Source organism: Cajanus cajan, chromosome 2 (genome assembly GCF_000230855.2).
Source record: "Cajanus cajan strain Asha chromosome 2, NIPB_CcT2T_4, whole genome shotgun sequence".
Taxonomy (NCBI): domain Eukaryota; kingdom Viridiplantae; phylum Streptophyta; class Magnoliopsida; order Fabales; family Fabaceae; genus Cajanus; species Cajanus cajan.
The window spans coordinates 56,952,761-57,203,399 of NC_138518.1; the positions used below are offsets into that span (position 1 = coordinate 56,952,761).

Here is a 250,639-nt window from a genome sequence, read left to right on the forward strand (position 1 = left end):
CACAAATATTTTTATATTGATTTGTTTTCACTTCTAACCATGTCCAATTCTTTATCAACGGATTAAGTTCCACTATAATTGGTTTACTTATAAACAAGTATTCTTTCAAAAAGTCATTTAATTATTGCAATCAACTAGTATTTTTTAGTAATTATTATTCAATTCCACTTCATATATTCTTTTACACAGTTTCTCCGAACTTTAAACACCCTAGTATTCTTTAGCAACAAAGCTTATTTAGGCTTCCCAAAAGAATAAGATAAAATGTTTAAAAGATATTGTCTTCTTCAAAGACTAATATTACAAAGTATTGTGCAAATATAGAGAGTTTATAAATATATAAAAAATATATTGTCTTCTTCAAAGACTAAACCATGTCCAATTCTTTATCAACGGATTAAGTTCCACTATAATTGGTTTACTTATAAACAAGTATTCTTTCAAAAAGTCATGCAATCAACTAAGTATTTTTTAGTAATAATTATTCAATTCCACTTCATATATTCTTTTACACAGTTTCTCTGAACTTTAAACATCCTAATATTCTTTAGCAACAAAGCTTATTTAGGCTTCCCAAAAGAATAAGATAAAATGTTTACAAGATATTGTCTTCTTCAAAGACTAATATTACAAAGTATTGTGCAAATATAGAGAGTTTATAAATATATAAAAAAGATATTGTCTTCTTCAAAGACTAAACCATGTCCAATTCTTTATCAACAGATTAAGTTCCACTATAATTGGTTTACTTATAAACAAGTATTCTTTCAAAAAGTCATTTAATTATTGCAATCAACTAAGTATTTTTTAGTAATAATTATTCAATTTCACTTCATATATTCTTTTACACAGTTTCTCTGAACTTTAAACATCCTAATATTCTTTAGCAACAAAGCTTATTTAGGCTTTCCAAAAGTATAAGATAAAATGTTTACAAGATATTGTTTTCTTCAAAGACTAATATTACAAAGTATTGTGCAAATATAGAGAGTTTATAAATATATAAAAATATTGAGTTATTATTTAGTTATTCAATGACATCTTCACTTTAGGATGTTCTCTGATATATATCACCCTTTGGGATAGATGACTGTTGGAACTTAACGTCTTTAAACTTCACCTACTATTTCTTTTACATTAGCTCTTCGTCTAAAGGAGTGTGTTTTAAGTGTATATGCTTGAGCACCCAATAGTTGCATTAAATGCTCCTCCTTACTAGGTCTCGTCCTATACGATTGCAAAAAGTCTTAATAGCTTTTGTCTTTAGTTGAAAGAATTTTTTCCAAATTCAGTGGGCACAACACAATAGCAGAGGAGCAGGCTTTGTAGAGTAAGGTGGACAAATTTTACCCTTATGGTAAGTAAAGCCTCCAAACAATGAGAAGATCAAATATTCACTCACTTTATCAATCCCAAGGATATTCCTCATTGTTACTACAAAAAACATTCAGACGATAACAATGTTACTATGTTAGTTCACTTAAAATAGAATATATATATACAATTTGATGAGTTTTATCCAATCAGAAGATACCTTCAGATGGTATTTTGCACATATGATATATTAATAAACTGTCAAATGATTCAAGAATATTTGTTATGGTATAATCAAAACATTAATAATTTTGAGGGATATCAATTCATCCTTTGAACTAACATTGTTGCACAACCATTACATGACCTTCAATATCAATGTTTTCACTTTTAATCATTCTCTCATTTTAGAGTTGTGGTTGCATCATCCAACTTCAACAATGTCCTCTTGGCAAGCAACGTCTAAACTAAATATTTATAAAATCTTGGTAGTGAAGCTAAAAACAACATTGTTTACTCGTCATTGGATATGTTTTTCATTTGCATTTAATAATTAACATATTGACTTCTTGAAATTATTAATGTGATCATGAATATTTTCTCACATCTCCATTTTGAGTTGATACTACTCCACCTTTAAATATAGACGATTAGTGAGTAACTTATATGCATAAGGTTTTTAATGTTGTTTCCTTGAACACATTTCAGTTGATCATGGGAGTAAGAACTAATTTGAATTGTGCTTGCAACATTCTATTAGATTTTAATGCATTCTCTTTCATTGATAGTAATTGACTTTCCATCTTTCAAAACCTGATTAAGACCTTGTTCCACTAAATAATCTTGAATGATGCACTGTCAAATCATAAAGTTTTTTCTACCATATCAATTAACACGATCTCAAACTTTTGTGTGTTTTCTACAATAACTATGATGTCATTGTTGGAAAAACTCTTCTTTATGCAATAAAATTACCCACATGTCCATGATTTCAAATGAGACACATAATAGAATTTTTATTTCTTAGTTCTGTATATAGAGCTAAAATGTAATACAAAATTCAAATATATCATCCATTAATTTTAAAGGAAATAAATTAATTAAAAAATTGGTAAAATTTATAAATTTAAATAACATTCTAAATATTACGGATTCCTAAAATAACACCTATTGATTTTTTATTTGTTTCATTTATTTTTGAAATTTGAATTACTCTCCCAACAATTTTTACTAATCATATCAATTCAATTAAGATTATTTCTTGTAAAAATATAAGTGATTTCATAAAAAAAAAAAATAAGTTAGAACTATTTTATTTAAATATGTTATTAGTTTTTATGATTACAAAATATTTATTTTGTAAAATATCTATTTATAGTTTTCCATTCATGAAAATGTCAAATGTATTAAATTCAATCTCTTTAATAACATTTAATTAAGTTGAACTTCTGATTTAAGTTGCTTTAAGCTAGTTGCCTAAAGTAAACTCGAATCACTCCAAAATATAGGGAAAGGGATTATAGAGAATGACTATTGACTTGTAACCATTAGAAGCCCGTTAAATAGGGAGGAAAACAGTGTAACTTGGGTCATCGACTAAAATCTATACATCATTTATCTTCTTTGTCCAAATTTATAGTTTTATTTTATTCTCAAGCATTTTTCATTAGCTGATTACAACTTTTTCTATGTCGCAATTTTTATAATAAGTAGCTTAATATAGAAACATAAGTATACAACTTTTGGAGAGCTTAATTAGAGTAAACAAGGACCTAATCAAAGAACAAGATTCCTTCCTTTAAACAATCACATAATGTGATAATCGATCGGTGTTAATTAGCCGATATCACGGCTAATTGTATTTCATACCAACAACTTGCATTTAAGACATGTACACATTCATTAATAAAATAACTTTGACTCTTTGCATGATTGCTATGTTGATCAACCCCATTTACAAACTCAGATTTAAGATAATCTCTACTAGAATAAAATTTATCTCACACAGATGCGCACACAAAATGCCTCGTGATACTTAAAGAAAATGATCGATTAAATGAAAAGTAAATATATTTAATATTTTAAAAATATAACCATTTTTAATACTTTCTTCATCATCTAATGAGTAAGAAGATAGTGTAGGATGATTCAAAATTATTAAAAAAGGATATATAACAACTCATTATACATGAATACAATAATTAATAAGTTTTCTTTGAAACTAATTACATGGGTAGTGGGCACACGTTAATTGGAGCAAATTTTAAACTAATAATAACTATAAGTAACAATTGCATGCATAAAGAACGTGAGCAAAACATACATGGTCAAGCATATTGCATATTTTTATTTTTATTTTTTATTTCATGGATGAAGGGTATCTTTTAAAACATTAATGTCTTCGAGAAGTATATTATAGTATCTAGTATAGTGCTCCAGGTTTAATTATCATCTGTGTTAAAATAATATTTAGACAATGAAAGTCACGTCTAACAAATATAAATTAGTTTTTAATTATTAATTTTGAAACATTGCGTGAATTATGTTTATAAATAAAAAAATACTAATATGGAGTTTATTTTGATAAAAGTTAGAATTGTTTTTGCAAATTTCTTTACTGAAAATAAAAGGAATCTTTCACTAGAAAAGTTTTTAAACAAATTTATAATGTGATTTGATAGATAAATATGTTTATTAATTAGTAAAAAAAAATAGTTTTAGAGAATTTAATATTATAAATGAATTTTCATACTTTGAGGATTAGCTGATAACTTTCTGTTTTATGATAAACAAATAAAAATTATCAAAATAATTTTTTCTTTATTAAACAAAGATGTTTTACATTCCTTCCATTTAGTCCAAAGTCAAATCTTATCATTATGTATAAGGACTTAATTATCTATCATGTCAAGTTATGTTGATATCATATATAAAACGACTAGGGGTTGTACATATGATAAAACAAAAGTATAAATTAAGTTAATTTTGCATCATACCAATTTATATTTAGTTTTTAAATATAATTTGATTTATATTTAGGTTTAATTTGATTTAATTACTTTATGTATAAGCCCAACATATCATTAACTATGTAATAATAATTTGTATAAACTCATACCAAATACATCCCAAGTTATATATATTGACAAAATTAATGACCACTCTACTTTTTCAAACAACAATAGATATAATTTGCATCAAACACGAAACTTCATTAACATTATAAATTGCTTCCAAAATTATCTTGGTATACACAACTTTCAAGCCATTTCAATCTGGATCAACCTTAGCAGAGACCAGGTAAATTGTCCCAAGAGTAGCATCCTTGGTTTTCATTATGGTTTGTGGTGTTGGTGAGAGGAAACAACGAAGCTATGGGTTTGATATCAAGTCCAAAGTTGTCATCTGTCATGCCACTACCAGAGGAATGAACGTTGGACCCTTCTGGGGCACTATTATTATTGTGCCACTCATGACCCTGCATATTGGAAGATGGAATTACTGTAAGCAATGATGACAAGTCCTCATTCGTGAATTTGCTAAGGTCTGGTGCTTCGTCCTTTAGTTTTGGTACTGCATCATGTAATCAATGATAAAATTATCAAAATTTGTAGTGTAGTTCAAGTCTGTTTAAATACAAGATTAGAAATGTTTTTTTAAATTTTTTTCACACAAAAATACTCTTTATTTTTAATAATTTTTTTTTAAAAACACTTCTAATTTGTATCTAAACAGACAGTTAATAAAATATATTCTACCCTATGAATGATCATGATGAACACAACGTGCACTCGAAATGAAATAGCATACAAATTGTTATTCTTGTTTTAACGAAAATATTAAGAAAAGTCATATGAGAAATTAATAATCATTATGCAAAAAGAAATTACCTGTTGTTACAACTAGCAAAGACTCGAGGTATATTCCTTGATTAACAAGATCCAACAAAATTGGCTGAAAACCGAGTTTTTTTTAAGCATACTAACTAATAAAGAATAGAGAAGTACAACCAACTTCATTCTAATTTTAGGATATACTTCGACTCGCACTACAAAAAATATTTCATATAGTGATATACAAAAAGTGTTACTATAAGTATAATATATGTAAATATATACTTATTTAACATATAGCTACATTCAATTTTAATGTTGATTTTGAATAAGATTTAACAATATATTTTGTGTGTCACTATAGTCTATACCTACACTTTTTAACAATATACCAATATATATTATATTTATAGTGTGGGTAAAAGTAATTTTTAATGATACGTATTGTATCACTATAGGGCGTGTGTCATTATATGACAATTTTTTTTATAATGTCAGGTTCTAAAATTAAACTTAGCAGGTCAAATTAAAGTCAATTTATGACATCACACAACACATAAAAGGTAGAAAAGCATTGTTGAGACCGAAAGAAAACGAAAAGCCAAAATCAATGCAAACATATTCGATATTTGTTAATTGATATCATAACCAAATTTAGAAATGACTTGTCATGGACATGAGATGATTCATTCCCACACGCACACAAAAAACAAGTAGAACAAAACTTGGATATAATTTCTTAGATGCTCAATCTAGCACTCTTTTCTAATCAGCATTGAAATTCTATGCATCTGGATATCTTATTTTAACCTTTAATTCACATCGTTATTAAAGGGAGTAAACCAAATAAAATTTCATATCTGATGAAGAATAATACTAAAATTACTTAATTAAGAGCCAATATCTAAATTTTGTCAATTTGTGTGAATCATGTAAACAAGCTTGAGTAAATCAAATAACAACAATTAAACAAAATGAAGTGATGATACACAAAGTAATTGAGAGTATGTTTAGATACAAATAAGAACTTTTAAGAGCTTTTCTGGTAAAAAAGTCTCAAAGATCTTTTAAATTTGCATTCAAACATAATATAATTAATTAACTATTTGTCAAGAAACCAACCTGAATTCGAAGTAGAGGTGGAAGACCAGAAAAGAGAGTCGGGTGGAAAGTCCTCAAAGCTTTGGCATGCATCAAACACATCATTTCCCTCATTCAAACTCAAGTAACCTCGTTTCTTCGAGTTATGGCCTGAAGCTAGTGATTGAGCCTCCAAGAGAAGATCCCCCAACAAGCCACTACTGCTCTGAAAGGAAGGATCATTGAAATCAAGGTCAAGCTTAAGCTCTTGCTCTTGGGGTGGTTTATAGAACTGGTTTGAAGGGAGCTCCAACTTGGGTTGGAAAACTGAGGAGGAAGAAGAAACCCCTTGATCGGTGTCAAACAAAGAGGGTTGAAAAAATTGAGAAAAGCCTTGAACTGTAGGAAACTTGAATCCATCAAGGTGGGGGAATTGGGTGGCCACATGAGAGTCATCAGGGAGTGAAGAAGAAGAAGGGTTGATGAAGTTGTAGCTATTTGGAGAGGCTCGATAGCGCTTGAAGCGAAGAGGGGTGCATAACATTGGTGCTGGTCTTTGGAAGGTGAAGGAAGAGAGTGGAAGAGGTGAACGGTCTAAGAATGTGTGAGGGGAAGAAGAGTTGAAGGGTCTGTGTTGGAGGGGTGATGTTAGAGGGGAATGGTGGTGTGTAGTTGGAGATAAAGGGTGTTGTTGGTGTTGGTATTGGTGGTGTTGGTTGAAAAACTCATAGTTTGTGCTAGTGTTGTTAGGGTTTAAGTCTGTTGGGGTGAGCATTGGGGTAGTGGTTGGTGTTGTGGAACGATGGTGATCATGGTCATCTGAATAGAGAGGGAGACCTTGCCTTTGGCGTCGCTTGATTCTTGTGTTCCAATAGTTCTTGATTTCATTGTCGGTTCTCCCAGGCAACTAGGTCATAAAACAACATCAAAAGAAACCAGGGTTCAAAATCTGAACACAAATGAGTTCTCATGTTAATTTGTAACATGCATGATGTAATTATGTTTTGTGTGTATCTTTTGTCAACATATGTTATGAAAGAGATAGCCACAAAATTTGAGCATGCATCATATTATATGACATGATATGCCATGAAAAAAAAAAAAAAAGAGTAAGTGCATTCACATTTCAAGTCATTGTAAAGGAAAAAAAAATGCAATTAAGAAAAAGGAAAAAGATGGTTGAACACCCAACGTGTATCTACATCTTGAAGAAGATAGGAAGAGATGAGACATAAATGATTAATAACATGTGCGATAGAAAGACAAAGATAGATACAAATTAAGAATATCAACGAAGTGTTACATTATTTGGGTGTTCAAAAAACATCATCCTAAAAAATATAATCTCTATAATCAAGTAATGAGGTGATATATATTTGAATATGTTACACCAGCAACCACTCTAACATACATGTCACATTATTAGTAAAGTCATATAATTCATTTTCAAAAACTTGTAAATTTTACAAGAATCAAAATTAGCAATTTTTTTTTCTTTTCGAAAGAGTAAAAATAAAATTGGCCATATTTGCAAGCGATTAAAAAAAACGTCTTAGACCTTTAAGATAATTTATCTTGAGTTTTTGATTAATTAGTTACATTTATAGAAACAAAAATGTGGTTGGTTGTGTGGGAAATGCATACCAAAGCAGCCATTCGAGCCCATTTGTTGCCAAATTGTGAATGAAGTTCAACAATGAGTTTCTCTTCCTCAGGGGAGAAGGCACCCTTCTTCAAATTGGGCCTCAAATGATTGGCCCACCTGAGCCTACAACTCTTCCCACATCTATTCAACCCTGTGTTCCTTTGCAATGCATTCCAATTCCCTTCACCATGCTTTGTCACATAATCTATGAGAATAGCATCCTCAGCGGTTGTCCAAGGACCCTTCTTCAGAGTCATCTCCTCAGCATTGCCACCACCCTCACCGCCGCCACCGTTGTCACTGCCACCGCCACCATTGCCACCAAACATTGTTAGCAACCCACTTTCACCATTGGTTGCATGATCATTTGCGCTTGACATACCCTCCATCAAGCTCCAAATTCCTTCCTAAAGTAGCAAGCTAAACAAATTTGTTCAACTTCTCCCTCTTGATATGTGCTTCCTTCAATTTTCTCTCCATAGGCCAAACTTACGTCCACGAGGTAGATATCAATCTATGCATGCATGCATGTATCTTATTACGAGAAAAAAAAAAGAGTATATATAATGAAATGGGGTGTGTTTATATATATGATACAGCTCCTAAGTTCGAAATAAACTATACAATAAAAAAAAATGTTACTATGTATTAAAGGGAAATTGTTATGTTTAGGGTTTGAGGTTGAGAAGATAGAAGAGAGAAAGAAAAGAGAGTAATAATTAAGTAGGAAGTATTTATGGTGGTGGTGGTGGCGGCGGCTGGCGGTGGGAAATCGGAAACTATACGGTGAAGGGTGGTGGAGGTTGGTTTGGAAGGTGGTAACAGAATCTAGATGCAGAAACTAAATGAGAGGGTGCTTTGTTTTCACAGTGACTTTTGAAGGGACTAAAATTTAGGAGTGCTAATTTTGCGGTTCCGAGTAACTCTCATAGCCAATGGTTTCTCTTAGTCCTAACTGTTATGTAAAGTCGTAACAACTCAGTTTTTTTCTGCTACAAAAGGACAGTGCGGAAATATTGAACAGAATTTTGGGCAACACATTCGTTCTCAAAATAGCAAATCCATCACACTACACTTGGGCAATGTCCATGTGAATCATGTGGCATGCGTTGTGACTTATGAGTCTACTCACAACACAGTTCAATGTGATCCATTTAAGGTGTGGCATGAAATTGAGTTGGAAAGTTAATTATAGATACACTTTTTACACACGTCATGCAAGTAAATTACTTATAATATATCAAGTAATATTCAATACGTATAATATTTGTTTTTTTTTCTTCTTCGTATACAAATGTTGCACATAAGTTACAATTTATCACCTCGGATGTACTATTCCAATTTAGCATTAAGTCGACTATATAGTTGTTTATAATATCTATGTGATACATGAATTTATGACAAACATAATTTAAATATATTAACAACTAATGTAGTTTATTATAAATGATTTGCTATAATTATTGATCTTAGTTTTTAAAGGAGTGATCATTGTTATTTCTTTGTGATATTTTCATTTTACACCTTTAAAATTTTGAATATGTACTTTGGACTAGTTTTAAATAAATATTATTTTATTATTTTTCCAAGTGTTAAAATATTTTCTCCATAATTTTCTATCACCAATCTGTAAAAATTATATGTTATATTCATGTATAAAAAAACTCTTACAATACTGTCAATAGCTTCCAATATGTTAATACATTTTACCATTTTATCTAGATTCCTATTTTATCTTCAATCTCGATTAATTGAGCACATTTTGATTTGTATATTTCAAATTAATTTTTGAAAAATACTTATTTTAATTTTACAAAAACTCCTTCTGAAAAGCTAGTAAAAATGATTATTTTTTGAGAGTAAACTAAAGAGGTATTTAGTTCACAGAATTTGTTTTTCGAGAATTTGGGAATAGTTTCATATGTTTGGTTTATTATTTAAAATAACATTTCTAGTATACATAATTTTCTAGAATTGATTTTTATACAACTTTTGCACAAAATTATTCCCTAAAAAGGAAAAAAAAATCTAACACTCTTGAATTAAAAGAAAAGTTTTATATAAAAATATCATGCTCTTGATCAACTAAACAAAATTTAATTATTTTCAAGAATCATGATTCTTAAGTTTTCTTTTGCTAAATACCTCCTAAAATTTAATGCATACATGTTTTTGTTTAAGCACACATTTTCTCATAGTTAACAAAAACAAAACCAGCCTATTTGAGTAATAACATCATGAAACCTATTTATAATAAAAAGGAAAAAACTAAAAAGGGTCCAAGGAAAAAACCATTCATTTATATGCATGATAACAACTCTTTAATTTGTTACTTACACAATCAATGTGAGACATGATTTATCAAAGTTAATTACAGCACAAGTTCATCTGCTTTATAAAAAGATAAGTGCTTTAAATTTTGGGAACACAACCAATGTGGGACTAAAGGTTAGACATCAATATCTCTTGTGCTTTCAATGTGAAAACTCTACGACACACTACCCTTAACACAATAAAATTCATTGAAAACTAAAATTTTAGGTTTTTAATAAACTTCAACCAATAAAAAAGAATATGTAAAAAAAAGGGTTGCAACAAAGTCTTAAAGTATCCACGCTTGGGATATTGCATTGATGATATCTAAACACATTAAAATCATGAGACAAAAGTTTTGTGAAAGAGTTTTCTCTTTAAAACTATGTTTTGGACAAAGCATCCAAAACTTTTATATCTTTGTTTTCTTGAAGTGTCTAATAAACTATAAGAAGAAAAAGAGATTTTCAAGTTAGTCTAATAACAAATGTGGGACTTAAGGTTCATTGTAATAAACATCTAAAAAATTCAATTGTTTTATAAAAATAATAAAAAAATTAAAAAAAGGAAGAGCTCTTCAATTTAGAATGCAACCAATTGATGTGAGACTAAAGGGTCAGGTAAAAAAAAAACTTTCATATTTGTACAAGATAACAACTCCTTAATTTTTTTTTACACAATCTATGTGGGACATGGTTTATTAAATTCAATTACAACACAAATTTGTTTGTTTTAGCAAGAATTTGCAATTTGGGAACATAATCAATGTAGGACTAAAGGTTAGTGCACATCAAAACCTTTAGTGCTTTGAACATGGGAAGACAACCTTTAGTGGATGTATTAAAATACTTAAAATCATCTTAAGAAGAAAAATTGGAGCGTTACCAACACAATCTATGAAACGCTCCTCCTAACACACTAAATATCATTGAGAACTAAAAATTCAAGAAAAAGGGTCATAAAACAAGGTGTAAGATCCATCAATTTTCATGATTTTCAATAAATTTTAACCAATTAGAGAGAATGTGCTCAAAAACGTGTTAGAATCAAAATCTTAAAGTATTTTGATGATAACTAAACATATTAAGATTACGAGACAAAAGCTTTGTAAAAAAATTTTCTATTTGAAACTACATGTTCTTTGGACAAACAAGCATCCAAAACCTTTTTAACTTTGTGTTGTTGAAGTATCCAATAAACTATGTTTCTCTACAAGTGTCCAACGAATTTTTAAGATAAAATTGTCTATAACTTTTTTTACAAAATAATTGGGATAAGAAGTTGTATCTATGCAATAAGTGTAACTTCTTATCTATTAACATACTTTCATTTGAAAAGAATGCAACTACATAGTATCAAACATGAAAGATTTGAAATATATCCTATTTTGCATAACATATCATTGGAATATCTATTCCTTTCTTGATAAAAATGGGTCTTGCCAACCACAAAGCACTTTGATCAAATACATCCTATGGATTGAGGAAAGTAAGCTAAAAATTAAGCAACACATAAACATATTTCTATTGAGTCAAAAATAAAATACCTTTTAGGTACAAAATTATCACTTTTGACTATTGTGTCAATTTCTCTTTCCTTGTTGTAATCTGAAGATATCCATGCATTTAATGCATTTCAAAATGGGAAGAAAACTCGCTCTTTTAACAGATCTCTCACCATCATTTATATAAAGTTTTGAAGAAGTAATGCTAAAAAAATCTTTAACGCTCTATATACATTTTCTTTGTAAAAAAGCTTTTTGTTGGATGATCAAAAACACATTTTTAATATTTGTTTATCCTCAAGTGTTGTATTGCTTCAAACTATAAGTTCACTCTTGTGAGTATTTTTTTGCACTTTGTGTAAGTAAGTTTTCTTGGATTAAGTAGCCTTTGGGACAAAGCTACATTTTTGTAGTTTAGAGAGACAATAAACACTTGTATGTAGCGAGGATTGTAATAAAACCTTTTCAATAATAACATGGGAACATGTTTTCATTTTATTATTTTTAAATAAAACAATAAAAACATGTTTCCATCTAATTGACTAAAAGAAAAAAAAATGAAAGAATAAAGAACATGGTGTGTGCAAAGTGAGTTGAAGCAACGTTAAGTTTGACAAACACAAATACAAGAAATGAAGGCCCATGTCAGAAAATGAAGAGAAAATAATGAAAGGATATGGTGTGGGAGAAGGTAATAAAGAGAAGAAAATTAATGGAAGAATCATTGAAAGAAGGGAGAAAAATAAACGAGCAAGAGGATATGAGAGGGAAAGAGTAGGAGTGAGAGGAACATGGTTTATTAGGAATTTAATTAAAATAAAAAACAAAATTAGGTGTGAGGTGAGAATAACAGACTCTAAGTTTGAATCTTGATTAGTGTATATGGAGAAAACCTTGTTAGAAGGCGAAAAATCACCTTGTGAGGGTTAATAGATCTCTTAGAGGAGATTAAAATTCTCAATAATTGGTTGAGATATTCTTTTATTACACACGCACACACATGCACGCACACACACATAGCAAAGAAATATTATTAAAAATATTTAAGTAAAAAACCTTGTTCCTCTTCCCTAATCTCACTACACAACAATAATCGCATTCCATATGAAATCATTTGGCTTCAATCTTTCCAACTTCATCTTCTCAAACAACATTAGTGCATGCACAATTTCCCCCACATTACAAAATCCACATTCCAACAATTATACACAAGAATTGACATTATCCTCACAAGGCCTTTGCTTTATTACAAAAAAGAAAAAAAAACATTATCACGCCTACACTTTTGAAAACATAGGGAGAACTACAGTCGTAAAGCATGAAATTGTTAAATGCATAAAGCAAAAAATACCAATTTTAATAGGAAAAAAATAATAAAAAAAGTTATCGGCTATTTAGAGAGCAGGGGAAACTATGAGAGAGAAACAAGATTTTTATAATATATTGTAAAAAATAAAATGCAAACTACAATAGTACCCCCTAAATGATTTTAATAGAATGAAAAGTGTAGATGGATTTTGTCTTAAAAATTTTTTAGTAGGTTACTAACATACTCCAATTAAAACAATAGTGAGTTTGGTACCCAAGATTGGTTTATGACTATTGTTTATGTTAGTCTACATCCCTAGTTAAAAGTGGGGTTATGGATGGACCTTAAGAGGATCTCGAGACATATCACCTACTTCTTGGAGCCTCCTAAAAGGTTTTAATGCGATCCTTAAGGACCATGAGCGTCCAGATGGCTTAGGTAGCTTGTCCAAAAAAGGAGACTTGGCATTAAGAGAGTTCGTCATCAAGTGTAGCTAATAGATATCGGGTTCCAAGGCTCTCCCTTCACATGGCAACTTGTTTGAATGCCTTTACCGCACACTAGCTTCCCTTAATTGGAGAATTGAATTTCTTAAAGTTAATGTCTTGCATTTTAATTCTTTAAAGTCTAATCATTATCCACTACTCTTGAAATTGTCATCAGAATGTATTTGGAAAAGTCTTTGTTGTTTATTCCATTTTGAAGTAGCATAGTTGGCCCGTGAGTACTTCCTAAAGCTAATCAGGATCATTGGGTCATAGCTCATGATTGGAATGTGAAGGCTATGCATGTTTAAGGTGGCTTTAAGGACTGGAATAAAATCACATTCAGTAATATGTTCTTTACCAAACAATAACTACTTTAGAGATTGCATGGGATTGCACAAAAACTCTATCAAGGTCCTAACTTATTAGTGGAAAACCTCCAAAAAGAACACTAGTCTGAGTTGGAGCAAGTTCTTATTAGGAACATTAATTCTTAAGGCTATTAGACATATAAGGGTTTAAGGCCCTTAGAAATGGGTTACAAGCCATATTTTATCAATCACAATAGGATGTTATAGGTCCGACCTTGTATAATCTAATCCATGCTATAGAGGTAGCTCCAAAACATATTGAGAGTATTAATGACACTTTGATTACTTTCATCCCCAAAGTAGACAATGTCACTCACCTTAAACACATGAGGCCTATTAGCCTTTGCAACATCTCTTATAAGGTGATCACTAAGGTTTTGCCACATAGACTTTGCTTACTTATTAAGGATCACATTTGTCTAAACTAATGTAGCTTCGTTCCCCACTAGCACAATAGAGACAATATTGTCATCACACAAGAGGTGATCCATTCTATATGCACCAAGATAGGAAATAAAGGATGGATGGCCATAAATATTGACTTGGAGAAGTCTTATAACCGAGTCAACTAGCATTTCATCCAAGATACACTCCAAGATATTGGGCTACCTTTATCCTTTGTAGACTTGATTTGGGCTTGTATCACCACTTTGAAGATGAGGATGATATGGAATGAAGGGTGTTGGATGGTTCTACTCCTTCTCATGGAATTCGTCAAGGTGATCCTATATCCCCATATCTATTTGTCTTATATGTATGAAATTCTTGTTCCATCTCATTGATGTGGTAGTATCATCAATCTGTTTGAGTAGAGGAGGTCCTTTGTTAAGCCATATTTCTTTTGCTAATGACCTCATTCTCTTCATAGCAGATTCAATGGACCAAGTACAGGTCATTCAGTCTTGCTTGAACTTGTTCTACCAAAGCTCAAGTTAGAAGATGAGCCAAGAAAAAATTAGGGTCTTCTTCTCAAGGATATGTTGACAAAGTTTGTACTGGCATCACAACCCGCATATGTGATGTAAATAGTGCACTTACCTCACTAACAATGTAAAAATATTGATAAGAAATCTAGAAACTTCCTTTGGGAAGAAAGTGATGGCCAAAGAAGAACCCATGTTATTGTGTGGTCAATGGTGTTTAAACCAAAATTTAAAGAAGGTCTCGAACTTAGAAGTGAAAGGCATATTAATTCCATATTTATGATGAAAAATTATGAAACTTAGTTAATGAGTGTAGAAAACTTTGGGTGCAGGTTATTAAAGCAAAATACAATTATAGTGATAATATTATCCCTTGTGTTAAGAAGAGAGCAATGCTTCTAACTTCTAGAGAGGGCTAGTTGATGCTTGGAAGTTCACCACAACGAATCTTGTTTGGAGAATTAGGAATGAAGTTGCTACTAGTTTTTGGTTTGATCGCTTGATAGAAAATGTTAGGTCCATTATTCATGGATCAAGGGTTCTATTCATATTAGCAAGTTGGGTAAATCAGTGGAAGACTATGTAGACCAACATGATAAATGGGATATTGATCACCTATTAGATATAATTCCTCAACATATTTGGCAGATTATCTAGAGTTAGGTTACACTGACTATGATTGTTGATGCAAATTAGATTGAATGGAATAAGTCAATTCATGGTTGCTTTTAAATCTACATATGATTACTTGTGTGGCCGTTCTTTGTCCTTTTCTACTATTCTCTTTAATGCCATTTGGAGATGCCATAGGCTTGAGAGAATTTGGACATTCCTATGGAGGGTTATGCACAATAGTCTTATGATCGATGATTGTAGAGTAAGGCATAGTGTAGCTTCTAAAGGTGTATACACTATTTGTCACCTTGCATATGAACACGTTTTGCATGCATTACATGACTTTGTAAGGGCCAAAGACGTCTAGTACATAATCACAAGGGGGGTCACTTCCATGAGAATATCTTTGTTAACTTAGTGGATACTCAATAACCTTCAACACGGGACAAGGTTCTTGAACAATTGGAGTATTTATTTTGCAACTACACTTGATTCCATTTAGCACATGAGCAATAGGTTAGTTTTCAATGACATATAAAATAATCCTAACCATCTAGTAAAGGAAATAAAGGCATGTGCAATTGAGATTTCTAATTCTAGTTTTGGTACAGGATCTATCATTCGCCCTACTTCATATGGTCAAGGTAGAACTTTCTTTAGATGGTTTATACCTCCTATGAGTCACTATAAATTGAATACAGTTGAGTAGTGGTTGGGACTAGTGCCACTTGTAGAAAAGTTATCAGGAATAACTTTGGTGCATTTTTTATTGTGGTTTCTTGCACAAACTTGGTTCGTGTTTGGTGGTATAAACAAAATAATGGGTATCTACCACGAGCTTAAGCTCTTTAGTAACAAGAGTATTCAAGGAAATATTCTGGTAGAATCTAACTCTATGTTCAGTTTCCTCAATGAAAGATATCACAAAGGTCATCCTCTTTATGGACTTATCAGTATGATTAAAAGGATGGTGGATTAGCTACTAGGGATATCATGCTCCCATATTTTTTGGGAGGCAAATTAGCAGGTTGCAGATGGTTTTGCTAAGCATGATCTAACTTTGATAAAGAACTCATAAATCTTTCTCAGTTTGGTCTCAAATAGATATCGCTTTTGGCTAATATTTCAACGGTTTCTTTTTTTCGTGGTTTTTAGTTTGGGCGTTTAGCTCCCCCATTGTACCAATATATAAATGAGAAGATATTTACTTACTTTAAGAGTAAGTCTTAATAAACATACTTCAATAACAATTCATGTTTTACATCAAATTTTAATGATTCAACTGTTGAATTAAAAGTTTTTAACATTTATGATTATTCATCAATTTGATTTAATTAAATAAAGTATTAAATAATTTTTAAATTTTTTAACAATTTATAAACTTGATCTATGTAAAAAAAATTTAATTTAACAATTGAATAATTAAAATTTGATGTATAATATGAGTTATTAAGTAAAGTTAGTCTACCAATGACTTACTTTCAAAATACGTGTATCCTCTCTCTCTACCTCTCTCTCTATATATAATATTAATGAATAGGATTGTGTGTGTAAAGAGTTTTGTTTCGATGTATATCATTTAAATTTCAAAAATAGTTCATACTACACTTAAAATATTTAACTATATTAAAAAATTGTATTATTTTACAAATGAATACATTTAAAAAATATATATATTATTTACCATATATACTTATAATTATTGCTATTACTAAATGTAATTTTTAAATTAAAATTATTTAACTCTTATTTGATATTAATTATGTTAAAAATAAATAGGATGAATTTGTATTATATATATATATATATATATATATATATATATTATTTTAAAAGTGCAAGTCATGAAAATTTAAATGCGAACTTCGTAACACCACAAGTTTTTTCTAAAGATAATAAGATCTTATTGTAATTAATTAAACATGTTTTATAAAATTAAGAAGGGGGTTTTGTGAAAATATATTAATTATATCATATAAGAGTTATTTTGTGAGTTACATTGTGTCTTAAGTGATTCTTACAATACTTGATGCGAAGTCTAAGTTGAAGGCTTAGCTATGTTGAAAGTTTGGACATGCAAGTCTAATTATGATGAAATCATAAATAGATATTGTGAATATGTGATGAGTATGTGAATTTGAGTCTCCATTGAGTCTTGTGTGCAACATGCATTATGCATAAAGTGTTTTTTTAATAAGGTATTGGTATAGAATACAATGTCAGGGAAGATCCCTCTTGTGATCTTGAAAATTCATGATCTCGAAGACATGTAGGGTTGGAAGTCCTAATTTTGCTCGTTGTGTATATGAGGTATATCTTATGTAACATCGTTATCGCTCTAACGATCTAATGATTAGGACCCTTCCAGAAGCCTTTTATCAATAACATCATCTTTCTTTGATATCTTCCTTCTAGTTGAGAGTGTTTGAGTGTTTGTCATCGACATATCCTCCTAAACTACTTATAAGTCTTTAAAAGACTCATAATCTTTTGAATAACACCATTTGCATTTAGAATTATTCGAGTTAACACATTTGTTGTATGATAATTATATGTGTCTACATTTTTCATACTATAATTGTGTGTTTGACTTATTTTCTTATTTTTCTCTTTTTTTTTTAGGATTTATTGTTAGCTTTATTTTATAATTTGTATGGCCTTTTGGAGAGCTGAGTCTTTCTTTTATTGTAGACTTATGTTTCTTCTTTTAGCTTAGCTAAGACATCTTAGTGGCTAGTTTGTAATGAATTTTTCGAATGTGAATCCTCAACATCAAGGGGTTTCTATATAACTGTTTTCTCTTTGTTTATAATTGACGTACTTTTATTATAAAATAAAAAAAAATAGTATTATTATCATTGGTGAATATTAGTTAGAGGGGTATAGAGAGGGTCACATACTATATATACTATAGTTTATAATTATATAGTTGCTAAAACATAAAATGAGATTTGTAAATTAAATTAAATTTTGAATATAAATCTGCTTAAGGTTTCAGAATTTTTTGTCACGATTCTGCACTGAAGTAAAGTAGGTATATAGGGGCTAGTGGATAAAGAAACGAAGATTAAAGTTAGTATCCATACAAACATGAGATTGAATATGAATGTTTTTTAAATATAAATATAGTAATAAATAATACCTTACTTATACCATAATATTCTCATTCTTATTCACAAAGGTATAATTCTCCGTATGATTAGTTGAGGAGCAGTATCGGCCAAACATTCTTTAGTTGCCTTTTATAACATATTCTCTGCAACGAAAAAGTCTCATATATAATTTATTAATTTAATAATAAAATTCACCAGATAAAACTCAGGTGTGCACATTTAATAAGATTCAGTGAAATTTCATTTAATAATAAGACAAGAAAAAATTTAAATGTAATTTTTAATATTATTTTCATTAAAATTAAAATTTTATTTCAATAATTTGTTTTTATAAAATTTATATTGAATGTTAATATAAAATATGTACAAAAATAAAATTTTAATCATGATAAAATAAAACAAAAATATCAACACATCAAAATACTCCAAATCTATCAATGAATCGTTAATTTAAATAATACAAAACTTAATTATTTTAATTAAGATTTCAAGTTTGAATCTCTAAGATATTAGAAAGAAAAATCTCACTATACTCAGTTAAAAAAATTATTATTATTATTATTAAAGATGATGGTTCATAACATTATATAGATATATAAAATAAAAATAAAATCAAGTAAGAACTTCATCTTAAAAATTGAGTTGCAAACATTTCTATACCACTCCAACGTGTTTCGTGGCAACTACTCTTGTCCTTGACAAGTTGTCAACAAATCAAGACGTGTTTTAATTTGATTGCTGAAACTGACAGATTGTGCAATCTTTGACCATTATTTTAATGCTTTCCATATGCTACTTGTCCTCCACTACATGATAAAAATGTACGTGTGTTCATATCATGTATCATATATCATATATTATATATATAGCATAAGAATTGCAAATAAGCAAGCCACTTTGTTAATTTTCTTTCTTGTGGCTTCAAGCTTTGACCAATCCATGGCTTTGTCTTTCTTTAGCTGTTGCTGTGTCTCTGAGTCCAAAGAGTTTATATGCCATGGTGATGTTTGTATGCTAAGAGATAGGAAGAAGTACCAAGCCAAAAAATCCAAGAGCAAGCAATAGCAAAAGATGATGCTATGAGAGTTAGAACCATGTCCCATGTATGTTTGATTTTGTGCAAGTTGCTATTGGTATTGTGGTGATGTCTTTAAGAGATTGGAGAAAGAACTTTTTTATTCCACTTGTCTCCATGGGCACTTAGAATTCTCATGTTTGTGTAGGGCACAAATGAGAAAGGTTGTGGGTGGATATTTGATGCTGGCCAAATGTTTCTTGCAAAATAAAATTTTGTTTTGGGTATAGTGTGCCTACTACTTTCTTTCTTCCTTTGATGACTTTTATCCATAAAATAATTCTTTAGTCAGATTGATCCCCTAGGAATATGAAAACATATATTTAGAATATATAAATGATATGGTGAGAGAATCGCCATGGATACTTTAAACCTTCAACCACATTATCTTTCATGAATTTTTATATGACATATAATTAAATTTTATTAATTTTTTAAATTGAAAAGGTTAAATATACTTTTTTTAAATTGAAAAGGTCAAATACATATTATGTAGAGATTGATTGAAATCATAAATTCTTAACCGCGCTTAACTATCTAATAAAATTAGAAAAATAGTGATAAAAAAGTTACTAAAGAACTCTTTTGTTATCTCAATTTATTTAGTTTGACTTCTTATTTATTAAAAAGTTCAGTTTTATCTCTTAATTTTTTAAACTAGTATGATGTAGTTTTTTCTATTCAATTGAGAATAATGATGTTACTTTTTATTCACGTAATAATCCATGTCATTTTTTTAATATCACATAAAAAAAGTTAACGTTGTTAGTTTTAATTAGAGAGAGAGAGAAATTACTTAAAAAAATTTAGAATAGAAGAATCAAATTAAATTAAATAAAATGAAAATTCGAAAAAGTAATATAATCAGTAATAAGGTTGCACCAAAAGTGTAGCATACATATTGACAATTGTAGGGTTATTTATATGAGTTAATCATCCCTACACTACTTGTGTAAAAAATTTTATACTGACAATCAATCATATCTTTTAAAGTTATTTATTTTATTATTATTTCATTAAATAAGCAATTGATATGTTACTATTAAAAAATATGATTGGTTGCCAGTATAAAAAAAACTTTACACTGACAGTGTATAGATGATTAACTCTATTTATATATCAAAATCTTGATAACCAATTAAATAAAGGGAAACAGAATGGAAGAGGAGAAATAAAAATATTTGATGGATACGTAACTTAATAGAAAGAGATAGGGAGGAGGAAAAAACAAAAGGTAATAAAGAAAATGTGTGGTCAAAAATTGTTTAAAAAGTTATTGCTTAAATAACATTATTCTATTAAGAATACGAAATTGGAATAATAAATTTTGAAACTTAAATGAATTTTAATAGTTGATAAATTATAGTTATAATATATACTTATGGAATCTATTTTACAATTTTTTTTATAACCATTTAAGACCTCTCTCTCTTTGGAAAACTAATAAGGATTTCCAATACTTTCATGAAATACCACTTCGTCTTATACATAGATCCTTTTAACTAATATATAAAAATTATGAAATTTAGTTGAGTTAGTTGGTTACACTTAATTTATTAACAAACTGTATAATTCTAACAATATTATTTCAAAGGATCAAATTAAAACTCAAAAAATAAGATGAAAAAACTTTTTGCCTAATTTTGTTCACGTAGCATTGATTCCACTGGTTGGAGACAATGTGCATATATGCTATAGGAGCATCCGATAATTTCAAGATCTCGTGGTCCTCACCCTGGCAAAGTGTCAATTTGGCTCAGCAAGTTTCGAAAGAGTTGCCTCAATACTAGGCTTCATGCAACTATGCCAGTCTCACATGTTTTGTCGGCAACTAAAATTGTGCCTTACAAGTTCAATTTCTCCCTTTTTTACCATTAATTGGCATATGCTATTTGCCACCATCCAACCCCCATGACCACAAAAAATAAAAATAAAAAAACTATATTACAAATGTCTTAAATGTGGCTTAAACTTTTTTACCATTAACCAGAAGGCATGCAATAAATAGTCACTAAGCATATTCCTCATCTTGGTATAAACTTTCATGTTTTGTCATTACTGAGATGGTGATAGCTTGTTCTCTGACGGATCGGAACTCGGAAGAAACACAAAGGAATGGGATCTAAATCCAACAGAAAGCTGCAAAGCTGAAGTAATTTTGCATGTCCAAAGAGTGTCCAAATTTGTAGTTGATAGCTGCCATCAAGTGCCTTGAAGCCTTTTAAATTTATAGTTGCTTCAGCCTATCTGGAAAGGGGAGATGAGAAAGGAACAGTTTTCTCTTTCCATTACTGCATCCTCATGTTTGTGTACAGGTGATTAAGACTGGGGGAAAAGAATACTTTATGGGTGCCATATGGAAAATTTATATGGCTCAATAATACATTTTGCTAAACTTCAAAAAAAAAAACACCTTATCAGATTACCTTATCGAGGACAAGAAGTCTCTGCTTTATAGGAATGCAGGGTCAACAAAGTAAACCAACTTTTATCTGCCCTTTAACCTATAGAAAATCATAATCATGCCATCCTCATATCATGTCAAGGTTGTCTCTGTAAGTTTTTAAAAAACAGAAGTAACACTGAATAAATGCTGGCATGGCTTCAAGTCAGAATTGGAACGGTAGAGCGGCATCCAACTAGAATTTGCTTAATGGAGCAACCCAATATTATTTAAGAAAAAGAAGCAAGCAATGGTTTTCCATTAGTAACACGTAAATCTCATGTACAAAATAATTGCATAATTAAGAAGTAATACCCTACCACCAATTCGATACATAAGTAGTCATCAAAGGACCGAAATATCTAGCCAACCACATTTAATCAATTTGTAAACAATATACATACAAGGCATCAGCAAAATATTTTGCCTGCTACCGATAAAATCAATCAACATGCAGACTTTTTCTACAGCTTCAACCCTAAGTTAATAGAGACATGGTCCATGGATTCAGTAATCCTCATCAGGAAATGATGGTAAGTCGTCACGTTATTTCTGTTTAATCCACCAAATTCTCCTGCACTATCAAACTCATTTTGACTCGGGACTACCTTGTGCTAAATTCCAATATTTAGCATTTTCACATTTATTATGCAAGCCTTCAAGGATCAAAATTCAACATCCAACAACAGGAACTGCACATTCCATGACCAGTCCAATTCATGTGGAAACATCCATCAAAGACAACAATACCTCATCATAGTTGCAAAGCTAGGTCTGGTTGCTGTGAGTCAACAAGGACACCAGAAGATTGTTTTGCAGGTGACCCTGGAGATTGAAAACCAATATTCAAGTCAGGTGGAAGGGTTTCCTGTTTCTGCCTTGACTGGCTACGAGGACTAAAACCTCGCCATGGGGACTGCATTTGAAATCTAGACTGGTCAGAAGATGTGAATTGAGGGAACACCATAGGCCGGTTGGAAAACTCTGAAACAGCGCCTGTGTGAATAGGTTGAGAAGCAAGTGCTTGAAATGGTTGCAAAGGCATTCCACCCGAGGGAAACTCTCCCCGAATTCTTGAAATATGTTGATGGAACTCTCTTGTTGAGTTATATAAAGAATCTACAGATATCTGATTTTGGGGAGAACTAGAATTGTCAGGTCCTTGTTTAAACCCTCCTGCCCCAACAGACATCCATGCACGGGCAGCTGCAGCTGCAGCATTGCCCGAGTCATCTTTCTGTCCAGATGGACCTGATAGTGTCACTGGCGGAGTATCAACAAGGGAATGATTGGAAGAAGTTTGTTGCTTTTGAGCCCTTTCAGCAAACATTCTCATCAACTGAACTGGGTCACTAAGACTCTGCTCCTGCCCATGGACAACAACAGGTGCTGCTCTGTTTGATTGGTTTGATGTACTTTCAGGTGATGGACCAGTCACCTGTCTCTTCAAACTTGCATTCGTGACTTTTCCATTATTAGGAAACTCTCCACTAACAACTCCATTAGCATCTGGCTGCTTGAAAGCATTCATGCTCCTTGGCATCACGTCTCTGAGCTTAGATTCTGCTACAGGAGCATTACTTGTAAACTTCGCAACCAGACCATTGTTATTCTGATTACTGGAGGGTAAAGAATTCAACTCCACTTGTTTCAAACCCTTATTCTCAGACTTGCCCAATTTCCTGGATTGGACGTTCTGCTCCTGATTTAGGATGTTGACCGGTTCACTGAGCCTTACTCCAGCAGAACCAAAGAAGGGTTTTCCTTGGGAATCAGGCACCGAAGGATGTGTTACCTCAAGCACCTGTCTGTTAACAGGATGTTCAATGCTGGGTTCCACATTCTTACAATTTTTGTCACCCTTTGGTAATTCAGTAGTGGATTGCAACTTCATAACCAAACTAGTTTCTTTTTGGACCCGATCATTAACCATTAATATTGGGGTTGGGAGCGGTTCATACTCTCCAACCCAACCACGACCAAATTTACAGCCAGCTGGCAGTGCCTGCTGAATCCTGTGGGAAGCAATTTTCCAAGCAATAGGTCCTAGAGAAGCACTAAAACGAGCCAAACTCCTAGCATAGGAATATTCTGCATGGATTCCAACCTGCACCCGAAAATTACAAGTTGTGATGTTTTTAACAATGAGTAAAAGGAAGCCAGCTATTCAAGAAAAAGTATTCATTCCTTTAGATACATACAGCAACCAGCTGCTTCATTTCACTATCAAAGGTCATAAATATTGAATCTGATCTAGCAAATGGTTGATTGGATATATTATAAGATGCTCGACGACTTTCATCAAGCCCAAAGGACTTCCTTCCCCACTTAGAGACAAGACCTTTCCCTGAAACAATAAAGTAACACAATGGAATACCTAGATTTTGACACAAGTAACCTCCTTTAAAAGTATGCATAGAAGTGAATAATGAGTGCAAATTTTACAGGGAAGAAAGATTATAGCACGATCTCATTACTGAGATACCTGACAAAACATCTTCAGATTTCTCTTGATTTGCATCAATCCAGAAAGCATTTGCCTCCAAAATACCTCCAATATTGCCAGGCCTCTCACATCTACCAACTTGCATTGGATAGGAAGTTGGCTGTAAGTCTGCAACAGTAGCAAGAGTTGCCCCTGAGGAGAAATCAGAGCCAACAGGCTCCTGTGAGGCACGTGCCAGTGGCTTCTTTGGTTGCTTCTTAACCAAGTAACTAGATCCTGCTTTCGGTTCTGATTTCAGCTCCATCTGAGAGCGTTCAAAGCCAAGCCTTAACTTCTCAAACTTCTTCCTTCCAAGTTCTTGTATTGATCGTGCCTGTGACAAATATAGGGGTCACACAATGAGCACAATAAAACAATTATTGATGTCACATTCGATGGGAGGGGAACTCAGGAAAGCATTGAACTTTATACCTGTTTGTGGTATATTGTCTCTGGTGCATTGTATTGCATTGCATTTGAACAAATCAAAAATACATCACTCTGCATTCAACAATTCCAATCACAATTCCGTGTAATAAAATTATAGTAAAATCTTGTCTTCCAATTTTTACCCAATTAGGAAGACATGATTAATGCACAGTTAAAACGATAGATAGAATACAATATTCTGGAATTTAATGTAATAGAGGAATCTATCAGTAGAGAAGCATGTTCATTCTCACATATCTTCAATATCATTCATCATAATTGCAATTGTTTAAAAAGCTTCTACGTATTATCAGTACAAAGGAAACCCACACTAGTCAGAGAGAAACAAATTATAAAAAAAATTCCACCTTTCTGAATATAAATTATAGAACTTCATGAAGCAAGAATTGCTTTTTCTCGGGGAAATCTTCAACTACATTTTTTAGTAAATCTAGATACTGCCCCTGTTTTCCTAGAAAATCAAGATTTCCTACGGATCTAGTCTATCATATCCTTCCATTAGCACCTGCCCATGAAGAACGGAGAGCCAGAAACAGAAACTATATGCAAAACAGCAGTTGCGTTTTTAGACTTGTGACAATTGATATCTGAATGGGAGGCAATAGACAGAGAAATCAATAATTTAGACAAAAATAGTGTCATTCACAATATTAAACATTTTTTTTTTTTGCAAGAAAAGGTCTAGGGAACTCATGCTCATAAGATAGCTTAAAAGTCCAACATGAAGTGTTTTGTATCAATCAACGAGGATAAAATGTTTAAAAGTTTCACATTCCTAAGTGCTAAACTGTAATATTAACACCGAGTTAGAATGTTAGACGCTTGGACTATCAAAATTCAATGCCAATCAAGCAGGTAACAATCAAACACAATGAAAATATTTTCTTCCACCTTCTAGGTTAATGTAGATCCTTTATAGTTACTTACACATCCTATAGCCTGAATCCAATTACTCAGCATATTGACAGACATGTATCTTATGAAAAAAAAAAAAACATAATCATATAAACACTAAATATCTTATACTCTTATAAATATTACCCATGAAAACACCTCGAAAGCACACAAACAACTACTGTGTAGCATGTCATTTTCAACATGTATTAGCAAAATCCTGACAGACTTCACATTTAATATGCTGAATAAATCAAGAAATTAGCCATTCCAAATGTTTTCTTTACATGCTAAGTACTAAATACATGTGGTTGACTCTTGTTAACCCACACATTTCGCTGATAGTCTATACAACATTGACAACAGTCATCCTTGCAGAATCGATTAAAGAAAATGAAACAAGTTATGTTATGCCTAAATTTGAGACAAAAAATCTCAAACAAAAAATAGAACTCCTCCAATCATAACCAGCTGAGACAAGTTTGCACACCTCAAATTGTTCTAAGGTAGTATAAGATCCATTTGCCAACTTCTTCCTCACGGTGGAAAAGTCCATGGGATGATCGATAACATCGTGATAATCAGGAAGCTGCATGTCAAAACAGAATTTGAGCTTCCAACTCAGGGGTGTCTCCCAAAAGCAAGATTACCAACTCACAGGAAGAAAATTTGACACACCTCTTCAGGATCAACAGGCTCTGCAAACACACCATAAGTGTCCTTCCTGCCATCATCCAGACCCACAATTGTCCCAGGTCAGAAAACATATAGTACCCAAAACATGCACCCCATGCAATCATTCATCACCATAAACAGTTAACCACCAAACCCCCAAAAACACTGAAAATTGGGAAACGATAACACATACTTCTGAAGCTTGTCCAGTATCAATTCCAGAGTCCTCTTATCAGGCAACGGAATCCCAGATTGAAGAATCACCGGAGTTCCTAACAGAGTAACAGTAAAAAAAAACCAAACACATAAAAAAGCAGATTGATAAAAACACACAAAGGACGACGCAGAAACAAAACCATTAGTACCCTTTCAGCAGTCATCACCTTTTTCTTTTCAAAATATCCATATATAAAAAAACTAAACTTTACACCCACAACCACAACAAGTACCCCAATTAAAATCAAACGAACCTGAAACAGAAACAGAGTGGAGCCCTTTCGATTCCACTTTTCTGCCCTTTGCCTGTCATCATTAGAAACAAACACGCATACACAATTAATAGCGTCCAAAGGCCAAATACTTCACTCATCACTTATCACTTATATATATAATAGAGAGTGCGATAGAGACACAATCAATACAGACAGAGACAGCTATATAGAGAGAGGAGGAGAGAGATCAGATTCTGTGTGTGGTAGTTTATGACAGTTGACTTGTTAGTTAGTTAATCTCTCTCTAGATCCCGACGTAGATAAATCTAGAGAGAGAAAATAGAGAGAGAATGTTTATGGACCAATCGATTATTACACCAACGAAGAATCTCGTTGACACTAACACACAGGGTTTTAAAAAACGGTCCTCAACCACGATTTCAGGGTGTGGTCAAAGATTTTGAAGTCACCACAACCCTAACTCGGTAGCATCGCCCAAATTTCTCCGCAATTTCTCACAATATTAAAGATCGCTACGAAATCGCAATTGCAATTTCAAACCTCACACACACACACTGTGCTTTTGCGGAATGCATTACCACGTCCTCTTCGTCTTCTCCGTGCACTTCTTCGGCGTCTTCGTTCTCTTCCTCTTGTTCGTTTTCGTCGTCGTCTTCTTCCTGCGGTGCGTGCTTCTCACGCGACTCGGCGCGAGTGCGGTTCCGCGCCGCCTCGTTATCTTCTTCTCGCTCTTCCTCTTCTTCTTCTTCGCCCTGGTTCAGCTTCGCCATGAGCTTGAGCTTCTTCTTCTCGCGCCTCCTCTCGTCCTCCTCGTCGTCGATGTAATCGTCGTCGTAATCGATTATGTTGTACCTCACGTTCCGGCGCCGGATGCTTCGCCGGAGATCGGGCGTCGATGAGGCGGCGGCGGAGGCGTCTGCCGGAGACTCGCCGGAGCGGCGCGCCAGATCGGCCTTCGACGGCCGCCCCTTCTTCCTCCTGGCGATCTGAACCATCGCGCGACCTCGCTTTCTCTCTCTAGAAATCCACCTCGGTTTCTCTCTCTAGAATCGGTTCTGTTATTTTTTATTTTTTACTTGTTATTTGGGCCTGGTGTTTCTCTCTCTAGAAGTGCGCTCTGTTTTTCTCTCTCTCACGCCTTTGTTTCGCTCTCTTTGGTTGGGTTTTCGAGGACTCTTTCCGGAGGCTCGGGTCCGAGGCTGGGCGCCGAACTTCCGAAGCTGAGGCTCGGGTGGTTGGGGTTGTACCTAATAATTAATGATGATGGCTCTTTCTTTCGTTTTAAGGGTCTGAACTCTGAAAACGGCGCCTAGTGCTGCTGCCCGCTGCCCGGACGGTCCTGCGTGTCGCTTTACCTGCTGCCCGGATGTTACGTCATTTTCCTTCTTTTTTATCTTTCTACTTTTCACCTGAACTTCGTCTCTCTTATGTCGCGTGAACCCCACGCGCCTTTTTTTTTATTTTTATTTTTTCATTTTTATTTTGACTGATTATATTTTTTTATATTTTTTAAAAATATATTTAACAATAGTATCATAATATTTAACTATTGTTTGGTTTGAATTGAAAGATGAAGAAAAGGATGGGAGAAGAAGGAAAACACGGTTATTGAAAGTTTTTGCCTTGTTGGGTATAAAAGAAAGCTAGAGAGGAAAGAAAAATTGAATATGGAGTCCACAATAAAATATAAAAATAAAAAAAAATTCCTTTCATTTTGAAAAGAAAATAAACATAAAAAGATGAATGTGATAAAATTATAAACTTACCTTCCTAAAGTTGGATGTTTCCAATAGATATGCTTTTCTTTCTTTTGGTTTGTTATTTTTCATTACTAAAAAAAATTACAATTTTATCTAATAAAAAAATTTATTATTTTATAAAGGTTATTATTTTATTTTAAGGAATGAAATACAGAATTTTAAAATTTTAAAATTGATGTTAAAATTTATTTTAAATTTTATTGATTTTATTTATTAATACTTATCTTAATCTTTTGTTTTATATATTTTTTACTTAAAGATATTTGTGTCCTTTTTATATATATTTCTTTTTTTCTCTCACTTTTTTTCCTTTTTTTTACCAAATCAAACAACTAAATAATTGTCTCCTTTTCTATTTAATAAAAAATTTGAAAACTCTTCTAAATTTATATTCAAACATATTTTACTTATAATTTTAAAACATAACCAATTAAAAATATTTGTAAAAGAAATATTTTTAGAAAGTATATTATTAATATTTTTCTTTTTATATAAAGTAAGTTTGTCAAAATATCTAAAAAAAACTTATAAGTATTTTAATTATTTTATAAATTAATTTGATCAACATAAACTTATATAAAATAAGAGATTATTTTATGAATATAAAATTTATTTTAATAAATTAATTGAAGTAGTTTATAATTTATAACCTTTTAACATTTTTTTTTCCTTTTCATTTTCATAGTGTAAAAGTAGTATTGATGTTTAAATATAGGATTTTATTCAAATTATTTAAAATTTTAAAAACATGTTAACAAGTATATTATTATTTTAATATCAGAAAGTGTATAATATCATTATATTAATCCTTCAAATTAAAAAAAAATTAAATAAGTCTCTTAAAGTATTATATTAGTTCAAAATTATATATATATATATATATATATATATATATATGTGGAATGCTAATGTACTCCCATCTATTTTTTAGTGGGAATATGTTAGCAACCTACACCAATTTTTTAGGACAAAAAAATCACTCATTTATTTTGATTTGGTTAATTCGTACAAAGGATATTATAGTAATTTAATTTAATTTTAAATGAAATGATTTGGAGAATGAAATTAATAAGAGAGAAAAAATATTTTTATTTTTATTTAAAATTAAATTAAATTATTATAATATCTTTTGTACGAATTAACCAAATCAAAATAAATGATTGATTTTTTTGTCCTAAAAAATTGGTGTAGGTTACTAACATACTCCTACTAAAAAATAGGTGGGAGTACATTAGCATTCCCCTATATATATATATATATATATATATATATATATATATATATGCGCGTGTGTTAGAATAATGATAAATAGTTAAATTCAAAAATACAAATAAAATAATTGAAAATTTTAAAATTTATTTGAAATTTTTTAATTTTAAAGACTAACTTGATATATTTTCATAATCTAAATTTAACTTGATATATATATATACAAAAATAAATTTCTCTTTTAATTAATTTTTTATCAATATCCTTTATTTCACATTATTATGTATATTTTGGATAGCCAAACGATTTAAATTTTATTAGAGAAATATATCTTCGTATTATAATTTGCATTATCTTAATTTTGACTAGTTTCTTATAGAAATTTTTATTGTTATGTGTTGTATGATTTTTATTTTAAACTATTATAATTTTATATCTTTTCGAAGTATTGTTTCTTGTTGGTTAACTTGTTAATGAGCCATAAATCTCATATGTGGTGAGGAGCTAAGCTCTAATGTTGGTCAATCGGTACAATGGTCCTGGTAGTAAGTCTCATAGGTGAGGCAATAAAATCGTTGGTCAACCTAGATGGTTCCGATAGAAATTAGAACTAAGCCACAATAATGTCTAGGTTAATTAAGATGTTATTCAATAATAAAAAAATGGAACCTTTAAAAAAATTAAAATTAGAACAAGTAGATTAATTGTGTGATACTCTTACTATCCCAACACATACATCGTAATAATGTAATGAAATTAAGAAAAATAAACTTTCAAAGTTGGTAAAAGGATTTACATAAAATTTCATAATTGTTCTTTTTTCAATATCCAAAATAACTGGAAATAAAACTTGGAAGGTAAAATTTAAGAGTTTATAAATTATTTTCAAAAGACAAGGTTCAACTCTATATACAAATACAATTCATGTCCTAGAAATCCTCTGTCTCGATATCACAATATCAGAGCATACCCATAATTCAACTGTTGGCATTCTAGATGCCACTCATAGCCAGATCTTTCTCACCTAAAACATCCACAAATTATACGGTGAGAAAAGAAAACATCTATATGTAAAGCACATAAAAACACACCACAACATAATCTCTTCATAACTCATTACATAATGAAATATTTACAAGCATCTATATATATATATATATATATATATATATATATATATCATAATTTATCAATCATTCATCATCTTCACATCTCAATTCACAATTATATCAATCTATCACAATTCACACAAATCTTACAATTAACACTATGTCAAGGCCACGCCACATCTGACACAAGTGATACGGGTTAATTACCTCACTCATCCCACACTATGCCAGGGGCACGCTCGTCCTTGTAGCATCACTTACCCAAGGTTCGTCTCATCCATGGTCATTAGTGTGAGGAACCACAATCACATTACAATCCACACAAGTCTTGCAATTAACCTTATGTCAGGGCTGCCATATTTGACATAAGTGATGCGTGTTAATTGTTTCACTCATCCCACACCATGTCAGGGGCACGCTCGTCCTTGTAACATCACTTACCCAAGGTTCGTCTCATCTTTGGTCATATGTGTGAGGAACCACAATCACAATCATAATCACATCCATACAACATCTCATCTCATAGCTCAATTCCATATCACATACACAATTCCATATACACAACAGATAAGTCTAACAAAATAAGGGTTTACACACCCCTCAAGTAATTCACATCTAGATCATCAATTCTTATCAAGTACTATAAGAATAACATTCATAAATTAATATAATAATCAATGGAATTACCAATTTAATATAATCTTAACATAAATGATAAAACCCCCAATTATTCCAAAACCTAACTCATAGACACTTTTTTACAATTTCGTTCTCTCTCCCAGATCATCATTCTTACAAATTAAATATATATTTCTAATCCTCAACACATACAGAATCTAATGGGATCAACAATTCCTCAAACAGAAATAATTATAAAATTACTCATAATCTTAAGGGACTCTTCCTCTACCCAATTCCCTCATGTAACTTTACATACAAATAATTCCTTTTTCCCCCGTACCTTGATATGTAGAATCTGAACCTACACAAGATCTGGTTAGTCTCCCTCGTTGGGTTCCCCTCGGTCTGAAGTAGAAAGTAGAGGGAAAGAAGAGAGAGCATAAGAAAAAGAAATCAGAAAATGAGAGGTGTGCTTTTTGGGAGTGGCAGAGAGCTCAATTTATAGGCATCAAGCTTCGCCGGAACGGCCCGTTCCAAATCTGGAACGACCCATTCTGGACCCTTAAATCATGGGTAAAAATCACATCTAGAATGGCCCATTCTCAAACCAGAACGACCCGTTCTAGGGTGCATTTAATACTTACAACGGTCATATATTGGAACGGTCCGTTCTCAACTCTAGAACGGCCAATTCTTAACTAAGAATCATAGGCAGGCCGTTCCTGGCTACCAAAAGTAGGTATATTTAGTAATTTGGAACGGCCCGTTCCGAGCTTCTAAACCACTTTAATTGGGCTCTTGGCCCAGTGAAAATTAGGCTGTTACAGATTGAACAAATGAAAATTACCTAAGTTAAAAATTTCTAATTTGCATTCCATGAATTTAAAATATTTGTTGAAAGGTGAGTATGTCATTAAAATTGTTGAAAGAGAAATAAACATCTCATCTCACCATGAAACAATTCCTTTAATTCCCAACAATTGATAGCATAACACATTAAGAAATGTAAGTATACCCACATAAGATCAATCCAAGTGGCTATAAAACCCATTTTTAGGTTAGGAATTTACTCTTTAGTCATCTCACTACGAGATAATAGGCCTAAGAATTTACAAGATCAATACTAACCATATTCAAAAACAACCTTCACGAAGGCCCCATCTATATCAACAATTACCTTAACTACTCGATAACTTTATCCAGCTTCCACAATACCAATTACAATATTCTTTTAGACGTTAAGATGATAGATGAAGATTAGAATCCTAGAGGTATTCCAACTCCACAATTTATCAACTTTACTATTTTTTGATTTTGCACTAGTGTCCTAAAGTTTTGTCTTAGACTAATCTAACTCGATTAGGAGGTAAGTAAAGTTTGGCCAAGGATTGTTTATTGACTTTACTATTAAGTCATGAAAACCAATTTGTCTCCTAAAGCATTGGTTATGTTTCCAAGAGATAAAACCACCTTGTTACTCTATAAACTTGAACAAATTAATGATTTAGTCCTTGTGACATTAAAGCATGAGGGAATCACCAATGGACTTAAATGGAGATAAAAAGACATTTTATCTCCAAAAGTACCTCAAAACCCCTTATTAAAAAATATTACTATTGGAGAAAAAGATACACACTAAAAGAGGGGTTGAATGGTGTATATTAAAAACTCGCACTTTTGTAGTGAATTAGTAAAGTTGTGATAGATGAAGTATTGGAAATCAATAGACGAAGTGGCATAAGTGTTTTATACTGGTTCATCTCAAACATAGAGACTATGTTCAGTTATCAATCTAACCAGATTGAGTTCCACTATCTTGTACAAAATACAAGTATTTTTTTACAAGTCACTTCTGGCTCAATACTAAGTATTCTTTCGAGAAGCCTCTCCAAGCTCAAACCCAAGTATTTTTTCAATAAGTCTCTTCAAACTCAAACCCAAATATTCTTTCAACAAGCCTCTCTAGGTTCAAACCTTAGTATTCTTTCAACAAGTCTCTCTAGACTCGAACCCAAGTATTTTTTGAGTAAGTCTCATCAACCTCAAACCTTAGTATTCTTTCAACAAGTCTCTCCAGACTCGAACCCAAGTATTTTTTCAATAAGTCTCATCAACCTCAAACCTTAGTATTCTTTCAACAAGCCTTTTCAGACTCAACACTAAGTATTCTTTTGCACAAGTCTCTCCAAGCTCAACCCTTATAAATAAATTTAACAAGAGTTACAGTGATAGCTTTATCTCTTCTAGACGTGATGCTATTAAGTTTAAGCACAAACAGTCTACAACAAAATATTTATAAGAATTTCAATGAAGACTTCATCTCTCCATGATGATTTTTCTATTTACAACGCTTTTCTCTTTTCTTTGTAATGCCTCTCTCTCTGCACACCTTTTTGATGTTTGAAGGCTTGACCCTTATATAGTAGCTTTTTAGAAGATAACCATTATAACAATGTTGGATTTAAACGTTCAAATTTCTTTACAAGTTGTTTCGTCTGTCTTTCTTGCTGATCCTAGAGATTACCGTTGATGCATTTAATGCGAGCATCAAATGCTTGCTAGTGAAGCGTGTATCTCTTATATGATCTAAACAGCTACTTATCATCATTTCCTTCTATTTTGAGTGTATGCAGTCGGGGTTGGTGCAAAGTAGTCTTTGTCGTGTCTTTTCCATGAAATATGGGATTTTCTCTTTCTTTCATGACATAATGATTTGACATTTCCTTTTGAAAATCTTTTGTTATCTTCAAGGGAGCTTTTTTATTTGATTTGTTAAGGAATAAAGAGTTAATGCTCCTTAAAGATTATTCCATTATTCTAATGAGAAATAAATGTGACATTAATCCAGATGATGCATTTCGTCTGGTACACTTCGTCTTACAGAAGAAATATGACATTTTCTTCGTCTAAGATAATCTCTTGAGAAAATTTGTTTGTTATCATAAAAACTCATAGCTACTCTAAGGATTCAAGATCATCTTTTGATTCTACATACTTCCTTTTCATCTTATAATTGCAAAATATCAATTTGGAGCAGTAAAAGCATCCTTTGCTCTCCTCATAAGAGCTAACTTTATTAGATTTTCTAATTTTAATATTACTATATCATCTTTTGAAAGACCTAAATCTAGTGTTTCAGTAAGTAGAGGATTATCCCTAAAAGGAATTATCTCGGATCCAACAATACCAACCCTTGAATATGAAGTTGAAAATTTTGAATCAATACAAAATCAAATTCTCCAATTTTTTCAAATTTCAGTCAATTGAACATGATTAAAAAATTCAAAATTGGTAAAGATTTCATAAGAAAAGAAATTCTAGATTATAAGAATAAAGAAAAACGTGATTTTTTAAAACTTTTTCACAAGAAGAACTTGTTAATTTAAGAGAATGATATTATGAAAATAAACCTTATTTTGAGTGGTTTTGAACAAAACTACTTGGATAAGTTAAGAATAAATATTTTAAAGCTGAAAAAAATATTTTGGAAAACTTCTAAAGAGGAAGTTATTAGCATAATTCCCTATTTGGAAGAAATAAAATTTCCAAACAATGAAAACAAAGAAGTTATGACTTAACCTTTTAAAATGATTTTTGAAAAACAAGAAGATAAAATACAGTTAAAAAAGACATTCAAAATTTTCATACAGAATTGAATTACACTAATCAATTATTATACCAAATTGCTAATGAAATTGTTAATAATAAAGAAAAGGTTAAGAAAAATTTAACTCATCACAAAAAAATTAGAAAAACCATTAATTGCTCCTTTTAAACTCTCAGAAAAAGAATTAAAATATTTAAAAATTGGAAAATATATTAAATATGCTTTAAAATAAATCAATAAAAAAACTTGATAAGTTGAACATTTCTAAGATTAATTCCATTTAAAATGACTTTTTTGTGAAGAAATAGGGAAATCAACCATAGATCATCTAGAGGAATAGTTTGATGACAAACTTTACAAGATCTAATCCAAATATTCTTTCAATAAGTCTTTTCAGACTCAAACCCAAATATTATTTCAATAAGCCTCTCTAGGTTCAAACCTTAGTATTCTTTCAACAAGCCTCTCCAGACTAAAACCCAAGTATTCTTTCAATAAGTCTCATCAAGCTCAAACCCTAGTATTCTTTTAACAAGCCTTTTCAGACTAAACACTAAGTTGAACATTTCTAAGATTAATACCATTTAAAATGACTTTTGTGAAGAAATAGGGAAATCAACCATAGATCATCTAGAGGAATAGTTTGATGACAAACTTTATAAGATCTACCATGAAAAGTATATTAGGTTTGATGGCATCCTTACTTGCATGAACTTGAGATGATGAGTAAGGAGGAGGACGCCTTCTCCAAGGATCAAGTTCTTCAAAGGTGGACCAAGGTTTTAGGGTGGATGATGATGGAATGGACGAAAATGAAGGTTGGGTAGAAGGTGTTTGAGGAAATGCTTGAGAATGGTACTCTAGGGTTGGCTCACTTCATGATGATGAAGGCCACTTCTAGGGTTGTTTTTCTCAAGGTGGAGATGGTAGGGTTTGGCCGAAAATAGCCAAGGGTGACTAAGGAAAGATATAAAGGCACTAAAGGCTCTCTTTATATTCAATATCCAAAGTATTTACAAGGTGTGGGGTGTTGGGTATTTATAGGAGGGGAGGCATCTAGGGTTGCATTTGGAGTAGGCAAATGCATTCCAAATGAAATGTAAATGAACCCTAGATGCAACTTGGTGGCCAAGGATGGAATCTTTGGGTTTAGATTGGCTATATCTAGGTGCATGATAAGACCATGCAACCTTTGCCCTCCACTTAGGCCTAAGCCTTTCTAACACCAAAAATAGATCCAATGAACACCAAAAAAATGCGTCACCCTTCTAGTTAACACCCTAGCCCAAAATTAAAAACCCTAATCATCTAGAGCACCCCATAATACAAGGGTAAAAAGGGAAATACAAGGGAAAATAAATTCTAAGTCCTAAACACCCCAAAATACAAGGGTAAAATTGGAAATACAAGTAAAATAAATTCTATGATTAAAAAGAACTTAGGATCTAAGGTCCAAAAGTGGCCTCACTAACCCATTCCTCTTGCCTCCTTTAATATATCACCTCTTGGTCTTCTCGGCCTTAGTGTTATTCCATCATCCCCTCCCTCTTGAAAAGGATTTGACCTCAAATCAAGAGGTTCTTCATGGTGGACGTCATGACCAACAAAAACATAAAAGTAAGCATGAGAGGTAATAGTATATGATATAGATGGAAAGTGCATCCTAAGAGGAGTGCCACTAAAAATGCTAAAAAGATTTTCTAAACTAAAAAGACTAGACTCCCTAATGCTAAGGATAGGATCCTCCCCATGATGAAGTCTAGGTGTATAACTAAAACCTAAAAAGTTAAAAAGACTAAAACTATAGCACACTAAAGCACTAGTCCTAAAAACTAAAATATCTTGTTGGAAGTGCCCAATGTAATGACCTAGGTATGTATTGGAAAATAAAGAAAACTTAACTAAAAAATTACCTAAACAACTTTGTATTGCATAATTTGTTAGATACATATGATAAAAAGGTGTTAAGGGGAGTTTAGAAAACTCATATAATCTAAGTTTGTCTTGTAGGGAAGTGTCCAAGTTAAGTTCAAATAAGTTTGAACTTCCCTCAAGATCAAAAATAGAAAATAGGACACCATGAGATGTATCCAACAAATCATACCAATCTAAAGTTGGGTGCTTTATGAAGGGAACTAAAGTAGAAAGAGTCTTAAAGAAAGAAAGCTTATCTTCCTTGGGCACCACCAAGGAAGTAGCACAAGAAGTGGTACTAGGTGAAGTCCACTTCTTCTTCACTAAATCTTGAAGTTGAGATTCTTTTTCTTTAAAAAGGATTTGCTTTTGAATCTCCACTTCATGACTAGTGGCAATGTGAGAGAAAGAATTAAGGTCTTGATGAATAAAGAGAGTTTCTTTTAAATCATTTTCAATGGGAAAGTGACTCTCTTTAAGCATAAGCCCTTTGGAGGAAACAGTATCCTCCTTACTCTTCTCCAAGAATGTTGGTTGTGTCTCATTTTCTAACCACTCTTGAACTTTCTCTATACTTTTCTTTATTTTTTCTTTCCTTTTAAGTTCTTCCTCTCTTTTTGTATTTTCTTCCTCATGCATACTCCTAGGAATTCTAGCTTCTTTCTCCTTTTGAGATCTAGATGGAACAATCCTAGGGTGGGATCCACGAGTTTCTACCAACTTTGCAAGTAAATTTCTTATTTCCTTATTATTCTTTTCAAACTCTTTTTCTTTTCTTCTCAACTCTTCCTCTCTTTTTAAATTTTCCTCTTCTTTTTTTCTTAGGTACTTCTTTAGTTGCCTAAGTTCATCCCTAACACTAGACTTAGAACTACAAGAATTATGACCATGGACACGAGAATGATCACTCATCTTTGATCAAGGAAGAGGTTTTCACAAATGTTTGTTTTCAAAAAGGTTTGAAAAAGGTTTTCACAAAGAGTGAGTGATAAAAGGTTTTCACAAAAAGTTTTCAAAGTGCAAGATAGGTAGGAAAAGGCTTAAGTGTACAAAATGAACTTTCAAAGGGAGGTGGACTACAAAGAATCACTTAATAACCAAGCCTTTTTCAAGTAAAAATCACAAAGCCCTTTCCACTTTTCTTACAAAAACAAGTTGGCACAATCAATAAGGTGAGTGTGTGCACGTTACCCCTAGTAGGCAAAAGCCTTCTAAACGAAATTGGAGCAAAGATAAAAAAACCCTAACAATTATACTACCAAAAACTATAAAGCATGCAAAAGAAAAGCACTTAAAACATACTCTAGTCGAGGTCCTAGGTGAAGGTTTTCAAATCACCTTCAACTACACGAACTAAAACCAAGTTGAAAAGGTTTAAAAATGGCCAATTACAAACCAAAAATGAATGAAACCAAGGCCAAAAACACAAGAGGCCGAAATTTAACAAGAAAGAAATAAATAGAAAAAAAAAAGAAAAAGAAAAAAGGAAGTCTCCAAGTCTTCAATTCTCCACCCCTTCACAATGAACACCCAAGGTTAGCCTTTTAATGGTGTTTGCACTCTTTAATTTGGTGTGATCCTCCAAAGCTCCTTGAACTCAAATCGGACAGCCCCTCCACTCAATCCACCAAGAAAGTGTGTGGTGTATAGAAGCTTTCCTCACCTAGGTCAAGAAGAAACCAAAACCCAAGAGTACAAGAGGCCAAGAAAGAAAAACTAAAAAGGCACAATTAAAAAGGCTAAACTCAAGTGGATTTGTTGAGACAAACTTAAGAGTAGAAAGAAAGACTCAAAAACTAAAATTAAGGCACATGAACAAAAGGCAAGCACACAAAAGAGTAATTCCTAGAATGGCACTAGAATAGAATTTATCAAATAGGCTTAAAAGAAAGTAATGCACTTAATGTGTTTGATTAAATGTCTCATAAAGTCAATAAGCATTGTCCAAAAGTCCAAGAATAACTCCAAGTGCCAAGGTATGAAAATTTGGTCCAAAACTCCACAAGTCTAGCAAAGGTTCCCTTTTTCTTTTGTCTTTGATTCTTTTGATTTTGTTCCTTTTTATACTTGGCTAAGGTGCGGTTTTATTGTCCCAAAAGTCCAGCCACTCTCTTTTTTTTTTCTTTTTTTTTTTGAATGTTTATACCTTTCCTTTGCTTGGGTTTTACACTTGTGTTTGTTGGTTTGGTTAGCAAATATTTGGAGTATCCTTTTTAGTGACTTATGATGGCTTAATGAGACAAGTTTTGAGTGTTTTCTTAAGGTTTAATGTGCAATGTCCAGCAGCAAAAATATGCACATAAAAGTTATTTTCATACTCAAAACATCAAACAAAACATAGGCATATCAAGTGCACCAAGGATTACACAAAGTGGCCGAAAATTTTAAAGCAAGTATGTGCAAAGAAATTAATCACACATGATATTTTAGGAATGTAGAACATGCTAGAACTAATTAGCATGCATGATTGACTCTCTAAAGCACATCAAGGACTCACGGCCATTTCATCAAACAAGTGGCATGCATGTCATTTTTTGTTCATTTCAAAGGCTAAGCATAAAAGAACTTGGAATTTCTTTCAAGGTAGTTCAAAGAGACAAGCTTATGACAAAACCGGATGGATTAAAAAAGTAAAAAACATTAATATAGCATGCAGCCCAAAATTTCCAGTAACTCAAAAATTTAAAGAAAAAGGCAAGAACCTAAATAAGAAAGCCTAAAATGCCAAGATGATTCACAAGGAAGATATGGTATGAATCAACACAAGAAAGGAGATTTATGGATCATCAAAATATGGCAATTATGATGATTCATTTAAGCACACTTAGAAGACATTCAAGGAAGAAATGACATGACCGAAAATATTTAGAGACAAAGAAAGTGTTACCCTTGAAGAACCAAGGCTCTGATACCACTTGATGGCATCCTTACTTGCATGAACTTGAGATGATGAGTAAGGAGGAGGACGCCTTCTCCAAGGATCAAGTTCTTCAAAGGTGGACCAAGGTTTTAGGGTGGATGATGATGGAATGGACGAAAATGAAGGTTGGGTAGAAGGTGTTTGAGGAAATGCTTGAGAATGGTACTCTAGGGTTGGCTCACTTCATGATGATGAAGGCCACTTCTAGGGTTGTTTTTCTCAAGGTGGAGATGGTAGGGTTTGGCCGAAAATAGCCAAGGGTGACTAAGGAAAGATATAAAGGCACTAAAGGCTCTCTTTATATTCAATATCCAAAGTATTTACAAGGTGTGGGGTGTTGGGTATTTATAGGAGGGGAGGCATCTAGGGTTGCATTTGGAGTAGGCAAATGCATTCCAAATGAAATGTAAATGAACCCTAGATGCAACTTGGTGGCCAAGGATGGAATCTTTGGGTTTAGATTGGCTATATCTAGGTGCATGATAAGACCATGCAACCTTTGCCCTCCACTTGGGCCTAAGCCTTTCTAACACCAAAAATAGATCCAATGAACACCAAAAAAATGCGTCACCCTTCTAGTTAACACCCTAGCCCAAAATTAAAAACCCTAATCATCTAGAGCACCCCATAATACAAGGGTAAAAAGGGAAATACAAGGGAAAATAAATTCTAAGTCCTAAACACCCCAAAATACAAGGGTAAAATTGGAAATACAAGTAAATAAATTCTATGATTAAAAAGAACTTAGGATCTAAGGTCCAAAAGTGGCCTCACTAACCCATTCCTCTTGCCTCCTTTAATATATCACCTCTTGGTCTTCTCGGCCTTAGTGTTATTCCATCAAGGTTTACCCCTCAACCTTTTACTAAAAATTACTATAGAAGATCAACCCTACCATATATCCAATTTGAAGAATGAGAATTAGAACATCCTTTTGCCTTTAATGGTATAGGGGTAACTTAATGGAATATTGATGGTTTCACATATCAAAATTATTAGAGAAACTAATGAAATGGCCATGACAATACCAAAAAGCAAACTGACAAGTTTATAGTTTTAGGCTTTACCAGTGTCCGTAAAGGATGGTGGGATCATTATGTAACCCTTAAACAACACTTTTATATCACTACTTATGTGAAAGTAGAAAGAGAAAACCAAATACCCGTAATGATACAAACTCTCATTCTAGCCATTATCCAAATTTTCATTTGAGACACTAGTATATTTAGTATGAAAAAACTTCCATATTATTACATAGCCTAAGATGTCCAACCCTAGGAGATTTTAGATGGTATAGTGATAATTTTATGGCTATGATTCTTACTCGTGAGGACTATAAAGAAACCTTTTGGAAAGAAAGATTTATAGTGAGATTACCTCAAGTCTTTGCATAAAAGATTAGAAAAAAAAAATCCAATAGAAATATCCAAATACACCCCTTTCTGAATTAACCTATGGTAGAATTATTTCCTTAATAAAAACATATAGGAATTTCTATCTGTAATAATATGAAAATTAAACATAGGATGAAGAAGAGTCAAGCTCAAGGAATAAGAGAATTAGAAAACTTTTTTGTCCACTATGGGTATGAAAAGCCTAATCCTTCTTTTATTACTAAAAGAAAAGACCTTGGAAGAATGAACTCTAATTATAAGAAATCCTCAAAATTTTACAAAAAAAATAAGCACTATATAGTGATAATCCAACTCAATTTTATGAAAGAAAAAAAACATTAGAAAAACTTTTTACTGTCAATAATTCGAATTTCAAAGTTCAATATAAACTTTCAAATGCAAGTATTTGTAATAATGAAATTTTTTTAAAAGAAGTTTGTGCAAAAATACCAAATGCTTTATTGAATAGAACCCTCTTACAATTAGTCAATCTTATGAGGAAAGATTCCATGAAATTCAAATTCCTACTAAGACCAGACTTGTACAAATGAATAAAGAAACTCTCAAATATTGTAAAAAGAATAAATTCAAGGATTTTAAATGAACAAATAATTAGACCTAACAAATTTAATTGAAGTTCTACAACTTTTTATGTTTGAAATGCTTCTAAAATAGAACAAGGTGAACCTCGCATGGTTATTAACTACAAGCCATTAAATAATGTTTTAAAATCGATTAGATATCTGCTTTTGAATAAATAATATTTGATTAATCAACTCTATCAAGCAATTATTTTTTTTATAAGTTTGATATAAAGTCATGATATTATCAAATCAAAGTTAAGGAATAAGATATATATAAAACTTTACAATTCCTTTTGGACATGAGTGGAATGTAATCACAATGGGATTGAAAAATGTTTCATCAGTATTTCAAAATATTATGAATTTTTTAAATCCTTAATTAGGATTTTTAATAATTTATCTAGAAGATGTTTTAATCTTTTCAACATCCATTGATAAACACATAAAACACTTAAATAAATTTAAAAATATTATTAAATAAAATGGGATTGACATTTATGCTAAGAAATGAAATTAGTCCAAACAAAAATACGATTTTTGGGACATGAAATATTTCAAGGAAAAATTACGTCAATAAAAAGAAGTACAAAATTTGCTAATAAATTCCCTGATGAAATTAGAGATTAAAATCAATTACAAAGAATTTTAGGAGCTTTGAATTATGTAGCAAATTTCATTCTTAGAATTAGAATTATTTATAAACCCTTGTTCAATAGGCTTAAGCCCTAAACCTTGGACCGCTAAATTATCTAACATAGCCAAAGAGGTTAAACTCTTATTCAAGTCATTACCTCATCTAGGAATAGCCCATCCTGAAGCTTATATGATTGTAGAAACTAATGTTTCAGAATTAGGTTTTGGAGGCATTCTAAAACAAATTAGAAAACTTTTGCTATTGAAAAAGAAATTTTATCTATTGTTTTATGCATTACTAAATTTCAAAATGATTTGATAAATAAAATATTTTTACTTTAAATTGATTGCAAGTTAACAAAATAATTTTAGAAAAAGGATGTTAAAAATATTGTTTCAAAACAAACTTTTGCTAGATGACGAAGTTTATTATCTTTTTTTAAAATTTTTCTTTATTTTGAAATATAATTGATTAAAGGAAAAAATAATTATATTCCAAGTTTTTTAACAAGAGAAATTTTATAGAGAAACAAGATCGTCATCACCTTTATCGTTTAAGGGATTGCCCTTAGATAACTTTATCCCTTCATTCTCCAAAGTTACCACAAAAAATAACACATGAAGTACCTCAAAAGTCACCTTCTCAAATACCAACAAAACTCTCAAATATCTCAAGTTTTTTTGGCTTCACTATAGGATATCCAACACAAAGCTCCAAATGAGTTTCCCATAAAATAATGAGATTTCTCCTCTAAATTGTATATTTTTTTTACACAAAACTTGAATTCAATATCCTATTCATGAAGATCGAGTCTAATATCACTTAGATCAATAATTATTAATTTATTGATACTTTTATTTAAAAACATTAAAATTTAATTTAAAATAAAATTAAAATAATAAATTAAATATTAAGATGTTAAAAATTGTTCCATACATACCGTTACTTAAAAGGAAATCTTAAAATACTCCAATCAAACAATAACCCATAAAATCTCTATTTTAAAATAATTATTTTAAATATAAATTCATGATTTCTTTCAACTTTTTTAAAAAAGTATTTTTTTTAATATAAATACTATTAAAATGCTTTAGGGCTTGCATTTATCGTTTCGAGAAATTATAACATCGAAGAAGAATTAATTTCCTAATTATTTCAAAATCATTCTGAATAAATTCCAAAACAAACTAAAACTAATTACTATACTTCACAACAATTTTTTTATTATTACAACAAATCCCAAAATAACTTTCATTAAAATATGTTGAAAATAGGTAGTTAATTTGGTGATGATGGAAGAGGTTAGGAGAAGTGGTAGGTGTTCTTCTCCTTAGCTCTCCTTATGCACGGATCTTCTTCAAGGAAATGGAAACCAACGAAATGAACACTTGATGGATGAAGGATTCACGGATGAAGATAGGCCTAAGCCTTGGATGGAAGCATCCAAGCTTAAGGAACAATGGAATGCTCACTTCAAAGAGAAGGAAGAAGGTAAGTTCCTAAGATTTGAAGGAGAATTCTCAAGGTGACTTTGATGAAGAAATTCGGCAACTATGGCTCTCAAATTTCATAAATGTCAAAGTGAGTACAATAAGGTGAAGGAGGGAACATATAGCTTCCGAAAATTAGGTGGACACTTGGCGCCACATGAGTGACCTCCATGTTGGCGCCAAGTTTTGAATTCAATTTTGAATTTGAATTCAAAACTTGTCGCACATGTGTATGACCGGTCCCATGGGTGCTTGGTGCATTTGGCTTTGATTTAGTGTGCATTTAGGGTTGAATTTAAGTCACACATGTTCAGCCAAGGTGGCATAATCCATGTGACTCAAAATGCAACTTAAATGCATGCTAAATTAAACCTAATTTTGCCTAATCCTCTTAAACTAATATTCCTCCTTAAATCCTACTCTAATGACCCAAATACAATGGTCCAACAAATACAATGGAAAGGAAAAATTACAAGAATGAAAATGAGCCCAATATTGGGTACCAAAAGCCCAAAGGCCCATGAAGCCCAAAACTAGGCCCAACAAGCCTAAAACCTAAAATGCTACTCTATGTGGTCCAAAATACAAGACCAAAATATATGATACCTATACTAACATGATGTATACAAAACATATGAAATTAGCTATACAAAATATGGCCCATGAAAAGTTCAACTTGGGCCTTCCCAGGCCCATCAGGCCCATTGGGCCCTGACTGGCCCAAACCTTCATGTCTAGCCAACTCCTCTTGGTTCTTTGAGTATGTCACCTCTTGCACTCCAAAGCATGATTCCATCATCCCCTCCCTCTTGAAAAGGATTTGTCCTCAAATCTCGAGGATGAATGGAAGAAGAAAAATTAACACCTACATATAAAACATGCAAGGAATAAGAAGTAATATTGTAAGAGAAAAGATCATGGATCCTAAGAGGAGTCCTAGTATCTAACCTAACAAAGAAAGATAAAATATTAGACTCTCTAGAAATAGGTTCCTCTTCTAAGCATAACCTAGAAGTAAAACCTAAAAATGTAAGAACACTATGACTAAGACAATGAAAAGACTGATTTTTAAACACTACAATATCTTGCCTAAAGTACCCTAAATGGTATCCTAGGCTTTTCCTAAAATATAAAGAAAATACCACTAAAAAACGTCCTAAACAATTTTGGATTTGATTGTTTATTAGATACTCATAGTCATATAATCTATTTTTGTCTTGTAGGGAAGGAAACATATTAAGTTCAAAAAAATAAGAACTTCCCATAAGATCAAACATAGAATATAGATTATTACAAGTTAGATCTACTAAACAATGTAAACCGAAAATTGGGTGCTTTATAAAATCCAAAGAAATACTTCCTTCCTTGTGCACATTCAAAGAAGTAGTATAAGGAGTAACACTAGGAATAGTCCACTCCTTCTTCACTATATCTCTAAGTTGAGAATTCTTGGTTTGAAATTTATTTTGTTTTTCATTCTCACCTCTAAGATAAGTGGTAGCATTAGGACAAGAGTCAAAACTTTTATGAATAAAGAGAGTTCTTTTCAAGTCTTGTTTGGTCATAAAATAACTCTCTTTTGTCACAAATATCTTAGTGGAGTCCCCTTTTTCCGCACTCTGTCCTTCTTTCTTTTCTTTGTTTCTTTTCTTTTTCATTTGCTTTTGATCCTCAAACACTTGGGGTGGTGTTAAAGGATTAAAAACAATTTCCTTATTTTTATGAATGAAGGATATTTTGTTAGTGGGGCCATCATGTATAGTTTGTTTATCAAATTGCCATGGCCTACCAAGCAAAATATGACAAGCTTCCATAGGGATCACATCACATAAAACTTTATCTTTATAATCCCCTATAGAAAACTTGACCTTCACTTGTTAATTCACCTCCAATTCCTCACCTTCATTGAGCCAATGAAGTTTGTAAGGGTGAGGGTGAGGAATGGTGGTAAGGGCTAACTTGTTAATCAACCTTGTACTACAACAATTTGAACATGATCCACTATCAACAATGAGAGAACAAGTTCTTTTGGAAACTAAGCATCTTGTGTGAAAGATGTTCTCTCTTTGTGATAGTGAAGTGGGACAAGGTTGACTTCCAAGAAGCCTTTTGACCATAAGAAGATCACCATCAACATGATATAGCTTTTCAATTTGAGGATCGTCCTTACTAGTCTCACTATCACTTGAAGTGGTAGAACTAGATTCATCAAGGCTACTATAAATGTCTTGTCCTCTCAAAATCATGACCTTTTTAGTTGGACATTGAGAAGCTATATGGCCTCTCCCAAGACATTTAAAGCATTTGATGTCACTAGTTTTACTACTAGAAGTGACAACATTTTTATTTTTATCACTTTCTTTTTCTTTTTCTTGACCCTTACTAGAGTTTGTGGAAGAGTTATCTTGCCCCTCCCTCTTGTAGTCTTTCTTGATATAAGAGTTAGTTTGAGTTTTTCCTTTTCTCAAATTTTGTTGTTCCACCCTTATACAAAGTTGGACCAAATCATCAAGGTCCCTATAAGGGAGTAACTCAACTCTATCTCTTATATCAAAATTTAGACCACTTAAAAACCTAGCAATGGTCAATCTTTCCTCTTCCCTTATGCCAGCCCTCATGAGATACAACTCCATCTTTTGTCTATACTCCTCAACACTCATATTCTTTTGTTGGAGTCTTTGGAGCTTATCCATAAGCTCCCTACTATAATAAGAAGGTATGTGCCTTCTTCTCATAGCACTCCTCAACTGATTCCAATAAGTGATTGGAGGGTCATTGTGAAGTCTTCTCTTTCTCTCTAAGGATGTCCACCAATACATAGCTTGTCCTTGGAAAGCTAAGGTGGCCAAGGGAACTTTTCTTTCTTCACCTACTTGGTGACAAGTGAAGATTTGCTCCACTTTCATTTCCCAATCCAAGTAGGCATCCACATCTTCTTTTCCATGAAAGTAAGGGAGATCAACCCTTGATTCCCTCACTTTGTGTTCTTTAATGACTCTCCTAGGATGAGGTTGGTAGTATGCATCTATGTTCAAACTACCATCATTATCTTGACTTTGAGAATCATTGGAGCTCTTGGTTGAGCTCCTAGAAGAACCTTTTGGACTTTTATTTTTATTTAATCTTTTCAAAAGTTTTTCTTCTCGTTGCTTAATCTTTTGAATCTCTTGTTCTAAAGCCATGATTTGCACTTCCTTTTCAAGTTTTTCTTCTTGTTTTTGAAGTATTTCATCATGCTTCCAAAGTTTTAGTGCCTCAACCTCCTTGACAATTCTTTTAAAACTTTTAGGAGATTCGAAGTCACTACTACTTTGAGAATGTTGACTCATGATTAAGCAATAAGATTTTATATGCTATGCAAAAAGTTATAAAATGTTTTTGGTATTTTCTAGGAATGAAAATAACACTTGGAAGTCTAAGTGTACAAGTTGCACTATCAAGGGAGGTGAGCTACAAAGAGCCACTTAATAACCAAGCCTTTTCAAGTGGAAATCACTAAACTCCTTTGTGGTACTTCCAATTCCCAAAACTTTTCACAAAAATTTTGAATGATTTTTCACAATTTGTTTGTTTTTGAGACTAAACTAAACGTGAGCAAGTAAAACTACACAAGTCTAGTCGTTTCAAGGCAGCAAATAAACCAATTAAAAGACAAAGAACTTAAACGAAGCAAGATAAGTAACTAGTCGAGTTCCCTAAGTGGAAGCTTGAAACATATGAAATTTCCAAGCCACTTCCACTAGCACTACACGTGAGATGCTATCAAGGATGTAGATATACCTGACCAGCTTCTTAATACTCCCTCCAAGCCTTACAAATTGGTTTAAAATACAAGAGATTTTGCAAAAATGTAAACTAGCCTAGAAAGTAAGTAAATGATGGCTTTAGTGACCAATTAGTGACGGATTGATGTTCAAATTTTCCAACACTTAACTAAGTGTTTAATCCACCACTAATCCTTCAATATGTTGCTCCTGGACCTGCAAAAGAAACACAAAAAAGAGGTTAAAGTGGCTGCTTCACAAGGTGAAGAGATTGATCACTCAAGTGAAGGAAATTTAGGAGGATTTTGGTCACTAAATTAGGTCAAATTTGGTGATTATAGTGTCCAAAATTTTTCCTACTCTTTGTTGAGCAATGCTTGATCCTTGAGCAAGGATTTAAGGCCACTTCCAGCATAGGGAAATTATTGAAAGAAAACTAGACAAGCAACAAAGCACAATTTGGAAAGCTTATACCAAAATTAAGAGTAATATGTGTTTATAACAAGACTCAAAGAAGTTCAATAAGTAAAACTGGAAAATAAGACTCCAAAACAAAGCTAGCACTCAGTTAGAATGAAACCTAGATAGGTACTAGAGTAGATGAACAAAACAAAAAAAATTTGAAAGCAATTGGACAAGTATAGAACAAGTTATAGTCAAAACAATAACAAGGAATCAAATAGGTTTTTCAGCTTGTACACCTCTCGGCTTTTTCCTTTTAAATTCTCTTCTCTATATTTTTTTTATTCTTTCTTTTTCCAGTATCAAGTTAAGAGTCCAGAGAGTATATTTGCCTTTTTTTTTCAAATTTTTATATAATTCCAAGCTATATAAAATGAGAAAACAAAACAGCCAAAAATTAGGTCAAATTTCAAGTGAAAATGAGAAACTAGTGCACTAGTTTTAGGTTTTGGTTTGGATTCCTTTTGAACTATTTTTCTTTTCAACTTTTATGTCTTTTAGGCTCTGTTTTAAACTCTGTTTTCCAGCCTCTTAACTCATCATTTTTTTTTAAAATTGAATCCACAAGAAAAGTGCACTAGAAGTAGGATTACACTTGAAATTTTTGAGTCACAAATTTTTTTTAGAAGATTTTCAATGGAAATGTGATTTGAAAACTTAAGACACAATGGAAACCTAACTCTAAAGAAACTTACTAGAACTAATAGCAAGTTATGAACACAATAAGGTAAAAGAAAAAGCACATATAGGAGGCAAGAACAATAAGCAAACCGAGAGCAACAAATTGATGAACAAGACACAAAGAAATTTAGGTCAACATGCTATTCAAGGAATTTTAAGACATATAAAGACTACACAAATACACTAAGACAAAACATGGATTAAAAACCAAAATCTAAATGCAATGCATGCAGTCCAATCACGGACACATATTAGGAATGGAGAGACTCAAAATTAAAATAAAAAACAAGCACAAGCTAATAGGTCCTAAACAAGTTGATTGAGGAAGAAATTCAAGAACAATCAACCAATGGATCTATGGAACAAAATATGATATAAAGCATATAGATCCGAAAAGAAACTCAAACAAGACACTTAGAACACAAAGAACACAAAAACAATCGGACCAAAAACTCAAGAACACTTATCTCCTTGAAGACCTTGCTCTTGATACCAAAAATGATGGAAGAGGTTAGGAGAAGTGGTAGGTGTTCTTCTCCTTAGCTCTCCTTATGCACGGATCTTCTTCAAGGAAATGGAAACCAACGAAATGAACACTTGATGGATGAAGGATTCACGGATGAAGATAGGCCTAAGCCTTGGATGGAAGCATCCAAGCTTAAGGAACAATGGAATGCTCACTTCAAAGAGAAGGAAGAAGGTAAGTTCCTAAGATTTGAAGGAGAATTCTCAAGGTGACTTTGATGAAGAAATTCGGCAACTATGGCTCTCAAATTTCATAAATGTCAAAGTGAGTACAATAAGGTGAAGGAGGGAACATATAGCTTCCGAAAATTAGGTGGACACTTGGCGCCACATGAGTGGCCTCCATGTTGGCGCCAAGTTTTGAATTCAATTTTGAATTTGAATTCAAAACTTGTCACACATGTGTATGACCGATCCCATGGGTGCTTGGTGCATTTGGCTTTGATTTAGTGTGCATTTAGGGTTGAATTTAAGTCACACATGTTCAGCCAAGGTGGCATAATCCATGTGACTCAAAATGCAACTTAAATGCATGCTAAATTAAACCTAATTTTGCCTAATCCTCTTAAACTAATATTCCTCCTTAAATCCTACTCTAATGACCCAAATACAATGGTCCAACAAATACAATGGAAAGGAAAAATTACAAGAATGAAAATGAGCCCAATATTGGGTACCAAAAGCCCAAAGGCCCATGAAGCCCAAAACTAGGCCCAACAAGCCTAAAACCTAAAATGTTACTCTATGTGGTCCAAAATACAAGACCAAAATATATGATACCTATACTAATATGATGTATACAAAACATATGAAATTAGCTATACAAAATATGGCCCATGAAAAGTTCAACTTGGGCCTTCCCAGGCCCATCAGGCTCATTGGGCCCTGACTGACCCAAACCTTCATGTCTAGCCAACTCCTCTTGGTTCTTTGAGTATGTCACCTCTTGCACTCCAAAGCATGATTCCATCAGTTGTGTTAGGTTAAAACTTAAGAAAAAAATCACTAAAATTAAAATCTAGATTCAATCTTATTTTTTTATAAAAAAATTTAAGACTTATTAAGACTTAAGAGGAGGCAAAAGGGTCTCTGAAGGAGAGATTTTGATGGAGAAATTGAGAAGAGTGGTGAATGAGATAGCCTACGCTCACACTCTCTCTAGGCTTTCTCCGCTTCATCGCTCTCTCGTCCCTTTCCTCTCCGTTGCTTCCAAACTGTACCAACTCGCTCTCTCGCTCCGCCACTCACTCTACCAACGCCGTTTCTTTCAAGTCCACCGGTAACTAACTAACTAACTAACCGCCACTTTTCTCTTCCTTTCATTTTGTTGTTGTGACTTTTGTTTGTGTAGTTTGCCAGTTCCTGTGATTAGCGTTGGGAATTTGAGTTGGGGAGGCAATGGGAAGACGCCAATGGTGGAGTTCATCGCCCTATGCTTTTCTCGTTCCGGAATTTCACCCCTCGTTCTCTCTAGGGTATTCTTTTCTTCCCAATGTTGTAGCTGTCACATTTTCATCACGCTTCTATTAGGCTTATGCACCGTTCAAGTTTTTGAAGGTGATGACGCTTTGTTTCTGAAAGCATGATTTTTTTTAGAAGGGGCTAAAAGTGTAAAATGTTAGTCTCTTTGGTCCAAAATTCTAAAATGTATGATTTAAATGGTAATATCAATATTGGAAATTGAAATGAAAGTAAGTTGTTAAGTTTAGAGACTAAAAAAGAAAATTAAAATTTAAAAATTCAAGGATTTATTTAAAATTTCCCTACTTTCGGAGACTATCAAAATTAGGGGCTAGAATGACAATAACTGGTTAAGTTTAGGGACTTAAAAAAGAATTTAAAATTTTGAAGGATTTATTTAGAATTTCCTTACTTTAGTAGGGAGTACCAACGATATACATTCTTCTAGACTTGAATGGTGTTTTACCCGCTTTCAATTTAGAGTAAACCAGCATTTTAGTCATTGGATCAGCTGGCTGGGTTACTGTTTTACTTGGAAAAAACCAACTGGGTCACGTTGGTTCCGTAGCATTTCCGAATTATCACTAGCTTAGAGTCTTAGACCAGTGATGTCAATGGTTCCAGTTGGACCAGTTTGACCAACTGATCCAAGTTGATTTTGTAACTGATTATAAATGCAGAAATGATTAAATTAGTTGATAATTGGTTAATAAGTAAATGTTACAATGGCTGACGTGTGTACTGTTTCATGGTACCTTTTGGAGTTACTTCCATGTTAAAATAATGACACTTGTTTATGACTTATGGCCAGTTTTCTTGATTTTTTATGCTCCTAAGTTGTGAACATATTGTACCCTTCAATCTTCATGTCAAATTCAAACTGAAGCAGTCTATATCTGTTGGTATTTTAGTTTCACCAAGTTGCCTAGCTTGATTATTGTATACTTATATTTCTTCTTCTGACAGGGTTATGGTGGTGGGGATGAAGTTAACATGCTTCGTAGGCATTTACTTGGGACAACAACTAAGTTTGGTGTTGGTGCTAATCGAGCTGCTGTTGCAAGTCATTTTATCCAAAAATATGGCTGCATTGATATTGGTAAGAGTTCATGGCATGACAGACAATACGTTGATTGGAAGGTCCAGGATTCTCTTGACTCAGAAAAAATTGGGGTTGTAGTTCTCGATGATGCAATGCAGGTAATGCAACTCTGCCCCCCCAAACACCTTTTTCTCCTGTTTCTTGATATACTATTTCATGTTTTTCTTCTTAATGATGATCCTGAAAACACCTTGTTCCCCAATTGAGATCCGCTCTGTTAGTTATGTTCATTTTCATTTCATTAGATGCTGTTTGCTGCTAGTGACACAAATGCTTGAAATTAAGATTTATTTATTTTTGGCTTTGACATGGCATTTTCTCTAAACAATATTATTTACATGTAAGGTAGCATTGGAGCTTGTGGCGTGATTTGGATATTGTAATGGTGAATGGATTAACTCTTTGGGGTAACCTTCAACTGCTTCCGCGTGGACCTTTGAGGGAGCCTTTGACTGCACTTAGACGAGCAGATGCAATTGTAATCCATCATGCAGATTTAGTATGTTAAAATGATATGAGTAGTTTGTTTTTCAAGGAAAAAATTGAGTAATTTTTTGGCAAGTTTTTCTTTCATCAGTGTGGGTTTGCTCATTTAGGTGGCATGTAGGTTATATTCGTTTTAAAAACATGGAAAATTACTGAAAATTGTAGTTTGGGTAAACAGGTTTCTGAGCATACACTCAAGGAGATTGAATCAATGGTCCTAGGGATTAAAAAGTCTGTTCCTATTTTCTTAACAAAAATGGATCCGACTTACTTATTTGAGGTAGGAATTATCAATGCCAAAATACCATTGACAGCTCTTCGTGAAGCTACTATATTATGTGTTTCTGCTATTGGTTCTGCAGAGCCTTTTGTGAAGCAGATTCAAAAGGTATTTCTCCTCAGTAATCTTTCATTATCCAAGTGAAATGTATTTTTGATGATAATCATTGGAGATTAATCTAGACACAAACATTAATCGAGTTTTGTTTTAACATGTTCACTTCAGGCTTATCTACCATTTTTTTTAATCTAAAGTCATATTGTGCAATTTCTTAACATTAGAATCTAACATAATTCAAGTATTCAACGGTAGATAATGAAATGCTAAACTAAGTGGGCGAGCTTCTTTCCACAATTGTCTAATATATATTATAGTATTAGTAATATATACTAGAAAAGTAACGTCTATGGAATTGAAAGACAGTAAGGGTTGAGTGGGTGTCCCAGACATGATGTGTTTCACTCACCAACCCCTTTGTTTGCCATGCTATCTAAATATTATGTTGTATAGCTTATAAGTGGATTTTCACTTTTTTTTTTCCTCCTTACTTTTCTGTGTATTTATTATCTGATTTCTAAAGTGCAGATAACATGATGCAGATGGGAGCACTTTATGTTGATCGAATAGATTTCAGTGATCATCACATATTCCATGCCAGGGTACATTTTTCTCTCCTGAATTTTGAAGAAATAATTTGTTGACTGATGACATACTGTGTTATTTCAAATCACCATTTAAACCTGTCATGCGTTCTTTTTGACTGCTGTGCTGTTATACTGGACAATGGTTTGTAAGAAAATTGCATGAGGATCATATTGAATCCTGCGTACTGCTATGTATTTATTTTGAATTTTCTCATGTGGTTTAGTTTTATTTTGACTAAGATGCTATTACCATATTCTTATTTAATCCAGGATATTGAGATGATTAGAGCCAAACTGGGAGAATTAGAGGGGAAGTTTGGTTCCAAACCAATTGTTGTAATAACTGAAAAAGTAGGTGGACCTACTTCTCATATTTGTGTTCTGTTTATGTATTGAGTTACATATATTTGTTGATATCTGGAATCACGGCCCCTTGATTATTTCTTCTTGGCAGGATTATGATAGGGACCCAGAAATTCTTAGGCAATTGTATCCATTTAAAGTTTTTGTTCTCTGTTCTGCATTGAAGGTTCTGCCCTGTAGAGGAAGCACAGAGGACAGCTTTAAGAAATTTCTGAAGGACCAATTGAAATTAGAATTCCCTCCAGCATGTTAGTATTATGATAGTGGTCCTGGTTATTTTTATGTTGTTGATGGTAGTTTTCTCCTAGTTAGATAAGAGGCCTTACAAAGTTGATACATATTGTTTTTGTTTAGACTAATTTATGTACTAAAAATAAAAGGAGAATGACTGAAGGACTAAGGTATCTGAGATATATAATCTTGAGGCAGTATTTAGTTACTTTTTTCTTTAAAGTACCAAATTGAGTACATTGTTTTTATTTTTTATATCCAAAATGGGTGCTTCAAATACATTTTATTTTATAAATACTCTTATATTATAAATGTGAATCCTTATCTTGAATGTCAGTGCTTTACGAAGTTATTCTTCAAGGATAGTAGTATTTGTTAGAGTCTTTCTCAAATAGAAGTGTACGGGTAGGGGCGTTCGGCCACCTCTGGTCGGCCGCCGAATGGCAGTACTTGGTGGCCGAACGGCAATCGGCCACCAGGACCGAACTATCATTATTCATTGCTCTTAACCCATGATTAGGGGTTAATCAGATGATTAAGGTGTATTACCTGATACGGTAAATACGTTGCAAGGCCCATGGGGTCCAGGGCCCATAAATGTCAGTATAAATAGCTCAGGTCAAAAGGTAACGTCACTGTTCATTAATTATCCTAGATATATGTGCTTGTCCTAACTTGAGCGTTGGAGTGCCTTTTGCAGGTACCAACCCCTCTATTCACATCGGATTGGAGCACTCGTTCGGCCTTCAGACTACGAGAAGATCATTGGTGTACCCCCTTTGTAGGTACATTTGGCGCCCACCGTGGGGCCGAACGAAGGCAATTGGAAGTTTAACTAAGTGTAATGGCGATAACTAGGAGAACAAACACTCAGGACCATCAAAATGAGGAACATGTTGAGGTTGTTGATGAAACAGATCTTTCCGAAACAGTTCGATTGTTGAAACAGGAAATGGAGTTGATGAAACAGCAGCGAGAGAGAGATGCAAGAGAGCTTTCGGCCTTAAGAGCCGAAAACGAGGTGTTGAAAAGTCAAGACACTTCCTGGAAACCTACTCATGTCACCAACACACAAACTCAGGGATCGTATCAATCCCATGCAGTCCACACCTCAGCTCCACATGCATCGGCAGTGGCACCTGGAAAACCCCTCTCGGCCTTACCCACCGTCGGCCGTCCTGCAGACTTGACAACTATTGGATCGCACCGACACCCCTTCACTCCTACTATCATGCAACTTCCGTTGATGGATAACTGGAAATCCTTGTCTATTGATAAATATGATGGTACCACTGATCCTGACGAACATCTTGATGTTTTCTTGACACAGGTGACATTGAGCACAACTGACGATGCTGCCTTATGTCGGATTTTTCCCACGTCACTTAAAGGAAGGGCATTGAGTTGGTTTACTCGGCTCCCTCCCAATTCCATCGATTCCTTCAGCACTTTGTCATCTCAGTTCACCATTCAATTCGCAACGAGTCGCCCTCATAGTGTGACGTCCCTATCTCTAGTCGGCCTTCGCCAAGACAAGAAGGAATCTCTTCGGACCTTTATGGATCGGTTCAACAAAGCAACTTTGGAGATTAGAGACCTTAACCCAGCCGTCGCACTGCATCATCTCACAACAGCCTTAAAACCGGGGCCGTTTGTCAATAGTATTTGTAAAAAGCCACCTTCGGACATGAATGATCTAAGAAGACGGGCTGACAAATACATGCAGATGGAAGAGTTGGCAGAGTATCGTAATCAGGCCCGAGCTGAATCGTCGAGCAAGATAGAAAAGCAGGCAGAACAATCATACAGGGGGCGAGGCAAGGAGATATCTCTTCGGGATCGGCCTAATCGGGGTCCGAAGTACACTCAATACACTCCACTCAATACCAGCCGTGCTGCGGTGCTTGAACAAGCTCTAGTTTCAGAAGTGTTGACAATTCCGAAAAGAGCATCCACTCCGCCACGAGCGGATACTAGTAAATCTTGTCGGTATCATCGCAATCGTGGACATTCCACTGACGAATGTGCTGCCCTTAAAGACAAAATAGAAGATTTGATTAAGCAAGGCAAATTGCATAACTGTGTGGATCGGTCAGGGTCGTCTCAAACTCGCTCATATCAACCTAGATATCAGGATCGGCGCAGGCAGGACCGTTCTGATAGAGCCTCACGAGAAAGAAGCAGGTCATGTGAAAGAAGCAGGTCGCGTGAAAGAAAAGATACTTCGGCACCATCGCATAGGAGGGTGATTAATACCATTGCAGGAGGGTTTGCTGGTGGAGGCTCAACTTCTTCGGCTCAAAAGAGGCATCTTAGAGCAATTCGGTCGGTCAACACTGTTCATAGACAGTCTTCTCGGAAGTTACCAGCAATAACCTTCACTGATGCTGATTTCAAAGGCATTGATCCCGAGCAAGACGACCCGATGGTTATTAGTGTGGAAATTCATAATTGCCTTGTCAAGAAAACATTGATCGATCAAGGCAGTTCGACTGATATATTATATTGGAATACATTCAAACAGTTGGGTATTTTTGAAAAGAATTACTCCCTTATGATGATCCATTGGTCGGTTTTGCAGGAGAAAGAGTAAGTACCAGGGGTTATATTAAACTCTTCACGCGCTTTGGTTTTGATGAGCAGGAAAGCAGAGAAATTCAAGTGAAGTATATTGTGGTTGATGCTAGCACTTCGTATAATATCCTCCTCGGCAGGCCATCCTTGAATGCATTAAGGGCTATCGTTTCAACACCACACCTAGCGATGAAGTTTCCATCTGATAAAGGGAAAATCATCACAATTCACGCCGATCAGAAGGCTGCTAGGGAGTGTTACTACGCTAGTTTGCGACTCGCGCCATTGGAAGAAAAAAGGTCGAAGTCAAAAAGGGTTCATGTTGTTAACGCCTCAGCACTAGTGGAGGAGCCGGTTTGGGATCTTGATCCAAGAATGAACAACGAAGAACGGGTAGAACCGGTTGAATTAAAAGTGCAATTTCAGATCGGTGTGCATCCTGTTCAGGTTACATACATCGGCGCCGACATGTCTGAAGAAGATCGTTCTGCCCTGTGCGAGGTTATATTGAAAAATAAAGATCTTTTTGCGTGGACACCTTCTGACATGCCTGGTGTGGACCCTAGGGTTATGTGTCATAAGTTGTCAGTTTGCACTGAAGCAAGAGCAATCGCACAACGTAAAAGAAAAATGGGGACGGAAAGGAAGCTTGCAGTTGAAACGGAGATAGCCAAGTTGCTTGATGCTAGGTTCATTCGGGAGGTTCATTATACCACTTGGTTAGCCAATGTAGTGATGGTGAAAAAACCGAATGGAAAGTGGAGAATGTGTACTGATTATACTAACCTCAATAAAGCATGTCCGAAAGATGCATACCCACTCCCGAACATAGATCGGTTAGTCGATGGTGCCTCCGGCCATGGAATTTTAACTTTTCTTGACGCTTATTCGGGATATAACCAAATCCCCATGCATTCTCGAGATGAGGAGAAAACGGCTTTCATAACTGACTCGGCCAATTATTGTTATCAGGTAATGCCTTTTGGGTTGAAAAATGCGGGGGCAACGTATCAAAGATTGATGAACAAAGTTTTTCAACACCAAATAGGTAGGAATATGGAGGTGTATGTGGATGATATGGTCGTTAAATCCAGAGACCTTGATCGACACATAGTGGACTTATCGGAGGTATTCCAACAGTTGCGCAAGTATGACATGAGGCTTAACCCGGAAAAGTGCGTGTTTGGAGTAGCAGGGGGAAAATTCCTCGGCTTCATGCTGTCGGCGAGGGGCATTGAAGCTAATCCTGATAAGTGCATGGCAATCATCAACATGGTAAGCCCTCAGAGCCTCAAACAAGTTCAGCAGTTGGCAGGTCGACTCACAGCGTTGTCACGATTCCTTCCATGTTTGGCCGAGATAACGAAACCTATTGTGAGATTGCTGAGAAAAACGAAAAAATTTGAATGGTCTATTGAGTGTGAAGAGGCTTTTCGGACTTTAAAGGAGCGTCTCGGCTCACCTCCCATACTCTCCAAACCCGATCATGAGCTACCAATTGTGGTTTACCTATGCATATCAAACGATGCAATCAGTGCCGTTCTAATTCAAGAAAGGGATAGACAACAACCCATCTACTTCATCAGTCGCATATTACAAGAGGCTGAGACAAGATACCAGCTTTTGGAAAAGGTGGCATTGGGACTGATCCACACCGCTCGGCGCCTTAGGTAGTATTTTCAGAGTCATCGTGTCATTGTTCGAACTGATTGCCCGATAGCTAAGGTGTTGCGTAAACCTGAATTAGCCGGAAGGATGATGGCCTGGTCTATTGAGTTATCGGAGTTCGACGTTGCTTTTGAACCACGGGGGCCGATCAAATCCCAGTACTTGGTGGATTTTGTTAATGAGTTGCAGCCAAAGGGTTACTTTGTGAATGATGTGTGGACAATGCATGTGGATGGTTCCTCAAACAACCAGGGTAGTGGAGCTGGTATAATCTTAGAAGGACCATCAGGACTGATTCTTGAGCAATCATTACGGTTCGCGTTCAAAGCTTCAAATAATCAAGCTGAATACGAAGCGTTGTTGGCAGGGTTAAGGCTGGCACAAGAAATCGGGGTTAGCCGAGTGGAGTGCTGGACCGATTCAAAAGTTGTAGCCGAACAAGTGAATGATAATTTCCAAGTAAAAGATGCAAACTTGTTGAAATATTATCATTTGTTTAAGAGAATTCGTGATACATTTGACGAAGTTCAAGTGAAGCATACGCCAAGAGCGCACAATGAAAGGGCGGATCAATTGGCTCGGTTAGCAAGCAGTACCCGAAAACCGGGACAGTTGCGAACCACGCTTCACTTAGACCTTGAAGCTCCAAGTGTGGCAACTGAATGTTTGGCAGTTGAGAAATCCACTCGAACATGGATTACTGATATGGTAGATCATCTTGAACATGGTAAAGTGCCATCTGACCCAGTGGCTGCTAGAAAGCTTCGAAAGCAGGTTACTAGATATACCATGGTTGGAGGAGAGCTATATAGAAGGGGATTCTCGGTCCCCTTGTTGAAATGTGTTGATACAGAGCAGGCTGAATACATTTTGAGAGAAATGCATGAGGGGATATGCGGTTTTCACTCGGGAGGACGAACCCTGGCCACCAAGGTGCTTCGGGCAGGATACTATTGGCCTACTCTCGGGGATGATTGTGCAAAGTTTGTTAAGCATTGCACACCTTGTCAGCGACATGGTAACCTTATTCATGCTTCAGCGGAAGAACTTCATTGTATTAGTTCACCCTAGCCGTTTGCAATGTGGGGTATGGATATTCTTGGACCTTTCCCGATCGCCAAGGGTCAGTGCAAATTTTTGCTAGTTGCTGTAGATTACTTCACAAAATGGGTCGAGGCCGAACCACTTGCCAAGATCACAGCTACTAATGTTCAAAAGTTTTTATGGAAGAACATTGTTACTCGTTTCGGTATTCCATATGCACTCATAACTGATAACGGTTTGCAATTCACTGATCAAAAACTCAATCGGTTTATTCAAGATCTTGGCATAAAACACAGATTTACGTCTGTAGAACATCCGCAATCCAATGGGCAAGCCGAAGCGGCTAACAAGGTGATCCTCACTGAATTAAAAAAGCGACTGGGAGCTGCCAAGGGAGCTTGGGCTGAGGAGTTGTTAGAAGTCCTTTGGGCTTATCGGTGCACGCCTCAGTCCACAACTAAAGAGACACCTTTTCGGCTAACATATGGCACCGACGCCATGATTCCTGTCGAAGTCGGGGAACCATCCTTTCGGCGACAACATTTTGATGAGACTACTAATGATGCATCACTCCGAGCCGAAGTCGATATGAGTGACGAAGTTCGCAACAAGGCCCAGATAATAGTTGAAGCTTGCAAACAGCGAATGATCAGGCGATTCAATTCTAATCTCACTAAGAGAAGCTTCAAGGAAGGAGATTTGGTATGGAGAGTACAAGGAACGGCAAGACGTAATCCACATGAAGGCAAGTTGGCAGCAAATTGGGATGGTCCATTTCGGATCCGACACAGCCTCGACAATGGTGCATATAAACTTGAAGAGCTCTCGGGCAAAGTCATCCCAAGGACTTGGAACGCGTCGCATTTGAAAACATACTATAGTTAGTTTTTGTAATATGATGGCAAACAGTGTAATCACAGAAGTGCACTCTTTTCCTTGATCAGTCTTTTCTCCCCTTATAAAAATGTGAAAAGGGGTTTTGGCTGGCAAGGTTTTTAATGAGGCACATAATCAATGAAGTACAATTCAATTCTTCCCTCTCATAATCAGTCCTACATTCGGAAAATCACGCAAAAAGGCTTCCCTCCCGAGTTGTTCAACTTGGCCAAGGATGTGCCTTCGGAAAATCACGCAAAAAGGCTTCCCTCCCGAGTTGTTCAACTCGGCCAAGGATGTGCCTTCGGAAAATCGCGCAAAAAGGCTTCCCTCCCGAGTTGTTCAACTCGGCCAAGGATGTGCCTTCGGAAAATCGCGCAAAAAGGCTTCCCTCCCGAGTTGTTCAACTCGGCCAAGGATGTGCCTTCGAAAAATCGCGCAAAAAGGCTTCCCTCCCGAGTTGTTCAACTCGGCCAAGGATGTGCCTTCGGAAAATCGCGTAAAAAGGCTTCCCTCCCGAGTTGTTCAACTCGGCCAAGGATGTGCCTTCGGAAAATCGCGCAAAAAGGCTTCCCTCCCGAGTTGTTCAACTCGGCCAAGGATGTGCCTTCGGAAAATCGCGCAGAAAGGCTTCCCTCCCGAGTGGATCAACTCGGCCAAGGATGCACCTTCGGAGTGACTCCACTCGGTCTTGCCAAGAAAACAACGCAATTCCGAGTGACTCCACTCGGTCTTGCCAAGAAAACAACGCAATTCCGAGTGACTCCACTCGGTCTTGCCAAGAAAACAACGCAATTCCGAGTGACTCCACTCGGTCTTGCCAAGAAAACAACGCAATTCCGAGTGACTCCACTCGGTCTTGCCAAGAAAACAATGCAATTTCGAGTAACTTCACTCGGTCTTGCCAAGAAAACAACGCAATTCCGAGTGACTCCACTCGGTCTTGCCAAGAAAACAATACAATTCCGAGTGACTCCACTCGGTCTTGCTAAGAAAACAACGCAATGCCGAGCCATTCCACTCGGTCTTACTCCAAAAGCAACGCAATGCCGAGCCAGTCCACTCGGCCTTGCTCAAAAAGTTACGCAATTCTGAATACCTCCACTCGGTTTTATTTTAGCTTACAAATGGTTTCATTTTTACAAGTAAATGATATTACGTAAGTCTTACATGCAAGTTTGACCAATACTTTGAATGAGGAAATATCATAGATAAGAGGCAATTTCATTTCATTAGCAAAAGGGAAGAGGCTCTATCGGCCTCCGATCTACACTTCAAATAAAAGTAAAATTTATACGAGACCTAGCAAAAACTACGCTACTCTTGGGGTGGATCAGATTGAACGGCAGTTTCGGGATTTCCCTCGGCATCATTCTCGTTCTCGAGATTCTCCTCGTCGAGGGTGTTCTCAGAAGTTTCAACATCATTTTCCGGTTGGGGGGCAGCAGTCGGTTCGGTAGCATCTGGATTGGCTCCCTGAGGCATATCGGCAAAAGACATCAGTGACCCTTGATAAAAATCTTGGGTCATATCAAACTCGAAGCCCTCTTCAAATTGGCCGAAATGCTTAGCCTGCCGAACCGCGTGCTGAAACCCGGCTTCATGTTGAGCAACAATCTTCTCCTTAGCCTGCTCCTTAAGACGGTTATACGCGGCTTGAGCTTCATCCAGTCGGCGATGCTCCTCATTAGCTGCCTTTTGAAGGTCAAGGCGAAGAGTGTCATTGTCTCGTCGAACAGCATCCAACTCGGCTGACAATTCTTGATTTTTGGCCGTTACTCCTTCATTCACTGCAATCGCCTCGGCCGCAGTCTTCTCGGCTTCCTCTAGACTTTGCTTTAAGAGCGTCACCTCGCTGATAGGCTCCATAGCTAGGTGATGAGCTAATGCCAAGGAGCGAGTTTGTACCTCGCAGAAAAGTCTCCATTTGGCCCTCACATCCAAGGTAGCCAAGAACTCCTGCCCGAACGGAGACACCATGTCCGGCCGAATCACTGCCTCGGCCGAAGCGTCATCGCTTAGAAAAGCCCGAGACATTAATTGGGGAGGCACCACAATCACGGTCCGATTAGGCGAAGCTTCGGGAACTGATTTCGCCTTTTTGGCTTGCTCTTGCCTTTCGCCAGAATTCTTTCTTTTTGAACGGCCCCGATCGACATCTTTTCCTTTCTTGGTCTTTTTTTTCTTGCGTTCAGGAGAAGGGGGAGCTCGATCATCATCATTGGGTCGAGGGGTGCGTGCAGCAGCCGACGTGCCTACCCCCCCGGATTGCCGAACTTGCTTCACCCGAGCAGCAAGTAGGTGGCGTATATCCAGCTCATCGGCACCACTAGTAACCATGATTCCTGCAAGAAGGGTTGAGTAAAAATCAATAGGAATTAAGTTTACGAGTGTAGTAGGACAAATAGCATACCTATCAGGTCATTCCACCAACGCGAAGACTCAACCAAGTTAATTAAAGACCTGGTCGGCAAGCGCCGAGGAAGACGAAGTAACAACTTCAAGTCCTCTCGCTCTTCGGTCGTCAGCATTTTCTTCGGCACTATGTCGTACGGCCGAGGGGCTCGAGTCCAGTACAGAGGAAACAAGGGCTTATCGTCCTTGTTAAAGAAAAAGCGTCGTCCATTAGGCCTGATGGTCACTCGAAAAAATCCAGCCTTGAAATTTTTGTACGACGAAGTGAAGCTATCCAACAGTAGTCGATCGCCTATTCGGCTTAAGGAATGCCACTTCGCCAGTATAGAAGGCCGGGACGAGTAGAAATATAGAAAGAGGAGCGGAGAAGGCTTAATGTTGACACACTTACACAAATGTTTGAAACCTTGCAATTGCGCCCAGCTGTTCGGGTGCAATTGGGTAGGGGCAACATTCAACACCCTCAACACCCCCATAGTAAATTCATCAAACGGCAGCTTGACTTTGAGATCCCGAATGAGGCAGTCGTACATATAAAACGATTCCATCTTCGCACCACTTTGATCAAGACAAACCGTATCCGGGTTCGGAAAGGCATTATTCCGGCATGACCGAACCCCAATCGGATAGGGTTCCTCAGCGGCGCCGAAATTCAAGCATTTGGTGTAATCCAACAAGTTGGTAATCATGCCCGTGTCTCGGTAACGCGAGTAATAGGAGGTTACCTCCCCGTTTACCCACTCATAACCCGGCACTTCGGACGGACCGTACCGCTGCCGATTCGATACGCGCTTTGTCTTTTGTTGGACCTCTTCGCTCCCACTAGTAGAAGTTTCTCCTGATGAAGAAGCACTTTCATTCGGCCTTTCAGCATCGGTAGGGGACCGAACCGTGCTAAAACGACTTGAGGTGTTGGACGAAGACCCCTCGGACGCAGACGACCGAGAGCTGCTGACCGAAGAGCTCGATGAAGTATTAGACATGACGATAAAAACTTACCAATTTCTTCTCAAAACCACAAACGTTTTTCGGATCGGCTTCTCAAACCTTCGGCTACCACAATTCGGATGAGAGCAATACGTGCGAATGGCCCTACCACTCAACCTATTTATAAGCTCAAAAAGAGGCGGGAAAATTCAAGATTTAAGAGAAGATGTAACCGTTCGATCTCCGAGATCTAACGGTTACAATTACGCAGCCGTTCACTCTACCCTGGCAACCGTCCTCGTTTTACCCTTGAAGAAAGCCTCACCTTCCTTCAAGGCTGGGGGGCAGTGTATGGGTAGGGGCGTTCGGCCACCTCTGGTCGGCCGCCGAATGGCAGTACTTGGTGGTCGAACGGCAATCGGCCACCAGGACCGAACTATCATTACTCATTGCTCTTAACCCATGATTAGGGGTTAATCAGATGATTAAGGTGTATTACCTGATACGGTAAATACGTTGCAGGGCCCATGGGGTCCAGGGCCCATAAATGTCAGTATAAATAGCTCAGGTCAAAAGGTAACGTCACTGTTCATTAATTATCCTAGATATCTGTGCTTGTCCTAACTTGAGCGTTGGAGTGCCTTTTGCAGGTACCAACCCCTCTATTCACATCGGATTGGAGCACTCGTTCGGCCTTCAGACTACGAGAAGATCATTGGTGTACCCCCTTTGTAGGTACAAGAAGTTTTTAGGAGTTAGTATCATTCTTATTGAGCCATGTGTCTTATCCTAATTTTATATTATATATATATATATATTAAGCATTTAATTTTATTTTTAATTACCCACTTGAATTTTAATTTTTAATTTAATTTGATTTAACAATCAACCTCAAATTTATTTCTCGACAATCTTAAACTATTTCCTTTTTATCTTTATTTGCACTAGTGTGAAAAAACAGGCTAGGCACTCCGTGAAGAGGAGTTTTTTTTTAGTTAAATGACGAGTAGTTTTTTTATTTTTTTATTTTTTGCGTAGTATACATTTATTTTTATGGTAATTAATTAATTAATTAAAGGTAAAATTAGAAATTAATTTTGAACACCAAAAGCTAGTATTTTTGTTATTATTTTTTTTGGTAGAAAGTATTTTTGTTATTATTAGTAGAGCTGATGTACTCTTTGTTTTTATATTTTGAGTTTGAGTTTAAAGTTTGATAATGATAGTTGATTTTTAATATTATTTTTTATTATTTAAAAATTAAAAATAAAATTATTTAAAAAATGTGGAGATAAAAAAACGGTTATAATCATATATCTTCGTTATATATACTAGTTTGCATTATATTAAAAAAAAATTTAAAAATAAAAAATTACTCGTAAAAAAATAGTTATTAAAAAATAAATAAAGAATAAAATGATTCATGAAAATAAAAAATATTTATTGTAAAAATAATTTATTAGTTTCAAATTCTTAAATTTGATTAAAAAATAATGTTTCTAATTTTTTAAAATAAAAAAATATAATGGTCCAAAAAAAGTAGAGACCAAGGTAGTTACTAAAAAGAGTATCTCCTTTATATATTAATATAGATAAATATAAATTAGTGTTTCTTGATTATTTATCTATTTTTGATTTTTTTTTAAATTTAGGTTTAAATAATTTTTTGATTTTTATAATTCATTTAATTTTTCTTTAATTTTTATAGTTTAAAATATCTCTCAGTCTTTATACATACCTTTTATTTTTTCCTTCTAGTCTGCATTTATTTTCTAAATCCAGAGAATAAAATGAGTGATCACTCCGCACATAAGTTATCATTTGATCTTCCAAAATATGAACAATGTTATACAATGCCATTCATACTTTCATCCTTTGTTCTTTCCAACTATCGATGTTCACTATTCACGTGATAAATAATTTGACTAACTTATTTATACATATGATCTGTAGATGCTCAACCCCGATATTCACATCAAATCATAGTTAATGGAATAATATTAAATGCTTTTAAATATGAAAAACATCAAATTAAGTTAAGTATCACATGATGAGTGGATCAAATTAAATATCAACTAAAATCAACAAAATATTAAATGTTCAATAATCACATCAAATTAAATTGAGTATCCCATGCAGCATGGATCAATTCAGGTAAAATATTTCTTGTTTAACTAGTGTGTTTTTATTTATTTAAGTGGGATAGATTTTGATAAAATGATACCTATATATGTTTTCTAAAAACGGAAAATGAATTATAAAAGAAGATTATGCAAATTAAAAAGTATTTTCTGAAAACAAATCATCATGTGCTCAATACAAATAATGTAAAAGCTTAAAAGAAAAAAACAAATTAGAATTAATTTTATACTTAAAATGTTAAATTTGTAGTTGAAATGGCATTAATGATGCCGCGTCGAAATAAACGGTGTAGACTTTCGCGTATCTACCCACTGTCGGCATATTTTTGCTCTATTATCATCCTTTCGTAGTCATACAGTGACCCTTAAAACTTATCCTACTTCATTTTAATACATCACCAATAAAGGCCAGTGATGACACGTTGCTTGAGAAATCAATAACATTAATTGTCAAAAATAAAAGAAATAAAACTTTAATTAGAAAAATGTTTTTTTTACCCTTATGTTCATTATATTCAAAACTTTAACTTCATTTAAAAATTGAGGCAAAAAATAATTTATAAATTTTCTCTTCTCAATTTATTAAAGTATTTTTTTTAAAAATAAAATCGTGAGAGTTTAATAAGTATAAAAGTGGGTAGTTGGAGAAAAAATAAATAAACATTAAAAATAAATACACATTATTTAATAAACATGTATTAATTATCAAGGATAAAAATAGAGAAAAAAAATTAATAAGTCATTAATTTTAGTAAAATAACAATGAAAAAAAATAAAAATTTTTGACAAAATAACTATAGAAAAAAAACGAAAAGAGTATCTTTTAAAAAATAGAATCAGAGACAAAGTAATATATATACCTCCAATTTCAACAAACATATGATGGAAATTAACACCTTGTGCCGGTAGCTAGTGGGTTGGGGTTGGTCTGGTCCCATTGGGGGGTTCTCATTTCTCCCTAGTTTACTTTTGTACCTCATGAATAAGACTATAATCCCCTTAATTTGAAAAGATTATAAAATAAGTTACTTTATTAAAAATATTTATTATATATATTTATTATATATTTTTAATATAAAAAAATATAAGTTTTTTACTTTTGTTGTGAATCTGAACAACAGTCTTTCTCAAAACTAATGCTAATAAAATCCTTAAGATTAAATGATTTGTCATCATATTACTGATTACGGCATAAATATTTTACTTTATACGGAAGGATCGAGATAGTGGTTAAATATTCAACATTCGGAGGATTTAATTAATGAAAAATTCTTTGTTTGACTTCTATAATGTGTAAAATTTGTTTATTAGTAATAATTATAGTATTATGAGCAAGATTAATCTTTAATTTAGTAGATTAAGAATAATTATGACAAAAAAAATGATGTTTTTTTCCTTGCCCGCGAATGGTTTAAAGGTTCGAGTTGTTCCTAAGATAACATATGCCTCCTCAAATTTTATTAAATATTTTGATCATTAAAAAAGTTAATGTTAAATTAAACTATATTTTAATATAATAAATTTTGTATATATCATTTTACTTTTATTTGATTATTTCGAGTATCTTTAGGATACCAGTTAATGCTTTCCTTTTCTATTGGGGCTGGAATTCTAGTGATTCTGACATTGTTGTCCCCAGGTGTTATCAACTCCATTCATTCAATTAAAACCATAAAAATAAAGGGCTCACTTACATGTAGGTTAACTATGGCCAATTTATCTAATGCATTGAGTGCTTTAAATGCTTTATTTATTATGTGCCTAAACGATTACCAACTACAAAAAACCACACAAGTTTAGAACTTACCAAGAAATGTTTAGGATTAACTTAACCAGAACTTGAGAGACTTCAACAACACACAAATTACAAAGGTCCTTTTTCCCCTGTGACAAAGACAATTTATATTTGTGCCCATCACCAATTTATGACTATTTGAAAGAAAAATGGGTTGACATTGAATTTCTAGAAAGTAGTCTCTGCCCACAATCTTTCACTAGTCACTATTCTCACTGGCCTTCAATCAAATTCTTCTTTTCACACCATATTTTACACTTGTCATGTTTTGGGTTTTGCATCTTTAAATGCCTAACCAACCCTTCTCCACTTCCACACACACCACATAGAGGAAAAGGCCAATAGTTCTTATCAGGCACATAAAGAATTGTGATGGGAAATTCCCTTATTCTCTTTATCTCTTTCTTCATCTTCAGCTTAGGACTCTTGGAGGCTCAAAAGGCTCCAGCTGTTTATGTGTTTGGAGACTCACTTGTTGATGTTGGCAACAACAATTACTTGACCCTTTCAATTGAAAAGGCAATTCTTCCTCACTATGGCATTGATTTTCCAACTAAGAAACCAAATGGCAGATTTACCAATGGCAAGAATGCTGCAGATTTAATTGGTAAGTGCTTCAAAATTCAATCTTCAAAACTTTAATACAATAAATTGTTTACCTTATGTTGGCACCTTTAAAGATGATAATCTTGATTCTTGTGAACATTATTGGTTCTATGCTATAGTCTCATCATTACCTTATATGATTCTCTATTTCAATATTAAACTTTGAGAATAACAAACTTCCTTTTTAAAGTGAGATTTTTCATCATTCAAATCTATCTATTCTCCCATGTATTTCTTAGTATTGTAATTAAGTTGTATAGTTTTTGTTTTGCATGTTTAAGTTACAACTAAGTCTTATAATTATAAAGCTTTGATTGCCTAAAATTTTGCTGTGGATTAAATATCTGCCATGGACAAAACTTTTTGAGGAAACACTTTAAGCCATATTCCTTATTTTCTGCAAAGTTTTCTCTTGTAAGAAAGTCACGGTTGATGGGATGCCTCCAAAAGCCATAAAAGGGTCATCAACATGGGAATCAGAAGCACATGTTTGTGGTGTATTGACTTCAGAGATGTATATATAATTTTTTAATATGTATGCTTTTATGTAAATAAGTCAAGTCTAATTAAGTCGTATTAATCTTGACTTGTAATTTTGAGTTGCAAAAAAAATTGATTATTTAAGTTTGGTTCATTTATTTAATTAAATTTAATTCATAAATAGTTCATGAATAATTTGACTCATTTACACTTTTATTATGATAAAGGTAATTGAATTTAACTTGTTAAAAAATAAATTTAATTCATTTAATTCACAGCTAATTCATGAATAATTTGACTCATTTATACTCCTATTATGAATAAAGGTAAAAGGAAAAGTTAAGGAAGTTTGTTTAAACAAATTAAGGTGGGAAAGAATAGATTCACATAAATTATTTTAGTTTTTATTGGGAGAACAGGGCATAGAAAACTTGTGGGGTCAAAAGTTTAAATGTCTTTGACTAATTGTTGTTCTTACTGAGGCAAGGTACTGGTAATAATAGTAATACAAATTGTATTTTGCTAATATTTGCATCAAATGAATGGTTGGTTGGCAGCTGAAAAATTGGGCCTACCCACATCACCACCTTATCTTTCCTTAGTATCTAAGGTCCACAACCACAACAACAAGAAGAATGTATCTTTCTTGGCTGGTGTTAACTTTGCCTCAGGAGGTGCTGGAATATTTAATGGATCAGATGATGGTTTTGTAAGTGCACTTATTTTTCTTAATTCTTTCTTTTTTCTTCTCTAATTTTGTTTTTATTCATTATGTGGGTCTCATTCACAAAAGATTATTGTAAAGTCTACAACCACTATGAGAGTATAAGTTAGGCATGGCAACGGAGCGAGGCGGGGCGGGTTTTACGTTCCCCGCCCCTGCTCTCGCAAATTTAAACCGCTCGTCCCCGCTCTCGATACTTGCTGGGCCTGGAGATAAAATTTGGGTCCTCATCTCCGCTCCCGGGGGTTCGGGTTTCCCTGTCCCGCCCCGCCTCCGCTCCTATTTTTTTTTTCTTTTTTCTTTTAAATAAATATGAACAATTTTAAAAAAAATAAAAAAAGTAAAATAATATAAAGTTTGACATATAAATATTTATAATTTTGATTTATATATATAAATAATTTTTTAATTATATTATTAAGTAGGGCGAGGACAGGGGTAGGTATGGGAGCGGAGGCGGGGTGGGTATTAATATTCCCGCCCCCGATTTTATCAATCGAGAATAACCCGAACCCGATAAACACAAGTTTTCCCATCCAAATCGGGACGAGTTCGGACGAGTACCCACGAGAGCAGGTTAGATTGTCATGCCTAGTATAAGTCCATGGTTTCAGCTAATTTTCATATGATAGATAATCACGATTTTTAATTTTTTGAAAAAAGTTAATAACACCCCACTATATATCACGATAAATTGGACACAATCTGATCATATTATGATTTTTCCCCATTCACTGTTTAGTGATATTTAATTTTATTTTTTAATTTACGAGAAAAATTAATAACATCAATTACATGTAATGCGAAAATTAGTTACAATTATAAACACATCGTGATCTTAAATGATACTTCATCTTGTACTTATTATAGATTCAAATTTTTAATTGATTTAATCCTTTATATAAAATCAAATCTATTATAATTTGAACTTTAAAAGAATATTTTGTTTTTATTTATTATTATGAAGTATTTTTCGTTGAATACAAGTACTAAATATATATATAAACATTCCTTTTTTTTTTTTGAATTTTATACATTTTTAAGTTTGAATTTGATCCATAACTACTTGGTTAAGTGACATGAGTCATTTGTTACTCACCCTAACTCAAGTTGATACAAATATATTTTTATTAAATTTATTTTGTGCTCAATAAATAAATAGAATTCATTTAATGTATATCCTAAAATTATAAATAGTCTCCTATTTTTGTTTTTGAAATACAAAAACTTTAGAAATATATAATATGTGTCTCATTAATTTAGGGATAATTTTGTAAAGAAGTAAAATTTTTATAACTTTTTTTATTATTTAATTTTAGTAAATTAGTTATTTGAATCTTGGATCAGATACGAGGCACTGCAACAATTTTCCCTTGTTTACTGTTTAGTGAGTTCTACATCAAATTCATTCAAATAATAAATAACATATCAAATTACATCAGTAACATTTCTTTCCATCTAAAAAGAAAGCACTTTACCAAGAAAAGGAGAAAATAAATAAAAATAAAATGACCCTAAGTACTACACTACTAGTAGATGTTCCTCTAACTCAGAATTATAAGAAAAAAGACAAAATAAGGAAAAAATTTCCCCAACTGAGCTATCCCCTCTGGATGAACTTTTCTTGTAGAGGCAATCAATACCTTTGACAAAGCAAGTGGACTACTACTCTCAAGTGCATGAACAACTGAAACAACAAATAGGAGCATCTACTCTTGAGAAACATCTCTCAAAGTCCATCTTCATTGTGGTGATTGGTAGCAATGATATTTTTGGTTACTTTGACTCAAAGGATCTTCAAAAGAAAAACACCCCTCAGCAGTATGTGGATTCCATGGCTTCCACATTAAAGGTGCAACTACAGGTAAACACAATAGTTGTGAATAGCATGCAGCTACTTATATTATTACTTCAATTGTCAATCTTAAACTTTAGGGTACGTTAATTTGGATAAATAATTAAGATTAAATTACATTTTTAAGTCCCTATAACTATAACATCTAATTGATAATTTTAGTTCTTCAATTTTTAATTTTGTAATTTCATTTATTCAATTTTTATAAAATTTATAATTTTGATCTTCTCATTAAATGTCTATTCACTAATTATTAAAATTATAGTATTGAACATGATCTACCATTAAATAAATTACATGAAAATTCATATTTAATATATTTAGACTAAATTACGTTTTTAGTTCTCATTTTTATTCTATTTTTATTTTATTTTACCATTTTTGTGATAAAAAAAATAAGAATTAAAAATAAAATTTAGTCTAAATATTTATTATTATTTAATTTACTTAATGTAACATCATGATCAACATTATAATTTTAATTATTATCAATAAAAAAACTAAAATTATAAATTTTATAAAATTGGGTGACTAAAATTATGAAATTAAAAATTAATTGATTAAAATTGTAAAATAGATATTATAAGAGAAAGAAAGTGTATGTAATTTAGCCATATAACTTAATTAAGCATATATTCTATAAAATCTCATTACATTGATGCCTTGAGTGCTTCTGCCATAAATTGGATCTTTAGACTCAATGAAATAAACAACAAAAACCTTACTTTAATAAACTACACCAAGAGTTTTTAAATAGATTTTAAAAAGTTCATGGGAGTTCTTAACTATTTTCACAAGCTCAAATAAAGCTTCCATAACTCTTTCAAACGTGCTTGGAATTAAAAGTTAAAACGCAAAGCTTGTGTTATTTACATATACTTGCATTTTGATTTGGTAACCTTTTGGCAGAGATTATACAACAATGGGGCAAAGAAATTTGAGATTGCTGGTGTTGGTGCAATTGGGTGCTGCCCAGCATACAGGCTCAAGAACAAAACGGAATGCGTTTCAGAAACCAATTACTTGTCTCTTAAATATAATGAAGCTCTTCAATCCATGTTAAAGAAATGGAAATTGGAGAATAAGGACATAAGTTATTCCTATTTTGATACTTATGCTGCTATTCAAGACCTTGTTCACAATCCATCTTCATACGGTACCAACACATTATCCCATATCTCTTTACATTATAATTACCTTAGACATTGGGAATTAAGACACCATTATATAAACAACTTGTTTAACATAATGTGTTTAAAATACTTAATAAAAATTAGGTTTAATATGTTTGTTATCTTTTTAGGTAAATATCAAGAATTTCAGTATTAATTCCTGCAATTTTTAGTTGGTTTTGGTACTTGTAAATTTTTAAAGTTTTGAAAATAGTTTCTAGTTTCTATCATAATCTAATACTTTTTGTTAATGCATTTAACCATGTCATGTTATCTACTTATAAGATAAATACTAATTAATTGGAATTTTAAGTTGGTAGAAAAATAAGGTGATACTCCCCTACAATTCCGATCTAGAGCATTCTAATCCTCTCATTTAATAAATGACTATCAGGAATGAAAAAATCTTTTATTTTTTAAGTATACATATAAATAGCTTTAATGTTTATAGAATATAGAACATTTCTTCAAATATAGTACCTAACTAATATTTATTGATTTTTCAATAGCATTTTGTTTATTATCCTAATTTATATTATTCATTTATTTATTGATAATACAACCATTTAAAAAAAATTACGAAGAACAAAATCGACAAATTTTTTTACAGGAAACAAAACAAACTTTTGTTATACTTGCCATGATAAAAAAAACATAGTATTTAACTCTTGAAATTATCATAACAATTTTATAATCAATAATCTTCTATTGGTAATCAGTTTACAAAACTTGTAATAAAATCTAATTCCTACGGTTGATTTCATGATTCTAATCATTTCTAATTTTAAATAGGAAAAAATTTAGTCACAATGAAATGAATGAATTCTAATTTGCTCCTATATTTTTTTAAAAAAAAATTATAAGTATTATTTTTTTATCCTTATAAAATATATAACTTTTGGTTGTAGTTCTTGTAAACTATTATTCTTTGATTTTTATACCTCTAAATTTTAAAGTCACTATTTTTAAACCTTAACTATCATTTTAAGATAAATAAATAATATTTATTTTAATAATTATAAAAAAATATTTAGGGATTCATACTAAATTAGTGTCATTAAAAATTGTGGAATATATTTAAAAAAGCTGCTCTACCTTTTAATAAGTAATTAATATTGATCACATAATAATATGAATTATAAACAATACTTTCAAATTTTAAAGAGATAAAAAATAAAGAACAAATGTTCTGAGAACTATAATCAAAATCTATTTTTAAACTTAAGAACATATTTAAACTTTTTAAATAATATATTTATATTAAGTCTGGATAATTGCTTAGATTGACATGAGCAGAATGAGGTTTTTAAAGCAATTTATATTTTTTTTTCTTCAGGATTTGTTAATGTGAAAGGTGCATGTTGTGGACTTGGTGAGCTGAATGCTGAATTTCCATGCCTTCCAATTTCGAAGCTTTGTTCAAACAGACAAGATCATATTTTCTGGGATCCATTCCATCCAACAGAGGCAGCTTCTCGCATATTTGTGGATGAAATTTTCAATGGACCTCCAAAATACATATCTCCTATTAATATGGAACAGCTACTTGCTATCTGAATTTTGTAATAGCTTTTCTTTCTTGTGGGATTACTTGTCATCAAACAACTATAGAATAAATTAGAAAGGAAAAAAAAAAGAATTAATTAAATTAAATTAGACTCTTCCTGTGTAACATCCTTGCAAATATTCCTATAGATATAAAAATATTTTTGTTGTTTGCATACAAAAAAACACATAAAAGTATTTCTTGAAAGATTAATTTAATTTTCTTACACTTAATTAATACCAAATAAAAATGTATATAAAATAAAAGTAACCACCAGAATTTGTTTAGTAGTGAAAAATTGTAATAATATATACAAAGTTATATGTCCAAATCATGTCACTGTAATTGTAATTTTTGCTCATAAAAAATTTATTTAAACAAAAGTCTCTCACATTATGTTAATTAACTTAGTCATCTAAATAATAATAAGATATTTAACAAGTAATGAAGATATAAAAGATGTTATTTCTTTTAAGGAGAAAGACTTAAGATATTTCATTCATAATAAAGTAAACAATATATCTTAAAATAAAATTGAAATCATGGTGACTAGTAAAAGATCTTGATGACTTTACAAGGGTATGATCGACTCAATTAATTTGTCCCCTATAAAACAACTACAAATTTCGAATTAGAATTAATGAGAAGCACACATTTATCTACAAGTGATCCATATTCTATGTGGTATATTACTATATTGTGCGTATATGCATATCATCTACATTATTATTTTTTTACTTGATGATTACACCAATAACATCATACGATATTCAGTATATAAACAAATATATTTATATATAAAATTTAACTTCTCAAATAAGTGGCTAAACATAAAACACTATGAAAAATACATTTAATTAGGCATTATTGACTTCTTTAAAAATGTATTGTTTTTTTTTTCATATTTGATGACAAATTTGAGCTCATAATCTCAAAATGTGTTTCGTATGCTTTTGTCATGTGTCCTTTACTCGTGTTTAGTAAAGAGGAAATTAATAGAGAGAAAAGTGTAGAAAAATAGAATGAAAATAGAAGTTGTTTAATAAGAAGGAAATAAAAGAAAAATAAAGTGGAAGTAGATTTTTTTTATAGATAATTTTGTTTAAAAATAAATATATTAATGTTAATATTATTTTTAAATAAATAAATAAAAATAATTTTAGAAATAGTTTTATTTTAACATAATACATATTTATTTATTATTGTTATATTATTTTTAAAATAAATAAATATAATATTTATAACATTGTTCCTCACACTTTTTCCACAATTACTTCCTCACACTTTTTCCTCAATTTTCTTTTACCAAACATAATTACTTTATTAATTTTCACACACTTTTCTTCGCTTTTCTACTTTTCTCCTCTACTTCCCTTTTTTTCAAACATAACCTTAAAGATTCAAAAGGTCTATCGTCCTTCAGTGTCTAAGGGACAACAATCATTTTAAGAATTAAAAAGTGTTGGGATACAAACAAGTCTCACATCGATAAAATAAGAGAAGAAATAATAACTTATAAAGCACATACATACTCCAATGATTAAGAGACATTTTGGGTGATGACTAAAAACAAAACCAAAGTTGTGTATGGAATAACCTTATAAAAATAACTTTTATAAAAATATCCTCTCAGACAAATACCATAGAATAACCCATCAGTGATACCTTATAAAGTGATAATGTGATATATAAAAACAACTTTTGTTGCATATAAGATTATGTCCCTTGTTTGATAGGAGAATTATTGAGATACAAATAAGTCTCACATCGATAAAATAAGAGAAGAATTAATAACTTATAAAGTACACATATACTCCAATGATTAAAAGACCTTTTGGATGATGACAAAAAATAAAACCGTGAGAACTTAGGCCCAAAGCGAACAATATCTCATCATTATAGAGTTATGTGTGAAATAACCTTATAAAAATAACTCTTATAAAAATATCCTCTCAAATAAATATCATAAAATAACCCTATCCAAAATATTACTATCATTATCATTCTCTATTGAAAGAAAGCTCATTTTACCTTTATATATAATCATCATTTTGCATACTTCATATGTAAAAGGAGACATAACAATTCCAATCGTTTAAAATGAATTTAATGCAGAAAAATCTCCCTTTTCAATTATAGGGAATTTAGCATAGGCATACTCCATCCAGTATGATATTGCTGGAATGCGAGACATTCTATAATGAAATTCAAAAACGAGCGTCCTCACTTTCAATGATGGAAGCCTCCCATGATCTTCTTTTCTCTCCTTTCTCACTAATAGTCACAAATATATGTCATAACATCCTTTTTGTCAAAAATCCTCACTTAAACCCTTAATCATACAAGCACAACACATATAGGAAAATCCATTTTTAAACATATCATGGTATCCTAACAACCTTATTAGAATCCCAACAAAACATGATCACATCCAATTAAACATTACCATCATAGAGCATGATTAATCATTTAATTAAGTTATATAATTATCGGTAAAAGGAAATTCATACAAAGGGATGACTATACTATACAAAATTAGTTATGGGGAAGGAGAGTATGCAAGGAGTTGTACTTACCTAGAACAAATATCTAATGATGATTAATCCTAACTCATAAGTGATTAATCATATTATGAGATTTTTTAAATATAATGTCTAATAATGGTTAACAAAAAAAAATAGTTATACTTACAAATGTCATTAACCTCGTGCACTAGTGGGCATTAGATGCTTGAATTTTAAGGTGTAAGATAACTAGGACCCAAGCCATATCCCATGTAGCCTAAAAATTATAATACAATAACACACGTCAAAAGGACATAAATACACATTGCATACATGAAAACTCAAATGTAAATACACATTTTTATTCAACTTCTCACTCAAATGCACTTATGTTTGAAATTTGTATATTACAAAGAAAAAAGAGAAAGTTTCCTTGGAAGTGTCAAACATTACACTTTATGATTTGGGACTTGTCTAAATAAGGTACTTTGAAGGTTATTGCAAGTGTGAGTAATTTAATGTGTTTTTAAAATATGAATCATGTTCAATATGTTGTGTTGAACTTGATTGTAGAAATACCATTGCGAAATGTAGTGGCTTTAGAGGATGATTATTGGTTTTCCATCTAAAAATTGTCCACTAATGTTTTTGTATCATCTTGATTTTTAATGATACAAAGTACATAATTGTTGGTGTTACTCTTTCAATTTTAGGTAGTCTTTCCTAATTTTTAACATTAAAGAGCAAATAAGATACAAAAATAGATAGGTAGCCTCTTTTCTTAACAATGTCATGTGTAGACCTTTTTAGATTCATTTAGTATCATTAAATCAAATATAAGGAATTTTGATTTTAGTGTAAACGAAATTTCTCAATTCACAATTATACAAAAATGTAGTTTAAATAAAAAATTAAACAACTTAAGAAATGATAATCAAAATTTTAATATAAATAGAACTTCACAATTAACAACTAAAAAATATTAGTTTAAAATACAAAATAGAAAATCTTCAGATATGAAAATTGAAAGAAACATGCGCTTTCACTACAAAATATTATCATGTAGGCTCTACAACCTCTCAATTCATTCATAATTACATAAAATATTAGTTGAAAATACTAAGTTAAAACTTTTCATAATTAAAAATTGGCAAGAGTTGCGCCAACACAGACTCCGACTTCCACAAATTATGATGTAGGTTCTGTCACTTGGACAGACCTTAAAGCAGTAACCCTCCCAAGTGCAATGAAGGTCATTGATCTAGGCCATGGACCTTTTTGATCATCCATTGACCCCATCCAGGTAAGTATTTTGTTTAGTGTGATACCTTTTGATCTTATAGCTTATTCTTCATATTACTTTAGCTAACTTTTTTGATATGGGACTTATTTTAACCGAGTACCTATGCCTCCCAAGAAGTTATATCAAATTCAAAGAGTTTCGTCCAAATTTAATCACTAACAATACTATGTTATGAAATTAGTCATACAAGCATAATTGGAAACATGGTGGATTAAGTAAATGATTCTTGCATTGCCTTCTAAAAAATTGAATTCTAATTTTGTATCTTTTTGGTTTTTAATTGTTTAAATTGCGATGCTTCTTTCATTTTGTCTTTTATCTTTTGTAATTTATTATATCATTAAAAATCGTAGACAATATAATATGATGTAACAAGTTTTCATGTTGAACAATGTTAATCTTATATTAAGTGTTAACAGATTATTTTTAGCATCACTAAAAGAGCAAGAAAGGCCAAACCAAAATGAAGCACCTAGAAGTAGTAATTATTAATTCAAGCATACTTAGAATGATGATATTTTGCTCGCTTTTATATTTTATAGAACAATGAATTATTTCACGACCAATTAACATTTTTCATGAAAACCCTTTTGAAACATTGATTTAAGAGTGATTACTTCAAGTTGTATTGGATGAGTTTAAGACATTTAAAAAAGAAAAAAAAATGAAGAATATATAAATTGTAGTTTCATAGGAGACAAAAATTAAAGATTAAGTGAGAATCTTGTTTGATTTGATTTGACTAGAAACATGTTTATGAAATTTTGATTTGAATTCATATGAATCGTATGATAAATGACTATCCTTATGAACTATATGATATCTTGGAGGCACCATGTGGCAATCTTGTGTATAGAATCAATTGAAAAATGCGGTACATATGATCCAATATCATCATCTAATAAACCTTATCTAAACTAAAATAAGATACATTATTATTAAAGTGGATGGTCAACCTCAATTTCAATGAATAAACTAATATTTATTCCAATGATTATTTCTATAATCTAGGATGCAACATGTTTACAACTCTTAAAAAACTTGCATTGAAACACATAAGAAATATGAATTTACTTTCTATTCAAGTGGAAAAAATGACAATATGATAGTTATATTTGTTTAAAACACTATTTAAATTTAATATAAATAAAAATTTTCAATTCATATAAAATATTAGTTTAAAATACAAAGTTAAAAATATTCAAAATTGAGAATTGATAAGAGTCATGCGAACGCAGGCTTCCACTACCATAAATTATGATGTAGGCTTTGCCACTTGGGCATACCTTAGTGCAACACTCTTCCTATATGCAATGAAGGTCACTATTCTAGGCAATGGATCTTTTTGATTGCCCATTGACCCCATCTAGGTAATTATGTTGTTTAGTGTCATGCCTTTTGATTTTATAACTTTTTTGATATGGGACTTATTTTAACCGAGTACTAAATTCTCCCAAGAAATTATCTCAAATTCAAAAAGCTTTGTCCAAACATAATCACCACCAATACTATGTGATGAAATTAGTCGTACAATCATAATTGAAAACACAATGGATTGATGAAATGATTCTTCCATTGCCATTTACAACAATTGATGCATGATTTTGTATCTTTTTTGGATTTTAATTGTTTAAATTGTGATGTTAGTGGTGCTATTCTTTCATCTTGGTATCGTATTCTTTTTCAATTTATTATACCATTAAAAATAATAGACAATATAATAACAGGTAGCAAGCCTTGAATGACAGTTGTGTTTTTGAAATAACATCACATGCATATAGAACTAGATTGAAACGTTGCATACCATATTGTCATGAATCTTGAATGTGTCGATATGAATTATTATATATATATATATATATATATATATATATATATAATATATACTATTAGATCAAATGACGAATGACCCCTCAAAATCTATGTTTTAATGATAACAAATATATGTGTTTTTGTGAAGCATGAATAAACTGTTATAAGATGATAGCGTAGATCATTTAAAAGAATGTATTACACTAAGTCTTATGCATATCCACATATTAGCTTGAATGTATTGTTTATTATAGGAAAATGTATTTATTACAATATTTATTATGTATGATGTTCATATCATCTATTTTCAATGTATACATTTACATATCGAAGGAATAAAAGCTTATTTGGTATTTGGAATGACTATAATTAGACGAGATTTGCTTTTTGTTATAAAATGGATAAGAATATCCCTTGAGGTATGTGAAGTCAGCTAAAAGTCATTTTAGTCTGACATATGCTAGAGTTTCTTACCTTTTGTACCCAAAAGTTGATAAGTGACATCATTAATCAGATAAAAAATGACCATTTGGTGAACACATCTACACTCAAGGAAGGAATGAAACAAACTACAAGAAAAAGACTTAAGCATTTGTAAGGGTTACCTTCCATTATTGCATATATAAGAAACATGAACAAGTTTAGAGGAAAAAGGAATGCATAATCTAATTCTTCATTCTTTCTCTTTGTAAAGATTTCCTTTGTACTTAAATTATTTGTCATGTCTTGTATGTAAGATGATTATTTGTTAGTTTACTAAGCTTAAACTTTATGATTTTAGCTTGAAGCCTAAATAAGTTTTTTTATTATTATTTAAAGAATACTTGATATAGAGAACTATGGAGGCTTTGCTTTTTAAACAATACTTAGGTAATTTTCTTGAAGAGACAAATCAAAGAACACTTTAGTTTAGTCATGTTGGGATACAAGCAAAGTCTCATATCGTTCAAACAAGAGGATGGACATGAGTTTATATATACACAGTTGTCTCCATTGGTTAAGAGACCTTTTGGGTAATGTCCAAAAGCAAAATCGTGAGGGCTTGAGCCCAAAGCGGACAATATCTCACCAATGTGGAGACATGTGTATATGTGTGGTAACCTCCAATGCACAAGAAGTGGTATCAGAGCCGATGGTCTGATCAGGTGACCGGCTCGACGAGTATGATGGTTGGCAGGTGAATCCAAGTTTGGGATTCCTTGTGTTGAAAGTCTTCCTAACGGTGAGTCTATGTGGAAGAGAGTCTTCCTGGTAACATGGAGGGTTAGGAGGCGTGTCCCGCCGTCATGAGGGAGGTCATGATGGAGCGGTGGTGCGGTGGTGCAAGAACTTAGAGCATGAGTGAGCTTTGTGGGGCCACAATTGGAGGATTGTTGGGATATAAGAAAAGTCCCACATCGTTCAAACAAGAGGATGGACATGAGTTTATATACACACAATTGTCTCCATTTGTTAAGAGGCCTTTTGAGTAATTGTCCAAAAGCAAAACCGTGAGGGCTTGAGCCCAAAGCGAACAATATCTCACCAATATGGAGACATGTGTATATATGTGGTAACCCCCGATGCATAACAAGTCAATAGTGGCTTATGAAAGAATACTTTTGTATCTTTGTGAAAGATAGTGAAACTTGATCAATTGATAAAGATCTGATCATAGTCTCGATGGTTGAGACAAACCAATATAAAATATCTTATGTTTTTTGCTTTACTTCATCTACAACATTCAACCCTTGTGTTTCCTTTGCTGCTTACGAAAAAAGTGTTTTAAGTTTTTGATAGACATAATTCCACCCCTCCTTGTGTCTATCTTTACTCCATAATTACATGTGTTTTGTTTGTGGTTGCCTGACCTTACTCCACACTAAGAGCATGAGTGTAACGTATCTCACTCCCTTATTTGTTATTTCTTACTTGTGTTTGGGTTGAACACCACTTGCAAGAGAATAGATAACTCATTTTCTTTTTCTTTGTTTCTATTGCATTATATCTTATTGTACCCCAATTTTGTTGTGCGATATTTGAGGGTCATAGTCAAAATCTCGCTGTAGGTTCGAGAATACAATGGAGAAGATTGTGGAGGATCCTTTAGTTTACAATTATAATTCACCTTGGATAGTTGTAAAAGATGATGATTAACAAGTTAATGTTTTCATCATACCAAATAAAGTAAATTGGAATGTTGTCAAAGTGTTGATAGAGATGTTTATCATACAAATTTTTCTTATAGTACTCACATTTCTATACAATTATATCTATATGAAAGTTATGTTGTTTTGAATGTACGCATATGTGATTGCCATGTAGAAGACTGCACTATCTTAAGATATGATACTATTCTTTTTTTCAACAAAAGGCCTCAAATACTTGAATGTTTATTTTACACTTCTTGCATTTACATATACATGACCTTGTAACAAACAAAAAAATAATAGAAGTTTTTGTTTTAAACTTCTATGAAAAGTTTGGAACAAAATACAAACAAAATAAAATAAAGCCTAACTTTTTTAGCCAAGGATGATTTCAAAAAAGTGGATCATAAAACTAATTTAAAATGTTAATAGTTGTGTGAAGACCCATTGAAAAAAAAAGTTAGATCAATTATAACTACATCAAGCATCGATATTCTGAATTCCTTCAAGTATCCTATATCGATACTCTTGGATACATACCTATAGAGTATCTAAGAATTTGAAAATATTATGAAAATCCAATACATTTGCATATGTAACCTTATGGAGGTTACATTCATCCTTACACACACATATTAGGGGGTGTATACGATGAGGATGACATTTCTACGTGAGAATGAAATCAACACCACCACCATTATTTCCACCACCACCAACACCATTAAAATATATAATATGAGAATGACATTTTTATGTGAGAATGAGAACTATCACTCTTAATCATTAGATTAAAATAAAAGGTTGTGATTAAAACACTCACTAAAATATATTGTGTTATCTTACTTATTAGATTAATCTTTCAAAATTTTCTTACTTACTCACCTTTTCATTGTTGATGCCACAACCAACATTTTTAAATTCACATTTAAATAAAACATATAATCTAAACACAAATAAAAATATTTTTTTAACTAAGAATTATAAGGGGCAGCGCAAACGCAGGTCCCCATTACCACAAATTATGATGTAGGCTTTGCCACTTGGACAAGCCTTAGGGTAACACCCCTCCCAAGTGCAATGGAGGTTATTACCCTAGGCCATGGACCTTCTTGATCATCCATTGACCCCATCCAGGTATGTATATTGTTGAATATCATTCGCTTCATTTTTTTAGCTCATCCTCCATACTACTTTGGCTAATGTTTTTGATGTGGGACTCCTTAAAAATGGGTACTTCAGTGACTAATACAAGTGATTTATTATCTAAGATAAGAGAGATTTGCCACCCAAGAATGGATGGATGGGGGTCTCAAGTTACAAGTTCTCCTTCCAATCATGATAAATAGGATGCGCTAATAACCTAGTTGTAGAAGCACAAGTGTAATGGTTTCACGAGAATGATATTTGGTTTGACATCTAAATTTCTTGAAACATATTTTTCTATCTTATTCAATTTTAACGATACTAAATATACAATTAGGGATGTTATTCTTCAATTTTAGGTATCATTTTGTCATGTACATCAATATAAACTAAAGAAGACATAAAGAGATGTTATATGTTGGCCTTTCCAGATTAATTATAGAATCTAAATCAATCATTATGAGACCAAAACAAAACAAAGTAGCAACTAGAAAATACATCAAGGTTAAAATATGATTTTATTTCACTATCATATTTTTTATAAGCAAGCAATGAATCACATTATAAAATCATATATAAATTATAGAATTTGTATAGTCAATTAAATAAATTTGGTGAATCACATTGTTTCTATGTATGAAATAATACACAAATACTAAGTAACGTGATGTAGTCTTTGTCACCATTTCCACAAATTGTGATGTAATCTTTGTCACTTGGGTAGACCTTAGAGCGACACTCTTCCCAAGTGCAATGGAGGTCATTGCCCTAAGTTTAATAATATCATACTAAGACTTTCAAAGACAATTACCAAAAATGTTTCACACAATTTGAATATAATTGGGACAATAAGCATGTTTTCAAGGGTTTGATCCTTGACCTTTGTATGGAAAAGACTTTGTTATGAGAAACAAAACTTACTTTGGTGATCTTTATGCCTAGAAAGAAATTAGTCTCCAACTATCAATTTGAGGATATCTTTGTTACAAACCAAAACTTTGGATTATAGTGTTAAACAAATAGAAATGAACCTAAAAATAGTATATTTTTCAAATGTGCCAAGCACATTCCTTTGGCTCTTTGGTGTCTTTTTGAAGGTTTGGAGTACGAGAGAATTGTCAAGGACCACCATGTATCCAAGATATGTATTCTTTTTTTTTTTTTAATTTAGGAAAGATAATTAATAACACTCAATTATGTGTCATGTGAAAATTAGTAAGGACTATGTTGATCATAAATCATCTAAAAATTTCTCCCAAAGTAGATTCTAAAGAAAAGGAACATTTGATTAAGGCTATTGCATAAATTAGGTGATGATAAAACAATCTCAACTATTTGCATGTATATTGGTTGGATGGGTGGTTCCTTTAACTTAAAGGCTGAGAAAGAAAATTGATACAAGAGAGAAATGGTAACATCATTAATCAAACATTATTCAAAACCTAAGAAAAAGGTTTGCTTCAAAATTTGAGACGAGAGATCAATCCTCAACAAGCCTGATTGTTTCATAAGAATGACCACTGAGTTAAAGATAGTTATTGAATAAGAATTTTTTTGTTGTTGAAATTTTTGCAAACTTCACTAAGAGTGGCACACCTTTCAATTCAAATTCAATCAACATCAATAAATATTACCAATTATTATTGTACATTTCATTACATGTCAAATGTGTTAATTATCTTCAAATCTTTAGAGCTTCAATGCACAAAAAAATAGTTCATCTACATTAGAAGAATAATCTGATTAGTCCAGTTCCCTCTATATAGATTTAAGTAACGTGATATTTATATAAATTCATGAAAAACATTAAATTTGTCATTTAACCAACATTTTCATTTCCATTGATCCAAGTAAATAGTGTCACAAATCAAATGAATTTGATATAAAGATTTTGTTCACACACACACACACACATATATATATATATATATATATATATAATTTTATAACATAAAACAATTTACTTAAAAACACAATTTACTTAAACAAATATAAACATGAAGCTTCTTGAAGAAAAGTTCAAAGAATTGGACCTCTAAACTAAGACTTCAAGGCATTTTCCTTGAGAGAAAATGTTCATCTTGAACTTCCTTTGGTCAACGGTCTTTGCATGCTCATAGAATAGCTAAGACCATGGTATTACATGTCAGCTTAAGTAGCATAGTTACTTTCTGTTGGTGCTTTCAAACTGAAATTTTTTTTAAGCTTCTAAATACTAATCAAAGAAAATTTGGAACACTTGAACAAATCTATTAGTACTCCACATGAAAACTCTTCATGGTTAAAACTTAAAACTAAGAATTTGTCATTATTAAAACATACATTAAGGTAGGACTCAACAGTAATTTGTAAGATCAAATAAAAAAAAAATATTTTCCTTAACACTATATATGTTTTAATCCTCAAAGTTTAAAATAGTGTAGATAAAGGAGTATAGTTATTAACCTTATTTTGTATATGTAATCAAGTAGTTGTATTTTTCACCAAATTATTGCTAAATTTTTATATATAGTTTTTTTCTTTGTTGAAATGTAAAAGATTAATTAATAATAAATATATGTGATATTTGTTGGAATGAGCTCTAATGTCCAATGTATTTTTATACCATAACTTTAATGTATAAATATTTGATTATTTATGTACTATATTGGTCTCTTAACAATCTAGTAGCTTAATAACTTAGACTCTTTACATCTTTAACATTGTCTGGAGGAAGTTTCATTTTGAAACAATTTATATAAACACATTTAAGTTATTTTTTTGTTTATTGTATAACATACTAATGTATTGAATATTTTTTTTCGTTCAATAATACCTTATGGATCTATTAACCCCAAAATCAAAATAAATACACATTTATACATATTATCAATACGTATGTAAAGGAGAAATAAAAAAATTGTGCACATAATATAAGTTTTTCATAAAACTCAAGTTAGCTGTGTAGAGAAGTAGAATGAGAAAACACTCACCTCAATTATGATTAACTCTTTCAGTATATCTCATTCGTCTAATAGGACAACAATTAAGTTTTATCATACAAAGAGGGTCTCATTGAGCATAAATTAAAAGCCACTCCATCATAGGTTGTTTAGGGCACAAACCTAGGACAATATCTATCAATTAATTAGGTATTATAATAATAACTGCCGACCATAATTAACATATTATAAATTAAAGAATAATTTTTAATAATTGATTAATGTTAATTTATAAAATAGATTAATTAAATAATTAATCCAACAATATCAAGTGTGACTTGATTGTGAGATTTCATTAAACAATAGAATATTATTTTTAAAATATTCGTTGTAATGACCTCTTATGCCATCACATTGAACACACAACAATTACATCATAGTAGGGCAAAAACTAACCTAGGATTTTCATGCATAACAATTTATGAATATTCGCGCAACACTATATATATATATATATATATAGATGATAGATAGAGAGAGAGAGAGAGAGGATGGACCTACTTACTTCAAGAGTAAGTCTATCTAGGCTTACTCCACTCAATGACTCATGTTCTATATCAAATTTTAACAATTCAATGTTAAATTAAAATTTCTTAATGCATAAATCAAGTTTGCAAATATTTGAAATCTATTTGATATTCTATTTCATTAATTCAAATTGACGGATAATTATAAAAATATTTTATACATTGATTTGAATTAATGAAATAGAGTATCAAATAATTTTTAATTTTTAAAACTTTGCAAAATTTATGTATGTATTAAAAACTTTTAATTCAACGATTGGATCATTAAAATTTGATGTAGAACATGAGTTATTGAGTATAGTAAATCTAAGTAGATTTGCTCTCGGAGTCAGCAGGTCCTTTCTCTCTTTCTCTCTCTCTCTCTCTCTATATATATATATATATATATGTATATATATATATATATATATATATATATATAGATTGATAACATACTTTCATCTATTTTTTAGTTGGAATATATGAGCAACTGTAAATTCGACCTTAAAGAGCAACATATACCAAATTTTAAAGACAAAATATCACTCATTCCTTTTGATTTGATTAATTTGTATAAAGGATATTATAGTAATTTGAAATTTATTTTTAAAAAATAAAGGCTTAATTGCATTTTTGATCCCTCAAGTATTGCAATTGTGCAATTTTGATCCTCAAGGTTTTAATTGTGTAATTTTAGTCCCTAAAGAATTACAATTGTGCAATTTTTGTCCTTTAATTTTTAATTGAACACTTTTAGTCCCTCAAATATCATAATTGTGCAATTTTAGTCCCTCAAATATCATAATTATGAAATTTTAGTCTCTCTCATTACAAATTTAATAATTTTAATATATAAATTAAAAGTTACTAACAATAACTTTTATACTGGTTTGATATATATTTATATTTTTGTAAAAGGATATTAATATATACTAAGTTATATTTATCAAATTATTAATTTATCTATAAATATACTAATAATATTATTGATATTAATTTATGAGTAATATTATAAAAGTAATAATATATAAATTTTATTTATTTAGTAATAATAATAAATATATTATTTGATACATTAACAAAAATTATAATATACGTTAACTTGAATAGATAAATAATTATATTTTTTAAAAATATTGTATATATATACTAAAATTATTAAATTTGTAATGGGAGAGACTAAAATTGCACAATTATGATATTTGAGGGACTAAAATTGCACAATTATGATATTTGAGGGACTAAAATTGTTCAATTAAAAATTAAAGGACCAAAATTGCACAATTATAATTCTTTAGGGACTAAAGTTACCCAATTAAAACCTTGAGGATTAAAATTGCACAATTGCAATACTTGAGGGATCAAAAATGCAATTAAGCTAAAAATAAAAATATTTTCTCTTTCCTATTAAATTCTTTCTCCAACTCATTTCTCTTTTCTCTCACCTCTCACCATGTCTCATCTCTCATAACAAATAAATTGCTTTCTCTCAACCATCAATTGTTGCCATGGAAGGTGATGTGCAACAAATTTGATTGAAGTTGTGAAGGATTTAAGAGAGAGGAGAATTAGTGTGAGAGGACATGTTAAGGTGAGGGCAAAGTGTTGAGGATGGACATGGTGGAAGAGATGCCCAGTGGGGAGAATGGCTAATGGAGATGGGAGATGTCTAGCCATTTTTTTAGCTTGCTTTCTAATTATTGTATGTTACGTTCTTTTGACAATGAAATATGAACTTTCAAATCTTAAATCTGGATAAATCAAACCTTGACTTTCTTTAATAATATTAGTATATCATTATTATACAATGAAGATGAGATAATTTTGTATACCTTAAATGTCATTTTTATGGATACATGATAGACTAGTAAATAATGTAAAAACTAAAAATAACTATTTTATGATGAGGTTAATGGATTTACAGATGATAAAAATGATAAAGAAAAGAGAAAATAGTTTATTTATAAAGAGAAAAGAGGATGACGTAAGAAATGAAAATAAAATTAATAAGAGAAAGAAAATATTTTTATTTTTTTTAAAAATAAAATAAATTTATTATAATATCACTTATATAAATTAACCAAATAAAAAAATAAATGATTTTTATATTCTAAAATTATAATATATATTATTAACATATTCCAACTAAAAAAATAAGTGAGATTATGTTAACAATTATATATATATATATATATATATATATATATATATATATATATATATATATATATATACAATAATAATAATATAGTTGGAGGAACTTATTTGAATTATTATTTGAAGAATTTGATTGATCATTGACCAGAAGTGTTAGCTATTTTTTTTTAAATTTTAGAATTTTCAAAATATATTAGGAAGTTTCCTCCATTTGTGTCTTCCTCTTTTTTAGAGATTTATCATTAGTAATCTTCTAATGTACATACATAGACAATTATTTTTCAATCATTACTAAAAGTCAAATGTAGTGTAACTAGTTTTAATTATGAGAACTTTAGGGAGTATTTTGTATGCTAAAATTTTTTACTTTTTCAAAAATCTAAAATTAGAATTTTAGTTTACCATTTTTTTTATTCGAAAAAATTTCTCATTTACCAAAATGCTCTTTTAGATTTACGGAGTTCAAAGAACAAATATCACTATATATTTTAATAAAGGTAATAAAAGATTAAAACTTTATTTTATTTTTCTCTATTTTATGATATGAATTTAATTAAAATAACTCAGTTTGAAGAACTACCCTGTAACTATGCTGGAGAAGATTCGGAGAATGAACAGAGTTGCAGAAGAAACAGCGCGCCTCACCAGATTGTCTCTTGATGCCCCAAAATACGTGAGTTATTCTCTCCTTACTCCTCTTAACCTTCTCCATTTTATTAATTTCCCTTAAATTTTATGGATTTTACTAAAAAAAATCTAACATTTAGGTTGCAGTTATATAGGGTTAATATCTTTTGAGCATGCCTCCATAGATGGCAAAAGAAAAAAAAAAAAAAATCAGGTCTATTGCAACTTAAATTGTGTAAATTTTTATTGGAAAAATAGGATTGATGGAAATGTGATTTCCTTGGTACATAATAATGGGTCAATAATGGGTCATGGAATTCTCTTTGAACCTTTTTGTTGTTTAAGGTAGAGGTGGCATTTGCCAATGGTAGAGTGTTCAATCTATCAGCTGAATTTCTCAGAATAAATAGTCCTGCGGCTGATGGAAAGATTAGGTCAATTGGAGGTGAAAAGGTACTACTTGTTGCCACTTTTGGAATTTTTTTAGCTTCATCGTTTAAAAATTATTTGCTGGATTTTCATCAACCAGATACCACTTAATTATTGAATTAGGATGTGTTTGGAAAAGTTTCTTTACAACATATATGGGCTTATTTATCGAAATAGGCACTTGTAGATTTGATTGTGAGAACTTATGGAAATGGTCTGTGATTTATCTTTGAGAAGCTGTTTTCAATTTATTTCAATAAGTCTTTTAGGATATAGATTAAGAAAATAGTTTATTCCTATTTTTTCTTTGATTATAGAAACAACTCTATATAAGTGCTTACATGATAAACAATTACATTCTATTTGAATAAACTTTTTCATAAACACTATTAACAAGAAAATAAGAAAAATAAATAAATCAACTTTTTCCATAGGTTAAAATCAAGTTATGTATTTTAGTTTTTAGAGAATTTAGACCAGAGCTACTATAAAAGTTAAAGTGCAGGAGTTAAATTTAGTTTATGGGAAAAAGTTTTACTCCTTTTATCTTCTTATTTTCTTCTCATCTTCTTATGTAAATGTTTATGGAGAAGTTTATTAGCAGACGTTCTTATTCAACAAGCACTTAATTTAGTTATTTACCAAATGCACCCACCCAGTAACAATGTCTTTTCTAATATTATTTTTTTAGATTTTGAATTGAATTTTATTGATTCCCTCTAATGATACTTCCTTTGTTAAATGACTTCCTTGAACCAGGTGATATCTGGGAGGCGCCATGTGGGAATCATGTCTGCAGAACCAGTGGGAAACTATGGGGTGAGGTATTACTGCAAGCTTTGATATTAGATCCAAATTTAGTTTCAATATTTAGTTGCCCATATAAACTAGAATGTGATTCATGATTGTTGAATTGGATGGTCCAGGCTAAATTTTGATGACTTGCATAAGACTGGTATTTATTCCTGGGATTATTTCTATCATCTAGGAAGCAACAAGTTTACCCTTATGAGAAATTACATTAAGACATTGAAGAAATATGGGCTAAGTCGGGATCCACGAGGAAGGAAATGATGAAGACTTCAGTTTTATCACCCAAATATAGTTTGAGATTTGGTGGCAGTTGTTATTTATCAACATGACACTGATAGCTTCATTTGTTGAAAATGAAACCCGCAATGTTGAAGATTTGGAGTTTAATAAAATGTGAATTGTGGGCATCGATACAGAGGGGGAATCAAGTAATGTTTTGCATCCTTTCTGTTTCTTCCTTTTTGAGGAAAGGATCATCTAATTATCAGCAAAGGTACTTCTGTATTCTCTAAAGAGTTATTGATTTCTGTTTGGATCATGTTGTATTTTAATTATTATACATTTTTTTTTACAATATTTTGTAAGCCCTATTCATGTATTAGAATTTTTAATATTTTAAATTCTTTTACTTAGATGCAAAATTGCTCTGAAAATGTTATGGCAAAACCCTTGTTGTTTTCTTGAGTTTTGGTCGTTCTGCCAAATCTCGTAAATGTGCATCTTCTATCAGCTTGCTATTAAAACTTGTAGTATACACCTTGTAAGGTCCAAAGAACATGACTATTGACTGAGAGAAAGCATCAAATTCTTTTTTATTATTTAGTTCTGTTAAAATAAGCTAAAAGAAGAATAATCAAATATTTCATTAAAATAAGCTAATTTAAACAAAAACTCAAACGATGCTTGATTTTTAGAGTTACTCATATAAAGACGCTGGATATCAATGTAAACTTTTGATATTAAAATTAACAACAATTTAGTCCTCTATTGTTTACACCAAGTCTTCTAATGTATATTTGAATAATTTGGTTCTTAAAATGATGATTAATTTACATTATTAAAGATCAAATTGATGTAAACAATCTGTGATGATACCTTGTATATGTTCGAGAATGAAATTAAGACTTCACTTGTAATTTTATTTATCTTTTTAGAAACAATGTTATTTTAGTAGTTTTTTTTTTTTTTTTTGCGTACATATAATAATGGTGCTTGTTTATATCTAAAACATTGTTAGTTTATAGAAAATCAATTTCAAACTCATGCTATTTTATACTTCACTTTTGCTATCCTTTTTATTTTTTTTTTCTTTTAAGGGTTTCAAATATTTACTAGAATAAATCATACACTTCCTTAAAATAAATAATTGAGTGAAAAATCTTCTACAATACATGCTTTGATATTCACAAGAACAATGCAGAATTGAGTGCACCTTCCGCATAGAATACCCTTTCACTAATGTACATAAATGTAAAGTAACTCTAACATCATATTAGAGTTAGTTCACATCCACATACAGTTTTTGTAACAATTTTTTTTTTCACCAGCATCATAAAGTTTCGTCTTAAACTAAAGTTGGTATTATCGGATTTCTTATTTAGGGATAAAATGAGATCTTATTCCACCTACACAACCATCATGATGACATAATTTTCAGCAGGAAATTCTAATAAAAAAAACATTTAAAACAAAATCACTGTAGATGATGTGAAAAGGTTTACATAATAAATCCTGATCAAGTTAGTAAACAAATTAAGAATACATTGCAAATGTTCATGTTATTTCTCTTGTTAGTAATGTCATGCACAATCAAATGCAAATAGCCAGCCAAGGCAGATTCAGTCACGCAGCCACTTTGTGTCGACAAAGTTTACAAGAATTTGGCTAACAAACTAGCAAAACGCATAGAGGTCATTAGAAGTTGACAATCTCTTTCTGCCCTCAAACATGTACTCCAAATAGCAGAATAGTGTAAACAGGATTTCTAGAGCAGTTCGCACTGTGTCCATTAATTACACTTTTACATTCTGAAAATAAAGGTTGTTTCACGTGCAGTTCACACCGTATCCATTAGTGACACCTTTACTTTCTGAAAATGTAGGTTGCGAACTTTGTGAATAGAACAATTAATTAGGATGGCTTTTTCTTTCTGCTGGCTTGTGAGATGCGCTTCAGCATTTGAGTTTCCCTTTTCATTCCTCTGTGATACAAAAGACTAAACTTTATCGGTATAAAGTTTCCTAAAATACGGTCGTAACTGAGAAGTTTTAAAGTATATACCTCTGATATAAGTAAATGTAGAGATAGTATAGTAGCAGCAGTACACAAGCAAAATAGACACGACGATATAGAACACATTTTTCTTATTCTGCAAAAATCAAGAAACCAGTCAATGAAAAATTCTCTTATTTTCAGCCAGCAGCTTAACTTCAAGGGAATTGCATCCCACAGATATATTTCCACTATGCTACCACAAAGTTGAAAATACCATGTTGACCTTTATTGTCTTTTCTTCACCAACACATTCAGTGAGCTCTACATCCAAAGATCCTTGTAACAAGTAAATGAGATTTTTGAAAATTTACTTTCCAGTTAGCCATACAAATTTTCAAATTACATTCTTTTTGTGAAACCTTAAGCTCAAATAAGGATTTCTGAAAATCAAACATGGCTCACACAAATGAACATATAGAGTTGGACAATATCATGACCGCACATAAAAAGTACATGCAAAAATAAGATGTGGAAAGAAAAATCAATTATAGATTTCAGAATTACCCTGCGCCCTCTGGAGAAAGGCTTCCTCCTTCCAGCGCAGCTGTGTGCATCACAGAATTGGTGCAGGAAGAGTTCTATTAAATTGTTAAAGTAAGAAATCAGATTCACAAACTACCATAAATACACAAGATTTTGCAAGAATGAAAAAAATATTGTAATACCATGAAGTCTGCCTGCCGCGGGTCTCTCTCATTGATTGGAAAACAATCATTGGCTAAGCTCTATGAAAAACAGGTAAATTAGTAACACAAATAAATTTGGTCACAGCAAATGAATAGACAGACCAAAAGCACACCTCACATAGAAGTTTATTTCTTGCAGCAGCAGCAGGATTGCAATTTGATTTTTTTGACCCGGAGTTCATTTCATTGTCACAGTGCAGTGCACCACATACATCTGCTAAGCACTGACTTTCACTCTGGATTGAACATAACCATCTCATTTCAGTAATTAATGCTACTACACCACAGGTTGAGCAGAGAAAGCTACCAAAATTGTTGAGTTACTACAAGAAAATTTTCAAAGCAAACCATTGTAAGATCTCACTGAAATATGTAATTGCTGTTAAATATTATTTGCTTTTGACAAGTTAAAGAATCAAAGCAACCACACAAATCAATCCCATGGTTTTTTTTTTTCCTGTAAATTTCCTGTGGTGCTTCTAGGTCAAGAGGGGATAACACTCCAAAGAAAGTGGGGGAGCTTAAAGAAGCTCAGCTCACATTATTTTGATGTTTGTTTATATCTAAAAGGCAAAAATACATTTTTCGTTTCTTATATTATTTATTAGCGTCAATTTAGTCTCACTTTAATCAATTGAATCAATTTAGTCCCACATCTTTAAAATGTATCTCAATGTTTGAAGTTTCGTTTCCTCCGTTTAAATACTTAATAGATTTGACACGTGTCATGTCACGTGGCATGATGACATGACATGTGTCATGCTACCATGTCACATGTCATGTCATCATGTCACGTGTCATGTCATATGTCACGTCACGTGGCATGATAGCATGACACGTGTCACATCCGTTAAGTATTTAAACAGAGAAAACGAAAAGTCAAATATTGAGGTACATTTTAAAGATGTGAGACTAAATTAATTCAATTAATTAAAATATGACTAAATTAACACTAATAAATAATATAAAAGGACGAAAAATATATTTTTGCCTATCTAAAACATTGTTAGTTTTATAGAAGATCCATTTCAAACTCGTGTTATTTTATACTTCCCTTTCGCTTTCCTTCTTTTTTTAATTTTTTTTATTCTTTTAAGGGTTTAAAATGTTTACTAGAATAAATTATAGCCTTCCTTAAAATAAATGAGTGAAAAATCTCCAACTATACATGCTTTGATATTTGAGTCCAGACTCCAAGACAACGCAAAATTGAGTGCACATTCCTTCCGCATAGAATGCCCTTTCACTTTAATGACAGTTTTGTTACCAAAAATCCATGCAGGAACAAGCTCCGTGCCTAAAGTGATGAAAACGATGACGATCCCTAACCACAATTTCACGATCAAATGCTTTTGAGATTAATTTCACAACCGTGTGGCAATCATTACATATGCGCAAATTCTTCATAACTCTGATTGGAGTTGGTGGAGCAATAGTGATAAGTCCAAAGGCGACAGCAAGTTTCTCACTGTGCCTGAAAAGCACAGTTTCCTTCTCTTCTTCATCTATGTCTAGTGAAACCTCACTTGTGGTTGGTACATAGCCTTCAATCTTCAATTTTGCAGCCACTACATCTAACATGTGCTCAATATCATTTATTTGTGGATGTGTCTTGTCTCCAGCCAAAAATTCATGAACTATTCCATTTGCTTCAATCATGCTACAACCAGGTGTCTTCACCACCCCATGTTGTGCCATCATTCCCCTAATTTCAAGAACATTGCCCCAATTTCCTTTCGAAGCATATATGTTTGACAATAATACATGGAAACCATCATGATCAGGCTGAAGTTGAATGAGTTTTCTCCCCACCCTCTCCCCCATTTCATTGTTATGGTGTTTTCTACATGCCCCAAGCAGAGCACCCCAAGTGGCAACATCGGGCGCCATTGGCATACTCTCAATCAGTTCCTCAGCTTCTTTAAGCAAACCTGCACGTCCTAAAAGATCAACCATGCACCCATAATGCTTTATATTTGGCTCTATTTTGTGCTCATGAATCATGGAACTAAAGTATTGGCGCCCCTCATCCACTAGGCCCATGTGCCGACAGGCCCCGAGAACTCCCATAAATGTAATCTCATTAGGAAGTGTCCCACTTTTTTTCATATCCGAAAACATCTTAAGTGACTGTTCTACCAAACCATTCATTGCCAACCCAAGAATGACCGCATTCCAAGTAGAAACCCCCTTTTCCTCCATCGCATAGAAAATCTCCAACCCATTTTCCACACACCCACATTTCATATACATATCTATAAGCGTCGTGCTCAGAATAACATTAACCTGAAACTTATTTCTACATATGTAAGCATGAATCCATTTCCCCAAGTCCAAAGCAGCCAGATGGGTGCAAGCCGAGATGGCACTCACTAAAGCAGACTCATCCGGCCTAAATCCATGAAGCTGCATTTCTTGGAACAACGCCAACGCCTCCGAGAAGCATTCATGTTGAGCATAACCCGATATCATAGCACTCCAAGACACAACATCCTTCTCCGGCATGGATCCAAACAAAACCTCAGCCTCTCCAATCGAACCACACCTCAAGTACCCAGAAATCATCGAGTTCCACGATATCAAATCCAAAACAACACCATCATCAAAAATCCTCCTTGCATCCACCACCTCCCCACAACTTGAGTACAAATGAATCAACGCATTCTTAAGACTCACATAATTCCCCACCCCAACTTTCCCCGCCAAACCATGCACCAACCTCCCCATCCGAACATCCAAAATCCTCGAACACGCCGACAAAACACTCACCACAACCACCTCATCGACCACCACCCCACACACCCTCATCTCCCCAAACAAAACCAAGGCCTCCCAACACATCCCATTCTTCTCATAACAACCCAGCATGGCACTCCACGACACCATATCCACACCCCCCACCTCATCAAAAACCCGCCTCGCCTTCTCCACACACCCCACCCTTCCAAACATGACAATCATAGAGTTGCAAGCAATCACATTCCTCTCCGGCATTCCCTCAAACACGCGCTCCGCCTCCTCCACATCAGCCGCCTGGACCCACCCCGCCAAAAGAGTGTTCCACGAAACCAAATCCAGCACAGGACTTTCATCAAACACCTTGCGCGCACTCTCCATGCTCCCACAAACCGCGTAGAAGCTAATCAGCGTGTTGCGGACGTAGAGGTCGCGGTGAAAGCCGAACCTGACAACATGCGCGTGGAGCTGCATTCCCTCGAATTCCGAGACTCGTTTGGCGCAGCATTGGAGGAGAATGGGGTGGGTGAAGTGGTCGGGGCGAGATGCGTGGGTGGCAAGGAAGAGGGTGTAGAGGGAGAGAGCGTGGTGAGGGTGAGCGTGCAGGTGGGCGCGCATTATGGTGTTCCATGTGAAGGCGTTGGGGTTGGGGAGGTGGTGGAAGACGCGGAGGGTGTAGTGGAAGGGAATGAGAGGGGTGTGGGAAGAAAAGTTTATGAGTCTGCTTCCGGCGTATGGGTCCGTTATGAGGCCCGTCAGGATTGTTTGGGAGAGGAGTTGTTTGAAGTGGCTCAGGGAGTGGCAACGCTGCAACAACGCTTCCACCGTCGATAGCTTCATCATTCGGTGTCAAAGTCGTGCATCTTCTTCGCTCCTCTCAAACTCAACTTCGTCTTTGGTCATCCCAAACAAAACAATGCACACATGCTGTCAAAGAAATAAGTCACAATGGCCATAATTTATATGGAAAAAAATTATAAAAAAAAAAGAGTTCTGTTTGGGTGGTACCAAGCATCATCAAGGCAAAGGTTTCTTGCCTAGACGACGGGGGTGCTAGTGAGGTGACATCATGCATGAGTCAAATAGTCTCTCTGCATCATATGAGGTTGGGCATGAATTCTGCTATGTCAAGCATGAGGTCTCAGGGGTTTCCTACCTCAGCCATGTTGAATGCAAGTTGAGTGGTGTTGGATGTGGATAAGGTAGAGAGTTCCTTGCCTTAATGGCATCAAACGCCAGGTAAGTTGTGCTGAGCATGAGTTGTGTTGATGACACATGTTTGATGAATGATTTGGTAAACATGAATATAGTATTTGAGTTTATTACATGTGGTATGATGTATGATGAATGTTGAGTTTATATATATTAATCTATGATTATATATATATATATGTGTGTGTGTGTGTGTTATGATGTATTATGGTGATGAGCATTAATATGCAATGTGTAATTGATATGCTATAAATTGCATGGTTAGAGTGTTAAATGAGTATTGACATGCTATTATTGAATAAGTCATTGAGCATAATGCTAGTCTTGGATAATATATGTAGCATTGGTATGCTAATTATGATTGGTGTAAATTATCTCTATATGCATTGACTTGAGGTAATGTATATAAATGATGTATGTTGAGGTGTTTATGCCGAGAATGTTGTAGACATTAATGTAAGATAATTATGTCTCCTATGAAAGACATGTGACGAATAAAGAAACTAATAAATAAATAATTAGGGACTAAATTATAAATAAGCTTAATAGATCAATTTTGAGAATAATTATTATTTGATGGGAATAACAATCTTTAAGGGGTTATAAATACCCAATAATGTGAAACAAGGTCCACATCTCTAGTAGAAAGTATTCTTTCAAACCTAGTCATCATGGAAGATAGAGAGAGTATAAAGAAGAGTTAAAGAGAGTGAAATCTTGATTCTTTTTTCTTCTTAAAAGGACCAAAGTGCTCTAAGGATTAAAGGAGACTTTCATAATGGAGAAAGGTACACATTATTCCTTATTATTATGTGAGAATCATGAATTTCAAAGATCCTTTTAATTTTCTATAATTGATAGTATTAGAAAATTATAACTCTTACAATTAAAACATGTTAATTGGCTTAAAATTAGAGGAGAAGGTATTGTTTTAAAAGTTGAAAATCCTACATAGAGAATCTTGTTTTGGCGCTCTAGGAGACCAATTATTAAAAACCCTCCTTGAGTAGATGTAAAACTATTGGAGTAGATTTTGATGAGTCTCCTATAGGTCCTTAGTTAATATTGTTAAGCCAGACGAAGACGAAAACAATTCCCAGCAAGGTTTTGAATGAGACAAATATAATACGTATTGTTATTTCTAACAAGTGTGTTAGTGTTTCAGATATAAGTACAAGCAAGTTGATATGCATCTATACCAGGACCAAGAGACATGAGCCAAGCACTGGATAAAGGCTAAGCAAACGAAGGGAATACATCAGACGAAGACAACAAACACAGACACAAAAGAAATAAAGAAAAAGGACATGAGCAACCAAGATGATGGACAAAACTAAGTTAATACACAAAGGAAGATCAAGAAAAATGGATTGCGCCTGAAGACACAACGAGACGAACTACCTAGCATACATACTCCTAGAAGAACACATGAAGACATCAAAATAGAAGAAGAAAGATAAAAAAATAGGCGAGCACTTATCCACAAATCAAAACTGCATATGTCAGAGCAAGTACACATACTAGTCAGTAAAGGACAACCAGTTAGCAAAAGAACAACACCTTCATCGCTACAATATCAAGAAAGTACATAGATATCTTAATGCCAGTCATAGAAGCAAACAAATGGTACAAAAGACCTCGTGAAGCACAGATTAAGCAAGCAAACATTTAATGCAAGATCAAAGACATTAAATGCAACAATCCACGAAGATTGTACAAACTAGATAAAAGAATTAGATGATGGCTAGTCAAGCATCAAAACAAAGTCTGCTCACGGACGGAAGAGGACTACCACCAGAATGAGACACTGAAGTATCAGACGAAGCTTATAAAGAATAGTCAAGGCAAGACACGGACCAGACAAGTCGAGACAGATGAAGCAAATGACATAGGAAACCGAGCGTCAAAAGATGAATAGTTGGAACACGAATATGCGCCAGATGATCACAAAATATCCAGACAAAGTTGTGTCAAGTGCAACTGTTCTAAAGCACAGATCAGACGAGGCATACGTCTAAGGTCAAAATAAAGCCAATCGTGCATCAAGGCCAAGAGCAGCACAGACTAAAAGATACTTTGGACAAAGACAAGTCTATCTGTAATGCTGACCAGACCATATAAGATGTCAAAACATCAACGACAAATACTCAGATGGAGAACAAGACGTGAGACGCAGACGAAGATTGCTACGCAATCACTTATCTAGTCTCAAGAGATTACTCAAAGCATCGTCTACGATCACATAAGTGTTCTCAACGTAATAGCGTTATTAAAAGAAGAAACGAAGAAGAAGAGAAGCATGCAAAAGCAGAGCATGCATGTGTCATAAAAAGTGCATTACTTTTTCAGAAAAGGACAACGACTATATTGCTGCATGACCAAAAAAGACAAATAATTTCGATAAAGTCAAACACTGCTGGCAACAGGACAAAGAAGAATACACGCAATGTCTAAGAATAGGAAGCAACATTTAATGCAAGACCAAATGCATTAAATGAAAGGATCAAACTAGTCATGAACGACTATATTAGCTTCAACGGATATATGCAACGGGCAAATTTTATAGGCCTATAAGTATGCAATAACATCAAACCGGAAAAGGCTGGCAAGAAGCAACGAAGGGATAACCATAGGCTTTGCCCTAGGCTTTTTGATAAGAAGGAAAAGAGTGATATCAAGCCCACAAGACAGAGAAACCTAAGATGAGTGTTCATAGCCATATGTACGATGTAATATTGTATTAGTATCTCAGTAGTCTAAGGTGTTCTAAATGTATCTTAGAAAAGAAACCTTAGTGAGTGTTGTAAACCTATGTATCCTCTCTATGAGAGTAATCCAAACACTCAAACACAAGACTAAGGTAACAAATCTTAGTGAGTGTAGAAAATTTCCAATCCTCTCTATGAGAGTCATGTATGCACTTAAGCCAAAGCACAAATCTATCATGTGTAAAGCCTGAAGAGGCTAGGGAAAGAATACTTATAAAGCCCGGAGGGGCTTGTCAAAGAATACTCACTAAGAGCCAGAAGTGATTGAACAAAGAATACTAGTGCCGATGAGTGAAGTTGGCGGGCTAGGAGTGGTCGATAATACTTGGACCAGGAGTAGTTCTGACCTGGGTGGTCTATAATACTCACTGCTAGCCAGAAGTGGCTGAAAAGAATATACTAGCGTTGGTGAGTGAAGCCAACATGCTAGGAGTGGTCGAGAATACTTGGGGAACTAGAAGTGGTTTAAGAATACTAGCGCTGGTGAGTGAAGATGGCGGGCTAGGAGTGGTCGAGAATACTTGGGGAACCAGAAGTGGTTTAAGAATACTAGCACTGGTGAGTGAAGATGGCGGGCCAGGAGTGCTCGAGAATACTTGTTGAACCAGAAGTGATTTAAGAATACTAGCGCTGGTGAGTGAAGCTGGCGGGCTAGGAGTGGATGATAATACTCAAATGTTCTTCATTTTGATATCAAGTGGAACCCTTAAGTTGAAAGAGACTGGATATAGTTTAGTTGAGCGAACCAGTATAAAATGATTGTCTTGCTTTTCTTGTTTAACTAGGAACAAATCTTTCTTACTGATTAAATATTTGTAAAAGACTTCGTCCAATATTTACATATCGTTAAAATCATTTTTCAGACGAAGACGCAATTACGCTTAATAGATATATTACACTGAAAAGCTTTATCTTCTGCTTGTCTTTAAACGAAACTATCTTGAAAAGGAAATTTAATAACTTCAATAATTATTAGGCTTAATTACACTTTTGGTCCTCCTAATTTAGTGTAGGAGCAATTTTGGTCCTCATAATTTGAATTGCTTAATTTTGGTCCATAAATTCAAATAATGGGCAATTTTAGTCCCACAAACAATTTACCATCCAAAATTTAACGGACGTTAATGATCTAGATTTTATGCTAAATAAACATTAATTATATATTATTTAATTTCTTACGTGTCAAATTTTTCAAATTTTAAAAATTTTAAATTCAAATTTGTTTTCTCATCCTCCGTACCCTTCCTTTTGTTTCTTCACTAGCACCATCGCCAGCAACGTCGTGTACTCCTCCAGCACCTCCGCCACGATCGCCACCAGTATCATCTCTTTCCAACAATTACTACGAGAATTTTTTACTGAAATAATTTTTTTTAAAAAAATTTTTGCCAAAACAACACCTGTTCCAATTTATTTACAAAAGTAGCACCTTTTACTATTCATGCTCAGAGTTCGATTCCCGGGGAACCGAATTATGAGTAATGTTTAAATTTTTTTTCTTTTCTATTTATAGTCCAGGTTGTGTGTTAATGTTGCAACTGGAATGACCCATTTTCCAAGCAGAACGGGTCGTTCTGCTTGCATGCGTAGTCTGTTAATTTTGAAATGAGAACGTCCAAGCAGAACGACCCGTTTTGATCCATTCGTCATGTGTGTATTTTTGCATCCGGAACGGCCCGTTCTAAAAGGAGAACGGGCTGTTATGCAAGTACTGCATGGAGAACGGGCCGTGCTGAAAGGAAAATGGGTTGTTCTAGATCCAGTTTTACGCCATGCTTAGATCTAAAAAGCAAAAAAAAAAATTAAAAAAAAAATTATTTTAGTGAAAAATTCTCACTGCCATTGATATCAATACCCATTTCATTTTATTTTCAATGTTATTTGAATTTAAAATATTTAAAATTTGAATATTAAATAATTTGACACGTAAGAAATTAAATGATATATAATTAATTTTTATTTAGCATAAAATTTACATCATTAACGTTTGTTAAATTTTGGATGGTAAATTATTTGTGGGACTAAAATTGCCCGTTATTTAAATTTATGGACCAAAATTAAGCAATTCAAATTATGAGGACCAAAATTACTCCTACACTAAATTAGGAGGACCAAAAGCGCAATTAAGCCTAATTATTATTATAAAACATTTTCCTCAGCATACGATAAACCCTTCATATGCAATGACTTTGTGTTAACCAAATTCTGCCTAACCGTCTGATATTCGAAAGTGCATTGGACGAAGTATATTATTCTTGCGAAAATGATTTCAAAATTCCTTTGTACACACACACATATTCAACCCCCCTTCTATGTGTTTTTCCGCTAACTTCAAATATGGTGTAAAGTATGAAGTCCAAGGCTACAACCTTTAACTGATTATTGGAGAGGTTGTGTGGTTCCTTATTGATAGTTAATGGGCTAAATCCAAAAGTGACTTGGTACTTCATGTCAAGATCGTGGTACATCTATATTTAGCTATACTAGTCTTAACGATGGAATTGGACTTTTCTAGTGTAAGTGATGACATATGAGAAATTAGATATGAGATTGGTATCCCATTTTAGTTGTTGATCTAGCAAGTGCATTGGGTGTGAAAGTGATTGAGTTGATTTGGTAGGGTCAAGTCACATAGACTACTCAAGTGTATTATGAGATCTTCGTAATTGAATGCATAACAATGTATTAGTGAGGTGTATACATGTGATATGTTATTAACGAGTGTGTTCATACACATTGATTGAATATTTTGTTGTATGATATTTACTTGGTGTGAATTTAATTGCTTGGTGTGTATCTTTCAAACAGGTTGTCATTTTAAGGATTGTTGAATGATGTGAACCTTGTGTTATTGGTTTGAAGGTTTACATGTCGTGAGTTGTATAGGTGTTTTTATTCCTATACTTGTTTTCTTTTTTGAATCTAGTTTTCCCTTGCTTGTTTTCACGTTATTCGGACTGCGAAGATCATACATGAAGTGGAGAAAAGATAGACACTAGAAGAGGGGGTTGAATAATGTCAATAGAAATCTCTCACTTTTTCAAGTAGTGAAATAGAAACGCTAACAGTTAAGAGTGTTGAAGAGAGAGTAGATGGAACACACGATATTTTTTTATATTGGTTATATCTAGTTCGCAATCCAATCATATTATGTTTCACTATCTTAAACAAGATACAAGTATTCTTTTAACAAGTCACTTTTGGCTTAAACATAAGTGCTCTTTGAATTGCCTTTTCAAGCAATTTGCCCAAGTATTTTTGTCACACAAAGCCTCTCTAAGTTTCAATACCAAGTATTCTTTTATAGCCAAGTTTCTCTAGGCTCAAACAACAAGTATTCTTTTACATATAGGCCTTTGTAGGCTCAAACGACAAATATTCTTTTATAGAAAAACCTCTCCAAGCTCAAATCCAATAACTTAGAGTTACTAAAGTTTACAAAGTTGGTTTATCTTCCTATCAAGATGTGATGCAACAAATTAAGTACAAAGAGCTTTATAGAAAGAATATGTTTAGTGCAAATGCTTGCAAAAAGGTTCTTCTATTTTTTCTTTCTAATTGTGAAGTTTTATATATACTAGCCCAAATGAAGATGATCATTGCAAAAAATTTTAGGGTTCCTCGTAAGCTTGTTTTGTCTGTCTTTGTTACAGGTTCCTTAAGGTGAGAAGTATTCATTGATGTATTAAATGCTTGCAAAATGCGTTTCACCAAATTGCCATTTTTTTATCTAATCAAAGAGGCTCTTTATCATCCTTAGGATGCCAAACAAACTATCTATAGTGTGTGTCAGCAAGAAGTAGGTTCTACATCAACTTTTGCCAACTTTCTCCTTGATTTTATGGATCTTGGTTATGGCGCAAAACATGACTTCATTCTCTTTGATAAATTTGTGAGTTTTAAAGAATTTTCTTAGTTTGATCCATTAAGAGATTGTTCAAACATACGATATATAGTTGTTAGTCATTATAAATGATAAATATTTAAGACTTTATAAAGATAGATTAGATATTTTGTCTAATGACATATTGTCTCTTTAACAAATAACTTTTATGTTTCGTCTGATGAGTATTTCACAAAAACATTTTCTTTTAGGAAAATATTTTGTTTGTTATCACTAAAACTTAAGAACTTAAGGAATCTAAGATTATCTTTTGACTTTACACTTGATATGAAAACAAAGTAAGGATAGGTTGTAGAGGATTGCAATGGAGGCCACCAAATGGTTGGTGGTGCTTTTTGGATGTTTTGTGCTATCCTCTTGTGATAGTTGTATAGTTTATGTTTGACCAATACTTAGGTCATAATTTGACTTTTACTGTATGATTGCAATTATATATTTATATTTCTATAGTTATTTTTACATGTATATGTATGTTATATAATACATATTGAGTTATTTGTGAATGTATGATTTTAAGTATTAAATTTTTTGTTGCTAATTGTTCATTCTACAAAGTATGAAATGTGGGGACCATGACTGATCATTACACAAACATTTTTATGCTAGTATTAATAAAAGTTTGAGGAGTGTTATTAACACACTCTCTAACAACCCCACTCTTATTAGTTATAATTTATTTAAAGAGAATCCATAATTTTGTGTTTTTCATCAAATTTTGTAAATTGCACTCGCTAAAATACTTTTAATTTTTAGTGTGTATTATTCTAAAAAAACATTTTTTTAAAAACATTTTTGTAGATTGCACACGCTAAAATACTATTTCTTTTATAAACATTTTTTTTTAATTTTTCTTTATAAATTTCACTTCATAACCTCATACCTTTAATTAAATATAATTTTCGTCCTTTGTATATTATTCTAAAAAAATTATGGAGACACACAAGAATTTTTACGCTAGTACTAATAGAAGGTTGAGGAATATTATTAACACACTTTCTAACATCTTAACTCTTATTGATTATAATTTATTTAAAAAAGTCATTAAATATGACTCATCAAATAAAATTTGTGTTTTCCAATTAATTCCAATCAACCAATGAAAAAAGTACAAATTTTGTATTTTTTAATTATTTTTAATTAAAGTATTTAAAAGAATGTGTTACTAACATTTTTAATTATATGAAGCACTAGCAATATATTCTTTAACATATTCACTTTTATTTAGTTATAATTTATTAAAAATTATAAAATCAAGAGAGATGATTATTAAATAAAATATAAAATCCATTAATTTTTTAATAAATTTTAATCAATAAAAAAGTGTATTTTAAAAAAATGTGACAAACAATATGTTGGAAATAGTCCTCATCGAGACATCGACCAAAACACGTGCATAGTTTATTACATCATTTTTTTTTTCTGGTTGTACTACATCAATATAAGACTTTTTTAATATATTTTTTAATTATTTAAATAATCTGGGCCCATTTTTATTTATCAAACTAATCCATTTTGAGGTCCAGGTGAGAATTCGGTAATCCCGATAACTGATTTCTCAAAAGAATTTTAAAAAAAAAATTTAAAATTCCATTGAAAAATCGGTTACCAGTTTTTCAATTGGACTTTTTTTTTGTTTTTTAAAAATTTTAAAAATTAATTGAATTAGATTTTCATAAATAAAAAAATTTAATATTTAAATACAATTATTTATAAAGAATAATACTTAATAATAAAATTAATATAATATTTATTTATAAATTATAATATTTCCGATTTTAAGATTTTTTTAGTTAATTTCAATTTTTAGAATTATGTATAAAATTAAAATTATGCATAATATTTTAAATTTATGTTAAAAATAAAGAAAATGTTAAAAAATGATTTATTTTAAATTTTTTTAGAATTTTACAATTGATTTTATTATTTAAATTAAATTTATTAAATATAAAAAATTGAGTAATGTAATATAATAATAAATATATTGATTTAGTATTAATAATTATAGATAATTAAATTTATTTTTAAATAAATGACAATATTATTTTATTAAATATTAATGACATTATATTTTAAGTACATTAATTATAATGGTTATATCATTAAAATAAAAATAACTTAAAAAAAATTAAACAAACTTTAAACATTATAGATAAATAACATAAACCCTAAATCATATAACATTAATTGTATAACTTCATTGCTTGGTCAATGTATCTTTCAATCGCTTCCATACCATGCAATAATTTAATATATGTCATCGTAGCATACAATTCGAGACTTGTTAGGTCGTGCAGTTCTATGAACAATGAAAACATACCCTCCACATTTCATCATCCCTAAGATGACACGTTGTATATTTATATATACCACCGATACATGAAATTAGGTATCAGTAGTGGATATCTATGACAACTTTATAATGAGAAAGATTAAGGTTATTATTAATAATTTGCTTAAGTTGGTGAGCGCATGGTCACTTTGGAAGATGTGACACTACAACTGGGTTTAAGGATCAACAGCAAACTAGTCATATGACCAACTTTTTTTGACTAGGATGAATTGTGTTACAAGTTGTTAGGCTTCGTACCTCCGAAAGGGGAAACTCTAGTTGACTCAACCATAAAACTAAAATGGTTAAGAAACCATACAATTACACTACCAGATGAACCTAGTAAACAACAATTGCACCAACATTGTAGGGCATATATTAGGGTTGATTGGTGATGTCATTATGCTAGACAAGTCATGTAACAAACTTCACTTAATGTATTTACCACTATTGACTGACTTGGAACGTGCAGGACGATATAGTTGGAGTTCTGCTTGTTTGGCACATTTGTATAGAGAAATGTGTAGGGCAATCTATCAATCGTCAAAGAAAATGGGTGGATGTTCTTTGCTTCTACAGTCTTGGACTTGGTATCGCATGCCCTTCACCCAACCAAGAGTCCAACAAGATATTACATTTTTGCTAGCATCAAGGTATGAATTAATTTTTATACCACTTTAATACATCGAACAACTAAAATTTTTTACCTAAAATTTTATCAATGTACAATTTTTTTTAGGTGGTCAGGAAGAGGGCTAAGATTTACAGGCACACCTTATGGAGACTTACTTGGCTACAGATTAAGATATGACAACATGAATCGTAACGAGGTAATACAATGTCAAATTCTCTTACACATACTCTTTTTTATTCAATTAACTTATACCCTAAACCTTTTTTCTTTTTCAATTTCTATGGATGCCATATAAGAAATTTCAATCCTCACTGCCAACACGTGCTTATAAGGATTCTAGAATATGAACTTCTTGTACTGCTTTAACTTCAATTGCAGTTGTAGTCTGCATCAAAGTGACAGAGTCCAATTACAATTTGGCTTGTGGCAACCAATCCCCAATGAAGCCCATAATCTTGATAAAATGCACGAAATAGACATGAGAGGACATGTGACACCAACTGGGCTGAACAACATGCAGATTGGATTTCCAATTGGAAAGACAGACACAAACATGTTATTTTTAGGGAATCACTTCAAGGGCCTCTCCAACACGTACCTGAGTATTTGTAATGATTTCGTGCTAATTCAAAATTATTTCTTTGTAGCCAATATTCTTCATCTCGTGCATCCACTTCTAGTACACAACTCCCAACAACTATAGAAATAACATCCCTAGTGGCTAGAGATAACCACCCACTTTATAGTGTGGAACAACATCCTCAGTCTCTTTCAATGAATCCACTATTTCATATGCACCATGAACAATTCATGTACAACCCATCATCAACAACAACTCCAACAGGGAACTTCATGAGCAATATTTTTTATGTCGACGTACACACGCCACAAAGTGCATATAATTACATGCAAAGCATGAATTTTGCTTTATTTTCTTCTTACCACTCTCAGGTCGGTAGAAGTGCTTCGTCGAATCTAGACACTGATATTGTTAATATAGAACATGACGAGGAGCTAGTTGAATCACAACAACCACACATTGGTCGTCGAAACGCAACAAGGAATCAACAACCTCCGAGGTGTGGAACTGGTGGGCGTAGACATCATTAAAGTTGGATTGTAATTTGGTGGATTGTAATTGTCTTGTTGTTGTCTTTTATTCAATCTCCTATTTTGTTGTTGTTAATTTGTTCTTATTTAAAGTTGTTCATCTCAATTAAAGCTTTTATTTAAAGTTGTGATTTAATATAATAATATTGTCAATTATTTAAAATTTATGTTTAATATTAATTTTATTAAATTTTGTTCTTTAAAAATTATTTAATTTAAATATTAAATAGATGTTTTATATTCTAAAAATTAAACTAAATGAATTTTTTTAAAATTAATTATAATTTTTTTAAAATTTAAAAATAAAAATTTGAAAAATGAAAAAAAATAAGAAATCTGAAAAAGAAAAAACAAAAAAATGCAAAAATAAAATAAAATAAAATAACTCAATTGAGAAATCGGTTACTGAGTAACTGATTTATCAAAGAAATTTTGAAAAATATTTAAAATTCCTTTAAAAAATCGGTTATCCAGTAAATCAGTTATTCAGTAACTAATTTTTCACCTGAACCTAGAAATAGATTATTTAGTAAATAAAAACGGACCCAGATTATTTAAATAATTGAAAAAAACAATATATTAAAAAATCCCAATATAATCTATTTTTTATATTAATAATAATCCAAAATAGTAAAAACACAGATTCAGTTTCAAGAACTACCTAGTAAGTAGTAACGTTAATAAAAGAATAAATAAATAAATAAATAAATAAAAAACCCGACCTTGTAACAATGTTGGGGGCGATTCGGAGAATGAACACGGTTGCTGAAGAAACAGCGCGCCTCACCAGATTCTCTCTTCACGCCCCAAAATGTGTGAGTTTTTCTCTTTGTTCCCCTTAACCTTCTCCTTTTTAATAATTATCCTTAAATTTTATGGATTTTACTAATAAAAGTCCAACATTAGGTTGCAGTAGATAGGGTTAGTATCTTTTGAGCATGCCTCTGTTGCAATTTGCAACCAAAATTTCGGTTGACATTTTATTGGAAATTGAATGGATGATGTATGATTTATATGATTGCCTCTTTACATAATAATGGGTCATGGAATTCTCTTTGAACCTTTTTGTTGTTTCAGGTAGAGGTGGCATTTGCCAATGGTAGAGTGTTCAATCTATCAGCTGAATTTCTCAGAATAAATAGTCCCGCAGTTGATGGAAAGATTAGGTCAATTGGAGGTGAAAAGGTACTAATGGTTGCAATTGCAACTGTGGAGTGTTTTTCAGCTTTACCATTTAAACATTATTTGCTGGATTTTCATCGATCAGATACCACTTAATTGTTGAATTAGGATTTGGGCTTATTTATCATTATAAGCACTTGTAGAAGTGATTGAGACAACGTATGAAAATAGCTTATGATATATATATATTTAAGAAGCTGTTTTAGGCTTATTTCAATAAGCCCTTTAGGATAGATTGTGAAAACAGTTTAATCCTATTTTTTTCTTTAATTACAGAAACAACTTATACATAAGTGCTTATATGATAAGCACTTAAGTCCTGTTTGGATAAATTTTTTCATAAACACTTATAAAAGAAGAAAATAAAAAGCAAAATAAATCAATTTTTTCCCATAGGATAAAATCAGCGTATGTGTTTTAGTTTTTAAAGAATTTATACAAGAGAGCTATTATAAAAGTTAAGTGCAGGGTGAAGTTTAATTCATTTTATCTTCTTATTTTCTTTTCTTTTAAATGAAAGCTTGTGAAGAAGTTTATCCCAACATGGTCTCATTTAATGAGCACTTAAGTGAGTTATTTACCCAAATACACCCAATAACCATATCCTTTCAAATAATCATTTTTGAGATTTTGAATTGAATTCTATTGATTCGTTTCTAATGATACTTCCTTGAACCAGGTGATATCTGGGAGGCGCCATGTGGGAATCATGTCTGCAGAACCAGTGGGAAACTATGGGGTGAGGTATTACTGCAAGCTTTGATATTAGATCCAAATTTAGTTTCAATATTTAGTTGCCCATATAAACTAGAATGTGATTCATGATTGTTGAATTCGTGGTCCAGACTAAATTTTGATGACTTGCATAAGACTGGTATTTATTCCTGGGATTATTTCTATCATCTTGGATGCAACAAGTTTACCCTTATGAGAAATTACATTAAGACATTGAAGAAATATGGTCTTAGTCGGGATCCACGAGGAAGGAAATGATGCAGACTACAGTTCAATCACCCAAATATAGTTGTCATTTGTCAACATGACACTGTTTGCTTCATTTGTTGAAAATGAAACCTGCAATGTTGAAGGTTTGAAGTTGAATGAAACGTGAATTATTTGCATCCCTTTTTTGTTTTTTTTTTTCCTTATGAGGAAAGGATCATCTATCTGCAAAGGCAGATCATTTTCTGTAGAGCCCTTGATTTCCTTTTGGAACATGTTGTATTTTAATTATTGTACATCTTCGTAAGCCATATTCATGTATTAGAATTTTTAATATTTTAAATTCTTGTGTTTTGGTCATTCTGCCTAAACCCATATATCTTCTTTCAGCTTGCTATTAAGTACACCTTGGAAGGTCCAATCCAATGAACATGACTATTGACTGAGAAAGCACCAGATTTTTTATTTGTTTATTTAGTTCTGTAAAAATAAGCTAACACAAGAAAAAGCAAATATTTCTTTAAAAAGTTAATTTTAAAAAAAAACTAAACTTTAAAGATGCTTGATTTGTTGAGCTAGTCATATAGAGGCGCTGGATATATCAATTCAAACACTCGATATTTAAATCTAATGTTTAGATCAAGTCTTCTACTGTATATTTGAATAATTTGATCCATAAAATGATGATAAATTTACATTATTAAAGATCAAATTGATGAAAGATACGATACCTTGTATATCGATCAAGGATGAAATTTATATTTCACTTGTAATTTTATTTGTTATTTAGAAAAATGTGATTATAATAATATTAATTTGATTTTTTTTTGTACATACAATAATCTGATGTTTGTTTATATCTAAAACATTGTTAAAGTTATAGAACAATTTTAAATTATGTTATTTTGTACTTCACTTTTTTTTTTCTTTCAAGGATTTCAAATATCCGGATTAGAATAAATTATAACTTTCCCTAAAATAAATAAGATTTGACAAAAGAAAAATAAGCAAGTTTAAGAAGTGGGTTGCTACGTATTAATATACATTTGGACACTAATAGTAATACATAACTTACGTTTAAATATATCTTTATTGCATTAAAGGGATAAATGGTTAAAATCTGTTTGATCGACTATGAACATTTTTTAGAATATTTATAATTATTACCTGAAAATCAAAAAAATATATTACATTAAATAAGTAAATAAAAGTAAAATAACATTTTTATTACATTTAAATTTTATTTTTAATTCAAAAATGTTAATTTCTTTAAGTCTTTTTATGGAAAAAATTTCGTAAAAAACATTTAAAAACCATGAGAAAAATTAACAATTCTATACAAAACTTATGTAAAAACGAAAAACATTAACAATTTCATAGAAAACTTAAAAATCATTCTTAAAAATTAATATTTTTATAAATATTATTTTTTAAATAGCAAATCAAATATAGAAAACTAACATCCCTAAAATTAAGAGTAAAACTTTTGATATACTAAACATCCCGCAAAGGTTCTCATCTCTAAACATCCAAAATGTTTAAGTAATATTACATGCTCTCCGTTGTAATAAGGGTTTTGCCTTTGTCTAACGTTTCCTCCACCCCTTTTAATACAATGTGGTCCAGAGGGTTCTGTTTGTTTTTGTCTAAAAAAGACAAAGGGAGCTTGATCACAAAAGTTGGCAACATATGACTTTATTTACTACAATTCCCTACGAGCTGAATTAGATGTAAATTGTAAGCCACAAATGGACAAAATATTATGTGAATGTGGAATATGTTTCCATATCCCCATCCAAATATTGGGATAGGATAGGCTGCTAAAGAATTTTATGGAAAAGTCTAGATCTCACCAAGAACCCAAGTCACAATCACAAGACAAGATTTTTTAAAACTTATGGAAAAGTCCAGAAATCTCCAATGCATCTTATAAATTTAAATGCAGAGTAACATCAGTTTCTCAATGTCTTTTGCCTTACCATAGCATTGACATCCCTCTAGCGTCTTTGTCTAACAAGAAAAATGGCCTCAGCTCTACCAAATATGAGTTTCTATGCCCACACTTCATCTATTAGAATGAACAAACTTTCCAATGTAAAATTGCTACCATTGTCAAGCACAATAAATAGAACTTTCTGCAACAATGTAAAGGCTACGGCAGGAGGTGAAGCAAGTCTGCAGAAGTCAAGGCAGCAGCAGCAAGTGCAGCCAAAGATGAAGGTGCCACAAGCTTCACCTAAAGGTAATTGAAGATTAATGGTTCACAAATTCTTTTTTAAGTTTAATACACCATTTGATCCATGAGTTTTTTAAAAAAATTTAAATTAGCTTTATAAATTAAAAAAATGTAATTAACTTCATCTTTTATATTTTTATAATTTAGTCTTTGATATTAGAAATTTATTTATAGTCCATAAAATTTCAAAAAATAATTTTAATATTCGCACATAATATTTATTTAGACAATTATATTAGATTATTATTTTGTATTATCATCTATATCTATTAAGACTTTTATTTTATGTAATATAAACAAATTTCTAATTTTAAAAATTAAATTAAAAAATATAAAAAAAATATATGAAAGGTTTAATTACGATTTCTTTTGATTTAGGAATCTAATTGAAACATCTGAAAAAGTTTAAGGATCAAATGATGTATTAAATCTACTTTTTATTTCTTTATTTGACATTCAAAATAAAATCTATTTGGATATAAATTAAAAACACAACTCTACTGAAAATAAATAATATTTTTTAATATAAAAATCCTCAAATATTTCTAACTCTGTATCCAAACAGACTAATAGTGACATCGAAAGCTGAAAAATGATGACTCTTTATGCAGTGCTGTTAAACCAGTTTCCAGTAGCAAGGACTGTGCAGCAAATGATGGACACAATGGAGAGAATGGTGGAGGATCCCTTAGTTTATGGTAGCATTTCACCTTGGATAGTTCCAGGAGATGATGAATACAGTAAGGGAAAGATTCCTTGGGCAATCAAGGAAGGGCAGGAAGATTACAAAATGAGATTCAACATGCCAGGAATGAACAAGAATGATGTCAAGGTATGGGTAGAAGAGAACATGCTGGTGGTGAAGGCAGAGAAGGCAGCCGGCAAGCACTGTGAAGGTCAAGTGAGCGAAAATGAAGACTGGCCTGCCAGTAGCTATGGTAGATACAACCACAGGATAGCCCTCCCAGAAAATATTGAGTTTGATAAAATTAAGGCACAGGTCAAAGATGGAATTCTTTATGTAGCAATTCCCAAAGCAACCACCTCCACAAAAAAAATTGACATAGATGTACAGTAACTCTTAAGATCATAAAAAAGGTTGATTCACAGCCACATTCAGTTTTTGTTATCGAATTTCATATGTAAGGGATAAAATGAGACCTTATTCCCCCTACACAACCATCATGATGACATAAATTTCGGCAGGAAATTCTCAAAAAACATTTAAAACAAATCACTGTAGATGATGTGAAAAGGTTTACATAATAAATCCTGATCAAGTTAGTAAACAAATTAAGAATACATTGCAAATGCTCGTGTTATTTCTCTTGTTAGTAATGTCATGCACAATCAAATGCAAATAGCCAACCAAGGCAGATTCAGTCATGCAGCCACTTTGTGTACACAAAGTTTACAAGAATTTGGCTTACAAACTAGCAAAACGCATAGTGGTCATTTGAAGTTGACAATCTCTTTCTGCCTTCAAACGTATACTCCAAATAGCAGAATGGTGTAAACAGGATTTCCAGTGCAGTTTGCACTGTATCCATTAGTTACACTTTTACATTCTGAAAATAAAGGTTGATTTCACGTGCAGTTCACACCGTATCCACTAGTGACACCTTTACTTTCTGAAAATGTAGGTTGAGAACTTTGTGGATAGAACAATCAATTAGGATGGCTTTTTCTTTCTGCTGGCTTGTGAGATGCGCTTCAGCATTTGAGTTTCCCTTTTCATTCCTCTGTAATACAAAAGACTAAACTTTATTGGTATAAAGTTTCCTAAAATAAGGTCGTAACTGAGAAGTTATAAAGTATATACCTCTGATATAAGTAAATGTAGAGATAGTATAGTAGCAGCAGTATCACAAGCAAAATAGACACGACGATGTAGAACACATTTGTCTTATTCTGCACAAATCAAGAAACCAGTCAATGAAAAATTCTCTTATTTTCAGCCAGCAGCTTGACTTCAAGGGAATTGCATCCCACAGATATATTTCCACTATTCCACCACAAAGTTGAAAATATCATGTTGACCTTTATTGTCTTTTCTTCACCAACACATTCAGTGAGATCTACATCCAAAGATCCCTTGTAACAAGTAAATGAGATTTTTTAAAATTTACTTTCCAGTTAGCTATACAATTTTTCAAATTACATTCTTTGTGTTAAACCTTAACCTCAATAAGGATTTCTGAAAATTGAACATCGCTCATATAGAGTTGGACAAATATCATGAGCGCACATAAAAAGTACATGCAAACATAAGATGTGGAAAGAAAAATCAATTATAGATTTTAGAATTACCCTGCGCCCTCTGGAGAAAGGCTTCCTCCTTCCAGCACAGCTGTGTGCATCACAGAATTGGTGCAGGAAGAATTCTATCAAATTGTTAAAATAAGAAATCAGATTCACAAACTACCATAAATACACAAGATTTTGCAAGACTGAAAAAACTATTGTAATACCATGAAGTCGGCTTGCCGTAGGTCCCTCATTGATCGGAAAACAATCATTGGCTAAGCTCTATGAAAAACAGGTAAATTAGTAACACAAATAAATTTGGTCACAGCAAATGAATAGACAGACCAAAAGCACACCTCACATAGAAGTTTATTTCTTGCAGCAGCAGCAGGATTGCACTTTGATTTTTTTGACCCGGAATTGATTTCATGGTCACAGTGCAGTGCACCACATACGTCTGCTAAGCACTGGCTTTCACTCTGGATTGAACATAACTATCTCATTTCAGTAATTAATGCTACTACACCACAGATTGAGCAGAGAAAACTACCAAAATTGTTGAGTTACTACAAGAAAATTTCCAAAGCTAATCATTGTAACATCTCACTGAAATATGTAATTGCTGTAAAATATTATATACTTTTGACAAGTTAAAGAATCAAAGCAACCACGCAAATCAATCCCAACAAGTTTTTTTTTTCCACAAATTTCCTGGGGTGCTTCTAGGTCAAGAGGGGATAACTCTCCAAAGAAAGAAGGAGAGCGTAAAGAGCACAACTCACATTATGAGCCTTCGAACTTGAATGATAAAAGCAAAGATCTGAAGGTGTTGTTATTTTTGGGAAAGTTAGGTCTCAAGGTTTGATTCTCTCAATGAACTATTTCAGTTTGTTTTACTACCAAGCCACAAACTAGTTTCATTATTTTATTTTGTGCTGGACATGAATTAAAGGCTTGTTTGGATAAACTATTTCAGAAGCTCTTCTAGGAGATAAAAATAGGAAAAAAAAAATGAAATAAACTTCTCCATCAGCTAATTTATACAAGTTTTTTTCCTATTAGCTTCTCCAAAATCTTTATTTTATGCATAAGCTAGTTTTAGCTTATGGAGAAGCTTATTCAATTTTTTTTTTCTCCTAAAAGTTTTTCTGAAAATGTTTATCCTTAGGGCATGTCCTTAAATGTTAGACTTGGTTATAGCTTGAGCTAATACAAGTTTGAAACAAGCTTTTTGCAAAGCTTGACCAGCAGAATCTTCTCAAGGCAATGGTAAGCAGTACTGTAGCTTCACTTTGGTACTATTACAACTCCATGTTCCTCATGAAATGACCATAATAATGTCACAAAATACAATATTCAACTAAATAATGACTGATGGCATTCTGATTATTCAGTATAATCCAATTTGTATCTTTTCAAATACATGATGAATGTTTTTTTCCACTAACTAGTCATTTTATTTTTTCCACTAAGGGAGAAAAAATAAATCGTATTGAACAAGAAGCATCATACCAAATTAAGCAAATTGGAGTGTCTGTTGTCAAAATGCTGATCAAGATGTTTCTCTTCATAGAAACTTTTCTTACAGTACCCACACTGCCATTCATTTATGTCTATATGAAACTTATGTTGCTCCTGATCTCTGTAAATGTCATTGTCAGGGTGAATCCTACACCTTTTTGAGATATGATATTTTTCTTTCTCCACAAAGGGCATCAAATACTGCAGCAAAAATCATGTATCAAAAGAAAGCAAACTGATACCATCAAGAGAGTTACTTGGCTGGATATATTATAATACCTCTTGAATGATCTTCCAAGCTGCCCTACTTCTTTCTCTAGAACAATGTATTTGATGATCACCACCTTCCTGATTCAAAGTTCTGAATAGTGACATTATATATTAGCTACACCAATTCCTGGAATAACAAGCAAGAAAGGCACAAAGACTGAAAGAAAGTAAAATAAGGCTGAATCACCTATTTTGTCCCTGAAAGTGTTAGGAGTTGTCACTTTAGTTCCTAGAACTAAGGAAACTCAAAAAACATACTTGGAAACTACAACTCGTCAATCACATCACATTAGTCCAACCGTTACATGCAATGTGCAACTTAAGTGATAATATTAACATATGTTAGTGACAAAAATGATAGGAAGTGATTAAGTTTAGGAACTTGGATGAAACGGACAATGGCTAGTAGTTCCAAGGATTTATTGGGAATTTCCTTAGTTTCAAGGACCCATGTAACAATGCTTAACACTTTCAAGGACCAAAATGTGATTTACCCAAAAAAGAAGGAAACAAATAAACAAAGCAAATCAATTACTGACATGAGGAAACAAATGATGGGAATTTACCACATACGAGTCCCACACCATTTAAGTAATTTATTTCTTCACCCTTACCAGTAATTGAATAACCAAAAAGTGAAGCAGTTAACTTGAAAATGAGGTTCTCCTAGTTTAAAATACTTCCAATCAAAGTAAAACTCACTCACCTTCCAGCATTTGAATCTACATGACCCTGGAACAAAGAAACAATTGAAGGTTTACTTTTATACTCTAAGAAAAAATAAGTGCAGAAGTTTGCATTTTGGGACAAAACATAACCAGGACCTAATTTTGTAGCCAGAGATAATTCCAAACAAATGGAAGGCAAAACTAATTTAAGAAGTCAGTAGTTCTGCAGTGATTGATTGAAAAAACATGCAGATCAATAATAATGTCTAAAAAGGAGGTAGCTAAATAACAAGAATTAAAACACAGCATGTCTTCCAAATTTTGAGTAAATCACACTAGTGATATCTTCAGATATAGTGTTCAAAAGCTAGGAGGCAACGATGGTATTGTTGCACAGCCAACTGAGATAAAGCCAATCTGCTTCAGCTGGACCGACAATGGTTCCATCCACAAACCCATTTTGTTCTTCGCCATTAAGGTCATCTTCATGGCTCTATGCCAAAGAATTGAAGTTCTCACCGGTGAGTGGCTGCGACACAAGAATCAGACCAGAGCTCTCATGGAATTGATGCCAGATGCAGAAAGCATGAGGTGAAATCATAGGAAAGAATCAGAGTAGATGACTAAGAATGAGCTCAAGAAGAGGCATAAGTTTCTCCTAACACCATATTTAAGTTTAGAACGTGCAAGTAGAGGAGAGAATTGAGAAAACATTCTTGATTGAATTGACTTCCACAAAAGAGTTACAAATGTGTATTTTTATATCTCACTACAGCTGATCCCATCTAATTAACCGAACGAACAACTAACAGTAACAGGAACAAAACTGATAACTAAAAGTTGAGTTGTAGTACGAACTTCTCATTTCTCTAAAGTACAAAATTCCACAAATTAAGCCATTGATTACTCCAGAAAATGAACCAAGTCCTTACACATTCACAATTCCATTCCGTGGTAACCCAAATTCAAGCAATCCAAACAGCCCATGGCAACAAAATGAATCTTTCAATAAAAAAAACCCAAGAAACACAGCATGCAATTCTCAATTCCCATTCCTCAAGTAAAAAAATCACACAATAAGCTATTGATTTGTGCAGACTGCATAGTGCAGACAATGAACAGAAAATCCTCAAACACTTAGAAACCATTCTATGCTAAGAATAAATCCAAATCCAAATTCATCCAATACAATCAGCCCATGATTGAATTCAGTAAAATCATCACCAGAAGAAAAATGGGCATTTTCAATAATTTGAGAAAATAGAGAAAAACGCATAAAAGAATCTTTTTTTTGTTTTGTTTTCATAATTACATGGTCAGTGTGCGAAGCAGGTGAGGTTGAAGAAACCCTTCTGAAGTGAAGAGAAAAACTGAGGCCGCAAACAATGCAGAGAAGAAACAAGCGATGATGCCAAATCCACATCTTCTTCATTCTTCCCTTCGATTCTTGTTCCTTTCAAAGCAAGCTCCGAAGAGAAAAAAGTTGAAACTTGCACCGAAAATGTTCTGGTGCAGTACCAGAGCTCGGTGCATCCACGACGCTTTATCCTATCAGAATTTGCCACGTGGCAAACCAGGTAATTGGCTCGCTGCTTCATTGACTTTTGAGGTCTAACATGTTGACCTCGAAATTTACTTTGCTGTTGTTGTATGCTAGGTTTAAGTTTTTCGTTTAAGAAGTGGGTAAAAGATGCGAACAAAAATAGTTATTAAAATAAAATTAGAAGAGAGAATTAAATAAAATGTAAAATCTTCTAAATTTTATGTTTTGTAAGAAATTTTAATTAATTTGAGAGAATATGTTTAATAAAATATATTAGAAAGTGTGTTATTAGTATTTTTTAATATGAAAATTGTTAGACCTAGCATGCATTTATATATTATAATGTTATTTACTTTGTCTACCTGTATATGTTAATGAAGTCTTACAAACTCATACAAAACCAGTTCATTGATAACTTTCTTAGGTTGTTAATTTATTTTTATTTTTAGTTTATTTAATATTCATTGTAAACAAGTATTATTAGGATTTTAAATATGATTCAGTTTCTTTGGGTTCATGTTATTGGTTTCTTATTTTTCTATTTTATTCTTACTTTATTATTTAATATTTTTTTGTAAGCAAATGAGATTATTCATAATGTTTTTTCTTAAAACAATCCAAGTATTATTAGGAATTTAAACTAAGATTAATAAAAATTAATTGTTACCCACGAATATTTTTATTGAAACATACCTACGAATATTTCTGAATGTAATTACTCAAATATTTTTGTTAGTAATTTTTCACAAATATATCTAATACATCTATAGGTAAGTCATGGATTTTGTTTGTGGGTAATATCGAGTTTTGTTTGTCAAGAACTCAAGATCGTTTACTGAGTACCTAGCTTACTTGTTTTTTAGTGTTTTTTTTTAAAGTGAAAAATAGCATTTAATTAACTGATTTGTTTTATTTTGAACTCCTCTTCCATTTTTGTTCAAAACCTCGGACGAAAACCTTTGTATAGGACCGTTACAGTGATTTTCAAAAATATATTTTTACGACAGTAAAATATATTTTTTAATTCAAAAATGATAGATTTTTACTTATCTCATAAGAACAACTTGATAAAAGTCTATATAAAAAAAAACTTTTTTTGCTAAAAATAGCTGAAATTTTCATGTTTTTATTTTTATTTTTTATTTTTTTAATATATTTTTTTGTTGTTGTTTGTAGAAGACAATACAGAGTGTAGTTGATAGTTGGATTACTTAAGTACAAGCTGATGATTTGATTATCTAGACATATATATGAAAAATACATAATGTTTTTTATTTATTTAATAATGTATAAATAATTTATATCAAATCAATCTTATTTAAAAAAAAATAAAAAAAAATAAGAAATTTAAGATTAATCTTCATTATAATCATTTTTATAATTTTTTCTATTCTTATAAAAAAAATATATCATTTTTAAAATAATATATATGACCGCGATTCTATATCTAAATCGAAGAATCAATCTTAATTTTTGGTTAAGTTAAACTAAAGACTTTTGATAATAAAAAAATATTGTTAAAAAAATTTAAATAACATCTTATTAATAATTAGTGCACGACTTCACAAAAAAAATAAAAATAATTAGTGCGCGACTATAGTTAGATATGATATGAATACTTTTTTTTGTGATATAGACATGAACACTTGTTAAAAAAGAAATTATCCTAATTAAAAAGTTAAGACTAATTAAACTCAAATACCTAACATCATTTTTTTGACCCAATCCATGCACACGACATAAAATTTCCAACTAGTGATTCTTCTTCTTACTAGTGAACACTCAATTACCAGTAAAATTTGACTTTGCCTGCACTTTGACGAGGTAAGGATTAAGGAATTTATTAATTCCATATACTCTTGAATGTTTCAATTGTATCAATAGGTTAAATCTTTTGCTCTTATCACACTTGAAAGGACAAGAAAATTATATATTTGTTCAGAAATAAGAAAATGAAAGTTGAAGAAAAAATACAAAGCCATTTAGATAGAAACTAGCACAACACCCATGAGGATTCACATTGTTCAATGAGTATTACAAGATTAAATAAATAATTAAAAACAAGAAATAATGTATATAATGATATAAGATAACAGAATTTCAACAATTTAGTTACTATAATATAAGAAAAGTAGTGTATAAAGTTTGTAAGTTATAATATTTTCATAACTAACTACAAAACTACAAAATTTTAGTAAGCAAAATATTTGGGATTCATGTCAAAATCCAGTTTTGCTATTCTTTTTATTCCTTAAAACATGAGTCAAAAATGAATTATAATTAGTGACTCAATTAAAATTGTTAGTTTTAATTACTTAGATAAAAAATAATACAATAAAAAATACACCTCATAAAAAATTTATTTTGTATAATATATATTGTAATGATTTTTTTTTTTCACAAACAATTCAGGAAAGTCTTTATATTATATTATACTCTATATATAATCATTATAATGTTAATAATAACATCATAATTTAATGATTAATTTGACACATTTTGAAATTTATTAGAAGTTGGGACAAACCTCAAATTCTTATGAATGTTTTATAAAATTACTTATAAATTATCTATCAGACATAGCAAAAGAAGTCGTTTGTACTTTATTCCTAATAATAATAACACATTACTATTAAACTCATTCATTTGTTTTTGATGATTCAATTAAGACAAATTCACTTATTAATCCCATTTTCTTCCGAGCATATTGTAACTTAATTATTTAAATGTCATAGATAAATGCTAACATGTTACACATAATTTAATCATGTTATTAATTACGATCTTAATTAACATAATTTTTAGACTAGCAAGTAGCAAATGTGAAAGAAAAGAAAAACTTCAACGTAGTCTATTTCTGACATAACGGGACCACTTTGTGTTCTCTGATAAGTTTAGCAAAAAATTAATTCGAAAATTCATACAATCTTGCAAAATAATGATGATCTACGAATTATGGATTGCAAACCATAAATTAATGAACCCACTTTACCAAAGTTTATTGCCTCTTTTCTTACTCTAAATAATTTTCATAATCTTTGTTTACGATCTGCAAATTTTTTCATTAGGTGATATATATGCTAATATGCATTAAAAATGTTTGTAATAATAGAAAATTACTAAATTAGTTGTAATGCCTTTTATTTAAAAAAAAAAAATCTTAAAAAAGCACAAAAGCAGACCCAGATTAAGTTTCAAAATTATCTAACATTACCAAAAATAAGATTGAGTTTTTTTTTTATTTTTGTTTTTTTTAAAAAGTAAGATATTACGTCAACGTTTAAAATTTCATGTGTTTGATTTGTTGTGGGACCCGCTGCAAATGCTACTTTATCCGTTTATCGCTTTTATTAGGTAAGAAAAATGTCTCTGATTTGTAGGTGTGCAGATTCAGAACTATTAAAAAAATATTATTCATATTATCCATCAACTTAACTTTCACATAAAAATCATAAAACAAAAAACAAAGAAGATACGTACTTAAGAAAAAATAAGTTTATTATCGGATTTCATTTAATAAAGTGGAAATATATTCTATATGAATTTAATTTTGTAAATATTTTATAATATCAACTAATTAAAAATTATTATATATATTTTATGAATCTTATTATTTTTTGTACTAAAATGAATGATCTTATTGTTATATACCAGTAAGGAACAGGACACATTGAGTCTCCATTAAATAAAAAACAAAGTTTGACAATTAATTTTGATGATGTGAAGGGTTACTTGAAAAATATGAGATTTTAAAGTTAAATTTTACGGATGTCAAATTCTTTTTTTTGACAATAAAATAAAAAAATGGTTAAAATTTAAAAAGTAATTTATCAGTAATATTCATAATAGTATTAATAGTATCTATATATATATATATATATATATATATATATATATAATTTAATTTGCTTTGTAAATATCCTCCTCCCTCCTTTGTTTCCTCTCTTTCACATTCATTATCCATTGAACCTCATACTCCTAATATCTACATGTCTCTTACATCTTTAAAATCAAATAAATAATCGAGTACAGAATATGTATTTTATTTTTAAATTTAAATATTATTTATCTTTATTATTTTTTTGTATTTTCTTCAATGTTTTTAATCTCTTTTCATTTACTATATTATTTTCACATTTATTTTAATATATTTTTGAAAAAATATTATTAATAATAAAATAATTTTATATCACAATATAAATTATTTATTTTAAATCTAAAATATAATTTATATATTTAAATAATTTATTTATATAAAAATAATTATATTTTACATTATGTAAGAGAAAATGTACAAAACATAATACTTACTTTTTAACTTTTTTAATATGTAATTATTTTTTATTCCCTATAAAAGATGAGTAAATTTTGTTTTTAATTTCTGTATAATAGTTTTTTTTTATACTTTTCATGTCTTTAAAATTTAGAATTATTATTTTAGTCATTATTATTATATAATTATTTTTAATTATTTTTTTGTTTATAAATAAAAATTAAGTGGTTATATTACGTGTTACCTAAAATTGTTAATAATATTATATTAATGTTTGTCAAAAAATAAATATTATTTATTTATCTTAAAATCATAATAAAAATCAAGAATATTTTAAAATGACTAAAATAATATTTACTAATTTTAAAGGATGAACAAATAATTTTTTTTATCCCCTCAAATAGTTGTTTTTTAGAAAAATAAAAATAAAAATATACTTATTATATAAAATTTAAATGCATATTTAATTTTTTTTAATTATACATTCACTATTATATATATATATAATATTATATTCTTTTTTTTAACGTGTATTTCACACAATGTTCTCAATTTTCATACTTAGATAAAAAAACCTCAAGTTTTTTTTTTGACTGCTGAAAAAGAAACCTCTAGTTTAATTACCTCAAGTTATATTTTTATCTTTATTTTTAAATTAATTACAAAAAATCCATAATTGAAATAATTTTTTTTTCTTTTTGTGAAAGGTGAAAATAATCTGACAATTTAAAATAAATGTTAAATATAATAAAAATAGGAGTTATAAATTATAATTAAATTGAATGGATTTGGATATTTCATTTAAAACAATAATTTTGATATTATTTTCCAGAAAAGTAAAAATAAAGTTTTGAAGCAGCATGAGCACCAACCTGGTCATGAGCATCACCATTCACCACCACTTTCTTCTCATTCTTGTACTTGGTCTCCTTCTTCTCCTTCATTTTCACTGAGTTGGACTTGGACTCCTTCTCTTTCTCTCTCAATTCACACTACAAATACTTACACGCACACACACACACACTCTATATCCATCTATGCCTCTTCTTCTTCTTCTGTTATCTGAGAATAAAAGTGTCTTGTGTCGCCTTCTCTCTTAACGTGCGCACCCCCGGCGCAGGATATGGATGCTCACGCCACTTCCTTCGTCTCCAAAGCGCGAACCGCCTTCCATTCCGCTGCTGCCAAAGCCGAGCGTGTTCTCCACGAATTCAAAATCGATCGAGGTGAGTGCGCGTTTTTGTTCCTTTCTCTTTCGTTCTCGCTCTGTGTGAAATGCGGTTCGTTGCTTTCTTTCTGTTTCGGAATTTTCGATTATTATTTTTTTTAAATTTTTTGGGAGAAAGCATTGACGCGGTTTTTTGATCGGTGGAGATTCTGAGAAGCAATTGCACGACGATTGCGGGAGGCGGCGCGGAGATGAATCTGCTCGGAGTGAGAACGAGTCAAAGGTTTGAAGATGCATCCATTTGCTTCTAGTGTGTGGATTTTTTGGTTAATTGGTTTTTTTTTGTTGTTGAAAAAGATATAGTGGATGTGTTTTTTAATATAATTTGTGTGTTTGCATTCACTGGATGAGATTATGGGATTATGCTAATGATTTATTCGTTTATGCGATTGTTGGAGATTCCACATTGACAAAGTGACATAACAAAAATAGAGTATATAAATGGTAAATAATTTTTACCTTATATGTCAGATTTATAAGGTTGAGTTAAGTTTAAATCCACTTTTTAAGATATTATTACAGCCTGAGCCTATCTTCACAATTGATGTTGTGCTTTATTGTGTTGCATGCAAGTCATTATCGATCACTCGTAAATATCCGGTCATGCAAACTATTTTATCCCACATTAACGAGTGATATGAAAAAAAAAAAATAGAGTATATAAATGGAGAATGATTTTCACCTTATAAGTTGGTATTGTAAGGTTGAGGTAGATCTAACTTCACTTCATAAGAGTGACTATTGGAATTTTCTTTTTTCAAATTATGAAATGGAAGTACATTTGTTTGCTTTTGATTGAAGCTCAAGTGTGGAAATGAGAATTTAGATTGCAGTGTCTGTTTGAATTTTCTTATTTTAGAGATAGTTTGTTGGTTGAAATGCTGTGTTATTTTTTGGCTGAAAAATAATCTAGTCCAAATATACAACGTGCACTAGGTTATTAAGCGTTGATGTGTGTTATTTGTACGTTACATCCCTACTGTAAAATTTTTAACTTATTTCTTATGCAAGATTTTGAAAATAGGAAATAGAATGGAAATAAGGTGGCGATTTTGTAATTATTTGTGATCAATAAGATCAGTTTTGTCTTGTACCAAACAGTTGCTTATAGTCCATAATGTCTCTTTGCCCAAACAAGATCAGCACAAGATCACTTATTTTTTTGTGTTATGTTTGGGTACTCAATAGGCAATATTTGTCCTTGGATGACTGTAATTACTTGCATATCTGATTTGTATTTTTGTAATGGGATGATGCAGTTCCTCAATGAACTGAAGCATATAAAGTGGAGACCTCCGCATATAGGAATAAAGCAGGACTGGCAAGATAGAATTAACAACATGCGAAAAGGGAGAAAAGAAGTCAAAGTAACAGATAAAGTTGGCATTATAAATATGGACTCTGTTCCATTTGATGATGAAAATTTGTACATTCTCAATGTGAAAAATGATCTTGATGCCAAGGTAAGAAGATCTGGAATTATAAATATGGACTCTGTTCCATCTGATAATGTATGCCAAGTGCCAGCTACTAACATTTTGTTTTCAACACATTATCTTTCAGACTTTGTCCCTGTCATCATTCATAAGATAGGAAAATATTCAATGCATGCATTTTATGCTTCTGATGAGTTAGTACTGCATGCTTATCTCATGGTTAACTGCCTGAGAAATCTTTCCAGTAAATTGAACATATTTTTCAGTTTCAAATTCACAAATTGATTGCTTCAATGACGTGTGATAAAAAACATTAATTTAGGCTTCAGAAGCAATTCATTCGCTTGAAGGCTTAACTGCTGTGACTGAACATCCCATTCCTCCATCGTCTGTCCTGAAGCAGTTGGCTATGGCTTTTGAGTAAGTTATGCTTGCCTTTTTCCTGTCAATTCCATGAATTGTTTAAGTTTCTTTTTTGTTGAATATGGCAAGATTCTGTTAATCAAATTATGACAACTGAAAGGCCTGTTTCTCACTCTCAGTTGCTTATTGCATTTTTTAAAATCCAACAGTAATAACTGTCCAAATTATCTTGACAATAGCTAAAGCTAGAGTAGTTTAAAATGTAAATATTTATGAGTCTTGTTCCTGTTATTTAGAAAGATTTTCAGCTTAGTGAATAACAATAAAACTAGCCTCTAAAACTTTTGGGCCTTTTCACTAGGGTTGGAAGGAAAACAAACTCAATGAAAGATTTGGTAGCTTCATCAGGAGGTTCGTCACCTGCCAGAGACAGGGCAGGTTTAAGTCTCTCTGCTGTGAAGGCTTTAGTGTTGCGTGAAAAAGAGGACAAACTTACCTCTGATTTTAGTAGCAATGAAAAAGTGGTGTATTTGATTAATTCATTGTTTGATCCAGGTATATGAAGTTTAGGTTACTAGTTGATGATATATTTACATCAATGAACATTATACTTTTATATTTAGAGCACTTTATTCTATGACGAACTTCCACATCCTTTGTAATCGTTGAAAGATATTTGCAGAGGGACAGTTCCTTAGAAGGAAGACCAACTCTGATCCAGAGGAAACTTCCATATCATATTTGCCAAGAGATATTCATGGTGCTCCTCCTGAAAGCCTAGTTGTTAAGCTAGCTGAAATAATTGGAAACTTCAAGACGCTTCGAGAAATGGCTCTTTTTTGGTGCAGTGTTGTTGCTGAAGTATGTTTTACTTGATAAGAATTATAGTTTATTTACTATATATTCTTTTATATTAAGAACCTAGAAGTTTATATTTTATTTAATCTCTAGATCACTTTCTGGTTTCTACAATGTTAGTTTGATGGTTGTAGATGGATTTTACTATCTTATTCAGTTTAATATTTTTATCCCCCTTGTTATCATATGATTTTTTACTCTGGTTAATAAGTCTCCTTCCAAGTTCCAACTACTCCCTTCCTTTAGCAAATAATTAAAAAAAAATAGAAAAGAAAAGGAAAGAAAAGCTGTAAACTACTCATGCTGTATTATTGGGTACTTTTAGACTCCTTTTTACATTTACTCATCCATGGAAAGAAATCCTACATGAATTTCTATTCTAGAATTTGTAACCTGAACTGAAGTAGGATACAGTAATGTCAATTCATTATTTTCTTTCTTAATTACCAGCTAACTAAGTGTGCTTTGAATTATTTTACTTATACAGCTGAGAAAACATTGGTCTGAAGAAAAATATTTACCTGGAGTCCCCCCAGATGACTTTCCAGATCTGAAGTCATGTCTTCTGTTTCAACAATTTCAAGTAATTAATTGTTGCATCTCTCGGAAAAGGCGGCATATTATTGCCACTGAATCTCTAGACTCTATGGTGATGGAAGCCAATTCAAATACGCTAGAATCAACAAATTACAGAGACAAAATTCCTGCAGGCCCTTTATTATATGCAAGATTAAGGACTGGAGAGCTTGTTCTCCGGCTTGGTGCTGATTGCCCATCCGGAGATCTGATGTTACTGGAAACTGGCGAGCCTACATACTCTCCTGTAACTCAGGTTTGATAGCTATTTGTAATTTTGTACTATACAATTATTAGAACTTGCTTCAGTACTTGATATGCCATATTCGTGGCATTTTCATGTAGGAGGGACCCTTGCTTACAGAAGATCTGATCAAAGAGACAGAGGAGTTTGTGCTGCGGACAGGGAGGTATGTAAACTATCTGAGATAATGAATCTTTTTCAAACAGGCACTAATTGGTGTGGATGTCTTATTTTGATTTCCACGCCTCCCCCCCCCTCCCTTTTTCTTTCTTCAATTTCTAGATTTATGTTGATGGACTAGTTGATCAACTGCATATATTCTCTAAATTTTATTTTTGCAATGTATTGATGACTATGTATTTGTATCTCCCATGTCTGATATGCAAATGACAGTTTCAGTTCACTGCATATCTGCATTTATGATCTAATAGGTTCTAGACTTGTAGTTATTTTTGGGTAGGCATCAAGTACCAAATATCCACAGTTTCTTGATTATTTTCTTTACCTTGTATGGTCAGTCTTGGTGCTGGGTGCTCTCAACTGCTCTCTGATATGCAGGCTTTCAAGGTCAGACTTTTCCTTGAAGAGAACTTTTCTTACTGTATTCTTTATGCTTTTGGAATGCATCTCTAATGTAGTGATGTTCTATCTAAGTTCTGTTTGTGCTCATGTTTTAGGCTGCGAATCCTGGTTGCATTTTGGAAGATTTTGTGAGATGGTACTCTCCTCCTGATTGGACTGAAAGTGAGGAAAGTCCCAAGGATAGAGATTCTTTTTATGGTGGTGAGTCAATGTCTGCCAGAGGTCAACTAAGTCTGCGAATGCAAAAAGAAGGTAGGTGTGCTAAGTACTAATGTCTTGCCCATAGTCTTTGATTCTTCATCCAACACAATTTTGTGTGGCTATGTTAACTGGCCGTTAGTGCTCTCATGTTTTGTCTTGCCCATAGTCTCATTACTAGTTGTGAAAACTTTTGCTATATTTTAATAATGCCAATAATTTATTTGTTTACTTACTTGGATTGTCATAGAAGTTGTAGTTTACTGAGGTGTGTGGAAGAAATGCATAAATCCATATTATATATGATAATGGTAGAAGTTGTTTAATGCAGGCTAGTGTAGGAACTTTTGTGGTTTGAAAGGCCCAACTTGGAATGTGTACCTTAGTGAAAGAGAGTGTTAAAAGAAAAAAATCTAATCTCATATACAATGATCTAATGAAACATGTATTATATATTCTCACAAGATACTGTTGCTTTATGACATATTTTGTAAGAAACATGGGCATTGTTAGGCCATTGGTTGGTTTTTGTATCATATAAGGAAACTTTGCTGAATTCTCCGATACATGTTGATGGTAGGTAACTTGTGGCGTGAATTATGGGAAACATCTAAACCAGTTCCAGCTGTTAAACAGGCACCTCTCTATGATGAGGATTTGGCAGTGTAAGTCTAAATATCCATTTTTATGAACTTGGATTTTCCCCTTTAAGACATATCACTTGAATGGCATTTTATATTCATATGTAGGGAGGACATCCTAGATACATTTGAGGACATCCTGCCTTCGGAGCTTTTTGGACAACTGTTTGTTTCACTTGTATGTTCTTTCTCTCCCTCTGTCTTCCTTTTACATCGCATAAGTTGTTTTTGTTTTGCCCTTATGTTTGGCTGACGTCCTTTTGACGTAAGTGGAGTATCCCGGTTATCCTTATTCGGGTGTCTCTTTTGATTTTCTGATTTTTGTAGCCTCTGTGTAGGCTGTTATCCGCTGGGGGATTCTGTCGTTCAATTCTTGACTGGCCTCTTCTGTTAGGCAAATCATCTTGATGTTCGGTATTTGGCTGGATGCCGAATTCCGCTTGGGGAATATATATTTTTTTTTATTTTTCTCCTTTTGTAGGGGTGCCTCTTGAGTAGGCGACTGGGGATTTGGGGATCTTATGTATCCCAGAGTATTATTTAGGAAGCCTCTGCAGGCTTAGCCTCACTCAGCGCTTGAGTCAGAGAGCTATCTTCCACTGAGGAAGTTTCAAGTCCTTTGACTGAATATTTTGCTTGGATGATCGCGCTTCCATTGGGGATTTTGACGATCTTGCTTTGATAGCTCTCGCTGGGGATTTGTTCCATGAGCTTAAGCTGAGGTTTCTCTGGGGAGTATTATTTCTGCGAGCCTCTCCAGGCTCAGTTATTCTGAGAGAGTATTATTTCGGCGAGCCTCTCCAGGCTCAATTATTCTAAGAGGGAGTATTGTTTCGGCAAGCCTCTCCAGGCTCAATTATTCTGAGAGAGTATTATTTCGGCGAGCCTCTCCAGGCTCAGTTATTCTGAGAGAGTATTATTTCGGCAAGCCTCTCCAGGCTCAGTTATTCTGTGAGAGTATTATTTCGGCAAGCCTCTCCAGGCTCAGTTATTCTGAAGGAGTATTATTTCGGCAAGCCTCTCCAGGCTCAATTATTCTGTACAATTTTGTGGATTTTCTATGTTTGTCTTTTATCGATTTTTGGGCTTTTTCCGTATTTTGCCTTTTTATTGATTTTGGCTTTTTCTGTATTTTGCCTTTTTTGTTGATTTTGGCTTTTGTTGTACAGAAATAAAAGTGCTAAAAGATTTAGACTCAAAGAGTGAAAAATTTCATTCATTAAATAAACATGAAATTTTGTACAAGGGAAATGATGGGATGCAGCCCATTCAAACAAATACATAAAAATAGGAAAAAGAAAGCCGGTCTTCATTCTTCTGCCGGCGGGTCCTGTGGAGGAGCGGGGAACTGGCGGTGCATCCAGACCGAGAGGTTGTCGAACCCCTGCACCAAAGTGTCCAGTCGAGTATCGGTGCTCTGCTGCCATGCGCTGATACTGTGCTGAAAAGTATCGAATCGAGTATCGATGCTTTGCTGTAAAGCGTCAAAGCGGGCATCAAAGTAGGCCTTATCCGACTGTGAGGTGCCGGCCTCTGGCTGTGGGCTGCCGTCGCCCTGAAGATCAACGTCATTGAAGAGCTCGGCGAAGGCATCGGGGCCATCCGCTCGTACATACCCCCCTCCTGACCTCGCTATGATCTTCATACTGATCAAGGTGGAGGCATTAATTGGCTTCGGTGCCAATGGCCCTGGCTCTGCGCCGTCTGGGCATCCCCAAGTCTCCGCAAGCCGTGAGAGGAGTGGGGCAACCAGGATGTATCCCTGCCTAGATCCTCCCTCTCGTGCCCCCAAGTTCTTGACGTGCTCGAGGAAGAAGTATCCGGGGTTGGCCCTCTGACTGGTGGCCATGCAGTATAATGCTAATAAATCTGGCCGTGTCACCGACTCGGGGCTCTTCCACCTGCCATGGATGGTGCTGGTGAGGATCTTGTGACAGATCCGAAGAGCGGTCGGGAGCCGGGTGCCCTTCACCCCGGCATGATAGTCTTCGTGGCCTGTGATCGCTCTCCACATGCCGACCAGGGTCCACTGATCAGGCCACTCGCATATAGCATCTCGATATGCCAGCTGATTAGTCCTGCTGAAAAATCCTGCTTGGACGTTGAACTCGTCCAACGTCAGTGAGCGGTACCCCTGGTTCATCCAGAAGTCAACTGAGCAGACAGCCTCCCCAAAACTGTTTGTCGACTCAGTAACGCCGACAGTGGCCAGAAACTCCTTCGTCGCTGTCAAGTACAGCTGAGAAGGGGGATCAAGGAGGAATCCCCATCCTATACTGTCGAAGTAGCCTCGGACTTCATCCTCCAAGCCCACTGTACGGAGAATGTCAAAGTCGAGTGCCCTCGACGGCTCGAAGGTGAATGACTCTATGAGCTGTAGCCGTTCCTGATGTCGATCTGTCATTACGAGTCGAGCTGGGGCTCTTTGCCTCTTTCTGGATGATTCAGCCATTTTGTATTTGGAGAAGATTTCTGGGTTTCACTCACAAGCAAGGTATGCAGAGGAATGAAGATTGGAATGCAAAAATAAGAAGGGAAAAACCTATTTATAGACAAAATTTCGCCAATACGGCCCGTATTGATTCAATACGGCCGTATTGACGTATCCGTTAGTGGGCAAAATTGGTAACCAATACTGGCTGTATTGAATGCAATACGGCCGTATTGAAACCAATACGCCGTATTGGTTTCAATACGGCCGTATTGCATTCAATACAGCCAGTATTGGTTACCAATTTTGCCCACTAACGGATACGTCAATACGGCCGTATTGAATCAATACGGGCCGTATTGGCGAAATTTTGTCTATAAATAGGTTTTTCCCTTCTTATTTTTGCATTCCAATCTTCATTCCTCTGCATACCTTGCTTGTGAGTGAAACCCAGAAATCTTCTCCAAATACAAAATGGCTGAATCATCCAGAAAGAGGCAAAGAGCCCCAGCTCGACTCGTAATGACAGATCGACATCAGGAACGGCTACAGCTCATAGAGTCATTCACCTTCGAGCCGTCGAGGGCACTCGACTTTGACATTCTCCGTACAGTGGGCTTGGAGGATGAAGTCCGAGGCTACTTCGACAGTATAGGATGGGGATTCCTCCTTGATCCCCCTTCTCAGCTGTACTTGACAGCGACGAAGGAGTTTCTGGCCACTGTCGGCGTTACTGAGTCGACAAACAGTTTTGGGGAGGCTGTCTGCTCAGTTGACTTCTGGATGAACCAGGGGTACCGCTCACTGACGTTGGACGAGTTCAACGTCCAAGCAGGATTTTTCAGCAGGACTAATCAGCTGGCATATCGAGATGCTATATGCGAGTGGCCTGATCAGTGGACCCTGGTCGGCATGTGGAGAGCGATCACAGGCCACGAAGACTATCATGCCGGGGTGAAGGGCACCCGGCTCCCGACCGCTCTTCGGATCTGTCACAAGATCCTCACCAGCACCATCCATGGCAGGTGGAAGAGCCCCGAGTCGGTGACACGGCCAGATTTATTAGCATTATACTGCATGGCCACCAGTCAGAGGGCCAACCCCGGATACTTCTTCCTCGAGCACGTCAAGAACTTGGGGGCACGAGAGGGAGGATCTAGGCAGGGATACATCCTGGTTGCCCCACTCCTCTCACGGCTTGCAGAGACTTGGGGATGCCCAGACGGCGCAGAGCCAGGGCCATTGGCACCGAAGCCAATTAATGCCTCCACCTTGATCAGTATGAAGATCATAGCGAGGTCAGGAGGGGGGTATGTACGAGCGGATGGCCCCGATGCCTTCGCCGAGCTCTTCAATGACGTTGATCTTCAGGGCGACGGCAGCCCACAGCCAGAGGCCGGCACCTCACAGTCGGATAAGGCCTACTTTGATGCCCGCTTTGACGCTTTACAGCAAAGCATCGATACTCGATTCGATACTTTTCAGCACAGTATCAGGCATCAGCGCATGGCAGCAGAGCACCGATACTCGACTGGACACTTTGGTGCAGGGGTTCGACAACCTCTCGGTCTGGATGCACCGCCAGTTCCCCGCTCCTCCACAGGACCCGCCGGTAGAAGAATGAAGACCGGCTTTCTTTTTCCTATTTTTATGTATTTGTTTGAATGGGCTGCATCCCATCATTTCCCTTGTACAAAATTTCATGTTTATTTAATGAATGAAATTTTTCACTCTTTGAGTCTAAATCTTTTAGCACTTTTATTTCTGTACAACAAAAGCCAAAATGAACAAAAAAGACAAAATACAGAAAAAGCCAAAATCAATAAAAAGGCAAAATACGGAAAAAGCCCAAAAATCGATAAAAGACAAACATAGAAAATCCACAAAATTGTACAGAATAATTGAGCCTGGAGAGGCTTGCCGAAATAATACTCCTTCAGAATAACTGAGCCTGGAGAGGCTTGCCGAAATAATACTCTCACAGAATAACTGAGCCTGAAGAGGCTTGCCGAAATAATACTCTCTCAGAATAACTGAGCCTGGAGAGGCTCGCCGAAATAATACTCTCTCAGAATAATTGAGCCTGGAGAGGCTTGCCGAAACAATACTCCCTCTTAGAATAATTGAGCCTGGAGAGGCTCGCCGAAATAATACTCTCTCAGAATAACTGAGCCTGGAGAGGCTCGCAGAAATAATACTCCCCAGAGAAACCTCAGCTTAAGCTCATGGAACAAATCCCCAGCGAGAGCTATCAAAGCAAGATCGTCAAAATCCCCAATGGAAGCGCGATCATCCAAGCAAAATATTCAGTCAAAGGACTTGAAACTTCCTCAGTGGAAGATAGCTCTCTGACTCAAGCGCTGAGTGAGGCTAAGCCTGCAGAGGCTTCCTAAATAATACTCTGGGATACATAAGATCCCCAAATCCCCAGTCGCCTACTCAAGAGGCACCCCTACAAAAGGAGAAAAATAAAAAAAAATATATATTCCCCAAGCGGAATTCGGCATCCAGCCAAACACCGAACATCAAGATGATTTGCCTAACAGAAGAGGCCAGTCAAGAATTGAACGACAGAATCCCCCAGCGGATAACAGCCTACACAGAGGCTACAAAAATCAGAAAATCAAAAGAGACACCCGAATAAGGATAACCGGGATACTCCACTTACGTCAAAAGGACGTCAGCCAAACATAAGGCATCGCTCAACTCAGAGAGAGAGCATCTGTGTCTACACTCCAAGGAGTCAGAAATTCCCCATGGGTACCAACTAAGCAATGCAAGTTGGGGCACAAAAACCTATGAATGACTGCACATCCCCTAGACGGATCCCTGCGTTATCCAGCCCTCAGCGGCACAAAATCAGAAAAACAAACCGTCGAAGCAGCATTGTGGACTGTGGAGACAAACTTATCTCAAAATCCTGGAGAGGGTAAACTCAACTGCCTCATGTTGAGAGGCAGGGCCTGGAGAGGTGATACTCAACTGCCTCATGTTGAGAGGCAAAACCTGGAGAGGGAAAACTCAACTGCCTCATGTTGAGAGGCAAACCCTGGAGAGGGCAAACTCAACTGCCTCATGTTGAGAGGCAAAGTCTGGAGAGACGGTACTCAAAGTCTGGAGAGACGGTACTCAGAGTCTGGAGAGACGGTACTCAAAGTCTGGAGAGACGGTACTCAAAGTCTGGAGAGACGGTACTCAAAGTCTGGAGAGACGGTACTCAAAGTCTGGAGAGACGGTACTCAAAGTCTGGAGAGACGGTACTCAAGGTCTGGAGAGACAGTACTCAACCATCAGCGTCGTCAGAGGCACGTTGGTGTTCAACTTCCGGCTCGGGCGTCGAGTGAAGTTGACCCTGGAGAGGGTAAACTTAGCTACCGAGGTTGTCAGAAGCGCCGAGGTATGCAACAACCTGGAGAGGCTACTCAACAATTTTCCACCGGAAGACGCTACAAGTCAGAAGTTGGCACATCACCCGGACAATTGGGTCAACTCCATCTCCTTAGTTATCTTTTGAACTACTGATATCATGGCCAGCTTATTATGTTATTTATGGACATAAGAATCATGCTGTGTATTTTGAAATTAATCCCGATTAGTTATTAATGCTCTGACTCCACAACAAAAATACCCATCGTAACTTGTATTTGCTATCAAATATTATTTGACAAAATAATTTCAGCTCTTAACAAATTTTTTAATGTAAATATAAAGTAATTTATTTTATGTGTTTAAAAAGGGTAAAAAGAAAACCAAGAAAAGTATTCCTTTGAAACATATATCATCTGCCTAAAATATACATGTAAAGGATGACAAGAAGTATTGCACTATTCCTTTTCTTATCTCTATTGCTATGCTGTGGGCTAATCCATCTCACATAATAATAATACCTTTTGACCTTCTGTCAATCAAAGAAGATATAGTCTCCACCAGAGTCAATTTACTGTTGATTATTCAACGTGATATCATGGACTTGGATGTTGTAAGAAAAAATGGACAAACATCTGATAGAACATTGTTGCTGATTAAAGTAAGAATTGCTTTTTGTCATGGACTTGGATAGTCCCATTTGAGTTATATGAAGATTAAATCATTTGTACTTATCTTCATCATCAATTTTTGTTATAATTATAACTGCTCTTAACTTATAATTTTTTATTTTTTAAAAATTTATGTAGTATATTAGCTAATTAATTTATTAAATGAGAAATTATCTATTTATGATCTTGCAATTATTTATAGTTTCTTGATAGATGTTCAACTTGTGTTTCTGTGACTAGATTTCAATGGTAGCTGGTAGTAAAAAAGGGAGTGAACTATTGATCAATGACTACCATTCTCGATCCTTACTAATCATAATTTCTGGTCTTAATTATACAGCTCGGTTCAGGATTTGCAATTGCTGAAAATGAAATTATGCTGTCTGCTAACATTGACTTATCGAAGTTGTTCAATGACTGCAAGGAGTACATAGTTACCACCTGTCAAAGCAACAAATTCAATGAGAAAGTCGATGAACTTGTTCAGGTGAGTACCAATACACTAAAGTGCCTAATCTACGAAGTTATATTGTAGCTCCAATATCCTTTTGAAACCTTTATAATATTGAATCTCACCTTAACGAATAAATTTCCAGTCCTCCGGTAATATATAATCTTCCGACTATAAATTGACAACTGACTTTGTATGGTAATTTTTCCCTGTTTTAACTTTTTTAAAGTAAAATAAAGAAAAATTAATTGCAAGAGAATTGGTACTATTGGAGTGCTGAAAATTTGCTCCTTAAGTAAATGGTCAAATTGTAACCAGTGGAGTGAACTCTAATATTGCTTCATTCATCTTTTGAAGAGGCCATTAACTAAATAAAGGGAAATTTAGGGCTGATCAAATTTTGTGAGACTTTGTACCTTTTACCAATTGAAATATTTAATTTCCCTATTTTAGTGTTTGGGTTTATTGTGCTACTTGATGCATCCTGTGCCTGTCCATATGAGGATGAAAAATTAATTACTTTGAAGTTTAGACTGATTATAATGATATTGGGGTCTTGATAGTTTTTCATGTGCAACTATTTAATAGTGACTTCAATCCAAGAAAGAAAATTAATGGTCATGTCCCTCTGTAGATGTATGAAATGGTGGAGACAATGTTGTTGAATCCAGATGAGGCATTGAAGACGATGAATCACCTGGAAGAATCAACCATGACTACCAGTGAAACAAAGCGTCGGTTGTGTACCGGTGAACCAAAACACCAGTTTAAGAGACTTAACCATATCTTTGGTGGCAAAGATAAACTATTGACAAGGCCTGTCTGGAAAGATGAGGTAAATGAAGAAGAAAAGCCGAGTCGACATTCTTTTTCAAGTTTCCTTGACAGCAAGTCATCTTTATTTTCAAAGAAGCCTCCTAAGCCTGGAAACCTATACCCTTCTGAGCATCCTTCCTTTCTGGAACGTGATTGGACGATTGTTTAAGCTAAATTCAGCTTCACCCTGTTTAGGACCAGGAACATACTTTTTTGTTTTTTTTCTCCCCCTTTCCTCCAGCCAGATAACTGTAAAGTAATTCCTTCATTCTTTTTTCATCTCTTAATTAGTGAATAGCAATTTTTAATGTATTATGGAATACCCCAATTATTCCTATAATCAGTTTTCTTGTTTAGCTTTGCTTGTTGTGGAGGGCTTGTACAAGGATGATCTGTCAAAATAGTAAAGTGTTCATTACTGCTTTTGCATCATGGTCATATTCTCAAGAGAACACTTGCCAGGTTTTTCTAGCAGCAGGTTCTCCATGCACCAAAATTGTCGGTCTTATTTTTAAGCTAAATGTATCCTTTGGATTAGTAACAATTTGGTTTACTCTGATGATTCAAATGCTTGAGCAACGATACGGTGACAACTGGAATTGATGTTTCTGTTGATTATATAGAACATAGACAATAACCATAGTTGATTGTAGGAATGAATTGACCATTACTTTAAAATTGGATGGAATGATCAATCATTTCTTGTTGCTACCAAATAAAATTTTATTTCATTTCATTTCCTTCAATTCATTCTTGTCGAAACTCAAAAAACACCTTGTTCCGGGTTTGTAGTCTATGACCAAAAAACCTCATTATATGATGGCCTAATGACCAAAAACCCTGTAGCGAGAAACAAATAGCAGCTGGATGGAGCACTCTACGCCAAGCAGGTGCGAGGTACCAAATAATAATTAACAAATATCGTGTAACGAAAAAAAAAGTAAAGAATCGTGGGAGAATATAGGAGACCCTGAGAGAGACTCTAAGATAGCTCACAACTCTTACTGTTAATACCTAATTCTCAACGTCCGTAAAGGTTGATGGGTGTCAAATTAAGATATACTTTTTCTTAGGAAACAATTTGGTAAAGTGGAGAGTAATCCAATCTAAAATAATTGCTAAAACTTTACTTCTTTTATGAAATTAAAAACAATGATAAGGTAAGAAAGGAGTTCAATTAGGCAATTGAATCGAAAGAAATCAATAATTTAAACAATGTGCAAATAAAAAGAATTTGTGAAAATTCATTAATTGGAGAACTCTATCACAATTTGTAATATAAGCTGAAGCTGTAGTTTTCTAACGTAATCATGGAGAATTTTTTTTTGGATCCATAACCATGGGCTCTAAAAATACACATTTTCTCTTCTAAATAAATTAATTATAATTATGGTTAGTAATCAAGAAAAGATCAATGACTACTCTTATTGACGTTGGAACCAAAGGCATGGAAACATTAAAAAAATTATATCAAGAACTTTGAAAAAAAAGTTTTTGATGAACTATTTAAAAAAAAAAATCGAAGTGTCCAATGACATTGTTCAAAGATAGTCCAATGGTTTTTACCACACAAGATATATATATATATATATATATATATATATATATATATATATATATATATATATATATATATATATATGGGAATGTTAATATATTCCCATCTATTTTTTAGTTGGAGTATGTTAGCAACCTACACCAAAATTTTAGGACAAGAAAGTCACTCATTTCTTTTGATTTGGTTAATTTATATAAAGGATATTTATATGAGAGATGAGAGAAAAATGAGTTAAAGAACGAATTCAATAGGAGAGAGATAAATGAGTTAAAAAAAATTTAATATGAGAGAGATAAATGAGTTAGAGAAGATATTTAATAAGAAAGATAAATGAGTTGGAGAAGGAATTTAATAGGAGAGAGAAATGACTTATTTTCTTTTAAAATTAAATTAAATTATTATAATATCCTTTATACAAATTAATCAAATCAAAAGAAATGAGTGATTTTCTTATCCTAAAGTTTTGGTGTAGGTTGCTAATATATTCCAACTAAAAAATAGGTGGGAGTATATTAGCATTTTTCATATATATATATGGGTTAATCACTTATACACTATCAGTGTAAAGTTTTTTTACACTGATAACTTATCATATATTTTAATAGTGTCATGTCAATTGCTTATTTAATGAAATAAAGATAAAATAAAAATTTAAAAATTTTGATTGGTTGTCGGTGTAAAAAACTTTACACTGGAAGATTAACTATATATATATATAATTTGTATATCTTTATACATACAACTAATGCATACACATTCATTTTGAAAAAGAATAGTGTTTGTTAGTTTGTCTTACGCTAAAAAAAAGTAAGTTAACTATGAGTTAGTCACACTTTTATGACAAAGAAACAAAAAGAAAAGCATTTTGTAAATGTTTATCTAGAAATGGTTTTTGTGCACAGTCATAACCTGCAAATGCAATTGTAACATAGTTCTCTCTCCTACTCAACACAAAAGGGCAAAGGCACCTGATGTACCTCCCTAAGACGTGCAAAAAGAATGCACTTACATAAATGCTTTGTCCTTGTGCACTTACAAAAACCCTTACAAAAAGAATGCCCTACTCAACCTGATGTGTTTGAGAATATTTGTTTTGTACTCAGTAATTGAGTAGTGAGTTCCTTCATTAAAAAATTGAATTGAACATAACTCTTGAGTAAAAAGTAAACTAGCATAAATTTACATGTGCTTTTCTTTTTCTTACTCTTTATGCTTTATACACTTTGTCCATTTCTTATATTTAGCTAACGCATTTAACTAACTTGGATTGAAAAAGTTTTATGACCATAGCTGACATAGAAAATGGATACTAGAGATTTCATAACATCACATTTGGCAGATATTTGACCCACATAAAAAAAATGTAGACTTTTTATTTCGCATAAATCTATGAAAATTCTAGATCTGTCATAAGAAATTTCATCTAGAATAATAAATACTAATTTGTAAATAAAAGGAATAAAAATTATTTTTCCTCTTCTCCCCTGTCTTCTATTAAACAAAAAAAAAGGCTCATTATTCTTAATTATACTTAATGCTAAACGTTTAAAGGATATATATATATATATATATATATATATATATATATATATATATATATATATATATATATATAAGAAACAACTAATTATTCTAAGAGTAAATTTGTTTAAATTTATTTCACTCAATTTTATATTAAATTTCAATAATCCAGCCATTGAATTAAATGTTTCTTAATACATAGACCAACACTATTACATTTTAATTCTTTAGCAATATTTTTTCTTTCTTACATTTGTTAAAATATTACTATATATTGAATAAATAGGTTATTTTGCAATTTTATTTAAAATGTTATTATAGATAGAATAATTTTTTTTTATTTGAATATTATTTTTTTCAATTATTTTCAAAATCAAAGTCCTATATCGAGTGAAAAAATATGGCACATATGTTATTTTACAACATGCTTTTAAAAAATGTTACTCCAGACAAGTAATATTTTTTTTAATCTCAACATTATTTTTTCTAATTGCTTCTAAAATCAAAGTCTCACATTGAGTAAAAGAAAACATATTTCTCTTATTTCTAATTATTATCCACAATTAAAATCTCATATTAAATAAATAAATGACTCATAAATAATATATAATCATATAGTTATATTTAAAGATAAATAAACTTTGATATTTGATATATAATTAGTAATGACTAATTAAGAATGTCTTCAACCTTCTTTTAAAAAACTCTTAGAAATTTAAGAGACATAAAAATATAATAATTGATAGCAATATCTAAATTAAAACTAATTATCATTTGTTAAAGTTAACAAAAACTTAGCAATATCATTAAAATGCTACAAAATATCACTTTTATAACATTTGAAAAATGTTGTATAATTGTATAAAAATGTTATTAAAAATATTTAAAAACATGGATTATACACAACATTTGATAATATGTTGCAAAAGTAATTAGCAACATTTATACACAATTAGGTAACATTTTTCAAATGTTAAAAACTCTTTGTGTTCTAGTGCAAGTCCAAATTTTTTTAAAGATTTTAAAAACTATTTGATATTTCATTTTATTAATTCAAATTAAAATATAAAATACTTTTATGATTATCAGTCAATTTTAATTAATAAAACAGAATATCAAATAATTTTTAAATTTTAAAAAAACTTACATATAATCTATATATTAAAAAGTTTTAATTCAATAGTTAAATCATTAAAATTTGAGTTATTGAATAAAATAAATTTATATATATCAACTATACCATTAATATTAAAATCAGTAAACTCGCTCTTATAGAACACAATCGGATTGTCCTACATACGTAGCTTAACAAATTGGTTTTCATTTTATGGCCAACTCATAAGATTTACAATCATTCCCCATCTGATTTTAGCTAGAACCTCACGAGTCAAATATCCAAATAATCCTCCTGTTTTTTTTAAGCTTCTCAAACTTTAATATCACTTTTGTCTACACAAGTAAAATTTTTTCTCTATCATATTAATTGTACCATCCTATTTTTTAAAAATAGAATAAATAAATACAATAATTAATTTATCTTAATTTTTTGAGCCAATTATTTAATTTGGTCTTTTAAAATTAATTTAAGAGTTCTTAGAAAAATAAAATAATTTGGGCTGAGTTGTTTCTTAACCTACTAATACTAAGGTAACAAATTTTGGACACTAAAAAGTGTAACCTATCACTTGAGTAGTCAGAAAGTTGGAGAGTATAATTCCTTGTTTTTTGATGCTTGTAAAGGAACCAAAAGAGTGAATTTCGGAGCAGACCAGGTAAGTGGGAAAACTATCTTGACATGTGTACGTGTAGGAATTATTGGTAGCATTCCTAAGCTAATTAAGTTTTTAATTGTGACAATAATTGAATTTAGAAAAAAGATTTCAGAAATTTTTTTAAAAATATCTTGAGAAAACAAGTTTTTTTTAAAAAATATCCTATTCATCCACATAAATAAGACCATTGCTTCAGCACAGTTTCTCTCGGATATTGAGAAGACTAGAAGGAGTGAAAAAGTGAATCTATTTTATTAAAATAGTTTAATTAAAACATCTATTCCTTTTATGAGTTAAACAAGGACCGATAAAGTTTGTGTTTGTTTTATTGTTAAAAATTTGTAAACTTATGTTGAATGGAAAAGATAGAAAAATGGATTTTACGTTTTTTTTTTGTTAAAAACATGGATTTCCAAACATGCTTGAGAGTTATTTTTCCTCTTCTCTCCTCTGTTAAACCAAACAATGCCTCTTCTCTAATTGTGTAACATATACATAAATATTTTTTTATATGATATTTAATGTTCAGAACTGTAGACTCCTCCCTCAGTAGAACATAATTGGATTGTCCTACGTAGCCTACCAAATTGGTTGCCAGAATGCATTTATGATGGCCAACTCATATTTTCCCCCTTTCCTCTCCAAGCATCCTCCGATCCCTCTGGAATTTACCTAGAAACTCAAATGAGTCAAATACCCCATCCTCCCTATTTTTACCTTCTTAAACTTTAATATATAATTTTTCTCTATATCATAAAAAATATCATTTTTTCTCAATACCAGTAAAAAAAAATCAAAACTTTAATAATCATTTTTCACTATATGAGCTATAAATAACAAAAAGCCAAATTGAAAAACTAAAGCGACATTCCAAACGCCCCCAAAATAATTTAACTTTTTTCCTCTCAAAATGTACTCTTTTTAAGGCTTCTCCAAAACTAAAAGCCACCCTCTCTGGGGTAAAAAAGAAAAACCTCATTCATGTACATCCAACAACATTTTTAGTTGAGACTCGATAGACCCTTTAAATTTGCGCTACAATTATGTGAATCACAAAAAACTCAGACTCTCCTAAGTCACTAGAAACCCATGAATATATAAAATGTGTATATATTTATATTTATAAAGAATGAAGGTGTCAGAGCAAGAGAGTTGTATTGAATATAAAGAATATTGAAACTGAAAAGCTGCATGTTGCAAGGGAGGCCCATGCAAAAAGAGATGAAAAGAGGAGTATCAACGTGAATATCCTTCTCTGACAATGAAGATAAGTTAGGTTAGGGTGGGGCCTTGAGACATGAGTGGTTGAGGTCTCTCTCTCTTTTCAAATAGTGGCAGTTGGAAGCATTTATGTATCCCAACGCGTTTGCATGGTTAAGAAGATGACTCAATTTAAAGCATGTTCGTATACATCCACAATAATTTAGGTCTTAATAACTCTCAAGTGTTTTAACTTTTAACCTTGTCTTCTTTATCTTTGGCCTTTGGGGAATTGCTATATAAACCCTACTCCATTCTCTTGCTCCTCACCAAATAGCCATCTTGGCCAAGTGACTTGGTTTTCTAGCACATTATGGCTTCTAGGGTTCTTCTTCTTCTTCTTCTTGGTGCCCTTGTTTGCACCATTGATGCAAGGAAGCTTGGGAGTGAGAAGGGTTCATTTAGGGATGAGAAGAACTTCTTTCACCATCCAGGGTTTGGAGGTGTAGGAGGAGGTGGTGGAGGTGGCTTTGGTGGTGGTGGAGGAGGAGGCTTAGGTGGTGGTGCTGGAGGAGGGTTTGGTGCGGGTGCTGGTGCTGGAGCCGGTGGCGGAGCCGGAGGAGGGTTTGGTGGCGGCGGCGGCGGCGGATTTGGCGGCGGAGGTGGAGTTGGTGGAGGATCAGGGTTTGGAGGAGGAGCAGGGTTTGGTAGTGGTGGTGGTGCCGGTGGTGGACTTGGAGGAGGTGGTGGAGGAGGGTTTGGAGGTGGCGGTGGCGGTGGACTCGGCGGTGGCGCCGGAGGAGGATTTGGAGGGGGAGCTGGTGGTGGAGTTGGAGCTGGTGGTGGATTTCCATGAAAATTGAAAACATTGCACTCTCCATATATATAAAAGAAGACATGCATGCTACATATTCTTATGTTTCGTACGTACTAATAATATGTAACTTTCATTTGTTCATGCACGTTGTTCACTTGTTTACTAGTACTTAAAACACTCAAGTGTCAATTGTCAATTGTCAAGTGGAAATAATTCTTGAATCGAATATATATATTATAAGCTCTTGTTAAGTGTTATTTTGCTTCCTCCCACTCTTCTTTAGCTACATCCTTTGCTTCTGTAATTCCATGTGTCGGAAGATTCTGTAAACATGATAACATGTTGTAACCTTTTAATTTTTGAATCTGTCTCGAGTGAAAAAGTTAATGTTTGCGGAACACAACCGTCATAACGTGAAACACATAAACTCTTCTGGGCTCAAGTGTTTGACTACATGCAAAGTGAAAGGACAGTTAAAAACACAAAAGAGCATAGAGACCACAATGTGATCGTCTAGTTAAGATAACTAAAGCCACAACAAAACTAAATGGACCATTAACAATACTGAATTTAGGTATGTTTGGATAAATTCTTTTATAAAAAATCATAAGAAGGAGATTTTCTTTCTTTCTTTTTCTTAGTATGCCGAAGAAACTATAAGTTAATTATAATTTATAGAGAAACTAATTTTATTTTATTTTATTTATTTTCTTATAGATAATTTTGGAGAAGTTTATAAAAAAAATGTCCTTTATGTAGCAAACTTCTACTTCGTGGGTCCTAGTTTCAATAATGTTTGTGTTTTTAGAAAGACAAAAAATTTCATGTAGTAATTTTTAAGCTCCCGAGATGTTTTTTCCCCCCAAGTATTGCTTCCGTGCGTAATTAATGTTGATCTTCGATCAATGTAATTTTTTATTACGTAAAATATTAAGCATTGAGGTAAAATTTAATTTTTTATTAGAAATAATATTAAAAAATTGTTTCTATGTTTTATCATTTAAAAAAAAAACGATGATTATACACTTAATATATGTCTACACTAAAGGAGTGAAAAAATATATGTAAAAGAGAAAAAATCTTAAAGAAAACGATAAATAATGTGATTTGACAAAAAATAAAATTAGAAAGAAGAAAAAACTAAAATAAAAGTAGAAGTATATTATATACATGTATGAATATTTTGTTGCTCTTTTAATTTTTCTTCTGGCCAGAAGGTGAGAAATGTTGAGACGAGACATTCATTGTCAAGCTAGCATAGCACGCATTTAATTCAACTATATTAAAATACATTCAGTTTCAGTTAAATGTTGAATTGATGTAGAATGTTGTTTTTAGATTGATCAAAAGATAACCGTGTTTTTGACATATTTATTATATTAATTAAAATTTATAATAAATCATTTATAAAAATAAATATTATGTTTGAATATATAAATTATATTTAAAACTTTTATAAATAGATATTTTTATACATATAAATTATATATAGATTTATGATAAATAATTTATATTGTAATACAATATTATTTTATTTATTGATAATTTATTTTAAAATATTAATATTCAATTCATAAATAATTTGATAAATAAAAATCAAATTAAATAAAAAAATTAAAAAATTCCTAACTCTCTCGTAAAAAAAACTTAAAAACACTCTTATCCAATAACTATTTATGTTTAATATATACTAATATTTTAGTCAAGATAAGACAATGTTTATTATATATAAATAAAAATTATAATAAATTATATATACAAATAAATAAAATGTTTAAATATATAAATTATATTTAAAATTTGTATAAATTAATATTTTTAAACATAAATTATATTTTAGATTTATGAATTTTTTTCCTTTTAAAAAATACTATCATATATCTTTACATCTCATTAACGTAGCTTATGTCCTAATTTTTTTTTCCTTTAATTAATATCTCTTAAGCTTATATAAAGTCGATCATAAGTTAAAAATTCAGAGCCACCTTATTTTGTAATAAAAACAACGAATAATTCTTTGAAAATTATATATTGATGAAGTTAATTTCTAATTATAGTTGTGTAAATATTCTCTTAATGGGTAATAAAAAATAAATAAAATATACTTAGGTATAAGAAATGCACAATTTAATAGTTTTCTGATCAGCATTATTTTATCAAAATTTCAATAATTAATTTTGACAGTTAACTTTGCGTTTTTCCACAATTTACGCTTTATTTTATTAAAAGGAATGAAGTCCAAGAATCAACATCACATTCACACTCGATTTGAAAAAAAAAATGTCTATTTCAGGCAAAGGGTTATGATGTTAATATTTGCGATGAATACATAAAAAGATCGATGTTGGTGTGACACAAGCCGTTGCCATCAAAAGAGGAAGGTTGACCAAACATATGAAAATGAAATCTTATATAAAAAATACTATTTTTTTTACACCATAAAAAGAAAAATACTATAATGACTACTCATTGGGAGGAGGAGTTGAAGGTCACCAATACTAGGAGAAGAATACTGTATAGAAAAAAAATGGAATAATTAATTTTTAAATTTATGTATTATTAATTTAAAATAGTAAATATATTATTATATTAAATTTTAGTGTACTGAGTATTTTTTTTCATGAGAATTTTAGTATATTATTTTCAAGTTTTAGATCTTACATAAGAAGCAATAAAATTAGAATTGAACATAGAATTTTAATTATACACCTTCTTTCTTTGCTTAACTCAAGCATAAAATCTCGCTAAAAATAAGTAAAAGTAAACATAAAAAATATTACAAAAGTGGTATTGCCTTTATAATAATGTATATTCAAACTAGGTTAAAAAAATATTTATGTATATATTTATGTATGTACTTACGTATACACATATGTATGTATGTATGCATATATATATATATATATATATATATATATATATATCTATTTATCTATCTATTTTTTTCATTATATTTTTCAAAGGGGACTAATTGTCCAAACTAAAACTGACAAAAGAAAGATACAATAGAAAAGTCTACGAGCATCAAACACATGTATCACTTCTAATAAAGCAAGGCATCTTTTGGCAAAACAAATCTACCTTAGCTTTCCTAAGGACAAGAGCATAATCAATGTTATAATTGCCTCTTGCCATTTGGATCACAAGATTCACAAGGTTGTAGCATAGGTGATTCTAGAGACAACTTTCATTAAGGTATTTAACAACAATAGTTGAATCCGACTCCACTAAAATCTTCTCCATAACTCATGATAAATTAGCCTAAACCACTGAGCAGGAACCCAACTTACAAGAATAGGAAAATATGAAGTTCCATAGGTGATCACAAAGAATTCCTTCACAAGTCACACTTTGATCTTATGACACAACCCATCACAATTGAGCTTAACACATCCTGATGGGGTTTTACCCATTGATATGAGAACTTTGAGGATTATGGTATTTGAGGGGTTTACCACCATGAACTCCAACTCGAGAAATCTATAAGCTATGACTTTGTATCTCATAAGCCACTTGTTGGAAATTCATACATGCATTCTAAAACACAAAGCAATTTCTCACCTTTCAAATCAAGTCAAGAGCCACCACTAAAACAATATTCCAATCCTTGTGGCTGACAAGTGATCCTTATAAATTGTCTTCCAACCACTGATTTAAACGTGTATTAAAGAAATAATTACCGAGCATACTTCTCAAAACACAGTGCCATATAACCTGTGCAAATTCCCTTTGCGAATTGGAAAAAAAACCATTAAGGTTGGGCCCTTTATCTAGGCGCCACTCATTTGTACATAAGTTAGAGTGAGCCACACGCAATGTCAAACAATGGATATGCTCTAGCTCTAATCAATTCCAAATCAACTTAACAAATGAATGGGCCTCTAGTAATGTTAGTTTTGATTGTCTTGTAAGTAGATTTATAGGAAAAGTTCCCCTCTAAGGACCTTCCCCACACTAACAAGTCTTGTTTAATGTCAAGCAAAGGGGGAGATATTCCCATAATATCATGCCACATATATAGAATTAGGGATCAAATATTGGAAAAGCTCAATATTCCACCTCCCTTGATCATTCACATACTTAATAACTACTTTATGTAGCTCCTTAAATAAAATAGGTTGAGTAGAGATATCTAAAAGAATAGCACTCGAAGGCAACCAACAACTCAATCAAAACTTGATTTTTAATTTGTTGCTTAGTCACCACATAATTAATGGTCTATCAAACTCCCATGCATCATATAGTCATCGCCAATAATTTGATGCATTTGCCTGGTGTTAAAAAAAGATGATCTCCTTGCAACAATTATACTTAGGTTTCACCACCTTGACCCAAAGTTTATCTAGTTGGGTACAAACCTGTCAACAATTCTTCATCATGAATAATTTATTTACATGTCTTGTATCATGCAAACCAAGGCCTTTTTCCTCTTTTGGTTTATAGATTATAGGCTAGGTAACAACATGTATCTTTCTCTTTTCCCTTTTGTAACTCCATAGTAAACCTCTACACTTCTTGTCAATATCATCACATATCTACCTATAAAGAAAATTAGATTACATATAGTATTAAGCTGGAATAACATCAAGGACATATATAGTAAAAGTTACCCTTCCCACAAATGATAGTTTCTTTTCCTTCCAACTACCAAGGTGATAGTTCACTTTGTCAATAACAAATTGATACATACCTTTATGCACCTTTTTTCCCCAAATCATTTGTTCTTTGAAATCTAAAAACAATACTAATTTGGTTTTTCTCAATCCACCCAACATTGTTAGAGTAGAAAATATGGGTTTTCTCATTACTAACTTTTTCCTTGAGCTATTGCTGATTAATTTTAAACAAGTTTGCATAATCTCCACTTGGCCCATAAAGGCCTCAACAAAAAGAATAAAATCATCAGCAAAAGCCGGATGGGATAAAGGAGGCCACTCTAGACAATTTAATTGGTTTTCCAGAGATCATGAGCCACAACTAAGTCAATTATATGAAATAAATACTCCATACAAAGAATAAATAAGTAAGGGAATTAAGATTCCTTGTCTAATCCCTCTAACTGGTTGGAACCTCCCCCCCCCCCCCCCCCCAAAGCTTCATTATTCCAAAGTATTGCATTTTTTATGTAGTAATGCAAACCCAAATAAAATGAATGAAAGTCTGTGAGAGACCAATATCAATCAAAGTACCCTTAATAAAATTCCAACTCAACCTATCATAAGCTTTCATAAGGTCAATCTTGATATATATCCATCCAACCTTTAGCTCCTTTCTTAGTCTTCATTAAATGAATGACTTCTTAAGTAATGATGATGTTATTGGTAGTTTTCTTATGAGGGAAAAAACTATACTAATTTGGACCCGCCAAACCCTTCATCACTTCCTTGAGCCTAGAAGCCAAAACTTTAGTGAAAACCTTATAAGACACATTGTAAAGACTTATTATGTATCATTTGTTTCAAGGAAACCACATTATCCATGCACTTTTGGAATGAAACTTATAAGGGTATTATTAACCATAGAAACTTTACTAGGTGAAGTTTCAATGTCATGTATCAAATTACATAAGGTAGGGCCAACCATCTCCCATTGTGATTGGTAAACAATTACTTTAAGCCCATTTAACCTAGTGCCCTTCATCCTCCAATACGTTTCAAGGTGTCATAGCTCCACATCCTCAACTGATCTTCCTAGTCGAACATTGTCCCTTCCTTCCAACTTTGGGAAACTATTGAAAAAACAAAAGGAAGAAAACATAATGGATTCACTGAACAAGTCTTTATAAAATTTGGTAGCCATGGTCTCCAACACTTTTCAATCCACAATATATCCAGACATACTAATCATTATGAATGAAAGATCTCCATTTTTTTCTTTTTTTCTCTTAATAATAGTCATTCTCCATGGAAGTGTTTAGTATTTTTGTCACCAAGATACAACCACTTACATCTAGATTTTTGAAACCATAACAATTCTTTTATAACCATAATTTACTCATACTCCATCCAAAGGTCTTTTTGAAGTTTATTAAGGAAAAGGTTATCATCCCAAATAAGTTTATGGGAAATTTGATTAAAATGTCTCAAGATCTTCTGTTTGGCAAAGATGCTACAAATCGTATAAAAATTGCAATACGTCAAGCATCGTTGCATATTATCCACCATATATGAGACCAATTAACCTAAGAACACCAACATTGTCTAACTACATTAAATAAGTTTGAATGAGTCAACCAAGATGCTTCCAATCTAAAAGGTCTTTTACTTTTTTTACCAGTAAAAAGGGTTGCAAATTTTAGCAAACTAAGGCAATGATCAAATTAGAAGGGGTTTAAATGATATACATCAACATCAAAGATTTTGTACCTGGCCCAACCATAAGCATAGCCATAAACTACTAGCCACAAGATGAGTATTCAATAACTTTAATCCTCCTTAGAACTAATGCCAAATTCTTGTTTTGATCCGAAGTAAAAGGAGAGTTTGGGCAAGTCCTTTATCCTTAGTAACACATGACCCATCACTTTTATTTTTATGTTTCAACCATGGCCCACATCCTTGACCCGAGCTACTTGGGCATTCTTGCCACCTGTATTTTTTCTTGTCCCAGTAATTATTATATATTTTTTTCTTGAAAAGGGTCATCATTACAAGCCATAATCTTCAATTTTGATAATCCAAATTATTGTTTAGTGGATAACCAAAACATGTCCCATTACTATTATTAATAGGTTTAATAATGGTATTTAAATCATGCATGAAAATTTTCATTTTATTAGAGGTCATAGAGATCTTTATAGGTCATCTACCCTTCTTTGCAATCATCAAGGTCCATACAACTCCGCAAGATTTAGAGAAGATTGATTTGATTTTTCAACAAGTTTGTCAACCTTGAAGTTAGGTCTAATATCTATTGTTGTCACCTTCTCAACAACCCCATTAACTTCCATTAAAGCATCTACTACAACTTCTTAGTGCTTAGTTTGCCTCTCATACATAACTTGATCACTATAGTGATCCTACTTATGGCCTTATTTATCACACTTGAAACAAATAGAGTGTAGACCATCATATTTCAATTTAATAATATGGCCAAAGACATTAGTCTATGACACTAGCTTCTTTTCCAAATTGATCTCCACACAAATCCTAGTTAACTTTCCACGAGATTGAACAGACATGAGCTAATCAATCTTGAGCATAGTTCCTAGTTTGCTCTAGATCAACCAAAGGAACCTGTCATTAAAAAAGCTCAATTGGAAGCCCCAGAATCCAAATCCACAATGCAATCTTACAAAGTTGTTTAGTGATAACAGGGAAAAAAGGCCTCCATCATTGGACCACGATATAGTAACCAACTATCATCCATGGTCTTTCAAAAAGAGCATGTTTATAGTCTTTTTTATCTGCAAATTGCACAAGAAAATAATCTTGTGACAAATCAATTATACAACCAACTCCTGTTGTTGCCCATTCGTGTTAAATCTTGTTATCCAACATCCTGAATGTAACGTGCTCCTAGAACATTGATAAGAACGATATTTCTCCATGGAACACACCACTCCTCAAACTCCTCCTAGGTCTTAGGGATAGTAGGACATGGATCAAGATCATCCATACTCCTTTCAAAAGCATCACTTTCCTTGTAATACTCCTCTCCAGGACATTCCATCTTCTTAATCAAGCTATTAAAATATGAGAAAAATTTTCCCCTTTCTGAAGAGAGAAGGTTTTCCATGTAAGACTTGTACAAATCTTTATTAAACCTTCCAAACTCAAATTCTCACTCATTGACCACCACCTTCGCAATTTCCTTCATCTTGACCTTTTTCGTGTTGCGATTATAATCAAGAGGGAAATCTCTCTCCAAAACCATAACAGAGCTATCCTCTGTCATTCTTTTTAGTATCATCAAAATATGTCTTGGATTTGCAAGTGTTCCAAGAAATTAGATGATAACTTTCATTTTCTAACATGTAAACAAAATTCCGACACTATAATTGGAGTGTCTTGTTTATTTATTTATTTATCTACTACACGTTACTTGATAATTCTACATTAAATCTTTGATTGAACAACTCACCGGTATGATAAGAAAATACAACTAGCTAGTGAAATGCATTTGGATATAGTTTTAAATCTCGTAAGAATTTTATAAATTGATCCAGGCTCATTATTTATTTAATTAATAAAATTTATATAATATTTACTTAATAAAAAGCTAATTAAAAAAAATGTTGATGGCACATTGGTGAGAATTACCGAGCAGAAAAACAAAGGAATTGTATTGATCTCTATTTTGTTGGAAGCAGAAGGAGAATGATTGAGCAGGAAAACGTGAAAGTATTGATGTGAAACCATATTTATGGAAACCATTTACTCCAAGACATCAAAATCACCTAACCATCATAAATATTTAGAATGAATAGTATATGATTGGAAATTTCATTAACTCAGCACCGACAAGGTAGGATATATATAGTTCTCTTCTTAATTATGAAATCGATCACTGATTAACTATACAATACATGTGGATCTCTCTCTGCCTTTGCCAGAAGAAAATGTTATTTCCAGTATTTTAATTTTGTACTAATATGTGTTATTAATTATATAAATTATTAAAATATTTTTTAATTATATATTCATTTTATTAATATATATATATATATATATATCTTTTAAATTTTAAATAAATTCACAATTGCATTCTAAGTGTGTTAATATTTTATTCTAGTCGGTGAATTTTTATTTTTATTTTTTTATGTATAACTAGTGGTATCGGACGCTATGTGCCTTTCAGTGTTTTATTTAAATGAAAAAAATAAAATGTAAAATAAATAAAAATGAAAGATAAAGGAAGAATAAAAGTAAAAAAAGAATGTTAAAAAAAAAAAGTAACTGAAAGAATCATGGTAGTTTGCTATAATTATGTAAGAGCGGGTGGAAAATAAAAATTTAAATTAAGGTGATTTTTACGGCTAAATAAACAAAATAACTAGGAAAGAAGAGTATAATATTAAAGAGTGAAACTGGTTATTGAAAAGTGGAGATGAAAACTTTTCCTTTATATATCGTTATGAATATGATAAATATAAATTAAAATAGATAAAAATTTAAAAATAATTCTAAAAAAAATTATTAAAAAAAAAGTGTCTAAAAAATACTTAAAGAAACTCTAAAATTGTTCTCACACAATATAATTATTTTTATTCGATGCAAATGAATTTTATGTAAAAACAAAATGTTAATTATTAAAAGGATTTTTAAAGTTTTTTTAAAATTCAGAATATTTTAAACTTATGTTATTATTTTTATTTTAGTTTTCTATTCTTTGTTGCACAACTGAAATTACGACGAGAATTATGCAAAAATATTTTTAATGATACTTCACCAATATTTTTATTTTGAGGAAAAAAATTAGAAAATCGTTTAGAAAGTGATCTTTGAAATTAGAGTTGGGTTTGGAAGTCAATTATGTGTAAGGGAGGTATTAACACCCTACAATGTCTATTATTAAAAATAGTACCTTTATTTCATTGCACAAAACTATTAACTTTACAAATATTTATTTTACACCTAAAAAATATTTTTTGATCTTTTATTTTTTAATAATTGAAGAATTTTTTATTTAAAGAAACAAAACTTGCATCAGGATTTAAGTTAGAAAAAGATTAATTAATAAACCCTCACGATAACATTAAAAATAGAAATGTTATTCAATTAATGTTATTAATCGATGTATATTTAATTTTTAATATTTTATTAAAAGATAACGACTTTTACTTTTTATGTATTTTTATCTAAAAGAAAATTCTCGCATGAAAATTTAAGTTAAATGACTAATCATTAAATTCTTGCAATCAAATAACGTCAATAATAAAAATGTTATTCAATTGATGTTATTGATCGTTGCATCATGAAATAAATTTTTGAAAGAATAATTTTTATTTTACTTCGTGTACCAAAATTCAAGATATCAAATGACTATTCTATAAATTCTTATGATATGATTTAAGTGATATTAATGGTAGAATTTTTACTCAATTAATATCACAAATCATTGTATGAGTTCAAATATTTTTTTTGAAACTCCAAAAATTATGAATAATCATAATTTTAATAAAAAGAGTTACTCAAACACAAATTACATATCACTATTTTGAGCAGATATCTCTAATATATATAAAAGACTATATAATATAGAAGAAAAAGAGATAATTGAGTCGTGGACTATCAAGTCATTAACCTAAATAATGCATTAAAAAAAATAAAAATAAAAAAGATAAATTGTAGAACATTTTTATTTTTTTATTTTTCTAGAACTTAAAGGTCAAAGTGTTAGACCCTAATTTCACCGAACAAGAGAGAAAAAAAAAAAAAAAGACTGATTACACTAGAAAAAACGAGTGGAAAATTACATTGCAAGTTCCATATATATAAAATATGCATTGATACATGTTAATTAAAATGAAAAGGAAGAGAAGCACGATAATAACGAAATAAAAGAGTCAGTTAAGGAAAAGAGTACCAACTAGTAAAATAAGTAGATTATTAAATTTGTGAATAACATGATACCAAAAACAAAAAGAATGATGTAAGCCTTGGGCCTTTAACTAACAACACAACAATTGCTAATTTGTTTTATGTAAAATGCAGTGTAAAATTGTTCTCCTAATCTCTAGCTTTCTTTAAGTATTTCTCTTTTCTTTTTGTCTTTGGATTTTTTTTTTGTCTATGAGTTCCTCTTTAGAGAGTGTATTTTTTTTTCTTAAATAGACAAAAAAAATGCTTCTTATAAGGGCTGGGTAAAGGACATGCTTGAGTGAATGCGCATAGTTATGAATGGATGTAGTTAAGTTTGTGACTACTGCGAAAAATACGTAATAGAAAAGTGCAACACCAACTGTGGCAAACCATTACAAAGTCGATACCATGTGCCAAGATCGTTCTTAAACAATGAAAAGAACACATTTTTTTGCTTGAAGAGATAGGTAAATGTTTCTCTCCAAACAATCACACAAGAGGAACAATTGATGCTCATGTCTATGAGGGCATGTTGTTAGAGCTATCATGTCAAGGTGGACAAGTAATGTCACAAATCCAATTTTCTAACGTTGAAAACCCACAAAGAAAGTGTGGCTCTTTTAAGTCGAGCTCTTGGGAAGTTACTAATAGTCGATCTGTCATGGAAGCGATGTGCATAGGAAAAAGTAATTGTGAGTTTGCAATGACAAAAAAAACATTTGGTTTAGCAGGTGCTGACAACAAACTGACTAGACTAATTGTGCCAGTTACTTGTTGAGTAGATTGTTTTCTCTAAACATCAAGTTCAACTAATCAAAATCTGTATTGGCTTAAATTGCATGTATGTTATATAGACATACAACTATAATCGTGACATTTTCCCAATCACAAATAAAAGTCGTTAATTTCCATTCTTCCAATTCTTTAATTTAAATTATGTTCTTCGCATACAAAGAAAATGTATTCCTCAATTGGGCAACATATAGCGTGTGTAGATAATGTATTATGGTCTTGGCCAGAAGGCATGTTCAATGTAATTGAATGCATACAACACTTCCATTTTAAATAAATGTTTTAATATTTTAAGATTTAGACACATAAGTATTTACTTTATGATGTGTAAATAAAGAGAATAAAATATTTTTATCCTAAAATATTCTTCAAATATTGATTTATGTATATGTAGGAATAAAAAAATTCTTCGATTTCTTAATTTTAAGATATTTTTACAAAGTTTTGTATTATACAATTATTCAATCACAACATGATTAATACACTTATAAGTTTATTGATTTTTATTATAATTACTTAAAAAGTCATCGTAGCATAATATTTTTAATGCATTGGAAGTGTAAAGCTACGTAAAATGATGGTACATTAAATTAATTAAATAATAATTACAAACATTGTTCTAAAAAAATGTTGAATAATTAATACATATATCAAATAAATTTTCTATGAGGAATCTCATTTCAGTATATAGGAATCTCATTCCTAAAAGAATAATTTAATTGGAGATGCAAGATATTTTCTTACACCAAACCTTAATTTAAGGAAATATACATTTCTTAACAAAAAGATGTTAAATCTATTTAAATTGATATTGTAACATCATTTTACTCCCACACTTTTATAATTTTATAATGAAAATGTATTTCCTTAGAAAATATTAAATAAAACAAGTTTCTATACTATAGTGTTGTAATTATTTACAAGAAAAATATAAGTTATTGGATAATTTTTTACGATATAAATTTGTTGAAAATTTTACATTTCTGACGAAAAAAAAATTGTAGAAAAAGTTATATTAACGACGGATAATTTATAACGGATATAAATTTTTCGAAAAATCTATATTTCTGATGGATTTTATTAACGAAAAATTTTCGACAGATACAAATTTGTCAGAAAATTTATATTTTCAACGAATATATCCGTCAGTAATTTCCAACAGATACAAATTTGTCAACAAATTTATATTTTAGATAGAAAAAAATTCTTAGGAAAAGTTATATTATCAACGGAATATTTTTGACAAATTTATATCTATCGAAAATATAAGAATTTCTAATGATATTTTTTGACATATGCTTACGACAAAATTTTTCAACGAAATGTTACTAATGGATAATAATTTGTCAAAAATTTGATCTGTCAAAAATATTTAATAATCTATCCAAAATTGCATTCATCGAAAATGTTTAATATTTCGTTCGGTAATAATAAAGATGATTAAAATTGATAATCATATATTATAAAAGATCAATAAAATTTTAAACATCTACATATATACATATACATATATATATATATATATATATATATATATATTCTAATAAATTATTATCTAAAAAAGATTAGTAAATTATATATATATATATATAGAGAGAGAGAGAGAAGTGAATTTACTTCGTTCAATAACTCATAGTGTATGTTGAATTTCATCGATTCAACTTTTAAATTAAAATTTATTAAATTTTACTAATAATTAATATTGAAAAAAAATTGATTAGGTTTCGAATAAATTATTTGCTAACAATATAGTTGAAAAATTAATTATTTTAAATTATTTAACTAGAATATCTTATTGAAAATTTACTATGTAATCTTGATATTTTTTTATAACTAATATTTGATTTTAAATTTAATATGAAAATATTATGATATAATTAGCTAAGACTTTAAATTAATATTTTATTAATGATTGATAATTAGAAAATAAACTAACGATAAATACATTTTTTGAATTTTATATCTTAGATAATTTATTTAAAATGTTAAAATTTAATTTATAAATATGTAATAAATAAATATTTATAATTTTATAAATTATAAAAATAATATTTTAAAATATATAAAATATTATTTAAACTTTTAAATTTATAATAAATAATTAAATTGTATAATAATATTAATTTTAAATAGAAATAAATAGATTGTTAATTATAAAAATAAATATATATACAAATAAAGATTAATTAAATATAATATAATTATTATTGGTTAATATAATTAAATATAATTTAACTATTATATATATTATTATATTTTATAACACTTCAGGCACAACTGAATGAAAGGGATCCAGAGATAGTATAAGTATGAGATTGTATAGTTGAAGATGACTTAAAGGAATTAATTTGTACTACTTATACTAATAAGATGCATCTATTTTTCTGTAGCTTATCTCATTAGAACTCCACAATTAAGCGTGTTTAACTTAGAGTAATTTAGGGATTGGTGACCTTCTAAAAAGTTTCCCAGAAAGTGTGCAAGTAAGGACACGCTGAGAAGTGAAGTGTCGCGAAATGGAACCCTTAAGAGGTCAAATATGGGAGATGTTACATTAATAAATTTATTAAAATTAAACAAAAATTTTCCGATAGATTTATCCGTCGAAATCTCATAAAGATTTTCAAATTATACTTACGAAATATTTGTTGGTAATTTTTGACAGATATATTCATCGGTAATTTTCTGAAGGATATTTACTACAAAATCACATCAGAAATTTCTGACAAATTCTCTTTTTTCGACGAATATTCTTTTTTACCGACGGATTATGTTTGTGAGAAATTTACATTTTTCTTATAGTTCACATGTCTTAATTTTATTAAACAAAAACTGTTATTAAACAAATGGAAGAAAGGAAGGCATAAGTTCGTAACAAGCACAAATTGGCCTTTACAAAACCTCAAGAAAATTTAAAAAAAAATATTAAAAATAACTTTAAGTTTCAAGTTTAAAATAAACATAATATCCTCTAGCCCAAACATAACTCAATTGGGGACGCAAGATAGTTTCTTACACCAAGTGTTAATTTAAGAAAATGCACATTTCTTAACAGATGATTTTAAATCTATTCAAATTGATATGGCAAAAAAGACATTTCTTGGAATAATTTTTTTTATTAATGCTTAAAATGAAATGACTATAAATTACTTTTTTTTGATAAAGATAGTAAAAATTACAAACATGGTCACAATAGTGATTAAACTTAAATTTTTATGTTTCGACTATTCAAACCGCTTCTCCAACCACACTAGTGTAATCCTAGTGGTTTTAATAACAATAGATTACTTAATTATTCTTAAAAGGTTAAAATAAATAATAATATTTTATAAAAATAAATAAATATTACTTTAATTCCGCAAGGTAAATAAATTAAACAAAGTGAAACACCCTAAATGAGAAATAGGAATGAAAAAACATGCAATTAAAGAGAAGTACTTAACTAATTGATAAAAAGAAGAAGAAGAAAAAATTGTTGATAAAAAAAAGTTATTGTTATATCATATACGCAAAATTTAATTAATGCATTCCTTTTTTAATTATTAAAATTATTTAATTAAATATACTTAACACTACATGTATGATAGTCCATAATAGAGTGCCACATCTCATGAATTATCATTTAAAAAAATTTCCACAAATCACACAAAGGCATGCACACATTGATTCTAAAAGTAAAACAAGGTTAGTATTGGCTACACTTCTCAAGGATAAGGATTAAAGCAGTTATAGTAAATTTTGTCCAAATTTGAAACATACTTATCCATATCCTTACTATAATTACATATAATAGTTGGTTAATTCAAACTTGACGATGATGAGTTTACTAATTGATTACCAATAAACCGTGTATCAATATATTTATTGATTTTTATTATAATTACTTAAAAGGTCATCCTAGTAAGATTTTTTTTATAATAATCACCTTAATAGTCATACCTAACATCATTTCTAAAGTATTAAAAATGTAAAATTACATAAATACAGTACATGAAATTAATTGAACACTAATTACAAACATTATTTGAGGAAAATTTGAATAATAAATAAATAAATATGTCAAATAAATCTTTGATTAAAGAATCTCATTTCAATATATGAATCTCATTTATAAAAGTTGGGGATGCGAGATACTTTCTTACACCAAATATTAGTTTAAGAAAATATATATTTCTTAACAAAATATGTTAAATCTATTCAAACTGATATAGTAAAAGTACATTTTGTGGATCAATTTATTTATTAAAGTTTAAAATTAAATACTATAGATTACCTTTTTTTGTAAAGAAATGAAGGATTAGAAAGATGATCGCAATGGTGATCATACCTAGATCTTCATGCTTCGATTACCTTAACCACTAGGATAATCCTAGTGGTGTGAATAACAATAGATTACTTAATAATTCTTACAAGGTTCAAAAAGATAATAATATTTTATAAAAAATAAATATTACTTTCATTCTTCACGACAAATAAATTAAATAAAGTGAAACACCCAAAATGAAAAATTAGGAAAAAGAACTTGCAATTAGAGATAAGTACTTAACTAGATAAAAAAAAACAATGTTTTCTTAATGTTAATTGGAATTGAATATAAAATAAAAAAAGTTGATGATAAAAAATGTTATTGCCATATAAAAATAAGAGATTCAATCAATGCATTTCATTTGTAATTTTTAGAAACATTTAATTAAATATACTTAAGGATGCATGTCAAATATAAAAGCTCATCATAGAGTGTCACGTCTCACAACTTATCATTTACAATAACAACCTCAGCAAATCACACACAAGCATGTACACATTGATTTCAAAAGTGAAACAAGGTTGGTATAAGTCACACTTGTCAAAAATAAGGATTAAAGGATATAAAGTAAATTTTGTCCATATTTAGAATATGATTATCCATATCTTTACTATAATTATCAACTAATAGTAGTTGATTTATTTAAAGATGATGACAACAAGTTTATTGATTAATTATCAATAAACTTTGTATTGATAAATTTCGTAATTTTTTTTAATTACTTAAAAAGTCATCCTAGTACGATATTTTTTAAAATAATCACCTCAATAGTCATATCTAGCATCTTCTGTAATGTATTGGAAGTATAAAATACGTAAAATTAATTGAACACTAATTAAAAACATTATCTTGGAAAAGTTGAATAATAAATAAATATATCAAATGAATCTGGTAAAAAAAAGTCCCATTTCAGCATATGAACCTCCTTTTTAAAAGAATAATTTAATTGAGGATGCAGGATACTTTCATACACCAAATATTAATTTAAGGAAATGTACATTTCTTAACAAAAGAAGTTAAATATATTCAAATTGATATGGCAAAAAGTAGGATTGAATCAATTTGATGAACCCAACAATCCTAATCGAACCAATTAATGGTTTATATATATTTTTTGTTTGGGTCCAATCCAAACCAAACCAATTAAACTAAATGTTGGTTGGTTTGGGTATCAGATTTACATATTTAAAATTCGAACCAACCCAAATCAAACTATTAATTTATATATTATTATTTTTACATTTTATTTGGTTAATAATTAATATGTATGTATCATTTTGATTATTTTGAAGACGTTTTTTGTGTTATAATATGTAAAAGAAATTATTCCTTTTTTTTAATATTTAAAAAAACCAAGAAGAACTACATTATAATATATAGTGTTATTTTTACACATTGTAATGCATTTGAAATCTTTAAGTAGATTATGAAAGGAACTATATTGCAAAACTATCAATTTATTTTTGACAATATGTTTCATTTAGCTTATTTTGAAGACATTTTTTGTGTTATAATATGTAAAAGAAAAAAAAACTATTCCTTTTTTCAAATACTTAAAGAAACCAAGAAAAACTACATTATAATATATATATAGTTTTATTTTTACATTTTTTAATGCATTTGAAATCTTTTAGTAGACTAAGAAAGAAACCAAGAGGAACTATATTGCAAATCTATCAATTTAGTTAATTTTTGATAATATGTCAATTCATTTAATGTTGAAAATCTATTTACTTTGAGAAAAAAAATATTTTTTAATTTAATTCTTTAAAAAAATGGATATTAGATGACTCAAATTGAACCAATCCAATAAAAAATTGATTGGTTCAATTCAAGTTAAGCAAAAAATATATATGAAATTTGAACCAATTCAAACTAAACAAATTTAATTGGTTCAAATTGAATTTTCACTTAAGCTCGAACCAATCCGATCCGTAAACACTCCTAACAAAAAGACATTTTATGGAACAATTTATTTATTAAAATTTAAAATTGAATAACTATAGATTACTTTATTTTTTAGTACAATAGAAAGGATTAGAAATATGTGCGCAATGGTGATCAAACCTAAACCATAGTTCCACTATTCTAACCCCTTCCCCCCGATCACTAGGATAATCCTAGTCATGTGAATAATAATATATTACTTAATCATTCTTAGAAGATTCAAATACATAATAATATTTTATGAATAATAAATATTATTTTAATTTGTCAAGACAAATAAATTAAACAAAGTGAAACACCCAAAATAAAAAATTGAAAAAAAGAATACTTGCAATTATAGATAAGTACTTAACTAGAAGATAAGAAGAAGAAAAAAATAGTGTTTTGCTATTTTTAATTGGACTTAAATATAGAAGGAAAAAAATTGATTATTAAAAAAGTTATTGTCATATAAAATCAAGAAATTCAATCAATGCGATCCATTTTTAATTTTTTAAAATATTTAACTAAATATATTTAACATACATATAAAATACAAAGGTCTATCATAGTGTGTTACATCTCACAACTTATCATTTACAATAACTTTGGTAAATCACACACAAGCATGTATACATTGATTTCAAAAGTAAAACAAGGTTGGTATAAATCACACTTCTCAAAAATAACAATGAAAGGACTTCAAGTAAATTTTGTCCATATTTAAAATGTGTTTATCCATATCTTTACTATAGTTATACTATAATTATCAACTAATAGTAGTTAATTTATTTGAACATAAGACGATAAGTTTATTGCTTAATTATCAATAAACTTTTTATTGATAAGTTTTTAATATATAATTTTTGAATTACTTAAAAATTCATCCTATCATGATATTTTTTTTATAATAATCACCTTAATAGTCATACTTACCTAGTATCATCTATAATGTATTAAAAGTATAAAAATACGTAAAATGAAAGTACATGAAATTAATTAAACATTAATTACAAATAATCTTGGGAAAAAATTGAATAATAAATAAGGAATCTCATTCCAATATATGAATCTCCTTTTTAAAATAATAACTTAATTAGAAATGCAAGATATTTTCTTATACCAAATGTTAATTTAAGGAAATGTGCATTTCTTAGTAAAAGATGTTAAATATATTCAAATTGATATGGCAAAAGGACATTTTTGGGACTAAGTTTTTTTTATTAAAGTTTAAAATAAAATAACTATAAATTACCTTTTATTAGTAAAAATAGGAAAGATTACAAAAATAGTCACACTAGTAATCAAATATAGATCCCCATGTTTTTACTACCCCAACTCATTTTCCCAATCATTAGGATAATCTTAGTGATTTGAATAATAATATATTACTTAATCATTCTTACAAGGTTCAAATAGATAATAATATTTTATAAAAAAAATATTATTTTAATTCCTCAAGGAAAAAAAATAAGCAAAGTAAAACACCCAAAATGAAAAATGAGAAAAAAAAATTGCAATTAGAGAGAAGCACTTAACTAGATAAGAAGAAGAAGAAAAAAATATATTATTTTCCTAATGTTAGTTAGAGTCAAATATAATAGAAAAAATTTGTTGATAAAATAAAAGGTTATTGTTATTTCAAAAATCTAAAGTTCAATCAATGCATTCCATTTGTAATATTTAAAAACATTTAATTAATTATACTTAATACTATATATCAAATACAAAAGTTTATCATAGAGTGTCACATCTCACAACTTGTCATTTACAATAAGCTCTACAAATTACATTCAAGCATGCATACATTGATTTCAAAAGTACAACAAGATTGATATAGGTAACACTTCTCAAAAATAAAGATTAAAAAAGTTAAAGTAACCTTTGTTCATATTTAAAATGTGCTTATCCGTATATTTATTATAATTAACAACTAATACTATTGGATTGATTTGAACATGATGGCAATAAGTTTTTTTATTAATTATCAATAAATTTTGTATTAATAACTTTATTGATTTTTATTATTATTACTTAAAAAAGTCCTCCAAACATGATTTTCTTATAATAATCACCTTAATAGTTATACCTAACATCATCTCTAATGTATTGGAAGTGTAAAATTACATCAAATAACAATACATGAAATTAATTGAACACTAATTATAAACATTATTCTAGAAAAAGTTGAATAATAAATAAATATATCAAATAAATTTTCCATAAGGAATTTCATTTCAATATATGAATCTCCTTTTTTAAAAGAATAACTTAATTGAAAATGCAAAATACTTTCTTACACCAAATGTTAATTTAAGGAAATGTACATTTCTTAGCAAAAGATAGTAATTATATTCAAATGTATATGGAAAAATGATATTTATTGGACTAAGTTTATTTTATTAAAGTTTAAAATGAAATAACTATAGATTACTTTTTTTAAGGTAAAGATGGGAATAATTACAAAAATGACCTTAATGGTGATCAAATATAGGTCTTTATGCATCTTCTACTTCAACTCTTTTCCCCTCAACCATTAAGATAATTTTAGTGATTTGAATAACAAGAAATTATTTAATCATTCTTATGAGGTTCAAATAGAAAAAATATTTTACAAAAAAAATAAATATTACCTTAATTTCTCAAGGTAAAAAAACTTAAACAAAGTAAACACCCAAAATGAAAAATAAGAGAGAGAAAAACTTGCAATTAGAGAAAAGTAATTAACTAAATAGGAAGATGAAAAAAATAGTGATTTATTAATTTTAATTGGAGCTAGATATTGAAGAAGAAAATTTAATAAAAAATTTATTATTATATCAAAAACAGAAAATTCATTCAATGTGTTCCTTTTGTAATTATTAAAAACATTTAAATAAATATACCTAATAAAAGCCATAAAGTATCACGTCTCATGACTTATCATTTACAACAACCTCAACAAATCACTTAAGCATGGACATACTAATTTCAAAAGTACAAGGTTGGTATAGACCACACTTCTTAAGGATAAGGATTAATAGAGTTAAGTAAATTTTGTCCATATTTGGAACGTGCTTATCCATTCTTACATATCTTTACTATGATTACAAACTAATAGTAGTTGATTAATTCAAAGATGATGATGATAAGAACAACTTTGTTCTTCATTAGCTATTATAACTTGCTAATGTTGCTATAAAACCTTGGTGTTTATTTCATATAGGCAATAACAAAGATTTAATTGTCATACATGTTTGCAATGGGTTCCTCATCTTGGATCAGGATTCTCTTTTTAAGCCTGACAACATTATGCTCATGCTTTGCCACGGAGGTCACATATGATGCAAATGCTCTCATTATTAATGGAGAAAGACGTCTTATTTTTTCTGGTGCTGTCCATTATCCACGAAGCACCGTAGAGATGTGGCCAGACATTATTCAAAAGGCCAAGGATGGAGGCCTTGATGCCATTGAAAGTTACATATTTTGGAATCGTCATGAGCCTGTTCGACGTGAATACAATTTCTCAGGAAATTTGGATTTTATCCATTTTTTCAAGCTAGTCCAAGAGGCTGGTTTGTATGCCCTTTTAAGAATTGGTCCTTATGTTTGTGCAGAATGGAACTATGGAGGCTTTCCATTGTGGCTACACAATATGCCAGGGATTGAGCTAAGAACAGATAACTCAATCTACAAGAATGAAATGCAAATTTTCACTACAAAGATTGTGGACATGGTTAAAGAAGCAAATTTGTTTGCATCGCAAGGAGGACCCATTATTCTTGCTCAAATTGAGAATGAATATGGAAACATCATGCAAGGTTACGGAGATGCGGGAAAATCATATATCAAATGGTGCGCGCAAATGGCTGTAGCACAAAATATTGGTGTTCCATGGATCATGTGTCAACAACCTGATGCTCCCCAACCTATGATCAATACTTGCAACGGGTTCTACTGTGACAATTTTCAACCCAATAACCCCAAGAGTCCCAAAATGTTCACTGAAAATTGGATTGGATGGTTCCAAACATGGGGTGAGAGGGTTCCCCATAGAAGTGCAGAAGATTCAGCTTTCTCTGTTGCACACTTCTTCCAAAATGGTGGTGTACTCAATAACTACTACATGTACCATGGAGGAACCAACTTTGGTCGAACAGCAGGAGGCCCATATATCACAACATCTTATAACTATGATGCCCCACTTGATGAGTATGGGAATTTGAATCAACCCAAATGGGGGCATCTTAAGCAACTTCATGCAGCAATAAAATTGGGGGAAAAGATCCTCACTAATTCAACAAGGAGTGACAAGGATTTAGGCAATGCAGTCACACTAACAACATACACAAGTGTTGGTGGGTCAAGGTTTTGTTTCCTTTCTAATACAAATAATAACACAAATGCAAATGTTGACTTACAACAAGATGGTAAATACTTTATCCCTGCTTGGTCCGTGACAATTCTTGCCGGTTGCAACAAAGAAGTCTTCAATACCGCAAAGGTTAATAGCCAAACCTCAATAATGGTGAAAAAGAGTGATGATGCTACTACTAAGCTAACTTGGGTGTGGACATTGGAGCGAAAGAAAGATACCTTACATGGAAATGGCGATTTCAACGCAAACCAGCTTCTTGAGCAAAAAGAACTAACTTTGGATGTTAGTGACTACTTGTGGTACATGACCAACGTCGATATCAATGACACCTCCATTTGGAGCAATGCAACTCTTCGTGTGGACACCATGGGTCACACGCTCCATGCTTATGTTAATAGGAGGTATGTTGGATACAAATTTAGCCAGGAAAGAAGTAACTTCACGTACGAGAATCAAGTCCCTTTAAAGAATGGAACAAACACCATAGCTTTACTTAGTGCCACAGTTGGGCTTGCAAATTACGGTGCAAGGTTCGATAAGATAAAGACTGGTATAGCAGGTGGTCTTGTTCAATTAATTGGGAAGAACAATGTGACTATGGATTTGTCAACCAATCTTTGGTCCTACAAGATTGGTTTGAATGGTGAAAGAAAACGTCTTTATGATCTACAACCACACATTGGTGTATCATGGCACGCTAATTCATCATATCCTATTAGTAGACCAATGACTTGGTATAAAGCTGACTTTGAAGCTCCTTATGGAAAAAATCCTGTGGTGGTGGACTTGCAAGGGTTGGGTAAAGGACATGCTTGGGTGAATGGGCATAGCATTGGTCGTTATTGGCCTTCTTGGATTACAGCTACAAATGGATGCAATGACACTTGTGACTACCACGGAAAATACACAGCAGAAAATTGCAACACCAACTGTGGCAATCCATCACAAAGGTGGTACCATGTGCCAAGGTCGTTCTTAAACAATGATAAGAACACATTGGTTTTGTTTGAAGAGATAGGTGGAAACCCTCAAAATGTTTCTTTCCAAACAGTCACAACAGGAACAATTTGTGCTCATGTCTATGAGGGTGCGTTGTTAGAGTTATCATGCCAAGGTGGACAAGTAATCTCACAAATCCAATTTGCTAGCTTTGGAAACCCACAAGGAAAGTGTGGCTCTTTTAAGCTGGGCTCTTGGGAAGCTACTAATAGTCGGTCTGTGGTGGAAACAGCATGCATAGGAAAACCTAGTTGTGGATTTGCAGTGACAAAAGAAGCATTTGGTGTAACAGGTATTGCCAATGACCTGACTAGACTAGCTGTGCAAGTGACTTGTTGACTCGATTATTTTTTCTAAAGAAGTTGAACCAACCGAAATCCATATATGCTTAAATTACATGTATGTTATATAGACATACAACTACAATTGTGACACTTTTCCAATCAAAAATAAAAGTGTCATTATTTTTTTTTGTTCTTCCAATTCTTTACAATAAAATTTACATTTTCTTGCATACAAAAAAAATGTATTCTTCAATTGGACAACATATCAATGTGGTAATTAAAATTTTGGATCAAATCACATATAAGAATAATGTTTGATTTTATTATATATATATATATATAATATATATATATATAGGAAGAGAGAGAGATTCACTTACTCTAAGAATAAATATACTTACACTTACTTTATTTAACAACGCATGTTTTATATCAAATTTCGATGATTCAATCATTGAATTAAAATTTCTTAGTGTATAAATCAAGTATGCAAATTTAAAAAAAAAAATAGAAAATAATTTGATACTCTATTTTATTCATTCGAATTAATGTATAAAATATTTTTATATTTATCCATCATTTTAAATTAATGAAATAGATTATCAAATAGTTTTTAAATTTTTTAAAAATTTGCGAACTTGATCTCTACATTAAAAAAATTAATTTAATGATTAAATATTTAAAATTTAATATAAATTATAAATTATTAAATAAAATAATGATGATAAATAAATAATGTATGTTTTTCAAGAAGCTATGGTCAATTTAATTTAATGCACATAACAGTGCCGTTTTCAATAAATGATTTAATGTTTTAAGAATGTGACATATAATTATTTAATTATGATGTGTAAATAAAGAGAATAAATTTTTTTTTTTTATCCTAAGAAATTCTTTCAAATATTAATTTATGTATAAATGGGAATATAAAAATTCTTGTGAAAAGTGATGGTAAGTTAGTGATCTTTCTTATCATGATTAATTTTAAGATTTTTTTTAAATACACTGATATTGTAAAAAAACAATTTAATTATACTATCATTCAAACAGAGTATTGTGCATCGATAAGTTTGTTTTTTTTTTTAATTACTTAAAATGTCATCCTAGCACGATTTTTTATATAACAATCACCTTAATAGTCATGCTAAACAGCATTTCTAATGTATTGGAAACGTAAAATTACTTAAAATAGCATACATGAAATTAATTGAAAACTAATTACTGAAATTATTATGGAAAAGGTTGAATAATAAATAAATATATTAAATAAACTTTCAATAAAGAAACTCATTTCACAATATGAATCTCGTTTTCAAAAAAAATAACTTAGTTGGGGTCCTTGGGGATGTATGTTAAGAAAATTTATATTTCTTAACAAAAGATGTTAAATCTATTCAAATTAATATGGAAAAATGACATTTTTGGACTAATTTTTTTATTAAAGTTTAAAATGAAATAATTATAAATTACTTTTTGTATAAAAATAATAAAGATTACAAAGATGATCACAATAGTAATCAAACCTTAATCTTCATATTTCTATTATTGTAACCCCTTTCCATCAACCACTAAAGTAATTATAATGATTTAAATGACATTAGTTTACTTTACAAGATTCAAATAGATAATAATCTTTTATCAATATATATATATATATATATATATATATATATATATATATATATATACTTTAATTCCTCATAGTAATAAAATCAAACAAACTAAAACTACCAAAATGAAAAATATGATGAAAAAAAACTTCCAATAAAAGAATACTTAAATAATAAGAAGAAAACGAAGAGTATTTTTTATTGATAATGATAGAGGTGAGCATGGATCGTACTTATCTTTATATAACTCATCCTAATTTCTTGTTTAAATAATTTTTTAAGCTTAAACTCAACACAATCAAAACTCAAAAATATATGAAACATATCATGTTGACTCAACTTTATTATACTATGTTAATTTTAACATTATATATAATTAAATCATAAAATAAAAAAAGTATAAAACTTAAATTAAAGTATAATTTATGATATATTTTAAGATAAATAATGATATTATAAATATAATATTGAGTTATAAAATTTAATAATTTTTAATATTAATGTACAATAATTCAAAAGAACTTATACTTTATAAGAAAACATTATAGGTCAAATTAAGTTGGAGAGTCCAAAACGTAACCCAAATTCATCTTGAATATGCACCCAAACTATTTTCAAAATCTAAATCCGTCAAAATAAACCTGAGTCGAATCGAGTTGAGTTACGCAATAATGATATAAAGTGTTATGATAACAAATAGTGAGTGGTAGATAGTGCTGCTCGTGGTAAATTAATGATAAATGTATTTACCTAAAACTATCACAAAAGTCACACATGAAAATCTTTTCTTGATTCAAAATGCTGTCATAATATTAGTTTACACAAGTTATGACATACAATATTTGCTTATTAAGTAAGAAGTCGATATATATATTAAAAAAAATTGCCACTAAATGTATGATCAGATCCGGACTTCTATGCCTTCCTTCAACAGATGCTCTTTTACCGACTGAATAGGAACCTGCAATTGACGGAAAACTCAAAATCACTTCCTCAATAATATCAAACTAATCACTCAGGAAATGGTTAATTTTCTATATTAATTAAATGTACAATTGTGCTTTTTATCTCTAATATCAAATCTACAATTTTAATCCTCTATTTTTAATTCCACAATTTTAACCTCCCAATTTTATAAAATCTACTATTTTGATATTCTAATCCAATATTCATCCATTTAGTGTTAAAATTATAACATTAATTATAATCTAACATTAAATAAATAACACAATTACTAATATTTAATAATAATTAGATCAAATTGTATTTTTAGTTCTTATTTTCATCTCATTTTCACCTCATTTTATAACTTTTGAGATAATAAGAAATAAAAATAAAATTTAGCCTAAATATTATTAAATTTTGATTTCATATCATACTTAATATCATATCATAATTTTTTTGCTAAGCAAAATTGAATTAAATAAGAGGAATACAAGGAGTACTCCAACCCATATACACAACATAACCAAAGTAAGTAGTGGACCTCTGACATCAAGAGGTGTTTAATGAAAACAACACAATAAATACATACCTCCTAAAATCAATTTGCAATCATCAAACAATAAAAAACATTACACCAATAGGTGGAACAACCAAACTAGCAATCCAAAAAAAGACTATCAACTATAAAGTGAAACTAATCACCATTGTTAAAAGCATTGCCGCAACTAAGTCAAAATCACACACCCAGATTGCAATAATCACCATCAAAATCACTTAATAAAAATTAAGGCATATGAAAGGTGACTCAGCCCAAGAAGAAAATGAGTATGAAAGAATTATCTCTCACTTTTATCCATTTTCAAGTGCCTAGTTTTACCATTTCAAGCACATCTAAAATAGATAGCAATATCATATCATAATTAACATTGCAATTTTAACAATTAATAGATAGATGAATATTTGATAAGGGAACCAAAATTATAAATTTTATAAAATTAGAAGTTTAAAATTGCAAAATTAAAAATAGGGACCAAAATAACATATTTCATTTTATAAAGGGATCGAAAGTATAATTTAACCTTAAGTAAATTACTCCCTCGAGGCTTTATTATAAAGCAATTTTAACAAACTCACATGAACCAATATAAGCAATTATGTTAGTTGATTATATTGGATTTATAAAACAAAACCATGATATACAAATTTTACCCTTCTTACTTATCATTAAATTTTTATGGGACGGGTGAAAAGACTACTCTATTACAATGCTTATGCATCAATACCAATAAAATTGTTAAATGGTAATTGTAAAGTTTAGAAGGTGGAAGAACATTTATTTCTTAAATTATCTTCTCATTATTAAACAATAAGAAGCACATGTTCTCAATATATTTAATAGGAACAAAAAGATTAAAAAAAATAAATTAATATTTTATAAAAATTGTAAAGTGCATTATTAAAAAAAATCACCATTTACTTCTAAATTGTGGCTTATGATAAGTATTCTAATAAGGATACGAAGGAATAGTAGTTATGACACATTAATTATATCAAATTAATTACATATAGATATGACACATTGACTAAACCAGCAATTGTAATGTATCATAGGCCCACTTGATAGTGCTACTCTTTTTAAGTAAGGTGTTCTTTTGAACCAAAAAATGTCTAATAATTTGGACATTATTACATAAACTTTAAAAATAAGTAGAATCTAGAAAGAAAGAAAAAAATAGTACTTTCTAGTTTCTAGGAAAGAAATAGTAGCTTCTCAAAGAAACACCAAAGAAACCATATCATAGTTTTTGTTTCAAAACATACTCTTGATACTAATAAATGAGAATCGATGAAATAATTGATCGGTGACAAATCATAGATATCAAATTAAAATCATTCTCCTCGGCATTAAGAAATTGAGAAAACAGAAGTAATACCTCCTTCCTGTGAAAAATGCCAGCAGCAAGTGCTGCTGATGCATTTGTTTTATTGAAAACCTCAGAAAAGTGTTCAGGAGCTCCAGCACCACTACTTGCGATCACAGGGATACTAACAGCATCTGATATCAACTTAATTAAATCAACATCAAATCCCTTCCCTTGACCTGAAACATTGACAAAAAATAATAAGAGATTATAATAAAACCAACATTTCAGATAAATTTCTCCATAAGTATTTATAAAAGAAGAAAATAAGAAAAAGAAATGAAATAAACTTTTATAAATTAAAATTAACTTGTACATAAGATAAAGTCAGTTTTTTTGACAAGCTAGAATCATTTAGCTTCTTCAAAAAACTGATTATAATTTATGTATAAGCTATTTTTAACTTATAAGAAAAGCTTATTTTATTTTTCCTCCTACAAGTTTACAGAAAGGTTTACACAAACAGGACCATAATAAAATTAGCCCAAAAATCTACCATTTTTTTTTCATATAGAAAAATGTTTATAAGAGATAGAAAGGAAAGTACAAATAGAAGGAGAATAAGAGGTCATTCAAAATAGGAAAAATTAGACATAATAAAGAAGAAAAATCTCATTAATGCAACAAAACAACCCAATCTCTTTGCATGTAAGAAATAGCAACTCCCTGAAAAAGGTTGAAGAGATTAGATAAGAACCAAAGATATCATTTTTTATCCGTTCCACTTTTGATGACAAAACATTGCAAATAAGTCATTTTTATTTTTTAAAATTCATTGATGATGATGGTCTTCACAACAGTCAAACTTCTGCAAATAATGAACAATTTTAAAATAAATTAGAGAAAAAAGGTTGCTCTTAATGAAGAAAAAAAATAGTGAAATGTAGTTATAGGATAGAGAATTAGATTGACCATCACAATCGATGCAATTAAGTAGTATTTCTCCAGCACCAAGCTCTTCAACTGCTTTTGCTAGTTCATAAGCACCAATTTGTCTACCTTCTCGCCCTCCATTAACCTTACAATAAACACAAATACCGAGATAAGAAATAATACTACTACTTTTGTTCCTATATATATATAAGAAACATGGATCTAATTTTAAATATGTTAATTGGTAATTTCTTTTTATACCCTTAATTCATTAGATCACCCTAGATATATGCAGGATCACATTAATCATGTATTTACCCATAACCAATCTAACAGCTCTGCACACTAGTTATGGCTCTTTTAGCCTCTCTAGAAGTTGTCTCTCTAGTATTATCCATTATTTGATGTACAATATTTAAAATAAAAATAAAAATAAAAATAACAAGGATAAGAGATTTAGTTAAGTGGAAAACTGGACATGATAAAAAAATATGGAAAAAAGAGAAAATAAACTTACTGTACACTGATACCATGCATATTCTTCTCCATTTGGACCTGAAACCGATAAAAATAGTTTTGAATATTTTTATATTCAATATATTTCACATAAAAGAGCATCTTCTCTGTTTTACTTCCTAAATGCACTTCCAGAGCCTGTTATTGTAACTAAATTAGAGTAATGATACAACATACAAGTATAACACCTTATGAAACAACTCTTACAACATTTTCTATGTCAATTCCTCTCTATCACATCATTTACTATATTTTAAATTTCTCTCTCTCCTCTATTCCTCTCTCTCCGTTGTTCAAATTGTCGTGCATGTATCATTTCTCAAATAGAAATAGCAACAAATTACCCTGCTGCAGTCTTGGCCACATTTCCTCCCCCAAAAAAACAATCCTATTATTACATCAATAAAGAGTACTGTATACAACTCAATGTTATTAAATAACCATTATAAAGTGGAACAATCTCCTGGAAAATCATCATTTGCCATCCATTATTTGGCGTTTTATGGTGGCATCCATCATATCCACCATGACTGTCGTGCCATAAAGGTTTATGGTGGTCATGATGGATATGCCATTTTTTTAAAAAAATAATAATTAAAAAGAACATTTTAGGATTTCTGATCCGATTCGAGCCAACCCATTTTAAAGAAAATCCCAATCGCTACTGCCCCGAACTTAGAACACTGTTGCTCCCAACCCCAAATGTTACTGCCCTAGGGTTCTCTAAACCATCGTTCAACTTGGGGAACCTGAATCTCAGCGGCTCCTCACTCTACCAAACTTTGGGGTGAGGTTCAAAGCAGCTTTTTTTCCTTACTTCTTCCTCTTCACCTATTCAATGATTCTTCATCTGTTTTGTACTATTTGAGTTCTTGTTCTTCATCTTTTATTCTTCTTCATCTCCATCTATTTGAGTTCGTATTTCGTTCTAACATGGAAAATTACATTGAGGAAGATGAGGGGAATTAGGAGGATGATTAAAATTAAATTAGTAAAATGCGTTTTGTTGTCTTTCAACTTTTTTGTTGTGTTTTAATAAAGTTAGGAGACTTGAATGAATTATGATATTGTTGTTTTCATATTTAACTATTTAAGTTGATATTTTTTTGTTTTTAATTTATTTTTTCTGTTTGTTTTTTTTTTTGTTTTTGTATATAAATATTCTTTTTAGTCCATCATAGGCTGCTGTGTCATCTGCCGTATATTTATAAAGGATTTTTTGCTCACCACCATATACTGCTAACAGTTATCGATAACCTTGATGTAGCTTAATTTGTTAGGGGCAAATGGTGGAAACTCACAACAGAATCTAAAAACATACCCATAGTCCCCCATATTAAGTAATATGAATAACAGTTACACAAACGGAAATGGGGGAGAAAATGACAACAGAAGAAAAAAAATAAACAGAACATATTATAGGAAATCTCTACTTCAACTTCAAGTAATTACTAGGCATAATTCTTTAGGACCGCCTTAAAAGAGGCCAGATCTGTCTCTTGCATATTTTTCCAAAGAAAAATGTTCCACATATTTATTAAAGTAAGAATTTAGATAATTCAGAGGCATAAAATATAAAATAAAGGAAAAGAAAAAAGAAAGATCTTCACCTAGACTTGAAACCCTTACGGTCTTTAATTGCACATCATTAGGATCCTTTATATACACTCTACGGGGATCAATACTAACAACCACTGCCTGAAAATTGAAAATTAATTAGAATGAGAATTGAATCTATACATGCATGCATCAGTCACACATACCGATAACCATGTATTGAAGAATCATGCCAATTCATTTATAAATCACTTCAGCAAAGAGGTTCTTTAGTATCTCCCTGAAGAAGAAACTATAACAGGTAAATAATTGGTCCGTTTTCATCTGCTTTGGATTAATATAATCTAGGTTTAACTAATCATTTGGTTCCTATAAATTATCTCACCTTTGCATTTTAGTTATGATTCCTAGAAACTCTACGTTTTAGTCCCTACACAAACATATTTTTATGTTTTAGTCCGTGCACAAACAAAACAAAAAGAAAAAAATTGCTCATATAGGGACTAAAATGCAGTGTGAACAAGTCGTAGGGACCAAATGCTTAATTATACCTATAATCTATTATCAATAGGCACTTAACTCAAAAATAATTAATACTAGACTACAATGGGATTTCCTAGGTCCAATTTGAATTTATTGATTATTTAACAAATTTACTATCCCTATACGTAAGAGGATATTGCATGTACCTCAGTTTCTTTAAAAAAATTATAAAAAAAAAAAAAAACTTATCCCAACTATCAAACCAAGCTACCCATTATAGCTTTGTTAACCATATATTCCATGCATCTCAATAAAGCTGGTTGCCAAATGGTGTACAACATTTCTAATTTTTGAATAGTGATTATGCCCAAGACAAGCAGTTACCTGGTTGCATCAAACACATTATAACTTCTCGTTTTACATGAAGAATTGTAGCATAAAATATTTAAAATTTACCCTTCTTATGATTTTCATAAGTTAAATACTTTTCTTATTTTAAAGATAGGTTAAAAATTAAGATAATTCTGAACATCCAAACTACAAATAGAACTCATTAGGCATATTCAAATCACCTATTGTATTCAATGTATTAAAATACCATTATAATCAGGAGAAACTAGGTGTAACAGGCCAAACTAGTATAAAAACCATTTACAAATAATTCATCATTATTAAAATAATATTTGTAATAAAACCTGATAGGCAACATAATACATTACTTTGAAAGAACATGAAAATAATTCAGGTCAGTTATTTTATAAAAATGGGGGAAAAAGGTTTACCTGACTACTTTATAATTTAGATCAAGTACACATCGATGCATGGATAGGAAAACAGAGCAGGCATAACTATCAGCTGTTAGTTTACCTGATTCCCATAAACTCTTGATATCTGCTCCAAGCTGGTCTTCCCAGTCTTCACCTAAATGTGACAGTCATAGAAACATCAGAAGAGACACATATATTGGTATTTTAATAGAAACAAGCAATGGGTTGAATTCCGTACTCCGGTTCTTATATATTCTTCTGCAGCATAAACTGCATCACTTCCAATGGAAATCTTATCAGCCCCAGACCTAAAATATTCTGAGGCAACTTCTAAACTAGAATAGTACCTGAGAATGTAATTGTTCAGATGAAAAAGCTTCAAAAATTCTGAAGGAACACAATGATAAAACTACAAAACTGGATAATTTTAATTGATAAAAAAAATGTGGCAAGAAAGTTAATGGCATAATCTCCATAATGATCAACAATAATACCTTCCATTGGAATCTGTGAAATCTCTAATTCCTCCCCCAACTGTTAAGGGTACAAAAACATTTTCTGATGTGTATTGCAATACCTATGAAACACATAGCAAGCATGAAACCAAAGGAACAGAGGATAAAATATAATCTAACCCCAACACAAAAACTTCCATTTTGGCACATTTACAAACCTGCAGCATTGGTAAATCACCGAGAGGGAAGTCACGAAATCCAGTAATGTTTAGAAAGCTGACCTGCACCCAATCTTTAAGTTTAGTTTAAAAGAAAAAGAATATGTTTCATAAAAAAAGAACAAATAGTCAAAAGCATACCTCATCAGCTCCATCTTTATAGTACTGTCCAGCAAGATCAACTGGCTTGCCAAGATTTCTAACCTAACAATTAAAATAGCATCATAAGATATTACACATACAGGTTTACTCTTTAATACTAAAAGTTAATGAGATGACAGTAAAAAAATAAAAAATGTCTACATGGTTCTTATATTGTATACATGTCCAGTGTTTTGACATATACTCTCTGAATTTTAAGCAAACTCAAAAAACATATAGTAAAAAAATGAGTATTATCTTTGATACCTCATTCTCTTCTGTATGTTCTCTTACATCATACTGATCTCCTTTGGTTACAACAAGGTCCCCCTTATCATTTGCTCTCACATCAAGACAAGCAATCACCTTAATAGACAAAGGTTTGGTTAGGAACCCAAAATAAATAATGAATACAAAGAGGCCAAGAATACATATTAATTTAGTTTTAAAGCACAAAAGGGCTTCCATGACTATTACCCTTTTTGCAAGTTTTGAAGCTTTGCCTTCTCCAAGCTTCTGTCTTCAAATGAATGTTACAAGTGGTTAGTCACCATATGTTAAAGCAAAATGAGTATAATAACTATGATGCAGAAGAAGTGCATAGAAAAGTATCAAGGACACCTTTGCCACATTTGACTTCGGATTCAAGAATCTTCTCAAAATAGAGAGACCAACATCTGAGAATATTATTTTCAGGAATCAGAACAAGAATAAGTCAGCACAAGAAAGCAAAAAATAAAATTAACATTTTGTTTTACCTAGAAAATAAAAATATCTCAAACGAATTACTGTATTTCCCCAAAGGAAGAGTGAAGTTTTCAGCCATTAAAAAGATTGGAAATGCAAAACTTATAAAAAATATCAGATACAAGTGGAAATTTTCAATTTGAATTTCCTATTTCTTTTTCAATTTTTCATTTAAATCTTTGTCAATTAATTGGAAACTAATATCATCCTTCAATTCTTTCTCTAAGGGAGCAGGGATTGTAAAAAAAAATAATGCATGCAAGTATACTACTTCAAATTTCAAGCTAATGAAGAATAGAAATTTTTAAAAAAAAATCGCAGCCTCCATGATTAAGGGTTCTGTATATTAGAGAGAGGGGGACAGAACCAAAGGATTGGGAAGGAAGATAAAACTTGCCTCCGCTTTTCTCAGGATGAAATTGAACTGCGTGCACATTCCCTCTTCTAATAGATGCTATAAATTTGTCACCATAGTCACAGGTGGAGGATATCCATTTATTGTTGTCATCTGACTGAGAAAATGAAACAACCCAGATTACTTAAACGCCTTAATGAAAATATACAGTAAGAATGTGATAGCCAAAGCAACAAGGAGATTTTCAAAGAAAAGTGGAGACATACAGGCATGGCACGATAAGAGTGCACAAAATAGAGATGGTGATTTCCAACATCATCCAAAATTCCCGAGTTTGATGTGATTTGTAAAGCATTCCAGCCAATATGTGGCACTCTAAAACCATTTGATGAGTCAAATCGCCCAACAGTTCCAGGTATTAAGCCAAGACCTTTTACTGATTCACAAGCATATTTGTCCATTCAATACTTTTATTAAAAGTGTAAATAAAAAGGTAATTTGCTATTATAGTGATCAGGAAATTAAGCTTTCAGTTAACCCAGAGAGCAATCTCTCCCACATTCTCCTTGTATGTTTGAGAAGCATGAAAAAAAAATTACTAGGCTACAGATTTAAACAAATGACTCAGTTCACTCTCAATGATTCTTTATGACCCAGTTATCCAAGTTAAGAAATCAATAGTCTGACAAAAAAACAACATTTGAGGGTGATGTGCATTGTCACGGCAAGTTCATAGCCAAATAATTTGATGGGTTGCATTTTCTTTGGTCTTCCTCTACCCAATTTAATCAGGCAGACTATCTTCCATTCAATCCCTTATTCTCGCTGTAGCCCCTATTGGTCTTTGTCATACATGACCAAATTACCATAAGCAAGTTTCTATCTTCTCAATAGGTGGTGCTACTCTAACTTCTCCAAGATACTTTGATTCAAAACCTTATATTTTCTCGTATCCACTCATTCACTAGTGAAGTACACTTCTTTTTTGGTTCTTGCAGCACTTCACTTCCCAACATCCACTACTTAATCACCAATCACCATATCATTAACCGTATAGTTGTTATAATTTATCTTCAAGTTTGATGACACTTGGCAATCACATATTATCCCTGAAATATATCTCCATTTCATCCAATTAGCTTGAATCAATCTTGAATGTCATCAATATTCCATTACTTCATTCGATGGACCTGAGGTAAACAAACCTATGAACTTATGGGATGATGCGATCCCAATTTTACCTCCAGACCATACTAACTTCTGTCTTACTAAACTTGCATTCCATAAACTTTGTCTTACACTTAAATAAATAAGGCATTGATTCCAAAGCTTCTCTTCATATCTCAAGTGTCTCGTCTCATAAACTATGTCTCTATCAGCTCCAAAAATATTCATTGAAGCACTATTTCAACTAGAGTTAATTTTAAGAAAATCTTACAGTACATGGTACACACTGAAAATAAGATATGAAGACAAAAGATTATCCTTTCATTAGCATTGGCCCAATCAAAAATATCTTTCAAATCTGGGATGAGAAGTGAATCATAGTTATACATTCATAAAATATTTTTAAAAAAATATTGAAACATATATAATATAGATTATTATTGATTTCTTTCATTTCACATCTACGTGGATGGAAATCTTGGCATCCATTTATGCTATAACATTAAAAATATATTCAGAGAAAAATCAAATTCAAAGGAATAAATATAACAAACTAAAGAAGACTTAAAACTTACCTGGTCCATTCTCCTCACTAGATTCAAAAAGTAGTTGAAGCCCAAGACAAATGCCCAAAAATGGGCGATCCTTTTCAATATATGAACATAGTGCTTCATCCATTCTGCAAAATGTATGATATTAGTTGAAAATTGATACTGAAACAATGAAAACAAATAAAGACATTTGGCTCAAGCTAAAATTCAGAGTACAATCATTCAAACAGCAAAACTAAAAATTGACTCAGAAAAACTCAGATGTATACATGACAACCCCTAGTTTAAAATCTGAACCAATAAATTCAGCAGAACTAAATAGACATCCAGACATTACCAAATTTAAAAGGCACCTCAGATGTACAAAATGAGTTTATTTTTACACATTGTAGTAAAAATCTGAAACAACCACCAATTTCTTCCAAATTGATTTCTCCCGAAATTTTATACCCCAATTCATCTTTCTTAGCAATTTATACAGTAGTTATAAACTCTGATAGATGACAGGAGTCTCAATTCAACTCATTTGTAATATACATTGCAAATTTTAATCAAAGAAAAGAGATCAACACTAGTATTGAATAATTTGAAAACAAGCAATGTCTTGTTTTGTGTTATCCTTCAATACCCTACTACTTTAACCCAGCAGTTATCACAAGCACAGCACTACTATACTACTACTAAATCATCAAAGAAAAATATTTAAAAACTAAACAAAATAAAATAATAATAAAAAATACCCAGTTTTGCTCAACACCTCCATGGCCGCAGCGAATGCTCCAACACCTGGAAAAACTAACCGATTTGCATTCAAAATATCTTCTGGAGTTTGCACCTAGCAAAAGAAAAAATAGCTTCAGATTCAAGACCACACAAAAAAAAAAAAAAGTAAAACAACCCCATTAGATAATGAGGCAAAAAGCTCACGTCTTTAATATCAAACCCTAGGAATCTGATAGCATTCCTGACACTCCGAACATTGCCAGCACCGTAATCAAGCAAAGTCACAACTGAAAAACAAGAGAAAATGAGAGGTTGCGGAACAAAACCAATACCCAGAAACGAAGAAAACAAAGTAGAAGATAAAAGGAGAAGATTTTTCCAAAAGGGTGTCTTGAGAACGAACCAGAATCCCCAGAAGAAGAGGAGGCGCGAACAGAGAAGTTTCTGGATTGTTTGGTATTGCCTAAATGGGAGAATCTCGCGGGTAGGAGTGGTTTGTTGCGAAGAGAGAAGAGAGAGGAAGAGGAAGCAGAAGAAGCAAATGGCGGCGCCTCCATTGTTGTTGTTGTTGTTGATTCTCCCGGAAAGGTTCACAGTTACAACACTGGTGTGGTGTTGAATGCCGTATGCTGAGTGATACTGATACAGATTACGGTGTCGTTTTGGCGTCTCAATCTTAGGTTGCAAGTTCTTCAATGTGCTCTCCAAACATTGAAAATCACGGGATGTTTTGTTTGCTTACTAAAAAGGAATATTTCATTACATTTTAATTATGGAAAACACACTTTTTATAGAAATAATCTGCATTGCATTTTAATTATGAAAAACGCTTTTTTATATATATAAATGATTTGGGATAATGGGAAGATAAATAATTCCACATGCTCAAGTGAGTTTGTCCATGGAGAAAAAGCGGTATAAGATGAATCATTCCACTCATGAGAAGGTGAAAGTTATTGGTGGTGAAAGTTCTCAGTGGGAATTAAGAATGGAAATAGGAGAGTTTTTAAATAGAGATTTAGGACATTTTATTTAAATTTTGATGTAGTTTGATCTATTTAATTAAAGGGGTTAAATTTAAATTTTTAAAAATTTATTTATTTAAAAAAAGTTAGGTTTTTTATATTAATTTTTTGTTTTTATTTTAAATTTTAATAATGATAGTAATAATAATAATATAATATACTATTTGTTAACAAAATTAAAATAAATAAACACTCACACACATATTTAAAAATAAATTTTTTTGTTATTTAAAATTTAATTTATTTAATATTATTAATATAAAATAGACTTTAAAGTGAGTTAATAAGTTAAATTAGATTTTTAAAAAGATTAGGTCAAGTTTAGGAAAAAAAATTATGAAAAATAATATGTCAAATTTATATTTTAATTTTATAATCAAAATCAAATTTAATCTAACATATTTTCATCTCTAATGGCAACTATGTTAAAACAAGTGTTTTTAAGTACAAAAAGTTTTTACTTTTTCAAGAATGTTAATTTTTTAACTTTGATTTGTTATTTAAAAATGATATTATTGGAAAACATTTTCATAAGCACTTATGCTTAAGTTTTTTTTTTTTGTCGAAAAAAAGTCATTTTACATATGTTTTTACGAAGTTATTTTCATGGCAAGATAAAAAACTAACTTTCCTAAAATAAAAATAGTTTTAATACAATAAAAATATTCTCATATAATATTTAATTTAATAAAATCTTTAATTTCATACAACACTTAAAAACAATATCACAAACACTTATGATCAAGATTTTCATGATTTTTAGGAATCATAATTTTAAGATTTATGATTCTTATAAATCATGTAAAAGCATAAAAAAAAATGTGTATTAAATATCCTATTAGTGTACTTATTAATGAATAAAAAATAGAAACTTTTTATTTAAAAATATAGAGAAATGCTAACAACATTTTATCTATCATACTCTTTTAAACGCACATTCTCTCACTCATTAAATTTATTAAAAAAAATACAAACTTAGTGATTCAACATTATATTTAATGTTTCTCTCCTTATTTTATGATGATTTACAATAAATTTTAACAGAAATAAGAAAATATTATATGATTTTTAAAAGGCTTAAATATGTTTTTAGTCCATCAAATTTAAGATAAATTTGTTTTTGGTCCCTCAAATTTAAAACTGTTGTTTTTAGTCCCTGTAATTTTCAAAAATTTTGTTTTAGTCTCTTAGGTCACCAATAACATATTTAAAAGTGACTAATTAAGACATTTATGCAATATCAACCGGATTTAATGTGATATTTTCACCAATAGGGACACCAATAAGTAGATTTTATGCAATAATGTTTGATAAATTTCTTAACAAAATTTGAATATAAGGACTAAATTAAGATTTTTTGAAATTACAGGGACTAAAAACAATAATTTTAAATTTGAGGGATCAAAAATAGATTTACCCTAAATTTGAGGGACTAAAAGCATATTTAAGCCTTTTTAAAATTTTATAGAAAGTTACAAATTTAATTTATACATTAAAAAAATTTTATTTAACAATTGAATCATTAAAATTTTATATAAAATATGCATTATTAAGTTAAATAAATCTATTTAAACTTACTTTTAAAATAAGTAAATTCACTCTCATATATTGTATATTCTCAGTCGCACCTATTTGATTTTATTTTCCGAGAACTATAGAATTAATGCATAGTACATAGAAACTAAAGATGTGAATTTTATTCCAAAACTGAATTTTACAAGAAGTCCCCAATCCAAATATAGAAAGAGGTTAAACTCACTTTACAATTGAATTGGTACACTCAAAGTGGTTAAACGATCCTCTTGATCTTTAATAAATATTGTTATGCACAACAATTTTCCCCAAAAATTAAGCCCAATGGGCATTGTACTTGCAAATGCAACCAACAAATACCCCTTTGACAACAGAAGGGCTATTTCTCTGAATCATTTCTTTTGAAGAAAGCCGCTTCTAGAAAGAAGACTTGACAAAAATCCCTTGGTCCCCTTTGCAGTGTCCTTTGCTTTGGCACTGTTTAAGTTGCTTATGAGGGACCAATGTATCTCAAAGTCAGGCTGAAAGCCACTTTCCTGCATGGCTTGCATGAGCTCTGATGCCTTCCTAAGATTCTTTTCCATGTGATAACTCTTAATCACAGTGCAATACATTTTTCTGGATGGAGTTTCACCTCCATGAGTCATGTCCACTAGGAATTGTTCTGCAAGTTCTGTCTTCCCATCTTGGCAGAATCTATGGACAAGCATTTCCACTGTATCAATTCTTGGTTTGAGATTCCAATTCAACATCTCAGAGAAAAAATTCAAAGCTATGTCTAATTTATTTTGTGCACAGAATCCATGAATGAGAAAGTCATAACTGGTGGAAATTGGAATGTTTTGTTTCTTCAGCATTGTATTCACAAGATGAACTGCCTTGTTCAATCTTCCATGCTGGCAAAAACACTTAATCAGGTAATCATAATTGATATTATCAGGAGTCAGAGATTCCTCTCCCATCCTGTCCAAGAAGGTTTCTGCTTCTTGTATCTTACCACACAAAAGAAGGCTTTCAACAATAGAAGTTTGAACTGAAGAATCATGCATCCAGCCTCTTAATCTCATTTCTTGACTCAATTCCAAGGCCTTTTGCAGATCCCCAGCATCACACAGGCTGCTTATTACCTTCCTCAAACTTCGGTTACTTGGTTTGAGTCCTTTTGAAATCATGTTAGTTAGATAATGCAGAGAACTAGATAAATCTTTACATTGCAAGAAACCATATACAAGAAAATTATGACCAACTTCATCAAGTGCAATTTTCTTCTCTTCCATTTCAGTTAGTATCTTATTAACAACCAAACTGTTTCCAGCTGACAAAAGATAGAAGATAAGAATGTTATATATGATAAGGCCATCAAGTGCATATTGCGCAAGTATAAGGTTCTTTAAGCTTAGAGCGAACCTGACTCTACCTTTCCTACAAATTGATTGCACTAAATTCCTGTAACTAGTGAGGGATAGCTCCCAATCCTTTCTTATTGCAACACCAAGTAGCTCCCCAACTTTTCTCAAGTCATTAGCTTGGCAGTGACTCCGAATAAGCACGTTACACAGTTCATCATCTGGACTAAACCCTTTAGACAACATATCACGGAACAGAGCGTCAGCTTTCCCTATGCTCCCCATATTGCAAAATCCGCATATCAATGCACAATCTGCAGCCTGAGAAAAAGAAGGATGCTCTTTCATAATGATATCTTTCAATGCAATAGCATTGTCATATTTATGAGCCTTGCACAATTGAGGGATTAACAAGACCGAAACATCCAAACTAGGTGCCAAATCTCTATCTAGCATATCATCCAACATTGTAAAGGCTAGAGAAAATTTTTCCTCATTACATAAGCCCCTTATAAGAATATTATAACCAGCATGATCCATGATGAAAGAGGGTTGTAGTTGCTTTAAAACTACAATTGCGGTGTCTGTAAGGCCCCTACTAGAAAGTACTTCTAGAAACACATGGCATACATCTGACTTTAGGTCAGGGTATGATAAAAGCATGATTTCAAGAAACTGTGATGCTTCCTTGAGCATTTTCTGATGGCAGATATGGACAACAAGACGTTTAAAGTCATCCAAGCTTGGTAACCATTTATTTCTGCAAGCAGCATCCCAGTAATAATTGAAGTCCTTCATGTTTCCTTTCTTGCATGAAGGCGTTAATATGGCAGTATATGTCTCGTTCTTGACATGAAATTTGTTTTGAAGCATTTCATCCAGTATATTTTTCGCTTTACACATTAAGCCTTTCTTGCTGTATGCCTGTACAACCAAATTGAGACTTTCCGGGTCAAGTTTATGGGCAGACTTAGGCATTTTCTCCAAAAGATTGGTCACTGACTTGATTTGTGACCGAGATGAACAAAGTTGCCTCACTAACTTCGAGAATTCAGGCAACAACAATTCTTGTCCCCACCAAAGCATTTCTTCAACCAAAACCAATGCATCTTTTAGGTTACCATTGCACAACTCCTTCTTAACAGCTGAATTGAAGTTGGGTAGCATGGATTCTTCAAGATCCAAGGTAATGTGCTTCTCATACTCATCAACATCTGCATCCAAATAAAGTCCATTTCCAACATCATCAAAGAACTCCGTTTTCGAAAGTCTTCCATCATTGTCTCGTTTCAACTTCACACTCAAAGGGTCCAAGCCCAAAATCTGAAAAGCCTTTGAAATCGGATTCTCCACCGAAGAAAGTTTAATCAATCCACAGTTCTCCATCTCACCAATCAAAAGTTTCACCTTATCAAACCGCCTAGACTTACAATACCCTGCTATAAGAACTCTGAAAGTCGAAATATCAGGCCGTGTCCCCCTCTCAGTCATTTCATCAAGAATGTCCCATGCACTATCCAACATACCTACCTTAAACAACCCACTTATAAGAGCATTATAAGTATAAACACGCGGCACAAGGCTTTTCGACAGCATAACTGATAAACAACTCAACGCATTCTTCATCTTCCCTTGGCGACAACTCCAACCAATCAATATCCCATAGGTTACTTCATCAGGACTAAAACCTAAACTCTCTAGCTCTAGCAAAAACAACCTTGCCCTCTCTACACCATAACTCACACACAACGAATCCATGACTCTATTAGCAACCCTCACACTAGGGGCACACTTCACCTCAACAAAGAAACTAATCAAATCTTTGAAGTCCTTCCTATCACAATATCCAAACGCAATTTCATCAAAAACCAATCCACTAACCCCAGTGTTAAGAACCAACACCTTCTTCACCATGTTCCTAGCTTCCTGAATCTTCCCATCAACGCAAAGTAACACCATAACCTTCTCCAATACCCTCATTTCCTCAAAACTCAACGGTACACCCAAACCCACCAAATCAAAACCCACCCGAGATGCAAGACCCGTCTTTTTCACCTTTACCAAGAGATCAACCAAAACCCCATAACAACCCCTCGAAGGAACCTTCCCTTTACCCTTCATAAAATCATAAACAAAAACACCCTTTTCCCAATCTCTCGCGGCGACATACCCTTTAACGAGATCATCAAAAAAATGATCACTTTCCACCGCGAAAAGCAGCTCCTCGGCTTCTTTGAACAGCCCCGCTCGCACGACCAGCGAAGCCATGATTTCGCGCGACTGCGAGAGGTGCTGCTGAGAAGCGAAATGCGCGTTTCCGCGAGCGACCCATTTGAAAACTTGCCACAAAGATCGAACCTTTTGGGGCGTGAGAAAGTGGGAGCGGGAAGCGAGCAAGAGGTGCAGCACGTGCGAGGGGCCCGGCGCGGGGAGGCGCCAGCACGTGCGGGTGGCTTCGGGGAGCGCGAGGGCGAGGTCGGAGAGATGGGGCCTGAGAGAGGCGTTGGGGCGGAGAAGGGAAGGGAAGCTGATGGTGCAGGTTGAGAAATGGCGGCGGCGGCGGCGGCGGAGAGCGGAGAGAGAGTGGAGCATTCGATGAGGAACAGATTCAACTATACAATAGATTGCGGCAACTGCTACCGAAGAACCCTTAGCAATACCGAGCTAAAAGAACTTGACAGCAGTCTTGACCTAGAACATTCGATGAGAGTAATCTGCCGTCTTAGACCTAATCATTGCTATATATAACGGTGTGACGTTATAGACATGAATCGCACTTATAATCCCATAAATCACGCCCCATTATGGACTCGTAACTCCCGGTATTTATTACCGTTCCCACGGATCGTGGGATCTTATTGATTGTCCGAGTGAGCCAGTTAATCTCCCCATATTTGGATCCCTCTTGTGTGATCGGCATTTTACTGACCTGCCTCTGATCGACCAATATGGTCGACCAATGGGAGACCACCACGGTACATAGCCCTCCATGCTCGAGCACTAAGGTGCAAAGAGCATGTTAGATCGGTATTTTACTGACGTGCCTTGGATCGGCCAATATGGTCGGCCAATGGGAGACCATCACGGTACATAACCCTCCATGCTCGAGCACTAAGGTGCGAAGAGCATGTTAGATCGGTATTTTACTGACGTGCCTTGGATCGACCAATATGGTCGGCCAATGGGAGACCACCACGGTACATAGCCCTCCATGCTCGAGCACTAAGGTGCGAAGAGCATGTTAAATCGGTATTTTACTAACGTGCCTTGGATTGGCCAATATGGTCGGCCAATGGGAGACCACCACGGTACATAGCCTTCCATGCTCGAGCACTAAGGTGCGAAGAACATGTTAGATCGGTATTTTACTGACGTGCCTTGGATCGACCAATATGGTCGGCCAATGGGAGACCACCACGGTACATAGCCCTCCATGCTCGAGCACTAAGGTGCGAAGAGCATGTTAAATCGGTATTTTACTGACGTGCCTTAGATCGGCCAATATGGTCGGCCAATGGGAGACCACCACGGTACATAGCCCTCCATGCTCGAGCACTAAGGTGCGAAGAGCATGTTAAATCGGTATTTTACTGACGTGCCTTGGATTGGCCAATATGGTCGGCCAATGGGAGACCACCACGGTACATAGCCCTCCATGCTCGAGCACTAAGGTGCGAAGAGCATGTTAGATCGGTATTTTACTGACGTGCCTTGGATCGGCCAATATGGTCGGCCAATGGGGGACCACCACGGTACATAGCCCTCCATGATCGAGGACTAAGGTGCGAAGAGCATGTTAGATAGGCGCTTTGTTGACCTTTTCCGACCTTAAAGTGCTATTCACACTAAGGTTTTGGGTCGTCTAAATTCTGACCTTAAAGTGCTCTTCACACCAAGGTTTTGATCGTATAAATGCCGCCCTTAAGGTGCTCTTCACACCAAGGTTTTTGATCATATAAATTCCGACCTTAAAGTGCTCTTCACGGCAAGGTGGAGATTGTAGAAAATTCCGACCTTAAAGCGCTCTTCACGCCAAGGTGTAGATCGTCTAAATTTCTGACCTTAAAGCGTTTGTTACGCCAAGGTCTAGATTGTAAAAAATAAAATTCTGACCTTAAAACGCTTTTCACGCCAAGGTATAGATCGTTAAAATGTCGATCTTAAAGCGCTTTTCACGCCAAGGTGTAGATTATTAAGAATGTCGACCTTAAAGCGCTCTTCACGCCAAGGTGTAGATTGTTGAAAAATTTTGATCTTAAGATGCTTTGACGCCAAGAGACGTAGATCGTTAGATTGTCGACCTTGAAGGGCGTTTTTTCGCCAATGTACAGGTTGTTAAAATCCGCCGTTAATGCGACGTCGTGGCCAATGTATGGGTCGTTAAAATGCCGACCTTGAAGGGTTTTTTTCGCTGAAGTATGGATTGTGCCGACCTTAAAGCGCTCTTCACGCCAAGGTGTAGATTGTTGAACGTGTCTACCTTAAAGCGCTCCTCACGCCAAGGTGTAGACTGTGCCGATCTTAAAGCGCTCTTCACGCCAAGGTGTAGATTGTTGAACGTGTCTACCTTAAAGCGCTCTTCACGCCAAGGTGTAGACTGTGCCGCCCTTAAAGCGCTCTTCACGCCAAGGTGTAAATTGTTGAACGTGTCTACCTTAAAGCGCTCTTCACGCCAAGGTGTAGATTGTTGAACGTGTCTACCTTAAAGCGTTATTCACGCCAAGGTGTAGATTGTGCTGACCTTAAAGCGCTCTTCACGCCAAGGTGTAGATTGTTGAACGTGTCTACCTTAAAGCGCTCTTCACGCCAAGGTGTAGACTGTGCCGACCTTAAAGCGCTCTTCACGCCAAGGTGTAGATTGTTGAACGTGTCTACCTTAAAGCGCTCTTCACGCCAAGGTGTAGACTGTGCCGACCTTAAAGCGCTCTTCACGCCAAGGTTTGGGTCATTCAAATGTCGACCTTAAAGTGCTCTTCACACCAAGGGATTGATCGTCGAAATGCCGACCTTAAAGTGCTCTTTACACCAAGGTTTGGGTCATTGAAATGCCGACCTTAAAGTGCTCTTCACACCAAGGTTCGAGTCGTTCAAATGTCGACCTTAAAGTGCTCTTCACACCAAGGGATTGATCGTCGAAATGCCGACCTTAAAGTGCTCTTCACACCAAGGTTTGGGTCATTCAAATGTCGACCTTAAAGTGCTCTTCACACCAAGGGATTGATCATCGAAATGCCGACCTTAAAGTGCTCTTCACACCAAGGTTTGGGTCATTCAAATGTCGACCTTAAAGTGCTCTTTGCACCAAGGTTCGTGCCGACCTTAAAGTGCTTTCGCACCAAGGTCCCCGGAATCTAATAGGCAGGCAGAAACACCGAAATTGCCGAGTTTAACGGTGCCGCGCAAATCAATGAGAATGTTACCGGCTTTGACGTCACGGTGGATGTGTCCGTGATGGTGAAGATACTCCAAACCCTTCAATGCCTCTTTGAGAATGGTTGCAATGACAACCTCTTCAAAATCATCGGGATGCGCGGCTTTCAATATGTGGAGGCATGAACCGCCGGCCATGAACGGCATAACCACCTAAAGATTGTGCTCGGCGACGAAGGAGCAGTGCGATTTGAGGACGTTAGGGTGATCGACGAGGATCGTGGTCTGGGCCTCACGAGAAACGTTGTTGAGATCGCGATTGTCACGTTCGAAGTCGAGGATTTTGATGGCGACGACCTCGTTGAAGGGAACGCATAGCGCCCGGTGCACGAAAGCGCTTACGCCTTGGCCAATCTCCTCGTAGAGAAGGTAATGCTCGGCGCCGATAGGGTACTTCTTCTTCTCTGTCTCTTTTTCTTTGTCCTTGTCCCTCATGGTGGATCCGATTGGAAGGAAAACAGTAAGAGTGAGTGATTTTGAATCAAAGAAAGAGAGTGAGGTGAGGTGAGGTGAGGTCACGTGAAGATGGGTTCCGTTGCGCAGCTTTCTCGTGAAACCACTGGGCTTTTTTTTTTTTTCTTTGTGAATCAGTTTCTTTGTTGCGGCCTTATCGGATGGCCAGTGTTTGGGTTTGGAAATCTCTCCGCCCGCCACCTCTCGTTCTCTCTTCAAGGGGCACACCCCTTGATTGCATCTTCCTTACAAATTAAAACCAACAAAAAAAAATAACATAAAATCAAATCAAATCAAATCTTCTATGGCAACCAACCACCCCGTTGTAAGATCCAATTTTGGATGCAAATAAAGTCAACACCGAACACAAAGGGGTGGAATTTACCACATGGTCATCAAAACCTCAGAAAATCTCGTGACACAACGTGAATCACCCCGAGATCTAACAGGGCTTCCAAATCAATTTTTGAACATGTGATGTCGGGAATAACATGAATATAGCACATGGGTATTAACAAAACAGTGACTTTCTCAAGAACACAAGCAAAAGGTGGGATTTTTCTTTTTTGATCTTACCAAACCAAAGATGAAAGTGGTGGTGCAGCGTCAGTGAATAGTCAGAAGAAGAAAAGGTGTATCATATTGACACATGGTATTGACCAGTAAGCGTGAATTATGGAGATAGTTGGCGATGATGAATGAATGAGTGAATCTGGATATGCTGTTGCATGTAGTGTGTTCCTACTTCCTACGACTTCTCTCACTCCTCGTATTGAGACTTTCTGCTCACGTCCAACAACAAAGGTGTGGGATGCAGTTTTATCTGCCCCACGGTGGGCGCCAAAATGTTCCGGTATTGGAGACCGCCGCCGAAGCACCTTTAGCGATGCCGAGCTAAAAGAACTTGACAGCAGTCCTGACCTAGAACATTCGATGAGAGTAACCTGCCGCCTTAGACCTAATCATTGCTATATATAACGGTGTGACGTTATAGACATGAATCGCACTTATGATCCCATAAATCACGCCCCATTATGGACTCGTAACTCCCGGTATTTATTACCGTTCCCACGGATCGTGGGATCTTATTGATTGTCCAAGTGAGCCAATTAATCTCCCCATATTTGGATCCCTCTTGTGTGATCGGCATTTTACTGACCTGCCTCTGATCGGCCAATATGGTCGGCCAATGGGAGACCACCACGGTACAGGATTCAACTCAATTACTCCCGCAATTTATTTAAATTCAGTCTCAATTATTAAAACATCTGATTTAACTTTTATTTTTTAATAACACAATATAATTTTTATATTTAATTGAACTAATAATGTATATGTCATTTTTCTTATTATGCATCGTTTTACGATACTTTTTTTTTAGTAACTATACATAATATGTGTTGTTGAGGGGAAACACTCTTATTGTCTTTGTAGGTGATTGCTCTTCCGAGTTTATTATGTTAACTGAATCTTCTCTTCAAGTAGTGAGGAGGGTACCTGCAAAAATACTCTGAAAATCAAGTGAGTATTTGGTATAGAACAATAAAAATTATAGTATTAAATGATTATACATGTTCCTGTTCTATCAGATATATTTATAGTGACGTATTTGAGTCTAGTAAGTCTTTTGTCACGGAGAACGAGTAATTAAGGATTAATCTTAATTTAACCTTAATGTTGATTTAGCATGGACATTGCTATTTTGTTTCCTCTTCTAATAGTTTTTGTCTAGTTCTCGAGGTGTCGAATACCTTTCTAGTTGATCTCTTGGTAAAAGGGGTATTCGGCCTAGCTCTTGATTAGGTACTCGTTAATATTCATTAGACCGTCCTGGTTTGCCTTCTTTTGGTTACCCCTTCGACTTCTGCTAGGATTGAATAGGGTGTTCGTTTTTTATGATATCCCATGTTTTCTTCGGCTACACTTCGACCTATGCTAAGTTCAAAGGGAGTATTCGGTTTTGGTGGTGGCCAAGATGTATGGCATATGCCTTTCCAGTACAATATAATACCTATAGTTATAAATAATGATTAATTTTTATTGAGAATATTATTATTTTAGTGTGTGAATATATAAAATATTAATGAATTTGTGACTTTTTAAATATTTATTTTATTATAAATATTAAATAAACAACATTTTTCATGTTAGATTCTTTTTTTATGGTTGTTAAATGATGATCTTTAAAAATAGATAATAATAACCAAATTTTAAAAATATTCTCTAATTCTAAATTTTTTTTTTAGTATAATAGAGTGATATTTTTTATTTAAAATTTTAGAGAAAAAAAGGTAGAGTACGAATAGTACAATTTAACATTAAGTGTAATTATTAAATTCATGAATTCACAAAGAATTATTTTCTACACTTGAGATATATATATATATATATATATATAAAATAAAATAAAGCAAAAAGTTGATAAGTGATGTTTGGAGTAGACCATCAGGAGCAAACTCTTGTAGCTAAGATTGACATACAAGATATTAAATTATCCTTATCTAAACAGACACATGACAGGTAACAAAGGAGGTAATTATTCGTTATAGATAATGATGCATAGATAATATTTTTTTTATATTTTAAATATTTGTTTATACATTTAAGATTAAAAAAATATATGTTTGTACTTACACTTTTTTTCCCTATTTAAGTAGGTGGGTGATACTTAGAAGAAAAAATATAATATATATATATATATACATATTATAATAATAATAATTACTATTATTAATATATATATATATATATATATATATTACATTATATTATAGCAGTGCATTTACTTGAATTTATTTCCTATTCTTCATTTTTTTTTCACAGCATTCCTATTTTTCATTTAAATCCAGGAAATTTAAGCTACCTTATATTTTTTTATATTTTTTTAGGATGTTCAAAAATCATCACTCATAAAATAAATATAAAATATAAAAATAAATATCAAAGTTTTTTCAATTATATTATTAATATAAGGTATTTATTAATTTTATTATGAATAATCTTCTTTTAACTTTATTATTAATGACTAATTTCCACACAAAAAATTATTTGACATTTAATGTAATTTATTTTTTTTATTTACAAGACTCACCTTATTTAAGAGGATAAGATCTAATTAAGCCAATGATTTGTCACTAATTAAATAAAAAATAATTTTCTCTCGATCAATTTTTCTCTTTTATGTTGCTTATTATATTTATCACTTTCTCTTTATATATTTCTTTTCCTTTCAACTTTTATCTTCCTTCCACCTCAGTGTACCCTAATTGGAGTGTACACGCATTTACATTACATTTCCCCAGTTTTTCTAAATCACGTGACACCGCGAACGTAAATACGTAATAGTATAGAAACAGGCAAATAATTGCTTACGTTACATATTTAGACAACATGAAATATACAAAATATATATATATAAATAAATATTATATATTTTGTATTTCACACAACATCTCTTCTCGTGATGTTTTGAATTGACATAACAAAACAGCAAACAAAAAGGCACATAATTCCTTCATATGCGACCACAGAACTACGTTTTCAATACAAGGAGATTCTTATAATTAAATTGCATTTTCATGTGGGGTGACTTAGAGCATGCAATGGAGTTGTTTATAAGCAACTTCATGTGTTATATTACTGTCAATCAATTATGACTCACTTTATGGATTGTTTAAATTTTAGCAAAATTATTTTTACAAATAATTTTACTAAAATTTAAACAACCCATAAAATGAATCAAAGCTGATGTAACAGTAATATGACACGAAGGATTGCTTATAAGCAACTTTGATTACATGTGCTCTTAAGAAGCAATGGACCATATCCCTATGCATAGGCACACATACCAAACAAGCAAAGTGCCCCAAAGGGACATGCATGTCCACACTTGCCACAATTGAAAAAATCGATGTTTATGTCAGTGCACAAACCTCCACAGCACTCCCAATTGAAAATGCACCTAATCCCACACAACCCACAATTGTTCCCATCAGAAGTCACATTCACACAAAGGTTCCTACAGCACAAACTCCTTGGAGGAAATTCTCCTTGTGGGTTGCACACCCATGACCTGCCACGGCACCCTGAACCTCTTGCTTCCACAACATTATTCCTCTTCAACCATGGTGAAATTTGTGATGATGGCACACTAGTATCATTTTGGTGCAATGTGTTTGGTGATGATGATGCTGAGTTTCCCTCAATTGGGATCCAAACCAACGCAATAAGAAATGCCACAAGTGACATAGTTTGTGCTAGTGTTGCATTCATCTTGAATGTGTAGTGTGGTTATAGGACTTGGTTTTAAGAGTATATATAGTGATTCAAATGTCGATAAATTATGCCCTTTGGTGTTTTTTCTTGCTGCTCATCATTTTTTCTTAAGATGATGGATGAGGATTTCTTGGGGACACGTGCAATAGGTGCATGGTGGACATTGATGTTAATTGTTAAGCCTTGTGCCAGAAAAATGCTAGCTTTTGGGCTTTTTTATAACATGCGTTACGGTTAACATGGGACTTTTGTTGTTGATCAATCATTAAAATACAGTAGTGTTCTTTGCAAATTTAGTTCACGTTGGAGGGATCTTAATTCACGTGGAAAGGGCTAAGTGTTTGGGGTTTAGAAGAGTGAGAAAGGAACCAACACTAGCATGAAATAGCATGCAACTTTTTTGGTTTTATTTCGGAAAATCAGGTCTAAGACGTGAAGAAAGGAAGGGTGGCTTAAACGTGAAAGCGATCCAGTGAAGTAACGTATGTTTCGATGGAAAAAAATTACGGAAAAAGTGCATGGCTATTTCTAATTATAAAAATAAGTAATTATAATTTTACATGAAAATATTTATCTCATTTTAAAAACATTAATTTTTAAGGCTATACTAATTTGAGTGAATGGACTTGTATCTCTTAAATATGTAATATTGATTTCAATATTGATATATGGGCTTACATGTCAAACTTTGATGGATTGAGTTAAACATCTTAATTTTTGGTTCATTTGATCTAATTCACCTAGTTTATTGGGTCAAATGATAAGTTAGGATGAATTAATATGTTGATTTACCTAATTTTTATTTATTTATTATTATTATATTTTATGTTAAGTTTAAATAAGTTATATAAGATTTATATGTGAGAAATTTATAATTTATTAAGTAGTAAAGATGTTATGCATTTGATTTAGTTTATTATATGTAATTTGAGATTTTTTTAGTTAAAAATTTGTTAGAACTTGGAAGTATTATTATTATTATTACATATTTATTTTATTATGTAGCAATTGAAATTTGTTGTACAGTAAATCAAATCAAATTTAAACAACAATGATGTTTCAATTTTACTTAATGGGTATTGGGTCATGGTGATTAACAAGATGAAATGGGATCCGTTAAATGTCTTTGTTTAAATGTCATTGTAATTAATAAGATGGTTGGCAACAATGCTTTGATGATGAGGTAAAGAGATTGACAATGCTCTTATGGCGAGCAGTGATGCTCAAATGAAGATGACGACAGGTACACTTTGTTTGGTTTAGGGGATGAAAATAGATAAGAAATAGAAGAGAGATAAATAAGTGAATAGAAATAAATGAGAAATAGAGTGGAAATAATATTGTATAAATTGTAAAAGAATAATATTAATGATTATAATTTTATTATATGTAAATAAAAAGTAAGTAATAATTTTAATAGTTGTAGAAGAAAAAAATGAGAATAGTATCACTAGATCTGTCTTCTTCTTAGTAGATCTGGAAACTGGAAATGGGAGAAACAAGAGACAAGCACCAGTAAAGCAGAAGAAATAAAAAAAAAAAAAACGGAAGAGAGAAATAAAAAATAATAATGGTAACATTTCTCGTGCATTTCTTTGCATATTAGCGAAAAAATTTGTTTCCGGGGGACCCCACGGTACTTTCTACCGTGGAGAACTTCTTCAAGTATTTCATGGGTGAACCATCAAAAAATATATATATTTTATTTATTTTTAAGTTTTTTAAAAAAATAAATAAATAAATGATAATGACCTTTATACCCTTCCCCTTTTTCTCTTCTTATCTCCATTGTCTTTGAAGAAACAAGGGCAGCGTTACATTCCTTGCTTGAGCCCTTGGCTCAACTGCAATTATCTTTGGGTAGGAGTTTCAGCTCACTCGAAGTTTATTGTCGTTGAAATTTCAACTATCATTATTAATATTATTATTCTAAAATTCTAATTATAATATTATTCTTCCATAGTAATTAACAATAATTGATTCGAAACTTGAAAATTGAAATTGGAAGTTACTTCTCGTTATATGTCTTCTTCTTCGTCTTAGTCTCTTTCGAGAAGGTGTCACTGGCCACCGGTAACCAAGATGCTAAATTCCACTAGACCGAAACAGTCACTGATGGATATCTCTTCCTTTAAAACTAGCATTCAAATCAACGCCAACCACCATTCCTTTTCCTCCATAAACAACTAATTAACATTATTTTGTTTTGCATATTTGTAATAATTAGGTTTAGATCGCCACAAACCAAGTCTTAGTCATGGTGTACTGCATCAACAGTTATATTTTTATAAACTAAACCAACACATATCTTCTAACAATGGCACATTTCAAAAATAACATAACCGACAATGTTACATATTTTCAACACAAATGGTGTCTCCTTCGTTACATCTGTGTCCTAAAATGCATTGGTGGCATTAAGAGGGTCAGGAGGACAAGAAACACTGGGACAATTCATGACTTCAATATTATAGGTCAAAATTGACATTTCGATAATATAAAAAAGTTTATTATAAAACCATTTTTTTCAACTTGTCTTAATCTACATCATTTATTTTTAAAAAAAATATATTCAATGGTGTCAAACAGTTGGACATGTATTTCAAAATATTTATTATAGCACTTTAAAAACTTGTTCACCGATACACTACTTCTTTAGAGAAGTGGTCCTTCGAAGAAAGTGCCATATATTTTACCTATACACGGACACATTTCTTTTGTATTAAACTTACCATCTCATTTCTTCGATATTATTTTTGTTCTTTATTTACTATTTCTTTGCTATTTCTTTAGTATCAAACACAACTGGAATGACAAGGAAATGATAAGAAGTTAGTGTATGGTTAGACCACCATTAAATTTTTAATATCAACCATTTTTTATACCTAGTTTAGAGACTTATGTCATAATTAGGAAAATAATTTTAAAAAATTTATAGAGTTAAATGAATTCTTTAAAAAAATCAAAAGACTTATTTAACTTGTTTTTAATTTCAAGAATCAATGTGATGGTAAAATACAATTTTTGAAAGAATCAGCTGGAATAGACTTGCATTATCTTACCTCGGTGCTATTTGTCCTATTTTATAATTCCAATAGATAATAAAAAAAAAGTCTAACAAGAAACTTCTAATAACCTAAAATATTTAATACACCATCATTAGATCGATATCCTACATTAAAAAAAAAAAAAGGATCAATATCCTCCATAAAACAATTATCATTGTACATATTAAAATAATCAATAAAAAAAAATACAGAACGAGTTTAAGTTTCATTTAACATGTACTTAATAAAAATATTGAAAGAAATATATGTGTAAAGATGGTGATAGATAAGAGATCTCAACATTTATACATGTGATTATGAATACTCATATTAGAAAAGGATTCTGTTTCTGGCCAGCCATTCGACTTCGTTAGCATAATTTGAGCATTTAATGTTTGCCTTCTTTAAATATATTGTGTTTCAAATCTTCTCAATAGATAGAGATCCCTATCCCAAATTTGAAGAAGCAATTTTTTTCATATATTCTTTATGTTGTGTATGTTTCTATTGGGAAAAAATGGAAAATGAGAAAGGAAGGAAAAGTGGGAAGCCTTCATTCACTCTACTTGTTTGGAACAAGAGGAAGAAATAAAAGAAAGAGTTAATCACTTATATATTACCAGTGTAAATTTTTTTTATACTAGCAACCAATTATATCCTTTAATTATGTCATGTCACTATAAATACATTTACTTTTAATAGTGACATGACACAATTAAAAGATATAATTAGTTGTCAGTATAAAAAAAATTTACACTGACAATGTATAGGTGATTAACTCTAAAAGAAAAGGTAGGAAAATAGAAGAAAGGATATGCAAAAGGCTGATGATAAAAATCTTGGTACCTTTGTCAATATATCAAAAATGTTTTATTTTTTCATTTCTATTCCTTTTTTTTTATCATTTATTTTCCCATTCAAAATGTTTTTTATTCATTCTTTCTCATGAGGTTCTCAACATTTTGCAACACTTTTTTTTTTTTTTTTTGCATTTGTTCATCAAGTTTCCATATTTCCCTTTCTCAAGTTACCTAGAAAAATTCAAACATAAGCAAAGGGGTGGTTCAAATGGAAACTAAGGGACAATGTTTCAAATCTAATTTCGGAGTTTGAAAGAATTTCCTAATTGTCTTGATCATACAGAGGACTACAATGAGGACAAAGAGGAACTTCATGAAAGGATGAAAGGTCCAATGACAAAGGAATATCTAAAGAGTTTGGAAGAACTTAATAAGAAGTTCAACACATTGATGGAAAGACCCCTTGAAGAAGAAACACAGTCTCATTAATTAATTGGAGTATTGTAATAAATTACATCAAGAATGTGAATTTCTTCTTGTATTAATTTTGCTTGGCAAAATTCAAGTTGTCAACGTATTTCTGATTGAAAAATAGGAAAAACTTATTTACCAATTGTCGGTTAATGAATTTCCAATATGCCAGATGCAAATTAGGCCACAAGTGTATCTGTCAAAATGATTCAGCAAAGTCTTTAAAGGTGATTTTTCTGAAACGAATCGTGTGAATCCATAAGGAAGAGTGTGTCAATATTAATCCATTCAAGCAGGAGCTAAAGCTTTAATAAGGTTCAAAAACAAAATCTAGAGGACACAATCATGAGGAATATTCACACAAACAAGGAAAGACGACTTGGGATATGCAGTATCTTTTTTGCTCTCAAGTAGTGACTCAAATCTCACCTTTATCGTTTATGTTAATGCAATTATTAAAACTAACGTAATGTGCTAATTATTAAAACCGAACAGTTTATATCAAGAACCATCCCTCCATATACTGATAAAATGTTCCATCTACGTACCCAAAATGCACCGAATGTATGAGTGCTTCGGAAACTTCCTCTATTGTAAACTTTATTCTTTTCCAAATATTATCCACAGTCAATAATATGCACCATTTATTTCGTTCTAAACACTGCAGAAATTACTTTACTCACTTTGATAATGAAAATATGTATTTCTTTTCAACCCACTGTTTAGCAGGAAAATTATTAATGGCCAAACTCATAAAATTATTGGCATAAATGTTTTTTTTTCTTTTTTTAAATAAGGTATTCCTTTACTTAAAGTTAATTATTAATCTTTTGAGATATTAAGATCTTTTTAAAGAGTGAATTTATCCTGACAATTATTTGTTCATAGATTAAGAATCAAATCTTTAACCACGTATTTAACGAACAAGAGTGCCAACTATGTCACACTTTATTTGTAATTATAAAAAAACAAAAATGTTTTTGAATACTTTTGGGTCATTGAAAATAAATCATCAATAATAGTTCCATAATTATATAAAAATATATTGAAAAATGCTTTAGAACGGATATTTATCATTTTTCAAAAAATACATTATTATATATATTCTTTTGCGTGAGACTAATAATATAAGTAATCCAAATAGACAAATCTTTTATGCAACAAATATTTTTCTGATTTTCAAGGATTAGTTTATTGATATATATATCAATCCCATTTCTGATTTTATTGATTTTCAAGTATTATTGCAGGGATAAATAACAGTCAAAAGCGTATATTATAATAATAATAATAAATAAATAAAAACCTGTTCTTTCCCAAAATATGCAACAGAACAGTGCCAAATACCAATATCCTAAATCTCCTCTTTTAACCTGTGTTTAGACCAAAGAAATGGGTAATGAGGCTTCTCACAAAGTGAAACCTATAGATCAAGCACCATTGTATAAATGCTACTTGCACATTCCCATGCCACACAACTCATACGGGATTATGCAGCACACTATCGAAAGTGCAATAACTGTGATCAAATGATAAAAACTGTTCAAGTTATTATAAAGCAAAATGAAAAGTATGTGCCACTTTATTCAACCACAAACACTAACCACTGAATAAGCTGACAAGAGCAGTCATTATTACATTGTATTTTCACGTAGACCACGAAGGCAATCAAGCACCATACAGCAAGTCCACATAATAAACACAAACCATATAATATTTGAAGTCCTTAAAACATTGCATAATACTTCAAACTTAAGTAACTGCCACCACCATAGTAATGGATACTACACAGATTTGACTGAAACATAATTATAGCAATTCATAAAATACGTAATCACTATGAAATTGTTCATCAGGGCCTTGTTACTGGAGCACAAGGCATTGCTGTGAACCAGCCACCATGGCAGGCTGAGTGCTAGAGCTAACGGCATCAACTTCCTCGAGACACTGAGGCTTGACATTCATCTCATAAGATGAAATGGCTTGAAAAACAAGAGCAGTGACTTCTTGGAACCTCTCTTCAGAGAGGGAAACCTCTGCAAGAAGCCTCCAAGCATTGGCTTCAGATGCTTCCTCATAGTCCTTCTTCCTCTTCAGCACCATGTGCCCACTAATTTCCCACACAGCAGGATTCACTTGGGTCTCCAGAAGCTCACCACTCACTTCTCCAAGAGCTTGTTTCTCTGCATAGCACTGTTTGACCATTTGCAATTTTGAGTAAGTAACAGCAAAATTCTTATCCTCTAAGTGAAGTCGGCTACACACATAGATCAAACGACCCACAAGTAATTATTTTGGTTTAATTACCCTTTTGATCTATAGTTTTATAAATTTTTACCTTTTAGTCCCTATAAGGCTATAACTATAATTAAAAACATTCCATTTTAGTCCCTATATATTACCATTTGCATTCCATTTTAGCCCCTATTATCTATTTCTATGGCAACTAAAAATTAAAGTTCGTGCACTTAGGACTAGAAAAAACAAGAATGATATGTATAGGACTAAAATGAAATATTTTTAATTATAGAGATTAAAAGATAAAGTTCATGAAATTATAGAGACCAAAACAGTAATTAAACTTATTGGTTTTATACAACTACGATACAAGATTTAGAGTCTGTTTGGGTACAAACTTGAAAGAGTATTTGAGTATTTGTCTACTGAAAGTAAGTTTTTTTTTTCAATAAAGAAGTTTTCTGAAGTTCTCTTAAACTTAAATCCAAACGTGCTCTTAAAAGGGAATAAAAGACAACAAATTTACCTGTGGCAATAGAAAGATTTGCCTTCCACAGTCTGAAATAAGCACATTGTAAGGTACGTTGTTATCTTGAAGGCAGATGCAGGCTTCTGAAACAGCATTGGCTAAATCCTCTAATGTATGACCGCCCTCGAAGACAAGGCCTCTTACTGGATAGTTAAGCAGTTTAGATATTATCACTCCACCACTTAATTTGGCAATATTCTTAATAGGAGCCTTCTCAATGGGAAAAGGCAGAGCCAAGTAATATGCCTGATTTGTCCAAATCAGAAAATGTCAATTTGAATTGAGCTAGAACACTAGTTAAGGAATCTAACAAGCCAGTAATCAACATGTATATTGCAGTGATCTACCTGAAAGTGCAGATGGTTAATGGTTGCAAATGCACCCAAGCTGTTGTAACCCAACCTAAAATATGGATTCCTTGCTTCAACTGCCATGTGAAGTGCAAGCAAGAAGCTTGCATGATCAATCCTTTGAGGTAAACACTCAAAGATCCGAGGAATCAGAAGCACGTGCCCATATTCAATAGGACTGACCTGTTACATAAACAGTATCATATAAACACCTATTTTACAAAACCCTCAATGACAAAGACTGCAAAAAATCTAAGAAACTTACATTGATAGCAACAAAACTGGGAGAATTATCAACATCAATTGGCGCATTTGGAAAGAATTGAACTTCCCCATCATTGCTAGCCTCAAACTGAAACAGGACCTCTTCTTGCCCAACTTTAGTGAAGTTAAATTTGCTTTCATCAAAGGGTTGGAGGACCTTGTCAATACGGAACTCAGTTGGTCTCTTCTTGAGGTGGCGACCCTCATTCAGCTGAGCAATGAAACCATACTCCCCAGGAATCACCTATAACCCAAAAGCAAACACATAAAAAAACATCCATGCAACCCCAAAATAATACAAAAAACGAAAACAACTAGAAAGAGAATAAAAGGCAAGACAAATCAGACCTTGGTTTCACAGGCAGTAACATCATAGCGGAAAAGCCCTCTCTGCACACGATCTTCCCACTACACCATTGAAACTCAAAATACTTAGAAGAAAAAAACGTAACAACATGATACAACTACACACAAAAAATAAACCTTTCAAAAATATTAAAACACAACACCGTCATTATATCCCAACTTCCACACAAATTATGCATGTGTTGTTTGCAAGTTTCACAACTTTCAAGATAGTTTAACGGAAAAGTATTTGTCTAGTTGCTTTGAGTTGACAAAACTTTTGAGTACTTTCAACATCAAAACAAACACATCAAGTCTTGGAAAACTCAACACAAATCTAACATAATAAAAATGACACACAAACACTAAAAAATAAAACATTAAGCCTCAAAAAGCTCGAACTCAAAACACATAACATAATGATGGCACAATAATCAAGCCATAAAAAAAAACTCAACACATAACATAATGGCACATCTACACACAAATTAAGACATGAAGCCTTTAAAAAATGAAACACAACCGACACACCCAACCCAAAACACCAAACCTTAAAAAACTCAACACATAACATAACAACACACCTACACACCCAAACCAAAACACCATACCATAAAAAACTCAAAAACACGTCACAATAGCACACCTACGCTCACAAAAACAGAACCATCAAAATTCCATAAGTACCTCCCCAAGAATAAGCGAGTCCAGAAAGGCTACAGGCTCCTTGCATCCAAGCAAAGGCAACTCCTTTCCTCCAACCGGGTCCACCTTCTTAAAAGCATACAAAGGCAGCCTCGCACCTGTTCCCAAAAAAAAAACCACAAATGAGCCAAATCCAAAAACTCATCAATCACATCACACCAAGGTTTTAAACTAGAGTCACAGTTTCATCACGATCCATCACATCATGTGAAATTGCTGATAAAGGCTTCACATGTCACCACAGAGATTTTGCAGTTTATTAAAACCTGGCATCACACATCCAAAAAAAGAAAAACCAAACCAAACAAAAGCAAAAACAACAACCTTGGATGCAACAATTTTTTAGGCAATTCCGACCACAACCTCCGGCAGCAGCCTCCTCGTCCTTCTGATAATTGGAAACCACAGTGGGAACCCTCTTAATACTCAACATCATCCTATCTAAAACTAATCCCCCACCAAAACCAAAGAACAATAACAACAAGAACAAGAAAGGAAACAAGACACCCCTTTATGGATTAACTCTTGAAGACGCTATTGCTATCACTACTAACACTACGAGGAAGTCCTAATTTTGAAGGGAACCACCGCCGGCGAGGAAGAGGAGGTCGGAGGGGCTGCCGCCTTCGGAAGGCAAAGCGCCACGCCCGCCGTGCGGCGAAGGGTTGCTCTCCGTCACACAACCCTTGCGTCGGACACAACGGGCATGAGAGAGAGAGTGGCGAACTCGTTGAATAGCCGTGATGTCTGCAATGCTTCAACCCCGGGTTTTAACCCAATTCTTCTCTCTCCTCTTGTTTCTCCTTCTTGTTGTTCCCTCTTGCCCTTCGATTCAGCGTTCCACGGAGGAAAAGGTGGTGGCTTTGGGGACCCAGTGGGTCGAATTGCGAAACCCAGAAGGGAATTGGAGCGAAGTGAGGAGAAGAAGGGTTGTTGGTGGTTAATGGGGGTGTTGAAGAGGACCAGTGTTTTGTTTTATAGAGGAGAAGAAGAGAGAGAAAGATGATAGATTGGAGATTTGGTTATGGGCTTGTGGCTGTGGGAGTACCTAAATTTCATAAATCAATAGGAAATTTACAATTACCAAACTCTATGTTTTAGAAAATACAAGCCTCTTTTTTTTTCTTTTTTTTTTTAATTAACAAGTTAAATTATATTTATCTTACTTTATCTTAATTTTTAGATTTATTTTAATTTTTTGTTTGTCAAAATAACGATTTCAGTCTTCTATCTTTTATCTTTAGATTAATTTCATACTTTTATAATTTTAAATTAATTTTTAACTCATTTAAGACGTGAAAATTATAATATTAAATTTATTTATAAAAAATTATAATATTTAATTAATATTTAAATCCAAAAATATTAAAAATATTGATAGAGTTTGTGAAAAGTAACTCACGAACAATTAAAAAGTGGCATAAAATTATATTTTTAAAGTTTTAATATTTTTTGAACCTATTTTTATGAAATTTTTATTATATTTATAATATTTTTTATTTAAATTTCAATTATATTTAATAACTTTCATAAAAGTAAATTTAATGAAATAAATTTTAAATCTTAAATTATTTAAAAATATATTCAAGATTATGTTTTAAAATAAAAAATTATCATTATTTCAAAATAAAAAATAATTATCATTTAAAAAAAATCAAATCAACTCAAATTTAAGAGATATTTGACCAAAATAAACATCTCAGAAGATAAAAGATTAAAATGAATCTAATAAATAAGATAAAAGAATTAAAAATATAATTTAATCTTAAAAAATAATAATTTTAAAAGAAGATAAAAAAAAAATAACTTAAAGAAAATATATCTATATTTACTAATATACAAAAGAATATTCGTCACATAATTTCTTTTTTTTTCTTGGTCTTTAGACTTTTTAAACTACTTTTTTTTCTTTTCAAACTACTTATACTTCTTATAATTAATAATATTTTAACATGTAAAATACATATGGATGTTAATTATATATAGTTAAAATTTATAGTAATTTATATATAAATAAATATTATATTTTAATATATAAATTTTATTTAAAAAAATTTTAAAAAAATATTTTAAATAAATAAATTATATTTTAGATTTATGGTGATAATTTATATTATAAAAAAATTTATTTATTAATTTATTTTAAAATATTAATATATTAATTATGATAAATAAAAATTAAATAAGATAAGAAGTTAAAAATAAATATTACAAACCTCTCATTGAAAAAAAAAATCTAAAATATTATTACGTAAAATAATTATTTATTTTTTAATATATAAAGGTTGCTTTTACTAATCATTATATAATTTCTATATTATCTCAATTCTTATTTTTAAATCTATATTTTTATTTTCATAAAAAAAATCTCTATTTTTTTTAATTTTGTAATTTAAATTTTTTTATTCTATTTTTATCGATACCTATACTATATATAATTTATATATACTTCTATACTATTTTATATTAGTTTTATTTTAATTTATAATAATAGATTATATATATATATATATATATATATATATATAAAGATATGATTTTTATTCTAAAGTAATATTATCAATATAGAGAGTAATGTGATTACATTTTTATCATTTACCATTTAAATATTTAATGGTTAAAATTTAATTATAATTAAATTTTAGAAAACTTAAAAATTAAACAAATACATGTTGGCTAAATATTTAGAACAATAATCATCTATCATTGGGGTACTTCTGCCACTGCAACCACCACCTCCTCAACATCATTATCACTTTCACAACCATCATCACATCGTCATTATCACCATTGTCGTCGATATGTATCGCTACCACCAACATTGACAATGATAATGGTAGTAGTAATGAAGGTGAATATGGTGTTGATAGTGGTACTAGTGCAGTCGTGACATTGATGATGGTAACGACAATGATAACAATAGTTGTTTGCACATAATTTTATTTAACTATAAATATTTTAGAGGTTTGAAATTCTTTAAAAGAATGTTGTAACACCATGTTTTTCTTGATTATGTATATTTGAAATATATGAAATTAAGTGTGATGTCTTATCTTATGTTGCCTGTGTTGGGGTGAGAGATGGAGTTTAGATGACACGTAAACTTATGTTATGGAAGATATAATTTAAGTGCGTGAGAGTTTTCTTAAGGAAGACTAAGGTATATAAGACATATTTTGAGAAATGTACTTCATAAGTTCATATCTAAAGTGTTTAGAGAGAAGTTAGAGAAAAGGTCTTTCAAAATTTCAAGCTATTGTTCAAGCTTTTGGGAGACTCTAAGGTTGAGGATCTTCCCCCAAAGCTAAAAATTGGTGTAGGCTGAAGGAAAATTGTAGAGTTGAGATTCTTGATGATTAAAGCTAAAGGAGCTCTAATAGAGTTATAGAAGGAGTTTCTTCTACCTTAATTATAGCTTATATAGATTGTATAAGCGTAGTTGTTGTTACCTTGTGTTGAATTGATGGATGAATGTTGAGAATTGATAAGATATATTGGGTCTTGGTCTTCATTCTTTTAAGATGATATTGAATTATTGAGTTTGTACCCAAAGTGTTTATTGCATGTGGTTTTTGGTTGGATTCACGACGTAGATGTTATTTTGGTGAGCTTGGATGGTTTGCATGCTAAAATTAGAGAATATTGTTGGTGGATGCAAACACTATGAAGGTATCGCATTCTTACTTTGTAATATGATACTTGTTGAGTGGGTCTTCATAGTTTGTATACCAGAAACCCATATTTGGGTTTTTGCTCAGCAAGACAAGTCTTGCTCAACTAGTATTTTGGTTGAAACTCTACTTAACGAGAGAAGCTCACTTAGCGAGAGGGAGCCACAAAAGGTTTTGATCGCTCATCTTGTCATAGTTTGCTCAATGAGATGCCATAAAGGGATTTGATCACTAAGTGATAAGTGAAAATTTTATTTAAATGATTTAACTCTTTTGACACTTATATTACAATAGACTTGGTACACTTGTCACAAAATACCAACACTCAATGAGAATCTTGTTTTTCTCAGGAGGTGTCTATAAGGCTATGTAATGCATTGTTGATGACATCATGTCTAGGGGTCAAGTAAAAAAAAAAAACCAAGAGGAGTGTGTCAGGCTAAAAGGAAGAAGGCTCAAACACTTATTAAGCTTTGAGTCATTTTTAGTGAATTACTTTCTCTTCTTTGTGTATCTTTTTACTTGTAAATATTTTCTTAATTTTGACCTTTTATTTTTTGGTCAAATAGTGTTTGAATTTATTTCATTGTAATCTTTATTTTTAGGAATATAAATAGTATTTTCAGGGGAAATGTAACTAGAAATTAAGATATGGATTTATTGGGCTTGAATGACACATGAGAGTACATTTCCCATGAGGTTGGACATCCACTTGGGGGACATGTCTCATGGTCTTTCAAACTCCAACAAAGTTACATTGTCTTGTTTAGTCACACTTTTTGCACCTCGCTATGTGGCAAGTTTCTAGATCTAGGATATTGACACGAGTTACACTTCTTTCACTTTGTCATATGACAAGCTTCTATTGGCTCCTCTAGATCTATGATAATAACATTTTTAGTAGGGAAATTCAAATTCAAAATGTAACCACAATTAGTAGTCTTAAATATAAGTTGGCCTAACCTTGGTTACACTTAACCATGATTAGTTTAACTTGCACCACAAACTACCAAACTCTATATATTTGATTCTTCTTGTACCTAGACATCACTTTTGAGTTTATGAATAAAATTGGATTTCAATTTTCTCTCTCAAAAGCTTTAGTTCTCTCTTAAGAAAATCTACTCCTTAAGAAATTTTATTAAGGAATTTCTCCTTGTGACATATTCTTCATTTCTTGTTTACCTTCCCTTGGAAGTGACACATCCTCTTTCTTACCTTTCCACCATTTTTTGTTGAGCTTCTTGAAGCATGAGTTCCATGGGGTAAGAAGTATGAACTTTAATGGAGCTAGAATAAGAGAAACAAAATTCTTTTCCACTAGTTTCACCAACTCTTATGTTGGACTAAGAAGTGAATGTTGTTGTCCCTAAGAGGTTATGTTGTACTTGTTTCAACTAGGAATGAGTGTTGAGTTCCAAATAGCCTTGAGGGCTAGGAACAAAAGATTTTTTTTCTTTTTTCCAACGAAGTTTGGACCGTAGATGAAGTTGTTTATAGTATGTTGTTGATGTGTTGATGATGATTGCAGGAATTTATGTATGATAGCTATGGTGGGGATATGTTTCGACAACTTTTACACTCTCCCTAGGGAGTTCTTCAATTAGAGAGAAAAATAAAGAGAGTGAGCTTTTTAAACATAAAAAAATTGATGTCCTAACCCTTTTTAAAATTTCCCAACCAAACCTCCAACTCTCAAGTTAATAGATCAATCCTAGTCAAAACATGTCTCATTCCTTTAATTAATCAAAAACATTTAAACATAATCCCTAAAATACTTCTCGTATAGTATAATTAATATAATATTGAAAAAATCCTTCTTTACATTAAATTAAATTAAAACATATTTTAATATTTTTAGAAACTTGAGATTGTTACATGAAGTAATTTAAGGATGGATAACCGACATGGAAGATTCCCAAGAAAGTTTGCGAATGAAGACAACACACATAATAGTTTTGTATTAGTTGGTAGGAATATTTTTTTAAAAAAAAATTGTCTTAAAAGTTATTGCATGTATAGAAAAAGGTAACCCTTGGAGGGTTGTTATCGGTGATGGATTATGACAATGAAGAGTTGAGTGAAATATTATAACAAAAAATGTTATAAAATGTAATGATTGAGACATCAAATTTGAATGATTTTATACATATAAATTCGATAGTCCCAAAAACACATGTCTTAATGATATTTCTCTATTTTTTTCTGGATTCAAATTCTCTAACTTTGAGAAATGAAAGTTACGGCAACTTAATGCATTTAAACCATTAGATTTATAAAAATAAATCAGATTGTGACACGTGTACGATATATATTTTGATTTAAATGTACACGTGTCACAATCTGATTTATTATTACAAATTCAATGGTTTAAATGTATTAAGTTACCATAACTTTTCCTCCATAAAGTTAGAGGATCCATTTCCTTCTTTTCTCTCTTTACCCTCCCCACGTACCCAATCACACTCATTTTTACACTTGTCAACACATTTAGTCAAACAAAAACACATGATGACACATCTTTTTTTTTTTTTGAAGGGAACAAAACTAATTCATTTCTTTCATAATAAGAGAAGTAATACATGGTGGAATAAAATCAAAAGTGTGGGGACTAGCGTATGATCTTGCTGCCCTTGCTAGGGAATGAGCAACATGATTTGCTTGTCTCCTAATAAACCTAACCGAGAGGTTTTTATGAGAGGCTAAGATAGATCGTCCTTTTTGGATCAGAAGATCATATTCAGATAAGAGTTGATTAGATCCATGTAGGTCATCAACCACTGTTTTACAGTCAAGTTCAATTTGGACGTTCTCATAAGAAGAGTTTGTGAGCCAAGACATAGCCTCAATACAAGCTATAGCTTCTGCTTCATGTGGAGGTGAGAGTCCATGATACCATCCCGTGGTTGCTGCTTTGAACCTTCCATGGTTATCTCGAAGGCAAAAAGTGAAGCTATAACTATTTGTGTCTTTGAAAATTGCAGCATCAGTGTTGCACTTCATGAAACCTGGTTGTGGCTTGACCCAGTAGTTAGGTTCAGCAACCCGTGGTGATGGGGCTAGGTTAGTTGTTCTTGCGGCTAACCATTCTTCCAGACGTTGTCTTGCGAGGAAAATGGATACTCCTATAGGGCTGGAAACATCATTCCAGAGCTTATCATTTCTTCTACGCCAGATGCACCATAGTAGTGCTAATAGTTCTGTTGCTTCCTTTGTATCCAAATGATTTAGGAGCTGAAAAACGGTGTCTGTGGTGCCTTCACCCTGCTCTACAATATTTTTTATCTTATCCCACATACCCGAAGATGTCCATATGTCTTTTGCAGCTGCACATGTGAAGAATACGTGCCACTCATTCTCTAGTTCTGAGTTGCACGAGACACAAAGCGTGGTGCATGGCACATGCTTACGTTGCAAATTTATTCTTGTAGGTAAACATCCACGTAGTAAGCGCCATAGAAAGATCTTCATCGTATGAGGGGCTTTCATGTTCCATAATAACTTCTAGTTGCCTGGAGTTCTTAGGTCGACGTTTGAGATGGTGTGCTCCGTAAGGTGATAGTAGGCTGATTTCACTGTATATATGCCTTTCCTATTTAGTGTCCAAGTGACCATGTCTGGCTTGTTTAGGTGAAGGAGGGGCATAGTTTGAATGGCTTGAAGGTCTTGCTGGTGAAAGAGAGCAGATAAAGTTGGCAGATCCCAGCGTCCAGTGGAGAAATCAATAAGGTCTTTTACCATGAGGGATTCACTCCTTGGGGGTGTGTGTGAGGAGATGTAAGGATTTCCTAACCGGCGCAACCATGGATCTTTCCAAACATTAATGCGAGTACCATTCCCAACACACCAACGGATTCCTTTCTTGACTATTACCTGTGAAGCAAAGATGCTACGCCATATGTAGCTTGGGTTGTGGCCTAAACGGGCCCCCAAAAAATCCCCTTGAGGGAAGTATCTGGATTTGAAGACTCTTGTGAAGATAGCATCGGGGTTGGTTAAGAGTTTCCAACCCTGCTTCCCTAGCATAGCTAGATTAAAATGATGACACATCTTTAAAACCATTTTAAGTTATTTAAACAATTTAATATCTTTATAGTTTGTTTTCTTATTATTTACCAATGCAATATTGCACTTGTTGTCTTATTAATTTTTTTTTTCCAGCCAACTCATAAATATTCCATAAAAAATAAAATAATTATCTCTGTCCTTTTTATTTAATAATAGAAAAAATTTAAATATTCATATTTGAATGCAATTAATTTTTTCCTGATAAATTGAGTTTTGAATGTATAACTAATATTTCAAAAGTCAATTTTTATAATACATTGTTTTTTTAATGAAATTAATATTTTCCTAATTAGTTAAGTTTTGAATATATAATTAATATTTCTGACGTCATTTCTTAAAATATATTTTATTTGAATGAAATTAATATTTCCCTAATAAATTTTTCTTATTTCTTTAATTTTTTTCTAAATATTGATAGATGATACATTGTAAATACCTCTATAATACAAAAATGTATAAAACAAAAAAGACAATAAGGCTCTTTAGTTGTTGGTGTTGGCCACTTCACATATGCATAATGTGGTTGGTGTGGTGCCTATAAAAGCCAAAAGGGTGTGAGGTGAGAGTTCAAAAAGTTTTCTTCTATGCAATGTGTTAAGTTGAATCAAGTACCTCAAAATCTACATAATCTCTAGTGCCTTTCCAATGATCCTAGCCACACAACCATTTCTACGACACCCTTGTCAAGATCCCCTCTCACCTTTTTGCAGCAAATACTTCGATTCAAACTCCAACACAATCCTTAATATTCTTGGTATGCGATCAAAATCGCTTTATTATGAGAATTGTTGTAATTTTGACTATATAGGTTTTTGGTGTATTAATTTCAAAAGGGTACATCTTTTATATATTTTTTTTATTATTAGTTTGTTAGATTCTAATCGAGATTGGAAAACAAAGTTTGATTTCGCTTATCATTTTTGGTCGAGGTTGTGGTTCAATTTGTTGTTAGTTTTAATTTAATTGCACTCTTAAAATGTATATTTTGGAATGCTGTTTTAATCAAGCGTATCTGAAAATTTGGTAAATCGAAACCAAAATGGAATATTGTTTAATTTATTTATTCATGTTGATATTATTTGAAGGTATTGCAATGAATATCAAGTAGCAATTTCAAAGTTTCAACCAATCGAAATTGAAATCCCCTTCAACCAAATTTGATAAAATAGAAACTCAACTTCGCGAATATGGCTATAACAACACAATGTTGGAACAAGATCACCTTAAAAGATCAAATCCAACGTATTGAGGAACAATTTCAGTGCCTTGATGGTAACATTAAACATTTCAAGTAAACCCTTTTGCGTCTTGAAGGTCACAATCAACCTTATGAGAAAAAAATTAAACAATTTGATATGAATCTAGAATATTTGATTGACACTCATCGATAAACGACCATACCTAGTTCTTCAGCTAGTTTGAGTGTGATTGTTGATTATGCATGTCAATTGAACTTTGTGAGAAACTATTTTGGTGCATTGATAGGGAGATAAAAGGTTTGGCTATTGAGTTTCGTATGATGAACAAGTTGGACATGTTTCCACCACAAGGAGCTTTATGAGGATGACAAATTGGACATGTTTCCTTATTTTATTAGTTTGACTCCGTTACTCATTTTAACTTTTAATAAAATAATAAATTTAGTAGCTATTTTCCTAAGCTAGTGTGTTTGAAAAACTTTTATATATAACATATTTCTGTTTGTTTATATATGTGTGGTATTTATTATTTATTTATTTATAATTTAAAGAAGTGTGTTTAAGTTATAATTTATAATTGAATTAAAATAATTATAAATACCATTTTAAGTATTAAAGTACAAATTTGCACCGTTTGAAAAAAAAATGTATGAGTTATTGTATTAATCTATAATATGGAGGCCTATCAAATATAAGTGAAGAGCCAAAAACAAAGTTTGAAGATTTAAATATGGTATAAAAACAAATGAGTAAATTAAATTATTTGCATTGAAATGGCTACAACGAATAACTATATTATCCAAACTATCATCTAACCTTGAAGATACAAATAAATACATGGAAGGAGGTTGAATGTGTGTAAAGTTTTTAAATTTTTTCTGGTAGAAAATAAAAAATAGTTTGCAAGCAGACTTTTGTCTAACAAAAGTGTAGAAAGTGAAAAAATGAAAATAATATTTTAAATTTATATATTGATTCACTCACATGTTATCTTTGAACTATAAATATCATACTAAATTAGAAGTTTTTACAACATAAATGTTATTATTTTCATTTTTAGTTTAAAGATGCAACTAATTATTATAAGTATTATTTTGTTGGCCTATTCAAACTTATTAGGTAAGTAAAGTTTTTAGTGTTCCAAAATAACTCTCATTAGGATGGTATGTAAGTTAAGTACACTTAGAAAAAATATTTGTTAAGATAAGAATGTTTCAAACTTAAACTTTTTTCATGATTGTCTATTGGACGAAGGTTATAAGACTTGAAGAAATATTGTCAAAATTTAGAAACAATAAAAACAAAGTTTGTATAAACAATATTCATAGAATTCTCTTATTTTCTTCGAGTCTTCTTATATATATAGACTTTATAAAGATATCTATTAAGGTGAGAGTCTTGCAATAATTTCTTTATTGAATATGATATTATCTTCAAGTTTTAAGATTTTCATAAATATTTTGACATGATAAAAAAATGAAATAGAATAATCTCAACTAAACACACTTTTATAGATACTTTCAAATTGCTTTTGTAAGTATTAGATAAAGAGATTGACTTACAATTTATCAAATAGAAAAATATTTGTTATAAAAACAATTTGTGTGCATTGTTCTTATATTGACGTAGAATTTTGAATGACTAATTTTGAATTCTTTTACTTTCAAAACTAAAGTCCTAGTGACATGCATTTTCTCACACAAAACTAGTGTTTTTACCCCATACATACATTTAACTCTAATCTTTTACCTTCATCTTTCTTTCTTTTTCTATCCCGTAGCATCCCTTACCCAAAAGATCATGCAAAATCCATAAAACACGAAGTTTAACACATCAATTGCAACAAGTTCATTTAGTATTTTGAAGTTGCAAGCATGCCACGTGTCTCCTTAAAAAAAAAATATAAAAATAAAAAGTAAAAATACGGTTTCAACTTTCAAACGCGAAACTTAACTTCTTAGTTCTTACAGTGGCGAGAGGTGCGTGCGGTGTGTTGTCTTTAAAAGGACAAAAAGAAAAACCAGAGACCAAACTTCAACAGAGAGAGTAGTGAGCCGGAAGCAGAAACAAAACAACTAACTCGCGAAATGTCGAATTTGCCCCAATCGCTGTCCATGGGCGCGGCCTTTGGCGGCGGAGTTCCGCCGCCGACCTCGAGCGGCGCCGGAGCACAGGGTTCCGGCGCCACTAAGGATCGCAAGATGGCTTCGGCGGAGCAACTCGTCCTCGAGCTCAGCAACCCTGAACTCCGAGAAAACGCGCTCCTCGAACTCTCCAAGGTAAACCCTAATAACCATTTCCACTTCCTCTTTCAAGTTTCTGCTTCAAATTTGCTGCATTTTAATTGTTGTCACGGTGAATTGAAGATTGAAGATCGGAATATGCGTTTTTGTTTTTCTGAGTGTGTAGTTTGGGGTTTGTTTGTTTTATTTATTAATTTAATTTAATTGTTTGTTTGTTGTGTTAATATAAATTGAAACTTTTTGTTTTTGATCTTGGTGTGTTAGTTAACAGTTGAGAATGAGATATGATGTTCATGGAGTGTTTACTGTTTTAAGGTTTGCTTTGGATGTTTTTTTCCCCCTTTTAATTGATGTGTAGCTGTCGTGTGTTTATTGAAGCTTTTTTCCCCTTGTTTGTTGTTTCACTCTGTGTTTTTCTTGTCACTTCGTGTTTTTGTTTGGGAAAAAAGGTAGAAAGGGGGTGTGACCGGTTTGTATGTGTTGAACTGGTGAGAGTTAGTTTCATGGATTTGGCGTGCTTTATTTAGTTACTTTTTGTCGAGTTCAGCGGCATGAAGGAGATATAGTTACTGAATGCGGTGGGTATTCACTTATTTAACTTTGAATTTGTTTTCTTAAAAGTAAGCAGAATTGAGAATACGAAACTCAATTCCTTCTTACACGTGGGTAGGGGGTGTTAGATGGTTGTGCTTTTCTAATCTCGAATATGATGTGGATTGCTGAAGTTAGGAAACCTACTTGAGAAAATTGAATGAAAGACAATGGTTGAAAATGACCGGTGTTGTTAGGACTGGATTGAGGAATTGATCCTTTTGCCAGTCTGGTCACACTTTCTAAACAAAAAGTGGAAATCTGTCATCCCGTTTGTCCGGGATTCAGCTGTCTCTTCTTAGCTAGGTACTTCATCTTGCTTCTCAGCTTTTAATTGGAAAACTGTAGGGTTGGAAGAATGGGGAGTGATTACTTTACCTGGAACAATGTGAGCTATTTTTCTCTTTTAGGGGGAGGAAGGGGGGGGGGGACACTTTAGATCTTTGTGCTTTCTGCGCTCTAGCCTTGGCTTAAGTATAGAATTAAAATAAGGAGGAAGATGAATAGTTTTTTTTCCTTTTACTGTTTTGGTGGAACACTCGGGTGCAAACTTCAGGGTAAGGGAGGGTATTGTTGTCTGGTTGAGTGATAGGGGCTCCTTCTTGTTGCAGTATTAGGATGAGTTACAGGGCAAAAGACAAACTTAAAGGTAAAAAGAAACCTAATAATATAAAACGTAGTAGGTGTTTATTTGAAATGAAGCCATACGTTGACTTGCTCAGCCTTAGTAATATTCAAGTCGTATCAGGTAATTTTTGTGAAAATAAATTAATGGATGCCTTTTGGATATGTACTGGAATGTATTGAATGCATATCCATATCAGATACTCGCTAAAATGACTTCTTTGTCATAATTTATAGACCAGTAGTCATATATGTACATAATTCTTGGGACTCAATTGGTAGCTAGTATAATGAAGATTGGATTGGATAAGCTGTCCTTTTTTATTTTAAGCAACTCTTGATGAGGAGCAAAGACTGTGGTGGCAACCTGCAAATAATCCAACACCCAAGTCACTACGCATTTCAACAAAGTGACAGTAAGATAAGCAAAGAGTGTGAAAATACCCAAGTCTATGCATTTCAACAGAGTGGCAGTAAAATAAGCAAAGAGCGTGAAAATACCAAGTCAGTATGCATTTCAACAGAGGGCTGTAAAATACGCAAAGAGCGTGAAAATACTTGAGGGTGATACCGGAGCTATTGAGTGATGTAAAACGTGAAGAGCAAGGTTATCGATAACGGATAACGGTCTATGACAGTGAGCTGAAAATCTTTTATAAACATATGGTGAACAAAAATAAATTAAAAACAATAGAATATCAACTTAAATAGTTAAATATCATAACAACAATACCATAATTCATTAAGTCTCAAACATAATTGATTAAAACACAACAATAATGCTAAAAATGACAATGTTTCCATCCTATGTCTGTCCTCTTAATATAGTTTGAGGATGTTTGACTTTGGTTTGGGTTGCTAGACATTGTCCTAAAAATAAGAATAGGAACAATACCAAAATAGGAACAGAATGTTAGAACTAAAAATAAATTCACAAACGCACTCACAAATGAAGAATGGTTGAAGGAAGAAGTAGAAAAAAAAAGAGAATGAAAAAATATGCATCAACAGACACAAATGAAGAATAGATGAATGAAGAAGTAGAATAAAAAATAAAAAAAAAAAACTTGCTACGTTTCTCCAATATGTTCGCTGGAGTTGCTTGTCGAAATGTTGGGCCACTGTGGTTTAGTTTTTTAGGTTGTCGGCCGCAAAGGTAACCAAAGAGCAGTGATCAGAGTTGAACGAAGGTGACCAGAGAGGTTTACAAACCTAGGGTAGATTCCGTGTGACCTCCTCTTCAAATGCGAAACTTTTCGACTATGAGGGAGAAGTGAGACGAGCCAAAAGACATAAGGGCTCCATTTGGGCCTAGGTTGAAGCCCAAAAATATGTTTTTTTAAAAAAAAAAACCGTCATGACCGCCATTTAACTTGTTGGGTTGTGTGGGTTGAGTTATGTGGATTAGCGGGTTGAAAAATAGGATCTAATCCTATTTTTAAGCATTTTGAATTTTTTCTTGTAATTTCATATTTCATGTAACCATTTGCCACATTAGTGTCAACAAAATCATTAGATTTTTAATGGTGGAACTAAAATTGCACACAATTTCAATACTTGAGGATCAAAATAGCTTAAAACTCAGAGACAAAATCACATAGTTACAATATTAAGAGACCAAAAATATATTTAAGTTTGAATTTTAACTTCATGTTTCTTTCTTTGTCCCTATAGTAACATCCCTTACACAAAACATCACCTAGAATCAATTTAATCACGTTAATCACATCAATAACACATCAATCGTGACAAATGCATTTAGTATTTTAGGTGCATGCCCGCAACGTGTCCCCTCCAAAATAATGAGAAGTAAAAATAACGCATTTAGTATTTTAGGTGCATGCTCGCAACGTGTCCCCTCCAAAATAAAAAGAAAGGTTTCAAATGCGAAACTTATCTTTTTTTAGTGGCTTGCGGTGTACGCGGTGTATTGTCTTTAAAAGGAGAAAGAAAGAGAAGAGACCAAACTCAAACAGCGAGTAGTGAGTTAGAAGTAGAAACAAAACAACTTGATTGTGAAATGTCGGATTTGCTCCAATCGCTATCGATGCGTGCGGTCTTTGGCAACAAAGCTTTGCCATCGGCGTCAAGCGGTGCCCAAGCACAGGGTTCTGGCACCACCAAGGATCGCAAGATGCCTTTGGCAGAGCCACTTGTCCTCAAGCTTAGTGACACTGATCTTCGTGAAGATGCGCTTCTTGAACTCTCAAAGGTAAACCCTTATAACCATTTCCACTTCCTCTCTCTAGTATCTGCTTCATATTTTCTGCATTTGAATTGTTGTAACGGTTTATTGAAGATCAGAAGATCCGTTTTTGTTTTCCTGAGTGTATAATATGGTTTTTTTTTAATAACTTTTTTACTGAATTGTTTGTTTGTGTGAATAATTGAAACTGTTTTCTGATTTTTGTGTGTTAATCAGCGGTTGAGAATGAGATATGATGTGCATGGAATGGAGTGTTTACTGTTATGAGGTTTGCTATGGTTTTTTTTTTTTTTTTGTGTGTAATTGATGTGTAGTGGTCGGTGTTTATTGAAGCTTTTTTTCCCCTTGTTTGTTGTTTCTTTCTCTGCTTTCAACTGTGTTTGAAAGAGGCGTGATCAGTTTGTATGTGTTTAACTGGTGGTGGTGAGAATTTAGTGTTTTATTGTTTCCTTTTTGTTGAATTCAGCAGCATGAAGGAGATGTTATTGAATGTGCTTGGGATTCACTTATTTAGCTTTGAATTTATTTTCTAAAAGCATGCGAAATTTTTAGCATACGAAATTCAATTCATTTTCACACGTAGGTGGGGTGTTAGATTGCTGTTATTTTTTAATCTGGAATATGATGTGGATTGGTGAAGTTAGGAAACTTACTTGAGAAAATTGAATGAAAGACAATTGTTGAAAATGAGTGGTATTGTAAGGACTGGATTGAGGAATTGATCCTTTTTCCAGTCTGGTCCCACGTCTAGACAAAAAGTGAAAAAACTGGTCACCCCATTAGACCGGGATTCAACTGTTACCAGCCACTTCTTTGCTAGGTACTTCATCCTGCTTCAAAGCTTTTAATTGAAAAACTGTCGGGTCGGAAAAATGAGAAGGATTACTTTACCTGGAGCAATCTTTTTTTATTTATTTATTTTTTGTGAGGGGGGGGGGGGGGGTGTTGGTTTGGAGCTTTGTGTTTTCAGCACTCTAGCCTTCTAGCATAAATATAGAAGAAAATAAGGGAGGAGGGAGATGAATAGTTGTTTCATTTTACTGTTTTGGTGGAACATTGGGGGTGCAAGCATCAGGGTAAGGAAGGGGATTGTTGTCTGGTGGAGTGATAGGGGCTCGTTCTTGTTGCCAGATTTGGATTAACTTACACGGTAAAAGACTAAAAGGTAAAGGTAGAAAGAAAGTTGTTAATTATAAAATATAGTATGTATTTATTTGAAATGAAGCCATATGTTGAGTTGCTCAGCCTCAGTCATATTGGAGCCTTATCAGGTATTTTTTTTGAAAATAAATCAATAGATGCTTTTTGGATATTTATTGGAATGTATTGAATGCATATCAATATCAGATATATGTTAGACACCAATGCTTTCTGCATGTTTGGAATATTTGGGCTTCATAGAAAATGACTTCTTTGTCATAATTTATGGACCAGTAGCCATATATGTACATAATTTCAGTTGGTCAAATCTCAAAACCTTGGGACTCTTTGGTGGCTAGTACAATGAAGATAGGATAGGATAAGCTATCCTATTTTATTTTAGTCTATTGTTTGGTGAGCTAATAGGATATGACAAGTTTATTCTATCGAGGACATAGTTGAAATTATCATGTGATATGGCTGGGGTTAGAAAGAATTAGGACAGGATAAACAGATATTCCCCCTCCTTCTCAACCTAAACACCTTTTTTCTGAATCACAAACAAGTACTACTAAGCTTTAGCTAACCACCAAGTGGATAGTGGTGTTTGATCTAAAATCTTCAGCATGCTACTGGCTTCCTACCTGGTAGTCTTGGAGTTCCTTTCCCTATCTACCATTTTAATCATAAATAAAACTCAACTCCTTTCCCAGCAGTGGCACTATGTTCAAAGACAGGCATCATAGACTAGGGGTATAAGCGGGTAGAAGCTGACTGACTTTACTAAATCCAACCAATATGGAAAAAAATAAATCACTCATTGGAGGTCAAACCTTATCTACGATATGTCTTGGGTTAGAGAATTTTTAAATTTATTATATATATTTTAAAGTAATAAATAAATAAATAAAATAACTTTAAACTAGTAATAAATAAAACAATTTATGATAATAATAAATAATGGTACTCTAAATAGTTTTCATTTATTACTTTTAAATGAAATTATTATTTAAAATATTAGCTTCCACTCTATTTTCCTTTTATTTCTCTTTTATCAAGCAACTTTTATTTTTACTCTATTTCTTACCTATTTCGCTAATAAAACTCAGTATAATTAAAACTGATTTTTAAGATTAAGATTTGTTAGAACTTAATATAAAATCAAATTAAAGATTAAATTTGAATTTAAATAAATTCAAATTTATTCTTACCTTTAAATTAAAATTGAATTTATTATCTTTAAATTCAAATTTAATCTTTAATGATTTTATACGACATACTCATAGCAAATAATTTAAATTTAAATATAATAGTAATTACTATTATTTAAATTTAAATTAAATGGTAATAACACACTATAATAACTATAATATAAAATAATTGTAAAATCTTAAAGTATCAATCTCACCCTCATAAATTTATGTAATGAGGGAAGACAGAAATATAAAAAGTGAGTTAATTGAGAGAGTGGAGAGAGAATGTGACTCGGTCTTCAGAATGAGTTCCTAAAATAAATATATACATGCATACACACACACCACACACATATATATATATATATATATTTATGTGTGTATTATTTTTCTTTTAAAAAATAATTCCTCATCCTTGTATCTTTATTGTATTGTATCATGTATGTGGGCTTCTCAGCTTTGAGATATTATTCCTTAAGTTCGTAAATCATGCTTTCATTGAATTTTTTTATTTCTTTCTATATGTTTCTAGTTTTTGTTGTTGATATAGGCTATTACTTTTTGTTATATTCTGCACTTATTTTAGTATAGCTGTCATACTTCCACAATAGACAACAATATCATCCTCCTTCATTTTAGGGCTGATTTTTGGTTTGGCACCATCCACCATTAATAACATTTGTGGTCACTTATTTTCTTACTCTATTCAAATTTCAGTTGTTAACTTCTAGGCACATAGTTTTCAGTACTTTGTAAAATGTCAGTTTTCATTATGAGAGTTCTTAGAATGTGGGTTATAGGCTTAACTCAACTATACAAAATCGGCTTTCATACTTCCACAATAGACTACAATGTCATCCTCCTTGATTTTAGGGCTGATTTTTGGTTTGCCACCATCCACCATTAATAACATTTGTGGTCACTTATTTTCTTACTCTTCAAATTTCAGTTGTTAATTTTTTGGCATAGTTTTCAGTACTTTGAAAAATGTTGGCATTGCGAGAGTTCTTAGAATGGGGGTTATGAGCATAACTTAACCGTACAAAATTGGTTTATAACGTGAAGGTTGCTCTTCACTTATAACTCTTTAATGCTTTACTTCTAATCGATGTAAGACTTGAGTTTTTTATCCAATACACCCCTTAAATTCAACATTATTGGGTTTGATACGTGAATAAATGGTAGGTGGCCATTTTTATTGATTTAGGATAGGCGGGACTTGAGTTTTTTTAATACACTCTCTCACGTCTAACACTATTGGGTTTGGTACATGGATCAATGATTGGTGATTCTTTTAGAGTAGATTCTAGATAGCTCTATACCATCTTAGAATGTGGGTTGTGAGCACTCAATTGTACAAAACCAAAACCGATTTATAAAGAAGGGTTGCCCCTTCACATATATACTCTTTAATTGCATTATATTTAGTCGATGTGGGATTTGAATTTATACTAATACACCCTCTCACGCCTAACATTATTGTGCTTAGTATGTAGATAAATGGTAGGTGACCTTTTTTAATGATCTAGGATAGATGGGACTTGGGTCTTTCCCAACAAGAGTTATTTACAAGATGTAGAATTTTAATGCCTTTATTTGATAAAGGAAAAATAGAAATTCTTTTTCTTATCAGGTCAAAGATGCTAATACGGTATTGGGTATTCATTATCCAGAAATAAAAAATTTGCAATCGGGGTCAGCTACTACTTAAGTGCTCTTTGTATCCCCCAAATGTTCTGTTTTATTTCTCATATTGGGAGTTTAGAGAAAAATGCTGTGCACAATAACAACCACCAACAAGGCTTTTCCCACTTGGTGAGGTCTGCTATATGAATCAAATGATGTCATGTTGTTGTATTGTTAATCATGTCATAGATTAATACACACTAACAATATTTAGAAGTTATGATGTTATTTATCAGAAGAACACATATTAGAATAGAGCACAAAGGGTTCCTAGTTCAGATTTGGAAGAAATATATTGAACCAATGGGTTACTAGTTCATGCTGGGTTGAACTTGGGTTCATGATGGCTTTGATCAAGTAGCAGACGTTGGTTTCACTGTGTCTTTGATTGAATTGTGAAAGCTAGGTTCTACATAGCTTGATGATGGGTAAGCTGGGTAACCAATGGGTTGTGCTGAAACTAGGTTCAAGAGGGATTTGAGTTCTTTCTCATGCCTTTCTTTCTTTGAGGCAAACCGCGATTTTGACTACCATGGTTGCAGCTAGACTCATGATTTTGTGCGAGTTTCATCAAATCCACTTGAGTCCACCAAGTCTATTATAAAATGAGTTTCCAAGTTAGTTAACTTGCGAGTTTGCAGCTTCCCATTTTACTTCAGTTATTTGTTTTCTCTATGCTTTTTACAAGCTCTTTTCTAGTCTTGGCTTTTAATTATTGCAATTGTATTGTGATTTGGCTTGTTTTCTCTTGTAAAAATGTTTGGTATTGCTGATGCACTCAGGCATGTTATCAATATATAATAATAATTATATATATTTTTTTTTGTATTTTAGAAGAGGGAGCTGTTTCAAGATCTTGCACCATTGTTGTGGAATTCTTTTGGTACCATTGCTGCACTTTTGCAGGTATGCTATTTTTTTTTTTCATTTGATTGTCTCATCCTTTTGATTTGAAATGCTATTGTTATCTGACTTGAGTTACATATTCCTTGCCTGTATTGTTTAGCATACTTTGCTTTTAATCTTTGTTGTGAATTTTTACTTAGCAAGTCTATACAATTTTGAGCTTATACATTTCTCTTTTCTCCATATTGGTTTTATTACCTACCAATCCATTTTGATTTGTTGTATCTTTTGATAAGTTGATGTCTTTACTTGCTTCCAACTGTTTTCCTTTGTGAAACCAACTTCTATTTTTCTTTTTTCTTTTTCATAAAAAAATTATGGGAAGAAGTAAATTGTATTGTGATATAACTCAAAGCTTGTTTAAAATTGTTGACTCTAAAACTTCTCTTTTCTTGTATAGAAGTAAATTGTGTTGTGATATAACTCAAGACTTGTTTAAAAATGTTGACTCTACAGTTTGGTCATAGACTCAGCTAAGCCATTCATGCTTTTGGGAAGTAGTAAGCTTCTATAATCTCAGCATACTCTGCAAACTGCACTTTTACAGTGCATTTAGTTCAAAGGAGGGAAGAAGTCTCCTTGTTTGGTTGGTTCAAGAGAACAATAGGATAGGGAAAATATGGACAAATATACTGTTATACTCTTCTAAAATAATATTGGACGAGATTAAAGGTAAAATAAAATCTTAGGGAAATTTAGTTTCCATAGTCCAAAATTATAAATTGCTCTTCCTCTCTTCCATATCTCCCCAATATTGAAGGGTTTAGGGTTTAGGAAGGTAGGAAGTGCAGCCCCTTCATTTCCCCTCCCTCCAAATTTATGAACCAAAAGTAGGTAAAATCTAAAAGAATCCTCCCCTTTCCTTCATTTTCCCCCAACCATACCAAACACACTATTAGTTGTTCCTCATTTCATTTGAATTTTACGTTTTATAGTCTCTGGGTATGTGCATTGTGCTTTCATTTTCTCCAGATTTAATTTGTATTTATATTTTGTATTTGTATACATTAATGTCCTTATACAAACTTATATCTCATTTCATTCCTTATGTATTGACTTTTGTTTATTGTTTTCTAATAGTAAGTTTCCTCTCAATTGTCCTCCACCTACTAGGATTTCATTTTTTTTTTGTTTCAGGAAATAGTTTCAATATACCCTGTTCTTTCACCACCAAATCTTACTCCTGCACAATCAAATCGAGTGTGCAATGCTCTTGCTCTTCTTCAGGTCGGATGACTCTGTTCTACCAAGCTGTGTTCAGTATTTTAATGTCACATTCATTTTATTTGTCGGTGAATAAGTTCATTATAGGACTGTTATATTTTAGATCACTGAACTATGCAATTTGGGCTTTCAAATTATTTTTTAATAAATTATATATAGAAATGTAAAGGATGTTTGATAGTTTTGGCACACTAGACAAAATAAGGTAAGGAGTTTGAAAAATTGGGATAGCACCTAAAATGGTAGTCTTGCCTTAGGTAGGCAGAAAAAATAATAAGTGAAATCATTAAAAGGATTTTGAAGTTGATGGTTTATCTATAGACAATTAGACATGATTCACAATACAACATTGTCGTTGGCCAAAACCTGTTTTTTTGTGGTAAAAATGTCAAGGAGGCATAACCCATATAAAAAAAAAAATGCCAAACTTGTCAGAATAACCTTTTAAACCACATTCTGACTAGATTCCGTTGCTAATGTGCTCTGTAGTGGCCAAAAAAAGCTGTTAAGTGTACTTGAATCTGAATGATTTTCATGTTATTGAATTGATGGATACAATAAAATAAATAGGCATAATCAATCCCTAAAGTTTAGGGATTTAGATAAAACTGACTAAAGAAATTAAACTAGAAATTAGGAGAGGATAAACTAGTATATTAAACTATATCTTATAGAATTATCTTAACACTCCCCCTCAAGCTGGAGCATATATATCATATGCATCTAGCTTGTTACATATATATGTTATCCTAGGACTTTGTAAAGATTTAGTAAAGATATCTGCAAGTTGATCCTTGGAGCAAACTGAGGAAGTTTTGATGATACCGGAGATGATCTTTTCTCTGATGAAATGGCAGTCAACCTCTATATACTTTGTTCTCTCATGAAAAATTGGATTAGAGGAGAGGTATAAAGCTAGGGGTGTGCAAAAAATCTAAATTGATCCGAACCGATCCATATTGAAAAATCCGATCCATTTTGAAAAAAATCCAAACCGAACCACTTTATAAAACCGATTCAGTTATCCGATCCATTTTTACAAAGTGGATCGGTTCAGTTCGGTTTGGTTTTCTAAAAAACCCGACCCATATGTGAGTAAAAAAGTAGATAACTGCACCGCACCAAACCGATCCAATTTCAAAAAAACCGATCCAAATTTTAAAAAATCAAACCGATACACTTTATAAAAAATGGATCGGTTAACCGATCCACTTTTATAAAACGGTTCGGTTCGGTTTGGATCGGTTTTTTCAAAAAACCGATCCATGAACACCCCTATATAAAGCTGATTGGTTATCACAAACTAGTTCCATATGACCAACCTTGCAAAACTGCAATTCTTGAATTAAGAATTTTAGTCACAAGAGCTCACATGTGGTATGAGCCATAGCACGGTATTCTACTTCTGTACTTGATCGTGCAACAACACTTTGCTTTTTACTCTTCCATGAGACAAGATTACCACCCATGAAGACACAATAGCCTGATGTTGATCGTCTATCACTTGCATCACCTGCCCAATCTGCATCTGAATATCCAACAATGTCTATATGTCCTCTATCATTGTAAACAAGTCCTTTTCATGGAGATCTTTTGATGTATCTAAGGATTCAAACAACTGCAAGCCAATGACTCTCACAGGGAGAGTTAAGAAACTGACTTACAACACTCACAGGAAAAGATATATCAGGTCTGGTCATGGTGAGATAATTCAATTTTCCCATTAATCTCCGATATCTTCCTGGGTCAAGATAAGGCTCTCCCTGATTAGGCATAAGCTTCACATTGGGATCCATGGGAGTGTCAACTGGCTTACAATCTGTAAGTCCGGTCTCTTCTAGAATATCAAGGGCATATTTTCTCTGAGGACTTTGACTGAGCGACCTCAATACCAAGGAAATAACGTAGGGGACCTAAATCTTTAGTTTGAAAGTGTTTAAATAAATGTTGCTTCAAAGCCTTGATGCCCTCCTGATCATCACCTGTAATCACAATATCATCTACATAAACAACAAGATAGATAAATCTATGTGTCGATGAGCATCTAAAGAAGACAGAGTGGTCTGCCTCGCAGCGGATCATTCCAAATTCCTGTATAACTTTGCTAAACTGACCAAACCAAGCACGAGGTGATTGTTTGAGGCCATACAAGGACTTTTGTAATTTACATACAAGACCAGACCCTCCTTGAGCAACAAACCCGGGAGGTTGATCCATATAAATCTCCTCCTCCAAATCACCATGTAAGAAGGCATTTTTGATGTCTAATTGAAACAAAGGCCAATGCCTCATAGCAGCCATGGCTAGGAAGAGACGAACTGAGGCCATCTTCGCAACTGGAGAGAAAGTGTCGCTGTAATCCAAACCATATACTTGCGTGTATCCTTTAGCCACAAGACGAGCTTTCAATCTATCCACTTGTCCACCAGGGCCCACTTTAATATTAAATACCCACCGACAACCAACAACGGATTTTCGAGGTGGAGGTGGGACAAGTACCCAAGTGTGGTTGGAGTCTAAAGCTATCATCTCATCAATCATTGCTTGTCGCCATCCTGGATGGGTTAAGGCCTCCAGTACTGTCTTGGAATGGTAATAGAGGAAATAGCAGATACAAAAGCATAATAGGTAGGAGACAAATGATGATATGAAAGAAAGTTATAAATAGGATGAGGATTACAAGTAGAACGACTACCTTTAGAAAAGTAATGGGAAACTCAACTGAGGTAGGTGGGGCCAGAGTAGGTGAGGAGACTGAAGCAGGAGTAGAATCACATGGCTCAATTGTAGAATCATTAGGAGGAACAATAGTATGTGATCGACGCTCATAGGTTATCCCAAATCGGTGTAGAGGATTGTCAGACCCTGGTAGTGTGGGAGGATCTGGTGCCTCTAAAGTAGAAGGTGTGGTAGGAGGCACACTATGATCAAAATGAGGAATAGGCAATACCTGAGAGAGGAGATCTGAGTCAACCGGAGAGACATCTGTGACAATAAAATATGGTGTATCTTCAAAGAAAGTGACATCTGCACTGGTGTAAAATCGATGCGTAGCAGGAGAGTAACAACGGTACCCCTTTTGAACACGGGAGCATCCTAAGAACACACATTTGATGGCCCGAGCAGACAACTTATCACGTCCTGAGAAAAGATCATGGACAAAACAAGTACAACCAAAGATACGAGGATGAACAGAGTAAAGGGGATCCAATGGGTATAATAGGGAATGAGGTACTTGATCATTCAAGACAGACGATGGCATTCGATTTATTAGATACCCTGCAATGAGGACAGCATCGCCCCACAACTTTGGGGGTGCATTGGCATTCAATAAAAGAGTACGAGCAGTGTCCACAATATGTCTATGTTTTCGCTCAGCTACACCATTTTGTTGAGGTGTATGAGGGCAACTAGATTGATGTAGAATGCCATGAGAAGCCATAAATGATTTGAAGCAATCTGAAAAATATTCTTTAGCATTATCGCTTCGTAAAATCCGAATTACTTTGCCAAATTGAGTTTTGATCTCCGAATAGAAACTTAGGAAAATATTGAATAACTCAGAACGATTTTTCATCAAAAATATCCAACTACATCTAGAAAAATCATCAATAAAGGTGACGTAATACCTATGCCCCAAAAGAGAAGGAACACGACTAGGACCCCAAACATCAGAATGAATAACATCAAAAGGAGACATAGCTCTACTATTAACACTATTAGGAAAAGAAGCTCTAACATGTTTTCCTAATTGACACGACTCACACTCTAAAGACTCTAACCGTGAGAGATGAGGTACCATTTTCTTTAATTTATTCAAGCTTGGATGACCCAGGCGACGATGGATTAAACCAGGAGACTCAATAGATGCACATATGGTAGAGGTAGAAGGCTGAAGGTAGTAGAGACCATGTGATTCAGATCCAGCTCCAATCGTCTGTCCCGTACTCTGGTCCTGTATCAAGAAAGAATCAGAAGTGAAGGTTATGACACAGTTTAGTGACCGAGTCAACTTACTTATAGAAATCAAATTAAAGGGACATCCAGGAACTAGTAAAACAAATTTTAATGGTAGTGATGGAAGAGGTGATATTTGACCAATACCAGTGGCTTGGACTTTTGACCCATCTGCAAGAGTGATATGATGTGGAGTTTTAGGTGATGATAGGTTATGGAAAAGGGAGACATTACTAGTTAGGTGATCAGAAGCACCGGAGTCCAAAACCCAAGGTCCAATAGACGTAGAATGAGAGAGACAGACCGTAGAATTACCAGTATGAGCAACAGTGATGGAGGAAGGGGCCTGTTTAGTCGCCTTTAGTTGAAGATACTCTTTGTAATCATCGGCAGATAATGTGATTGGATAATTGCTCTTGGGTTCAATCTTGACTTCTAGAGCCGAAGTCGGAGATTGAGCGACTTTAGCTGTCTTGCTCGGAAAGCCATGCAAGGAATAACACTTGTCTCGTGTATGCCCATCTCTTTGGCAGTAGGTACAATGGATGTTTCCTCTACCCCCTTTACCACGAACACGACCTCGACCACGCTCTCGACTTCCACAGTCAGTTGATCTAGGGATAAAAGCAGGGGGTGTGCCATTCTTGGAAATCTCTGCCATGAAGAGAAAAAGGAGAAGAACAGCAAAAAAACATCTCCAAACAATCCCGAAAGACCTCCGAGACAGCAACCATACAGTCTCAAAATTCCGTGGCAGCACCCAAACAACCACGAAATTCCAAGTAGCAACCAAACGACCACCTACAATGTGACCCACTACCTAAAAAGGGTTAGAACAAGAAGAGGGAGGGCCAGCGAGTCCAACGGTGCAAACGGCGTCGCAAACGGAGGCCTGGAGGGCTGCGCGTGAACCCCACGCGCCGACGAGCTTTTCTGACAAAAATCGCGCGTGAGACGCCGGTCTGGAGGCGGCTCGCGACGGAAAGGCCGATCGGCGACCTCTGAACACTCAGGCGGCGTCAACTCTGACAACCGCTAACAAAATTCGAAAAAACCCTAGATGCCTTGGTGGCGGCTGGGTTAGGGTTTCCAAACCAGGACCAGAATGCTCTGATACCAACTTGAATCTGAATGATTTTCATGTTATTGAATTGATGGATACAATAAAATAAATAGGCATAATCAATCCTTAAAGTTTAGGGATTTAGATAAAACTGATTAAGGAAACTAAACTAGAAATTAGGAGAGGATAAACTAGTATATCTAAACTATATCTTATAGAATTATCTTAACAAGTGTGAACCATTTCCTAACAGATAGAGAATTCTTGTTGCATCTTACATGATGTTGACTTGTTAATCAGCCTTGGTCAATGTATACTATACACAAATACATGCAATTATATACACATAAAACACGCCGTAACTCTCAAAGTAAATATCAGCTTTCAAACATGCATTTATCTATTACATTTATACTGACTAATATCAAAAGGTCTTTAACAGAGTATATTATGCAAGACAGGTTATTTTGTTTTTGACAGGACAAAAGAACATTGATGACTACTGTTTTTTAAGTTTCTTAATTCTGAAAGTCAGTTGCTTAGAAAATTGGCAAGCCATGAATATTATACTTTCTGTGTGATCTTTTTGTCATATATATATATATATATATATATTTTTTTTTTTTTTATCCAAAATATGTTGTGAACTTGATTAACAAAAATTGATGCTGCTAAGTTTTTTTATCCCTTGTAATTTTTTTTTCAGTGTGTAGCATCTCACCCTGATACAAGGATGCTTTTCCTCAATGGTATTGTCACTTTCCTCATTCATCTGAAGGACTTTGAACTTTTTTCTGATTTTGTATTGATCACCTTTGTGTTTCATGGTCCGATAGTGGTTGAACTAGCTTATTCTTAAATTAATCATTTTCTATTTTCTCAAGTGCTTTAGAAGATGCCATCAACATTTCTTTTAATTTGTTTTCTTAGAATGTGGGTTTGGGCCAAATATAATTATTCAACGCTACAAAATTGACCTGTTAGGCAATGGTTACTCTCAGCTTATAAACATTATTTTGTGCATATCACCTATCAATGTGGGAGTTGAGTTTTTTCTAATATATCCTTCATGCCTAACACTGTTGGGCATTATGTGTGGATAATATGGTAGGAGGCTTGTTAATGGATATAGGATAATACCATCTTTGAATAGTTTGAGCCTAATTCAACATTAAAAAACTTGTAAGGTAAGAGTTGTTCTCCATTTATATATACTATTTTGGCTTTCTCACTAGTAGATGTGGGATTTAGGGTTTTCCCAATATGGTTGATGTCATCTGGATGAATTGGATAGTTTTTATACGATCAAGGTGAGCATTGTAGGGACAAAATACAAGTCAAGTTGATGAGCTAAATCATAGACTGCATAATATATGGGTTTGGGATTTAAGGGAGGTTGATTGAATTTTCAATATTTTTCTTTTGGGTATGCAAGAATTGTCAATATTAGCCTTTTAATTTGATTTCTCTTTATGATAAATTAACTGCATAAACATATGAGCAAATTCTCTTTTGCATTTTTAATTCCTTCTGCCACTGCAATATAATGCATATGTTGGAATTCCTGTTCGCTGATTGCTTTGGCTTAGTCTTTTTTTTTTTTTTTTTTTGATTGATATATAAGATGGTTTGAAGGATATTTATTCTGAATGACATAAGATGATCTTCTGAAATTCCAATAAATAGCTTCTATGAATAAAACCGAATTTTGTCATTGTCTTTCTCATGTTAGGACTTCCTGCAATGCTTGAAAATGGAGTTCCTTTCTCTCACCAACTATAGGTCATAAAACTTGACTTCCCATTTTAGCTGTTATAACTTCCCCATGTATTTTTTTTCCTCCAATATCTATACACTTCTAGGCTTTTTAGGTTAGAAGCATTTGGTTTATATGTTACCTTTTTTATATCGAATAATAAGGAAATTTCTTTGAGGTCACTATATCCATTGCAGTTCTTGCTCGTTGAAGGATAGTACATGAAGTGTTTGATATTTCATACAATTGTTGCACTTGCTTTTTCTCCTCTGCAGCTCATATACCTCTATATCTGTATCCATTCCTCAATACAACAAGCAAGTCAAGACCATTTGAGTACTTGAGGCTTACCAGTCTTGGTGTCATTGGTGCATTGGTGAAGGTATTTCTTCCTTGCTCATTCTGTTGGATATCTACAAGAAAAAACAAAGTTATACGGCAATATTAATGATGCAGAAATTATATTTTTAATCTTTAGAAGGTATCGTCACAAGAAAAAAAAAAAAACACTGTCGAAAAGATTTATGACCAAAATCCTTGACACAATTCTCTAAATCCAATTTGTTAGGATGAGTTCATCACTATTATCAAGGAACAAATTACAGTTCTCACTATTTATGTTACATTATCTTTGTTTTTGTTTTGGTAATCAATATTTTATAATCTTGTGTTTTTGTCAATTGTGACAATTTTTTTTCCGGCTGATTTTTATTCACTAGGTGGATGATACAGAAGTTATAAGTTTCCTTCTTTCAACAGAGATAATTCCTCTGTGCTTGCGCACCATGGAAATGGGCAGTGAACTATCCAAAACAGTTGAGTTTACCAATTTTTTATTCTTATTCTTTGGTAAACTTGTGCCATTACATCATTTGTCTGATAAATTGAATTTAGTTTCCATTTCTTCATATTTCTTTGACCACAATTTTCTGGTTTCTGTTTCATCTACATGTATATATGCATTTTTTTTTTCTAAGTACATATGTATGTGAAGCTATCTTGCACATTCCAATATGTTGATTAAGGAGATAGCATAAGATACATTGATGCAGGAACCCTTACTTGAGGAGACTGCCGATATCTAAGAGCCTTATTTTGCCTTTTGAATAGTTGGTTTCAATTTAAGGTTTTGGCTATTGTCATGGGAATGTTTGAATCCTGGCATGATTAGTTTTCTCAAGATGTATTTGGGCACTCGCATCTGTTCTGTACGAATTCAAATACAGTTGATCTTTAAGCCGGATATTTGACACAGGGTTCCCAGTTTGTGTTGTGGATGTCAAAGATATAAGCTGGATCTCCTGTTTTCTGTAGACGTTAAGCCACTTGATCTTTTTAAATTGTGACTGTTGATTTTTGATCATCTATATGTTCATAAAATAATAGTAAAATGGAGCAGGGTTCTCTAATGAAAACTCTCTCACCCCAGGTTGCAACATTCATTGTTCAAAAAATTCTGTTGGATGATGTGGGCTTGGACTATATTTGTACTACAGCTGAGCGATTTTTTGCGGTAGGTCGAGTTTTGGGGAATATGGTGGCAGCCCTTGCTGAGCAACCCTCATCTCGACTGTTGAAGCATATCATTCGATGCTATCTTCGCCTGTCAGATAATCCAAGGTCGGTTAAATTTGCAACTCCATGATTGTTCTTTCTTCTCCCCTTCTACCTAAATTGCCACTTGCCATGCCCTTTCTTTAAGATGTAAATGCAAATTCCACTCTAATTAAACTTTGATCTGGTTAAAACAGAGCTTGTGATGCATTAAGAAGCTGTCTGCCTGACATGTTAAGAGATGCTACTTTCAGCAGTTGCCTTCGTGTAAGTACTTCTAGTTCCCGTGATTTACAAATTTGATTTAATGAACAGAGTGAAGGCTAGATTAACTCATTGGTTGAAGAGATAAGTTGGCAAGTGATTGAAGTTCACTCTTTATAAAAAGACAACTTAAAATGTAGTTAAGTGTTTTTTGTGCAGATTATAGAAGCAAAACTCTAATTTCAGTTAGAGAATAACGTCAACAAAAGCACTTAAAAGCAGCTGCATTTAAGTTTGTCCTGTGCCAAAATTTTTTAATTTCAGCGCTAGAGATTTTCCATTCGCCCTCACCAGAATATACATGCTCTGTTTGTATACGTTATCTGGTCTTGGTTTTGTTTATTCAGGAAGACCCCACAACTAGGAGGTGGCTACAACAATTGCTTCACAATGTTGGAGTGAATCGGGTTCCTGCACTACAAGGTGGAGGAGGTTTCGATCATATGATTGTGAGCTGAGTATAAACTATAGATCTTGGTTCATTGTTGCTAACATCTCTCTGGGTCCCGGTTATATCCATATTTTATGAAGCTTGGTTGTTCAGAGGAAAAGGTTGTATGTAGTTGTTGGTGCATGGAAACCAAGTTAAATGACCTTTTTTAATTTTATTTTTATATTTTAATAATTTGTATGTATCCAAAAGATGGTTCTTCATAACCCTTGAGCCGTTGTGCGGTTAACCTTAGATTAAGACATGGGTTTTACTCCTTAATGGAGTAGGTACATTATAGTATCAAATATTTCAACTAGTTATAGGCATTCTGGAAAGTGGGTTTTACTCCTTAATGGTGGAGGTACATTATAGTATCAAATATTTCTACTAGTTATAGGCATTCCGGAAAGTTGGCTTTTTATAAGCGTGATCCATGTTTTTGTTTGGTTTTTTTTTATTGGTATTAAAAAGTTTAGGTGAGATGTTAACATACAATTTTTGGTATTAAAGTGTTTAGGTGAGATGTTTACATTCTGCACTACTTGGTTGTTCCTGCTCTACACTTGATTTCACTAATTTATATCCATTACCAATTTTTTTTTTTGGTATTAAAAAGTTTAGTGTCTTGTAATTAGAAACAAAATAATCAAAATAAGGCACTAATTTGTTTCTTATAAATAGAAACGGAGCCCAAAACCTAGTCATTAAACATGGATCACGCTCTCATAATGGAGGAATAAAATAAACTCTTAAAAGTATAACGAAACCGCATCCGTAAACGGAAGTTAGAAGTTAGTTCAATTTAGATTAAGATATGCTTTTTTGAGGATAAATTGAGGTTAAAATTTAGCTGTTTTTATTTGAATATTATTCAGTCTTTTATTTTTTAGACAAAATGGTAGAATGGGAGCGCATCTCAACATTATCGGAGCGACATCATTTCTATGTTGGGATTGTCAACAGGGTACTATTTGCTGAAACAAAATTATTCAATTAGCTTCCATATGTCAAGGGATTTCCTTGAAGGACGTACAAAAAGTGAAATTTTAGTGGCTTCGGGAGGAATTGAACTTGCATTTATGTAGAGATTCGGAGGAATTAGAACAATTTTGAATACTTAAACTATTTGTATCAACCGTGTTGACTGAATCATGATCAGATATGTCAATTTAATCTCAAATTTTAGTTTTAAAACATTAATTTAAAGTCTTAAAAATACATGATAAATTTTTAAGTAGGTGTCTTTTCTCTTTGAATTTCTCATGGTTTAACATACTTGGGAGACATTATGACCAAGACTATATACATAAAGTAAGAGATATATGCTTTACCCACGTATCATGACCACTACCACTACTAAGAATATCTCTTGAAGCATAAATTTAAAGAGTCTTTTACCTTTGAAGGATAGGAATAAACAAAAGGGCTATGGTGTAGGTGGTAGAGCAAATGCATTTATAACTAGAGAGGCAATTGGTTAATTAAAACTCAAATATTTACCATAGATTGAATCTGTCAACAACTCAAGCCCTTGTGCAAAATTTAATTCTTATTCACATAAATATATACTTGTGGGTATTTAATAAAATACATAGAATAAATACAAAAACATCTCATAGATGTTTTAATCACTAAAAATGACAGTTTCTATAAAACAATTGTTCATTTAAATTTTCAATTTTCATAAATTGATGTGACTATACATAATCTATTGCCACGAACTAAAAACACATTTTTTTTTATATAATTTGCAAGATTTTTTAAAAAAGTTCATATTTTAAGCAAAAATATATTCAACCGTGAAAAATTATAGTGTAATCTAATGAACTAAAAAAGTATACATAAGTTCTAGCTCTATATACAGCGAAAATATTAAAGTATTAGTTATATATCTTGTATTTTACCATTCAAGAGAAATAGTACACAAAAAGGACTATTCATATGTATAAGAACTGCAGCTACATGGAAAACACCCGTATAGCTTGTATAAAACATGTTAGCCAAACCACGAAACATCATGGTTTTTTGTTCCCTTGGATTCTGACTGAGATTATGTTAAAACTATTTGTATCACTACGTAGTTACGTCTACTTGTTCTGTAAGTTGATGTTGTATTTCTGAATTTCATTCGTATAGATTTGCACAATAGTAGCTGCATGATGTGTCACGTTAAAGTAAATTTATATGCAATACCGCCAAAAGTTGAGTACGTCCATTCCAAACATTTGTGTAATTGTTTGATTGAGTTGAATGTGCACTCAAAATGTCGATCTATGTCTTCTAAGATTGACGGCTAGCTATGATTATGAACCTTCTTAAGATACAAGAGGAAGGGTCAAAAACTCAAAAATTTTATTGGGAAGAAGCTTTTGGAATCCCTAATGTTCAAAAACAAAGGTAATAATATTTTAGCAACATGGAAATTTGGTTTATTACCATAAAGTGACATAGTAGGTCATACTTGTATACGTTGAGGTAGGATCATAATCAGAAAATTTGGGTCTCTTTTACATAGCAAGGAAGTTAAATAATAGTGGGAATAATATTCTTTTTGGGTATCCAGATATTTCTGGGACCAGGATAAAGATTAATATCATGAAGCAAGAAAATTTATTTAAGGGAATAGATTTGTCCAAATGATACTCTTTTATCTACATGAATTTGAATATTAAACTCTAATCACATATTTAAATATCAATAATTACACATTTATTTACTGTATTCTTTTAATTAATTAAGAAAGTATAACTTTTTTTTTATCGGATTAATTGTTTTTGAAAAAATAAAATAACATATACAGTTACGACTTCATATTTAAGTTGAAAATCAAATTACAATTTTTGATTAATAAACATAAATATTCAACTATTTATGCCGGGATTTATCTATTATAGTTTACATAACACAATAATATTGATCGGGGAATTATGTTCCATAAAAAATCAGATAAGGATGTCATGTGACAACCTTTTCTATCCATAGAGGTGACATACGTAACGGAGCAGGAGTGGAATTACTAGTGTGAAACCAAAAAAAGAATAATTTACATTTTGTCTCATGACCACATCATTATCTCCCTAATGCCCACATATGAAAATTGAAAAGCTAAAGGCAATTCAACCTCATACGAAACATATACATATGAAATCCAAATAAATAAATAAATAATAAAAGGAAAATCTGAATGAACATTCCAGGCATCTGACCCCACAAAAACACCTAAATAGCATAGTATTTAATACCTTTCTTTTTGGACAGAAGAATACAAAACTCTGCATTCTTTATGACTTGTCAATTAAGGTTACAATCTACAAATATGTTGGAAAAAAGGCAAATATTTTAACATTGTAACAAACATAAAAAGTTAATTAGAAAGGCTTATTGCATGTTTGATTACATGTTGAATCAAAGTAAAAATCACATTTAAAACGTAAAAATTATAATTGATAGTTTTTATTCTAACATGATAAATCACGTTAAAAATCTGAACCAAACACATTATTAATAATTTGAATTAAACAATTTGATATAATTCACAAAATAAACCTGAATTAATTCACATTCTCAAAACTTTTTTAAAGATCGTAAGTTCAAATGTTAGAACAAGTCCCTATGTTGAGTTCTAGTGTTACTCAAGATTAATTTGGATAAATATTTTTCCATTATATATATATATATATATATATATATATATATATTTATCAAGGGTATACTAGTCTTCTGATTAACCCATATAAAATTTTGTAAGACTACTATAACTCATGACATGAGTATAATTTTTCTCTAATTGGTTTTTTATTAAGAGATTGAACTGAAGACTCCTAGTTGAAGTAGAAAATTCTCCTATACTACTTAATTGATCTCTAATTTTTTTTTCTTTTTAATATTTCATAAGGATTATCTTTTAAAGGTAATCTTGTTTAAAGTATACTATCAAACATTAATTAAATGTATGTATCTCTAAGCAATATTGCAATAATTCGAACTTTAATTCGTTACAATACGTGAGATTGGTTTCTTTTACTAAACTCATGTTTGTTGTCACTACATATTTGATTGTAAATAAAAAATAAAAAGTATTATGAGAAATAAAAAAAGAGAAAATCATCAAAAAATTTAATTGAGTTTTTATTATTTTATATTTTTACCCTTATAATATAATTATAACTTCTGTTGTAAGTTGTAGGTATGAAAGGGTAAACTAAAATTAGTATTAGATAAAATAATATATCTATTTAAAATAAAAAATTCTTACAAATTTTATCATGTTGGATACAATTTCTAAATATAAACAAAGCTCTTGAATGCAATTTAATCCCTATGCTTTAATTTATGCACAATTTTGGTTTCTTTAATTTTAATTATTCGCATTTAATCTTCATAGTTTCTTGATAATTAAAATTAGGTTTTGTATCATAAATTTCATGGTTTCATCTACAATAGTCATGCGAAGGATATAATTGCAAATGAAATAATATTTATGGTCTTTATACAATATAAAGAAATGTTGTAAATTCCTTGATGAAAAGATTGACAAGGATATGATGTGTAAAACATAATTAGGGATGAGACTCAATTCCACATCAATTTGATCATCAATGGTGGAAACCTGATTCATATTTGAGTAGCATCAAGTCTCGAGTTGAATGAATAAAGTACATTATTAAAGTCATTCAAGTACTTAATAAATAGGTTTTAAGAGTACTTGTACCATGAGAAAATAAAAGGGAAGATATACTATGTATGTATTGAAGTGTTTATTATGGGGCACTTCTAATAAAGTCTACCTTTTTGAGAGTGAATTGTGGTTGCTTCTTAGAGTTAAAGGGCTTCACTCTTAAAGCTCACAAGAAAAGGATACCCTACACAATTCTTTATCAAATGTGTCATTTTTACAAGTTGTTAAATGGTATTGATTAAGATTGCATACATAAGTTACGCATGCTTATATAATTATAGATTAAATAAATATTCACTTTTCACGTCCCATTATTACGGAATAAGTAACAAATTTAATAAACATATTATTAGTCAAAAATTTTACTTAGACTTATACGTTTTTAATTCCTCAAAATGTTAAAAATTATTGTTGGATTCAAGAGGGGGTGAATTACATCTTAAAATATTTTGTCAAAACTTGTAGAAAGTATAATTTTCTGGAAAACTTTTTCACTGCCACCTTGTTAAAATTTACTAAGACCAAATCGATTTAGCCTTTTTAGGAATTAAGATGTTGAATGTGAATAATGCAATTTTGTTAAAAATTACCTTCTATGATATATATTAATAAAGATGAAAAAGAGTATGATCAAATACAAGATATGCAATCGAGAAATTAAAGTAATAGAAGGGTAAAGAAAACTTGAACCCTAACTTTTATACTAATTTGATCACTACCTCTGTGAACTATATCTAATTTCCCAATCAACTGGTTGAGATTCAACTATCCACCAATTTAAGTTTTACAATCTTAACTTACATGTAATTTACTTGATGAGAAAATCCCAATTATGGAAACCCTATCAAGAAATTCCCTTGTAAAAACCAACTATAAGAATACCTCTAAAAAAATCTAATAGTGTGTTTGGACGAAAAATTTTATAAATTCAAGAAATTTGAAATTTTTGATATTTGAATTATTTTGATTTCAATTTTTAACATTTTTAAAATATTTTGTTTAGATAAGTCAATTTAAAATTTTTTAAATTTTAAATTATTAGGTTGGATACGATAATTTAATTTCACCATGATAAAATTAATTTTAAAAATATACTTATATATTGAGATTTTTAAAGTAAATTTAATAAAAATAAATATTAGTTAATTTTTAAATATTTAATAATTTTAAAAATTAATATTAGATAATATTTAATAGTTTTAAAAATATTTTTGAATATTCAATAATTAAAAACATGAAGAGATAAGAGATGAGATAAAATCTATAAGTGAAATAAAAAGAAAAAAAATATGAAGAATTTCATATTCTTACTTTTTTGGAAAAATTTAAAATTATATTATTTCAAGAAATTTTACAATTGCTTAAATTTCAAATTCTTTTTAAATACTTCATCTAAACAAGATATTTCACTTAAAAAAATTTAAAATTTTTTAAATAAATAAATTATCACAACAATATCACCGGGATGGCAAGCTACACAAGTAATTGAAAACCCTTATCCTGTTGTTGATTTTTAACTTCTTTGTAGATTGATGACTTAACCACTTTAATCCATGATAGAAATTATGAGGATTGAGGACCCTTGTTAATGAAACATCATTTTAAAATCAATTAATATTTCACAACTTATTTAATTTTTCCTCGAGAGTGATGTTGGATCATGTAGTCTTGAAAGACTAAAAAAGATTTTGCAAAATTATATAGGCTAAAAATAAATGTTAAGCGACAAAAAATATTTGAAAAAAAAGTGAGAAAGAGAATCAAACAAGTTTTTGAAAACTAACAAATCTTTGAAATGCTTAGAACAGTGTGTCTCCTTAAAATATCTTAGCTAGATTCAAGTATTGTAAATTGAATAAAAAAAAAACGTCACTAAAAGAAAGACCCTATTAAAAGTAGCAAATTAGGTTCGCCAAAAGATAAGTTTTCAACAAACTTAATAAATGTATTAAAGAGATAAAAGTATTTAACCCACATATATTTCATCCTTTTGCAAATAAATAGCACAAACTTTAAATTTATTTTAATTAATTATTAAACTTTGTCTTACAAGTAAATAGACATCATAAACTATTAAATTATTAAGATAAAAAATACCATTCATTTATTTATTTTAAATCACTTATTTATTAATTTTCTAGTACATATATATTAATTTTATTTTCATATATATTAAAATACCATTTAATTTAGAAGAAGAAAAAAAATAAAGACTTTTTTTTATTGGTTTTTTTATCATTTTTTTAAAATTTTTTTAAACTCGTATTTTGATTATATTTTTGAAAATAAATTGTAATATAAAAAGAAAAAAGATCGGTGAATGATTGATATTTAAAATAAATAATTTAACTATAAATTGATAAGATAAAAAATTTATAAAAATAATAAATTATCAAATTTTAAAATCAATTAGAATGAAATTAAAATTAAAGGTATTTATTTGTAAAAGAAATAAAATTTAAAATTTAATCGATATAAAATTAAAGTTCATAATGTCTATTTATAAATCAGATAAACTTTAAGGATTTATTTGGATAAACTAAAAGTTTATAGTGTCTATTTGTAAAAATATAAAATAAAATTTAGGATGGTTGGTTAATTTTTTTTCCTATATTAAATAAATTTTTTTTGAAAAGAAAAAAAAAAACTCTTGAAAAATTAAGTTATGGTATGGAAAATTTAGAACTCAGACCCACATGTATTCAATTATTCAAACAAGCATGCATCCTGTGCACATAAGAATTGACCATGAACCAAAAATAAGCAAATGGGAGCTTTTCCGTATTTGAGCCAATGTTTGTTGGTGAATTTAACTTGGGGACCAGATTACCAGAACATGGTCCCTGTTTGAACATTTACTTGAGTCATCAACTATCTATTGTACAGTTATTAAGTTGGATGTGACAGATTCTTAACCACAATAATATGTGATCTCTGTCATAGTAGAATCTAATCATCTTTCTTTTCTTCCAATGGAGCTGACTACACTTACAATTTTTCTGCCCCTTATTTTGGGTATGAAATACCACTTTTAGAGTTCTTCAGCATAATTTGGAAAATTAATCCAATAGCATCATGCCTTTTGCATTATGATATATATTCCTCATTGGCCACTTCATCAGTCATCACATGACTTCAGAAAAGTAGCATAGCAACTCAACTAGTCATAAAAAACCTACTACTCTTGCATGTTTTTAATAGTGAACCAACCTAACAGACTCAAATATAGATGATAGGACAAGTACAAACATATGTCTGATTTGTATAACATCATTCAGGACTTCCTCCTTTTTCTTTCTTCTCTTTTGAATGAAGAAATCTAACATCACCACACTAGAATCCTCTTAACTGTTACTCTGATGATGATGCTAATTAGGAAACAGACCTGAACTCTGATTTCAAGAGTTAAAATATGTACAAACCCAATAAAAAAAAAAGTTTAATTACCTTTCTTTTTCTTTATCTTATAATCTTTGTATTTTTTTTTCCTTTTAATCTCTATCTGGTCTATTTTCATAGAGACAAAAAAATAAAATAGTATATATAGGAACTAAAATAAAGTATTTTTAATTAAGAAAACTAAAAGTTAAAGTTCATGAAACTAGAGAAGAGTAATTAAGAAAAAATTAGATCAGAATAATAAGGTTTCTCATAAGAACCATTGTTATTCTATAGAAAGCTAATGCATTCATCCTAAAAGGCTTTCTGATAAATCCAAGATTCCTCACTTTGCATCTTGAGTTGCTTGTAGAAGTTCCCAATGAATGCCTCAGCTTTTGCAAAGAGTTCTTGGCCATTAACTCCTCCAATTTCATCTTCTGCTTCAAGCTCTTCATCCATGACTTCTTCACCAGCTTCTCCACCCCCTATGAAGAAAAGGCTAGTAGGCACTGAAGGACAATTTTGCACCTTGTCCACTTTGGTGACACAAACACCCCTCTCAGATGCAGACTTTTCAACATGTTCTGAGACAGCACTAGCAACCGAAGGGGTGGAATTGGAAGCTTCTCTTTTCTCAGAAGTGGCTTCAGATGTAACAGAAGAAGATTGCCTTCTATCTTCTGAAGGGCTTGCAAAAACTGAAAGGAGACCAGCTTCAGCACAAAGTGCCATGATGAGGAAGTTTGTGATGAAATACAAGTAGGTTAGCCTCAGAGAGGAAGGTAAAGAGGGTGTGATGAGAAGAAGAACTACTAGAACAAAGAGCACTAGAACTTGAGATTTCTTAAACTTGTTCATGGCTTTGGCAAATGAGAGAAAGAAGAATGATGAATGATGAGAATGAACAAGAGGTAGTTGGAATTGGAAGTAGTGGGAATAGAATAAGTGTGGGGTTTCTGAATATGCATATATATAGAGGACATGAAAGTGGGGTGAGTGAGATAAATGAGGGAAAGAGAGAGAAGGAAAAACCATGGAAATTGTGTATTAGATGTATATACCATAATAAAGTCAACAAAAAGTACTAATAAAATTGTGGGTGCTGAAAATTCTAAGAAAATTCTCACAGCGGAAAGAAACAACTCTGTCAATATATGAAAGTAAGAAGCAATATAATAAAGAAAGTAAGTTACCCCAATGATCTCAAGTCTTGACATTTTCTGAGAGTGAAGTGAATTCAAGAGATGAACTATATACGTGGATAATACAAAGTCACCAACCAGTAACACTTCGTTAGTCATAGTCATGAACAAAGTCCAATTTCTTAGGTTTCAACTTGATTAACGTGTAGTGAGGCAACTTCCACATGCTAGATAGAAGTGGTTCTACATTTCAAATCAAATTAGTCGCTTAGTACGAATTAAATAAGGATAAGTCTACTAAAATATAAGCTAAAAGAAACTTCATTATTAATTTTTATAAAGTATAAAAATCACATATATTAACCAAAAGGAAAAAATATTAATTATTTTCATTTTAAAAAAATTTTCTCAAAATTTATTTTAGATCACACTTATAATTGAGTTGGCATGTATACAGTGACATGATTCAACCCGAAAATAAAGTTGAAATTAAAATCTTGTCATTTAGTAACTGCAGTGCCAGAATGCATAATTTTTGTCCTGTCCGAATTGGATTAAGCTGAATTCTTGGCTGAACTCTCAGGTTTCCTAGTGACATTGAGCTGTATGATAAGGCTGAAACATTGTGAAAAAAATGGGTAGAGATCTATAAAAGAATACTTCAACCCCCTTATAAAAGACTGAGACACTTATAATAAATGTGTACCTCGTACAATAATGTTAGTTGCATTTCTAAGAGCTTAGAATGGGTTGAATTTCTTGAGGTAATAGGCTAAAATAATGTTCATGACTCGTTATAGGGATTTGGCCTTAAGCCTAATCCAAACCAATTTTTAAGGTGCATTTAAGTAAATACATAGTTTGACATTGAACTTCACCAAAATACGTTAAAGTTTATATTTATAGTTTCATGAAGATATTGAAATACATTAAAAACAAGTTATATAAAATAGTAAAAAAAATGTTTTCAAAATTCAAATAAATTCTTTAAAATTTAAACAGCAATTCTGAAGCATCGTAAAAAGGAATATCTAAATCTTATCTATGGCAATGTCAGGTAATGCCAATCTCATTGCAGATAACAATTTTGAGGCTGACCAAGATCGATATCACTTTAGCTTTTCCTTCTGCTTTGTGTTGGCTTAGGTTGTGATTAAGTCATTTATGTGCATGACCACATCAGAAAGAGATTATTGTTTAAGATTGAGAATTGGCCTTTGCCTTTAAAGTGTGACAAGGTGACGTTATAGCCACGTAGGGACAAGAGACAATAAATTTTAATTATTGGCCTCATAAGGTCGGTAAAATTAAGCATATCCAGAAATTTATGCCAAATGTTATCAATTCATTTTTTAATATTTTTTTTCTTCATATTTTTGTATTTTCGTGTGTACATTAAAAATTATTTTAAATTATTGAGGAAGTAAGAAATATGGTACAATAATTAAATTAGCATTTGACGTGCGAAAAAGTTGAAACAAGATGTTTTATTTTGTGTTTTTTCATTTTACTATTTTTAATAAGATCAAAATGTGTAAAACCTTTTGAATGTTGTTTAATATTTTATCTTAAGATGCACTAAATATAAATTAAAACTCATTTATTATATTTCGTTATATTTTAACATGCTTACCAAATGTTCCCAAGAGTGTGTTAGGAAAATGATATGTATGTGTTGGAAAAGAAAAATGTTCCAAAGTGTCTTACATGCTTTTATTTATTTATTTATTAATAAAATGATAGATATAGGAGATGACACCTTCAAAACTACTAGGTGATAAAGAGTCAATTGCATGTTAGAGATTCTCAAATCAAATAGTATTGTTCACTTACCAATTGAAGTTTAATAGTGTTCAATTTGACTCAAGACTTATCGAACTAACAGTCAACAAAGATCTATGATTGAAATCTCACCTCTATTGCTAAGACATCTCCTTAAATAGGCATGTTCACCAAAGTAAAATTTTAGTAATTACATAGAGTGTCAAACTCACATCATTAAAAATGCAAGTTCAAATCGAATTTTAAGCTATTTGTATCAACCCATAATAATTTATATATATACTTATTATTTAATTACGTGAAATAATTTTCTTGTACCATAGTTCAAGGTGACATATTAACTTTTTATTTAATTATGGTTAGGTGACATATTTTTATTTGAAACTAGAAATTAGAGAAATAGGGTTATACAACGCTAACAATCTTGTTGACAAAGATGCTTTTATACTATATTTATAGGACGTTTACAAATTAAACATCTACTTTAATTACTAAGTTAACTTCTTATATATGCACTTAATCTATTGATCGAAACTATAAAAACTTTCTAGAAAACCTTTATAGATTAGGATGTTCTCTATTTTGGACCTTCTGAGAATCTTTCTTTCTAGCCTAAGTAGCATTTCAAAGGTAGCCCCACTTGAATTAGTGGAGTTGTGGTCCCAGGCCCCACGGCTCAGAGGTTGGGTATTGTTCATGGTGTGGAATACATAGGGAACACGGTGCACCCACAAGAGCCCTATTTAAGTGGGAACCAACATGATGTTACCTCCAATCCACATCAATTTTTTTTTAATGTTTTCATTATAGGAGGAAAACCAAGATATTTATTATGAAAAAATAATTAGTTTCAAAATTTTCATTTAGTAAAAAACTAACCGCCTACCTTATTTTGGAGGTGAACTTTTGGTAGAAAGAGAGATGTGAAATAAATAAATAAATTGAATTTTTGGTTTCTTTAAAATTAAAAATTAAAAATTTTATCTAACCATTAAATTTGTACACATATAGAGCATTCATATGAAAGAGCTTAAGTTTTTTTCTTTTTTTTTTTTAATATAAAAGAGCATCGGACTTGGTCCAATGAGTTTATAAAAATTATATGGATTTGATTTAGTCATATTTATGATTCTAAGTTGTTTGGTGTCATAATCTTAGTGTTGTAAAATCATAGTTTGAGGACTAAGAAGCTTGAAGATTGTCATTATTGTTGCATTTTTGTCTCTGAAGAAAAATTTTGTCTTGTAAAAGAGAGTGAGTTATAACGTTTAAGGTATAAATCAAATTGGGACAATGGAGGTGGCCCTAAACTTTGTAAGTTTTATCACTTTCTTTATTAATATATCTTTTAGAGATATCAATGTTATCATAATTGAATTGGTTATTCTGACGGAAATTTTTGACGGAAATAGGTAAATTTTTGACGGATTTTGCTTTTTTCGACGGATTTCCGACGGATTTCAATTCGTCGGAAAAAGTGGCATCGGAAAAAAAATCCGTCAGAAATAATTTTTTCGACGGAATTTTTCGACAAAAAATTCCGTCGGAAATTTCCGACGGAAAAATCCGTCAGAAATTTTTGATGAAAAATCCATCAGAAATTTCCGACGGAAAAATTAGTCAGAAATTTCCGACGGAAAAATCCGTCGGAAATTGCTGTCAAAATTTCTGATGGAAAAATCCGTAAGAAATTGCTGTCAAATTTTTCGACGGAAAAATCCGTCGGAAATTATAATTTTTTTTTAATTTTAATAAATTTATTAATGTAACAACTCTCATATTTGGCCTCTCAAGGGTTCTATTTCACAATATTTCACTGTTTAGCGTGTTTTATTCTTACTTGTGCAATTTCTGGGAGACTTCCCAGAAGGTCACCCATCCCAGTACTACTCCAGGTCAAGCACGCTTAATTGTGAAGTTCTGATGAGTAAGCTACCGAAATGTCTATGTATGTTGTCAGTATAACTTGTACAAATTAATTCATTTAAGTCATCCTCAAATATACAATCTCATATTTGTACTATAATAATAATATATAATAATTTTATATTACGAATAATAATAATAATAATAATAATAATAATAATATATTTAATTATTCTTTATTTATATGTACTTACTTTTATAATTAACATCTACTTATTTTTATTTAAAATTATAATTTAAATTATTTAATTTTATAATTTATAATGATAATATAATTTATAAAATTATAAATATTTATTTATTACATACTTATAAATTAATTTTAATATTTTAAATAAATTATTAATTAATTTAATATATTTATTTACCTTAAATCAAACATATAAAATTTAAAAATGTATTTATCATTTTTTTTCTTTCTAATTATCAACTATTAATAAAATACTAACTTAAAATCTTATCTAATTATATATAATATTTTCATATCAAATTTAAAACCAGATATTAGTTATACAAAAATATTAAGATCATATAGTAAATTGTCAATAAGATTTTAGTTAAATAATTTAAAATAATTAATATTTCAATTATATTGTTAATTAGCAAATAATTTATTCCAAAACTAATTAATTTTTTATATTAATTATTAGTAAAATTTAATAACTTTTAATTTAACAATTAATTAGATCGATGAAATTCAACACACCATGAGTTATAGAGCGGAATAACTTTACCAAGAGTTATTTTGTAAGTTATCTTAAATCAAACATATAAAATTTAAATAATGTATTTATCCATGTTTTATTTTTTAATTATCAACCATTAATAAAATACTAACTTAAAATCTTATCTAATTATATCATAATATTTTCATATCAAATTTAAAACCAGTTCTTACATTTTCGACAAATATAAATTTGTCTGAAATATTCTATCAATAATATAACTTTTCTTACAAAAAATTTCTCATCAAAAATATAAATTTTTCGACAGATTTAATTTTGTTTTATAAAAAATCATCTTCGATTAATATAACATTTTGTATATATGATTTAAGAGTAAAAGATTTTCAATTTAACGGTTGAATTTACAAAATTCACATTTAATATAAAGTTATTGAGCGGTGTAACACTTAGTAAAATTTATACCATTGTAATTATAGCTCCCCTCATGTATATATATATATATATATATATATATATATGTGTGTGTGTGTGTGTGTGTGTGTGTGTGTGTGTCTATATATATATATATGATTTAAGAGTAAAAAATTTTCAATTTAACGGTTGAATTTACAAAATTCACATTTAATATAAGTTATTGAGCGGTGTAACACTTAGTAAAATTTATACCATTGTAATTATAACCCCCCTCATATATATATATATATATATATATATATATATATATATATATATATATATATATATATATATTAAATACGACTTTTACAATGTATTACACCGCTCAATAACTTTATATTAAATGTGAATTTGGTAAATCCAACTGTTAGATTGAAAGTTCATATCTCTTATAGATTATATTACAAAACTTTATATTAATCCAAGATGATTTGATACTTCATTTTTATAAAACAAAATTGATGTAATATATTCATTTCAAAATACACTAAAATATGAACACTTGGATTATCTTCCAGTTGTTGTTCAATTTTAACAAAATTTGATATAATTAAGTGATATGAACTTTCAATTTAACGGTTGGATTTACAAAATTCACATTTAATATAAAGTTATAGAGCGACATAATACTTAGTAAAAGTTACACCGGTATAATTATAACCCCTTATATTATATATATATATATATATATATATATATATATATATATATATATATATATATATATATATATATATATATATATATATATATATATATATATATATATATACACACACATACATATATATACAGCGACAACTGCACGTTTGGAATAGTGAGGCACTTGCCCTCACTACTATTTGACATATACATAATTTTTTATCTAAAAAAATAATATATTTTAAAAAATAAAAATTATATTCTAATAAAATAAATATATAGATTCAGAAAAAATGTTTATTTATTTGATATCTGTCAAATTTTTGAAGGAAATTAATTCTCATGTGATAAAAAAAATTTCTTAATAATGAATTAATTTTTAAAAAAAGTTTAATTATAATATATATATGTATATATATATATATGTCTTAATATTCACATATATAATGTAATATATTAAAACAAATAATTTTTTGATAAAATAAAATTTGTAGCATGCATGTTTTTCTTTTGTGTTTTTTATTTATTGTATACGTTGATTGAAAAAATCAAAATAGTAAAATTGTATACATTGATTAAAAAAATCAAAATAAGAAAAATCATAAGATTTATATTCCATTTAGAATTGTTATTATAAGATATATTTTAAAATAAATTATCATCTAAAAATATATATTAGATATTAAAAACATATTTATATCATAAATAAATTAAACTTTATTTTTATAAATTTAACATATAGATTTTTATATTTTTAATAGTGTTAAATTATTATAAAATAAGTCTATATGATTGTAGTTCTACCCAAATATTTAAAAATTATCTATGATAGATAAATAAGTCACACTTAAAATATATATTTTTAAAGAAAGTTAGGTTCAAACCAAGTAAATTATAATAAAATATAGTATAACCTAATTTATTTTCATCTTTAATACTAATCGTAGATATAAAAAACTTGTAATAAATAATTATAATATATATTTATACCTTTAAAAGATATATAAAATTTTTAATACTACAAATATATATAAGAAATTAAAAATAATAAATTAAAAATAAGAAATTAAAAAAAGAAATTAAAAATAAGATTTCCGACGGAAAATTCTGTCAGAAATTTCTGACAGAATAATTCTGTCGGAAATTTTTCGGCAGAAATTTCCGACGGATTTATTTTTCTGTCGGAAATTTCCGACAGAATTTTCCGTCGGAAAGTTTTTGTCGAAAATTTCCGACGGATTTATATTTTCCGTCAGAAATTTACATTTTTCTTATAGTGTCCACTCTATTAAGGTACTTGATTAGTGGATTATTAATTGAACTAATAGGCCACTAGTTAAATCGCATAGATTGATTTTACATTATATAATTTTTAAATTAGTATACATATTATTTGTGTTGCATAATTAACAACTAACTTCATTGGTTTAATGATAGCACTAGTGTAAAAAATGCTTTTAAAATCAGTTATTAAATAATCAATTTTAAAACATAGATGATGAGATTTTTGCAATTAAAACAAAACTTTCTAACTTGGTTGTAAAAAATATCGATTTAGAGGCATCTTTTTAAAATCGAATGCATAGGAATCAATTGATTTTAAAAGTGTATCCACATGTCATTTTCTAAATCATTTCTTTACAATCCATTTATAATATGGCTTATAAAATTGGTTATTCATATAACCAATTTTATAATAAGCATGTTTCTATAAAGTAGTATTCTACAAAACCCTTTCAATGTTGTTGTTTGATGTTTGATATATCATACTTTTTTTTAATGAGTTGGTAGTCTTGCTAGGTACCCAATTATGTGAACATAGCCAAGTACCTTTTTAGCAACTTAGAGAATTATTATCTTAGAAAACTAATAAGGAACTTAGAGAATTATAACAAGTTGGCTAGACACCCTCATATATGAAATTGGCTAGGCACCCTCTTAGAAACTAGTAAGGAGCTTAGATATTTATATAACAAATTGGTTAGGTACCCTCTTATATCAAATTGGCTAAGAACTCTCTTAAAACTAATAAGGATCTTAGAGAATTATATGACAAATTGGCTACACTTTTGGTTAACATTTCATATTAGTAACTTAGGCACCATTGGGACCACTATACTCATTATTGTTGCCCATGGATTGGAGGATATAGTCATTGTTTCCATTGGGAAGCCTAAGCACCAAAGTCAAGTTTAGCTTGACAGTGAAGGTCACATAGCCTGTAGACTTTCTTTGGACAATAATTATCTTCTGCCCAGCCACCTGGTATGTTGGAGCAAAAGGTGGAATGAAGGCCTTTCAAGCTAAAATTTCCACTAAAGCAAGTTATGAGGTTTAAACGACTTTAGAAGGACATGCAAAGGTAGTTGCAAGAGTATATGTAATCCTTTAGCCATCACTTTAGTAAATTGTTCCACTAATTGACATAGTTATTGGAAGTGTGAGCACCAAGGGATCTTGTGTAGCTACTAATCCCTTTGTTGATGACACTCACTGATATATCTTATTAGTGGGAGTTTTCATTGATGGATCACTCGATCCTGTGATTGTAGGGAGGATTCATGTGTTGGGGTCCACAACCAAAGGAGATGATGATAGGGTTAGGGTGTCAAAGCTTCAAGTTAGACAACTAGAGGCTGTAGTTCATGTCCCACACAAGTGGTTCAAATTGTGGGATAGACCTTGAATACCTTCCTTCAATGGCCCTAGGAGTTGGTAAAGATTATATCTACGTAGGTATATGTCTTATTTAATTAATCATATTTACTTTTAACTTGTTTTTTTTATTAGAATGTACTACAAAATTAATTTCCTTTTTTTAATAGAATATTGTTGTATGTTCATAACATACAAAATCAATTATGAATAACTAATTTTATGAGTGGACATTTTAAAGTTACTTATTTATAATCAATTTTAAAAGTTTACTTTTTTAATCGGTTCTTACCCAATTTTAAAAGTTCATACATATACTAAATTGGCTATTTTAAAAATCAAACAAACAACTAATTTTAAAACCCTTTTTCCACTAGTGTAGCAGGGAAAAAGTTCTAGGCTTTAGAAATGTCAAGGTCATGTGTTTGGCCTCATAAAGTTCCTTTTACTAAATTTTATACTTAAATTTTGATATTAAAGTAACACATTCATGTCAAATCTTCGCAACTTGCACTAATGGGAAAAGGTCATTTCACATCAGTTAAAATGACCTTATTATTAGAAAAGAATGACACAATCCAAAGGGGGGTGAATTGGATTTTATGACACTTTAAAAAATTATCAGAGTTCTTAGGATCTTTATTTCAATTCAAACTTTTCTAATATGAATTTTCAAAGAAGTTCCTTAAAGGCTTGTTAATGAAAAATGAATCCTATATGCTTTCTTGATTAATCTTTAATAAGATTCAAAGTTAAGAGCAATCAATACAC

The 250,639-nt window shown here is 31.9% G+C and overlaps 20 protein-coding genes, 3 non-coding genes and 1 pseudogene across 31 annotated transcripts; 11 read left to right on the top strand and 13 right to left on the bottom strand.

Annotated features, from left to right (window-relative positions):
* Positions 1-4,426: 4,426 nt before the first annotated feature.
* MYB97 (myb domain protein 97) lies at positions 4,427-8,728 on the bottom strand. Of its 2 annotated transcripts, none has more exons than XM_020375030.3 (3): positions 7,872-8,727; positions 6,270-7,134; positions 4,427-4,887 (listed from the first exon to the last, which is right to left on the bottom strand). In XM_020375030.3, exons 1-3 carry the CDS (start codon positions 8,259-8,261, stop codon positions 4,601-4,603), a joined length of 1,542 nt encoding a protein of 513 aa, XP_020230619.2. In that variant the 5' UTR covers positions 8,262-8,727; the 3' UTR covers positions 4,427-4,600. The 2 variants fall into 2 exon arrangements, with proteins under 2 accessions (XP_020230619.2, XP_029129782.1); XM_029273949.2 differs by having other exon boundaries at positions 4,657-4,792; positions 7,872-8,728.
* A 13,521-nt stretch (positions 8,729-22,249) lies between these two features.
* Positions 22,250-28,231, bottom strand: LOC109811272 (uncharacterized). The gene is made up of 9 exons (XM_020374961.3): positions 27,558-28,231; positions 26,998-27,049; positions 26,721-26,799; positions 26,531-26,576; positions 26,343-26,441; positions 24,941-25,009; positions 24,509-24,842; positions 24,225-24,370; positions 22,250-24,130 (listed from the first exon to the last, which is right to left on the bottom strand). Exons 1-9 carry the CDS (start codon positions 27,972-27,974, stop codon positions 22,778-22,780), a joined length of 2,595 nt encoding a protein of 864 aa, XP_020230550.2. The 5' UTR covers positions 27,975-28,231; the 3' UTR covers positions 22,250-22,777.
* Positions 28,232-50,713: 22,482 nt separating this feature from the next.
* On the top strand, positions 50,714-54,442 carry LPXK (tetraacyldisaccharide 4'-kinase family protein). 3 transcript variants are annotated; one of them, XM_020374997.3, is made up of 8 exons: positions 50,714-50,932; positions 51,005-51,128; positions 52,081-52,314; positions 52,566-52,694; positions 52,881-53,090; positions 53,582-53,641; positions 53,897-53,977; positions 54,081-54,442. In XM_020374997.3, the coding sequence occupies exons 1-8, from the start codon at positions 50,760-50,762 to the stop codon at positions 54,240-54,242; spliced, it is 1,173 nt and encodes a 390-aa protein (XP_020230586.1). In that variant the 5' UTR covers positions 50,714-50,759; the 3' UTR covers positions 54,243-54,442. The 3 variants fall into 3 exon arrangements, with proteins under 3 accessions (XP_020230586.1, XP_020230585.1, XP_082924613.1); XM_020374996.3 differs by having other exon boundaries at positions 50,715-50,932; positions 52,566-52,715; XM_083068487.1 differs by lacking the exon at positions 50,714-50,932 and having other exon boundaries at positions 51,071-51,210; positions 52,566-52,715.
* A 622-nt stretch (positions 54,443-55,064) lies between these two features.
* LOC145955066 (uncharacterized) lies at positions 55,065-58,468 on the top strand. Its single transcript, XM_083069772.1, has 2 exons — positions 55,065-56,703; positions 56,802-58,468. Exons 1-2 carry the CDS (start codon positions 55,065-55,067, stop codon positions 58,466-58,468), a joined length of 3,306 nt encoding a protein of 1,101 aa, XP_082925898.1.
* An 84-nt stretch (positions 58,469-58,552) lies between these two features.
* LOC145955067 (uncharacterized) lies at positions 58,553-59,533 on the top strand. Its single transcript, XM_083069773.1, has one exon. It carries the CDS (start codon positions 58,553-58,555, stop codon positions 59,531-59,533), a length of 981 nt encoding a protein of 326 aa, XP_082925899.1.
* Positions 59,534-67,827: 8,294 nt separating this feature from the next.
* On the top strand, positions 67,828-74,150 carry LOC109811296 (GDSL esterase/lipase At5g55050). The gene is made up of 5 exons (XM_020374993.3): positions 67,828-68,267; positions 69,304-69,455; positions 71,101-71,334; positions 72,235-72,481; positions 73,834-74,150. The coding sequence occupies exons 1-5, from the start codon at positions 68,033-68,035 to the stop codon at positions 74,052-74,054; spliced, it is 1,089 nt and encodes a 362-aa protein (XP_020230582.1). The 5' UTR covers positions 67,828-68,032; the 3' UTR covers positions 74,055-74,150.
* Positions 74,151-77,698: 3,548 nt separating this feature from the next.
* On the bottom strand, positions 77,699-77,858 carry LOC114916685 (U1 spliceosomal RNA). The gene has a single exon (XR_003805268.1). It is a non-coding gene; the product is annotated as a U1 spliceosomal RNA (small nuclear RNA).
* Positions 77,859-79,069: 1,211 nt separating this feature from the next.
* Positions 79,070-79,228, bottom strand: LOC114916686 (U1 spliceosomal RNA). The gene has a single exon (XR_003805269.2). It is a non-coding gene; the product is annotated as a U1 spliceosomal RNA (small nuclear RNA).
* Positions 79,229-82,772: 3,544 nt separating this feature from the next.
* Positions 82,773-82,933, bottom strand: LOC114916684 (U1 spliceosomal RNA). The gene has a single exon (XR_003805267.1). It is a non-coding gene; the product is annotated as a U1 spliceosomal RNA (small nuclear RNA).
* Positions 82,934-89,095: 6,162 nt separating this feature from the next.
* LOC109811306 (uncharacterized) lies at positions 89,096-91,088 on the top strand. Its single transcript, XM_020375005.3, has 4 exons — positions 89,096-89,251; positions 89,551-89,658; positions 90,394-90,458; positions 90,561-91,088. Exons 1-4 carry the CDS (start codon positions 89,168-89,170, stop codon positions 90,706-90,708), a joined length of 405 nt encoding a protein of 134 aa, XP_020230594.1. The 5' UTR covers positions 89,096-89,167; the 3' UTR covers positions 90,709-91,088.
* Positions 91,089-92,111: 1,023 nt separating this feature from the next.
* On the bottom strand, positions 92,112-93,730 carry LOC109811276 (uncharacterized). The gene is made up of 5 exons (XM_029273956.2): positions 93,521-93,730; positions 93,387-93,446; positions 93,226-93,299; positions 92,728-92,815; positions 92,112-92,647 (listed from the first exon to the last, which is right to left on the bottom strand). Exons 1-5 carry the CDS (start codon positions 93,665-93,667, stop codon positions 92,504-92,506), a joined length of 513 nt encoding a protein of 170 aa, XP_029129789.2. The 5' UTR covers positions 93,668-93,730; the 3' UTR covers positions 92,112-92,503.
* An 811-nt stretch (positions 93,731-94,541) lies between these two features.
* On the bottom strand, positions 94,542-97,496 carry LOC145949158 (pentatricopeptide repeat-containing protein At3g62890 pseudogene; annotated as a pseudogene). Its single transcript, XR_014431597.1, has 2 exons — positions 97,152-97,496; positions 94,542-97,070 (listed from the first exon to the last, which is right to left on the bottom strand). The product of XR_014431597.1 is annotated as a pentatricopeptide repeat-containing protein At3g62890 pseudogene (transcript).
* Positions 97,497-108,756: 11,260 nt separating this feature from the next.
* Positions 108,757-110,584, top strand: LOC109811279 (uncharacterized). The gene is made up of 4 exons (XM_020374971.3): positions 108,757-108,915; positions 109,178-109,285; positions 109,962-110,026; positions 110,128-110,584. The coding sequence occupies exons 1-4, from the start codon at positions 108,832-108,834 to the stop codon at positions 110,273-110,275; spliced, it is 405 nt and encodes a 134-aa protein (XP_020230560.1). The 5' UTR covers positions 108,757-108,831; the 3' UTR covers positions 110,276-110,584.
* A 1,597-nt stretch (positions 110,585-112,181) lies between these two features.
* On the top strand, positions 112,182-113,573 carry LOC109811278 (small heat shock protein, chloroplastic). The gene is made up of 2 exons (XM_020374970.3): positions 112,182-112,466; positions 113,072-113,573. The coding sequence occupies exons 1-2, from the start codon at positions 112,247-112,249 to the stop codon at positions 113,536-113,538; spliced, it is 687 nt and encodes a 228-aa protein (XP_020230559.1). The 5' UTR covers positions 112,182-112,246; the 3' UTR covers positions 113,539-113,573.
* A 97-nt stretch (positions 113,574-113,670) lies between these two features.
* Positions 113,671-118,692, bottom strand: LOC109811277 (uncharacterized). Of its 3 annotated transcripts, none has more exons than XM_029273959.2 (9): positions 118,479-118,692; positions 117,205-117,230; positions 116,508-116,589; positions 116,220-116,429; positions 115,064-115,186; positions 114,932-114,989; positions 114,771-114,844; positions 114,283-114,371; positions 113,671-114,217 (listed from the first exon to the last, which is right to left on the bottom strand). In XM_029273959.2, the coding sequence occupies exons 1-9, from the start codon at positions 118,596-118,598 to the stop codon at positions 114,133-114,135; spliced, it is 867 nt and encodes a 288-aa protein (XP_029129792.1). In that variant the 5' UTR covers positions 118,599-118,692; the 3' UTR covers positions 113,671-114,132. The 3 variants fall into 3 exon arrangements, with proteins under 3 accessions (XP_029129792.1, XP_020230557.1, XP_082924614.1); XM_020374968.3 differs by having other exon boundaries at positions 113,671-114,202; positions 118,479-118,691; XM_083068488.1 differs by having other exon boundaries at positions 116,508-116,625; positions 118,479-118,588.
* A 5,147-nt stretch (positions 118,693-123,839) lies between these two features.
* On the top strand, positions 123,840-137,275 carry LOC109811275 (uncharacterized). 2 transcript variants are annotated; one of them, XM_020374966.3, is made up of 14 exons: positions 123,840-124,208; positions 124,357-124,433; positions 125,470-125,673; positions 125,969-126,066; positions 126,371-126,564; positions 126,692-126,870; positions 127,355-127,699; positions 127,789-127,853; positions 128,206-128,254; positions 128,365-128,521; positions 129,048-129,132; positions 129,217-129,286; positions 135,917-136,063; positions 136,662-137,275. In XM_020374966.3, exons 1-14 carry the CDS (start codon positions 124,106-124,108, stop codon positions 137,010-137,012), a joined length of 2,124 nt encoding a protein of 707 aa, XP_020230555.1. In that variant the 5' UTR covers positions 123,840-124,105; the 3' UTR covers positions 137,013-137,275. The 2 variants fall into 2 exon arrangements, with proteins under 2 accessions (XP_020230555.1, XP_082924615.1); XM_083068489.1 differs by having other exon boundaries at positions 123,841-124,208; positions 124,329-124,433.
* Positions 137,276-143,153: 5,878 nt separating this feature from the next.
* Positions 143,154-143,968, top strand: GRP5 (glycine-rich protein 5). The gene has a single exon (XM_020375017.3). It carries the CDS (start codon positions 143,268-143,270, stop codon positions 143,748-143,750), a length of 483 nt encoding a protein of 160 aa, XP_020230606.1. The 5' UTR covers positions 143,154-143,267; the 3' UTR covers positions 143,751-143,968.
* A 19,130-nt stretch (positions 143,969-163,098) lies between these two features.
* On the top strand, positions 163,099-167,295 carry LOC109811304 (beta-galactosidase 7). The gene has a single exon (XM_020375003.3). The coding sequence runs from the start codon at positions 164,491-164,493 to the stop codon at positions 166,954-166,956; it is 2,466 nt and encodes an 821-aa protein (XP_020230592.1). The 5' UTR covers positions 163,099-164,490; the 3' UTR covers positions 166,957-167,295.
* Positions 167,296-169,237: 1,942 nt separating this feature from the next.
* AT-HF (HIS HF) lies at positions 169,238-180,680 on the bottom strand. Of its 2 annotated transcripts, XM_020374998.3 has the most exons (19): positions 180,335-180,675; positions 180,136-180,218; positions 179,949-180,043; positions 179,233-179,336; positions 177,757-177,926; positions 177,533-177,647; positions 177,010-177,065; positions 176,866-176,904; positions 176,656-176,754; positions 176,389-176,451; positions 176,248-176,310; positions 176,069-176,151; positions 175,813-175,921; positions 175,675-175,728; positions 174,378-174,465; positions 172,769-172,806; positions 172,291-172,396; positions 171,391-171,557; positions 169,238-169,472 (listed from the first exon to the last, which is right to left on the bottom strand). In XM_020374998.3, exons 1-19 carry the CDS (start codon positions 180,486-180,488, stop codon positions 169,413-169,415), a joined length of 1,746 nt encoding a protein of 581 aa, XP_020230587.1. In that variant the 5' UTR covers positions 180,489-180,675; the 3' UTR covers positions 169,238-169,412. The 2 variants fall into 2 exon arrangements, with proteins under 2 accessions (XP_020230587.1, XP_029129793.1); XM_029273960.2 differs by lacking the exons at positions 169,238-169,472; positions 171,391-171,557 and adding an exon at positions 171,628-172,186 and having other exon boundaries at positions 180,335-180,680.
* Positions 180,681-182,881: 2,201 nt separating this feature from the next.
* Positions 182,882-189,403, bottom strand: LOC109811267 (Pentatricopeptide repeat (PPR) superfamily protein). The gene is made up of 3 exons (XM_083069774.1): positions 189,172-189,403; positions 188,316-188,536; positions 182,882-186,499 (listed from the first exon to the last, which is right to left on the bottom strand). The coding sequence occupies exons 1-3, from the start codon at positions 189,401-189,403 to the stop codon at positions 182,882-182,884; spliced, it is 4,071 nt and encodes a 1,356-aa protein (XP_082925900.1).
* A 10,456-nt stretch (positions 189,404-199,859) lies between these two features.
* Positions 199,860-203,772, bottom strand: LOC109811290 (GDP-L-galactose phosphorylase 1). Its single transcript, XM_020374985.3, has 7 exons — positions 203,067-203,772; positions 202,725-202,840; positions 202,041-202,100; positions 201,694-201,936; positions 201,426-201,611; positions 201,076-201,324; positions 199,860-200,504 (listed from the first exon to the last, which is right to left on the bottom strand). Exons 1-7 carry the CDS (start codon positions 203,176-203,178, stop codon positions 200,175-200,177), a joined length of 1,296 nt encoding a protein of 431 aa, XP_020230574.2. The 5' UTR covers positions 203,179-203,772; the 3' UTR covers positions 199,860-200,174.
* A 5,188-nt stretch (positions 203,773-208,960) lies between these two features.
* LOC109811261 (uncharacterized) lies at positions 208,961-209,902 on the bottom strand. The gene has a single exon (XM_020374950.2). It carries the CDS (start codon positions 209,900-209,902, stop codon positions 208,961-208,963), a length of 942 nt encoding a protein of 313 aa, XP_020230539.2.
* Positions 209,903-213,673: 3,771 nt separating this feature from the next.
* Positions 213,674-232,944, top strand: LOC109811269 (uncharacterized). Its single transcript, XM_020374958.3, has 9 exons — positions 213,674-213,959; positions 222,198-222,269; positions 223,407-223,496; positions 229,220-229,262; positions 230,545-230,651; positions 230,989-231,084; positions 231,699-231,889; positions 232,021-232,090; positions 232,435-232,944. Exons 1-9 carry the CDS (start codon positions 213,768-213,770, stop codon positions 232,543-232,545), a joined length of 972 nt encoding a protein of 323 aa, XP_020230547.1. The 5' UTR covers positions 213,674-213,767; the 3' UTR covers positions 232,546-232,944.
* A 7,800-nt stretch (positions 232,945-240,744) lies between these two features.
* On the bottom strand, positions 240,745-241,599 carry LOC109811312 (uncharacterized). Its single transcript, XM_020375014.3, has one exon. It carries the CDS (start codon positions 241,435-241,437, stop codon positions 240,892-240,894), a length of 546 nt encoding a protein of 181 aa, XP_020230603.3. The 5' UTR covers positions 241,438-241,599; the 3' UTR covers positions 240,745-240,891.
* Between the last annotated feature and the right edge of the window lie 9,040 nt (positions 241,600-250,639).

Excerpts from the sequence above, each read along its gene's own strand:
- LOC109811269 (XM_020374958.3), top strand. The coding sequence starts at position 213,768 with ATGTCGAATTTGCCCCAATCGCTGTCCATGGGCGCGGCCTTTGGCGGC. Across the intron at positions 231,085-231,698 it reads GCAGTGAACTATCCAAAACA|GTTGCAACATTCATTGTTCA; the intron begins GTTGAGTTTACC and ends CTCTCACCCCAG. Across the intron at positions 231,890-232,020 it reads CGCCTGTCAGATAATCCAAG|AGCTTGTGATGCATTAAGAA; the intron begins GTCGGTTAAATT and ends TGGTTAAAACAG.
- LOC109811261 (XM_020374950.2), bottom strand. The coding sequence starts at position 209,902 with ATGAAAGCCCCTCATACGATGAAGATCTTTCTATGGCGCTTACTACGT.
- MYB97 (XM_020375030.3), bottom strand. The coding sequence starts at position 8,261 with ATGGAGGGTATGTCAAGCGCAAATGATCATGCAACCAATGGTGAAAGT. Across the intron at positions 7,135-7,871 it reads GGGCTCGAATGGCTGCTTTG|TTGCCTGGGAGAACCGACAA; the intron begins GTATGCATTTCC and ends TTTATGACCTAG. Across the intron at positions 4,888-6,269 it reads CACCTCTACTTCGAATTCAG|TACCAAAACTAAAGGACGAA; the intron begins GTTGGTTTCTTG and ends TACATGATGCAG.
- GRP5 (XM_020375017.3), top strand. The coding sequence starts at position 143,268 with ATGGCTTCTAGGGTTCTTCTTCTTCTTCTTCTTGGTGCCCTTGTTTGC.
- LOC109811267 (XM_083069774.1), bottom strand. The coding sequence starts at position 189,403 with ATGGCCGGCGGTTCATGCCTCCACATATTGAAAGCCGCGCATCCCGAT. Across the intron at positions 188,537-189,171 it reads ATTAGATTCCGGGGACCTTG|GTAGACACGTTCAACAATCT; the intron begins GTGCGAAAGCAC and ends TAACGCTTTAAG. Across the intron at positions 186,500-188,315 it reads GGCGTGAGGAGCGCTTTAAG|CTCGGTATTGCTAAGGGTTC; the intron begins GTAGACACGTTC and ends AAGTTCTTTTAG.
- LPXK (XM_020374996.3), top strand. The coding sequence starts at position 50,760 with ATGGAGAAATTGAGAAGAGTGGTGAATGAGATAGCCTACGCTCACACT. Across the intron at positions 51,129-52,080 it reads CACCCCTCGTTCTCTCTAGG|GGTTATGGTGGTGGGGATGA; the intron begins GTATTCTTTTCT and ends TTCTTCTGACAG. Across the intron at positions 53,642-53,896 it reads ATCACATATTCCATGCCAGG|GATATTGAGATGATTAGAGC; the intron begins GTACATTTTTCT and ends TATTTAATCCAG.
- LOC109811275 (XM_020374966.3), top strand. The coding sequence starts at position 124,106 with ATGGATGCTCACGCCACTTCCTTCGTCTCCAAAGCGCGAACCGCCTTC. Across the intron at positions 125,674-125,968 it reads AAAATGATCTTGATGCCAAG|GCTTCAGAAGCAATTCATTC; the intron begins GTAAGAAGATCT and ends ACATTAATTTAG. Across the intron at positions 126,565-126,691 it reads TAATTCATTGTTTGATCCAG|AGGGACAGTTCCTTAGAAGG; the intron begins GTATATGAAGTT and ends AGATATTTGCAG.
- LOC109811276 (XM_029273956.2), bottom strand. The coding sequence starts at position 93,667 with ATGAGATGGTTATGTTCAATCCAGAGTGAAAGTCAGTGCTTAGCAGAT. Across the intron at positions 93,300-93,386 it reads CGCGGCAGGCAGACTTCATG|AACTCTTCCTGCACCAATTC; the intron begins GTATTACAATAT and ends ACAATTTAATAG. Across the intron at positions 92,816-93,225 it reads CTTTCTCCAGAGGGCGCAGG|AATAAGAAAAATGTGTTCTA; the intron begins GTAATTCTGAAA and ends TGATTTTTGCAG.
- LOC109811278 (XM_020374970.3), top strand. The coding sequence starts at position 112,247 with ATGGCCTCAGCTCTACCAAATATGAGTTTCTATGCCCACACTTCATCT. Across the intron at positions 112,467-113,071 it reads GCCACAAGCTTCACCTAAAG|TGCTGTTAAACCAGTTTCCA; the intron begins GTAATTGAAGAT and ends CTCTTTATGCAG.
- LOC109811296 (XM_020374993.3), top strand. The coding sequence starts at position 68,033 with ATGGGAAATTCCCTTATTCTCTTTATCTCTTTCTTCATCTTCAGCTTA. Across the intron at positions 71,335-72,234 it reads CATTAAAGGTGCAACTACAG|AGATTATACAACAATGGGGC; the intron begins GTAAACACAATA and ends ACCTTTTGGCAG. Across the intron at positions 72,482-73,833 it reads TCACAATCCATCTTCATACG|GATTTGTTAATGTGAAAGGT; the intron begins GTACCAACACAT and ends TTTTTTCTTCAG.
- LOC109811304 (XM_020375003.3), top strand. The coding sequence starts at position 164,491 with ATGTTTGCAATGGGTTCCTCATCTTGGATCAGGATTCTCTTTTTAAGC.
- LOC109811306 (XM_020375005.3), top strand. The coding sequence starts at position 89,168 with ATGCTGGAGAAGATTCGGAGAATGAACAGAGTTGCAGAAGAAACAGCG. Across the intron at positions 89,252-89,550 it reads CTCTTGATGCCCCAAAATAC|GTAGAGGTGGCATTTGCCAA; the intron begins GTGAGTTATTCT and ends TTGTTGTTTAAG. Across the intron at positions 90,459-90,560 it reads GTGGGAAACTATGGGGTGAG|GCTAAATTTTGATGACTTGC; the intron begins GTATTACTGCAA and ends TGGATGGTCCAG.
- LOC109811272 (XM_020374961.3), bottom strand. The coding sequence starts at position 27,974 with ATGGTTCAGATCGCCAGGAGGAAGAAGGGGCGGCCGTCGAAGGCCGAT. Across the intron at positions 26,442-26,530 it reads AGCCTGTTGATCCTGAAGAG|CTTCCTGATTATCACGATGT; the intron begins GTGTGTCAAATT and ends TTTGACATGCAG. Across the intron at positions 24,371-24,508 it reads ATCTGAAGATGTTTTGTCAG|GGAAAGGTCTTGTCTCTAAG; the intron begins GTATCTCAGTAA and ends TTATTGTTTCAG.
- LOC109811279 (XM_020374971.3), top strand. The coding sequence starts at position 108,832 with ATGTTGGGGGCGATTCGGAGAATGAACACGGTTGCTGAAGAAACAGCG. Across the intron at positions 109,286-109,961 it reads GGTCAATTGGAGGTGAAAAG|GTGATATCTGGGAGGCGCCA; the intron begins GTACTAATGGTT and ends TCCTTGAACCAG. Across the intron at positions 110,027-110,127 it reads GTGGGAAACTATGGGGTGAG|ACTAAATTTTGATGACTTGC; the intron begins GTATTACTGCAA and ends TTCGTGGTCCAG.
- LOC109811290 (XM_020374985.3), bottom strand. The coding sequence starts at position 203,178 with ATGATGTTGAGTATTAAGAGGGTTCCCACTGTGGTTTCCAATTATCAG. Across the intron at positions 201,612-201,693 it reads CCAGTTTTGTTGCTATCAAT|GTCAGTCCTATTGAATATGG; the intron begins GTAAGTTTCTTA and ends TTTATGTAACAG. Across the intron at positions 201,325-201,425 it reads TTAACCATCTGCACTTTCAG|GCATATTACTTGGCTCTGCC; the intron begins GTAGATCACTGC and ends TGGACAAATCAG.
- LOC145955067 (XM_083069773.1), top strand. The coding sequence starts at position 58,553 with ATGGCCTGGTCTATTGAGTTATCGGAGTTCGACGTTGCTTTTGAACCA.
- AT-HF (XM_020374998.3), bottom strand. The coding sequence starts at position 180,488 with ATGGAGGCGCCGCCATTTGCTTCTTCTGCTTCCTCTTCCTCTCTCTTC. Across the intron at positions 176,905-177,009 it reads CGAAGTCAAATGTGGCAAAG|AAGCTTGGAGAAGGCAAAGC; the intron begins GTGTCCTTGATA and ends ATTTGAAGACAG. Across the intron at positions 169,473-171,390 it reads GCATTTTTCACAGGAAGGAG|GTTCCTATTCAGTCGGTAAA; the intron begins GTATTACTTCTG and ends CGTCAATTGCAG.
- LOC145955066 (XM_083069772.1), top strand. The coding sequence starts at position 55,065 with ATGGCGATAACTAGGAGAACAAACACTCAGGACCATCAAAATGAGGAA. Across the intron at positions 56,704-56,801 it reads GAAAACATTGATCGATCAAG|GAGAAAGAGTAAGTACCAGG; the intron begins GCAGTTCGACTG and ends TCGGTTTTGCAG.
- LOC109811277 (XM_029273959.2), bottom strand. The coding sequence starts at position 118,598 with ATGAAGAAGATGTGGATTTGGCATCATCGCTTGTTTCTTCTCTGCATT. Across the intron at positions 115,187-116,219 it reads ACTCCAATTTGCTTAATTTG|AGTGAAAGCCAGTGCTTAGC; the intron begins GTATGATGCTTC and ends TGTTCAATCCAG. Across the intron at positions 114,218-114,282 it reads TACATTTACTTATATCAGAG|TCTTTTGTATTACAGAGGAA; the intron begins GTATATACTTTA and ends AATAAAGTTTAG.
- LOC109811312 (XM_020375014.3), bottom strand. The coding sequence starts at position 241,437 with ATGAACAAGTTTAAGAAATCTCAAGTTCTAGTGCTCTTTGTTCTAGTA.